This window comes from Sparus aurata, chromosome 9, assembly GCF_900880675.1.
Source record: "Sparus aurata chromosome 9, fSpaAur1.1, whole genome shotgun sequence".
NCBI lineage: Eukaryota > Metazoa > Chordata > Actinopteri > Spariformes > Sparidae > Sparus > Sparus aurata.
This window is the reverse complement of record NC_044195.1, coordinates 23,322,371-23,610,728: the sequence shown is the minus strand read 5'-3', so window position 1 is coordinate 23,610,728 and position 288,358 is coordinate 23,322,371. Positions and strand designations below refer to the sequence as shown.

Below are 288,358 nucleotides of genomic sequence, written 5' to 3'. Positions count from 1 at the left end.
AGCAGAAATGACATACTGTGTGTTTAACAAGGAGACATCGGGGATTTGGTGTTTCAATGTGGCATAAAATTGAGTTGAAGGGATTAATTTTAAGTGTTGCGCTCGTGAGGACTTACATCATCAAATTCTCAGAGGTAAACCCTGTAATACTGCTCTGCCCTAATGTATGTTAAAAAGTCTTCTTCTTTTGCATCTCAAATAGATAACTGAAGCTTTTCATGTGTCAGATTTTACCTCAGAATGACCTGAAGTGAAACCAAAGTGAGGAGCGAAAGACGACTCCCGGTGAAGGGAAAGTGATGCTCGTGTGTGGGAGTGTTTGACAAAGAGAGACATTGAGAGTGTGTGTTACACAGAGCCAGTCTCACTGGACCAGTTGTTGTAAGTGATGATTGTTATGCTGGTGGTTTGAAAAGCTGCCAGTGAGAACAAGCGAGGAATAGGCCACACAAACACACTTGTCCCTGTGTGTGCTGGAGATGTTGTTATGGATGTGCACCACCGAGGACTGAATGCTAACACCTGAACTTCTTCTTCTCTCCGCATCTCTCAGTTAAACGAAACAGCCAAGCAGCTGATGGAGATCGACAAGCCCACGCCGACTAACGCTCCGGGTCCGAGCTCTGAGCCGGCGCCGTTGGGCCCCTGTGCTCCGGGCCCATCCCCCTGCGCCTCCCCGTCCAACGGAAATGGCTCTGGTCATCGGAGAGGCGAAGGGAAGAAGAACGCCAAGAAGAGGCATTCATTCTCGGCGCTGTCTGTCAGCCAAAGGGCCGCCCAGCTCAACAACAGACACAGTATGGAGATCTCCCACCCAGTCCTCATCAGCTCCTCCGACCCCAGGGCGGCCGCACGCATCCAGGTACGCTCAATAACACCTACATACAATCTGCAGTTAGTATAATATATAGCAGAGGTGGTATTCAGAGCCTTTATGTGAGCAAATATAGATAACTTAATGGTTGGTAAATTGAAGTTTTGTATGTAAAATCTTAATCTGAAAAGCAAAATGTTGAAAATATTCAAACACTGTATTTATGTGTAATACCTTAGCACGACATGCATAGATAGTATTAAAACTGGGCTTGGTAAGATTGTAGAAACCAGCAAAAGTAAGACACATTTTAAAAGTATCAAAAAAAAAAAGAAATAGCCAGTAGCTCTCGTACGCCAGCAGGGAGATGTGTTAGCTGCAACACTTACTCCGTATTGGTGTTGGTGTATGATTTGTGCAAACATTAACTGCTGAAGGAGTGTGTAGCTGCCACTGCAGTTCCGTTCTTCTGCTCAGAGGCTGTTTGTTTTATGCTAACAACAGCTGCTAAAGCAGAGTTTTGCTGCTGCAGCTGCTCTTTTCTTTTTGGGTTTAGGGCCTGTGTGCTTTGTGCTACAAAGTTAGCAAGCTGCTAAACCACAGCCTCAGATGCTGTGTACTGTGCGCAGATCATCGTTGTCATTGCTAACCGTACCAACTACCTCACAACTAAATTGGGTTTACCTGATTCATCCACCTCTGATATGTTGACAGTGATGCACTTACATATTGATTATTTGTTGTAAAACTGGTCAGTCTTGCATGTTGGCATATTTTCTTCATTGATCTTGAACTTGCTAGAAACAAACAGTGAATATTTCTGATTCATTGTAATTTTTTTATTCCAGAAATGTAAATATATAAGCTGATGCAGATATACAGTGTCTGCAATCACAGCTGATTTCTTGATCGGGCTCCATATATGCAGTACACACACATGAACACTTCATTTTAGTCACTCTAATTGATTTGATTAACTGATTCCCCAATCACCCACTCTGACAGTTCAATAAAAAGAGACACATTGCTTTTAATTATAGTTATTGCCTCTGGATGCTTTCAGGTAATAATTTATTCTAAATAGAAACCCCTCACTTTCTGTCTTTGTGTCTTTAGGATGCGTCTCACCCGGGTCCCTCTCCATCCTCGGCAGGGGTACTGGTGCCCCCCAAAGTGGCATCTATAACCTCTGAGCTGCTGGCCCACGCCAAGGTGCAGCTGCCACTCAACATGTGAGTACACCTCAGGGTGCTGTCAGCTCACCCACCTGCGACCTGGCTCTTTTAAGTCCCTCCTTCCATCCTTTCGTTTCTGCTTTTCAGCAGAGTGGATGTGTGCCTGAGATCCAAGATTTTTCAAACCCACCTCCTGGCAGCGTTAAAAATATTTCCTCTTTTGTGCCCGGAGTTATTGGCCACGTTCCACCACCTCTGCAACCACATTTACTCCTCCACTGGTCAAGGATGAAATCCCCCTCAGAAAGGAAAAATACAGTCACACAGCTTTACCTCAGTTGTGCGATGCTTACATCAGGGTTTCATAACTAGGCTGTCAACAGCGCCCGCTTATGCATTTTATTGTACAGCAAACAACAAGGTGCTTAGTCGTTACTCAGGAATTCAGTGCTGGATGCACATTTAGTTCAGAATATGTGAAGCTTTCGTGTGTCAGCTTTTTTGAGATTGCAGGGAGATTTTGTTTGACATTGGATGGACAGTTGACAGGAGCAGAAGAAGAGAGCGGGATGACATGCAATTACATGATCAGCATCTTAAACCCTCTAGGCATTCCAGAATCTCTGGCAGGAGCCTTTTTCAGTTATTTTTGTATTTATCAGTCCAAAATTTGCCAAAACGTTCCACATGCAGACAGTGAATAGTGAATACACAAGACAACCGTAGCTAGTTTACACAGGCTGCAGCTGGAAGCTCTGCTCTTGACATAAATTACCTCCCAGGCTGATTATTTCTCAAATGGCTTAGGAGCCAAAAACTACCTGACACACACACACTCACAAACACAATTGAATTCTTGTGGAAATTTAACCTCACTAGTCACATCCAGATGGCCCCTGAGACACCAACACTGAGCAAGACTGTTCTATAATTTACCTGGTAATTAATCTGCCAGGTAAACTGCCAGAAAGATACGGGTATCGTCAAGGTGAGTGCGTGTTCGTGCTCTTGAACTTTCTGTCTTTGAGCGGACCAATTTAGACTTGTAGACCTTGAGAATGAGGACATTGTTGTATAGTTTTGGAAACTGAGAAACCAATGTATTTATTAGGGCTGAATGAGTTACTTTGACAGTGGGAATGGTCATTTTTTTTTGCAGTTCATTTTCACTGACATTTTTTTTTGTTAATGATTATATTTTTGCTGGGGTCCGTACAATATAAGTGTACAAAATACGATTTGTGGGCCATCTCTGTAGTACGACAACCTCATTACCTTTTCAAAGTAGGTCACACCTGTGTCCTTTGGTTGGTTGGTTTGTCAGCAGGATTACATAAAAAATTACGGAACAGATTTCCTCTAAACTTGGACGGAGGACGAGTAGTGACCCATTACCATTTAGTGTAGATCTGGATGAAGAGACAGATACAGGATTTTTTTTCTCACTTTCTTTAACTCGTAGCTAGGTGGCTGGTATCTATGAGCGAGTACAATTTGATGCCGATCCTAGATCTGCTGAACTCAAATTATGATGAAGCAGTTATGGTCGGTTTAAAACTTAGAGTGGTATGAGGCGAGTTTGATATTAGATTAGACTTGTTAGTTTCAAATTGCAAAATACAATATATTACGTATTAGTACCTTTATTTTAAACTAGTATATTCCGTTACAATAATACTGTCTGCGTAGATTAATACATTACTTATTACATTACCTTTTAGTTACTTTCAACAAAATTACCAAATATCCTATATAGAGAAATTAAGTAGCTGAGATCATTTTCAAATTAACGAATGGCCTTAGACACACTGATGAGCATGCAGACAAAGGATCAAAGTCAAAATTATGAGATGGAAGAAAATATCTTAATTGTATCATATGAAACACAATAGACCTATACTTTATGTAATACAGGCTATAATGACACAACAAGACAGAAATCTCTTTTTCAATGCCTTTTTATTATAGTCCACAGAACAAAGAATGCATGTGTGATTCAAGAATGTAAATTAAAGTGGGCTCGGTGGATTGGGCTTCATCATTAGGCCTACGAAATATGAGTCATCATACATACGGAGACTTAAAGAACTTATAGGCTCGGCTACGTATGTGTGTGAGTGTGTGTGCTGTTTATTGTTGGTGTCTTGCCTGCAGGATGTGAGTCAAATACAACAACATTGTCAGCTTTAATAATATCACCTTTCAAGTACCACTAGGTACACGCACACACGCGCGCGCACACACACACACACACACACACACACATACAAACACGCTGATGAGGTCGGACGTTTCCATCTTGACCTGGCAACTACTCCTGTTGCCATGGGGAGATGGGAGACAGTCCCCACATCTGTTACCATGACAACGAGGAGGCAGCGCACACAGGGCTTGTTTACTGTGTTGGTCATATCGTCTTCTGTCTGTGAGTCTGCCACTAAATACTACGAACGTCTCCAGACGACAGGACCAGAAACCCATTTATATGTTAACATAGACACAGTATCCATTTATTTAATACATAAACATGGTCACATTACATTGCAGTAAGATTCTGAGTACCACATTCACCAGGGCAGGGCCTTGGCTACCATTGAGGATACTGAGATCATGTCCTTTGTATTTTATCTGGGTCTTTGATATCTTGATACATGCCATTATATTTATACAACTATACATTTACCATTTATTAATGATGGCTATTATAAAGTGAAACTAATGAAAACCAAAGCAAAACTTTTTAACAACAAAAACTAAACTGGAACGAGCTAAATTAGTGTCTCATCTTTACTTTATCCCAAATGCATCTCAAAATTTTCCATTTCCATTTTCAGTACTTCACTTCACAATAAATGCATTCAGTTAAGTTGTCAAAGTAAAAAAGACTGATGCCTTTAAGGGCCCTGAGACAACAGGCTGATCAGCAGATGTCAGAGCCATCGCTGAACGTCTGTAGCCATAGAGGTTGCAGTGTGTCCTGCAGCGTTGGCACTGGTCGGATCTTGTCTGCAGCTTTTTGGCCAATGCATGTGAAATTGTTGGTGGAACCCATCCTGCCTTAGGCCTGTTGTATATTATCCATGATTTCACCCATTTAACGCAGTTACTTGCAACTTTCTATCAGACATAACCTTGATTAGAAGTGGCTGAAGCCCAAGTGGTTTAAAAAAACATTGCTTTATAGTAACAAAAGTTTGTATGTCTATAGTCTATAAAACAGACTACCACTCCAACGTGGTATAGAGAGTTATTGTCTCACACCAAAGAAACACTCGAGCGAGATGTCTTTACAGTGTGTTCAAGTGTAGCTTTTTTGATTGAGATACAGGCAATGTGAGGCGACCAGTCAGCCTTTTATCACCACTTGTTCTTTGATATCAGTTTGGTGTGTCCCAAAACAAGCTTGTCTTAACTTGGTAAAAAAACATCAAAATTAATTGATCTTGCATGATAAAGAAGAGGAAACCAATGAGTAATATCTGACGTTCATATTTACAGTTACCACCTCCTCATTCTCATCCTTTTGTTTAAATCGAGAAACAGGCTTGAAATGCACTGGGAACAATGGGAAGTATCTGGTGGGAGGACCAGCCTCCACAGTTCCTGTCTTTGTCCTGACAAAGATCCTTTTGTAGATCAAAATGTTGTTTGATGGATTAACAAAGGAGTTGGTGGAACATCAACAGCCTGAAGGCTCCTCACTGTACTGCACACTGTACATCTCAGTTAAACAACTAAACATAAGATGTATGAAATATGCACTTTTTATTATTTATTTTGTTAAAACAACGATGAAAAATCTTGAAATCCGATACGATTTTCTTCAACTTCGTACTCACAACTGAACAAAGGAAACTGTCATGAATATTCTGGAGTCATTTTGTTGATACCAGAGGAGTCTTTTGGGTTCTGATTCAAGTTAAAGAGCCCTGAAATTTGGAATTCTCTCCTCCCTTCTTAACACACTGACAGAGATTACTTCTTGGGTTTCAAAGGACTGATTTGCTAATGTTCATTCATTTGTTTTATTCATTCATTTATTTGCATTATGCATTTTGTAATAGCTTTGCTTACTTTGCATAAAACACATTAGGGGTAATCCACATGGGAGAAAATTGGTATTTAGTGTAGAGCTTCTTGATATTTCCTGCAGACTTTATTGTTTCACTCACTTTCACATCTTGTCTGTTCACCAGATATCTGGCTCTATACGCCTACAAGCCCCAGAAGGCTGACGAGCTTGAGCTTAGGAAAGGGGAGATGTATCGGGTGACAGAGAAGTGCCAAGACGGGTGGTTCAAAGGCACCTCGCTGAGAACCGCTGCCTCCGGTGTCTTCCCAGGGAACTACGTCACCCCCGTGTCCAGGTCAGTGAGCTCAGGCTCGGGCATGGGGACGCTGGAGGGAAATGTGCTGATACAAATTCCAAACTGAACTATCTGAACACACTCTCAACTGATTCTCATCATTTGCAATTAGTTTATGAAAGACGGCAACATTTTTCTGATGGTAAACATGTCAAATTTACAAAAACAGTAACCAATCAAGGCAACGTTTAACACCCATGAAGAAAGTCCCCAAACTCCCTTAAAAGATCTATCAATTTTATGAGTTGAGGAGTAAGGAGAAACTTTATAGAGATTATCAAACGCTTTCTACAACAAATTCTTAAAATTAGAGCTTACTTGTTAATTCGGCAAGTGTTACACATGAAGATATTTCTTCCTTTGTCATCAAAATATGGTATACGTTTGTTACATTGATGTAGCTCGTGATGTACGTTCGCGATGCATGCCAGGTGTGAACTGACCTAAACCGGATAACTCAGGATGGATATTGATACCAAATGTGAACAGCCTCATTGTTCTTCTGGAACATAATAAAGTACCTCATCCAGGTGAGAGGGCTGCTGGCTCAACAGAGGTGGTCAGGGAGTTTTTCCTCAAAATTCAATTCAGTTCAAAGGGGTTTTAATAGAATGGAAAACAGACATTTAGTTTGCTAAACCAAGTGTGAAATAAAAACAGAAAAGGTTATAAACATAGGAAAGTTCCTTCTCTTTTTGCGTTGAAGCCAACACAATCTCAAACATGTTCAGTTTTAAACAGCTGTTATTTCAAACATGTGTTCCATCCATCACTCAGTTCAGTTCGATCGTTCACGTGAACCCAGCAGTGCGATACAATCAGAGGCCCCTAATTTTGTCCTCACATAAAAGGCGGTGGAAACGCTTACACAGCCGTTGTAATTTGCATTGTAATTTTTTTTCATGGTAATTTCCCGGCTTCGACCGAACAGGCATACAAATCAGGCTGAGCGGTGCAATTTTTGCTCCTTCTTATGGGCTGTGATTGCGCACGTGTTTCCTCGTACTCACTGTGCCTCCTGTCTCAAAGACACGCCCAAAAAGCAATTTGATTGGCTCGAGTTGGTGGAGGCGCAATCTGAAGGTACGGTTTTCCGCATGCTGGTGATTATAATTTAGTGCTTTAGCTTGTACTGCACATATGCTTCAACTCTGTCCAGTAAGCAGAAGCATAGTCTGAGAGGTGCTTACCAGTAAGGAGCTGTAGACTACTAAGACCCACGTCCCTTTTCAATTTTAAGGTGTACCAACGTGAAAAGCAGTTTAAATCAGTCTAATCCTTTACAAAAGTTTGGATCTAGTTTTGCAAAACAAGCTCGACAACTCTTTAAAACCAGTTTTCACTGATTTGGCTGACAAAACCACAGATTTTAAGACATGTTGTGAAACTTAAGATATCGAAAATCTTGTGGAAGTGGAAACATCACAGGTGAAAACATTGTTGTCTCATGCTCTGTTCAGTATGTTTTAGGCTGTTTTGCCTCTTAAACATGTGGCAATAAATCACCCAAAACATACATCTACATATATTAATGCATATTCCTGTCCTGAATATTTGCTAATTATTGCGTATTTAACTAGAATAGCACTGAGTAGAGCACATACCTCCGCCACAGCCCAACAGTCCCCTTTATCTGCATGAAACTGTACTACTCACTCATAGATACCAGCCGCCTCAATATGCCTGATTTTTTATTTTTTTTGCATCATCCATGCATTATATCCTGTGAGATAAACGAAATGACAAAATAACCGTATTCTGCAGTTTTAAAGAAAGTGAGGATATAATATAATAAATGGATGCGCACCAAAAGTTAATGGGGTATATCCTGTGCAGAGACTCATCCTCCATCCAAGCTTCATAGAAAATCCGTCCTGTAGTTTGTGTGTTATCCTGCCAAACAAACCAACAAACGAACACAGGTGGGAAAGGTAATTAAAAGGCCTCATCTGGATATTTAAACACCAAATATCAAAATAAGTGTTTTATTTTAATTTCTGAAAACTGGGATTTTATAATACATATCTCATTCTCAGAGCCGTAAATCTTCACTTCAGTATCACTTACATCCACCAAACTTTCCAATTGTATTCCTGACTACAGACTGAAGATCTTCACCAAGGGTGTTGTTCATATATTATTCATAGCCTGATTTACATAACATTTACTCATAAAAGACATCCAGAAAATAGTTTTTTTTGTCAGTTGCCAGTATTTTCTGATTTATGGAGTGATAAAATGAATACATTTCCAATGTTACTTCAGCGAAAACATTTGACTCAAACGTGTCAACAAAACAAAACAAAAATTGTGAACCTGACTTCACGGTCAGCTTTCTGGAAATTTATGCAAATCGGTTCCTATTTGATTAGATAACACCTCATTTGCATATGTAAACTTTATATTTCAGAAAAAAATCAATCGTCTCATTCCAAGTAATGAACTTGGGGAGTTTCACGGTGATATCCGTTAGTTAAAGATTCATCCCTGTTCGCCAAGTTAAACACGACGTTGAATACAGAGCAGCAGTCAGTTGATGCCGGCTCTGTTGGGCGACCACATACCACAGCACAGATCATTATCATCATCATCATCATCATCATCATCATCATCATCATCATCATCCTCCTCATCATCCCAAACACTGTAACTCATAGCTGTTAAAACCGAATAAAACAGAAAAATGAGTGCACCAAAATCGTATTGGGGATTTAATTACCCTCTTTATTCCCGTACGCGTGAAAACATTTTGCAGTGGCTGTTCATCTAATCTGTATTCTGCTCCATGATGCAGAAAGAGAAAAAGACAGAGCGGGAAGGGAAATCAAAGCAAGAATAATAGAAAGAGAAACAAAGTAGAGGGTGAACGATAATGAGACGATGAAGAGGAAGATGCTGGATAGACAGAGAGAGGAGGGTGAGAGAAAAGGGTGAAAGAAGGTAGAAAGAGGTGGAGAAAGATGGGACGAAATTGAAATGGAAGGGTAGTTGAGAAAGCAGTAGGGTGGGGAGGAGGTAGATGGGGACGGAGAAAGCGAAAGAAAAAGAAAATGATACAAAGAGATGAAACGGCTGCAAACACAGCAGGTGTCCCTCTCCAGTGGATATGAATGGCTGCTTCACACTCGGCAGTTATGCAATCTGAGGGAGAAGCAGAGAGAGAGAAAGAGAAAGAGAGAGAGAGAAGGACGGGATGGGCGAGTAATCAAATGAGAGGCAATTTGTTATTTTTACGCAAGCATACCCTCTCCTTCCTCCTCCATCCCTCTACCCTCCCTCCCTCCTCCTTACCTCTCCCCCCTCCTTTGTCTGCAGTGCAGCTCAGAAATTTCTCAATATGATAATGAGAGGCTGCCAAAGATGCGCGCACACACACACACACATACACACACACTCTCTCACATACAAATTGTAGAGTTCGACCAGGCGGCCAAATAGGCATGTCAATCTTTCTCAAATGCAGTTTGAATATTTACACGTTACTATTATTATCAAAGTTTGGCAATTTCCTCAGATTCCATGTAAGAATTCATGAATGCTGTTGAATTAATGTTATCTAATATTCTATAGAGCCAATCACAATGTTTGTTACCATGGAGGTTATGTTTTAACCTGTGTCCATTGGTTGGTTGGTTGGTTGGTTTGTCAGCAGGATTACGCAAAAACTTCTGAACAGATTTCCACGAAAGGATACGCCTGTAACCAGAATGGACCCCATTAACTTTTGGTGCAGATCTGGATAAAAAAGAGGCATCCAGGAATTAACAGTAATTTTGAAAAACACCCTATCTCTCAAAGATTCCTTGATCCGTCCCTTTATCCAGATCGGCACCAGAAGTTATTTGGGTCTATTCTTGGCCGAGACCTATCTTCCATCTAAGTTTCGTGGATATCTGTTCGGTAGTTTCTGTGTAATCCTGCTGACAAACCAACCGACCAAAAGACAATATTGAAAACTGAACCTCCTTGGCCAAGCGTCCGACAGGTCTGACCACCGGGTTTTACTCTATATAGTTTAAATTTTACAGCTCTGGCTGGAAATAACAACAGAAACAGACAAGGTTTTTGATTTCACATTTCTCCACAATGCAAATCACTGCCAGCTGTCTGAGCGGGAGTGACTGTGTCTTTTGCACTTGATTTCTCTCCATAATCCAGATTTTTAACACGTCATAAAGGAATGAATGCTGCTTCAGAGGCCTAAACAACGCAGTTTTGCTTATGTATGATTTTCTTCTGTCATAAAAATTGTATAAAGTCTTAAAGTTACTGATAGTAGCATTACATACCTGTTTGGACATTTACAAGACATGTTTTAAAACCCAACAAACACAAAAAGCAGCTAAAACTAGAGTGTATGTGCGCGCTGCCTATAGAGAACATTAAATCATAGAATCTGTGAGTGACTTCACTGTGTCCACTGGTTCACATACACACACGCAGACACAAAAAGAAAGCCATAACTCTGCATGTGTGCGACAGGAAGTCGATGGGCAGCCATAAGAGTGTGAATACCGTCGAGTCAATAATGTTCAGCTCACTGTTCTGCCATTCAGCACTCTGCAGCCTGCAGCTCCATATATGTTACAGTGGGACACAGTGTCGTGCTGATCCACCAGCCGGATAAAAGCACTGAGATCACTCACTTTGACAGAGGATAATAATACTGTTAGCAGCTCCTGCTCTGCTATTACGGACTAAATACCAGCATTTAACATCTTGTAGTACACATTCTACAGCAGCTCTGTGAGGCTGGACTCAGACACTGCGTTGCTTTGAACAAATGCTAACATCACAGCATGCTAACATAATGACAGTGTTAATGTAATAAGCAAGTATCTTGGTTACCATGTTCAAAAGCATCACTTAGCTTGTTAGCATGCTAGGATTTGCACCGAACACAAAGCGTAGCCGAAGTTGATGAAAACCTCACAAACATTTTGAATTTGAATCGGACCCAACAATGGGGCTAGAGAATTAATCCATGAGGAGTTAATGAGCGTCTTTACTGAATTTCATGACAATCTGTGCTGTAGGTGTTGAGTTATTCCACTCACTTTAAGGGAAGGGTAACATTGCCATAATATAATTTTCTTTGGGAGATAAGACTAGATATCATCTTTGGATATTGTTGTATTGTTGGACAGTGTTGTCTTTTCCTGGTTTCAAAGGCTGCATTACAATAAAGTGATAATATTTAAAAAAAAAAAAAAGAAAAATGCTGAATGTGAGATCAGCCGACCCATATATTTATATCTTTTTAGCTCTACTCACCACCTCATGTTGGTGTGAAAACAGTGTTCTTCAGTCCTTGGGGCCTCCTGTCCTGCACATTTGAGTTGTTTCCCTGCGACCTTCCGATAACAAGACGTTGGCTCTACCCCTGAGCCACAGATCAGCTTGTCATCAAGCTCTGCTGAAGCCTTATAACGACACATTCATTTAAATCAGGTGTGTTGGGGCAGAGGATCTGGCCCTCAGGACCAGAACTGAAGAACACTGTTTTAGAGGAAAAGCAGATGGACCAACAGAATCATTAGGATCCATCATTTGGGCACCATGTGTTGGTATATCTGTTCCAAATGTCATGGCAATCCTTCAGAAAGGTTGCTGACATATTTGAGTCAAACCCCTGTTTCTAGATCAAAATGCTTTTTTTCGTAACATGTCTCTCCCCTTTCTCCTCCGCAGGGCTCCATTTGGAGTTGGTGCTTCTCGGGGCTCGTGTTTGTCCAGTCCGGTTGGTGGAGGAGGAAGTGGGTGCAGTCAGGCGGGGAGTAAAATCTCTGACCCTTCGTCCCCAAGCTCCCCGGGGCCCTCCTCGTCCCGACCCTCCACCCCGCTGGTAAACTCAACCAACTCTGCCAACACCGTCAGTCCCGCATCTTCGCCGCAAACTGCCGCCGCCCAGCTGAAGAACTGCCTGCGCTCCAGTCAGCACACGGTTAACCAGGCGCGCACCTCAATGCAGCTGGGTGAGCAGGAACACACGGCAGAAATACACACAATGTGTTTGAATTATTAAGCGTTTTTTTAAAAATTCAGAAGTTTTGTTGCCTTTTATTGATCCACCCAGATCACATGATCCCTGATTATCATAAATTAACATAATGGCAGAGCCCCACCAAGTAAAATATTTATAATTGTCTTGACCGAGAAAGAAAAAAATGTGAAAGGAGAGGTGAATCATGTTGCATCTCTCCAGACGAATGTTAAAAGAAAGCATTTAATCATGAAGATGTCTCTCTCTCTGGTATTCTCCCAGCTTCATGCTCCGCAGTATCACGCCCTGTATTAAGACTGTTCACCAGCCTGCAGGCCTGAAGGAGTCCAAATCATTTGGGACCTTGCAGCATTTTAGCCCTCTTGGTCTCTGATTACAGAATAATAGAATATTGATCAGTCATTAATTCAAGTAGTGAGAATTCGCAGGCATATGCTCGCAGCAGCCTCCTTAACCTCCATTTTCGTCAGTGCTGTTAAAATCAGAGCTTTGAAAAGTTGGATGATTGCCTGAGATGAATGAGAGGGATGAGTTTCGGTCATCATCATTAGAATGCCTCATTTTCTCGCTCATTTTGGGCAATCACCCAACTTTCGAGGATTGCCAAAAATGAACAAGGATGGGATCCAGTTAGTTGCATTCACTTAGTGGTCAAATGTCTGTGGGGGCTCAGATCACTGAGATTGTTGAGCATCTCCTTCTAAAACCATGGGCATTAACATGCTACTGTAACAGCATCTTTCTCAACATTTTGTAACCTGGCTGCAGGAACTTGCTCCCATTCAGCCCCGAGAGCATTAATGAGGTCGGCCAGTGGGGTTGGCTCGCGGTACTTTCAGTTCCAATTTATTTTTAAAGGGCGTTGATGTCAGGTCTCTTTTTAGGCCGTGAACAAGGAAAACAATTTCTTTATGGACGATGCTTTGTGCATGAGGACGCTGTCATCAGTGGTGGACTGTAACACAGACATTCTAAAGTATATTTACTCAAGCAGCACACTATAGTACAATTTGGGCTACTTCATACTTTTACTCCAGGACATTTCAGAGAAAAATGTACTTTATACTACACAGCATTTGTTTAACCGTTGTCATTTTGTTGCATCTTTGATTTTACATACATATGATTAACTTTATGAATATGATGCATTGTTGTAGATTAAAGGCCCCACAGACCCTCACAGGTGTTTTTAAAGAGGCTCTGTGGAACTGAAACAGCTGAAAGTGAATATGATCAGCTGACAGCAGATATCTAAAAGTAGGAATAGGGACGCTGGGGAGAAACTAAACTTCAAACCACAACAAAGAAGAAGAAAGAGGCTCCAATGATAGTGGGAGTCTCTCAGGTTTCCTGCATAGACATGAGTTGAGTCTCACAGCACACGCTTGTTTGAGGGAGAGTTGGGGGTTGTCACGGAACGGCCGTGGTCGTGAGTCCATCCCAGGCGCAGCTCAGCTCGACTCTGCATGATAAAGCTGGTGATGGAAATGCAATTTGGCACGGCATCGACATCAGCGACATCGCTAATTGATGGAACTCGCTGTAACCATAGAAGTGTTTACAGCGCCTGCAAAAGTCAGGTCCAGGCCCCCAGGAAGAGCGCCAGGCTTTGAAGCCAATATTCAAAGTGGCCGTGTAATTAAATCGTCATGATGTGCACTGTTGCCCAAAAATACTTTTTCCCTTAAGCTAACAATATGAAAGAAGTGTCTGTAAAATGATGGATACATTTTTTGGAGCGTCACCACACCTGCAAAATCAAGAGTTAGAGTATCATTCCATTCCAATAGAGTTTGGAAGGTCTAGACAAGCTGCATGATTAAATCCCTTTATCCCTATTCTAGTTAGCCTAAACCAGGTTTTTGGATTGGCTAATGGACCTGCTCACAATTGGATTGTTTATGTTACGTTTAGCGCAGTGCGAGCATGATCTTCTTTTTCTGACAAGCTGCATTTCTTTTAGAGACGCGGAAAAAGGGGGTGAAAATGGGGCGGCTGTAGATTGAAGGTAGAGTCCAGTATTCGAAAAGTTGCTGGTTTGAATCCACGGCTCCCCCAGCTGCATGTCAAAGCATCCTTGAGCAAGATACTGAACCCAGAATTGATCCTGATGAGCAGCTGGCACTCCGGCTTTTCCGTGCACACCGACGCCAGCTCGCCTCTGCTGCGGCTCTGTTACTAGGCGGATCAGAGCCACAGCGAAACTGTCGCCCCCCTCTCCGCATACGTAACTGTCACACTGACAGCGAGGCAGATTCCCGCATTGGAAGGGCTAATGTATGACTATGTGTATGAATGGGTAAATGTGATAAGTGTTAGCAGACTGGAAAAGAGCTATAGAAATGCAGATCCATGTAACATTTACCAAAATCACTTCACGTCATTGTATGTTCTGGCTCTTGTGAGTTGGGAGTTATTGAATATGAATCATTCATTATGGAGACATCCTTCACATTTTTGATAATCATGTGCCGTTGTAGTCAGTTTTTTATAGGTTTAAAAGGCTTAAAAACTCCTTATATGATGATGATGATAAGTGTCCGTAGAGCGAATGAAAGCAATATTCACTTGTGGAACTGGAGTCGTTTCAAAAAAGTTGAATTCAATAGAGAGGAACAAGCAAAGGGCAAAGAATATGTCGGAGATAAAATGAAATGCTGCAACATATAGGAGGATCGTCAGATTGTCTGTACTGGCAAAACGCCTTCCTTGCCAGTGTTTAGGATGTTTTTTTAAACGGGATGTAATGTTGGAAGCAGGCATTGTGCGCCCGTCCACACTCTTACCTTCCCTCTCCACTATACGACCTCACTGAATCATCACTGAACATAACCACTCTTGCAGAACAGTTACAAGAACACACTGTACCGCGCAGTAAAAGAATTGCAATAATTCAGCACAATTGAAGTGTTACAACATGCAATCAAGCATAAAAAATATGCACAAACACAACATGCCATATACAGTGCTACTGTTGGTTCCTGCCATGTGAGCGCACACACACGCACGTGCGCATATTTCTCACCAATGCTCACACCTGTCTCGACATCACACTGGCCTTGTTCTCCGCTAAGAGCCCATTCGTCTCTCCGGCATCCCTTTCTCTCCTTCCCTTTGTATCGCCTCTTTCTCCCTCTGAGAAAATAATGGCGAAGGTTTCTTTTGAGAGTACGCACTGTGAGCACACTGCCAAGGATAACACACGCGCGCGCACGCACACACACATACGGCCGTGTGCTCTCCCACGTACGTATTCACACAAACACACATCTGAATGACATCACTGTGTTTTTTGTTTTATGGAGGCGTAATGACAGAGCTTCATGCCTCTCTCTGTCCACCTCTTCCCTTCTCTCTCGCTCTCTCTCACTCTCTCACGCACACACAAACAGACACACACATCTGGTCTCCATTACAAGATAAAGTATGTGCATAGTTCTGGCGTTTAGTGGTTTTATCACATGGCCAGCGTGCCTCTCTATGGATTTCTGCCTGAGTACTGCAGTGTGGAAGAGCAGGTGGCTCGCAACCCTGTGTGTGTGTGTGTGTGTGTGTCCGTGTCTGTGTGTGTGCACGCATGCTTATGTGGGTGTGTATTTCTGTGTACTTTTATCCTCACGGGCACCGAATGCACTCATACAAATTAAAGGCTGAGAAAAGAGCTCCAAACTCAGGACATCGCAGCCAGTTTTTGTTTCTAAAAAGGTTTTTTTTTCAGAATTAGGACCTCAAGTTAAGTTTAGATTATTCACAGCTTGTTCTATTTTTTTAAATATTTTTAGCAACACATTCTGGATCTCATCCTCTCAGATTGGCCTGTTCTTCTAGTGGATGTCCGTTTTAGTCGGCACAAAGACGTGCGAGTGAGGCGAATTAAACTCCACACATTGGATAAGTAATTTGTAAATAACTGCGTTAATCTACTGAGTCTCTTGTGTTTCTCTGCCTTTAGCAGCCTTAAGCTTAAGCCTTTATGACTTAAGCAGTAGAGCCTAACAAGTAATTAAATTTTTTATTACACAGTATATAGAAATAGACATACCAGTAATCTAAAGTTGGGAAAACAATCCAATAGAGTGGCTACATGCATTGAAAGTGTAAATTTTTTTATTATAGTGTTAAAGGAGACATATTATGCTCATTTTCAGGTTCATAATTTTATTTTGGGTTACTACTAGAATATGCTGTAATGAAAAAAACACATCAGAGCAGCTTTGCTAAATCCAATCTTACATGCACAAATAGCTGCTAGGCATGTATATGTGTGACATGGTAATATAGCGTGATGTCACAAGGTCACAGAATTAAAGGGAGGACTACTGACGAGGCGTTTAAGGGGCAGCGTTTTCTGTGGGAGAGAAAGCTTCTGTTGGTGCGGACTTAGACCGTTTTACCTCCAAGGTGTTTTACATGCACAAGAACAATATATGACACAATGAAGGAAAGGAAAAAAAAAAGAAAGCATTGCAAGTCTTCTTTAAGTGTCTGACAGTACTGAACGTAAAGTGTATTCATGCAGCAGCAGGGGGTACCGACAGACCTACAGACCAGACATCAGATCATTTTTGACACAGGTTCTTAACTCAGTAGAGTTGCAGTGATTAATTGATCAAATCTCTTATTTAATTCAAAGAAAATAGGAATATTTTGATAACTACTTAATCGTTCTATGTGTGTATGCGTGTGTGTGTGTGTGTATGTGTGTGTGTGTGTGTGTGTGTGTTTGTCTGTGATGATAATTTGAAAACCCCTTAAAAGCACCTTATAAATGTTAGGACTGAGCGACAAAGTCAAATGTCAAAATTCTTCTGACCAGATACCTCAATATTCTGACAGTACTGTAGGCATGACCATCAGTACCTTCCTTAACAAAATGATATTTGATTTAGTGGGTAAAGACAAGTATTAGAACAAGTCTCTTAAGTCCTGAAAATGGCATCATTTACTGTAATGCAGCTTTTAAAACCGGGAGAAGACAAAACATGTCACAATGACAATCAAAATCTAAGATGATAAAGTCTCATATCATGATAATGATATAGTGTCGATATATTGTCTGCTGATGACTGATGGCTACTTCATTAAAAGCCTCTTACAATCATCCTCACAACACGTTTGTGTCTCTCTCAGTCCACAGTCCTCCTGCTGGAAGTCCAGAGCGCCCCACAGTGGCCCTCTCCCCCCTGCGTCCTCAGAGTTCCTCCCCCTCACGCTGCCCCGGCCAGTCGGGTCGTCCTCTCTCCATGGTGTCTCCGGGACCCAGCTTAGGGCCCTCGCCCCTCTCTTCACCCGCCTCACGGCCCCACCTGCCCCTTTCCTCCCCCCTCTCCTGCCTCACGCCTCCTAACGTGTCAGCGGTGCTGCTCAACGGAGACTCGGCCAGCCCCCTGCAGCCGCCTTTGCCGGGCCCCTCCCACGTCAGCACTCAGGGCGCCCTCGCACCCAAAGCAGAGAAGGTGAGCCTCACCCTCATGAATAACCATTATCAGCCAACATTCAGCAGTCAAACTGTGAAAGGTCCTTTGTTGAAATAGAAAATAATGTTTCCAGAGCACATTTTCTCTAATGGAATGATAAGACGTCTTTCTATTTTAGCGCAACTTCCATCATTTTCTCCACGTGTATAATCAAGAGCTGAGTGCGCTAACTTGTACTTATTTTGCAAAGTGAATGATAGGAAACAACTTGCTCAAGTACATGAAGACGAGGTGAAAACTGTTTTCAGAAAAAAGTCCCAGCTCTTGCTCGTAAAATACGTCTTTGAATACTGTTTGGTGCAACCTGTTGTCATATCTGAAGAAAGAATTTGACCAACTAAGACATCATAATCCAAACTGTACAATCTGCTTATGGATTTCTTTGTTAATCAGTTAATTATTTAGTTTAAAGATATGAATAAAGAAAATGCCTGTTACTATTTTCTAAAGCCCAACATGTTGTCTTCAAATACCTTATTTGTCTCAACACCTCAAAAGGCAAAAAGTATTGATTTACTACCACATTAGACAAATTAAAACCCCTCACATGACACCTTTGAAGCTACAACCCTGATTACAGAGAAAAGTCAGGAAGCTGTGTAAAACATAAATGATAATTTATGATACTATCACCTGTTACCAATCAACCTGTTCCAGATAGGTGTTATTGAGGATTTAACAACTATCACAGTCTTTTGTTCGCTCTGTCCCAGCCTGTTGGAAATGTGTTGCTGGGATCAAATTCAGAACAATCATGTTGTACTTACGAAGAACATCTAACCTGATTGTTAAGAAATACACAATAAGGGACCCAATTGCAGACTTCAGGCAGGCAAATGGTGAAACAAAAACAGCTAGATGGCTGCATGTTGCATGATCATTTAGTTTATTTTATCGGCAGTCTGACAGATGCTGATAATTGGAAAAACGCTGCATTATCAGCCCCCATTATCAGCCAGGCCGATAATCGGTCCATCCCTCGAAAAAAAAAAAAAAAACACAGTGGGGCATCTGTTTTGCAGTGAATTCAATAAGGCAAAACAAATATTGAATGTGTGTTGTGAGTCCACACCTCCATTTAGAGGGAACACAATCCATCTTGTTTCGGACCTGACAGATAAGTCCTTTGACGTTTTAGTCATCCTGTAAATAAAACTCACCGTATATATACAATGTATATATGTATGTGTGTGTACATATATATGTATGTGTATGTGTGTGTGTATATGTATATGTAATTAAACACCACATCATGTGAACAAATCTGAGATGTGCTGGTGGGTGAGGTGCCAGCCGCCCTCTCCTCCGTCAGTGAGTGTCATTCACACAGGCAGCTGGCAAAAATGCTGAATGCCGTCCTATATGTTATGAGATCTGCGGCGTTAAAGCTGTGGATGTTAAACCAGGCCCGAGCTGACAGTGAAGGATGGCACCGAAAACTCGCATCTGTCTCGGCTCCATTTGTTTCACTGTTGGCTCCACTGTCTGGGACAGCTAATCTATGGCTAGCTGACAAACAGCTCATTGACTATGGAACAGCAGGCAGAGGCCTTGTTTACATCGTCACACTCGAGGATGGCTTGAACTCGGATTCAGGATTATGACTCATGTACTGAATATATCTCATAACAGGTGGAATGGAGGATGGTTGAAGTACTGTATCACATTAAAGAATGCTCCCATCTTATCATAAGTGGAGGGTATGTTTTTTTTGCTCATTCTTGTTTGTTTTGGGGGGATTTTCCTCAGCTGTCTATAAATCTTAAGTGATGATCTCCCTCTCTCAGCCTTAACGAGCTGCTACTGTACCAGAGACGATCTCTCTATGGATTTTGCTGCTGTTGTAGCATCCAGTTATGATTTAAATGCTTTTGCAGAAGCTTTTTTTACGCCTTGACAAGATTAAAATTCTGGAGGAAAACGAGAATACTTGTCGGTTTTTGGGCTAGGTAGCTCAATAGATCACATTTTAAGATACCAAATATTGGCAGGAAAGTACAGCTCATGTCAGTCTCAGTCCCGATATACTTTATCATCATATCATCCCTCTAAATATTGTTCATCCATACTCTCTTCCCAAACCCGTACCTTTGTTGCTTTGAGCTCTGCCAAAGCTGGAACATCAGGTTTGAAGGCGATGAGGCCGCACAGAGTCACTCTTTGTTCCAGAGGAAATGATGAAGCAGCTATGATAACAGTCTGGCAGACACAGTTAGGATAATCTCTGTTGGACACACTGTCACACTGTCTGGAGCTCAGCCAGCATTACAGACACATATCACGTTGGACATTGAGATGTGTTTGTTGACCATTTCCAAGAAGTCTGCACACGCAGGGCAGCTGCCAACCACAATGCTGTCAGAAGTGCTCACAGGATTTCAGCAGGTCTGGAAAAAGTCTGAAGATGTCTTCAGATCCAGACCCCCTCCAGTGGAAACTGTGTTTTTCTACTTGTTCCTGCAGTGGAATGTTTGGGCTCCGAGTTTGACAACAGAAGACTGTTTTCACATTCAGTGCTCAAAGTGTGAATTTTTTCTGTGCTCAGTGAGAATCTGAATTTAGGAGGCGGGGCTACAAGCATGGTTTGTGACATCGTAGATGTTCAGAAGCCAATCCTGGTCCAATATTCAGCAAACAAGTGTGACATGGAAAGTTTCTGCAAACCACTGATACCTTCACATTTGTATGTGTCATTTTGACATTTCTACAAAACGAATGGTATGTCGTTCACATTGAATGTTTGTGACCTGACCTGAATGGATGTGGGGTTACAGGTTAGAAGGCTGCCAAGCCAGCGACTGCCGTTCGAGGTGCATTTAAACATTTGTAAGAGTGAAACCAGTGAATTTTCCTAAGGAGGCTTCGGGACAATTTCCAGCTGTGTTTGTATTGACAAAACCAGGAATTTTTAGCCAAACTATAATCTTTCCCGACCTTAACCAAGTGGTTTTAGTGCCTAAGCCTAACCCGAGAAATGTTTTATTTATTAATTAATAAGGGCACTCATGAATGTTATTAGTAGCCATCATCTAATCCAATAAAGTAGTCGATTGGACAATTAACCGCAAAGAATGATGAATTCTCATCATAAAGGTCTCAAATAGAACCCGTATAGGAGAGTCCTCGATATCACAGTGATACCAGATGACAGGAGTAATAGTTACTCTGCTCTCTTGCAGGGGGAGCTGGAGTTTCTGCTCATCTGACTACCTTAAAAGTAGTTTATTTAACATGACATAATGCAGAAAATGATTGATAAATAGGTATATGTTCAACAACAATGGGCGGTATGTCCACCTTTGGTTGTTAGAACGCCACCACAAAGGCTCTGACTCTACTATGATGTGTTTTGATGTCTGTTATTACGGCCAGAATCTCAAATTTGTCTACAACAAAGCACAGTGTTGACTAAAGGTTTTGATATTATACCCCTCGACTTAATACATGTGGAGAGGATCCTGAGCTTATAGGTAATACAATCCTTACGTTCTGCTCTTACTCTGTGTTATTTTGTTTCCACCTGACTGCACATTTTACCTTCAATGATTCCCCCCCAAAAAGGCTTATTTTAACACCCCTCTGGCGTTTAAAGTATGTTGACACCCTGGTTTTCAGTCAAGACAAGACACTCTTTGTTTTAGACAGCTAACCTGACAGCTGTGAGCAGGAAAGAACATCAAGCAAAAAATAATCACGATCCATCTGATGAGCACATTTCAGTGTGTAGCCTTTGTCCCCATTTCACTCTCGGAGTTGTCATTTCTTTTTAAAGGTTTTCTCCGTCTCTTTTGCATAATTTTTAAAAGCATTTAAAGAGTGATGAGCGTGGGTGAGTAAATGATAGGGTAATTAGCTCAGTGGGTGGACGGAAACTGGCATCACTCCTATCAACCCGGAGCAATCTGAACACCCCTGTGCCGCAGCAGGTTAAAAGAAAGAGAAATAAACAACTAGGGGTTCGGATCAGCTTCGGCACCCTGCTGATGTGCCACGGAGCAAGGCACTCCTCCAAAAATTAGACTCAGCCCTGCAGGACAGATAAAACTGTGAGTGTGTGCTGCCATCTGATGGTTGGTTCTGGAACGACAGCAGCAGTTTTTGACACACACACACATACACACACACACATACACACACTCAAAGGAGGCAGATTAAGCTTTTAAGCCTGCAGATGAGAGAGGAGAGGGAGCGATTATTCACTGTATACTGCTGGTTTCAGGCCCACCGCCCTCACTCCCTCTCTCTTTCTACATCTCTCTATGCTTCTGCCTCTCCATCCTCTCCTTCTTTCCATCCTCCTGTCAACCCCCTTTCTTTATATCCCACCATTTTCTCCCCCTTCTGCTCATCTTTGTTTTCCTCTCCATCTTCTCCTCCAACGCCCCAAAAATTAAGATTCTGGCAAGCTGTATTTGCAAAACCAAATGTGTCCAAAGCAGTGGAGCATTTTATGTGTGTGCATCTCAGACAGTTAGCATCATCAGATGTATGTAAAGTTAAACATAAAGGCAGCACAATCCTGCATTATGTGGGAAATAATAAGCACTTGGTATTTAGGGAGATGCGTATCGGTAAAGCAGCGGCGTGCTGTTTGTTTCCTATAGCGGATCTGCTGAGTCAAGAGTGTTTATACAGCCTCTCCTGCTTTGTTAGCACTTTTCTTCTGTGCTGTCTCGACTCTATACTTACTCTGGTCATTAGAGCTATGAATTGTTATCGTGTCCCTTTTTAATTATTTGATTTTACACAGCTATTGTGGAACTGTTTTGCCTCTTGTGTTTTGTAACAAATGTAGCTTGTCAGTGTGGATGTCGGCACATACGAGTTCAGTTGTTGGAGGGTCAGAAAACTGAATTTGTTTCTGATGTTCAGTCTGTTGGGCAGAAGGTAAAAGTTCTCGTGTTTGACCCTCTGTTGTTTACAGTTTAGAGTGTTAAAGTGGAATTCTGGCCCAAGTTACACATTTTGGTGTGCAAATGATTCATGCTTTCCGAAGGTTTAGGAATCCATCCAGTAGATCACCTCAGCCGTGTTACTGAGGCAGCTGTGGCTCAGGGGTAGAGCCAGCATCTTGTTATCCGAAGTGCGCTGGTTGTATTCCCCTGGTCTGCATGTCAAAGTGCCCTTGGGCAAGATACTGAACCCCAAACTGCTCCTGATGTGCTGGTTGGCACCTTGCATGGCAGCCACTGCCATCAGTGTATGAATGTATGAATGAAATACTGTAAGTTGTAACATTAGTATTTTGGTTCAATCAGAAGCATGAATGATGTTTAAAAAAAATGGTTGAAAAAGTTGAAAAGGCAAAATATATGTCCTGGAAGCTACTTGTTGACAGCTCAAAAAAGCCCCATATATATGACACTTTATACGAAAGGGCGGAGGGAAAAAAGATGTCTTTGACATCTGGATATCACCCAGTTTTCAACTAGAAATCAATGTTGAAATTCTGGTTGATGCTCGCTGGAAAGGGTAACGTAGTCTAGATCCAGTCGTAACCAGTCAATCTTCTCAATTACAGAGAGTGAGGATCCCCATGATTGTGCTGCAAAGCTCACTTGTTTAAAAGTTCTGTTTTCCCTCATGGGCTGTGGTCTATCATCGAGTTGTTTCGGGCAGTGAGGAGCAAAGTATACAGAAGCTGATGGTCACAGAGTCAGTGTTTGTCTGCAGCAGCAGCTCTGCAGCCCTTTGTGCTCGATACTTTTTCATTTAAGTTAAAATGAGTTCCTTGTTTTCACACCCGTTTGTGTGCTGGCATGTGCTGACACACCAAGCGGTCTGCATGCACTGCGGCTGAAGACGCTTCCCATACTGCCACTGACAAATGTTGATCACATTTGTAATGTTTACTGTAGTTTAGATGTCACTGAGTTATCAATGTCAGCTTTTAATCAGCGTGTATTTTAACACGTCTCTTGGTGCTCTCTGTAATCCATATTTAAATATAAAACCACAAGGCCTTTGTATAGATAAACCATATCAGAACAGTGTGTATTCTGAGTTTCATATTATACTTCCATATTCACACCACAATGCTGCACCATGGCAACTGTCCATCACTGTGTCGCAAAGACAGTGTTTGATGGAAAATGAATTTAAAAAACAAACACAATGTCGCCTTATCCAGAAGCCCACATATAAAGGAAACAGATGGCTGAGGAGGAGACGGGATGATACGGATGCATCCACAAAAAAAAATGTAATCATGCTCAGGCATGTTCTGTATTGATCTATGGAGAAAAACACACAAATCACACATGGTATCACGCAGAGTTGATCTGCATGGACAGTATTGTGCAGCTCCTCCATAATCAAAGATGGGAAAAGAGAAAAACATGAATCTGCTTTTATTGTTTGTTCTTGAGACCAGCACAGTCGGTGCATGTGCCTTCAGCTCGTAGAATCGTATAGTTCGCCGCTTCGCAAGGCTACCTGTCGGTTTACAATATGTATCATAACCGAGCAGCATTCATCCTGTGAACACTTATTGTTGGAGTGATAATTACTCCCATCACTGCTGAGCCTTTAGTGAACAGGAAAAAAAGGAAGAAGACTCAAGCTCTCTTTATTTTGATGTGATTGCTGAACTACCTGTCCTCTTGATGCAGAATAACCGGCATGACACACTGTCATGTAGGATGAAATGAACAGGCCGAAACTGTCTTTCAGTTTTGAAAACCATTCAGCAGGACATCACAAATCTAACAACACTGTCACTTTGGTTTTTTTAAACTGTGAAACCCCCCCAAAATACTTCTGTAATCTGAACTCTGAATTTCTGTGTCAGTAAATGCTGGTTTAAAGGAATAGCTCACTATTTTGACTCAAGTGAAAGGATTGAAATCACTCTCATTGCGTCACTGTGCACTCCCATTATCCCAAATGTTTGCATCTATGTTCTGACCCAGAGATTTATTTCATTTTTACTTGTGGCAGCGGTGCGTTAAGGTTGATCTGCTGTCTCTGTGACTTCTGGAGGAAAGTCAGGGGTGAGGACGGAACTTGGCAAGCGAGACCAAACATAACATGAATAGAGCTTTCATATACATTTCCTCATCCTTGAGCATTTCTGCCTGAGTCATTGTGTCTCAAATTGGGGGCTGCGCCTTCCTAGACACGAAGGCCGAACAGAGCGTAGTTAAATGAGAGGGTCTGGTGGTTGGGGAATTTTTTTTTTTACCCCTGTGTCACAAAGCACCGCTCCTGTATTTGAAAGCAAATTCAACCACCACCAGCGTGCAATGAATCTTTGGATACGATGAGCTGCGAAAGATGCAACGGTTGGATCCTTCATGGCTATGGAAAGGAAGGCCACATTCCATGCATTTAAAGAAGTCTTTAAATGGGACAGCCTTTTTATGCTTGCTGTAAGTTTAAAAAAAACTGCCATACCATCTCAGAAACTCACAAATTGACAATGTACAAAGGAAGTAACTTACCATAATCGTTTCTTGGCAAAGAAACTTTGCAGGGTCTTGTTATCACATGCTGCTCAGAAGTACTAGGTGGATATATGAACTGTTGTTTGTCAATACATAGACATGTCTTTATTCTAAGGCAAGCTAGTTGTCTCCTGGCTCCAGCTACATACTTGAGCTTCACACTCAAAAACAAAGGGACTATGAGTGCATCACAAACATTTTTTAAACAGAGGGTGGTGTGTGGATAATTACAGAAATTGCAGGGGACATGTCTTTTTGTGTCCTTTCAACATAAATGTCACTGAAGCAGCAGCATATAAAAAGATAATGTCGCTGTCCTCCGGTAGGCCGGGTGAGACTTTGTCCCTGTGAATACTGAAAAGGAGAATGACTCACCTTGTTTACGCTCTGTCCACGATGAAACAAATGTGCTTTTGTTACCAGTTTTATTCCACCTGTCATATGGAGTCAACAGGAAAATATTTTTCTATTTGTTTCATAAATGTGTTTTTTGATGAATGGGTAGGCAGGGTGTTTGTGCTCTGTGCTGGCAAATATTCTGTAGACGTATTGTTTACACAGACGCTTTCATTACCGACATGTCACTTTTCAAGATAGGCCTTATGAAACATATATTCCTGTTAATCTCACCAGCATCTCTGTTTGTTTGTTGTCTTTTTCCTCTCTGGGTCTCCGTCCTCACCCCTTTCATCTCTCTTATCCCCTTCCCCTCGCTCTGTCCGTCCTCAGAAGGAGAGGAAAGCGGGAGGTTTATTAAAGCTGCTGTCGGGGGCGGCAGCCAAGAAAAAACCTCGCTCACCTCCCTCCTCCCCGCCCACCCACGACCCCTCGCTGGCCGGCCCCACCGATCTCGCCCACCACCCGCACCACCATCACCACCACGCCCGCTCAGGTTCCTGTCCGATGGCATCACAGGGGCGAGCCGGCTCCTGTCCGATCGAGAGCGATATGGGGGCCATAGGGCTGGAGCCTCTGCACAGGAAGTCTGGCTCCCTGGATACCAATTTCCCCAGGTCGCCCCCGGCAACACGTGCAGGCAGCGCTCTGATGGTCCTCCGGCCTGAGCCTAAACCTCTGTCCAGAGAGAGGTAGGCACACGAACACAAATTCATTTAGATGGGACGTCCCCACAGCCTTGTGTGTGTTGTAACTGTCTATGTGTCTGTGTGTGTGTGTGGCAGGTATCGTGTGGTGGTGCCCTACCCTCCCCAGAGCGAGGCAGAGATCGAGCTGCGGGAGGGGGACGTGGTGTTTGTCCATAAGAAGAGGGAGGACGGTTGGTACAAAGGCACCCTGCAGAGGACGGGACAGACCGGCCTGTTTCCCAGCAGCTTCGTCGAGAGCTTCTGAACTGGAAAAAAGTGGACAAAAGAACGCACACTGTTCCTGTTTCTGAGTCACAAAACACTCAAACACACACACAGATACACACACACAGGGATGGACTGACATTGGTTTAGATAAACAAAAAGAAACTTGCTTTAAGAAGCTGTTAAGCCTTATCAAAATGGTTACACTGCATATTAGGGGAGATGTATTAACCAATGACTACCAGCTTATTAGCGTGCATATCAGACTATGACTTATAAAGAGCCAATATGCTACTAATATGCATGCTAAAAAGCAACTAGTCAATGGTTGTTATTATAAAGTGTTACCCAAACTTTAAATAAGGGTTAGCAGCTTTATGTGTAGCCTGATGTAAGTCTCTGGATTTAAAGGGTAGCTTCACCTATTTTATACATTAAATTGTTTTTACAAGTCTTAGGGAGCACTACTGGAGTGTAGTATGAAGCCTTCTTGTGGTTTCAGAGGAAGCTGCATGTAATGTGATGAAATGCCTACTGTGATGACACTCAGTGGCTGAATTGCCCTGTGGGTAATGTAGGCGCCAGGTTTTGAAAAGGGAAGAGAATAGGTGGAATAACAGCATGATTGGGATTATAGGAGTACAATGCTTGACCAGTGGACAGCTTTTCAAAACCCTGCGCCTACATTACCCACAATGCAACCGAGCCACTGAGTGACATCGCTGGAGGCAATTTATCAAATAGAAATTCTTAATCAACATGAAAACCAGAATTATAGATTTAAGAATAATCCAATTGAAAACTAAACCTCAATAATAGTTCGATAGCCATCTTTAAAAACCTGTATCAGTTCAACTAATTCACACACACACACACACACACACACACACACACACACACAGGAAAGCTAGCCTAAGCTTCAGCCAGCCACAGAGGAAGCAGGGCAGCTCGTCCCTCCGCGGGGGACAGCGTTGAGGTCGGACGGGCTTCACCAGACTCCGTGATGTTGACTACTGAAACCACACAGACTCAGAGAGCACAGAAAGACAAACCCTGCCTCCCAGTTCTCCTCCTTGGCATCATCCACCAGCAAACACTAGCACAAAAAGCATTAGCTCTGCTTTCCACTGAGACCTCAGAACTTGAATTCGGGTGCTTTCTTTGTTTGAGAAGTGACGATTTACGGCCAGGTGACGGGGGGAAGTGTGTGAGCGTACACTCCAGGATCATTGTAAGCACATCTCCGTGTCTAGTTTGTGACAACAAGCTCATGTGTTTCTTATCAACAGGATATATGTTAAAAAAAAACGATGCATGTAGCATTATTATTGTTTTTTTATGTATGTTAAACTAGGTGTTTGTGTTGTCCAAAACTAGTCATGCTGTGACGATCTGTCACAGGAACTTTAATTTAAAAAACTGATGGTGCAAGATATGAATTAGGTGATTAATTTTTTCTATTTATAAATCTTACATAAATTTATACACCCTTTTTTATTTAAATGTATCCTTTTAGATCTCCCACAGCTGGGTTGAACTGCGTAAACTGGCTTGCTGAATGTAGGAAGAAACTCTTAAGAATTTATTTGTAATGACAAAGTTTTTTTATCTTCTGTGTGGGATTATAGAAACAAAGAACGCACTTGGTAATATTTGATACAACCTTCCAATATATCTGCATATACAGTATTTTAACACACTCAGTTATTATTTATTTGACAAAAGGGATTTCCGTTGCTACTCGTCACATCCTTCTTCAGTCACCAGCCTCTTTGGTTGGACAAAATAATAACAAAATCTTAATCCTTTTTTCCTAAACTAACCAACCAAAAATGTATTACTAACATAGTCGGAAATCTCCTATTGGAAGTACAATACCATCAGTTCCTCCTCCTCAGCCTTTTTCTTGAGAAACCCTTGAGAGTTTTTGTATGACTGCAGCAATATTGTCAAACCAAACGTGTGCAGATTCATCCCTCAAGGAAGAATGTACGATCGAGGGGAAGAAAGCCCACAATCAGAAGGCAGGGACACACGTTTCTCATCACGCAACTGCCAACCTTTGACAACACCTTTTGTCCTCTGATATCGTCGACCTTTATCGAGTATTTTTGTACGGCTTCAGTGAGTGTACAGTCCGCTCTGTGAATCTCTATGTCCTGAGTGTGGATCCAGGCTTGTCTAGTTTACATCCAGCCACAACCATCTACCTTTGTTCTCTGTTTCTGGAGATAGAAGCACAGCGAAACTTAGAGCTTGACTCACTAACTGTGTGTGTGTGTGTGTGTGTGTGTGTGTGTGTGTGTGTGTGTGTGTGTGTGTAAATGTGTTTACGTGTGAGAGGTCGGCAGGATTTTAAAGCAACGTTATGCAGGCGCCCCCAGAGTTTCTGAGCGCGACACCACAGTTGTGAATCCACTCCCAGATGCTAACTACAAACTAAGTCCCACAGCATCATGACAATGTTGAAATGTTGAAATGGGCTGACTTAGCTTAGGATCAAAAACTAGCAGGTTATTTTCAAACACAGCCAACATCAAATCAGTGCAACAACAAGAGATATATAATTTAGCAAGCTAGCTAATGTTACTTACTAGCCCAGCAGCAGCAAGTCCAGCTCGACGTCTCTCATGCAGCATTTATTAAGCAAAACAGTTGCCAAAACTTTAAATCTGGTTCTCCAAGCAGTCAGCTAGCTACATAGCTAACTGAGCTAACTGAGTGGTAGCTACAGCTAGCAGCAGTTAGCTGTTAGCTGGAGGACATCAGAGCTAAAACATTTCTATCTGTTAAAGGGCGTTAAAGGGTTACACATCTCTGTAGATAGCAGCTGTCATGGCATCCCTCCTCATCCCACCTCAAATCAGCTTCTGTTTATGCCATTAGCTTTTTTTAAAGTAGAATAGTTGGCCTACATAATGTTGCTTTAATACTGGTCATGTATGAGCGGAAGTTAAAGGGCATGAACAGTTTTCCTCAACTGCTTGGGTCAGAATGAAGCACAAACAAACTGGCCATGTGACTGGGTGAAGCTCACTCATTGGCTGAGCACACAAATGTCTGATAGGGTCATAACCAGGCGATAGTCTGCCATTGGCTAAGCCCACTCAAGTCTCTTTGGTATACCCCGCGAATGTCACATGGGTATAAACAACAAAAACTCAATTCCAGCCAGAGAATTGTATTGTTTTGTTGCGCTCTTTCAATGAAAAGCGCCTGAGAGTCAACAAAACGCCGCAGCGCCAGAACAGGTGGAAACTTCTGTCACTTCTCATTCCCATGTGATGTGACTGCAGAGGAAACAGTCGAGATGTGAGACTCTGCAACAGGCTCTCCACAGACAGAAGTGCAGAAAACAAGCACAAGACAAACAATTCAGACTCAAAGACACCGTTCCCCGGCGCACGTTTCCTCTCACCCCGTTATTCCCTAGTTAACGGTCATGTTAACTTCTTACGTGACAGATCTTTTCTTTTCGTTTAGTGAAAATGTAAAAAAAAAACAAAAAAAAAAACAATGTGTAGGCGTCAAATTAAAGCAAGCAAACAAGCAATTTTTAAATGTTTTCATGTTGGCCTTAAACTGGAAGTAGATGTGAGCTGTCATTGGCGAGACAAAAGCACAACAAACGTGTGCTCATGATGTGTTTTTAGATTGTGAGGAAAAGAATCCTGTGAAGAAAATTGAACACACACTCGTGACAGAGAGAAGCGTGTTCTGCGATCATCATGCTGGCAGTGCAGTCTGGGTAATCCCGTCCATCTGGGGTGACAGATGAAACCAAAAACACTAGATTAAGGGTTTTTTTTTTCTGCCAGCACATCACAGCTGGAAGTCGCACACTCAGACACACACATAAAAGACTACGGCTAGACTGACATATATCACTTTTCAGTCCTGAATACGATCCTTATTACATATTTAATTTTTCAATTGACCAGTTCTGTCTAATTATTCTGTCCTATTTCACACAACCAGACTATGATATTTCTGCATCCTTTAATAAAGTGTTCTAGTTCAGAAAAGTAAGGAAAAAAAGTGCTAAAAAACTAAATGTCAAAGTTTGGCAGAAGATATTAGTGGAAGCTTCAGTCCAAAAATGTCTGCATTGGCCTTCAAAATCTGTCAGTCAAACCCTAGTGCCTACAAATGAACCCCCCCCCCCCCCCCCCCCCCCCCCCCCCCCCCCCCACACACACACACACACACACACACACACACACACACACACACAAACACACACAAACATATTCTTATCAGGCAGAGCAGCCCGTCTTTAGTCTCTTTGTTACTTTCTTATCAAAATGATGAGCCTGCTGGTTGTTTCTCACGGCTTAATGACAAAAACCAGCAGATCCCAGAACCCCCCCCCAACAAAAAAAAAACCCTGAGCAAGGTTTCCTTTTTCTGTTCGTGCACCCGCTGCACTAGATGACTCTTCATTTCTACCGAGTCAGACTTAAGCACAAGTCCTCATTTGTGTCTTGTTGTTTTGTTTTTGTTTTTGTTTTGTTTGGTTTTTTTTGCATGAGGTTGATGCTGTGAGGAGGTGGAGAAGAGTTTACAACAGTCGAAACATCAGGAATGAAACCACTGCACAGTGGTCACTTTACATCAGATATCTTGAACAAATGTTTTCATGCTATGTTTTTGTTTTTTTTGTTTTTTTGTCCTCGTGATGTAAGCTTGTCTTTTCGGCTCAGCTTCCTGGTTGTAAATACAACTCGGGAGCTCATTTGACGGCTTGAATAACAAGAACCAGACATGAAGAGCGGCAGTGATTCCCACTGGACGCAAACATGACATAATACAAACTATTGCACATCCAATAGTTTCATTGGGATATGAATATCAGTGTCCACTCCCTTTTTTTTTGTTCTTCCAGGAAGCCTGAGCACTCACCCTGCCATCTTGAATTAGATGTCGGCCATATTCGTTCCTATGGATACTTGTGTGTGTGTGTGTGTGTGTGTATGTGTGTGTGTGCGTGTGTGTGCGAGGGGATGGGGGGGCCTCTGTATGTAGCTCTTTACATAAAAAAAAGGACCTTTATGAAAAAGGTTGGTGTGGCGTGAACGCCTCATCGGGACTGAGTCTGGGTTGAAGCGAGCGAAACAGAAAAAGAAAAAAAAAGAAAGTATATATATAATTCTATATTGTGCAGAATATTTATAGGCCTTTTGTGCCATTGAAGTCATGCTCTGCACTGGCCGTGCCCAGCGCTCTCTACCATGTGATCATTATACATCGTCTTGTACTGATGACCCGTGGCTAATTTGATTGTTTTTTCATGTCAAGTGCATTTTTCGCAATAAATGCCTTTGTTTTAAAACAGACTTTTCAGTGTCTATTATTTTTTGCATCTACACGGCCGCCTGTTGCTGTCGAGCCAGGAAAAGAAAGACAAACAGGTCAGGATCAAGCTGTACATGAGAAGTTTATCATTGTAACAACCTTTATACAAACTGATCACATTATGACAAGAATGATAACAACGACAAATACGGTAACTGAAACATAAAACGTACCTTTTTATAATGTTAACATTATAACGTGATGATATAACAATATAGTATTTTTTTGTGATGTGGAACATTTTCTAACAATTAATGATCAGGTTATAACATGAAAACATTAATTCAAGAAAGTCACATTTTGCTATAAGAGTTTTGTTCCAATAATGAGTTACGTTTGTTTTTCCTCAAAAATATCTTGCAATAACATGAAAATAAACTTGCTCATGTGAAATATTTTAAAAAGCTAAACTGGCACATTATGACATGCAGCATTACATGTTAGTGCAAGAAAAATATCACATTGTTGTGAGAGGTTTGTTACAATGTGTTATTAAATGTTGTAAAATGGAACACCTTACATTGCTGCAAGAACAAAAGGATATTGTTGTGACAAGTTTGTTGTTAAAACGTGTTGCGTTTTTATTTCGGAACAACAATAAAATGTCTTGTGTTAGCAGATATTTAACATGTTTCTTGTTATAATGTGTTAAATTTGTATTGTTTGTCACATGACGTGATAATATAACAGGATTATTTCTTGTTGTAATGTGAAAATATCTCGTAACATGAAACATTTTATAACAAGTCATCACGTTATAACTTTTCTTGTCGGTGCAAGAAAAATTCTATGTTGTTATAACAAATGTGAAGTTTGAACATGTGAAGTGAAGTTTGCAAAAATATCTCATAATAACATGAAATATAACTTCTTGTCACAACGATACATTTTTCACTTTATGATGTGGTACTGATCTATTTTCTTCCCGTCGTGGCAGCAGCGTGCCTCCGTACACCCGCCTGCAGCTTCATAATGGAGATAACTTAGAGAGTGATCAGAAACACTTGTGTACTGTGATGCTTAGCAAACACATTAGCCGTATAGCCCATTAGGGCCTCTCAGTTGCCCTTTGGAGGATTTGTTCTGAGAATCATATTATATCCTGCTCCAGTTCTAATTATCTGCACTCACAATGTGCTCATTACGAGCTTACGCAGCTTTATGAGCAACACTCCAGGTACAGTTGTCTGACAGAATATTACTGTCTTCATCACTACAGACATGCAAGTGAAGGAGGTTTGGAAATTAAGCTGATGCTGATGTCTTTCCATCATTCCCTCCATCTTCCCCTCATGTCCTCCCTCACCTCTTTCTCCCCCTCCGTCTCTCTCATGTTCTCGAAGCCAACACTGGCATGAACGAGGTGTGTAATTGGTAATTTCAGAGTGTCGCCGGCACTCCCCTTAAATGACAACCTCATCTCTCCGGCAGCCGGGCCTGTCTCCAATGATCACCTCCATTTGCATTTAGAGTGACTAGCAAAAGGTGACAAGGGTATGTGGGCGTCTGTGTGTGTGCGAGTGCAGGGGGTATGACAGCTACCTTGGACGTGAGTGCACACAGAAAAAAACTTGACACTGACACACAAACTGCTATATTTAAGGAGAGCTGGAGGCATGAAGCAGATTTTGATTTTCAGATTCCTGCAGTGCAGAGATAGTGTCCAGCTCTGGCAGGAAACACTGGGAGATATCGCTTCCCAGCCAGCTAAAGGTGTAAGTCCACATAAATGGCCACGCTCCTTCTCCCACAGCTTGTCCTGGTTTTTTTTTTTTTTTTTTCTCACAGGCGTCCTCTTCCCAGCGAGGCGCTGCAGGCCCCTGCGGGGAATCGATCAGCCTTCCTCTGCTTTACGCCAGATCTGTCTGTCTACCTGTCTGCATGCCAGCTCTAAGTCACATGAAGGGCAACAGAGCCGGAGGGTAAGACACTGCAGGGAACAGGGCCTCTACCAGGTGGTACATCTTTGCGTGTGTGTGTGTGTGCATTCAGATTTAGTCAAGTGATGTGTAGAGAAGATGTTAAGCTTCTGCTGTCTCCTAAATCTTCCTCTAAAGCAAAGAGGGCGCTTGTGATTATCCTCTATCCTCTTAGCTGCTGATGAAAGGGAGAGAAATGTGAGCGCCTCTATGGTAGCATTTCTTTTGTAATGAATCACAGCGGTGAGGAGGAATTATGTCAGGAGTCTTTACAAATTACAGTTTTTCTCCTTTGGTGCAATCATTTAAGTGATAAATGGAACATAAAATTAACAAAAAACATTTATGCAGTCTTGCTCCATGCGTTGCTTTTCACTCACTGTACACCAGGCCACATCACACCAACTGTAAAACCCCCATGGTCAGATACTTAAAATGAAAAGGCTTTGGTGTAGCTGTAGTGACACAACTACAGGATGTTTCTGGTCATGAGTTTTGAGTTTGATGAAGAAAGAGTGACCACAGATTTTAAACAGAGCAAACCCTGAAGTGAGGCGCTGAACTCTGGCGGAACCTCACATCGTCCAACATGAGGGCTGTAACAAATATGACAGAACTTTACAAACATTGCCCCGTCACAGGTTTTTTCCACCTTTCATTTGACGACCGTACATCACAGCGGCTTCTCCTCTTCTTTGCTTCCGTTTCTGCCACCAGTCACATTTGGGCCGAGGCTAGCTGGTTAGCATGCTAAACTCAGTAGAGCTCTCTGAAATAACGTCAACACTTTTGTTTCTTCCTTTTTTTGTTACTTAAATTGTGTCACTATCTCACAAAGTGCTCCTTTAATCCTAAGATATTTCAAGGGAAAATATTGTACTTTTTACTTGGGTCGTGGGTCGTCCAGTAATCGAAAGGTCCCCGGTTTGATTGCCTGCTGGAGCTGCTGCACACCTTGAGCAAGATACTGAATCCCAAACTGCTCCTGAGCAGGTTGGCAGCCTCGGCCATCAGTGTATGAATGTGTGTTTGAAGGGGTGAATGTGTTGCAAAGTGACCTTCAAGTGTTGCGCTATAGAAATGCAAGACCATTTACAGTTTACTTGTTTGAAAGTGGAATAGCAAATGCCAAATTGGTTTAGGAGTGCCGCTTCACAAATATCAAAAAACAGGTGCTCTTTGGATTCAAGGCAATTTCATGAAACCAGCAAACAGAGGTTAAACTTCTTCTTTGCTTTTATGATCACTAAATCATAACAAAAAAAAAAAAAAATCCAAGGCTTTGCAAAAATTAAAAAGCCTTTAATAAATGGGCTTAGCGTCTATGTGTCTTCATCAGGGCATATAAAAGCCAAAAAAGAGGGCGTGTGCTGCGCCTGTGATGAATAGTTTTACTTAGATTGCCAGGCAGCTGACACCAGCCTTAATATATCTGCGCTGAGCTGTTACTTGCTTTTAAATGCCCCGATAAAGACTTAGAGCTGAAACATGAAGGCGCTAAGCTCAATTATTAAAGGCTTTTTTAATTTTTGCAAAACAGTGTGCCTTGATTTTTTTGGGTTATGATTTATAGATCACAAAGCAAAAGTACAAGTCTAACCTCTGCTCTCTAGAAAGTGGAACCTACTACTTCTTCCACTACTGGCACCGCACCATCTAAACAATGGAGAAAACCTTTATTTATGTCATAATCTAAATGTTTGATATATTAGTGACCTCACCAATATTTGAAAGCAGTATCAGGACCAATTTTTATAAAATTATGATCACTGTTATGAACCTGCACAAAACAAATACACAAACTGGAACTTCTGTTATAAAATAAAGGAAAAAGTAGCTGTGATTCGTTGCTGTGATGCCGTGTTGTGAGATGAAAACAGACAAGCAGTGTATCATGACAAAAATACAAAGATTTATTTAGAAAGAAAGAAAAAAAAAAAAAGCTCCCAGATAACACTGTTTAGTCTTTAAATACAAGTGTAGTACCAAAGTGTCTTAGACAAGTGTTCCTCCATTAGGCATTGTGTGTTTCCCTGGATGTACAAGTTAAGTAGATAGTGTATTTCTACACAGGCTTCACACAGATAAGGCACCAACACATCGGAAGTACTAGTGTGAATATAAAGTGGCAGTGTCTGTGGGTAAATGGAAACCAGCAGCACAGTGTTTTACTGGTTTACTCTGCACTGTTAAAATGCTGAGGTGTTAAACCCCCGTCTCCACAGAGAAGTGAATAAAATGCTAAAAAATACAGTCACAGATGCATCCGCTCCACTTCCCTTCCTGTATTCCCTCAACAAACACTGACATTTCCTCCTCGAGTCAGCCTTTTTCAGACAGACTTCAACTGAAAAAAAGATAAGGGAGCAAGTAAAACACAATATATATATTTATATAAATATATGCAGTAATATGTACCAGATCAAAAACCAAGCCTCAATCTAGAGTTCCTAGAAAACTGTGTTGAGATGGATGATGAAAGTTCAGAAATGACTCTTTCCCTTTAAAACAACAGGAGGATCAGTGTGTCTCCTGCAGGTTTTTGTAATGCTGGTGTGCTCATAACTTATGACATAAAGGAGGTGTGAGAAAAGCAAAATCTCAGGCATAAAACGGCAAATGAATAAGGAATTAAAATGCCCTGTGATCATGCTTTCATAAATGAGCCCTTTTCAGACATGGATTCTATGGCATCGCTGGATTTAACTGCAAATCTGTTAAGTTAAGAGCATTCAAAGGATCTATTGAAACAGGACAGGATTATTACACACAGAGCTGCAGCGCTCACACTATATTTCTTGTCACTGCAGTGGCAGTGCTGCTGGAGAACAGCTGGGAGTTGAACAAATAATAAAAGTGATGGATTGTCGATTGTTCTTCTCTCCATTATCTATCTCCATTAATGACCCGCTCCCTTCTGGTTCTCACTAAGTCCATTCAACCCTGTAGATTTGCTGATAAATTTGTCATCAATTATGTATGGAGCATTAAATTCCACAGCCTATTTCATACAATCTGACAATGCCAGATTAGTTTAAAATAACAAGCTGTTAGGTGGTGACATGATGTATCTTGAGGTATCTTTTCCCACCACAAACAAGAAGAGGAATGAAAACAGAGTCATCTCCTCTAGAAATGTTGATCTTCTCATTTATAGTGGTTTGTATGGAAGCCCAGGTGGCACGTTCGAAAAAAATCAAGTGAAGCATTTTTTAAGTCGAATCGAAATTGTTTTCTCCCCGACTTCAGAACAGATGAAAAAAAAAAACTGTTCAGTTGTTTTCATTGTTTTTCTGAAAACATTTGAATTTAAAAAAAGGTCATTTAGAACTGTTATCATCTTATCATCTTAAAAGGTCCAATTTATAAGAAATAATATAATAATATAATTTTTGAGTCTCATTCCCAGCTTGTCATATTCTGACGGTCAGTGTTTGTCCAGGTGGAAATGCTTACAAATTGGACCTTTAAGAAATTTAAAAGATTATCCAGGCATGATCCTTTATTTCAACTTAAAACAGAGAGAAAACAATTTAGATCAGAAGGCTTCCATATTTCTGTGATTTATTGTTTTAGAAACTGGAAAAAGAATCAAGCACATTATGCTACTTCAGCTTTGTATAATTTTGTCAGATCTTTTGCAACTATTATGAAAGAAGAGATTTGGGCGTTTGTTTCCGACATTGAGACGGAAATGTATGTAAATCTCCTCATGAAGTCAAGCATGTCTGAAAGGGGCTTTACAATAAATTACAAGCCTGTGACAGATGTCTGACTGTCTCATTACCACAGTCATTGGACTGCATTACAACTCATTAAGCATAATTCACTATAGACATGGCAGGCAGATTAAATGCTCCTGAAGAAGTCCCTTTCAGTGTATTGTTATTTTAAATATCCAAGTGAGGAGGCTGTGGGAGGATCAACACACTGAGGTGTCCTTCAGTCTGGGCAGAAGTATTTAAAAAAAAAAGAAAAAAAAAAAAAAAGAGGGAGGTATATGGAAAAAAAGAGTTTTATATAAAAAAGGATAAATACAAAATATAACACACAGGTAAAAAAAAAAAAAAAACCCACAAAGAAGATTAAAAATACCGTTGAGGAAAGTGTACACAGGGTTCAAGGGTACAGTCATTAAACTTTGGCACAAAATCAAACTCACACTGGCACACACTGCTGGTTTGTGTGGGCCGTTTCCTGGTTAGTGTTAGAGACTGGCCCGAAAAGGGCTGGAAAAGGATGTGGGCAGAATGTCACTGGTTATACTGGTCATACTGGAGTGTACTTCAGATCCCTCTTCACATGAAGCCAGAACTGAAAGAGAGAACAAGAGGGAGTTAAAGTGAGCCAAGAATCCATTTCACGGCAAATTCAAATTAACACATCTCACTCTATGTTAATGAATTGACTGTCAACTAACTGTCTGGATGTAGTGGTTTGTCTTTAAGCAAATTAAACATCCAATTAAAGCCTGAGTGGCCCTTTTCCCCCCAATTTATGCATCAATCTTGAGTGAATTTGTTCTTCTGTCTTTGTGTTTATAATTACAAGATATCTACTCTACTCATATTCAATATTTCACCATGACTGAAACACTTTATCTGTGTGGGAGTGCAAAATCCTGCCAGTAGGGCTGCAACATTTAGTCTGAATTGTTCAAAAATTGTGAAAACTGCCTGTCACAATTTCCCAAAGACCAAAGTCACACCTTCAAATTGCTGTTTTTGTTCATCCAACAGTCCAAAACCCAAAGACTCTTAATTTACCATTATATATGACAAAGAAAAGCAGCAAATCAGAATCTGGAACCACAAACTTTTAACATTTTTGTTATTAAAAAAAATTACTAAAATGATGAATAATTTATCAATATAGTTGGCAATCAATTTTCTTTCAATAAAAAAAATTCTTCAATGCCCTCAGAGGTCAGCAGATTTTTTTCCCTATATTCAATTTACCAGCAGGTGGCAACGTGTCAAAAGTTTCATTTCATCCTCAATAGCTTCTGACGTGTAAATCTATAGATTCACAATACTTCCATGAAACATCAGCATCAGGTTTTAGAGAGGCCTCTTACTTCTTGCGGTCCTTGTCCTTCTTGCCATTGGCAGTGAGGCTCTGGGCCTGAAGCAGCTGGGCGGCAGCTCGTCTCTTGCTGAAGGAACTCTGGTCGTCGTCCAGGAGTCTCTTCTTCTCCTCCAGGGCTGCTTTCTCGTCTGCGTGGAGGCGCTTCAGCTGCTCGAAACGACCTTGCAGCTGAAACACAGGCAGAGAACAAAAAAGCTGAGTTACAGTGATGCCTCCATTCTTTCTTTCCATGTAGCAAATTAAAACCATTACGGGACACATTACTTTCCTCATAATGTGGTTTTGCTAACTAAATTAGATGTGAAATTGTAAAAAAGGGGGGAAAATTCTTTAACTTGAAAAATGAAAAAAAAACCTTGATGAGTGCACCAACAAATTACAACTACAGAGTTCATTTTGGTTGGTCAATGCTGAAAGTCTACGTTTACAAGACAGTTCTTAACCGTTTGATCATTGTTTTCGCTTCTAAATAACTACTAAATAATAAAATTGGACTTTCAACACCTGATTAACGAACCTGTTTTTGGTTGGTCATTAAATTTGTACTAATTTTAACATATTCAATTTATAAGAAAGTGGATAATACAGATGTAACATGATCGGTGAATACAGTGTTATCAAAACTGATGAAATAGATTTCAAGAGTTTTGCTTGATGAAAGAAAAATAAATGAAGAGAAAATTTGCTGTTAAGTTAATAACTCACATCCATAAGGGCAATGAACACCATTTTTAACACACAACATATGCTGAGTTTGTGTCTGCATGTCTACTCACATCTCTCTCAGCCTCCTTCAGCTCAGACTCCTTCTCCTTCACCCTCTGCACAAACATCTGCCTCATCTCGTCCTCTCTCTTCTGCAGCTCCACCAGGAACTCCTGACGCTTGGCTTCGTAGGTCTGCTGCAAGCTGAACACACACACAAACACGGTTGTCATGTCAGTCGTACATTATGTCCACACAGGTGTTTATCAATGAGCTACTCACCTGACGGGTTTGCACTCTGGGCCGGTGTCTTTGAATCCCATCTCCTCCAGTTTGCAGCGTCTGTACAGTTCATAGTGGCGAGTGTGCGTCTGCTCTCTCAGGTCCTCCATGTTGACACAGATCAGCATCTCCCTCAGCTTCACGAAGTCACAGTGATTCTCGTTCTCCACTGACACACAGCGATAAATATGAGATGAACAGTGGGGTTAGCCATCGAACTGATATTAAATATTGCACATTTCTTATTGATTTCCTACAATGATATTATACGAAGCTAGAAAACCATTTAGACGGTGACGGCCACAGTTATAATATTTCTTAATTTCAAAATTAAGTTAGAGTATATTGAGCATTTTCAGCCAAAGTTTCATTTCGACGTGTGCAAGTTCTTGTGAAGGGAAAAGATGTCAGGCATGAAAAGATAAATAGGTGTCCATTAAATCTATGTGCTCCTACCATTAACACAACGACTGTTGGCAATATAATCACAGGAAAGCAGGCAGACAATGATCCATCTTACCTTGTACTACACCCCAGGGATATTGACGAGCCTTCACCATCTTATTGCCAACAGAGACCTCCTCTGTGCTGCCAACTACAGCAAATGGCAAATGACCCTATGAAAACAGTAGTTGTTATTATAAAATAAAGCATGGCTGGATTAGACAAATGAAGCTTGGAAAAGTAAGTGCAAGTAAAAGTCAATTTATATACTTATTAAGTCATAGCTGTTTACAGTTTACCAGTTCCCTCAGTAGCTTCCCTCACACAATAGCACACAAAGTCTGCATGTCTGCAGTATTTTTAAAACCTTGCTGATGCTACAAAAAAATGAAAATAAAACAACTGTAAGCCTATGGGAATACAGTGTAAGTCTGTCAGACTGAGGACTGAAAAATCCACACAAACAAACCACAAACGTATTGCAAATACATCATTGCTTGACTCTAAATATTCAATTGTTGTCAAATCTATAAATAATATAATTCAAATGTCTTCTTTCTAGCATATCCCGACTCTGAGAAAGCACTCAGAGTGTGTGTTTCCTTACATTCATTGTAGTGTTGACTTTAGCTACAGTCTCATCATCCAGGGGGAACTGGTAGATCTGGACACCATTGCTGACCAGCTCACTCATGATTTTGATCTTGAACTTGTGCAGCTCGCTCTTACTGATGGTGTCAGCTTTGGCGATCACTGGGATGATGTTCACCTGCAGCGGAATGGGATACATGATAATGTACATGTACACAATAACAGACTCTTCTACCTCAGCAATCATTACAGAATATAAAATACTATCATCTACAGATGTAACGAGATAAATTAGACGTTTATTACAATTTGTAAAACAAACACATTTATTTTTTAGTCAGAACACGTTATAGTACAAGTGAGGTGCAAGAATAAAAAAGATCACCGAGTAAGAAATAGTAGAGACATTATGTCCCAATCCAAAAATCTGAGAATATACCAAGACTCCTTTGACGTTAGCCTACTATCACAGAAGTCACTTGGAAAAGATAATCATACTTCAAATTCTACAAGTATTTAGTAGGTTTACGTGACTGAGTCAGGTTTAAAATTGTCCCAGAGCAACAAGGAGCCAGGAGACCACCTGTTTTTCCTTAGAGTAAGAGTACTTTTAGTTTATTTACAACTTTGGTCTTATCGCTACTCATGCATTGGTCAGCCTGTTGCATGACCTGGCGTGAGTGTTCCCAAAAAGGGACCAGCTGCATTTGGAGGCGGATTGGAGCTGGAGGACAGAAGCTACAGGGGAAAATTCCCCAGATCTGCAAAGCCCTTCTAACCTTCCACCAGGTGACTAATGAGACATGTTGTCAAAATTTCCCAAATTCCTAAACTTAGCTTCCCTAAATGTTCTAGAAATGTTCCAGAACTCTATGAACTCTTTGCAACCCTTGTGCCAATTACATTTATAGTTAATTGTAATGTAGTTTTGTATTTGATAAAAGGTTTGGGGGAATAAAGGTTATAGTTTCTTCTCTGAACAGAGTTACTCCTGAGCAAACAGACATTGTGAGCTAAAACAAGCTAGTCTCACTGATCAACATACCACGAACCTCCATGCAAAGACACATTAAAAAGGCATCCAATAGTACATACAATCCCAACAGTATTTGTTTGGATTACCTTATCTAGAATACGTTTCAAAACTGCTTTTAGATAAGTGTTATATAAACCAGCTTCTCTGATGTTATTTCTGGCCCAGTAGCCGACTTCGCTGTCCAAGTCTTCCCACATTCCTCTCCTGCATGTCTGTCCGTCAACCCGTCGTACCAAAGAGAGGTCTGGAATGAGTTGTTGTCGCTAGACGAGCTTCTGGGCCAAACCACACACCCATACACACTGTACAGAACACACACAGATCCCAGCAGAGAAAACAAAACAATGCTAAGAGACCTGCTCCAACAGCTGTCTGAGTGACTGACTGTCTCTCCGTCAGCGCTGCACATTCAACAAATGGCTCTTTCTGTGTGTATCTGTACAGTGGCACAAAAGGACAACTCAAGTGTGTGTGCGTGAGGTGATTACAGCATTCCACTGCTTTTTATACTCCATTCACACGCAAATCCAGGGTTACTGACACTGCAGAGCAGCAAAATCACACTAACACACAAAAAACACAAAGTCACTACACACAGGGAGCATGGGAAAGTTTCTGACCACTTCAAGAGTGAAGGGAGGGGTCAAACCAGTCGGATAGCAAACATCTCCAACCGCAGTATAGTCTGTAATATGGTAATTTCAACTATCACATATACAGACGTTTGTCAAGGTCTCATGTCATGTTCAAATCTGATTCCTCAGTGCAAATTGCATTCCTATTGACAAAAAAAAGCTCTCTGGCATACCAACATCTCCTCTACACAATATGTTGGCCGGGATTCCATTGCAGCCCAAAAGAAAGCACAAGTCTATTTTAAAATATCTACAGAATACAGTCCAAGAACTGAGGACCGGTTTAGGTCAATGCACTAACATCTCTCCAAAGTCAAACGTGTTTGGAATTCAACTCTTGAAAATGTTTATGCATCTATAAACCTCATTCCTCTCTAGGACATTGGGTAAAGACAAGAAAAAAAAATCTAGTTATGTCATTTTAAAGCACGTTAACTGATGTGGCTCAGCTTTGTCCAATAAAACGTCTTTGCAACATCTCCTCAATGGTTGTTACAATCTTCACCACACTGAAAATAACTATCTTCAGGCTGCCTTTATGATAGAGTAAATGTTTAAAGACAGTGTCTTCCAATATTTCATTATCTATTCTTCTGTTTTTCAAGTTGGACACATTTGACTGCATGTTTGCTGTAATGATAGGCTGCCTTACAAACACAACTAGTGTGACTAAGGCTGTGGGTGATTAGTAGACTTGACACTTAAACATTGCCATCCTCCCTAGTCAGCACCAGAAATACAAATTAAACGTATTATTATCTTACGACTGTAGACATTTAAATTGCACATACACATAATTACTTGAATTTAGTTGTTTGGATCCCTAGTAGGGATCCAACCTATCCTCAACTAACAACCCTTGGTTTATTAATATTCCCTTTTTTTTATATAGCGGAGCCTGTGCCTGATTTTCCTGAATGCGTGACATTCCCACAAGAAATCTAAAAAAATCCTGTATATGCCAGTCTGGGAGAAGTGGTACCTTTAAATTGCCTATGGTATTTCAGAAATCTTATATCTACAGAAAACAGTTCACACTTCCACACTCAGTGAGCCTTCTCCTACCTTGCTGTCTAGTTTTTTCATGGTGACCAGGTCCAGGGATTTCAGTGAATGGCCTGAGGGGGAGATGAAGTAAAGGCAAGCGTGGACTCGCGAGTCATGGTAGTTGTGAAGAGAACGCTTGATTTTGAGCTCTTCCTGCAGATAACTCTCAAACTGCCTATCGATGTAGTCCACCACTGGCTGATAGCTACAAGACAGACAAAAAGATCAGATGTGCGGGTATTATAGATGGTAAACACAGATTAGTTCACAATGACCATACATTTTAAATAGGATAAATGTATTCTTAATCAAACTCTCTAAAATGGCTTTTCACTGTGAACAACACAACACAATCTCCTACCTCTCTTGTTTGTTCATTTGGTCTCCAAAGCCCACGGTGTTGACCACAGTAAGGCGTAGTCTGACGTTACTCTCCTGTAGATCATAGGTTTGAGCCCGCAGCTTCACCTGAGGCTCAAAGTGGGACGACTCAAAGTTCTCAAAGTTGGTATTGAACAGAGTGTCCATCAGGGTAGACTTGCCAATACCAGTTTCACCTAGAGTCAATCAGGGATGGGACACCATTTTAAGTTATTGAACTTCAATCCCTTTTAGTGTGAGCGTCATACAACTGTAACTCCACCCCAAAAAAATGCTTTTAAAACAATATTCCTAAAACTAATTTGCTAGGGGAAGGATGACTCAACACCGAGCTTCACAATCACCAAGAACACATAGATGGTTGATAGTTGTTGAGTAAGAAATATGACTAATTCATCCAACCACACATTTAAACTACAACATCTTTCTCAACAAGATGCTCCTTTGATCTCTTGTCTACATCAGCGCCAACTCATACTAATACTCAGTCATTGGGTGTATCAAGTACTGCCACTGTGATTACAATGCACTCTAGTGAGTAGGAGGTAGCAGTAGTAATATCACACAATAGCAGTGAATCAGGTTGATCGAGTAAAACAATGTGTGTGTGTGCAGGTAGCACCACCTGAGTGAAGAATTTATTTAAGTAGCAACATCCTGTGTGTATTTGTGCTTCAGCAAGGGTGTGTGTATTGTATGTGTATTGTGTATTTATGTGTGTGAGTGCATGACAAGGTACCGATGCAGAGTATATTGAAGCAGAAGCCCTGGCAGATGGACTTGTTGACAAGCTGATCCGGCAGGCTGTCAAAGCCCACATGGCCAGCCAGGGACAAGGGCCGAGCTCCTTTATCCTGAGGGAGAAATCACACATAGACACACACGGATCATTCTCAAGTTCCTGCAGTCATTCTCCCCTCGAATATGACAAAAGGCAAAAGTAACAATATCAAATTTTTTAAACTGGTCACTTGCACACTTTTTAAAGAGCACTACACTTAAAAGGGGCTCTTAATATAGAAGCCTAACATAACCTGAACATATTAACATATTAACATTGTTAATATGAGAAGAAGAAAAAAACATATGATAAAAGCGCTGGATCCATTTCAAAGTGCAAGCCAGAAAAGGTTTATTTCACAGTACAGTCAGTGGCTAATCCATCTTCCTGTGCTGTCTTCACGTCCTCCTCTGACCTGCCCCCGAAATCCGGTAGTCAGCTAAGCACAGGAGTAACCCTGACCCTGTGATGATGTAGTACACTTTGTTGACGTAATGAAATTCCTCAAAAACTTCCATACATTGATAACTGTAAACTTTGTTGTCTACGTGTGTCAACAAAGTTGTATCTTTGGCAAGATATGTTCTTAAGAATTGCGTACACGCCAAACTTCATTCAAAAAAGTAGCGATTTAGTTGCGCTTAACAAACTGCATAACTAGCGCAACCTACAAAACCTACCAGTAAAATGTGGCCCCAAGTTTGGTTCTTTTGCCGTGGTAACTGTGTCACATGAGTGTTCAACCAGGATTCACTTACAAATGTTTTCATAAACTTTTGACTGATGAATGGCTAACGTTAATTTAGCATGATGTTAGCTGGCGTCCTCCGCGATGTATTTTGGTGAAAGAAAGACGTGATACGTATACCCTTTTGAAAAGATTAAAACTGAGGTTGAAAAGCCGGTGTTCTGGATATATGTCGATGTTACGGGGTTTCTGCGTTTTAATGTAAGTCAAGTGTTATCAGTAACTTCACAAACAGGGAGTAGTTATCGGGCTAGCGGTAAGTTAGCTAACTTAACCCCCCGGACACTCCCTGCTCAACTGTCAAGTAAGAACACTATGCTTTGTCATCTACAAAGAAGGAAAATACTCACCGGCTGACGGGCAACATCCGAAGAAGCCATAGTTTAAGCCAGAAGTTAATTTCCAAAGTAGATTTTGAAATAATACAACAAAACTGACTAAAGAACGACTTCTTTTTTTTAAGAACCCTGATCCGGACCGCCTCACTACGTTTACCGTCGACAACTGGACAGACTAGATTACTCAAAACGAGACAAGAATTAGGGGAAGATGTGTAGTTGTTCTTTCAGACTAAAACAAAAAAAAGAAATAGGGCAGGTTGTCACCCTAAGTCAAACATCCACAATTGTGTTGAGATAAAATACAGTACAACTGTAAACATATGTAGCCAAGGAATGTTCATTTACTGTCATAATCGACTGACCTCCACCCCCCTCTTTGTATAATGGTACAGCCTAAATTAATTTTCCCAGTCGCTTAAATGATATGTTGCGGACTATCAGAAAAATTGGAAAGCTGATTCAGCGCTTCTACATCCAACAGTTTTCCTAGTGTGCTGCTGATGCTTGGTTTTACTTGCAGAATTCGAAATGAAATACATTTACTTTAGCAAAACATTTAATACATATTTACTTACTTTGGGTAGCCAGGTTCGTTACTGTTACCGACCAACAAGATTACAATGGCATGTCTAGTAAAAAAATACAATAAATCAACAGGTTGTGATTGGAAATCCCATTTCGCCCCTAATATATTCAACTTCTTCTCACACCATCACAGCGTTAAAATAAATCCGCTTCCTCCCTAAATCTGCCCACTTTTACCAGATGCTAGATTTGAATGTTAATTGGAAAGGCGTGTTTACGAGGAGCACTTGAATGCAGCATGATTTCTGCCTTGGTGAGCCGTTTGCTCAACTACGTGCGACCCCTATCTGCCGGAGCTCGACACTCCCCATGGAGGAGAGGAGGAACCTGGGAGAGAAGATGCTGTCATCCGTTGTCACCGACCTCCGTGAATGACATGAACGCAAACATGGAGTCATTTTGAAACGTTTTAGTGCGACAAATTTGAGCCCTCTCCGCGCTCTTGTTCGGGCCGTTGTTCGGGGATGATGATGGCGTCCCAGTGCACGGAGCGAGCCGTGCAGGAGTTCCTGATGGAGAGAGGAGGGAGGGTCCAACAGATGGAGCTGATCGATCATTTCCTATCAGTTCTGAGAGAAAATGACCAGTCGAAGGAAAGGGTGGACCGCGAGGCGCTGACTCGCATCGTGGACAGCGTGGCTTTCGTGAAGGTGGAGGACGGCGTGAAATTTGTGTGTTTGAAGGCTGAAGGCAGCGCGGGGTCGGTGATGCGTGCGGACACAGGCGGCCACGATCACGCTGAGTGCAACGGTAACATCCAGGAGGACGACAACAACTATGTGAACGGCAACCCTGACACCAGAGAGCAAACAGGTGAGGGACGCAACATGATCACTGTTATTGTGTGGTGACTTAATTGTTTATAGATATAAGTAAACGTATATATGTTTTAATCAAACATATTGCACAGTTATGCAATCAGTGGCATTACATCTGCCGCCCCACATGCTTTACATTGCACCTCCGAATAACACCAACATTAAAGGTGCAGTATGTAGTTTTAGGGAAGAAATTTTAATTCAGAAGTGAAAGAACCTTATTGGCTGATTTTTGTATGCCTAATTAAACAATTTATCTGTGTTTTTATGACTGAATCAGCTTAATCAGCCAGCTGACCTTAATAGAAAACACAATTTCATACTGTTTTACTTCATTTATATTTGGCAGACCCCGCCTTTCTAGTTTCAAAACGCCTTCTGGGGACCTCATTTTCCTCTGAAAAATTGTTTATTCAGTCGAACACATATTTCTGAGTTTGTATTGTTACCTCAGTGATATTTGTAAATATTCTCTGAAACTACATAGTGCTCCTTTAACAAATATCATCATCTGGCCAGTATTTATGAAGGCCAGTCCGTACTATGCTGCCGAAGACTAAAGTAATCAAAAGAGTATACAAAAGAGTATACAAAAATTCAGGATTATAATAAAAGCCAGGAGGATAACAAAGCTATCCCTTATGCATACCTGTGAGGATTATAATTATAAGGTTGCTATGAAGTCAGAGCTGAACGATAATAATAAGAAAAACATGTCTCCACAGGAGCATCCAGCACACCAGCAGCAGGCCTGGACAATGACAAACAATCAAACGGCAACAATCTGCCTGCAGACCCCTCCCAGGATAATAAGACCAATGCGACGTCTCCTACCTCTGGAGGAGGAGGAGGAGGAGGAGGAGAGGTGAAGCTGAGGGAGAGGAGGAGGCGTGAGTCGGCCCCGGTAATTGGGGTGCCAGATCTGGAGCAGGCTCACTCTGCGGGGTCCCACAGCCAGCAGGTGAGAGGTGCACGCAGGGTGTCCAAAGGGTCCCAGCGGGCCATGCTCATCAGCTGCCTGTCCGAGGACAGCGCCTTGGAAGGGCTGGACCCTGTCGGAGATATCAACACGCCCAAGGGGAGCCGCAGGAACTTCATCGAGCTGATGATGAGTAGTTCTCCTCAGGTAGGACACCGTGTTCACCTGGTATGAAAAACCTTCCAGGTGGACTGTTTTATGATTTATTTTCATGGCAGCATTATAAACAAACTGAGCATGAGAGAAAGTGTGTTTATAAAAATGGGCTTCAAATGTGACAGAAAGAAAAATGCTGCTGCCTTTGAATCGTGTCAAACTTTGGATCATGTGATACCTTTGGCTCCACCTAAACCGGAGCTGTCACAGCAGGTGCTTCATATTTGGGTGTGATGCAAAACCTGAATGCAGCACAGTCATCCGTAGATGAAATTAAGCAGGTTCCCCTGCCATCTGGATTATGTAACTGAGAAATCTGACACGGTGATGTAATGAAGCTTACCGTAACTCTTAGCCAGCTTGACCTCTTATTGTGATTACCCCTTTTGTTGATCACCATGGGATATATAGGATCATAGGAACGTTTCCTGTTGAAGACACTTCTATAATAACCTGTTTTTGTTCCTTAAGTATGCTGAACAGAGTGCTTAACACCTCTGTATCTGGCCTACTTTTGCTTAGGTGGTCTTCCCCAAAAGACAATAAATAATGCATGTGGTTAGAACATTTAAGTGTTGTGTAACTGTTATTTACAGTGCTGCTGAGCTCCTGTGAAGAGCCATTTTAGCAGGGAATTTGCAGAAACCTTGTCTAAAAGCTATCTTTATGTTTCCATAAATCGTTCATCACAAAATGAAACAATCATTGTATTAAATGCTTCTGTTCTCTGCAGGTTCGGAGGTCTCTGATCAACCGTGGCTCACGTCTCCGGGACTCAGTGAGGAGCGACGGAGACTCGACCTCGCTCCTCTCCTCAGCCACCGATGAGGACTGCGCCTCAGTGACCCTGGACCCGTTGGAACACGAGTGGATGCTGTGCGCCTCAGACGGCCTGTGGGAGAGCCTGCAGTCCCTGCTCCTCGTGGAGCCCGGCCTGGTGACCAAGAGAGACTTTGTGACCGGCTTCACCTGCCTCCACTGGGCGGCCAAGCAGGGCAAAGCCGAGCTGCTCTCCCAGCTGCTGGCCTTCGCCAAGGAGAACGCTGTACCTGTGAATGTAAATGTGAGATCAAGTGCTGGATACACGCCGCTACACCTGGCAGCCATGCATGGCCACACACAGGTGGGTTACATGACGGTAGGAGTTTGGTGTCATGTGTTACAGCGGCTCAGTGAGGCAGGGGATAATTGTATACGCTCTGTCTGCTCCTGCTGGATTCATTTAGTTCCTCTTTTTACGAGTGAATGAGATAACTTGCGTCATGATTTCATTTGATGTAATTTAAAGATGTACAGCACTGCTTTCAGAGAAATCTTAGCCAAGAAGCCACCAGTAAATTCTATATGAATTACAGGATACAATGTGCTTTGATTGACAGGTGGTCCGTGTGTTGCTGTCCGACTGGGAGGCGGACCCTGAGGCCCGAGACTACAGTGGGAGGCGAGCGATCCAGTACCTCTCCCCGCCGCTGGCTGCCGACTTGCAGGAGGAGGGAGTGGTCCTCTCACCTGGATCCGAGTCCGACAACGAGAACACCAGCACCGTCAGCACTGTGGTGCGTGGCTGGAGGTTTCCCAGAGTACTCCCGGGCAACCTGAACCCACTGCGACTCCTCAACCCACCCGCCGAGTCAGCAGAGGACGCAATGGCGGCCGGGAGGACCAAAGGGGGGATACAGAGGAAGTCGTCCCTGAGCCGACTGAACGCCCGGCTGCATCGAGGACGCCACCGAGCCCAGATCATCCACAGCGCCTCCTTCAGGGACCCGGGGGAGGTGGGAAGAGCGGAGGAGCTCCCCACTAGCCCTCTCCGAACCCGCCCACTGTCCAACCTGTTCGGTTGAAACGCCGATGTAGAGATATAAACCAGTTTGACACGCTTCAACTGACAAAACACAGTTTACTCACCTCTTTAAGCTGACAGGTCAGACATTTTCATGACCAAAATTAATAGTACACATCCTAATATATAGCGTCAAGCTGATTTTAAAGGTTTTATTATCATAGGTTTTTCAAAGGAATAAACCACAAATGTATGCTTTTCTAAAAATATAACTTATTTTTGTTTCTATTGCAATTTTTTAGGCTTATGTTGATCACTGCGGGCAGGCCACAGTTCATGTAGCTTTTTTCTTTACCACGACAATACATTTCAAGGCTCTGTTTTAGAGCAAATAGTCGTCATTACACCGGGTGTTTTCTTGTTTGATACACTAGAGCAATGTTTACACAAATACAAAAACATCATGAAGGATTGTATCAGATTTTCACTTTAGTTTGATCTCACAGTGGGGAAGGATTTCAAAATAACACTTTGGTTTTGCACTCACACATTTATCCCAACTCCTGTTTTTGTTTTGCAGAGTAAAGTAATATATTCATAGAACTAATTTTCTATATTTTAACCTCCTTTGATTGGACGGTGCTGACTTTTTTTTTTTTTTTTTTTTTTAGTAACGAATGAATCTTTTCTTATTTTTAAGTAGCAGTTTCTCGTATTCAGACTGTCGCAACCACAGAATTGCTGTGTGTCCAAACAGCCGTGTACAGTTGTCATGTTTGCACTCGTCACTTTGAAGATAGTTTGTGATTGTGGGAGGAAACTGCTCAAACTTAAATCATGCCAGCCGTTATTGATCCTATGCTAAGCTTGTAATTTGATACACGGAAATATTGTTACACATTTAGATGTAAAATGTTGGAAGTTGGATTATAAAAAGTGAGTTAAAAGTTCAGCACTTACACTGATTGGGGGATATTTCCAGGCTGTCGTGGCTTTAGTTCACAGTTGGACTGTTTCAGAGGGTTTCTGTACGTTTTTCTATATTCAGTAATGTACCTCAAATCCTCTTGAGTGTGGTTCACTCAGTGTTAAATTGCTTCTTCGTGGGGGAGTTTGAAGGAACAGTTCACCCCAAAAACAAAAAATTGTCCTCTTACCTGTAGCGTCGATTGTTTTGGTGTTAGCTGCCTGGTTCTGGTAGAGATGTCTGTCTTCTCCTGAATGTAATGAAGATAGATGGCGCTTGGCTTGTGAAACCATCAGCAACGGCCCTTTTCAGAAAGAGAAAAGAACTAACTCAGGATACTCCGCAGACCTTGCTGTGAGCAGTTTCATGTTGGAGCTGTTTTCTTTTAACTGAACCGTATAACCACACGGAGGGAAATGTGCATCTGCGGCTCAGCTGAGGGCGCATGAGTCCATTAGTAGCTGCACGCTTCCTTCCGAAAAACTCGGCAGCTGTAGTTCGGTAGAAAGAAAACAGTTCTCACACGAAACTGATCACAACAAGGGCTGTGGATAATCTTTAGTAACGGGGGTTGCTATTCCATTAAACCTGAGAGAAGGCAGACAACTCGCACTCGAGCGATCTAAATGGATAAACAGCGCTACAAAAGTAGGATTTTTTTTTTTTACGTTTTGGAATGAAATGTCCCTTTTAATTGATATGGACCTATAAAAGCAGATTACGGTGTTCTATTATTCATGCTAAGGTCTTTCCATAGATAAACAGTGTGGGACCGATGAGTCCTACAGCAAATATGCAATCAAACAAACAGATTTTTATCCTCCGCATCACTCTGGACCAGATTTTATACTTAACAAACTGCCTATATCGGCCTCTTGTATTGGACTCACCTTGCATGTACACAATCACTCGTTCATCGATCATGTCTGCGTCATCATGTAGTGGATGGACGGTGAAGAGTCTAAACCAGAACATGCTGTCTGTCTACCTGAGGAGCACATTGACTTTTTGACTGTTTTTTTTTTTCCCAAATATGTGAACCTTATTGGATCAATGACACACCCTAAAGTTCATGAATGTTCCCTTCCTACTTTGTAGCATTTGTACTCAAATCATAGGGCTTCATGTAATTGCAACGGTGGACTCTTTTGATGTAGAGATGTGTTGTACAAACCCACTTTGACGTCACTTTTTCAGATGCATGAATAGGGGAAATGTAAATGCCACGCACTGTTTTAATTTCATGTCTGTAAGTCGTCGTTTACTGTGAAGTTTTAATGTGAATACACTGTTTCTGAGCCACTGTCATCTCTCCCCCTTCATGTCTCATCCTTGATATGAAATAAAGCAATATATTTTTTTTTTTTTGCACAAGTCAGTGTACAAACAGACCACATGGTGATCAGAGCTGTCGTGATGAATAATGCAGTGAATAGCGGGGTCGAATTCAACCAGTCAGAGCTCCGAGTGAAGCCCGGACATTATGTCTGCCAGTCCTGCTGACACCGACTGATTGTCCTTGTCCGGTGGTGCTGAATAATTGATGATCTGATGACCCCCTCTGCCAGCTTTGGTCCAGCATTTACAGTATATCCACAGCTTCCTGTACACAAGCTGCCCGTGTAACACTGCATCCAATATATTCACAGCCGGTCCTCATTCTGCACCTGTTGTGTGTGTGTTTGTGTGTGTGTGTGTGTGTGTGTGTGTGTGTGTGTGTGTGTGTGTGTGTGTGTGTGCGTGCGTGTGTACTTTTATTGTTAGAAAGATCCTTGCAAGATCAGTGAGACTCTGAGTGATCTTGACCATCTTCTCGGTTGGAATTTGTGTTGGCATTTGAGGAAAACATCAAATTGAATCCAAGTTCACAAACTGTAGATAAGATTTTCCAAGGTTTTATCAGCATGTTACACATTAGAAGAAGTGACAGAGGAAAAGAAGTTGTCGGTTTATATGTTAGGAGTGTAGTTGAGCTGTTATCCCCAAGGATTTAAATTAATATTAAATGTTTGTGAAGGTTAAGCCATCATATGTGTGACAGGATATGGTACGTTTGCAGCCAATAGCCTCGGTGCCTGGCATTCCACAGATAACCGCAGCCCTGACATCCGTCTCATGGCACTGATGTTCCTCCAGCTCCCTGTTGCTGGGTCTTGTCCTCCACTTCATGTTTACCAGAACAAATCAGCCACATAAAAGCAGGATTACATGTGCACGCTCATTACAATCACAAATGTGCTGCTTGTGTAACTGTAAAAGCTCTCGAGTCGGCGACAGCTCTTTTGATGTTTTCCTCTGATCTCTGTTTTTGCGCTCATCTACGAGTCAAAACCAGATTTATAGAGGTCAGTGAAGTGATGTGCCTTTTACTGGGCTGGTAGACTCCGGAGTCTATTGCCTTAGGCGGCCTATCTGGTAGACGACTGCTGATCGAGATGGAGTAGAGAGCCTGTCTGACTGCAGCTACTGACCTACATACAAACTGAGGGGAGTAATGCCTATTATGTAAATTCCTCTGCCATCTTTTCAGGGAAACTGTGCCAACTTTTTTGCCTGGGGCCTCCGCAGTTGGACTAATCCAAGTCCAATCTATCCCCATCGCTCGCCCTCTCCCTGAACTGTTACCACAGCGATGATGACTTTCAAACAAAGAGTGACTTTTAACTAACTGTGCCATGGACAGCTTAGAACGAATGTGCACTGTCAAGCGGATGTAGGTTGCTCCGTGACATACAGTGCCAATAAAATAATGTTATGTTGCTTTATAACGCTGAATCAAAGTATATATATTGTGAATTATTGTTATACTAATTGACAGATAAGACCTTTTTAGGTCAAAGTGAAATAATATTTCAACAAAATTATCTGAATTATTGCGAAATATTAAATACAAAATACTTGTTTGACCATTTTGTCAGAAGGGGTTAGTTCCATGAATTTTATACCCAAACAAACTAGATAAACAAACTCTCTTTGTTTTCATGACTGAATAAACTGAATAAACAAACTGACCTTAAAGGACAACACAATTTCATACTGTTTTACTTTGTTTACATGTGGCGGACCCTGCCACCTTCCTAGCTTCAAACAGTGTTCCTTGTTTTCCACTGAGAACAGCTTGTTTATTCTGTTATGGGGGGAAAAAAAAAGATATTTCTGAGTTTGTCTCATTTACTCATTAATCCTGTAAATATTGAAAGTCTTCTCCAAAACAACATAGAGCCCCATTAACCAATAAAAATATGTCATCATTTATTAATTGATAGTTTATATTTAGCAAAGTGATTAGTAATTAGTAGCTATTAAATAAGTACCTTTTGGAATTAACCTTATTTGCCTCCAAATTGTAGTGAAGTAATTAAGTAAAGTACTTAGTTACGTTCTTGCATTGTCTTAAACCAAATATATGACATGATGATGATATGTGCAGGCGACAGTTCCCCACATGTTCCACGTGGTGTCACTGTTCTGAATGACGTCGCCATATTGCTGCTGCACGTTGGTTGTTTTTAAGGTCAGAGTTCACTCAATGCGGAAGTGACATGTAGTTTGGCTTTTCTCTCTCTCATTTTTCTCCACAGTATTTGTCTCCTCACAAATCAACACGATACGTGTGTTGTTGTTTTCTTTCTCAGGAAGCTAACTGATGTTAGGTGAGTAGCGGTTAGATTTACTGTAATAATGTAGTATAACGTTAGGTAATATCGCCGATCTTGTTTGAAAGCTACAGCGATCGAGTTACAGGACACTTCAGGCTAACCTACGCTAACCGACAGCTAACTTCAATTAACACTGATGTTAGCCGTTGTTATATAAAAAAACAGTTTGCGCTTATTAGTTAATAGTTTGGACAATATAGTCTATGGTATAAACGCTAGTTGTCCGTTTTAGAAAGTCCTCGAGTTAGCCTCTTTTGAATGTCTATCGCTAGCTAAACTTTACAGCTAGCCTTAAGCTAGTAACGTTACAGTTAGCTTTTACGTCTTTGCTTACAAACAAAGTTTCGTAACGTTTGCTCTCAAAGTGTTAACACAAACAGATAATAAAATGCATTTCCGGAGCTTTAAATCAGTCTTGGTTTATGGAGCCAACATAAATAATTGAGCGCTAAAGCTAACGCAACAGCTAAGCTAGTCATGCTAACGTTAGCTATCTAGTTGTTTGATGCTATTAAAAGCAAATCTGACCTCAGAAGAAGTTGACGTTTGTATAAATGATGATAACAGGCGAACCAAGCTTTTAGGTAGCTGAGTTTGAAATTGAAAGATAGCTTTATGAGGAATGAGGTGTTGTGAAATTATGAAAAGGGCCCAGCTGGGGTAGGTATGGTTAGCAATGTTTTCTATTTACAAGACCAGACCAGTGTGTTTGCCAATCATCAATGCAACAGCATTAAACTGTAAAACGGTATATGATTAGTCTGGAGTAAAAGCATCAGAACTAGTCCTAATTCAAGATTATTTCAACTACAGTTAAAAAGTGCTAACAGGCTGTACTGTCTCTCCAACTTTCCTCCAGCTTCCCATCATGGCTTCAGCAACAATGACCACCATTGTCCATGACACTACAGAGGCAGTGTGCCTGTCCTCTGAGTACAACCTGTACCTCAAGCCCATTGCCAAAATGACCATCAGTGTGGCTCTGCCCCAGCTCAAGCTTCCAGGCAAGAGCATCTCCAACTGGGAGGTGATGGAGAGGGTAAAGGCCATGGTCGCTCCAGAGCAGTTTTCAGCCCTGCGAATTTCCAAGAGCACCATGGACTTCATCCGCTTTGAGGGGGAGGTGGAAAACAAGACGGTAGTCAAGAGCCTGCTGAGCCGTCTGGATGGGAAGAGCATCAAACTTAGTGGGTTTACCGACGTACTTAAGGTAAGGCGCACATTATAATGGATCACAACTATTAGGAACACCTCTCAGTATAATGTAGTGCAGTTAAGCATCACCACAAACGGCAGCCTCCAAAATCATTGCAAAGTTTAAGTTGCCATTGTTCTATCTTGTAATATATGGTAAATTGTCACCTGAATCTATATCAACCTTTTTCCTCCCTTTGTCTCAAAGGTTCGTGCCGTAGAGAACAAGGTGGACTTCCCTACACGTCACGACTGGGACTCCTTCTTCCGCGATGCTAAGGACATGAATGAGACTGTGCCGGGAGAGAGGCCTGACACCATCCACCTCGAGGGACTTCCCTGCCGCTGGTTTAGCCAGAAGGACAGCCAGTTCCCAGACCGGCCCTCCGAAGAGGTCCTTATTGCGGTCTTCCAGACATTTGGCAAGGTAGTACATGATTGTGCTTTTCTATATTTGTGAGGAAGCTGGCCCTAACAGGGGATTCACAATATTTTATTTAGTAGTTTAAAATTAGGTCATATCCCACTAGACTGTAAGATGCAGCTGATGTGAGTGACATAATGAGGGAGATGGAAGGTTACTGTTCTGTAGAGCTGTAGTTCCTGTCTACAAAGCTGGTGCATTCTACATGTATGGGCTTTTTTATGAAGCAGAAAATATTAAAGTTAATTTCACTCAAATAATTGAATCCTAAAATATCAAAATGCATTACAAGAAATCACCAAAAGTTACGTATTATATTGCCACATCATTGATATGAAGATAAAGAGCCAAAAATAATGTTATTGTCAATGTGCAACCTTTTTTTGTTTGTAGGTGCGAAATGTTGACATCCCTATGCTGGACCCGTACCGGGAGGAAATGCTGGACAAGAACTTCAACACATTCAGTTTTGGGGGTCATCTAAACTTTGAGGCTTATGTCCAGTACCAGGAGTACTGTGGCTTCACCAAGGCAATGGACACTCTGCGCAGCATGAAGCTGATGCTGAAAGGAGACGATGGCAAGGCAGTGGCCTGCAACATCAAGGTACTGATGACACCCAAATCACTTCACCGTCGATGTAAATAGTTGTGATGAGAACAGGGGAAGTGATAATTATCTCTTTACCCAATTATCGACTGAACTTTTGAAATATTTCCTTCCTGAACTTAGGCACCTCAATGTGAGTTTTCTCAAAAGCTTCCTTTTTCTGAGGCTCACAACCTGGTGTTCGTAATTCAGTTGGACTAGGTTGTTTGAGTTCCCATAATTTGGCAATCTTAGATAGAGAAACTAGTCAGTACAAACTTGAGGCAGGCTTTTTAGAAAAGGTTGGTTAACTCGTAATTAATTTGTAAAACAGACTTCTTCTCCTAGTAAGGTAAATAGTGACCACAGCTTTGTTTCTTTCTTCTTCACTTTACACATGTTAAATCCATTGTCCTAGCCTGGCAGGCCGTGAAAGTCAGCGTAAAGAGTGGAGCCATATTTTTGTAAAAGCCTAATTAACTTCAGTGAGAACCCTGTGTTGACAGTGGGCGGCTCACACATGGGGCTCCAGCTAAAAATATCGGAGGTTCAGCATGGCATAACTTTTGCATCAACACAATTATTGTAGGGTAGTGCTTGAGGGACAGTTTAATTCACTGTTGTGAAGACGCAGCTAAAATTATTTTCCCAGACTCTCAACCGCTGTAAAATCCTTCCCCACAGCAGCATACATATGTTATATTTCATTTTATCACCTGTACCTGCAGCCCAATAACAACCCATTGAGGCAGACCTTTGCGGGTAACACAGTGTTATTCTTCATCTGTCTGGCCACTGAGGTCATATAACAGATCTGCATGTGTTTGTTTTGTGTGTTAGGCCACCAGCGAATTGCGACTTCTAAAGCGATGTTGTGGATAGGCAGATTTGAGCAATTACATTGTGTTGTTCAGAGTCATGCAGCAGCTTTAAGACCTTTTAGTGGAATGAGAATTCAAGCTGTGTCATCGTTATTTCCAAGGTAGTGAGGGAAGAAAAGAGCCTGGACTCTTAATCCACGGAATAAAGCTTCACTGTGAAATGTAAATTAAAGTAGAAGAAGATAAAGGAGGTCTGTTTAAGAAATGAGGAACACAAGAAGATGTTGTAAGTTTTGGTAGGTTCTGTTGGTAGGTATATGAAAAGAGAACATCTCATAATCTGACCAGCTCTTGCCTGAGCATGAACGTTTTACTCTTGCTTGCATATGACATGAAGTATTTTGAAAATTGATATTAATCTCATATGCCTGATTGTTCAGTTTGAATCAAGGCACAGTGGTAATCAACAGGCAACTCATTATATTATTTAACTAATTACTGTTGTCTACAATTTCACTATCAAGCTGCTGTAATAAATATATTCTACCATCTGTTCTTCACTGGACGGAATGCTCTGCTATGCCAAAATATTCTAAACCTTTTGGTCGAAACGTCAGACTTGAATTATTTCATATTCCACACTGACATGACATGGTCTGGGTTTTGCTGGACATGCTGCAGTTACCATACCACAACACAATGCTAAGAGATACAACAGATTTGTTAAAAGTGCAGTAAACATCATAAATGCTCCTCCATTGGACCATTTTCAAAAGAGATGTGTGCAAAAAAACTAAGGTGTTTTATTTAGTAGTATGTATACCATGAGAGCACTTTTTGTAAGCCTCATCTCTTTGCGCTTGTGTGTTCCTCAGGTGGCTTTCGACACCAGCAAACACCTGAGCGAGTTGGCTCTGAAGAGGAGGAGCATGGAGAGGCTGAAGTTACAGGAGCTGGAGAGGCAGAGAGAGGAGCAGAAACGACGTGAGAAGGAAGAGGAGGAGCGACGTAAGGAGGAGGAGAGGTACGATCAATTACAAAAGAGGAATAGAGAGCTGGTTTATGATGGACTCATGTAGCTCTAGGAATCAGGGCATTGACCCACCAGGGCATGGTGATGTACTACTGGATTAATATTTTATGGGAAAGAACAACAAGTAACAATTCATGTGTGGTTAATTTAATTTTACACATCAAAGCCTTGTTTGACAAGAGCTGATAGCAAAAAGTCACCCTGTAATAACAGATATTGTAAGATAATGTAAGATAATTTACTTTTTCCCCCCCAGGAAACTAAAGGAGCAGGAAGAGGAGGAGAAGGAGAGGAGGAAGGAAGAGAGGACCCGGAAGCGAGAACAAAAGTTGCGTGAGAGAGAAGAGAGGAGGAACCTGAAGAGAGTGAGGCGACAGCAGGAAGAGGAGCAGAAGAAGCTGCAGATGAAAATCGCCATGGAGGAGAGGAGGCTGCTGCTGGCTCAGCGCAACCTGGAATCGATTCGGCTCATCGCTGAGCTTCTGGCCAGAGCCAAGGTACGACACGTACACAAAGATATCAGCACACCTACAAACACACACACAGATACACATCCTTCCACTATCTATAATGCAACAACACTGAGGTAACGATCTGCACATTGGATACTTTATTACTCTAGAAAACTCTGCTAAACTTTATCTGGTAATTTTAAAGCCAAGTGTAAACAATAGGTTCTAATGTTTGAAACTTCACAAGCCTGATGAACACTGAAGAATAAAGTAAGCAAATTAAAGAGGACTGTTAATATTGGGGTTCATCTTTAAAGGACACATTTGTCCATTATGTATGAAAACAACACTCAAACACAAGAAACGAGCGTGGAAGTAGTCTGGCACATAGCCAGCCTTTAAACCACAACTTGAGTTTTTAAAGAAACAAGATAAAACAGAGGAGTTGGTGAGTTTAATGTGTGCAGACAGGTGGGATTGGTAGCTTTGGACAGAACCATGCAAGTGTTTCCTGCTGTTTCACAAGAGGGTAACCTTTTTGATGTGGTTTCATCAGTCTTCACTTTGATGAATAAAAGAATAAAGTTGACGAGGCTTAGTTGTCATTACATTGTGAGTTTGCTAGAAATACAAACCTGATAACAGTTCATTTAAGTAGAGCATGTGCACACGGGAATGATGACGCTAAAACATTACATTTGGTTAGCTTTTTACAGTATGCCATACATCAGGTAGATTCTCCTATCATCACGTCGTCAGACAAGAGTGCACCAAATTAAATGTGTGGAACTGATGATCAGAAATTTGATTGTTCATAGCATAATAAGGAAGTCAAATAATAATTTTGAATAATTTACTATGTGTGCAAGTTGCTGGAATATCTTTTAAAATTGCTGAATATAGATTTGAAAAGCAGTGTTTCCCACAGAATGGCAGTGTATGTGTTGTGGGGAGGGGAGGGGCTGCTCGTCGTAGGTATTTGACTCAAAAATCTACTTTATTCAGAATCTCAAAAGAGTTTGCCTACATAACATAGTGTTGCATTTACTGTCCACCTTAATGCGGGCACAGTGACCTGCCTAGCCTTTATTTCTCTCTCTACCAGCAAAGCTATCTGCTTTCTTCGTCAGCAGTAAGTTTTATAAAGTCATCCATGGATATGGAGTTGTTGTTCTGTTCTTATAACAGCAGGTGAGCTGCATGTGGAGGAAGCGTGTTGTTAATCATGAAGTCAGTCACAACCAACGTGCACTAAACAACATCGCACCAACCAGGTGCACTTACAAGGTGCGTTTACAAGAGGGGAGGCAATACCAGAGAGCGTCTCTCACACTCTCTCTTGACAGTAGACAGGAGAGTGAAGGCATATTGACAACTTGGATAAAAAAATAAATGCTAAGATGGATCAGCAGATATACTTTGGCGACCCTTTAATACACCTGGGTTGTTTCTTTACTGACATTGTGTCCATCTCCTCCTCCAGGCCATTAAGCAGCAGCAGCAAGAAAAGGAGAAGGCAGAACGGGAGGAGCGGGAAAAGCAGGAGCAGTCTCGGCAGAAGGAGGAACTGGCTCGACTTCAGCAGCTGGAGGCCTGCCGACGCAAGCAGGAGGAGGAGCTCCGGAGGGTGGAGGTGGAGAAAGAGCGTGCACTGGAGCTCCAGCGCAGAGAGAAGGAGCTAAGGGAGAGGCTGCTTTGTAACCTGTTGAAGAAGGGCAGCAGTAAGGCTTCAAGACCTCAATGCAAGGAGGAGCAGACTGGTCCTGGTGAGGAGGCCTCTGATCCCTGTGGCAATGATGTGATGTTGGGGGTCCTGGGCCGGGTGAATGGAGTCAAAGCCGTTGAGAGCAAAGAGAAGCAGGTGTCCAAATCTAGCGTTCACTCCCAAAGTTTGGGTAGAAACAGAGCAGGAGAGGAGAGGAAGGGAGGGGAGGACAGGAAGAGGGATCGGGTGGGAAGGAGGGAAGAGGGGGCGAAGAGCAGGCACAGCAGGGAGCGAGCGAGGGACCGGGAACGCTCCCACAGAGAGAAGAGCCCCTATGGCCATGGGAGGAGGAGGCGCTCCCACAGCCACAGCAGGAGGAGAAGGAGCTCTAGCCACCGCAGGAGGAGCGCCAGTCGTCACAGGCGTAGCTCCAGTCACCACAGCAGAAGGAGGCGCAGCCACTGCAGCAGGAGTATGAGCTCCAGCAGGGACAGGAGCCGTAGCAGCAGCGGGAGGAGCTACAGCAGGGGGAGGAGCCACAGGCACAGTCACCGCAGGTACAGCAGAGGCAGCTCCAGGAGCAGCAACAGGAGCAGAGACAGGAGGAGTCACAGTCATTACAGCCGGAGGTGCAGGAGGCACAGCAACAGTAGAGACAGGAGTCACTCCAGACGACGCTGACCTTATCAGTCTGATCGGTTTATTGGTGATTTATTCCCCCTTCTGGATTCACGCATACAGTTTATTGAGTTACATCACAGTAAGAGATATTTAAAAATGTTAATTAGAATTACATTAAAATCATTGAACGAACTCAGAAGAATCAACTTAAACCACATTTAAAGTTTGTTATGTATGTGTACGGCATGTAAATGATGCAGCTGATTCTATGGAGTTGATTTAAACGTTCTTTGGGTTTTTTCTTTCACATTTTATATTGTCGGATTGAAGCTCCTGACAGCCGTTTATTTGTAGCATAAAACTCAAAATTTAACATTTCTAGAACATTGCTCTTTTTTTGTGTGTGTGTGTGAAAGACACTGAATCAACATTCGGCCCACATTTAAGGAGCACCATGTGATTTTGGGGAAGAAATTTTAATCAGAAGAGAAAGATTTTACCGTTATTCTTTTTTATGCCTGAACAAACTTAATAAACAAACTGACCTTTTAAAGGACAATGCAACTTCATACTCTTTTACTTTGTTTATATGTGGCGGACCCTGCTACCTTTCTTACTTCAAGCAGTGTTCTGGGGACCTTATTTTCCTCTGTTTTCTTTTATTACCCATTAATGTAGTAAATAATACATTTCGGAGGTTGAATTTCTTCTCCAGAACTGCGTTGTGCCCCTTTTAAAACTCTTGTCTGAAAATTGAAAAAATTATTTCATCATGGTGTAACTTGGGCCGATTAATCCAAAGCCCACTGGATTTTAGATCGACACACCAGTCTGATCCTACTGAGAACTCAAAAAACCTGTTGATGACTTTATTTTCCCACAGGCCAGTTGTCTTGTGTGCATGAATGACAGTGAGATGTAAGAACAGAGAACAAATAGTGTTTATTATTTTGATGTGACACCAGCCTGTTCATCCACACCTAGAAAATAAAAACATCCAGTAGCAGTTACAGTTACAGCCGCCACAGTTGTGAAAGACTTAAGTTTAAGACCGGACAAAAATAAATGGCTGCTTTTTTTTTTTTTTTTTTTGCCCAAATGTGAAATTTCCACTGACTACAAGAAACATACCTCTGTATTTAGGCTGACCTGCAGACAGCCTGAAATATGTCTTGGATTACTTCGTCAGTATTGGCTGAGTTGCTGACAAGCAGCTCAGAAACACACAGCTGAGTTCTGCAAACAGATTCATCGACGAGCTCAGCCGAGCAGCGATGATTAGTTTTAGTTTCTATCTCTTAAGACTTTGTGGTTTGTGCAGTGTGAGTTTTGTGAAGACTCGATGTTGGACCTGACTCAACAAGCAGCGTACTCTGTCTTTCATTGCTCCATGTGTGAGTCTCGACTACAAGTGATGGTTTTAAGACTGCTTGAGTTTAATCATTGTTCTGGGGTTCAAGTCATACCGGCGCAACACCAAGTAAAAATAGAATGTTTGGATCAAACAACATGGTGCCACATTCGTTTCTTTTGTCTTACTAGTAACTGTTTTGACTGTTCTCTAAACTGTACGTCAGCTTTGGGGAAGTCTTTCAAGTAGTTCTGTTGACTCTGCTGTATCAATCTTGTTATGGCAAAGCCCTTTTGTTTTGTGCACTGTATGCTCATGATCTACTGGAACATGTCTTGCACTCACATGGTTGAAATAAAGATTAAAAACAAATTTGGCTGCATTGTTTGAAGATGAAGGCGGTCATCACTGTTCCAGAATCCTAGACCTTGATAGAATACCAGTATGAAAGTACGATACTTGATACTAGGGCTGCACAATGGGGTTAAATAACTCATACTGATATTTGATTTATTATTATTGGGAATAAACATTTAGTGTCATTCATTGAAAAACCTATTAAAATCATGATGATGTGATGCTTGTTTGTGTTTGCACAAAATAAACATGTTTTCTGACATCAGGAGGACAAGATGTGTAGGAGAGGGCTCCTCCACAGGACTACAGCACTTCCTCATGACTTATGCTGTAAATAAATTGTCCTGCTCATATTGCCATTTTAATAATATTTCAATTAACTGTGCAGCCCTACCTGACTTCTTTTAAAATATAAAAACTATATTATTGGATTAATCCAACACCAAGTCAAGGGTTCCACTAATCTTTGATTTAGATTTAGATTTTGGCTAAAAAAGTGAGTAAATAAGGACTTTTTGAATTGTTTAAGGCTCCCAGAGACTGCATGGTGCTATATAAATTGTATCAGATGTTTTAAAACAAGTCCCTGTCTAATTGAGTTGTTACGAACACTGTTTTGTTGTGAAGAAACGTTTTGTGGGCCACCTTACTTTCCACTGAATTGTCATTTTTGGGTGAACTTTTCCTTTAACTCTTTCCTGCGCTCCACCGTAATCAATAATAATTAAAATGTTAATTAAAAAAAAAAACGTCCTTAGCAAATTCCTGAATGATGCAAAGCTCACGGAGCTGTTATCTGAGCAACTGATGGCCATTTTCTTTTAAATCTCTTTATGACTCCTCAAAACCTCATGTGAAAGATCAAGGTGACAACATCCCTGACTCCAGCTGCCATATCTGTATCCGGTCCTTGCACGGCTGCCTTAATGAACTGCGCGGATGAATAATTAATCGTCAAACTGATTAGTGTCTGCGTAACCTCATCAAGGCGCGTGACGTGACAGTCTTTGTCATTAGGTCTGATGCTGCCATTAGTCTCTCAGCGTAAGTGCAATCAGGCCATATGGAGGAAAGGAGAGGGGCACATCCATCATGAGACACTTTCCCCTCAAAGGTTTTCCAGGAAAGTCAGACCCACTTTTTTTGGGGGCCATGAAAACTGTGGGAAACACGTCTGGTATGAGAATGCGCTGAGTGAAAGTCTCCACCCGAGTGTGTCCAAGTGCGAGTGATAATGAACAAAGCAGCAGTGTGTTTCCACAGAGTTGTTTCTTTGTCCAAAGCAGACTTGAGCCCCCGCTCTAATCTGGGTTATCTGGCTTGTAATCAGCTTAGACCACTCGCAACTCTCACTGCTGCAGCGGGGTGGGCACTTTGTCTGGGTCTAGTTCTGTCTTCTCCTCCGTTCTTCCATTCACCCGTCGAGGCCTCTCTGAAGAAGGGAAGTTCACTTTACTGTCCAAACAAAGAGGCCATGGCTGAACATCAAGAGGTGTGTTCACCTGAGGGGACACCTGCTGCAGACACGTACCCCAAAAAGATACTCGAGTACATGGAAGGATTCCTCATCTCGAAGGTAATAATACACTCTAGACTTCAGGGGACACATAAAGAGACACACCTTTAGAGTTTTCTCTCTGCAGCCTGAGGGTTAATGTAGTTAATCACATTCTTTGGTGGCTGATATTGTGATAGCATCAAACATATTCAAGCCACAAGGACACAGTGTCAGAGAAGCTGAGAAGATTAGCTGACTAACAACTTATTTAATCAATTGTCAACTTTTTAAATCAACTGTAAAGTAACTCTTAGATCAAAAATGCAACGCACTAGATATGTTGCTTTATATCTTTGGGTTTCAGACTGTTGGACACATTGAATGCATTTTGGAGATGCCTTCTTGGGCTCTGGTATGAGGTGATGGGCATCTTTTAGATTCAATGATTATCTTCCACAGCAGAACTTTCTAATTTTCTTTCCAGCGCTCCAAGTACTAACTGAGCTCAGCACAAATCTGTCGAAAGTATGTGGCTACAGTGAAAGGATTCCTTAACACCGAAATAAATGTTGAACTTCTGAGTTTGAGGTTTTTATTTTTCATTTTGCATTTTGCATTTTTTATAAAAAACATTGACTTTGCTGACTAAATCAGTGAATCAAATGAAAAGTTCTGATTTAATCATGTTACAGCGCGTTTGACTGTTTCCACTGCAAATTTGGTGTTAAAATTTCACAAATCAATTCATCGAGAATAAAAATCAATCGTCAATTGCAGCCTGAGAAAATCTCTAAACAGTGATCTACACCCATATGTACTGGCATCAGTTGTGAAAAATGAATCCGGTGTTGGTTCTATTTCTGGCCTCGTCACCAACCACAGGCTAGTTTACAGCACCTTTCATTAACTCGTACAAACAGTGCACATGAATGTCTACAACACTATAACAGAGTGGGGGAGTGGATGATGATGCTTTAATTGAAAGACCAGCGGTGGAATGTAACTAAGTACTTTTATTCTGTACTGCATTTTAGTTCAAATTTTAGATATGTACACTGTACTCCTTTGTACTTCCACTCCACTATATTCTAGAGGCAAATATTGTACGTGCTCCCCCACTACGTTTGTCTGACAGCTTTAGTAATGTTTCAGATCACACCTTTCCTGTCAGGTAAAACAACACATCACCAAATGTGGTGGTATTGAATGTGAATATGTCTGATGGATTTTCGGTTCCTTTGGGTTGATAAAATTCTCTTGACTTCTTAAACTAAATAATCTCTTTTAAAACCCTCATGGATTACCTGGAAACACATTAACACAAAGCGGAAAACTGGATTCTGTTTCCAATGAAAACTAGATGTTGATTTTTAGAGATATGAACAAAACTGCTACTATTAAACTATCCAACAGCAGATAAAGTAGTTAAAATGAGCTCATTCTTAAACATTTACAGCAGTAAAATGACACAGATCTATTCATGCAGCAGTCATATTAATCAAAAAAACATCATATAATAGTTAAACACTGATACTGACATTTCCTCTGCAGAATGAGTACTTTTACTAATTTTGCAGTTTGAATAAATATAAAGTCTTTTTACTGCATCATAACAATGCAGTCCTGATTAGTGTGTATATAGATAAATGCCAATTAATTCAGTTGATCAGATAGTTCTATAAGTACACAGAACATTTTATTTCATGTTGTTTCTACTCTGTTTCCTCTCTCTGTGTCTCAGGTGGTGTTCTCCTCCTGTGAGCTGGGGGTGTTCGATATGTTGCTGGGTGCAGAGCGCCCCCTGTCTGCAGAGGAGATCAGTCAGGCGGTGGGAGCCAGCCTGGACGGCACACAGAGGCTGCTGGCTGCCTGCAGCGGCCTGCAGCTCCTCAACACACACCAGGACGACGGACGAGGTAGACGCTCTGATTTCCCGCTTTACATTATGATTACACGCACATCTCCCCTTGTCTCTGTTCTGTGCGCCTGTCTCTCTCTCTCACACATGCATAAAAGGTGAAACTTTGTCTGAACACCTGCAGTGAGTCACTGTCAGTCATCTCCTTCCTCCTCCACCTCCCCCTCCACCTGTGCTCAGTGCTTTACAGTAACACAGAGCAGGCCAGCATTTACCTGACCCGCTCCAGTCCTGTGTCCCTCTACCAGTCTATCCAGTACAGCTCCAGAACCATCTACCTCTGCTGGCACCACCTGACCGACGCTGTCAGGTCAGTACACTGATGGACACAATTTCACAGTAGAAAGAGTTCATGTCACATTCATGTCCATAGAGCAGTGATCATGGAAAAGTGCTACAAATGACAGCAAATTGTGGATGATCTGTTTGTTTGATGCCATCGTCATAACTTCTCCCCTGTTTCCTTAAGAAAAAGATTAGTTGATTATCTAATCTGACCACCATAAGTAAATGGTACATTTATAATTAACCACCTGTAGTAAATAGTTATTTCACTGTTAACAAACAATTAAATGCTTTATAAACCATTTGTTAAGCTATTGTAAAGGTTTAAAACATCCGTTGAACTTATTTTTATCAGTAGCAGTAAACAGTTCCTTCTATAAAGAATTGAATTGTTTGTTAACAGTGAATGAACTGTAAAATATATTTCAATTAACTATAAATCGACCATTTATTTAATGTATTTACTGATGGGTAAGTGTTTTCATTTTTATTGTACAGGGTAAATTTAGGGGTTTAGACAAAAATAAATAATTGTGGAGTTAAGTTCTGCGTTGAGTGTTGTTGTTGAGGATGAGTTTGGGAGTCTCGCAGCCTGAGGAATGAAGCTGTTCTGTAGTCTAGGGAAAAAAATCATAATAATAAAAAGATAATATAAGGTATAAGATAATAAATAAGATAATAAATAGATCAATACAAATTCAGGATTTCCCAAGTGTTTTTATATCACCTTTTTTATAAAACTCAAAATTGACTCTACTGATGCAATTTGATGCAAACTTTTCTGTTTTGTGCATCTTTAATGTGACTTGAAAGGAATCTTAGATCATTTATTATAAGAACATCCATTAATGACCACAATAAAATGTAAAAAAAAAAGAAAAGAAAAGAAAAAAAAAAAAAAAAATATATATATATATATATATATATATGTATATATATATATATATATATATATATATATATATATATATATATATATATAGACAGGCAGGCTTTGAGAGGCTGTGAGAACTGCGGCTTTGATTTTTAGCCTGAGGATGTGGATTCCCGTCCTCTCCTCTGTTTGAACAGCGTCACAAGATGGATTTTTAGTCTCATTGTAATGTCTGAGAGAGGGACCGGCAGCTGTCAGACGGCGTGACTGGATTCACTGTGGCTGACAAGCGGAGTCCATCACACTGAGAACACGTTGAGGAAAAAGATGATACAGAAAAAGATAAAGGCATCTTGATCGAAACAACTATTTCTTTTGCGTGGTTGTGAGCCCTAGAAACATCAGAATTTTACCTAAACTACACAGAACACGGTTGTGTGATTCATGTCAACACACTTGATCTTATTGATTTCATCTACTTCAACTGGGAGACGGAGCTCAAGCAGATTATGAAGCAGTGAGACGATCAATACCGAGAGCCTCCCTTCATCGAATGAGTCACACACCCCTTACGTCATACATGTGTCATTCTGTGTTTTTCGTCATTCTAGAGAGGGAAGAAACCAGTATGAAAAGGCTTTCGGAGTCAACTCCAAAGACCTGTTTCAAGCTCTCTACAGGTAAGAAGCACACACACACAAACACACTCCCGCTCATTTACATTCCAGCCCTGTCTCTCCATCTTAAGCCTGTCCGTCACTCTCTTCTTACATCCTCCTAAAAAAAAAAAAAAAAGACCTGTGGGATTTATTAGGCGGCAGCAGTGGATGTGTGAGGCAGAGAGGGAGAGAGAGGGAGAGAGAGGATGTGGGCAGTGATGTGAGGAAGCTCGTGGCGCAGAGAGACAGAATATATCTGCCATTGTCCTTGAGGTCTTGTGTGTTTATAGTATCTGGTGCCCGCAGTTTTAATGCTTCACTGATCCGCTGGTCAGCAGTTTTCAGAGGTCACACGCTGAAAGTTTCACACTTTGTTCACTAATAGATTTTGATCCGCCGGCCTGAGGCGCTGTGCTTTAAAACAGTGTCAGTCCCGGAGGGATCAGAGGCCATCAAAACTGAAACACTGTGGAATAACTCGCTAAAGCACTCTCAACCCTTGTCCTCATCAGAGCACGGTTTAAAAAGCTGTTTTACTTTGATGGAAGGGGGTTGGTGGCACCAAACAGATGTTAAAATGCACATTTCCGACAGTATTTGAAACCCGAACAATAAAATGAAATGTACCAACACGTGTGCAGATGTACGACTCGCTGTTTTTCACTGTTCACTGACTTTACTTCAACTGAAAAAGAACAAAACTGTGAAAGTAGATGTATTTCTTTGCATTGTGAACTACCAGTGATGGAACGAAACTAAGTGCATTTGTTCAAGTACTGCACCTTTAGTACAGTTTTGCAGTGCTTTTACTTCCCTTGAGTATTACCATTTTCTAATTACATGGCTTGATTGACAGGACAGATGCCAGAATAACACGATGAGAGAGGGGGAGCGACTTGTTGCTACTAGTCATAATGCATCATTTTAAAAAGTTAGCTATACTACTATTTTAAGGAAATTAAAACCAAAAAAATGTGTCCAAATAATTGCCAATCAATTCCATAGTTGATTAATTAAACAATTAACCGCTGCATTTGCAATTTTTTGTTCTGATATCCTGTTAAAACGAAGCGGATCATCTCACAGGAGCTGCCTCATTGAGAAAAGATGAATGCAGAATGAGAATATTCACACAAAATTCAACGCACCCTTGTGCAGATGAATTTGCAATTCAGCTTTAATTGACTGAAAATGGAAAATACCCGGTGAGAAAAAATTTCAACACCTGCACACAATTGACTTAATGTGGAGGAGCAGTTGTTTGTCCCCGCTGATTTCCCCTGTGAATACTGTGGGTAAATTAGCAAGAGGAAACAACCACTGAAGTCATTCAGCGGCTTCTCAGAGCGCTGGAGAAGGAGCAGGATGCTTCAAAGCCTGGCTGGATGAGTCAGACTCCTGTTTACTCATCGCCATTTAACCAGCCATGTACCGCACCTGAATAATTTACAGCCAAGTCCTCCTACCCGAAGGAGCAGAAAAGATTTGGAGGAAAGAAATGCATGAGAGCGAGGATTTAGAGAGGTTCTGATATTTCAAAAAAATATACGAGAAGTTTGAATACAATGTATGAGGTCTTTTTTTATCCAAACAGGACGGATGTGTCTGATGATTTATGTCATTTTAAGCGAGGGGTTTAACACTGAAATAGCTGTAAGATTTTACTTGATGTGGTCCTGCAAAAGATTTAGGCCAGTGACTGAAAAATGGAACATAGTTAACAATATTAAATGAAGCATTTTACAGGATATTTGCTCTTTGTTTGGGATATAATAAGTATGGACAGAACTCGTGCTGTAAAATGCACGCTGTGAAACAATCCGCATAATATATTAATTCGGCAATTATTATATTAATTTGCACGAATTTCTGGAAAACAGTACAAGATGTGCACTGACAAAAGCCGTTCAAACTGTTGAAAAGCTAAAACGTCCTTGGCGTCGTACGGCTGTGTTGCAGACGCGCAACCGGCCACCGTATGTAATTGACGGGAAAAGCAACTGTGCCTTGTGTAGAAAACTTTGAAACTATGGCGGGACAAATTAGACCATTGTGGGCCGTCAGAGTCTAGGTAGTTAACAGGAAACACTGATCGGCAGCACGTTCAAAAATTAAACAGTTGGACATGAATACTTTTGATATTTTGTCAATGTTGTCCCTTTTCCAGAACGAGCGCACTACATACCTACTCAGGACGCGGTGGTCACGTACAATAAAATGCATAATTGATGTAATGATCTTCACAAAGCATGTTCCCGTTTCCTCTACCAGAGAGGACACGGGAACATGCTTTGTCAGTCTTTTCTTCTATTCTTGCTGATCAGACAGAGAGGATAAAGCAACAAGACAGCAGTAAAACGCACAACAGTGATCAGACAGCCATGACCCATGACTCTGACAGTGGAGCTGCAGGCATGTTGAGGCGGACGAGTCATGTCTGTGCAGAGAGAGGACGGATCATAAACCACTACGACGTTACGATGATGTATTGAGCTGAGCTGGCTGAGCATCCCCCCCCCCCCCGCCCCAATATGGAGACAGGATGAGATCGTGTGCATCAGTCGGGGGACAAGAAGCACTGCAGATGTTATCATTAGGGGGCGTTCAATAACTTATGTCCAAAACGTTCTCAAATTAGAGCTGACAGTGCTGCTGTTTGGCCTCACAGTCATTTCATCTTTTCACATCCGATGTAATCAGAGTCTGAGGCCGCGACAATGACTCACTTTCAAAGTCCGACTGGAGGTCAGCGTGACATCTGAAAAGTTAGTTGGCCGAGCACAAGTTTGGATCAACAGAATTCTAGTGTTACAGCACAGAGGATGCTCAGTGTGTGTGTGTGTGTGTGTGTGTGTGTGTGTGTGTGTGTGTGTAGCCCCATGGCAGGGCAGAGTGCTGGGTGATGAGGTGGAGATTCCTCAGAGCAGCAGCCGTCACCACAGGCTCTTCTGTTCTGCTGCACCCTGTCTATCGCTCTCTCTCTCACACACACACACACTCACACACTCTCACATACTGTGTCGCCGCAGGGAGCCACTTTGTACACAAGGAGCTGCGCTGTGTGTGTGTGTGTGTGTGTGTGTTTGTGTGTGTTTGTTTGTCTGTTTATTGTGGACATAAAGCAAGTTGCCTCTTTGGTGACGGCTCACAGAGAATGACAAAGAAGTTTTTTCTTTTGCCAATACAGACTTTAATAAAAAAGACCAAAAAAAAAGGCAGTGATGACTCCTCTCTGTCTCTGTGTGTGCAGGTCTGACGAGGAGATGGTGAAGTTTATGCAGTTAATGAACTCCATTTGGAACATCTGCGGTAAAGACGCAGTCACGGCCTTCGATCTGTCGCCGTTCAAGGTCATCTGTGACCTTGGAGGTAAGTGTGTGCCGGTGTGTGTGCGCGCGATTGTGTGTTTATCGAGTTACCAGATCTCATTTCCATAAGGTCGTGGGTTCAGTCATTAACATTTAAAATTGTCGGAGTCATGCGTTAAGGGGAGACAGCTGGCTCAGCCGCACACACATACAGTATTCATACAGTAGAGTGTGTGCTCGTGTGTGTGTGCGCGCACAAAAGATACACAGCACACACAATCAACTGCAACCTTTTATCACACCCCCCGCCCCACCCCACCCTTCAGGCCCGCTGAGTTAATGACTCTTAGTAAATCAGTCAGCTTTCCCAACACACACAACTCAAAGTCACCTCCACCTGGAGTTTCACTGTGTTGACATTATCCTGTGTTTGTAAAAAAAATCTAAGTGTATGCTGTTAAAATTATGTTTTTTGCTTCACAGCTGAACAAAGACGACAATGTACAAACACAGGGAACTGAAACTTGTGGTTTCTTTGAATACATATTAAATATCAGCCACAATTCGTGGGTTACCCGCCAGTTGCCAGAGTAAATGTTGGTCGTGTATAGTTCTTCACAATACGGATTTATTCATGTTGCAACTTTACGTTTCTGAAAGTTCTGTTTTCAATTTCACCTTGTGACCATGCTGTGGTCATGGCCTGGTCAGGTTAAGGCACAAAACCACTTGTATAGGGTCTGGAAAACATCACGTTTTGGCTTAAATTACCTGTTTTTGTCATCACAGACACTTCTGGGAATGTCCCGACTTCTCCTCATAAATGTCCATATTTTGTCCGTACAAATACAGCCCTTGGCAGCCCTCTTGCCTGGAACTCCACCATCATCCTCTGTGTTTATAACCACCAGATCATCGTCTGGCTTAAAATACCTGTTTTCCCTCAACAAACATGGCTGCATATTGCCCAGAAGTCTCTATGAAAATATCCAGGATTGTCGCAGGGCTAAATGTTGAAACACGGTCTTGAACTGTGGTCACTGGCTTGACAGCCTTCTTGCCTGTAACACCACTACTGTAACCTCCACCTCCTGACATGAAAGTCAGGTCGCAAACATGTAATGTGAACGTGGTATGACATGTTTTGTTTGTTTTATACAATGCAAACACTCAAAGTCTTAGTGAGTATAATTTCTCGTCAAAAATATCTCAGTCAACTTAATATAAGACACAATTATATATAAAATAACATTTCAGAGACATGAACTTCAGACTTGTTTTTATATGTTCTTCATTTGTTCCATTGTCAGAAACATCTTGTATTCATTGTTTTCTTTATTTATTTTTGAAGCTGCATTTTTTGCAGTGTAAAATGCTTAACGGGGCAGCAAACATGCATTTAGCTCGTCTACACTGAAAGCTAAATCAGTGTTTACAGAGAGTTGGAGGCATCAGAGAGGTTTAACCTGCTCAGCGTGAAGCAACCAGCCATCTCTGTTGCAACAGTCTATTTATTTACCCTTCTTCTCGCCCAGGAACGGCTGTAATATGTGATTTTGTAGTTTGACAACCGAGAAAACGGTTAAAATCAACAGTTTTCCTGATGTGGCAGCATTTCAAAACCTGAAAACAACATTTTGTCATAAATCTGCATTAATGTGGACATGGCCCATGGATTTTTCTCAAGCATACAAGATTTCTGCCAGTAAATAAGAGCAGTTCCGGTTAGCTGCAAACTAATTTAGCTTCTTTCCATTGTGACACTCCGAATGTGAAATGTCTAAATGTGAAGCAAGAGGTTGCAGCCTTGTCAGTCTTCGCATAAATAAATGTAATTTCCTTTTGGCAAATCAGATTTATTTATAAACTACTTTTGTGCCGCAGTTTTCTTACAAAATGGTTTACACACAGAGCAAAGTGCAACAAGGATAAAAAAGTGAGGTGAAAAGAAAGGCTGAACGAACGCACCATGAACTGCACTGTGTGAGGCGAGGACTTGAGGGAAAAGAACAGAGCGGGATCAAAAGCAGAGGAAGAAATGAGCAAAATAAAAAAGTGACATGATATGAATAATAATAGAGGAAAAAAAAAAGCTTTTGTTGTGCTGATGTTGCCAAGTTCTGTTTCAGTCAGTCTCCTCGCGTCCTTTTAACTGCACTGAGGAGCCGCTCGTTGTCTCCACTCATGAGCCTCTTGATCGATCAGAGAGAGCAGATGATGGATAGTAATGTAGCAGTAATGTCCACATGTGAGATTACACTCAGAGATGAATGATCCAATGTGCAATCAATGTTTTGTAGAACCCCCGCTGTGTTCAATCAGGATGGAGGTTGAGATAAAGCCCCTGAGCGGCGCTCTAATCTCGACTGAATGTCTTTTAATTTGATGTGGAAATGCGTAAAAGTGCTTCGACATTTAACACATTAATTTAGACAAGTTTTTCTCTATTATAATTATAATTCATTAAAACATTAAACATTAAGCTCAGTAAGCCTAAGAAACAGCACACTGTACAAACACTACTTCACACACTTGGCTGCCTCCTTTGTGTGACACCTCAGTCGACCACACAGGGGAGCTGTGAAGCCACTAAAAGCACACACTCAAACACACACACACACACACACACACACCCCCACGAACAGCCGCAGACACACATCGAGGACGGTCCTCCTGTCGGCCCCCTCTCCTCTGTGACTTCCTCAGCGTGAGGTTGTGTGTTCATGTTTATGCATTAAGGTGCTTCACCAGAAAACTGTGTGCGTGTGGACAGCAGGAGTGACTGCACTGTCTCTCACACAGCATCTGTTGTGTCTGCACACACCTGCTGCTCAGGTGCTCTGTCTGCCGCTCTGTCCAAGGTCCAGATCAGGGATCAGCCAGCCCGCATTCAGAGTCTTCATCGTGTCTCTGACGATAAAAGGTGGCTAATTCTATACTGACGATCTGCGTGAGGCCGCTCACCTAGATTTATTTTAATGTGACATTTAACACACAGTTCAGTTCTATGTTTTGTTTAAAATGCATAATGAACTTAAAAGGTTACAGCAACTCTACAGAAATGATATTCATGGTTCTGAAGCACAATGTTTGTCTTGTTATTTTTATGTAAATAGCCATCTGCTTCATGCTGCTACACGCAAGAAACTCAGTCATGAAACAATATTCGCGTCATTTACTTCAGATAAAGCCCTGATACTACAAGTGGAGAATGTATTCAAACTTGAATCATGGAGGAAGTAAACAAACGTTGGCAGAATGTGCTGTATGTAATGTTAAAGATGCTCCGTGTTACGATTTGTATCAGTTCACGTGTTTTAATTGCCCATATGTGAGTGGATTGTAACGTGATGTGGAAAATGTGACCTTCATCTTCTTCCTGAAGGACTCCGCTAACAGAGAGCCACAGTAGTTAACGCGTGACCGCTAACGTGAATTAATGCTCATCTTCCAGCACAACACTGAAGTTTCACAGAGCCCATTTTATGTAGTGATAGTACAGGATATAAGCAGATATAAATTATAGAAAGTGTAGATAGTAAAGTATATTTGCAACAGTCCCGTCGCTCACCAAAGACCAACCTACGGTAAAAATGTGCATTCCGTCTCTCAAACTCCATTCCCCGCTTGTAACGCCGTCCTTCTCTGAAAAGTCTCAAGTCTGCATGGAGATAACCCTGATTATATCTTCTGATCACTGACAAAAGCTCCTCCAGGCCCACAGAAGTACATTATACAGCTATTTTCCCAGGCTGGAGAATTCTCACTCATTGTAAGTAAACTGATCTTGATGTCAGCGGAGTTCTCCCACAGTAGTTCCCTGCCACAGCTGAATTAGCTGGATACAGATGCAGTCAGCAGTATGTAGTTGCTGACACATTACAAATAGAAAGCGTGTACACAACCAGTTTTTCTAATAGATTTATTCAACCCTGAACATATTTGTATGAGAACAAAACTAATCACTTTTATAGAGCACACAGAAACATCAGCACATACATCAGTGGAGCAAGTAGCACTGTCAACTTCACTTTCAACTTTCTTCCCTTTCTCGTCCTGCTCTGCACTTATCTTCCCTATAGTTCCTGTTTGGAGCCATGTTTGTAGTGTTTTAAAATTTTTGTATTTACCTCTGCTGTCTCTCTAGTTGCAAGAAGGCCGTTGACATGCGCCCAGGGTGCCTGTGATAGTTGATATGACAAGCTTTGTAAGAATGTCAATACGATTCACATGGCATTAACTAATTTGAACCTATTAGTGGTTTGCAGAGACTTTAACCACCAACATTTCATTCTGGCGACTGGGCTGCCGTCACACCTCACTTCCTCATCGAACTCGTCCTTGCTCATTATTTGACCTGCTCAAATGCTTGGTTCAATCACCATATTTGGCAAGCTATTACAGCACACATTAGAACCACACAACCTACTCTGCTCGTGAACGAAACTGCTTTTAACAGTATTGTTTGCTCATTTATTCTGTTTAACGTCTCCTCTTGACAGCGCTTAAAAATGAGGCCGTGAGTTTTTTTTGTTGTTTGTTTGTTTGTTTGTTTGTTTGTTTGTTTTTTTGTCTGTCCATTGTCTATGATAAGTTTGTTAGGTCGATTGTGTGTTTGGTCTGTCTCTGTTTTTTTTGTTTTTTTTGTGGTTGTTGGGATTGTCTCTCTATGGTCATTTGTTAAATAAATAGAGAATAAGATGATTTTATATGATAACTGAAAAGATACAAATAAAGTGTTTAAAAAATAAAAATAAAAATGAGGCCGTGCCCCGATTGATTCAAGATTTAAATAAAGGTTGAATGAAAGTAAAAAGTCTGAAAACTCAACAAAGACGAGGAAAAACAGAACAGTATCAACACAGCGTATCAATCACGATCTCCCGTCAAAGTATTTCATTAACAAACTGAGGCAGACGGGTTAGCTCGGTGTCTCGTAGCTGCGTGTAGTGTTTGGATTCGCTCCTCCTAGCTGCTCTTTGATTTCTCTCCTCTGCTGACCCCTGTTTGATGTAAGCGCCCGTGTGTGTGTGTGTGTGTGTGCGTGTGTGAAAAAACATAAAGCAAGAATACAGACTGATACAGTAGCAGCAGGCCCTATTAGGGGGAAGGCACTACTGGGCTTGACAGTTTGCCCTGCACACACACACACACACACACACACACACACACACACACACTCCTATGTCTGGCAGCCTTTGTATGTTTGTCAAAGTGCGATCTTTTGATCCCGTATTCCACCCCACTGCCTCTCCATCACTCATTCAAACATTCTTCATCTATCTCTTCCTCTCTATCTGTCTCGCACACTTCGCTCTGTGTTTTATATTCTGATTGCTTGATGAAGCGTGAACGCTGATAATAATGCTGCCAAAGCATCAAGTTGAAATATTCATATTTCCACATTAAACCCCCACCCCCGTTTCTGCCCTTGTGTGTTTGTGTGTGCTCGTATGCTAATTTGATTTCGTTATTTTCCAGTCAGATAATCAGGTCCGACCTGCACCCAGCATTGAGCTGCGGTTCTGTCTATGAAGACAGCGTTCAGTGCAAGTCATGCGCCCTTTAATGCATGCAGGGGCTGAACTTGGCCACAACCCCCTAATGATTAACATTCAACAGCGAGTAAACAGATTTTATAAACATCTTTTATCTTGTGACCCAAGAGTTGAACAATGACAAGAATCCTTTCTAGCAGCTGATCTGGAAGCTCTGCCAGTGACAGACACTGAACAATTCAGCCCAACCAAACTGTGAAATGTACCTTTAAGACATACTGGGTTGCTTTGTTATGAGTGGAGCACTGTTTTTGTTCATGGATGATAGAATAGTAACCGTGCAACCAGGATATGAAGTCCACGTCTTAGTGATAAATGATGAGCGTTGTGGAAACCCAACACGTTGAACCAAAAAAATAAAAAATGTCACTCTCACAGTGAAGCTAGAGGAAGAGTCCCTGAGGCGCGTGGATGTCTGTACCAAATCTCATGACAATCCCTCTGATAGTTGTCAAGATATTTCAGCCTGGATCAAAGTCGTTGAGCAACTGACCAATCAACAGACCGGCGTTGTCCTCCCTGGAGCCTTGCAGCTTGTTACGTAAATGAAAAAATGATTTACATGCAAAGGTTCATGCATGTGAAATCGGTTTGAGCCAGATAACAATCACATTGCGTGTGTTTTTGTTTGCCCTAGCTTAGATTAGATTCCTCCGTCGGATTCCTCGACAGTGAGCTCTGTCCAGTTTGTTCTCTCGCTCAGCCACTCTAAATTCAGTTCACTTCAGTCTGCTTTATTGGCATGAATGCTAGATGAACCATATTCCCAAAGCCGCCATATACAACTGAATACAAATCATGCATATAAATAATGGGTATATACCTGAAAGCATCTGTTCCACTTGTCTGACTCTGTGTGTAGAGTGTGAGCATGGTGCAACTCCCTTGTTAATGAAGGTTGTGTGCGTTCATTGCGCCGTAACTAAAGGTGCCTCTTTCTGTTTCTCTCTCCAGGCTGCAGTGGAGCATTAGCCAAGCAGTGCACGTCAGCCTACCCAGAATGCACCGTTACGATCTTTGACCTCCCCAAGGTGGTGCGTACGTCGAGGGAACACTTCTTCTCGGAGGGCGACCAGAGGATAGGCTTCAACGAAGGTAATGTCATTAGAGCCAGGTGACATCACTCGACATATTTTAATCATATACAGACAGTTCAAGTGCACACACACACACACACACACCATTTACACCTTGTATTAATAAGCATTCTCCTGCTCTGAAATCTGCCTGCATTGTGATCAGATCTCAATATGCAAATCACACCAGCAGAGATGGTGGGCTTGTCAACAATTGGGGCACGTTGCCATCGCTGTATCAGCGCTACTTAATTTTTCCTTGCCAAAGAAAGGGTCTTCTGCAAGATTTTTCTGGGCATACTTAACTCCAAATACCGACGCTTTCGGATTGCGGCTGACCTCCGAGTTAAAATCCTTAAGCTTCAGCATTACTATCTTACCACCAGGAGCTTTAAAGTAAAAGTTTGTGTCTTTTGATGTGGGGTTGTATGAGGTACTCATCCCTAGTCAGTGCATTACCTGCAGTAGATGACCGTGTGTGGAGAAGCAGCGCCTAGCACCGTCAGGAAAGCAGAGCATTGTGCTGCAAAATGGCACTGGCAGCAAGAAGTATTTTAGCCACCTAAAAGAAGACACTAACTAACTAGACACTAACTATATAACTGTCTGTATTCCTGCACATGAGCACAGCTGTGCCTGCAGCGCACTGTATGATGTGGCTGTCTGACGGTAATGTCTTGCTTTCGGTGTCGTTCCGCAGTACAGCGCTCTGCTTCCCTGTCTTCTTCCCGTCCGTAGTTTCCAGGGGCCTCGTTTATAAAACTGTGCGTAGGATTGACATCAAAAGGTTGCGTACGCACGAAACACAGAAAGTGCACAAGCACAAAAATATCCTGATTTATAAAACAGTGCGCACGCACGTCCTACGCCGATTTCCCTTTATAAATCACAATCCACTCTAAATGTGGCGCACCTGTGTGCGGGTCATACCACGCCCATAGTCGCCTATAAATATATAGAGAAACGCCCCCCAATTAATATTCATTCATGACTGAAAGCATGCCGAAAGCAGAGAGAAAGGCGAAGAAGCGCAATATCACCCAGTGTGAGGTGGAAGTTCTTGTCGGGGAGGTGGAGAAGAAGAAGGCTGTATTATTTGGTGGACACGGTGTTGGGTCGGGTCACCAATGCCAAAAAGGCTCTAGAGTGGCAGCATGTGGCAGACAATGTAAATGCTGTTGCCTCAGAAGCTCGGAGTGTGGCCGAAGTGAAAAAAAAAAAGTGATCAGTCATAAAAGTAGAAGCAAAAAAGCGCCTGGCGTCACACGGGCAGAGCGCCTGTGCCACGGGCAGGGGAACAGGCCAACCTGAGCTCACCCCGCTGGATGAAAAACTGACGGGGATCATCAGGGAATCCCTCCTGAGTGACGTGGTGATGGAAGTGGAGGGAGACACCGGTGCCAGCCCAATTCATTCTCACTCGGTGCTCTTATAGCAACATGAGTGCAGTTAGTGGCACCGATTACATTTGGGAAACCAGACATTGCTGCAGATTGCGCATTTTTATTTGCCTGTTCACCCACCGTATAAGGAAACTTTATGTACTGCTGCGACAAACCAATTATACCTCCTAACACGTCTGGCATAACACGGCTAAAGGTTGGCTGGGATATCCCTGACCTGTCAGCCAATTCCCTCTGGAATGTGCCGGTCGAAACCAGAGCGTTGTGAGCACTTGAAGCGGGACTGGCACGGCGTGGTTTCTGCGGGTGCTCCTCTCTAACAGGCCATCAGCCACTCATCACTGTTGGCCAGTTGATCTTGCTGGTCTCTGAAGTTCCGTTCCCTCCGTATCCTTCCGTTTGCCACATCCTCCAACAGTGCCAAAGCAGCCATTGTGCGCCATAATGCATTGTGAATACATGCCTTTATATACCCATCTATTAGGTAATATCTTCTACACATGTGAGAATAATCTAATTGACTAACATTACAAGATAATTATAGTCTTTATTTGTATGGCAACAAAGCACAGTTACAAAGTGTTTTATGCGTTATGCATTGAAAACGGAGATGAAACGAAATGGTTTATATAATATAGGATATTAATATATTAAACTGCATTCATATCAGTGTAAACGTAATTTGTTCTACTGTTGTCTTACTATTGTTCTAAACCATATGTTTCCCGTGTGCACTCCAGGGAGTATGTTTGTTTATTCATTGTAGAAACATTTTTTTTTGAATACATTTTCACACAGTTTCTCCCGTTTCTTTCTTCTGCCATCAGTGGCTCAGTTTCTCCTTACCCCAGTTATGTGCGTACGCATGGGTCAGAGTTTGCGTGGAGGACCGCACATTTTCCCGTCAAGTTCTCGTTTTATAAATCCCACGGTGTGCGTAGAGAGTGGCGTACGCCTTCTTTAGTGCGTACGCAACGTTTAGAAAAAAGGCCCCAGCTTTTGGTTCATGATTCCTCTCAATATTCCTGGTGTTTACTTTGCTTTTTTGGTCAGCCATTTGTTTAGCTTTTGTGTTTGGCCTTTGTATTTCATGGACTTTTGTAAACAGTTTCACTTAATAATACAGATTTTGGGCTAAATAAATAAATTGATTTCATTTGATTTGATTTAATACAGCTCAGCTTTTGTGCGGTTACCTGCCTGCCTGTGCACATCTGTTGCTGAAACAAAAAAGTAGTGCCTACTTTATTTTTAGCAAGGATTTTTTTCCTCAGGAAGAATTGGCTTGGAGTGCTTAAAGGGGAATAGATAAACTCTGAGGTATTCAGAGCTGGACAAACACATTGTTGGTTTTTGTCTTTTAATGAGACTGGTTGACAGTATGAAAGATATAAGAAATCGCCTTTAATGAATGCATCCAAGCTGTAAAGATTGCATTACACCAGGCTCTGATCCCATCTTAATAGGATGGTGCAGATTAGGTCTGGCTGATCTGATCTCAGTCTGATAATAATGCCTTCTGTGTGCAATTATACCTGTATTAACCTTTTCTTATCCAGATAAATATTCCATTTTATCACAAGGTGCAAATGGGATCATCATGGTGTATGAAGAGAAACACAAAGACAATGCATTACACATTATTTAGAATGGAATAAATGTTCATAAATGTGTCCGTTATTGTGTAGTCACCTGAAACAAATACTGTTATGTTTGTGTAATCTTAGAATGAGCATTTTTATATTTACAGAGAGAGCGGGTCCAACATCTTCTTGAAGATTTTTTTCCAAATCTGATCTAAACGTAAAAGCAGAATTAAGACACAGTTGATGCGGTCACTTTTTTGTCTCCTTCTGCTGCTGGGCTGAAAACATTTTGGACAAAACTGTCAATTTATATCTCACGCTATTTGCTGCCGGCTGTCAAACACGTAGGGAAAAAGTCCTCAGCCGTCTGTGATCTTGAAAACCTGAAGTAAAAAATCCATTCCTGCTGTTCTCATTGCCGTGATGGTGACAAACACAACAGGAACCGAAAAGAAAATGAAAAGCAGTGATATATAGTTTTTGTTTTTCTTCAATGTTATGCAGACCTCTGGGTGGTCATGCAGTTATAATGGACAGCGTAGACGTGGAATTGAGTCGAGGACAGGCACACAAACACTCATTTTTATCACAATTTATAAACAGCAGCAAGTGAAGTTGACCCTGAGCCATGTTGGACAGCAGGCTGAAAATACACTGTTGGGTCAAATCCTTCTGACACAATATGATTACAACAGACATCAGCCCCTTTTAATTAATTATGTTTGAGTATGTAAAACACTTAAAGAATCAGTGTCTCATTACTGGAAGGCTTGTCAACATAATTAATAATTACGTGAAATAATTAAATCAAATATAGCTGCGTCTTAGGAATTCACTGCATCTGAATTGTGTGTGTGTGTGTGTGTGTGTGTGTGTGTGTGTGTGTTTAGGGGACTTCTTCAAAGACCCCCTGCCGCAGGCTGACCTCTACATCCTCGCCAGAATCCTCCACGACTGGACAGATGAACGCTGCGTAGAGCTACTTAGTAGAGTCTACAAAGCCTGCAAGCCAGGTCTGTGTTTGTGTGTGTATGTGTGTGTGTGTGTGTGTGTGTGTGTGAGTGAGTGCGTGTGTGTCTTTGACTGTGACTGAGATGAGTACTTTTTTTTTTCCTCCCCTGCTTGAAATGAGATGGCAGATTGTATCCCACAATGCAGCTGATCCCAGAAAAGTCTGTCCTTCTGACTTTGATCAAAGACAAACTCGCACACACACAAAAGCAGCAGACTCTATGAGGAGGCACAAAAACCCTCTCATGTGTTTTTGCCTAAGTATGTGTGTGTGTGTGTGTGTGTGTGTGTGTGTGTGTGTGTGTGTGTGTGTCTTAAAACAAGGAAATAATGTAAGTAGGAGAGCCTTTTCGTTTCTGGGCCGATAATACAACCTGTACAAAGGAGTGTCTTATTAAAGCCTCACAGGAAACATTTAGAGCAGGCATGTTGACCCGCTGTAGCACAGAAAGCACTGTTGCACCCAGTTATGGCAATGCAATGCAACAACTAACAATGGTATTAGTTAGACCTGTGTTTGTCTGCTATGATATAAGGTATATAAGAAGCTTGAATTCTTGTCGATCAATTGCATTCCTTTTTTAATCAAACTAAATTAATCATGAATATGGTTGTTTACTAGTTGGTAACAAGTTGACAACAGAAGATAAACTGCCAGTTGCACAGCGTGCACACTACCTCAGATCATCCGCCAACATGGTCTTAGTGTCCACTCATATGCCGATGACACACAGCTCTATCTCAGCACCAAAACCATCCACCCAGCTCCCTTCATTCCCTTGTCCACTGCCTGCACGTCATAAAACCTGGCTGTTATTCAGACTTCTCAAACTCACGATGTACACTAAGCATGTGACTGAGAGATCCACTGAAGATACAAACAAATGTGGCAGACAAAAACAACACATGTGTGGACAAATAATGAGGCTGTAACGTTCTTCAAATTACTCTTGAAACAAATATAAATGTCATATTCGAGGTATGGCACCTGCTGCTCATCTCGATGGATCAGCTCCTTTTAGTTACAACGACAACGACCGCTGATAGAAACAAGACGATGAAAGAAATATGCATTCACTCGCATTTTTTTCTGCTTGTTTTCTCAAAATTGTGTTAAATTTTGTGATACATTGAAATGGAAACCTAGCTTCTAATGGACAACGTGATTTACCCTCCCACAAAACAAGCAGATTGAACAACATTTTGTGTATATACTGGCTTGTTCTGTTGGGCTAGTGATCGTTTTAGTGTAATCACATTGTTTTGATGTATACTGGGTTTATGCAAAACTGAAGAGAGAGAGAGAGAGAGAAACAAAACAAAGAAAGGAATAAAACAAACAAACACAGTGTTTCCTCTAGGATTTTTTTCAGCAGCGGGGGCAGGCTCTCCGGGGAGCCGTGGCGGCGTAAACAAATGACACTTGACTGCAGATTTTACTTTTATGCCCAGCATAATCCCCCTTTTTATTGAATAGCTGGCATGGAAAATGGCTTTTTAAGGGCTGAATGTAAAAATAAAAAATAATAACAAAAATACAACAATAACATGAAAAATAAAACAATAAATAATAATTTCTTGATGGGGCTGTAGAATCAGTGGCAAAGTTTGCACCCAGGCTCAGAACAATGAATTTTTCTGGGTTTCTTATAGAAGAGCTCTAAGGCTCTGTTGTACGGAAATTCTCAGAGAGGTGGCCCACTGATGCTCAGCAGCATAGATGCTGTAAGGTGATCCCCCTGCAGTCTGTTTCTCAAGTCAGTCTTCACCTACAAATAGAAACAATAATGAGATTGTTTCTCTCAATGTCCTACACCCTAATCATTTTAAAACTGTTTCTAGTTTGTGTCTGATGATATATTATAAATGTCTTACCCTTTTCATTGTTGAAAAATCCCTCTCACAGTTTAAATGAAAATGCAGTCAGCAGTTACATCATGGCGTGTATATATTCGCTTAATGCTATCAATTAGTTTACTCACGTTAGCGACACTGAGTTGAGTTGGCACCGGGCCCAATTAATTAAGCTACCGATATGTTACGTAACCTTAGCTGGCCATCAATATTTTGCAAATGTCTATTGAACTTATAAAATCTATTATAAGTTTTCTTAAGCTAATAAGTCTACCTTTTCTCCGGTGAGTCATTGCCCTATTTTCAAGATGACACTCCTCTGACTCTCCGACCTGCCTGGGAGCTTGACGTGATGTCACTTTCAAGGCTGCGCTCTCGCGAGTAATTAACGTCGATGGCACCAGTAAGTTCTTGGGGGAGGGCGGGGGGATCTACTCCAAAGAGTAGATACTGAGCAAGATAGTTATCTAGTTTACCTCAGCACTCGCGACACCCGACCCAGTGCAGGACTCTGCTGTGAAGGTGGAGATATGATGCGGCGGTGGTGTATTTGCGACAATTAAAAAAAAAGAAAAAGAAAAAAAGAAAAGAAATTTGAAGGAGCGGCGGCTAGGATGTAGGAGGGCCGCCACTCCTAAATGAATGTAGAGGAAACACTGAAACAGAGCTGAACCGTTGGTTCATCCTGCAGGAAGTGCTGTGCTGCTGGTGGAGGCGTTGCTCTTCGAGGACGGCTCTGGCCCGCTGACAGTGCAGCTCTACTCCCTGAACATGCTGGTGCAGACGGAGGGCAGAGAGAGGACGGCCGCTCAGTACGCTGCCTTGCTCGCTGCTGCCGGCTTCTCCGACATCCAGCACCGCCTCACTGGGAAGATCTACGACGCTGTGCTGGGACACAAAGAGACATGAGACCCACTGAAAACTGCCTGAGAAAAAAATTCTATTTATGTATTTTTGGTTTCACCTCAAGTTTCTTCATATCAAAAAAAGTTTCTCTCGCTGTATGACAAAACATCAGTGTTATGTAATTGCTTCTCATTGAACCTGTATGACATATTCAACCCAAGGCCCATTGTGCGGCTGCTTGATTCTGCATACTGAATATTCTTTATTATTGTCCATCATTTCCTGTAAATTAGCACATTTTGGTATCTTTGAAAACGTACAAATTAAAGTTCTTTGGTATGAACAGTGATTGAGACTTTCTTCGTCACTTAGATACTTTGGCTGCTGTTTTGTGTTGAACAGGAGTTAGCTTGTAGTACATGTACAGTTGCCAGCACTTGGGTTTTTAAACAGTCCAGCTATTCAAACAAAAGAGCGAAAAGGGTCTGAAAGCTGTTTGGAGCTGCAAAGCACTGTGTTGATTTTACTGGCTCCATCGACACAAGCAACCCTTTCACATCCACCAGGAGTGCTTTCATAAATTATTTTGGATACCAAGCATGCTACTGTCTGTGAGCCTGTGAGGGACCAGAGTGATCTCCCCACGAAAAGGGGATCAGGGCAAGCCAGACTCAGATGGTGGAGGTGGAAAACAGAGCCAGCAAAGCGTCAGGTGCCAAAAGAACAGGATTTTTATTTTACAACAAAAACCCAATAAAAATACACACAAACTCTGAGGACAAAGTCAGGCAAACAAAAATGGCAGGAACATAGCCTCACACCAGGCTACTTCCACTCAGAGCCCCAGAGAGCTGAATGAAGATCCTTTAAATAACGCAGCCTGCTAAGCCCAATTGGGGCAAACCATTAATGAGGGGGAACACCAAAATCATAGTGGTCCACCCATGACATTATATACATAAATATATCCCAGAACAAACAATACAAAATCCCCTTGTGACACAGACAATATTTAACCTGACAAACCAACCTCTCTGCATAAGAATCACACAAACCAATATATAATAACAAAACAAACACCCCTGGGCGACATGGGCTATGCCCCCCTTGCCCCTCGCTCGATAAAGACCGCCCCTGCAGCGGCGCGCGCTTCCGCCGAGGAGCAGTGGATCCAGCCCGGGAGTGGAGGTGAATATGCTGAATGTACGTGAATGTCTGCAGGACCAGAGTCTTTACCAGTGAACAGATGAAGAGCGGGACGAGTAGTGGGTACCTCACTACACGCCAGGATGATAGAGAGGAGTGAAAAACTGTCACAGGTGAGTTGTGGGTGTGGTGAATGCGAGCCATGGCGCACTGCGTTCCCGACGCCGGTCCCGGCTCACGCCACATACGATAACCCCGCACGGCCCAATACACACATTTCATAACCGTACACATCAATATAACATTCTCATAGAGCCCTTAGCATCATGTGCGGGAGTGTGTGCGGGTGTAGGAGTGTGCGTGTGTGTGTACAAAGGTCCGAGAAAAGTCTCTCTTCGCTCCCTCGTGGGCCACGCTACACATCGGCGTTTCCCCCGAGGAGACGGTGAGAAGGGGGGGGGTGCTCACCTTCTCACATTTCCCTCCCCCTCTGGAGTCTCGCCAACAGGGTGGCGAGACAAAAAGTCTGCCACAGTGTTCTCCTTGCCCGCCCGGTATTGCACCGTAAAGCGGTACGGCTGCAACGCCAAGAACCAGCGGGTAACCCGAGCATTGGAGTCCTTCATGCGGCCCAACCACTGCAAGGCGCGGTGGTCAGTCTCCAAGGAAAAGTCTCTACCAAGCAGGTAATATTTTAAGGTGTCCAGTGCCCACTTCACGGCCAGGCACTCCAGCTCGACTGCAGCGTACCTGGTCTCCCGGGGAAACAGTTTGCGGCTAATGTAAGCCACAGGCTTCTTATTGTCCCCCTCACCTTGAAGTAGCACTGCCCCAAGACCAACACCAGAGGCATAGGTCTGGACAGTAAAGGGCTGTCCAAAATCAGGGCTCTGGAGCACTGGGTCCTTGCAGAGCGCCCCCCTCAAGTCCACGAACGCCTGCTCCTGCTCCCTCCCCCACTGGACCTGGGAGGAGCCCGATTTCCGGGTCAAGTCTGACAAAGGTGCCGCTCGACGGGCAAAGTCCGGCACAAACCGGCGGTACCAACCCACCAGTCCCAGGAACGACCGGACATCCTTCTTGGTCCGGGGCCGTTGACAGTCCAGCACCGCCTGAACTTTGTCTTTCTGTGGCCGGATCACCCCCCGGCCCAGCACATGGCCAAGGTACTGCACCTCCTCCTTTGCCAGGGCGCACTTCCGCGGGTGGATGGTCAGTCCCGCCTGCTGGATGCGCTGCAACACTTCACCTAGATGACAAAGATGGTCCTCCCAGGTGGCACTGTACACCACCACGTCATCAAGGTACGCTGCCGCAAAAGAGTCTGTACCAGCCAACACAATGTCCATAAGTCTCTGAAAACTGGCTGGTGCCCCCTGAAGACCAAAGGGCATCACAACAAACTGAAACAGCCCCTGCGGTGTACGAAAGGCTGTGTAAGGCCTGGCCTCCTTGGTCAGAGGCACCTGCCAGTAACCCTTACACAAGTCCAACGTAGTGATATATGATGCTTTGCCAAGGCGCTCAATCAAGTCCTCCAGCCTTGGCATGGGGTAAGCATCAAAATGCGACTGGGCGTTCACCCGACGAAAGTCAATACAGAAGCGCATGGTGCCATCTTTCTTGGGCACCAGCACCACTGGGTTGCTCCATTCACTGGAGGACCTCTCAATCACCCCCAAAGACAACATTTCCTCCACCTCAGTCTTGAGGGAGGACAGGAGACGCTCTGGCACCCGGTACATCCGCTGCCTCACCGGGGTTGTGTCTTTAAGAGGGATGGAGTGCTCCACCACTGTGGTGAAGCCCGGCCTCTCCTGGAAAAGGCCAGCAGGGATGATTGCCTCCAGCTCCCTCTTCTGGCTTGAAGTCAGATGAGACATGTCCAGGGCGGCTGACTGCTGGCCTGTGGGGAAGAACTGCTCAGGACTCTCCTCCTCCTCCACCACTGCCTGCACCCTGAGCTGCAACTCTGGCTTCCTCTCATGCCACTCTTTTAGAAGATTGACATGGAAGGTTTGCCTGGGTTTTCTCCTCCCAGGAAGGTCGATCTCATAAGTGGCTGGACCCATCTTCCGCACCACCTCGTAGGGCCCCTGCCACCTGGCCAGCAGCTTGTTCTCTGAGGTGGGCAGAAGAAGTAGAACCTTCTGACCTGGTTGAAGGCTCCTCTGCCTGGCTGCCTTGTCATACCAGGACTTCTGTTGCGTCTGGGCCCGCCCCAGGTTCGTCTGCGCCAGCTCAGCCATCTCCTCCATCTTGTCCCTCATCTTCAGGACGTGGGCCAGAACGCTGCAAGTCTCGGGTGACCTGGGTCCCTCCCAGGCCTCTCTCAGGACGTCCAAGGGACCTCGAACCTGTCGACCATAAAGCAGCTCAAAAGGTGAAAAGCCCGTGGAGGCCTGGGGGACCTCACGGTAAGCAAAGAGCAAGTAGGGCAGCCAGCGATCCCAGTCTTTCCCATTGGCAGCCACAAACTTCCTCAACATGCTTTTCAGAGTCTGGTTGTACCGCTCTACAAGGCCATCGGTCTGAGGGTGGTATGGAGTGGTTCTGATGCCCTTAATGCCTAGCAAACCGTAAACCTGCCTGAGGGTCTTGGAGAGAAAAGCAGTACCCTGGTCAGTGATGACTTCCTCTGGGATGCCCACCCTGGAGAATAGCTGCAACAAAGCCTGTGCTATGGGACGAGCAGAGATTTTGCGCAGTGGGAAGGCCTCCGGGTAACGAGTGGCATAATCACAAATTACCAGGATGTACTTGTAGCCTGTTTGAGTTCTCTCCAGGGGGCCTACAATGTCCATCGCTATGCGGGTAAAAGGTACCTCGATGATAGGAAGTGGCTGAAGGGGATAAGGGCTAGTCTTCCTGTTGCTCGTCAACTGGCATTCAGGGCAGGATTTACAATAGTTCAGCACATCACCATAGAGCCCTGGCCAATAAAACCTGGCCGCGATTCTCTCATGGCTCTTGGTGTTGCTTAGATGACCTGCCCAAGGAATCTTGTGACCCATCGCTAGCACCTGTTCCCTGAGTTCTTTGGGTACCACCAGCTGCTCAGTCCTGCCCTCTCCTGGCTGATGATACAACAGTCCATCTTTAACCACATAACTTTCCCCAGACAGAGCAGGATGGACTTCTGTTTGGACATCATCAATATAGGAGACCCTGTCAAAAGCTTTCTGCAAAGTGGGATCATCCCTCTGCAGCTGCTCAAAATGGTCTGGAACCTCCCCCCACTCATCATCTGGCTGGGTAAGTGGTAGCTCCTCATTTCTTTCTACCGTCCCGACTAGCTTATCCTGTCTGCGCTGTCTGCGGGACTTCTTACCCCTCATCCTGATGGGAGCAGAGCTGTCCTCGCTAAACAAAGGCAATTCTGCCAGTTCATTGGGCTCAGGCTCACCAGTAGACACTTCGGGCCCCTGTGCTAGGCTCTGGGACCTAGTCACCACCATACTGACTAGCTGGCTTGTTCCCACCAGCTCAGGCAACACAAGGATATCTTGGCCGATGACCACAGAATGGCTCAGTCCCTCAACCACACCCACAGTCATCTGGTAAGTCTGACCTCTGACCTCTAGGTAGACTTCAGCTACGGGGTACTCATGTTCGTCGCCATTCACACACAAAACCCTTAGTTTCCCACCCGGCACAAAGTCTCTCTTCTCCACGAGGTGGGGCTGTACTAGTGTCTGTGTGCTTCCAGTGTCCAGCAGGGCAATAGCACTCTTCCCATTAACATGGACTGATGCAGTTTGTAGCCTCCCCACAAAGCCTGTATCCCCCTCTTCTGGTCGTGGGACACAGCAATGGCTAGAGTGCTTGTGCTTCCTATTGGGACACTCTGGCTTAATGTGGCCCTCCTGATGACAGTAATAGCAAACCACTGACCAGCTGGATTTCTGTTCTGGATCTCTGGGCCTAACTGGTGGAAATGAACTCCGGGCAGGCAGTCTACTGGGCTCGCTAGTCTTTGGACCACTCCCATACCCAAACCCCTCAGACCTACTTCGTGCTGCTGGTCTGGGTTGCGCCTCCATCCGGAAGGCCTTGTGTCCACGCCGAGCCGCCATGAAGTTCTCCACCAGCTCTGCAGCCCGCTGACCATCCTGGGGATCGTGCTCCTTCACCCAGACTCTGATATCAGGGGTCAGAGTACGAAGATACTGCTCCAGGACAAGTGTCTCCGTGACCTCGTCGATCGTCTTCGTTGCTGGCCGAATCCACTTGTTGAAGAGATCCTTGAGGCGGGTGTACAGCTCACGGGGCGTCTCTCCAGGCCTGATGTCTGGCTCCCGGAACCTCCTCCGATACACCTCCTCATTTATCTCATACTTATTCAGGATGGCCTCCTTCACACGGTCATAGTCCATTGCCTGGTTCATGTCCATAGCCACATAGGCACTACGTGCTCTGCCAGACAGGTAGGGCACCAGTAACACCGCCCACTCCTGTCTTTGCCAGCGGTACGCCATGGCCAACCTCTCAAATGTGGTTAGGTATTGTTCAATGTCATCCCCCTCCGCAAACCTGGGGATTGCAGCTCTGGACCAGGTCACTGGTGCTGCTGGAGCAGGTGCCAGTCCCACTGCTGCTGGTGCCATGGCTGCCGGTGCGTCTGCGGCAGGATCTGGAGCCGCTGCTTCTACCGGGGCTGCTGGAGCACCCCCCAGTGGGAAATGGAGACCCCCTGGTTGAGGCCCGGGCGGTGGTAGAGGTGGACGCCTGCGGTCAGCATCTACATCATCCCGGAGCCGATTCAGCTGGATCTGGACACCATTCCAGCGCTGCTCCTGCTTCAGTGCCTCCCTCTCCTGGGTTTGGAGGGTCTTGACCAGGAGCTGATGCAAGGTGGCTAGGTCGCACCCCTCCGGCTGGTCTCCGCCCGATGCCTGGGCCCCGGCCTCGCCATCCGATTGCACCTCCTCTTCCTCCTCCTCTTCATCTCGGGTCAGCCTGGGGCATTCCATCCTCCCCCAGGCCCGGCCGTACCCACGGCCTCGCATCCCAGCGCGTCCTCGCCTTCCACCTCTTCTCTCCAGCTTCTCAGATGGTGCCACAGATCCCACCACTGCCACCAAATGTGAGGGACCAGAGTGATCTCCCCACGAAAAGGGGATCAGGGCAAGCCAGACTCAGATGGTGGAGGTGGAAAACAGAGCCAGCAAAGCGTCAGGTGCCAAAAGAACAGGATTTTTATTTTACAACAAAAACCCAATAAAAATACACACAAACTCTGAGGACAAAGTCAGGCAAACAAAAATGGCAGGAACATAGCCTCACACCAGGCTACTTCCACTCAGAGCCCCAGAGAGCTGAATGAAGATCCTTTAAATAACGCAGCCTGCTAAGCCCAATTGGGGCAAACCATTAATGAGGGGGAACACCAAAATCATAGTGGTCCACCCATGACATTATATACATAAATATATCCCAGAACAAACAATACAAAATCCCCTTGTGACACAGACAATATTTAACCTGACAAACCAACCTCTCTGCATAAGAATCACACAAACCAATATATAATAACAAAACAAACACCCCTGGGCGACATGGGCTATGCCCCCCTTGCCCCTCGCTCGATAAAGACCGCCCCTGCAGCGGCGCGCGCTTCCGCCGAGGAGCAGTGGATCCAGCCCGGGAGTGGAGGTGAATATGCTGAATGTACGTGAATGTCTGCAGGACCAGAGTCTTTACCAGTGAACAGATGAAGAGCGGGACGAGTAGTGGGTACCTCACTACACGCCAGGATGATAGAGAGGAGTGAAAAACTGTCACAGGTGAGTTGTGGGTGTGGTGAATGCGAGCCACGGCGCACTGCGTTCCCGACGCCGGTCCCGGCTCACGCCACATACGATAACCCCGCACGGCCCAATACACACATTTCATAACCGTACACATCAATATAACATTCTCATAGAGCCCTTAGCATCATATGCGGGAGTGTGTGCGGGTGTAGGAGTGTGCGTGTGTGTGTACAAAGGTCCGAGAAAAGTCTCTCTTCGCTCCCTCGTGGGCCACGCTACACATCGGCGTTTCCCCCGAGGAGACGGTGAGAAGGGGGGGGGGGTGCTCACCTTCTCACAGAGCCAAGACCTGCATGTACAAATTTCAAGCACGTACTTTGCAAAGTTCCCAAACCGTTATTTGGCCTCTGTAAAACTGCAATGAAAACATAACTTTTATGGACAGAAAATGCAAAGTAGTAATACCACCTGTATTGCTTGGAAGAGACTAAGAGAGAATTATTTTTGCCACAGCATATAATAAATGGTAAAACAAAGTGAGAAGAGTTATTAAAGCAGCTGTGCTCCATGTATCCATAGTAAATCACAGTCACTTTTTTACACTATCTATTGTTCCTGGGTCCATTTTAGAGAATTTATTCTTCTTTTTTTTCAGGGAAAAGGCAGTAATTGTGGCCTCTAGTCCCGAAAGAAATGTGTGAAAAATGTATGATGTACCACATCCTTACGCTAAGGTCACAACACTTCCTGACACAGAAATATACAGATGGCTCACTTGTAGGAATGTATGACTCTTACGCTTGTATTTGTTGATGTATTATAGTGTTTGTGGGAAATTCACACTCTCAGTACCATTCATAAATAAACTTCTGATGACAGGGCTCTTGTTCAAAACAAAACATTTGCAAAACGATGCGTGTGGAGGTCCAGGGGAATACAGTAGCTGCTGATCAGCTGCTCAGAGCCGGCCAGAGAGTTGGGTACAGAGCCAGACCTTCTGGAGGAATACGCGCCTGGAGTCACATCAGATTCTGCTCTCAACCAGAGCTGTTTGCTGACTGGGGGTGATAGGGCTGGATATCAGACTTCAATACTTTCGTGGTACGTTGAAATATGTCTGCTTATTTGATACCAAATTTCAAAACCTAAGGAGGTGATCTCATTAGTGTCAGGGAGCCAATAAGCAAGCAGCGTGCCAAGCTGTCTCAAGGCATGCAGGAAAAACTTGCTAACGTTTGCTTACAGCTAGTGTACAGTAGTGGGTAAAACACCACATGGGTAACGTGAATAAACACAAATGATCCCAGGGTCAAACTTGCTTTACTGCTGGTGAACACACCATTAAAGAACCATCATTGCTGAAAAATAATCTCTCTGATGTGACCTAGGCACAAATGTTTAGAGATGAGGTTCTGCTTTAAAGTTTTATCTGCGTTAACTTTAGACACGTTCATTGGTTTCCGGTTTTTGGAAGTAGTTGATGTGCAACCAAATGACACACATCGTTACCCCGAATAACGTTTCACTGGGTTTAAACATTGTTGAAAGTATTTCGGATAACGTAACACAGGTCTTGTCGTGAATGCAAAATTCCCACATAATATGTCTTTAAAGTAAAAGTTAAGTCAATTATTATTCGTCCCGTTCAGGCAATTTATTCATGAGCAAGCACAAAAAGGGCAGCTTTACGCCCTTGAGAATTGTCCTGAGTCATGTAAACTTCCCCGGAGGACTCTGTAAGTGTCCCCTCTAACCCCACAGGACCTGTTAATGATACTAATGTACACACTGTCATCATCACCTGGCAACATCACCGTCACCAATGTACATTACATCACCGGGAACAGAACATGACTCATCTCCAAATTAAATCGGTGGCAAAGCTGCTCCTTAATCTAACTCCCTATATCAACAGACTAATCAGTAAAATACTACAAATGTGAATATTTCCGTACGTAAGCCTGCTCTAAATTCACACAATCGAGTAAGAACCTAAGCCCGGTCCGCTCTGATTCGGCTGTAAATGATTAGCCGTACACCGAAAAGGTCAGCCGCTATTAGAAGCTGTGCGGTCGGTGTGAGCTTCCAGTCTCGTTGCTAAGAAGATGAACCGCCTTGCATATCTGTTCCGATCACGCAATCCCGCCTGAACCCCGCTCGCCTCTTACTGCTCTTAACAGCCCGGTAAAGCTGTCTTTGTGCCGCGCTCTTTGTAATGATGGACGCGACTCAATAAATCTTCCTCACAGTGACTCAGCACAGGAAATATCCAAAATGCAGATATCAGCCCGTTATTAAAACTCATTGTGTCGCGGCGCCCCACCCCCGATGACGCAGTTTCTCTGGAAGACATTATTGTGCCGATCAGCTCACTGAGAGAGCATTTGTGGATATAATTCATGTTCAGTTTCATTAATACAAGCTGTCATCTATTTTGGCATAAAAATGAGGCCTGCCAGAAGATAATTGCGCAAAATATCAGCTGTCTCACTCTTCAGCTGAGGAAGATCATTATCAGCCTTCAGACACCAATATTGTCTGAAGCTCTCTCTGCTCTGCATTCAGAGGACCGTACCACCACTGTTCCCTTCTCCCCCGTCTCCTTTCTGTAACACCCACTCCTTCTCGCTGCCCTCTCCATCCTCCCGTTCTTTTTTTCCCCCTGCAGTAATTGTGAATTAATCAGACTTCAAAGTGCAACAAATTAGAATTGATGTCAAATCCTTGTGGACGGCTTTACAGAGAGTCGGCCTAATGAAGGGAAATGAAGTGCTGAGGCTGGAGACAGCTTGACCTGTGCGGAGAGGGCGACAGCGCCCAGTGTTGCCGCGGTGCAGTATTACCAACGTCATGGTGGTTAACTACAGAAAAATATTTTCTCTTGATAAAGTGCAAAAGTAAAATGATAAAATAGCTCGTTAGAAGTCCCTTTAAGTATATTTTTGTATTAATCCAAATCTGCAATCTTCTCTTTAACCTGATTTAACTTTCTCCCTAATTATTAGTCCTCCCCCTCGTGTTAAAACCAGATTAGATAAGAACAAGGTCTTTCTACGACTGTAATGAACAAGGTAAAAGAAAGTTAACTTTCTCCGGATGAAAGTATCCAACTGCTTTGTGTTTTTTTAAGTGAAAGGACCCACTTCAGATCGCCGCTGTTTGATTTTTCGGATTGCTCTCAGGGAGAAAAATTGATTGATGAAAGGAAGGCAGCTCAGGACATCAAAGTAATTAAACTGTGTGAATAATTACGGCAGGGAGTTTCACTTAGAGACATCCAGTGAGGCTTTTCAGACACAATTTGGTTGCAGTCTGCATTTAAACAGACTTCACAGATCCCCCCCCCCCCAACCGCACGCCTCTACAAAATAGCTGTAATTCTGTGAGAGTATCTCTTCAAGTACTTTTCCCTCGCTTTTCGTCAATGATTTAGACTCAGGTCAATGTTTTCCACTTCAGCAGAGAAAGGTGCATACATTTCTCCTCCCTACTTTTCAGTTCCATTTACTGCTCCATCGCATGAGGCTATTATTGCCCCGGCCTCGGGTTCAACCTGAGTGGGTTTTATGGATGGTTCTCCAAAGTTTAGAGCTATATAAATAGGGAACTGTGATGGAGAAGAGGATAGATAGGTGAGCTGAGGACATCCAGCCTCTTCTACTCTCATCCTTACGCTGGACACGTGACTCGACTCTGACCGGAGAAAACATCTCGAAAGTAAAGCACAGATTAGCGGCGCCTGGTGTGTTATGATGCGTGTCGTGTAACGGTAGCTCCCCCGGTTTGATTCCGGCTGGCAACCCTGCTTCCCGTCCACCAAATGAAGGCGAACATGCAAAATATTTCTTACGCAATTCAGCAAAAACAGCCTCACACGTGTGCGTTTGCGATATGATTCCTGCACATTTATTTTAACGTATGGAAGCACGTTCGCCTGCAGGGAATAGATGAAAAGTTAAAATGATGAAAAAAAAGAATAAACTCTCCTGAGAATCTCTTAATTACAGCCCACAGTAAGAATCGTGACTTGCGGCCATGTGTGTATGTCGGTGTTCCTTTCCTGCTGTGGGTGTTGTAACATGTCTGTATTAATTGGCAGAAATTGTCTGTGTTCACCTGTGTGTCTTTATTCTCCCTCGTTCTGTGTGTGTGTGTGTGTGTGTGTGTGTGTGTGTGTGTGTGCGTGTGTGTGTGTGTGTGTGCGTGCTTGTGTGTATGTGTTTGTGTGTACTACGCTCTTTGGGGACACTCTAAATCTGCTCCACAAGTCACGCACCCTCCCACCCTCAAGCTCCAGGATGCCACTTTAAGATAACAACTTCAGGGTATTTCAGGGAACACACTCAGTTTATGCCCAGAGAGAGAGTGTGAGTTTGTGTTTGTGTGTGTCTGTGTGTGTCTACGTGTGGTGCTTATTAGGGCTCCTGGCTCTTTTTGTGATGTAGTTATGTTTTCATTCCAAAGTTTTCACAGGAAACTGAGAGCTATGACCTGTTTTCCTCTGTGGGAACAGCAGTCAGAGTCGAGCTTCACACCTCCTGGAAAATCTCAGCGTGATCAGAAGAGTCGCTGAGTCACACAACAGGGATGAGCCGTCTACCAGTTTTAGATTTGACTGGGTGTTTTTTTTAAATGTACTAACTTAGCAGTTCCTCCTCTCTGAAACCAATTAACTTGTAAAACAATTAGTGCATGCCATACTCTAAAACAGGCCTTTAATCTATTAATTAATCTGATAACTCTTTGTATAATGTGGCCTGGATTTTTTGCATAAAACATAAAAAAAAACTATCATTATTAACAGGATTTTTAGAAAGAACAGTGTTACCGTTATGTCTAAAAACTGAGTCAAAGAGATATTGAGTGGGGTAAGCATGCTAATCAGCTAGCCCCGGCCCATCCTGTCTCATTATACGACAGCAAGAAGCAACCGTCCCATAATATAACCCCCGTAGTTTCAGGTGGTAGATTAGTGCCAGTGATAGGTAAGCTACACTTAAGCTATCAAAGTTAAAGTGTAATAAATGAACAAAATAAACTCATAAACTTATGCTCTTTCCATTAGCTGACTCTACCTGCACTGGAAACGAGGATAACAGATACCCGCGGCAAAATAGCTCCACTTCCCAGCTATAAAATCGACCGGCAGAGACTTCCGCCGACTGTGCCGGCTAACTTGAATGGAGATAAAATGATTCATTCTCACGGCTCTTCTAGATTTTCCACAAATTTATTGGACTCTAGGCTCAAATTATGTTGTGAAACAAGCCTCAGTATTGCCCCTCGGGGTACAAAGCTGCGTTTTGAGACAGAACACACCAAGGCTAGTTGGTTAGTATGCTAACCTCAAACTCTCTTCATTATATTTGTTCATTTGTTGATTGTTTTTAACTGAAAGTCTCACACATTGCTCTTCTGTTTGATAACCACATCATATTTAACCCTCAGATTTGTTCATGGTAGTTTACGGTACTTGTTTTAAGAGACATTAATTATAATAGCCCAGTGAAAAGCTGATTAACTTGATCACCTCTGGCTAAATTCCCAATTAATGGCCGTACAATTTGTGTGTGTGAACGAATGCATAACCCAGAACACCGTCAACATCTCCTTGCCTAAAGGTAACATTTTTAAATGAACCTTTTCATAGTACGAACATGCAAATAAGTAAGTGCAGTTTTTTTGAATGATGGAGAAATATAAAACAGTTTATCAGCGTTTCAGAGCTTCTTCCGTTGTTGCCAAAGTAACCTGAAGCGGCAGCATCCACAGTTTACTTCACCTGACATGACCTACTTATTTAGTATTTCAGTCACGCGGTCTTGAACAGGCAACAGGATCCAGATTTGCGCTCAGACATGTTTTTAATACGAGAGCTGTATGTGGCTGGGAAGAATACATGAACACAAGTTTGGAGAGGAACCTGAGAGAGAGAGCAGAGACGATGTCAGTCGGATGCTGTCGGTGAGGAAACCTCAGCTAAACCGCTGTTTGTTCTGCTGCGGCACAGCTGCATGTTGGGAAGCAGGCGGCGGCTGTGATGGCAGTGTTACCTCAACAGAGAGACGAGGAGGAAAAGATGGGATGAGTAGAGCCATGGTTACGGGATCAATCAAATACACACACCCATGCACACACGCATACACCCATCACATCTCACAACTCAATAAAAGTGTCTCTTGGCTGTAAGCCGTGCTTTGTCACTTCCAAACACTTCCATAATTCATGGGCCTGTGACAGCAGTATTGAATTGAAGACAAAGATGTCTGCCCTGTAGGCTACACACAGACACACAGACACACATCTACACACCACACATGCATGCAGACGCAGTCAGAGGTGGTCGTTGAGTTTCATAAGCTACAAATAGGGAGAAACAGAAAATGTATGTTAGTGGAGACCTTTGGAGAGGTGATGGTGCTCTGTGTGTGTGTGTGTGTGTGTGTGTGTGTGTGTGTGTGTGTGTATGTATGTGTGTGTGTTCCACTTCTCCACTTGATAATGACTAATCCCTCAAATTTTGCCCTTCCTCCCCTCTGTCACTTACTGTTGCTTCTGTTTTTTGTATCTTTGTCCTGCCCCTTAGCATGACTAAATACGGTCTGTCTCACACATGCGCACACTCACACACACACACACACACACACACACACACACACACACACACACACACACACACTTTGGCAGACATATTTCAGACAAAGGTTGTCACTTCTGCTCCTGGCAACATGTCACCCACCCACATGCCCCCTCCCAAAAAAAATAAGAACCGTGGACAGAAATACAACCAATGTCGCTGTTTTGACGTCATTTGCTCCTTCTAGCCAAGCTGAGGAACACACACACACACACACAGAGCGAGCCAAATGTTTCTCTTTATTAAAGTGATTTTTCACAGTGTTAAAGCCAGAATAAAAGAGGAAGTCTCGACACATGTCATCATCGCATTTGTACCACTGTTGCTGAAGGTGGCATCTAAATCCGCAGGAACAGGAAAACAAAACATTACGCTGCCCTCGCGACACATAAATAAAAAAAACGGCTGACATTTTGTTTTAATAACTAGTCATCCACACACAAGGTGACAGTTGAAATGTCGTGTGTGGTAATCTACATGTTTATTTTTAGATTTAGACCATTAATTAACAGTAGTGGGTGTAAATGTCAGCCGTGCAGTATGTGGCTGCCTGAAAAAGGTTGCGCGGACTCTTTGAAGTGGATTCCAGGTGATTTCCATTAAAAACGGGTTGTGCGCAGGTTTCATTTTCCCAGCTATTATCTGCCCACGCACCGGCAGTTTGGTAAACAAATGAACTATTGTGTTCCTGTGCTTTTCTGTAATAGATCTTGTTCAGCACAAACAAGTTTTTATCTAACACATTTGAACTTTTCATCACAAAAGGCCTGGTGAACGTCAGAGGATTATGCGCCTTTCATTGAAGACACTTTATTCGCTCTCTTGCCTGGAGATAGACGAGGAGATCAATACCAATCTCAGTATCCATGGGTCTGTCCAAAGGCAAAACAATCCTCCTTCCAGCAACTCTAAAACTCACTAATTCACCAATTAAGACGTTAGATTGTCCAGACGTATCAATCAGCTTTCCAATAACTCGACTTTAGACATTCTAATTGCATGCAGTGTTTACGCCAAAGTTCAATTGCCATTAAGTTCTGTGGAAAACAAAGAAAGTACAAGAAGGGTGGGGTTGATGGCAGACAGACAAACACAGGATTTTGAGCCAGGAGACCGGAGTTCCCATAACGTAGCCACTTGTCCATAAGTTACAGGTCATATTGGTTCCAGTTTCTACCAAGGTTGGTTAGCCAGTAGTATAGCGGCATTGGTATCATGTGATATCCGTGCTTTGTCAGTCTTGGTAGTTGCCAGTTTTTGGAAAAAAATGTAAGAAAGGTGGAGTACAGCTGTGCCCAGCATACTGTACCGCCCTTAAGTTAGCTAGCCAGCCATTGACAATGTTGATGCTGGCCAGCAAACTCACCGTAATACAGATCTGCTCTCTGGCGTACCACCATCATGCAACATTGGACTTTGATGTATTCAATGCAAGCCATTTCCAAGTGTAAAATGTAATTTATGTAATATTTTTTGTAGTAGATGGATGAGACTGGGTTGCATTAGATCCAAAACATGGTAGACTTTGTTTTACTTTGGTTATCTTTTCTCTGAAGTTCCCTGCAGTAGCTTTGAAGATTGCGTTTTTAACAACTCTGACAACAAATGAAGAAGTTAGTGTGTGACATGTTCATTTGATCGGTAACAGAGTGCTGTAGTAATCCTAGAGTCCTAAAACACCAAAATCATTCTGCATTTTTGCACTTATGGTTCCCTCGTCCCAAGTCAACAGGTTATATGAATTGGTCTTTGGTTAAATGCCTGAAATAAGATCTGTGGTTACTACAGGCTTAAGATATTTACACGTTTTGTTTGTTGACATGAAATACATCATTAAATGTCTCACAATTTAATTATAAAGCTTACATGTCTTACAAAGGGCGGTTGCTAACAAGCTGCTAAATGAGACTGCAGAAGTTGTCACTGACCTTAAATGTCATCACACTGCACACGGAGACTCATCTACTCACTAGTCCGTCTTTACAGGCCAACTATAGTTACAGTATTCTAACTCTAATTTATTATTATCCATCCATCCATCCATCCATTTTCATCCGCTTATCCGGGGCCGGGTCGCGGGGGCAGCTGCCTGAGCAGGGACACCCAGACCTCCCTCTCCCCGGATACTGCCTCCAGCTCTTCCGGGAGGACCCCAAGGCGTTCCCAGGCCAGCTGGGCGACATAGTCACACCAGCGTGTCCTGGGTCTTCCTCGGGGTCTCCTCCCGGAGGGACATGCCAGGAACACCTCCCGAGGGAGGCGTCCCGGGGGCATCCGAAACAGATGCCCGAGCCACCTCAGCTGGCTCCTCTCGATGTGGAGGAGCAGCGGCTCTACTCTGAGCTCCTCCCGGGTGACAGAGCTCTTCACCCTATCTCTAAGGGAGCGCCCTGCCACCCTGCGGAGGAAACTCATTTCGGCCGCTTGTATCCGGGATCTTATTCTTTCGGTCATGACCCAAAGTTCATGGCCATAGGTTATCATTATTATTATTATTATTGTTTATCAAACATGTAGTAAGAAGCTGATGACGTATAAGTCATGCAACCACATTGTAGTCTGTTTATAGCCCAACATTAGATTTTTACTTCTAGCGATTCAATTTATGCTTTGAAAATAACTAAAGTGGTGTTCAACTGTGAGGATTATTTTGCTGAACAAAACGTGTGTTCACAGAGCTCATTTTCTGCACTAATCCAAAATCCATTTAAAAAATCCCATAGGCTTGTCGAGGGAACCACAGCGATGCTAACTTCAATAGTAGATGCAAAAATATGTCCCTATATACACCTACACCACTCTATATGAGAAATCATCTTTATCTGTATTTTAGCCTGAATTGATATTGCCAGTTGAGTTTACACTTTTACTCATTTGCATTATTATTTTCCTGAAGGGAATAGTTTCATTATTTTTCCACAGTCGCTCAAACATATTATCATCATTATTTGGTAGATAAGCATGACATTTACACAGTGTAAATAGCGTGTGCACCTTGCTGTGTATTCGTCTGTGATTAGTCATGTTAGGTCTGTACCAGCCTGAATAATTCTTCTCCTCGCAGCTATTATCAGCCCAGTTCCAGCAGCCATACTGCAGAAGAGTTCAGCTCATTTCATCATTTGTTCTGGTTTGCCAGGATTAGTCCACCGTGTATAACTGATCATTTTCAGCATTTCGCACTGTTGAACAGAGTCATTTCCACTTGATAATGATGTCCTCACAAGCTGATACATTTCCCCTTTGGTCGTTACCTGTAAAGGGTACCCAGGTGATTAAAAAAAAACGCTGTTTTGGAGACTGTAAATAGATAATCTCAGCTCTACAATCCAACAGGGGGGGGAAAGAGCCAGATATGAATCTCTCTGATGCCGCGCAGTGTGTAAACTACATCACATGCGTAGGTCAAATACTGAGCCGTAATGGTTATGGTTAAATGGATTCAGTTGCCATAGGTGATTACTCACAGGAGCATCTGGCCTTTTTGAAAGAGCACAGTTTGTCTCAGCCAACCACAGCCGGGCAGATTAACATATTTCCCATGATTGTTTTCATTAGAGTGTAAATGCCAGGGTCGCCCCAGTCCCCGTCCCTTAGGGGATCAGAACAGGCGAAGCACACGGCCTGTTCGACGGGAGAAGGTAAGTCCCATCCATAAGACATAGGTGTGGCCTAATCCCATATGCAAAAATACGTGCACCTGCTCTCGTACATGTTATCTCGCTACAGTGTGCCACTAATCTGTGCAGCACTTTCAAGTTAGTGCATCCACAAGGGGAAATGATTCCCATTCGTTTAATTCCACGGATTATTAGCCGCCTCCACTCATGTTGATTCGGCGCGTCAGTTCGAGCAGCGGGGATTGGGGTTAGGCTCGGCTCTGCTGCAGCATTCTTTCAACTCTGTCTGCTTTTCACACGCTTTTCCACAGAGGCAGGGAACGGCTCAGGTATTTGCAAAATACCGGGCCAGTTTAAAAACCCAGTAACAACCGTGCATTTACCGGATGTGGGGCGTAAAAGAGCGATAGCAGCAAGCTGTATGACAATGACGCAGCAGGGGGACTGACATTTTTTGGCAGAATCCAAACAACCTTGTGAGCTTTTTGCAACTGCTCATCTGAGATTGAAAAACCCTTTCTTGCGTGGAATCCCACAAGCGCCTGTCAACATGCTATGATACCGAAAATGTATTCATAGAGTCGTCTCCAAGCTTAAATGCAACTCTGAATTTATTTCCTACGACAGCATGTTGGGCTCCTTTGATATGACGACTATATTTTACATTTCTTCTCCGATTTTACCCCAAACAGTAACATCATATTTTAGGTGACAGAAGGTGACAAGGTTTCTCAGATGAAAACCAGGAACAGTTCCAGTTTTGCAGTCAATATATCTTTTAAAATATCCAATATAATCCACAGAATTACAAAAGGGGGTCAATTCCGGTCCAATGTCTATTGTACACAGTAATAAAGTAATGCTATTAGGTCTGTTCTGGCTTCAGTTCATTCGTCTAAGTTCGCATTCACAAAACTATATTTTATTTATAATAACCTGTAGCTAATCGCATAAGGTCATTTTAGGATGGATGTGAAAGAACTCCTTATGGAATACTGCTTTTATTGCTGGCATGCAAAACATTGTTGGTGTTACTCTGCAGATATTACATACATTTGGCAAAGATAGAGACACTGTTACTGTACTGATCTGGTTTTTGGATTGGTTTCGGGCTGGTTTTGTCTCCCAGGCCTGGCAACCCTGCCACGAGTGAATGATTCATGTAGAAGGTATAGAAATAAAGGAACAACACTGTTATTGTATTGTAGGATGGAGCTAGTTAAACCACGTTACAGCACAATAAGATTAGACCGTGGTTTTATTCTTATCCCTGTTCGAGTGAAAACAGTGCAGCCTACTTGGACAGACAACAGACGTTAGATTTATGCTATATTTGTTGTCTTTGAAAATGGTCTCCCCCTTCACAGGAAATAATAACAGGATTAAGGATTACGACCAACTAATTGGTTACACGCTATCTTGGGTAAAATGTTTAGTTGGGAGGTGTAACTCTCCCAAAATCCAACGGAAAGGAGTGCAAAGTCTCTAAAGTTAGTCAAAACTCTGGCAAGTCGAAGCACTCGTCTAACTTTCTTTAATTTATACCTATACTGGTCACCCAAAATAATACAGTTGGCTAATCATATGCTTTATGGTTGTATTATCAATCAGCCTACTACTGTAATTATTAATCTAGTTAGCCAGGCATGCTAACGCTTGCAGTTTTCAAACTTTATCTTTTGAAAAGCTGAAAGAAAAGACAGCACGATGCAAAGTCCTCGTATAGTGAGCAGTGTTGGGCAAACTACTTCTACAATGTCATGTATTAGATATTACTAGTTATTTATCATTTCAGAGAAATGCATTTCTTTACAATATTACTTACTTACCTATATCACTTTTACCAAAATAACTGCTGGGCATTATCAGTGGAAGAGGTTATTATTGTTAAGCTATAGCCTCGTAAAACTGTAAAACCATCCGTCAGTCATTTTCCTCATGTTTGACATTCAGCTGCGTTGAGACAAAGCAACTCAAAAAGAAAAAAAGCGACAGTGTGCTCTGTCTGACCACCAGAGCCGATTGACCTTCAAAACTTGGAGCACTTGCAGTAGTCCAGGGGTGAAATTTAAACAGAAAGATGTGAGGACACTTTCACGTTGTAGGCAGCGACATAGAGAATACAAAAAATACCCAACAACACCGTGATGGAAGAAGAGAAAATACGTCTCCTTTCGAAAGAAGTTGGAAGGCAGCAAGTGATGGACTTCACAGGGAAATATTGACAGCTTTGATTACTTTTATTAGAAAAGCCATTTTGATTCTTTGGATCAGTGGATGCTTTCAGACTGAAGGAATATAAATGATTTCAGAATGGACACAAATTAGGGCTTTTTGACGGATTTAAAAGGAGGCGACACATTTGTCTGTCTCTTTTGCTTACTCGCATCATTCCTCAGTTCGTCTGGTTTCTGTTAAATGAATTCAATGGTTGAATTGTGGAGAATCTAACCAATCTGACGTCCATGTTGACAAACGTTAAAGCATATTGTTATGCGCCTCTACGAACAAGCTTTAACCGGCTGGCAGCGACCAGGTGGATCTTTGGGGCAGTCACTCGTTACTGGACTTAGTAACTATAGTAATATTGCCACACATCTTATTAGCAACACTGATAGTAAATAACTCTTTTAATAGAGCTCCCTGCATCTTTCTGAACCATAATCTGTGCTCAGTAGAAGGTTTGCAAATGGCCAGCTTGGGGTTACAAGGACACGCTAACTGCAAAATGCAAATAATGACGCTGTCGTTTAAACCAATTTGAAGCAGTGACCATCATGATGGACCGCTAATTAAAACAAATGGCAGCAGCACGCATTGGTGCACCCATAAAGGCAAGGTTTTACGTGGGCGGCATGCATGCAAACAGCAGCGCAGTGTGTCCTCATCGGGATGCAGACAAAGGTCGCAGGGAAATTCTGTATCCTCCCCCCCTGTTTCTGTGCTTGCACGTTCGCGCTCTTATCATCCATCCATCCGTCCTCCTGCAGTTATCCGGAGAAAGCAGTTGCATATAGCTGCATCATCCCCTCCCCTCTCCCCCCCACAACCACCATCTCTAACACTAAAATGACCTTCACAAGCTCAACATGCCGGAAGATGGGAAAAGACAGAGGCGGAGTGGTATGTGGACAGAAGAAAAAAGACGAAAGAGAAGAAAAGGGAGGGTGGAGATGTGGCAAATGCCAAAGAAGATGGAGGTGTGTTGAGATTGGAGATGTGCGGGAGGATGGTGAGAGAGAAGAGGGAGAAAAATTACATGAGTGCGAGAGTGAGAACACAAAAACAGGAGATGTGAGATGTGGGGGGAGAGACGGAGTCACAGCGGGCATGAATAATGGGAAGAAGATGAGTGAGATAGTGTGTGGAATGATGGCACACACTAAAATAAATCCGCACATGTGCCGGAGGCGCTCGGCAGCCCTGTTGATCCCGTTTCAATCAGCATCACCCTTATTTTCTTTCGCTCTCGTACAGCATTTTTTAAGGTAAAACACCTGCCCGCGCGCTGGTGGATATCAACCAGTGATTCAGAAGATGCATTATTTTCTCCAAACAAAGATAATTGAGTCTTTCCTGGAGGAGCGCCGTCTCATGTGGCTAGAATGACAGGTGGAAGATTAACTGTGTCCATTTGTGTTTGACCTTCTCTTTAACCTTGTTTAGCCCTGTTCCACTGCGCTGGAGATGAACACACACATGATCATGAGAGAGAGAGAGAGAGGGGGGAGGCAAAGTGAGGTTCTCACAGCGCTGCAGGCTTTTTAGCGCCTAAACTCCGACTGGGAGAGGGGAGAGAGCTTTCTCTCGTTCCCTCTCTGACTCATCGCAAAGTCATGAAATACTAAAGCTGGTAAAGAGAGATTATTTAAAAACTATCTTATACATTCAGCGGGAAGCCGTGAATGTCAGCTACAGCAAAAGACCGAGCGATACGGAGAATCTCTGCCTCTGTCTTACTGTCTCTATCTCAGTCTTTCGCCCTCTATCTCGCTCTTCCACTCTGTATAATCTTCACCTCATTAGCATTTCAAAAAATCATATCTTTATGAGTCATGCGTCGCAGGCGCTCTGGTGAGTTTGTCATTACTTGGTTATGAAACCGGGGCAACTCAGCCTCCCAATGCAAGACTCGGTTCAGGGTTGTCTGAAGACATTTCGCGTCTCGCAATTTCGCAAAAACACACTCTGTCACAGCCGTGCGACAGGATGAATATAGCAGAGCGTACAAAAGGACATCAAAGACGACAGAAAGTGTACTGATCTCTGCTGAGAAATTGGGTCATTGCAGGAGGAGACGTTAACGTTAGGATTCAGCACAAAATAAGAAAAAATTACAGATAGCAGAACAGATGGAGGGATAAAAGTGACAATGTCGACATGTCAGGAGCCAACAGGTCAAAGCAGCAGTGGCTGATGCAAAAAGAAACAAATGCTAAACAAAATTAATATGAAAAAACACTAATTAAACTTTATTTGACCTTTCTCACCATGCGACTGCACTGATAATGCATCCCGCCAGTATCTCTGACTGGTACTGTTCTGCAAAGCAACAACCATCTGTAGAAGTTGTCTTTAAAACAAATACGTGTTTAATTGTTTTCAGCTTTGTTGGCCAAGTGTCAGAGCGTTTGTGACATTCTAAATGTTTCAAGGACCCAAAACATGATCCACTTAAAGGGATAGTCCAGGTCTTTCGATGTGGGGTTGTACATATGAGGTACTTAAACCTAGTCAGTGTATCACCTGTCAGTAGATGACCGTCAGCTCACCCCCGGTGTGGAGAAGCAGCGCGTAGCACCGACGGGGAAGCAGGGCGTTGTACCGCTAAACGAGAGTGACAGCAGGATGTATTTAAGCCACGTAAAAGAAGGCACACACATTATACATGTATTATCTCATGCTTATGTCTTTGTATTGGTATACATAGGACTTTTTTAAAATTCTGTTTAGCAACGCTTTATTCTTTGGTTTGATTAACAAATTAGTTTGGATCATAACCAAATTTAAAAAACACCAGAGTCACAAAATGACACAAACTAACCGATCAAGGCAGCGGTAGAACTGCGCAGTAGAATTACTGTTTTTGTTCAAGGCGTCTGGTGGATTTGAAGAAAGCACATATGGATATATTGGCTTCAGTTCCCTGTTATAGAGGGATGTCTGATAGTATGGTAAAACTGTTCTATTCTAAATATAGCGCACACTTAAACGGATAATGATTTTTCGAGGTGGGCCCTTTGCTGTTGGTAATCCACTGACTGCAGATAAGTACATCATACAACCCGTCTTCAAAAAATCCAAACTAACCCTTTAATGATCGGATTAAGTGCCAACATTGAAGAGATTAAATTCCCAGTGGAGGATGTAGCCACACAAAAAACACACACAGTTCAACACAAACCCGCAATTAATCTCGATCACAGAAAAAAATAAAAAAGTTTAACGCAGTGAACATGTCTTACGTGCAACTGCGCTCCACAATGACACACAAGAAGGTGACTTTTTTTTCTTCTTACATCCGTCTTCATTCCAGAGTGTGGCTCATCATCGCAGCAGCCTCGAGAAAACAAAGAGAAAGGATCTGCCGTCGCTGTTAACCGTGAGACGCAGAGAGAAAAAACAATGAGACAGATAGCGGACTGCATCAGCAGAGCGAAAGAGGGCGCCTCGCCTATTTCTTTTTTTTTTTTTTGTTGCCATAATGCAGTGAGGAGTTGCCTTTGCGAGAAGGACATTCACTTGTTGAAGATGATGTTTGTCAAAACTCAGGAATGATAATAATTTACATCAGTAATGTGAGACACATCGTGAAACATGAAAATCAGTATTTTTCGTGCTGCTGCTTTGTATTTCTGTCAATTTTGTCGTTGTTTGCTTGTATGTTCCTCCTCATCAGTCACAGTTAGAGGATGTGATGTGACAGTGATGCATTTTCAATGCAATTATAGGTGGGGTCCGATTTCGAAGGAAAACAGAATGTGACATTAGATTGACATTTTGTTGTGCAAAGGTTTCTCTCAGTGTTGCGGTGATTACCAGAGCTCCTTTACGGCTGCTCTTCTCTGAGCCCAGGTGTCAGCTCATGAAAATCACGGCGACGATTAAGTGTTCGATAATTACCACCTGCTTTTGATACCATGCCTGTTGCAAGATGAGGGGATTGAAATGTCAGTAGCGAAGAAATCAATGCAACAAAATATTCCATCCGAAAACAGAGTTACAGTTCACACAAAACGGGAGCCACACTCAGAGGCAGGCATGTACAAAAGAGCACAAAGCGAGCTTTAATGTTGGCAACTAAAGTTTAAAAATCCAAAAAGCAAGCGACAACAGGCAGGCAGAGGAAAGTCAAATGAAAACTCGAAAGAGAAATGGAAAAAACTGAGGACAAACGAGAAGCCACGGGACACAAATCAGGAAAACACGAGGACCGGAGAACGAGCACGGGAGACACAGGACGAAACAGAAACAGACGGACAGAGGAGGCGTAAAGGAAAAACTCCAATTGAAATACACAACGGCTGATTGACACACGCGCACACACATGAAGAGCGGGAAAACAGACAATGACAGAAGGAAACTGAAATCTGACAGATGAGGATATAACCTACACAATAAAACAAGAAACCAAAGGCCAAGCAATGACAAAGAGTTGAACAAAAATGAATACAAGGCCACTGTGGGAAATATTCATTTCATCTGAAAGTATGCGAGTGAATATTGGACTCTGTTTTAAAGCATGTAAATGTGCTGTCTAACATGATAGGTATGGCAAAAGTTAAAATAAAAGGTCTAATGCGGGATAAAAGCCAGAGGCAGCCTTCTCCCTCATGTGCACAGAATGTCCCAGGATGTCGGCGCTCCAGTCCAACTCTTTCTTCCTGTGCTCATCAGCTTGTACAGAACATCAACATCACAGCGGCCAAATGAACGATGATACATGTGAAGTTTGATTAGGGAGTGCAAACTGGAGCAGAACATCTCAGAAGCTGTAGCTGAGATCGTGGTGTGAAAAAAATGCAAATCGCCATATTTCCATCTGCGCCTGACAGAATAGTCCATGAGGATTACTCAAACGTTACGAGATGGTTAAGAAGAGAAATGCCGACTTTAGGGGTGCAGATTACAGGCCAGACATGATCATAACCTGAAAACAAAAACAGAAAAAAAACAGATGGGGCGCGAGTACACTGTGCTTTTGTTTAACAAGTTCTGTTTTTTGTTTAGCACTTCATTTCACACAAGTGAGATTCGAGGTCCTGGAGGAGAGCTCTAACCTGAACATTTACAAGACGATTATCCTCATTCCCAAACAACATTATAGGTCGTTTGTATGCATCGTAATTACATGAAGCAATTTAAGTACGTCGCGTAAAATTAAATGAGTCAACATTGACGTTTAGCTTCAAATAGGACACAGGCAGCAGCAGCCTTGATGAGGTGTGGCTCTGTGTTTGAATCATCCATCAAACCTGACCTCCACCCTACAGTGTGACAGCAGCACGAGGTAGTCGGATCACAGATGTTAGAAAGCGATTAAGGTTCCTTATATGAACGGCAGTTATTCCGGTTTTACATATTAAAGGTGCACTATGTAGTTCGGGGGAAGTCATTTTAATCAGAAGAGAAAGATCTTCATTGACTGATTTTTTTTTATGCATAAACAAGCTAAATCAACAAACTTTTTATTTACATGACTGAATAAACTGAATAAACAAACTGACCTTAAAGGACAACACAGGTTCATGCTGTTTAACTTTGTTGATATGTGCAGACCCTGCCACTGTTCTAGCTTCAAAAAGTGTTCTGGGGACCTTATTTTCTTCTGAGAACAGCTTGTTTATTCAGTTATGGGGAAAAAGATATATCTTTGCGTTTGTATACCTCATTAATATTGTAAATATTAAAATTCTGAATTTGAATGTCTTTAAATGAATTCACTTTAATTTCTCTAAACTACATAGTGGCCCTTTAAACGTCGTTTAGGACAATAGAATGAATATATAATGGAGCGATAAAGAATAACTGTAATATACTGACTGGCATAATCAATCCAGAGCTGTATTTAATCAATACGGACCAGTTACATTAATGAAATCAATATATGTATTCCTGTTTATTTTTAATTGTATTTGAGATTATTTCATTAATCACATAGCAACAAAATGCCAATGAGCCTGGTGTTACAGGTCACTTAAAATTACATTATAAGAGAGTATGGTGCAGACAAAAACAGAACTAAGGTAAAATAAATATTGTAGAAGCATGACACCAAAGGGTTAAACGATCATATTATCAATAATTCATGCAGGTTACCTGTCTAAATCTTCCTGATGAATCCTGATGAGGAACAGCGCTGCAGCTCAGAGCCGACTGCACCGCGGCTGATTGAAGCATCTGCAGTTTCTTTGACATCAACCTTGAAAACATAATCAGAATGTGAGAAATATTCTTGATAAAATATGTTTAAATGACAGTTTTCAACATCACTTTCTGTGTCTGTACACAGAGGAGTGTGAATCAGTTCCAAGCACTAACCTCTCGTTATAAGCGCGATTGTATCACACTTTTCATTTTCATCACTGCACAAGTGGTGTGTTTATGTCAGGTTAATAATACTGCAGCTAATCCCGTAGTCCTCGGTGGAAATGTGCATCTTTGCACAACATAAACGGTCTGGTTATGTCCTCCTCCACAACACTTCAATGATGTTTTCTTGGTACAAAATTACAAGGTAATGTAATGGAGCGGCAAATCACCCTCCTCCTCATGTACACTTATAGCTGCAGTCACCACGTTTGCCTTGAGGCTTCTTCACAAATGATGAAAAGGAAGCAGATGCCTTTGAACTTGCATTTCAAACCTGCACAATCTTGCACGAAAAGTGCAAATTCCAAACCCCAAATTGGCTCTGAAATGTTTCCAGAGATAATGTTCTTTTATACATGTAGCCCTGTAATTTACCTTGGCGTTTTTTTTAATAATGTTTTGAAGCTTTGAGTTCAATTTAAAATACATATAACCATGTGAACAAAGCTTCAATGCAAGATGGATTTGCAGTATAGTCTTACCCTGAAATCAGCAGGGTTGAAATGTTAAACATGTATATTTCTTTTTCTCTTTTTCGAGACAGGACTTATTCCTTTAAGAAATCACTTGCGATATAAAATAAAAGAGGCAATGTAAAATAAATAGTTAGTCTGACTTGGTGATTTATGTTTATGAACAGGAAAACACTTCAGTATGTTGATATCGGTCACTATGATTGCACAAAGCCTGCTGGTAGCTCTGTTGAGTAAATGATGAATCGGACTTGTTTCTGGTTCTCCATTTTTTCTGGTGCTTTCATCATAATTCTCCTCACCTTCATGTAAAACCCGCAGCTTAATATTTAAAGGCTCTCTAGGAGACGAGGAGCGCTGCACAGAAATCTATTTTTCTTACTGGTTATATAAATATTTTCCTTTAGTTTTTTTTCCAGAGTGGCTCTGAAGGGAGGAGGTTGGAATTTTTCGGTTGGATACTTTTAGCTTGCTTTTGCTGGTTTCTACAGTCTCACCACCAGCCCTAGCTTTAACAAGTAATGAAAATAATTTTACTGACAATAAAATAAATTTTTTCTTCTATCATGTGTTTCGTTTGATCTTTTTATCCCCGTAAGATGCTCGCTCTGGAGCGTTGAGGACTGTTGTTGCATCTTATAATAATGAAAACTATCTTCTTCATGTGTGTGAATTAACACACAAGCATAAGCCAACGACGAATGTTGAGGTAAAAACACAAGATGAATGAAAGAATGCTTCGATCGCTGCAGCTGTGGGCTGATTTGTTTTTTCGAAGCACATTTCAAATAGTGAATAGAATGAAAACAAATGCCTCGGCTTACTAAAACTGACAGTCAACACATGAATTGTGAATGTAAAGTGGCTTGTTACGCTGCCAGCAAAAGAGAAGTTTAATGAACTCTTAATGAAAATACTGGATTATTTTTGCCCGCGGTGCAACAGTTGCAGCAGATATTACCCCTAATCGTGTTGTTCTTATTCGATTATTGGACTCACTCAGTGGAATACTATTGGAGAACATCACTCAGGCGTTATATCTTTCTCCTACTAAAAATACACTTCTGGCCACGCTGTGTTCTCCTTTCAGAGTTCCCACTGGTTTTGAAGTTTGTGGATTTGAACAAAAGGGCCTTGAAAGTATCCGACCTCATTGAAATACAACATCCAGTCTCATCAATAAACCTCAGGCCTCCCTTTATCCGAGGATCAACACTTCACATCCCTAGGATGAAACCTGAAATGCAAATCAGCTTGTAAAACAGTACAATCACTAGAATGAGTACTGGCAATGTATGTTTCTGCAAACCACGGATATGTTCATACTTTACATTAATTCATGTTACAGCTTTATTTTTATTTGCATTGTCTGTCTTGAGAAAATGCGGTTTTGATCGCCACAAACATGGATGGAGACGTATGGAGCTCCCATCAAAAAATTGATTTCACTGTGTTCAAAATCGTCAGCCGTGCTCACAATTACTTGTCACGAAGATTTGATGTTGCAGTTATAAAATATGTCATATTAAAATATTTTTTCCTCTAATGAAGACAGTTTGGAGTCGTAGAAAGTGAGCGAAAGGTACAACAGTGCCAACCTACCATCAGTATCCTCTGCGACTACATCTGTCAACACCTACAGAGTGTCTGTCACTGTCGGAAAATCTGTTCACCTTGGAAACAGGAGTTGATGTCTTATCTGTCATTTATCTATTACGTGAAGCAAGTATAAAGTATAAAGAAAGTGAAACAGAAGGAGCGAGAATAAGAATACATGATTAAATCTCCTGCCAACACAACGAGGGAGGCTGGTGTTAATTTTGTCACAATAGCTGTGACGTAAAATATTTGTTGGCAACCTTTATTTGCTATAAAATGAACAGTGAAAAAGCTCAAATTGGTATGTATCTGTGGAGCCAGACATTGAGGCTCCTGATTATTAAAACAGTATATTACATTGTGCGTGCAACAACTTTGTTTCATAATGTTTTTGAAAAATTCAGTTTTTTGGACCATAACCTGCTTTTATACATGTCTGATATCATTGATATAATAAAATAGATCAACATCTACAATCCTACTAAAAGTTAGAAAAGAGGCAGTAACACAGCTGTGACAAACTACCAAAGGAAACCAATTCAACACCATCAAGAACTGTGGATGTGGAGGTCACCTAAATGTTACTTTTAGTCAACCATCTTTCACGTTGCTGTCGATGGTGCAGTATTAATGTCAGTGGTCAGCCGGACGGTGAACCAGAGAGTAAATCCAGGGTCTGAACGATGTGCTGCTCTACAGTAAAGAGCTCACATATCTATTTTCACAGAGGATAGTCAGTCTGCTGTATTACCGCAGGGCAGAGTGACATGACGCTGATGAATGACACCTTTTTCTTTTTCATTAAATTCAGGAAAGACTGAATGACACCTGCAACCATCTTGACTTTGCACAATACAGACTGCACCAGCTGGAGCCTCACAATTGCAGACACTTTCCCTGATAAAAGGTGTTTATGTTGCAGTTAATGCTGAACTGTCATGGTCCTGTCATCTTAGTTTCATTCTATGTGTGCGTTCTTGGTTTTCCTTCTTCCAGTGTTATGTTTCCCCCTGTTTTTTTTCCCCTGCCTGGTTTTTCCCTCCATACCTGTCTTGTACCTGTTTAATGAGCCCAGCCCTGTTACCTGAGTTCTACCCCCTGGTCTGCTCTCCCTCCACACCTGCACTGCATCTCCCTTATTATCTCCCCTTCCTCCCTCTCGGTGTTCCTCCAGCCGAACAGCTTCTCCCCTGTTTACAGAGTTTCTTGGCCTCCCTCCACCAGCGACTCATTCTCTCGTTAATTTGGTTTGTATTTAAGTCCAGTGATTTGTCGAGTCATCTGCTTAGTTTCTGTGCTCTGGCTGTTGAGAATCACAACGGTGACATGACGGGACGGTCGGCCGGCCGGTCTGTTTCCCTGATGTTGCTTTGTGTTTGCCTGTTCCTTGTTTTTGCCTAGACCGAGATTAAAACTTCATCCATTACCCTCCGTACCTGTTGTCTTGTGCATTTGGATCTACCTTCTCTGCTTCAACGTGGCACCATCAAGAATGAAATGACTTAGAGTAAAACTCTCGCCAAAAAGCAACCAAGGTTTTTTTTGACGGAAGAGGCACTTTTAAGATTTACTGTAGTTTCGCTTTTGGGCAAGCTAATTTTCAATAGAGTGCAGGGGTTAGGGCAGACAAAAAATATTGATTCCCGAGTGCTACCTAACAGGAAGGAGAGTAATGGTGGACCACTCCTCAAGCCTTCCTGTTAGGTCACACTCGGGGATCAACACTTTTTGTCTGCCATGACGGCGGCGCACCGGAGATGCTAATGCTAACGTGAGTTGTCCAAAAACCTTCTTTTTAGTAAACTCTGTGCACACAAACAATGTTCTCAGTGCTCGTGTTCATGTGTAGAGACCCTGTTGATACTACGAACAAAGTTTCATGTTGTGTCGAGCCTTCTTAGTGTTTTAAAAATAGCGTTTTTGATGCTAGCATAAAAGTGCCCCCACACTCCATTGAAAATTAGCTTGCAAAAAAAAAATGTAATGGGTTAAGCTTCACGAATGTTAAGATTTGTTGCTTTTCCTTTTAATAACTTACATGTATTTTTCACGATAATACTGAATGTTGGACTACGGCAAACATTGTTAAGGTGTGACAACATTTTCCAGTATTATCTGAATCATTGGAAATCAATTAATGAAGAAAAAATCTGCATATTAATCCACTCGTAATAATCGAGTGTTACAGATAATACTTAACATTTTTAGTATTTTTTATGTTTATGCAGGACTTTGACTTGTCAAAGAGAATTATTTACAGTTTAGTATTAGTGCTTGTACTTAATGAAAGTGTCTGAATACTTCCTCCACCACTGAGGTCAAACATTGTACTAATTCAGTCCAGGTAAGTTTTCTCAGTGTGATGCTCACTCCAATTCCTTCTCTGAGTCTGTCATCCTGTTGCTTGAATACAGGACAGGATATCCGCACTACAAGCCGGTCCTAAAATGGACCTGAACTTCACTGTCATCCCTGAGTCTTTCTAACACGTTTGATGAAACACATTATAGGATGCCGTGAGGATGACAGTGAGCGACACACACAAACCCATCCTGCAAAGCGAGGATGAAACAGGAAGGAGATGGAGCAGTGACCTTGGAAACAGGACTGTCATCACATCTCTCTGTCTCTCTTGTGTCCAATTCCTGTCACTGGCACCGACATCGGCTCCTCCTATAATCCTGAATTTATGTCCGACGTGTTTAAAGGAATGTGTTTTTGATGGGCAGAGTCGAGTAGGTCGCATTGAATTTCCCCCCATAGAGATTTAATTCAACCGGCGAAGGTGAGAAAACTCAATTCTGTAGATGGAGAAACTCTCCCTGCTGCTTCCTGCTGCCGTCTGCCTCTTCTCCCCACAAACTCACACGTGTGGACAGGAACACACACACACACATCCACACTAGGAGTGATGTGTGTGAAATATGAAAAGCTTATTCCAGGGAAACCCATCTGATATCTGTTTCAGTCATTACCATAATAATTGGCACTCCACTGCACAGAGTAAGAGGCTGGCGGACTGGGATAGAATAATAACTAGAGGAGAGGAAGGAGGGGGCCACACTGCAAAAAATGTCAGTCGTAACAAGGCTCATATTCAGCCTGAAATTTTTATCCGACCGTAAAAACACACTTGGTCAAAGATAATTGTTTGTCACAAACAAAAATAATACTAAGGTGGTTTTCTTGCGCAGTTTGACTCCTGACTAAGCGGAGCTCTAGCTCCACGGCTAACTAAGCCAACAAGCTAATGGCGGCTTGTTGCACCTTGATGCTCATTCCTTGCTGTCAAACTAGTCTTACATATAAATCTAAATAAGAATCTCAAATATTTTTGAAAGTTGCCAAACCATTTAACAGCTCTAAGGCTAACCAGGCCAACTACCAAATGGCAGCCAGCAGCCGTCCTGTCATCAAACTGACCATATAACATTTCATTGTGCCACTAGAGTTGAGGTTTAGAATATAAGACAGCTCCACGGCTAACCGAGCCAACTAGATAGGCAGCAGTTTAGTGGTTAGCTTACTTTAGCATCAAGTGAAACTCCCCAAATCACCTCTATGCTTTTCCCTTGCTGTCAAACTGGTCTTATATATACATTTCAAAAAATATGTAAATTATTTTTGATGTTACCAAAGCATTTAACAGCTCAACGGCTAACCGTGCCAACTGGCTAACAGCAGCTAGCAGCAAATGTGGTTAGCTTACTTTAGCAACAAGTAAAACTCCCTTTATCACCTATTCTCTGTCCAGCTAACTAAGCCAACTAGCTAAAGGCAAATGCAGTTAGCTTGCTTAAGCGACATTTAAAACTCCCTAATTCACATTGGTACTTGTTGTCGAAGTGGCCTTATAGTGTTTAATGACATTTTATTGTCAAGACCAAGATGTAGTTGAGGTCATGAAAAATTATTATGTTACAATAATTGTGGTCTCATGACAACCTGTGTATGTGTAATGTAGTCAAATATTAATTCTTGGTTAATTTCAACAGTACAAACATTCGTAAAGACTGGTGCCATGTCAGGCTTGTGCAAAATGTTACCGCAAATTTCTTTGAACAAACATGAGCGTACTCTTTAGCATATTTCTCCCTGTTTTATTTTAATAAAGCTAAGAATTCACAGCTCAGTGGTGATCTGTTAAAATCTGTATGTTCTTGCAGTGTGACACGGAGACGACCGTCTGCTGCGCTCAGCCCATGATGCTCAGTTTCACGCTGTAGGTGCTTCTGCCTCCCTGGCTGACGGCCGTATGAAACTCAGCTACTTTGAGATTTCTCAGCTGCCATGTCCTATAAAGCATTTTATTGCCTTACGTGAGGTTCTTTATGTTGCATTGTCAACACACACACACGCACGCGCGCACACACACACACACACACACACACACACACACACACACACACACACACAGGCTTTGCTCTGTCTCTTTGTTTTTCGATTTCACAATTGGTCTTGTTCCAAGCGTGTAGCTCCCAGTGGTGATGAATGGCTTCATATGGGTATAAATGCAGCACCGTACAGATTAAACTGCTGTCAAGACAACAAAGATTCGTGCACTGTTCACGATTTTTACCGTTGTATGTATAAATCCACAGGTAAATGGGATGATGGTTGAGGCACCTCTGGTGATGTCAACAATTTCACTCCCATCAACAAACTCAAGTTATATTTAGATCCAATCTTACTGTGTTTTAACACAATGTGAATATCCTTGAGGTCTAACATACATTTCTGGTGAATTTCCAAAGCTGACTTTTGAAAATGTGGCTTTGTTTATATCCCTGTTTATTTGCTAGAAGTCTTACTCTTCCCTGTCGTTGATGGTGTATTACAGATTACAGTATGTTGGGATGTAAACAACCCCCGTAGACCGGTGGAATAGTGTGGCACCATTGGTAGGACACCTGTGCATGTGTGTCCTCGGGCAAAAATGGAGATCTACTCAGAAAAATGGCATTTTGTAAGATAAGGCCAGAATGTTTTAGTATAAAACATTTATTTAAAATTTTTGAATCAACTAACATTATCAGAGTGTTAAGAAACTGTAGCGTATGAGACATTATTTCAAAGATGCAGATGCAGAATTGACACTTGGTGTAACACTGCAGTAGTGGCCTTTCTTCGATAAATTGGTGGAAACTGTGAGAAAACAGGAATGTAGATTATTTGTATTAATTTATATATTTTTTTGCTTGTTGACATCTCGGCGTACCTTTTTTAATTTCTTTTTTGGTGGATAGTTGCCCATCAAAAGTCTTACTTTCTTCCTTCAGACCTAACAGCTGTCTGTTAAGCCACATAATTGTTTTACCTGCCCTCGCAGAATCCGTTTCTGACCTCTTTGTTAAAGGGAACAAAGGTGCGCACTTGGCTGAGCCGGAGGGAGTTGTGTTTGCATTAATCACAAAGACGCCAGCGAGTCTCTTGCTCTGTTACAACCCACCTTTACAGCCGCTCCGACAGAGAGTGACTCATGTGGATTTATCAGTAAGACACCAGGCGGCTGAATGACAGCTGCAGCATCTGCCTTTGATTCAGCACCTGGAAGGAGACTGCTAATGCAGGATGAGTTGCAAACTGTTTCATCATATCGGTAGAAATCCCGCAGATTTCTTGTACAGGGGGAAAACTTTGAAGGTGAGCTGCTTTGAAACAAAGGCAGAAGGAAGACTTGAAGTAACCCAAGATGATCAAGCTTTTGGGAATGACTGCTTTAAGCTTATTTACATCTCCACCCTGATTCATACGGTCTCAGAACATCTTTTAGTTGTGTCCAGCTGTACGGTGTAGCAGCTGCACATTCAACACCACAATGCTTTAAGGCTCAGTGGCGCTGCTGCAGCCCCCCGCCAAGAAATGAAAGAGGAGAAAGACAAAAAGATGGGCTGTCTGCCGGCTTCGCTCATTCTCGCCAGTTTCCTCCAAGGTCAGGGATGAAGCGGTGCATGACTCATAGAATCATTTAATAAATCATTCAATGGGTGAAGAGATTAAAAAGGCAATACCTGAAGGCACGTTTGCTAATGCTGCAGGAGCAAAGCAAACCTCTCCCAATCTCCTGCACATACAATTGTACACACGCAATTTGCTTCTGCAAACAAATTTTTGAGGAAATGTAATTATTGTCCCAGCAGGAGATTAGATTCACAGCCAATATAACATAGAAATATATATGTACAGACAATATCTATATGTTCACTTGGCTCCCGGCAAAGTCATCGATGCATTTTATTCAGGCCAGCTACAGCACGAGGGACACAACTCCTACTGAAGTGAGCTGTTCTCCATGTATCTCTGACCAGATGGTAGTAATGTGAAGTGCCGATTGAGGGGGTGATCACTGTCATTTGCCTTTGTGAGTGCTAGACGTGTGATGCCATGTCTGAGAGGTTGTGCGTGGGAAGGCAGATACATTTGGAAGCAGTGTGTGTGATCCTCATATTTTGTTGGAGATGGTAAACATGGTAGAGAGGCAGGAGGATCAGTACGGCAATACGGGCTGAATAACGCCTTTCTGGGTTTTGCTGGGATCCTTTATGTATAAAAGTGAGTTTCAGGTCTATAATAAGTCCAAAATAAAAAATACCCGAGACCCGGCCCAGTCCATCCAAAATATCTGCACACAGCCGGAAGATGTCCCAACTTCTTGCACAATGTTTTTTCTTCACTGCCAACAGGGCTGGAGATGTTCTGGCTTCTTGTCAAAAGTGTCTGTTTATTCTTGCAACAAACTTTGCTGGAAGTTATCCAAAGGTCTTCTTATAAAATATCCAGCGGTTTTGTGCAAAACTCTCAAAATGGCTTGGTGGACTTCTCGCCTGTAATTCTACCAGCATCCCCTTTCGTCTCGTGATATGATAGTCAGATCGTGAACATATAATGTGGTCGCAATATGACACGTTGTAGAAATGTCCATGATACTTATAAATGTGAACATATCAGCGGTAGTAGAAGAGTTTAACTGCCAATATTTTGTCCTGGCTGTGGCTGAATTACCAGTTCTTCTGTTTTGTTTTTGTTAGGTTTGTGTTGTTCGATAGTTGTAGTTGAAGGTGAAGTGAGAAATAGAGTTTTGATAGGTAGCAACAGAGTTCTTGTGATGGAGTAGTTCAAGTATGGCAGAATCATGAGATTATTTGATGTATGTGGTAATGTGAAGGGCAGGTTTAGACGTTTGTGTAGAGGGGGCCGAGGATATCACCCTGAGGGGCGCCGATGTTGGAGAGGACAGTTGATGATGTCACTCTGCCTGTTGCCCTAGTTGCTGAGGTAACTGGGAACCTCTGTCAATGATGAAAAAGTGTCCTGATCATCTGGTGGCACTGAAAGACAGAGCTGAAGTCAATGAAATGGGCTGAGGCGATGTTGCCTGGTGGTTCCAGACGTTAGAGGAGGGAGTGGAGGAGACGCGCCACAGCGTCGTCTGGCCCTCGTCTGGCCCTGTGGGCGAACTGTTGGGGGTCCAGCTGTGGTCTGACAGCTGGCAGGATGTGTTTAGGATCAATCATTGTCTGATTAACATACAAGGTCACAATATAAATACAACCTATGAACTGTTATACTGATTTAAGGTTGTATGGTGTTGTATTTCAAGAGGGAAAGTTGTATAAAGACAAACTCAAGACATTATCAGTGGTTGATGTTTTGTTTTGTTGATATTGAACATATCCACATTGGCAGACATGGTAATTAGCAATGTTTTTTCAATATGTTAATATTTACTTCTTAATGTATTGGATGTTACAGATTTGTATAATTAGCATAGATTCCAGGGAACAGAGTTTCTGATGATCTGGATAACAACTTTATTTCCTGAAGATCTCTTGATCTCTTGAAGTGAACAGATTTTTAAAGATTAAAAACAGCAATGATGATTCACAAAATCTTAATTATTAATCTTAATTACCATGAAATATGTAATTACCCTCACTAACTAGATTTAGTGGAATGGAGTCTTCCTGAAAAACGTGTGCCGTTTGGACCACATGTAGAAACAGCATTATGGAGCTGTGTTGGTTCTGGCCTATAAGACTTTTGACCGATGACATCATCACATGTCATTAACATTTCCCACAATGCTCTCCACTATACTGTGGGCCCCTTACATCCTGTAAATGAAGACCTTACATAAAAAGGCAGTATGTTTTTAAACCAAACATTTTATATAACACATTTCTAATTCATTACATTTTAAAATCACCTTTTAATTCAAATATTTGTGAAATTCTCACTTAAACAAAACACAATAAATATCTGAATGAAGCTGTCTCTGAGACACGTACGCAGATAAAGTGAGTAAAACAAATGAAATCCTTTGACAGTGAATGTTTTGGCGAATACGCTCAGTTTAAACTTTTCTTTTATCCGGGCAACATCGCATTTCTTCCAAACATGTTGACTCACATTTTTTAGGGTTGGCAGAAGAGGCATTAGAAGAAATGCGCCTGGCTGTCGGTCAAGTGCGGTGAAGGATGTGGGCCAGAAGGGCTGATCTCCAGGGGCTGGACGACGGCCAGCACACCTTCAATTTATTCATTCAGATGGATCTGACAGCTGCATCATGTTTTGTGTCATCAGGTCCACATTACATGATAATAACTTGATTATAATAATCTTCCTGCGCTCCTTCACCACCCACCCAGGAGTCGGAAGAAACGGATCCGAGAGGCGTTGATAACTGCGAGATGACAGATTGAATTGTGTTATACTTCACTGCCGTGTGAAGGTGCTTTTCATCCTCACATCTCCGTCTCCGTCTCTTTTCTCCTCCTCAGGTCATCATGGGCTGAGTTTCGCCTGCTAATTTCGTGAAAAGGTTTATTCTGATTCGTCATTAGAGGCTCACAGTCGCACAAGTCACGCCGTCCCTTCTTCCGAAATGCCTCGATTTAGCGTGACCTTCCCAAAGCTCTGTCTAGCCAATATGTCTCATTACTGCACCGTAGGGGGGCTGAGACACACACACACACACAATAACACACACTAAGACACACTAACACAAACACAAAGAAATCTCCGCTCACACAGATCACAGATAATTAAATAAAACACAAAAATACTGACAGGCACATGCAAGCCGAGCAAATATGAGAAAATAACACACATCCTCTGCAGTTTTGCCACGTCCTTATTCACACACACACACACACACGCGTGCACACACACACGCTGCAGAGCATCAGTGACTGACAGAAAAACTCTAGAGAGAAAAAGAAATAGGTCTGAGAAGTGAGACTGCATAAAGGCTTGACAGATTTATGCACACGCACACGCACAGGCACGCACACACACACACACACACACACAGGCTAGGAAATATGCTGAAAACCAAAAAGTAAAATAAACAGACAATAGAGGCATAAAAAGAGCAATATTTGGAATACATTTTACTATTTGAGGCGAGGAGGGCGTTTGTGTGTCTGTGGTCATGAACCCTCTTAACTTGACTCCACTTAAGTCATGAGGTGACATCACTCCAGAGGCTCACGTTCACAGGGACACCAGCTGATTATGATCAGGGCCCCAGATCGGTTCCTGTCCATGTTATCGTTTTTGCCGTTTAATCTTAACATTTTAGCTGCCGTGCGTAGATTTTCTTGACACAATCAATGGTAATGAGGTCTTAGAGAAAGCGCTGCACATTGATCACATCCTCCAAGACCGATAGAGACCAGCCTGATGACAGGAAATACAGGACCGAGGTGATTTACAGCAGCTATGATCAGGACTCTGACAACAACGACAAGGTGGGTTCAGGCGCGGGGGACATGAAGAGGAGCGAGAGAAAGGTCGAGCATCAGAGAGACTGTGGGGAGAAAACAGCATGTAGAGCCTGAATATTTTTACATCTTACAACCAAACCAGAGCTGGTCATTATTTTAACAGTGGAGGGATACACAAAATGGTTTGGGGGAGTTTTATTTTGATTCTGTGTCTTTTTACCATGAGTTAATGAGGTAGTTGTCTTTGTTCTGTAAAGGAGGAGCTGGAACTCAGAAGGTGTATGGTTGGATTTTTCTGTCTTTATAAGGATAATATATGTAAAACTATTTCCTCCCTTGAAAAGATCAGATCAGAAGTCAACAATTAAAATAAATGATGTATTAGTTCAGACTGGTACCATCAGAGGGTAGAACCACCTCCCACAGTCTGTCGACAGGTTGGGGCTTCGCCAGTATGGAAACTACTGCCCCCAGGCCTGGTCAATGATGCGTGAAATTGCTGTATGACATATGTTTCACCATAAGTGAACATTTGAAGATAAAAAGCCCCGCCATGCAAATTTGCAAATGATTTCAGATGTTTTTGAATTCCAACAAACTCCTATGGCTCCACTTAGGGCATAAAAATCTGTTGCCACCAACTGGAGAATGTCTTTGTGAAAAATGGGCGACTGAAGGTACCAGTGGGGTGTAAATTCACTAAAAGACGCCTGATGGAGGAAAAACATCTCTTTTAGTTTCTCCCTCTCTCTCTCTTTCTCTCTCTCTTTTTTGTCAAAAACAAAAAATAACAGAATAACGCATTTTTGCTTCCTACTTGCACAGACATGATGAGAGTGGTATTCCTGGCTGGTTGTGGTTCGTGTTACCCCCAAAACCACTTGGTTTAAAGTGGAATTTGTGAGATATGGCCAGAATTTTTGTGTAAAACATTCGAAAAGGTGAACCAACATTACCAGCAGAGTATGACAAAAAAAGAAAAAAAAAACACTGTTGACCTTATGGCAAAGAGGTTTATGTATTGTGTTGCAGTGGCAGGGTTCTCCCCAGACGGTGGAACAGCGGCGCTGCGCCGCTCTACCGCTCGGTCAGCGCCGCTATACTCCGCGCGTGACAGTGTCGAGCGTCCGTCCGTCCGTCCGTCCCCCGGTTGACGGCTAGGAGCTCCCTGCTGACGGCGATGAGCGTCCGTCCGTCCCCCGGCTGACGGAGTTGATGACCGGCTGTCCGTACGTCCGTGTCTCCCCCCCCGGACTGACGTTGACGAGCGGTTGACGAGCGGTCCCCCCCCCCCCCCCCCGGACTGACATTGACGAGCGGTCGCGCACCCCCCCCCCCGGACAGACGGTGCGCCGCTATACTAAGAATTTCTGGGGAGAACCCTGAGTGGGCTACTTATACTAAAGTTTGCATGCTAACTAATTAGACTTGGTTGGTCCTGTCTTGTAATGTGAAACCACCAAACGTCTTTTAACAATCTTCTAACTTGTTTTTCTTTACAAATTGACAAACTTAGCACGTAGCACATACAACAGGAAACGAGAAGGTTGACAGAGTTGACAACTTGCTCAACTGTTACCCCCAGATTCCATCGGGACAGTCTTGGGCCCGTTACAGTCGCTGACCGTTGCCATTCTAGACAATGCTTGTGTTTCCACCGGCTGCACTGCAGCACACTCCAGCAGCATCCCGCAGCTGCGTCAGCAGATTTAGCCTGACAGGAAGTCACACAGTAGAACGGCACAGCGCATCCAATCAGTTTTCAGAATAAAACACCTGGTGCCGACGCAGGATTTACTGAGAACACACACACAATGGGACAAATAAATAAATGATTTGACTACGCATCCCATTCACCCGCAGTAAAAGAAATTATGGAATAGACGCAATCTGAGTGAGTCAACAACATCAAGGCTGGCATGACGCTCCGCTGCTGAAATGCTTCCGGTGGGATATGAAGTCGTGTGAAGGACGGAACAAAACAGCTTTGGACACGCCAGGTAACAGAGACATGCCCGGTGGAATCACGGGGTCACTGGAGCACAGTGTGAAAAAGGGTCGATTGATCAAGCTCATCAAGCCATAGAGCCATCAGATCAGTTTTTCAAGGGAGGAATAATACAAGAGAAGCATCTCACTTTACTCATTTACTGTGCAGTCCTATTGAATACAGTCATCGTGCAACATGTGCGTCACGAGATCTGATGAGGACAAGCCAGCTGTTGATACTCTTCTCAGATATTTGACTTGAAATGCTACAAAATCTGTAAAAAGAAATTCTAGTCTCAGCTTCCCCTCTCGTGTCACAAGTCCAGACACTTTTGTTGATGCGGCCTGGGTGTCTGTTGGTGACACAGGGCGGCCACAAAAGCACAGTGACAGCTAATCGAATGTTATCCTTATCGTAGACACCCAGGGCTGAAGATGAAAAATAGCAGAGTGTTTCTTTAAAAGCACATACGCTTTGATGTGAGCATATTGGAAAGTGAAGCCCCGAGGGTTACTGAGCGCGCGCGTGTGTGTGTGTGTTCCTGTCAGAGGTAGAGCTCGTGTTCACATGATGACAAATTGTCTCTCTTGCAGACCGCGTGTTCAGGCAGTGTCACTCATTTGTCTCCCGTACACTGCTCACACACACACACACACACACACACACAGACATGCGCTCTGTCAGGTCTCTGGACAGCCTTGACTGTTTGTATGTGTGTGTGTGTGTGTGTGTGTGTGTGTGTATTAATGGCTTTATTGACCTGAGGCCCAAGGACACCACAGCACTCCACCGCCCTAAACCAAATGGTTGCTTAATGGACGCCTCTCCTCCTCCTCCACTTTCAGCCACACTTTTCCTCTCTCTCCACAACTCCCACCACCCACGATCTCCTCCCATCTCGTGGACACCCTCTCCTCCTGATCCTCCCGCCTTTTCTTAATCTCCTCAATCTCTCTATAATCTCCTGCTCTCCTCAAAGTCCTACATAAGCGAACAGAGAAGAGGCGAGGGATGAAAGTCGAAGAAGCGTAAGGTGTTTTTAGATCCCCAAAGCACACAGTCACACACGCAAACACACATACACACACTCACTCAAACACACATTTTATGCAATCCAAGTGAAATTGAGTGTCTGGTGAAAGCCGCCCTTCATTCACCTGTCAGATAAAACAAGGGGTAGCTTGGATGTGCAGTGTGTGTGTGTGTGTGTGTGTGTCTTATGTTTAAATACATGTTTCCTTTCTTTCTTTTACTGAATCCCATATGCTGTTTGTTTTATATCTTATGACAGGCTTGTGCAGTACAGCTGTGTTACCCACATTGGCATGAACGTGGGCACAGATGCATTAAAAGCCTCCCCAGTATTATCTGGCAGCTCAGGGTCCTCCCATGGGCCTCGCTGGCCCCGTTTGACACTTCGTCCATAGATGTAGAAAATCTCAAAGAAATGTTAAAAATCCACACGAGGATCTTTATCTAGTAAGACAAGATTAAAGGAATCAGAACGCAGGAGGAACGCTTGTTGAATGTAAAACAGCATCTGAACCCTCCCGACACACAAACACCTCACCAGCGTTGGGGCTGGGGGATCTGCATCTGGAGACTTTTGCAACTTTCTGGAACGGAATATCTGACAATCAAGGCCGCTTTTTACACAGGCGTTGGCCATGGGGGAAATGAGCAGCAGACAATTTGAAGACGGAAGGAGACAATCTCGCCTGAAAAGTGATTCAGAGTGTTTCACTGGGTAGTTCACAACAAATTGTTGTGCGAAGAATGAAAAAAGTGAGCTCGAAAAGTACATTGAAAGCTTTTGTTGAACCATTTGCAGCACATGTAAGGTTTTGGGCTCTTTCTGAAGGTTACAGTCAGATTTTTTTTTTTTTTTACCAAAGAAGTCATTTTCTGTAGGTTTGATCTACAGGATCTATAGGATGCAGATGACCTGTAACTGCCCCTTTTAGCTGTAAACACTATGGCGTGATCCAAGTTCAAATTTTATCAAAATATTACTGTCACACTGAGAGAAGAGAAAGTTGACCCAAATGCATGAGATGGCACTGTCAAGTTTATTTCGGATAAGCGAATGGTATGGGGAAACACAATCGCGGGAATGGGAAACAACAAAAGCAAGATCACAGTAACTCACTCAAAAGACTGGATTTAAATGCAATCTAAACTGAAATAAACTAGATCGCAGAAGTACGAGACACATGGAAGGGGCTGATAGGCTATTGAAAGAGATGCAGCTCAGTTCTGGAGGGAAAACAGAACACCGGAAAAAGGGCAAAAGAAACCGCAAATATCTTGAAAAAACACAAAACACACATATAATGAACAAAAAGACAGGACCATGACAATGTGCATAACTTCTATGTATAGCCCATTGACAAACCCATTTGAAATCTCATTGGCTACATGATGCGTCAGTCATCCGCTGCTCAAAAGAGAGAGAATGGAGGAGAGAGTGGCCCTCCTTTTTTTTACAATCATTCATTGGCTGTTGTAGGCTACAGTGCGGGCATAGAAGCTCCGACCTGGTCAAATGACATTTCAGTCAAACGCTAAAACAGAAAACTTCCTCTCCGGAGTCAGATAGATTTGTCTGTTCTGGGCCACTGTAGAAACATGGCGGTGCAACGCGGAGGACTCCTGGTGGTGCTCACATGTTAACGTTTGGTACGTATAATGTTTACTGTGGCACCTGAGGGAAAAGTGTGTGTCTGCAACATCAGGGCAGTCCAATTGTAGATCGTTGTAAAACTACTAAACATTTCAGCTTAAAAAGATTGTTAAAAAACAGAAACGTTTCTTGTCTATATAAATTAATGTTTGAGGCGTGTGAGGCCATTTGTACGTGTAAATACTTTTTACAGGTAAGGTGTGACTGCGTGTATTAATGAGATCTCCTCATAATTTCATCGGTCACTCTCTGAAGTCCTCTCACCACCGTCATCGTCTAGATACTGAGCCACTGGGGGAAAATAGTCATCTGCTGTCTTCACAGGTTGTTAATTAATTTCCGGATGGGGTCTAATCACTTCGGTCTCCGTTGTGAATTCCTCTCTCTTTTTGCAATCTCAGCTGCACAATAAAAACTTGAAGAGGTGACACTTTGCGGGTGTGGAGCAAACCTCGAGGCGTGACATTTCTGCAGTGTTAGTCTCGAAGGCGACAACACAGAGTTTTATTTTCTCTGCTTCGTTCGCTGTACTGTCTCAATAATCAATGAAATCCTAATCATGTGTTTTTGTGACATGTTGAAATCTGGAGCCTGCGGGGATTTTCAAGACAACAGTCCAAAAAGAAACGACTGTGCTGTGCTGCGAAGTGTTTTTCGTTCTGACAAATTAAAAAAAAAAAAAAAAAAACGTACAAAAATTGTTCTGTCAAAATCCATCAGAGCCAAAGAAAAGAATTGTTTTAATGGATTTCATTCAGCTGACTTCAAATTGAGCAAAAGCAAAAACTTGAGTGAACATTGATTCAGTTTGCAAAGAATTGTCAAACCCCCGGCAGAGCAGCACGTCATGATCTGCTCTCGTTAATTAACGGTGAAAGGACTCAAATAAACGTGGCTGAACTGACTGCACGGCAGCCCGGACAGATGACGGTTATGGAAAACAAAGACTTGGCTGTGTCGTCAACAGCAAAAGACTGTAAACTTGAAAAACAGTGTTCAGATCGGTGAGCTATACTTAGTTGTCCGTCATCTTTATTTTAGCCTGTTTTCTCCTGGACGTGCGGCTCTTCTTGAAATGTATTCAGATTAACAGAATAGAGGAGGAAAATCAACTGACACAACCACAACAAGAAGACCTACAGCTACCACTGAGGACACCAGCATTGTCGATAGGTGTCACATGTCCGTTTTAAAGACCTTGCCAAAAAGGGTTTGAACAAGGTGACAATAAACTGAGACCAGGTCATGACCAAGACAATTAATATCAAGATTTGAGACTGAGACGAGACCAGGACACTGTCGAGGCCTATCTGAGGCTGACCGGTGCCCTGTTCTCAGCCTGTGCTTAACAGGTGTTTCTTAATAGACGTGTTAAAATCAATAAAAAGTAACAGTAACCAGCAAGTAGACATAGACTGAATTAATCTGTTTTACCACATCGGTAGATAGCCAAAACTAAGCAATTTTGCTGTGGTCTGACTGCGATAAATGGATCAAAATGACACCGAAATAACAACATCTCAATGCCGCCTTAGGGCTTAGCTGGGCTGAGACATATTTCCATAACTTACAAGGTAGTCTGACTTCCTCGCTCACTTTCATTCACAGCAGCTCTCTTTTTGTCCTGTCTTGTTACATTTCTTCGGTTCTGGGTGTCCGTAAACGGCCTCGATTAGCTGTTATTATCCTCCTTTGCTGTTTATGAATGTCCGGACATCAGCGACCTTAACGTCATGACCTCAGTGAGGATGTCAACGTCGATAGGCTTTTGCGACACTGTGCCACGCGAAATCCTCGCTTCAGTAGCTGTTGCATTGCAGAATTTACGTGGGCATACAACTGTTTGTTTTCTTTTCGTCATACAAATGAATTTCCATGTGGTTGAGGTAGTCATATTTTATTACCAGAGGTTTGGCTTACATCCATACTTTCCAACCCTCACAGAGACTTTTTCATTGCCCTCTCTCGGTTGCCTCCCAGGGTCACAATTCTCCTGTATTTCTCTGATTTATGACAGATTAATGATTTAGCTCACCTTTTCCCCCCTTTTCGTTATCGTAACCTGTTTCTGGCGCTGCACTGTGGCGCATCGTCCTCCTCAGTGTGCGAGAGAAAAGAGAAATGGAAATGGAGAAAGAGGAGACAATCATCATCATCAGGAAGCTTGTTGGGTGGTGGTGTTCAAAAGTCAATTAATATTCTTGAGTATAAAAAAAATGTAATTTAAATTAAAAGCAACAAAGATGTAAAATCAATCAACAATAATTTAAAACAGAAATTTACATCCAATCATAGAAATGGTGTTGATGAGACAGAGACCTTAAATATGAATGATATTAATATTAATATTCTAGGTTTCAGTGTTGTTTTTTGTTTTTCTTTTCACAGTTGATGGCGCCACTGCAGGAAATCGACCCAGAGCCCCTAACTTCCTGTCCTGTAGACACATCCTGCACCTAACAGCGGTTTAACTGATCGACCATCCCTCATCAGACTGTGGGAGTGACGTCAAAGCCTATTTTCCCAGAATGTCACACCGTTGCTTCAACCAAACGCCTGTCACATAAACATTATTCACAATGTTAGTGCCCATTAACCCTCCAATAACAATTCACAGACTGCACTTACAGGCTGTTAGGAAACTCTTTACAAATTCAGTCACATAGTTGTCATCATTAAGGGCCACAACCTGTTACCCATCCTTCCTTCCCTGCTTCAGCACTGTGGCAGCTGACGGCTGGAGATTACACCAGGTGCACCTTGACTGTATTCAGTTCATGTCTCCGGCTGAGCATCGATTCGACTGTAATAGTTTATCGACCGCGATGACGCGGTATTGGCTCCGGCCGTACAAGCTTACAGGAAGCTCATATTGCCGTTGAAAAGATGGATTGCCAGGTGTGAAAATCACCCCGCGTTGTGAATTTTTTTCAAGGACGCAGCGCAGGGCGAGTGAGGCAAAGTGTTTTCTTCCCAGAAAAGACAGAAAAGGGAAGGAGGGGAGCAAAAAAAAAAAGGCAGCCACCTGAGAGAGGAGGGGAGATTGTCATTCAGCAGGCGTCTGATGACTGTCAGGCAGTTCTCCTCCACTGCAGATGTGACGCAAACATACACTCCTCTTTCTCTTCCCCCCACTGTGTCATCCTCCTCCTCCTCCTCCTCGTTCCTCTTGCACTTTTCCTCCCCTTCCTCTTCTTATTACTTCCTTGTCTTGTCTCTCAGTTCATTTTTCTGTCCCTTCCTCCACTTTCGTCCTCTCTCTCTTTTTTTCTTCCGAGCTCTCTGTCCTCCCACCTCTCCATCCCCCCCCCTTCTTCTTCTTTCTCCTTCTCTCAGTGCTCTCAGCGGAGATGAGTGGGTGGAGTGAAGCATTGTGCCCTGGAGATTGTTGTGCCATCAGCTTTTTCAGACGGGCCAGACCTCGCTGTGTCCGTGTGTGTCGTTGTGTGTGTGTGTGTGTGTGTGTGTGTGTCTGTCTGTGTGTGTGTGTGTGTGTGTGTGTGTGTAGTTGCGGAGCCCCTTAACACAACAAGAAAAATGGACGTTCCCTTTTTACTCCGGCTTAAATAAATGATCTGAGTTATTGGTTCATCGTTGTTGTCCAACAAATATATAAATCTCACTTAGAAAATGACAGCTAATTTTCTGTTTCTCCGGCTCGCCCCTGCATTTCTTGATTTTCTGTTATTCCTTTATTTCCCCCCCCCCCCCCCCCCTCTCTCTCTCTCTCTCTCTCTCTATGTCTCTCTCACTTTTCTGCTCTTATTCCTCTCCATGTTGGGTCAGAGAGGAATACATCCCCCTTCCCTCTCTCACAATATTTCCACATATCCTCTCACTTACCCTGCCTTCGTCTCCTCCTCCTCCTCCTCCTCCTCCTCCTCCTCCTCCTGCTACTCCTCGTCCTCTTTGGCCATTTTTAGACAGTAAATCCCATCCCTCTCCTACAGTACATCTCTGCGAGAGTCTCAGTGTGTATATAAGTGTGTGTGCGTGTGTGTTTTCTAAGTGATAGTAAGGCACACACTCACACACACGCACGCACACACACACACACACACACACTCACATAAGGAAAAGCTGAGCAATATGCCAGCACTCACCTTCTCAACCCCTCATACTGTAAATTCTTAAACACGCGGACTTTGACCGTGATATGATACTAACGCACCACTGTAAACAGATAATCCCCTCTGCATTCGTGGAAAACAGGGAAAGAGGGAAGGCAGGGAAACCAATTCTGCGCCAGAATAATTGGCTTGACACGGCATTTGGCTAACAAAATGATGCATCATTAGACAAATTATGGCAGTAAACGTTGAATTCGGTTAAATAAAACAATGTATTGCGCTGTGATTCAGTTCATCGGGTTTGTTTACTGTGGCTGAGACAGGAGCCGAGCCTGTTGTCTTTTTCTTTTTCTTCCACTCTCTGCAAGGTGAGCCGCATTGTTTGTGTTGGAGGTTACTGAAGGCCAACAACAGTATTTATCCTGCTCAAGCTACAGTACAAATAATGGATTTTTTTTTTTTAAATGTCAATGTGTTGAGTCTCCTTTTTGAAAATATGCGTAAACGGAGACCATAACATGACAACCAAAGACACTGAAGGATTCAAAGATGGAAAATGAAGGTGATTTTTTTTCTGCTTCTGTTCTTAAAATGTTGGGGGTGGATGGGACGAGGTGGTGGCTCAGGTGTAGAGCCAGCGTCTTGTTATCAGAAGGTCGCTGGTTTGATTCCCCCGATCTGCATGTCGAAGTGTCTTTGGGCAAGATACTGAACCCCGAACTGCTCCTGATGTGCTGGTTGGCACCTTTCATGGCAGCCACCACCATCAGTGTATGAATGTATGAATTGATTACTGTAAGTCACTCTGGACAAAAGCGTCTGCTTCATGCCCTGAAATGTAAATGTAGGCCTTACTGATCCCTACCTCTTTGTGGGAAACATGCGTGTGATGTAGTCTAGCAAGTTTGTTGTAAAAGGGTGGAAGTGAGCGTTTGGGAAAAGTACCAGCACGTACCTACAGCCACAGAAAAGTGCATACTGTTCAGGTTACTTTAGCCAGTGATGAGGTGATGTCTGGATGAACTCAGATAGCAGCAAAGTAGTTGGGTATCTGAACCTATGTGTGTTTTAGTTGCTGCTACAGGAGAGACATAAAAAGTGTGTGTTCCAATGTATTTAATGCAAAAAGTGGTGCTGCTCTGTGCTTTGCACTGAAAACGTAAGAAATTTTTAACTTCTGAAAACCAGAGGAAATAAGAAGGAATGCATGCCACACACGCACGCTGCTTTTGGCATGCTGCCCATCATTAAGTCTCGGTTTTGGCACTCTAAGGGAAAAAGTTTGGGCGCTCCTGGATTAGAAGCTGGATAACAATAAGGTGAAGGAGAAGCTTTTTAATTAAAGCTATTTCATCTCACCTCACCGGAAATCTATACCACAGCAGCTTGGAGCTTGCTCTTTGTACTTTGTGACAGGTTTTGCACATTCTGCTTGTTGGTAAAGTACATCTAGCACTCAGTTGATGTGTAATTGGCCTTACCGTTATCAGAAACAAGTTTTAGATACAGCACTTACAGAATTACCACGACCTGGAAGACTGAGATCCTTCACTAACAAGTTTAGGAGCGTTGAGCTTGAAAGCTACAGGATGTTTTTGAACACAAATGCAACAAATATAAGTCTACTTCAATCTTTGATAATGAACATAATGACCTTCATCTCCCCAGTCTATTCTTAGACAGCAACCACATGCATTGAATAAAGCTACAACATGAATGAAGGGAAGAGAGAGCCACGTCACCTCTGAGTAATTACCTTCTCAATATACTGCATGGAAAGCATTATTCAATCTTAAAGGGCTATTAACAGCATACAGCATGGCACATCAACATTCATTAAAGAGAAATATAGTTTCATCAAACCTAAAATACTTCAATATATAGCAAATGTATACTGAATATAAAATCATATGACTCAAAAAAAAAACACCACTTATGAAAACAAACAGTGTTAAGTATGATATATAGAGCTGAGATCTCCATCTGTATTTCTATTGGCTTCACTCCAGCCGCTGCCAGTAAACCCGAGTCCAAACCAAACCAATCTGGCGGCACAATTAGAGAGCACAGAACGGCCCATAATTAGAAAGAGATTAACTGAGATGCAGAGCAAACAAACCAGACGGAAAACCTGTGAGAGATGTGAGCTCTGTGTGTCGCTGTTAGGTGAGAGGAGCGAGCAGTTTTTCTATTGGAGCAGAAACCTGTTCCAGATTCTGAAGCAGGGTTCGACCTCTGTGTTTTATCTGTCCGGCCGAAAGTTGTTTATCATCTGTGTTGTTTCACAGAAAAGCAGTGGAATATAGAACAACAGGGGCTGTGTTAGATTGGATTTGAATTACTTGAATGCAACAATAAAAGCAAATGTTTACATCGGGGGAAGCTTCTTGGTGAAGTTCGGCCGCTCTCTGAATGCTTCATGCAGTAAAATCTAAAGTACGACTGTGTCTGCAGCCGTCTTTCACTTCTCACACCTTATTGGTCAGGTAATGTGGGCGTGTCTGTGTGTGTGTGTGTGTGTGTGTGTGTGTGTGTGTGTGTGTCCTTTCGTCCACCCATCTATCCCTCCATCAGGGGCCTTGACAAGGTCCATGTATCACTTAGCCCTGGGCTGTCAGGCCTTTCCCATAAGCCACCGCTGCCTAGAAGATTAATGGCCGTCTTAATCTCACACTTAGAGCCTGCTAATAGGTGGCGCTGCAGACAGACAGACCTCTCTCACACTCCACGGGAAAAGAGATCCTCATTTGTTTTTGAGGGTTTTGTCGTTTGCTCGACTGCCTTCGTTAATCACGGAGAAGTGTCGGACAGGTTCCAGTCCCTTTTGTAGTATGTAGGGCAGCCTACACAGCACCGTGTCATTCTCCGTTTTAAGGGCAGTCATTAGTGCACTTTATCACATTTTCTCCAGTGGGAGGGCAACGTGTGAGTTTCTGTCGCTCTCTCCACCGGAGAGTGAGGACAGGCTCACTTAAAGCTGCCATGAGAAGCTTCATTTGTTTTTGACTCTGGCGGCCCCAGTGGACAAAATCGGTACGACCACCAGTGTCTGGTGTCTGCATTTGCTTACAGCAGATACATGCCAGCTGTTAGTGGAATAAATTAGATTAAAAAAACCTCACTCAATGTCAAGTAATGAAATCTTCTACCTCTACTTTCCGTACTGAACAGAAACATACAACCGTAACCATTCTGAATTCACATTTCTCTCACTGTATTGCCTTGTCAACTCGTCGTAAAACACACTTCATTCAAAGGCGACTTAAACTAAATACATCTAACAAACACAAACTCTTGGGTGTGCTGCAGAATGCGTTGTTCCAAAGCAAAAAAAAATTAAAAAGGTCAACATCTGCATGTGCACCGTGCACTGAATCATGTTTTCTCCACTGCCAGGTCACCCTAGAGGGTAATGTATCATGTTTTCTTACACATTGCACCACCATAGAGGTCACTTATATTTTATCAATTATTTTTATTATTATTTGGCAACGATGTCTTAGGTTTCCTTCTTGTTTGTTCATGACTGTAACACAGGGTTCAGTTTCTCTATTAATCAGATATGACCAGAATATACAGATGTATTTTCTGTGTCGTACTCTATGTTCATAACTCTTGTTTTTCCACCCCGGTCCTCTCAGTTTCCTGAAGGTCAAAGAAAAGGTCATTCTGTTTTTTTTCCCCTCCAGTCGCTGATAAAAACTCAGTGCACCTATTAGACATCTGTCTGAAACATCTGTTTCGGACACTGACCTCAGATCAGGGGGAGGAAAAGCTAATTAACCATGTCTGATAGATTTTGAGCAAAAGTTGTGAACAGGTTGGCCACTGTGAGTTTGTGATTAGAGGCTCACCAATTTAAATCCTTGAAATGACATGAAGAAAAATGAGTGATAACGCTCAAACACTCATCTTTCTCTCAACAGCCTCTGGCAAGGTGTCCTGTGGTAGTAGGAGGTGACACAGACACGATCCACGCCAGTCTGTGATGGTTCCAGTCAGGATGCTCTCTGTTACTCTGATGTAAGAAGGCAAGAATTTGGCTCTGAAATTTGGCCTACTTAGATTCTTTTCTGTGCTTTTACTTTTTACTGGGGTGGAGATGTGTGATGCCCATGACAGGTTCTCTTACAAGGACCCTAAAAATTTTCACCTGCTCGATCTCAGCTCCACTGATGCAGACACGGGTGTGTCTTTGCCTCCTGTTTTTTTCTATAATCAACAATGAGCTCCTTGGTTTTGCTGACGTAAAGCAGTAGATTCTTCCCTGTGCACGACCCTGCAAGACTGATATGAACGCTAATTATGGTTTGAAACGCGGTCTACTGTATGGTGGCGGTGTCGATCCGCATACGTCACGATAACGTTCTCCTGATGTCTGGGAGAGCAGTCATGGGTGTACAGTGTGAACAGGAGTGGGCTGAGCACACAGCCCTGGGGGGCTCCTGTACCGAGCACTTACGGAGAAAAAGGTGTGACTGCACAATCTGACAATCCGAACTCTCTGGGGTCAGTTTGTGAGGGAGCCCAACATCAGTTTGTGTGATACTCAAGACAAGAGTGTTAAGGTAGGTTAAGTTAAGGTTAAACTTAAGCTATTTTAAGTTACTAATGAAGAAAAGTCAACACCACAATCAGCTAATAAATACCCACTAAAAACTTGATAATTATGAAGATAACTTGATAGAAAAATTTAGATGCATCATAATGAGATCACAAGATATTCAAGTCATTATCACAGATTTACAAATGTTGATTTCTTGAGATAAAAGAAAGATAATTTCTAAAGACAAAACGCCTCCACAATTTTTTGTCTTCTCTTGAATTTATCTCTTTATCTCCTGATAATAAGACGAATGTATCTGTTATAACCAGAAAACCACCTCTGTTGTCTCAAGATAGTATAATAATTAACTTGTGATCTCAAGAAGAGATAACGTCATTAAAGATTTAACATACAGCTGTATAGTAACTGTAACATATGATCCTTGAGGCTGTGGAGCTCTGCACTGAGCTGACTGTTGGACTGCAGGTGAAACAGGTGAGGGACCGGGCACAACCAGGTCCCTCCTGACTGTTGCCATGAATAATAATGGCCTCTCAGTCATTTGCAGGTAATTACATAAATGAATGCTTATTAGCCACTTCCTCGTTTATGAGTGTGGATGCGATGAGTTCATTAAATCTCCCATAAGGAATTTATGGAGGGAGCGCTTCCACTTAGTGCTTGAATAAGGACCTATTAAGTGTGTTTAGAATGCTTTGAGGATTAAACTCACTGTTACAAACCATAATCTGTCCCGAGTATATGAGCATCAATTACCAAGACGTAAATGAGGATGATCATTTTGTCATTTCAGGTTGCTCTCTCCGTCTTTTCCTCTGTGTTTTCTGCCTGAGCGAGCCCAGGCGACAGTCAATTTGGAGCAGACACACAGTATTGTATGTGAGAGCACCTCATTCTCCTCATTGTGTCAGATATTCATTCTCGCAAGTCGACGTGTACATGATGTAACGCCGCTCGCCTGCCATTCAAATGCACCTTGATGAGTTGACTTACATTTTCCCCAGCGTTCTGATTCAGGCCCGGCGGTGCTGCAGCCTAATTAAGTGTCTCAATAGCACTTTTCTTCAGGACATGTTGACAAGAGCTCTTCTCTGCTTCTTCTGACAAAAACTTCATGTCACATATGCAGAAAAAGAGAAGTCTGATTCATTTGTTGCACTTATGGTACCAAGACATTTGAATATATTAAGTGCAGAGTTTTTGCTTTGTGAGATTTGTGGATTTTCTGAAATATGATTCTCACATAGGTGATCAGCTGGGTTGAGATGTGTTCACTTAAAGACCAAAGAACACCATTTTCTTACTCATCGATTACCTCAGTGACACCTTGTGTACTGTGGATGATGGCACGTTCATCATTGAAGACACCACTCTTGTCAGGAGAGGATTATTTTTTCTTAAAGGATAAAGTCACTACGCTGTTGCTCCTGACATTTTGATCCAAAATCAAAGTCAGTAACGCCAGCTGCTCAACGTTTTTAATACCTGTCACAGAGCATTATGGTATGGAAGCCCAGTTCTGCCAGTTAAAGAAAGAAGGATGAAAACTAAGCTTGACAGAAAAAATATTTCCATGGTAATTCATAATGATGACATGAAACATTATACTCATGAGATAGAAAAACATCAAAATAGAGGAATAAGAGGTCAGATTTATGAGGTAAAACTCATTATGATATAAAAAGTTGTAAATAAGATACAAACTCGGAATTATGAAGTCATGATATAAACATATGAGATGTAAAAGTTGAAATACGTAAAAATCATGATACAAAGTCAAAATAATGAGATAAAAGTAATAATTTGATATAAAAAGTCATGATTATGAGCTATAAAATCCAAATTATGATTATTTCCCCTTGAACTGGCGGAAATAGACTTCCATATCAATGTGCTAATTCCTAATTCTTACTGGTTAACATGTGAAATGTATGTAAACTAATGGCTTTCGTGGATGAAGTACTTATACTACAGTCCTGCACTGACAATTTATTAAAGTATAATCAGGAAAATGTAGCTCCATATATGTTTCAATATGTTTTACAATAAAAATACTGCAAGTAATACAGTAGTATTAGTAATGTTATAGAAGAACCTCACATTTGTACTTAAATACAATACTTGAGCAATGTACTTCATTACATTCCCACCACTATGTAGTTTCTAAATCTCGTATGTATGACAGGAAAGAGTTAATCCTAGTGACCTGATAGTAAGTGTGTGTGTGTGTGTGTCACTGATGGATCTGAGAATATCTCCAAAGTTCAGACTGCGCTGGAGGCTCACTGTCTCATGCTGCGTGTCATCAGTCTGACAGTTTCTCACTCACACACAGAGCAGAAGAGGGAGAGCCGGAGTGGCACAATGATATGTTTATTGAGAAGCTTTGGATAATAGAAAAGGTGGTGGCTGCTGCTGGAATGTCACAACCATTGACAAAAAACATGGACATGAACTCCCTTATCTAGACACACATGCACGCAGACACGCACACCCACGAACACACACGCACGCACGCACACATGCACACACACACACACACACACATGTACACGTCCGATCACTCCAAAAAGAGAGAAAAAACTTACAGCAATGCACAGGACGAGACAGTAATCACAGTTTTTTTTTCTACGAGCTCATATTCTACATGGAAAATTTCACAGTTACACATATATGAGGGAGATTTTTCTTCATAGGCACGGCAAAAGCAATAAGATGTGTATCTCAACAACAACAAAATAAACATTAAAAATAAAAATAAAAACATTTTTGCACATTTTCGTAAAATCCTCCAGGGGCCCAGATGGACTGAGTGTTTACGCCGGATCTGAGGTGGGGACATCCTCGATTTGCAGCCCTGCAGGGGACTCGAGGGAAAGGTCGCACTCACACTACAGGAGAGAATGTTATAGGGGGGATGGATACGGATGTGTTTTCTCTACCAGAGCGAGCACTCGGTTCATCTGCTGACCCCCTGTATACATCTTTATATTATCTCTCTTTCCTATACATATACACACTTAGGATTTGCAGAACTTGGGACCGGAACATTTAATATAAATGTAATCCCAGGTCAGACAGAAGAATGGCTATTAGAGCATTGTCAGTCTACATACAGCGCCACTTGTCAATGTCCAGTGGGTGACAACGCTTTGAAATAATCATACACGAGTAAATCACATACAGACAATATCACAGACGGTTACTTGAGCGTTTTTTTTGTTTTTTTTTTTGTTTTTTTTTCCTTTTTAGCTCTTTTTCTATATTTTGCAATTCGAGTTCAGAGAGTTCACTGCGTTGTCCCGTCTGTGCGGAGCGCTTCGGGGAGGAGCGCGCTAAATTTAGCAGCCCTCCTCTGCACACCGACACAACGAGAACACCGGGACAGACCCTCACACCCTCTGCTCGTCTCGTCTTTGGGAAAACCTTGTGCTCGCATAGGAATGACAGTTGGTGATGTTCTCCCTCTATCTCTCTCCCTCTCGCTCAGGTTTTTAAACATCGACTGTAGCAGCTGGACTGTAAGAAAAAAAAAAGTTGTAAGCTGGTGTTTTTTATTTGTGTGAAGGAAAGCAAGCGCGATTGTTTATTCGGGACTGGGTGGGTTTTGTTTGTTGCTCTGTTATTTAGTCAGTACCTTTGTGATAGTCTCGGGGAACCACGCAGTCAAACAAAGAAGCACTGAGGCGATAAATAGTTTGTTTCTGAGCAGTTTGACGACAAAAACATTTGATCCCAAAAAACTGATGAGTATTGCTGGCATTTTAGAGTCGATTCCCACGCAACTGCAGCACCAGAAAAACACACACCACACCTCTGAGGGCATTCAGCTTTAAATTAAGGATGAATGAAAGTAATGGTAAGTTCAAAGTTGACCTGATTGGCTGGCTGGACAGACCACTCACAAAGATAGAAATGTTAGCATCGTACATTTCTTCAAACCACGGAAGCGTTACATATCAGATCAACGTTTATACAATATGTGTTATATCTCATTTATATGACATGTATATGACCACACTGGAGAAGGGCACGGGGATGGCGTGATGGCTTGGTGGCTGCCAAGCGAGAGACCGCTGTTTGATACGTGGTTTCTACATGAAATTTTTGTAGAACCACTTCATATTTCTAGCAAGAGACCACTGTTTGAGACATGCCAAAGCATGAAACCACAGGATATTTTTTATGAGAGACTATTGTTCAAGAGTGATCCAACATTTGGAAGCGTGAAACCACTGGATAGTTCTAGTGAAAGGCATGTCGACATTCTGAAACAGGACACCATAGAATGTTTTTAGCAGTCTAAATGGTATCACAACCAGGAAGATTTGACATGTCATCAGGAGAGTTTGAGGCTTTAAACCTTGTACTTTTAACTAGATGTCTCTTTCTTTGTGGCCACAGAACTAGGTAGGCCAAAACAGGACGTTTTCCTAACCCTAACTAAGTGGTTATTGTGCCTAAACCTAACCAGACCACAAGCACAGCGTTGTCATAGAGTAAAATCAAAAACTGAAAAAAAAGAAGAGTAGTTATACATGGTTTGCAGAAAAGTACATCGCTAACATTTATCCTGGTGATTGGGTTGAACTGGAAACAGATACTCCCATTCAAATGAGGTGGACTGAATTAAGTAATTCAATAATAAAACAAAGAGCCAATCAGATAAACTTTGAGGAGTTGTGTTCAAGTCATATTGTCAGGTTTAGTCTTGTAAATTGTTCACATCAACATCCAAGTAATCAAGTCATTATTACTAAGAAACCTTTCTCTATTTATTTTCAGTATGTTAAGTGTCTGACATGGAGATTTTTGGAGAACAAAAATGGACGCTAAACATCAGCTAAAGTCTGTCATTCAAGGTAAAGGATACCTCAAACAGATATATTGTAATTTAATAGTATTTATCCAACCATCCATCCCATATGACATGAACACAGCATTACTCTAAAGACCCTGCAGAGATACATTTCTTCATAATGAGGTCATTAGACTCAGACGATTTCAAAGGCTCCTCCACAAAAAACGTTGATGAAACACTGCTATTTATTTTTTACCCAAAACTGGACGACACAAGTCAACAATCCATTATGTGCTGATCAACTGTTCAACGGAGCGTTCAGGCAAAATCCTTTTCTACTCATAAATTCACACAATCATGTCATATTTACCACAGACAAGTGCAGGGCTGGGTATTGTTCTCTCGTTTCCCATCATGTGAGGAGAAGCATTCGGTTGAGTAAAATGCCACCACCATCCCTTGCTGAACCGCAGACTCTACCTACTTGGTATCAGGTTATTTCCATCAATAGCTTAAAAGGTATTGAGCACCGATACCCAGCCCTATACTCATGTTAAGGTGATCTATCACTTGTAAACATATCACATGGACTAAACCAACAAAAGGTTGTAAATAATGGAAGCCAGGCCTGAACTCCACTATTTGCAGCATGGGCATGTTAATCACAGGGCATTACAAATCAATGGAAGTAATACGGATGTTTGTTTTTTCTCCATTAACCTGGTCCACTATTTGCCTAGTGTTGCAATGACATTTGTTGCCGTTTTGATGATAACATCCTACAATAAACATGGACATTTTCAACTTTATGGGTTGACAAGGAGCGCCTGAACACACCACTAGTTTTTTTTATTCCTGGGTCTAAACCGTTGTCGCATGAAGGGGAGAGGAGCAGTTTCAGCCTGGACCTCTGAGGGCCACATCCTTCAGAGGATCCAGCCCCTGAGCTGGGACACATCTTCCTGCTTGAAAAACTGCAGATTTTCCAGAAACCACTCAAAACAATGCACACTTTCAGTGTTCATTAAATATTTTCATACAAGTAGACATTCTGAATACCTGATATATGGGTAACTTGAAGCCGGTATCTTTTCGTCATTTCTATATTTTCTTTCTTTCCCTTTTTCGGAGTGTCTGGCTCTCTGCTACTGGCTGAATTAGCTACCACAGTGATACTATTGCTTCACATACGGCAGGTAATAACGAATGCTGGATGCTTAGTGGCAGTATTCAAAGCAACGATAGACACTTATAGCCATGGGATGGCATGTGGGGAAGGATTTTTAGCCCAAACTTTTTAATTTCAGATAAAACGTTTCATCTTCACAGCTAAAATGGTTTATCACAGTGGAGATGGTATTATGGCGGCTTTTGTGTGTATGCGTGTGTGTGAGAGAGTATTTTCCTGCATGAGTAACAGACGTGTTTGTTTGCTGTGTGCTTGTTCAGATAAGCCTGTGCCTGGATGTACTGCCTCCACTGTTTCTGAGTGTGTATGTGTGTGTCAGCTCAGCAGATGGAGTTTGATTCTCACCACTGGGAAATCTCAATCCCACAATGCACTGGGAGCTGTGCCAAATGAGGAAGCGGCAGCAGCGGCAATGAGGAACCAATCACAGCTTTAACACTGGAAATAAAAAAGGTGCATTCCCTCTCTCCCTCATCTTCCTGCCGCTGTTCCTCCAGGACCAGCCATTGTTGTGCTATCAATCAACATGAATTGGGTCTATAGCATGAGTTAATTCCTAACTCATAAAACACACACAGGTATCACAGACACAGTAAAACCGATTAACACACATCACAAAGGAAATCTGGGACAGTGGAGTGGCTGTCTTTTTTTGTTTCCGAGCAGACAAAAGCGAACAGAAACAACTGGAAATCCCTCAGAAAATGACAGCAAAGAAAATTCCCCCAGAACAAAAACCGAGAGCCTCGTCACTCTCAGGCTCTATAGGGGGAACTGTTCCACATTTAGGCCAAATTTTACATCGGATCCCTTCCCTCTCCAAATCTCCCGATCAGTCCAGTCAGGGAGCGTCTTTTGTTGGATTGCTGAGCCGTGGAGAGAGAGAGGACAGAGGAGTTGGTATTGTTTTCCAAGCATCTTCATGAAAACAGCAGGGAAAAAACACAGCTTATCATACACGTACCAGCAGTCAACACGAATGTACTGACAAAAATTAAGTGCTTAAAAAGAGCGGGATGGGAAAGACGATGTGATTTGACATCACATTCCCCTGCCACGGCGAGGCGGGTCCAGGTTTGAAAAATCAGATCATTGTCATGGTGCTTGAATGTGTGTCTGCGTGCGTGTGTGTGTGTGTGCTAAGGTTTGACCGACATGTGAATTCGAAGTCAGTATACATGCCAAACTTCAGCCTTTGAATGGAAGTCCAAAAAGCATTTTACTGTTACATTTTTATTTTTAAGATGGAAAAGCCTCCAAAGAAGCATCATCCAAAGCCATACTAATGATATTAAGGCAGAGTGAGGCGGTTGTCATTGAAAACGACACCGTGGAACGACATCTGAGTTCAGCTACGATCGGGGAATAAACTTTATCAGATCAGAGATGAATGACAACTGATAATCTGTTTATAACTGAAGCCCGACATCAGAAATGTCAACAAAATCACATATCGCTATGACCTTAGCGCGTGTGTGTACGTGTGTAACATGTTTGCAAACAAAGACAAAAGAACATCGTCCATTCCCTGTAGCCCTTCTTTGGCGGGTCTGGAACAAAAAAAAAAAAAAAGGAGGCCTTCACTCTCCAAATAACCAATCACAGTCCAGCGGTGGGATATGCGATTGTCAACGTAAAATCGCTACGAACGCCTCGATGTGAGGTTCGCAGGGAGAAGAGAACACTGAGAAAAGGGGATAAGGAGAAGGTGGCTGGTTGGCCCAAGTGTTAAGTCCAGTTAGACGTCCTTTAGTCCCATGCTAGTGCAGGCCTAACAACCGGAGGCTGGTCTCCCAGAGGCTCAGCTGCAGCTGGGGGTCAAAGGTCGGCGGTGTTGTCATCTCCCGACGCCCATTGGCCCAGTAGCCGCCTCCGCACTCCCCCTCCAGGTCCGGTGACAGAGCGGCGTGCAGCACAGAGGCAGCGCCCTCTGCGGGAGTCTGAGGAAAAAACACACACATCATTAAATATATATAAATTTATGCACATCTAAATAAAACAAAAAAAAAAACTGCACACCGAAGGAACGGGGTGATGGCTGGATGACAAGTTCAACAACAAGTTATCACTGCAACGAAACAAATAAAGTGCCTGAGTGTGTGTTGTGTGTGTGTGGATGCCAGAGGAGGGCTGATGTCACTGTATGTTAGTGTCAGCGAACAGAGAGCTCAGGGTCTGTGTGTGTGTGTGTGTGTCTGCATGCATAAGTGTGCGTGTTAGTGTTGATGCATTTTAACAATGATCTCAGTGTCAGCTGTGAGACCAGGAGCAGGTTTCAGAGCACAGAGGGGATCACATCCTGCGAGCATCAACAGTGTGCTTGCATAGTTTGTGTGTGAACAAGTGTGTGTGTGCGTGTGTGTTTGTGTGTGTGTGTTGTAGCACTGCACAATACTTCCAAACATGAATTTTAATTGTTTCTCTGAATGAATTATTACTTTGCTTGCGGGGCTATACTTTTCAGTACGAGCGACAATACAGGGAAACACAACTCGTGCTTCATTATTAATGCTGCTGTCTAGTTTAAAGGTTCATTCACACACTTCCTAGAATCACTTTTTGTGGGAATAAAATAAAAAACAAAATAACAGCTTGTCCCCGTGACAACAGGTTCATCGTGTTTTCTTATGACTTTCGAGTTGAAAAAACAATGTCGGCCCTTAGCCCTTGTTATTATCTCGTTGGCTCTTGATTAAAATCTATGTCTGCTCACAGTGAAAGGCCAACACGTCCTTTTTATTCTATGTTTTTGCCCAGTGGCATTATTATGTGTCTTATGTGTCTCCTTTCCTTTTCCTCTCAAGCTGAGATGCATGAACCCTTATTAACCCAAGAGAGAAAGATGTCACATAATCAGTGTTTTGAATGAGTTCCAACGCTATTAAAATTACATAAAGGAATTTAAATGGGGTACCACTTAAAGCAAAGCGAGATATAAAAAAATCTTGCATTTATAGTCCTTGGCGTGTTAATGTTGCAGTGCTTCAAGAAGGTCAACTGAGACGAGACTGAAGCAAAGAAATTAAAGCTCAAGAACAAGTGTTTTCCGTCCAAGGTAGTGGAGCCTCAAGGGTTGGAAGTGTCTCGCTATCAAAAAAGCATTCTTTTAAATGAATAGACTAAGTTGCTGACAAAAAATGGATGTACATCACGTCTTCTGGGTTTCTTGAAAATAATTTTAAAAAAACACACAAAAATGGGCAAACAGCTTCCTCAGTCAACCTGATGTAACACTTCATCACAGTTTTTCTCGAGACTTTATTATCATACCCAGCCACAACAAAACTTTGTTTGGCTTCTCTCTGTTACTTAAATAAGAATTATGTAAGAATATAGAAGCAAGACAATTAGATAAGAGTTAATAAATAAAACTAAAAAATAAAATACAAACAATCAATAAGTAAAGGCAGCATCAGACCCAGAGAGAGCGCATACACCACCATGAAAACATGCGCCCTGACAGACGCTGACTGACAAATTAAAAACCTCGGAAAACCCTTTTTTCCATAGTTCTTAACTCATGTTTGACGATAGATTATCTGCTTTCATCAAATACTTTAAGAAAGATCATAATTAGCTCTGACAATATGTGAACATCTGATCGTACCCCCATCTCTGTAATATTCCCCCATTTCTATTAACATTTTAATATTAAATTGTTGGGGGGGATGAAGGTCAGACACGTAGGGATTGTTTAATTAATATTTCAAACAAACAGGGGGCAGCATATCAACAGAGTTATTTTTACTAATATTTTTATCTCATATTCTAACACATTGTATTTTTGATGTTCTTTGACGTAAATTTGAATCCAGTTTAATCTATTCAGATGGTATGGGGGGGCTTTTTAAAGTCACATATAGAGGTTGATGCGCTACAACAAAGACTGGAGATGTGCAAAAAATATATACTCTGATGGCTGAACTAAAGAAAAATTAGAGCAATTCAGAGCTCAAGAAATTAGTTCTATTCACTCGGGCAGACTTGAGGGCTATATTGCATGAAGAAACATAATTTGCACTTTACAGACTTTGAAGAAAGTATTTTGAGAGTGCTGATAAAGCGGGGAAAATGTTGGCACAAGGAGTAAGTTCTCAATTCCTGAATGTAAATACAGCTCAAGGGAAGTACTTAGTGAAACAGAACATTTAGAGTGAAGTGTCTCAGAGTCAGAGATCAAGGCTGCAATCAAGATTTTGGCTTCTGGTAAGGAAAGGCTACTGCCTCTCCTGCCTCAATACTGTACCAGTTACAGTATTCAGTTTTATGATTGCTTAAATAAATGTACTGATCCCCTCTCTCACTGTACTGTATAATAATCAATCATTCTATGGGCCACAGTATGGGTTCTGCTGTGATGTCCACTTTGCCAAAAGCAGACAAAAGACCATTTGCGGATGATTCATCCTCATCCACAACAGTAAGTCTGTTGAATAATGCTTATAAAAAGTATCTGCACTATGTCTAGAAGGACTGGTTACATCTTTAGTTCATACAGATTTCTGTACGCTGTATGAGGTTCAGCTCTGGCTGCCACACTGCTAGTTACATGTGAGGGCTTTTTCATATAATGTCAAGAGCAGCGTGAACTCTGCATCCAGCAGCGGCAATAGACACATATAAAAATATCAAGCAGACTAAATATTTGGTCAGGTCGCCGACGTCTGGGAGCTACAGTCAAAGACAGCAGCAGTTCCCTGAACACATTCTATTTCTATGGAGCGGACACCACAATAGCATCAGAATCCACACAAGCAGTTCAGTATTTGTACCCATGTCGTCCCTGCTGAACCACAAAATGAGCTGACAGTAATACATTTTCAGTGCTTAAATCCTTGCTTCCTTCACATCCCAATCCTTTCTTACTGTTCGCTGTAAATCAGCGCACAAGCAACTCAAGACTTCTTGGACCGGCTCACCTGTTGCTTTTGTTGTATTTGGACTGACTGCTTTTCTTACAGAGGATATTGCACTTTTAGTTTTTTAACCACAAGGATCGCTTAATCTGAATATTGATTGCGTCTTGCTGCCAAGAGGTGCTGATGGTTTCATCGACTTTTTAAGAGCATCACCAGTCTCAGTGCCATGTCTCTCCTCAGTTGCCTCGTCTAAAACCATCAGTGTCTACTCAGATAGAGAATGCTGTGAAAACACCACACCACAAAAAACATTAACATTGACTTGTTTAGTTACGTTAAAAGGTTTACCCTGCACAATTGTAATTTAGTTTACATTTTTTGATATACATGGGGCATCTGGTTTTCATATCGTTTGTTTCTTTTTTTCCGTTTTTAACCTTTAATTTTTATACTAAACATTTAGAGGTCTTTTTTAGAAAAACCTCACCACATTTAATTTCACTACAAATAATATTGCATATTAATGGGACATCACTTTGTCTATTTTTTAATCAAAATATTCTGATTGATCAAATTTGATTTGATTAGTTTTATCATTAGGTGTGCTTTTGAAATGACAGTGAAAATCTGTATGAAAGCCTATATGTTGAGCTATTATATCTGTGAGGAGCACAGACTTACAAATACACTACATATTTGTAAACACCTGAGTATTTAAACAGAAGATTCATTGTATAGCTATTTTATTTTTTACATTTATACAACTCAATAAATCACTGTGCCTACAGATGAAAAACATCAATATATTCTGCAGTATATTGCAGATTTGCACAATGCACATGAATATTACACATATGGCCTTGTACAACACAATACCAGGCACTTCTCTGTATGCATTATATTGAGAATACGGTTCTTACTTATGTTTTATCTCAGTTCTTCCTTCTTATTGACCGTCCAGCTTTGCTTTTGCATAAACCTAAATGTTATGGCTATGATAAAAAAAAAAAAAAAGGTGTTGCAACCGGCAAGAATCACACTTTCTGTGCGTGTGAGTGTTAATGATTGCATGCATGAGTTTGTGTGATTAATGTGTTTGTGTATGTGGGGCAGAACCCTCCCCAAGGTTGCGCTCGGAGGCAAATGCCTGTGACAATTGCAGTTTTGGGGGCTGAAACACGCACACACGTCTCCTTCTATTAAATCCCAGGGACATTAACAGCAGCCTGTGGCCAGCGCTTTAAGCTGCGCAAGAAATAATTTAAAATATAACACACAGCAAAACAGCCTGTCGTGATTTTCAGCAGCACTTCCATTTTCAGCAATGTGGATAGATTGTGTGTGAGCACATGCTCGAGTCTGTGTTTTATCTTGTATAATGAAATCCTGAACAATGTCTGCATTCGAGGTTGTTTTTTTCCAGGTCACTGTGACTTCCCAGAAGAAAATGTAACAGTAGAGCAGTCTCTTTCCAGGAGAGCAGACCATGTAGACGGCAACGCTACTGATTTAAATGGCTAACATAATTGCTAGTGCGACTGTTTTGCTGCAGATATCCAAGATTTTAACTTGACATAATGAGGGTGGACGTAGTTTGGCTCAGTTGTTAAGTTCTAAAATAAAAATCTAAGCTCCTTGATATGTGATGGAGGGCACTTCTTTTGGTTTGTGAACCTTAAGAGAAAACTTTTAAATACCTAATTTTACGCACTAGACATTTATATTCTAGTTATTTAGCTAAGAGAAACTTCACAAGGACAACACCAGAATAAACTGCAGTTTAGGGGATTGAGGGGAAAAAAATGATTCAACCAAAATGACAGCCTTGGTGTTCTTAAAATATTCTAGTAGCGTAAAGTAACAGAGCAGAGGGTTAGAGACAAAGTGCTGTGGACTGAGATAGAAATCAACGGAAATACATTTACGTAATCCACATCAGCCAAATTTGATTTATATTGTACATCCTCTGGAATTTCCCTGAAAAGTGGACCATGAGAACAGTCACACTAGTGGAAAATGAAATACTCTTTTGAGAAGTCTTTATTGTTTAGTCACTCGTTCAAAAATGGTGGAACATGTTCAATGTGTAGTGTAGTTTAATATTTTCCATCAAATCTTCTTTGCTGGATAACATACTTGGCCTCTGTGTGAATACATCACATTAAAATCTGGAGAGTGTTTTACCCTGAAAAGCAGACGAGCGATGACGCTCTGTGCCAGGCTGAGGGGCGTCCAGAGGTGGCGATAGAGTGCAGTATCCACCATGCCAGGATCCACGGCACATGAGCTCAGAGGGGAACCTCCACGCTGCAGCTCCTGGTGGAGGTGGGAACTAAACAACAGCTGGGCCAGCTTACTGTGACAATAAGCAGTGTGGGCAGAATAACACTGGCTGTAGAGAGAGAGAGAGAATGACAGAGTGTCATACTTTTACATCAAACATGGCTCCATTTAAATTTAACAAGGACAGTTCAGTTTTATTCTATTCATTCTGATCAACTGTTGCCTCAGTCGCTAACATTTTTTCCACGTAAGAAAAACTTGTTCTGCTGAACAAGGACAAATTCTTCTTACAGTGAAAACTTCAACAAGACCTCTCTGAACCCTCTGGCTGAATGGGCACATTTGGTAAACAAGGACACACAGCGTCATTGATGTGACGCTTCTGAATCGAGGCACTGACATCATCGTTCGACTGCACAGCCACAGTGCCAGAAATGTATAAAGCTGTAAAGTCTGAGGACATCCAGTTCATGACACTGTGTTCATGTAAGAGGGTTTACAGCTCGTGTTTTCATCATGCAAAGTATATTTTACATTTACATACTTTTAACTGCTGATGTGCAGACGTCTTATTATTATCATAATGACCGCCTGCCCAGTTAAAGTTCTCCTGCCACTCTTGTTTGGAACATTGTCAGTTTTTTAGCTTTAGTATTGTTCATTTCTTGAGCTCAACGCTTTTCTGAGGTCTTGTGGCCATTGCTGCAGTACTTGTTGCACCATTGCTTGTTTGCTTTCTGGCCCACGAATGTCTTCTTCACCTTCAACATTTCAGATTGTACTAAGTGCTGTTGAGCCAAAGCGCAGGGCTGTTGCTGGAGCATGTGGCTTTTGAATGTCGTGCTGTGCTTAGGGCTCGTGTCAATACGTATTCAGTATTTCATCAGGCAAAAATGTTGCGCTGGTGTGGCACATGACTTAACGCTCAGTGAATTTCTCAATGTCATAAAAGCAGAGGCAAAAAAGTTGTCTTGGCATCTCAAAGGTGACAGGATTTTGTTATAATAGGCTGTTAATAAATGTATTATGTCAGCTTCTGGACGTGTTTTACCATTAAAGTAAAGTGTGGCCACAGCTTTCCCTTGTGTTAAGTCTGGCTGAGGTAATGTAACAACACAATGAAGATATTCAGGCAGCTAATGCTTCTGGACAGGAGCGCTGCAAGCTGGAATGAGAACGAGCCAACTGGAGCCAACAGTTGCCACCTAACGCCAACGGAGCATCAGACACTTGCACTGGTGACGACAGCACAGAGGACGAACAGGTGAGTGTGACAATCTGGAGCTGGAAATGCTCTTAAATAAAACTAACACAGTTAAGGGGTTATTACTGTTTAATACAACTATGGTATTACTTTCTATTTTTGTCCATTTGGGGTTTGATTGCATTCTGTTCACGCATCTCATCACTTAACTTGTTGAGCACGATGTGATTATTAGTAACATGACAAAAAGCCAGATCACAGCTGGTCATTTTGTACTGTTGGCTGTGACTGCTTATATGTTTGACTGTGTGTGTGTGTGTGTGTGTGTGTGTGTGTGTGTGTGTGTGTGTGTGTGAGCCTACCAGCTATTTAGGTCATTTAGTCTGATTTCGCCAACGCGGTGTGCAGACGAGGAGACGTTGACAACACGGGAGAAGTAGCCACATTTCCCAGAATCCTTCAGCGTGTCCAGGAGCAGCCAGGTCAACAGGAAGTGGCCTAGATAGTTCACGCCAAAGTGCTGCTCAAATCCATCGTCAGTACGGCCCTCAGGAACCAGCATGACACCCGCTTAAGAAACACACACATACAGGTACAGAAGCATTTAAAGCACCCGAACATACATTTCAGTGAAGTTTGAAACTATTCACAACATGGTGCTTATTAACTTTTAGATCACAAATGTCTAACTTCTTAGGTGGACTTGATGAGACAGAACTACATGTTCTCATTAAGGGGATCATCATTAAGCGGACTGATAATACCTGTTGCCTGACTGACAGTGAGAGGTGTGTGAAAAAATGGTGAAAGAAGCTGAAATAGACAGATAGAAGTAATGGTTAAGTGGTTCAAACATCGAGCTTCTGACAAAGATTTTCATCGGATAAAATTGGTGCCAGTCTTGATTTTCGAAATAGTATCACGTTATTTCAGGCCTTGGGAGAATCACATTATTATTTCCAGGGTTTGGTAAAACATGTGTAGCATGTCTTTTCCACTCAAGGTCAGTACAAGCCCGTGCTGCTATGTGCTACATTACATACAAACAGCAGATCTTAGGTGAATGGCTCCTCGTGAATACTAAATAGTTTTTTTTGTTGAAATGCTCATCCTCGAGTCCCGAAAGACTTCAGTGTCCCAGACAAAAGACAGAAATGTAGGTCAATTACATGTTTTTTGAGCTTACAAATAATTCAGAGAGACCACTGATGCCAGGCTCCACCAACCCAAAGAATTTACTTTTGACAGCCTTGAAACCCAACTTCAGATGAAATAGTAGAAAGAGAGTGGATTGTTGAATCTCATTTTGAGCCAACTACCAAAATGAGAACAACAGAATCAGCAGTCTCGCTCAAGAATCACTAACAGCACCTTAAATAAAAATAAAGGGGAAATATTTCCACTGAACATGATTATGGGTGATTTAAATATGACAGACTTTTGCTGAAATTATACTTAAAATATATATTTTTCAGTGAGCCGAATTTAACTCTCATCCTTTTAAATTCACTCAGGTGACAGCATCTAAATTACACCTCTCTGCAAAGGATTTCTACTTTTCAGACTGAATATTTGATGGACACATTTACAGAAAACGGCAAGACTAAGGCAGCTCTATCACTCACCATTATTGACCAGGATGTTTAGCGGCAGGTCCCGCTCCTTGAAGCTCTGGACGAATTGACGGACAGACTGCAAAGAAGCTAGGTCCAGTTTCATGAACTCCACTGGAATGGACACACACATACACACAGAGAGGCACACACATCAGAGCCATTCTAAACGGATTATTTCTGCAAGCGGTAAGACATCAAAGAGTGTATTAATCATCTCTTACAGCAGGCTCGGTGGGCTCTTACAGTACAATACTGGCAGCACAACGCTTCTGTTGCTCCGGCACATTATATCGAACCTAATACTTCTTCTTGAGCACCATCAAAGCTTCACACACTGTTATATCGGGTCTAATGTATGATAAGACACAGGCAGGAAAGCAATGCCCAGTAGGTGGTATCATCAGAGCGTGAAAGTGACTCTGTGTGTTTAAGTGTAGGTGTGTGTATGCATAGAAATCACTTTGGGATGCTGGGTATACTTAACACAGACACACATTTCTTGTGTGGACATCTACTTAGAAAAACACAAACACGGTACTCAGGCACTGGGTTTATGGTGTGTCAAATAAAGTATATATGTGTCTACCAATACACTTATATCCATCCTACTCTCTGTCTATAAAATACTAAATGAATTTACACTATAATCTAGGTGTAAAAAAAAAAAGCGTGTGTTCATGTGTTTGTGTGATCCTCCTCGTATCCACTGGCGCAACTTTAACCTGCCGAGCTTCTTAACCAATCTGAGCGTTTCGTTAAAATATAGCTCACAAATGATGCGACTGGTGAGATAGCAGATTCAGACTTACCTTAACATTGCAAGTTTGATGGCAGAGTTTGGCTAATTCAATTTATTAGATATATTCTGGCAAGCTCTGAAGTTTTGTGTATAGACGTTCTGTTTTTGTCCTCTCCTGTCTCATTTCTGTCTGCTCCTTTTATTTACTGTTGTAATAAATTTAAGGAAATGTTCATCTCTCTTTTCCCAGCAGGCTCGGTGATGGTGGAATGACCTTCCCCAATTCCACTGGACTGTCATTCCCGATCTCAAACAGTAATTTGAAATCCTATCTCTTTTCCAAATGCTTTAAATTGTACCTCTGTCTTACATCCTCCTCTGCATTCACTTCAGAGCTTCTCTCTCTGGGAGAAAACATATTCTAAGAATGTATAACTGTACGTCCTCTTTGTTTTTATGTACGTAACATCTAAAAACCAAGTGGTACTGGTTTACACTGAACCACAACAAGCAGCAGTCGTACAAATCCCCACTGAACAACATGAAAGTAGCCAATAAACAAATATCAACAATTTAAAACATATTTACTGAGCGATGTTCCCCTGTACCATATTACAGCTTGTTTGTTTGTTTGGAACTGCGACATGTTGAGGTGTTTCTTTTATATCTTTTCTCAGGATTTTAGCAGAAACCAAAGCACTATAATACACAGCAGTGTCAATGTTTTCCTTTCTAACATACTCTAGATGTGCAGCTGACAGGAGTAATATTCTGTATCACAGTATCAGAGGGAGCAGTGCTTCTGGGATCAACAGTGCGAATCTAAAAGAGGGACCAGGAGGTCACCAACACTGACAAGCTGCTTCATTCACTTGTTTGGATCCTGTTTTTTAAATGTGATGAGTGAAAGATTTGTCTGGAGTCATGTAATTTTTCCAAAAGTACCTGACAGTTTTTTTTTATCTACATTGTATTACAGAGAGCAACCAGTTAAATTCCTGTTTTGTAAAAAACCTTGTCTGGACTGTGAATGACTGTTTTAGCATTTGACATATCCGTTACTGGATAAATAGCTGCTCCCTAAGTGCCAAAACATGAGAGCGCTGCCGTCACACACAAAGACAAAGGAAAAAGTATGCTGTTCCTCCCTATAGCTCTAATCAGCCTGTGAAAGGTCAAACATAATAAACAAAGACAGGATGAGGACGGAGAGAGGAGCAGGCAGGAGGATAGGTGATGGAGCTGATGGAGAAAAAACTGCTGTGACAGATGAGAGTGCAACCGTCCCCGATGAAGGTCTGATAACAGCCTTATCTCTGAGCCATACCACTCACCTCCTGCTGTGTGTGTGTGTGTGTGTGTGTAGGCGAGAGAGGGAGAGAGAGAGAGAGCGATAAAGGTAAGGGAAAACACTGACTGTGTGCAAGTCTATCAGTGTGTGCATTCCCAATGTATATACCAGTAAGCAAACGTGTGTTAGCCTGACAGCAGGTATTTGTGTGTGTGTGTGTGTGTGTGTGTGTGTGTGTGTGTGTGTGTGTGTGTGTGCATCCTGCCCGTCAGTCCTCTCCTGTCCTCTTGAGCTGCCTCTCTTGGGGCCCAGGTCTTTCAGATAGGCCAGTCATATCAAGAAAGTCCACTGGGAGTGAAATGCCATCGATCGGGCACAGTCTGGCTGCTGCCAGCCCTCAATTAAGACCCCAGGATCTTCTATACTTCTATAAAGCTCGGCTTCTTTGACCCAACAGCCAATGATACACCAACTGTGTTTTTGTTGCAGAGGGATTATCTGAAAGTGACGACAGGAACTGCCTCTGGAGACGCACACATGCTGTTTAAAAGCCACTGGATCCATTCATAGTCCCGTTTATACAATTTATCTTTATGATTATTTCATCTCTGTGTTAATTAAATTAAACTGCAAAAGAGAATTAATTGTGAAATAATGTAGTCGCAAAGCATGAGTCAAAGGGGTTTCTTAAATGGAAATGTTCCAGTATATAGTACAAAGCCAGCTCATGAAACCATATTAACAGAACAAGTATTCAGTCAACATTTTATGTCCATATTGTTGAGTTTGAAAAAACTGTCTAATCTGTCGTTTTGATGTAAATTGCTATTCAAAATTTGACATTAATTCAATGAAAATGTTTAAATTGTCACTTGGTAATTATAAATTGTCAGATACCACAATTTTAAATGGTCTTAAACCTTTTTTAGTACTTGTGTAATCAGTACAGTAATGCCAAGCTCTACAATTATTCCGTTTTCACTTTAAATGAGCCCTACTGTATTGTGCATTATTGTTTTCTTTCTTTCCTCCAGTGTTTTCTGCATGTAAAAGATCTTTAAAGTTAAAAAGGTCAAAGTCAGTCTTAAAGAGACAGGAACTGAAACAGAACCTGTCATACAGGAAGAATACAGATAACTGGACAGTGTGAGAGAACAGTGTGTTTTTTGAGCATCCAAGCATGTAAACCTGTTCTAGCAGTAACCCAAAATTAAATGATGAACCCGAAAATGAGCATAACATGTTTTCCTTTAAAGATCCAGTGCATCAAGCGGTGATTTTGCAAACTGTAACCTTCCATTTTGTAGGAGAAGCTACAGTGGCTTCTAAAAAATGCAAAAAAAAAAACATTAAAGTCCCTTTCCAGAGAAAACTTTTGGTTTGACCAGTCTGGGCTACTGTAGATACATGGCTGACTCAGTGAGAAGAGGATCAGCTCCCTCTGCAAAAATAAAAGGGTTAGGGTAAGGTAACCAAGACACAAAGGCGATTCTTAGTCTTAGGTGATCATACACTAATGAAAACATAATTATAGATATGGGTCCTGGTATTTTGCGTGCTGGCTCACTGTCACACTGAGATGGCTAACTGGGACACTTAAGTAGAACAAAGCTATCGCTAACGTTATTGGTAACACCTGTGAATTTCATACTGTGACAGGTCAAAATGTCTGCTGTGATAAAAGCACCATTACTGGTGAAAGATGAAGGGGCCATTTCTGTAATGTTTCCACATTCTGCTTCACTGTTGCCTACAAAACAGCAGATTTTTGCCGCAGCGTGCTTTCTGGTATTACCTCCAAACAAAGTCACTTGAATGCACCATGTCACATTTATAACCTGCAAAGTCTTGAAGGGGGCAAAAGTCAACAGATTTTTTCATGGAAGAGTAGCAATTTCTAACAGGAGCTTGCGGACCGTCACCTTAGTCTCCCTCCTTTCCATTTCCTGTCTGAAAATCTCAACCAGATGCTCGTTTTGTATGGAGAAGCAGACGTAGTGTGTAGTGTTATGCAATTGTGTCTGTAATTGTTAAGGCTACATGTGATCATAAATGGCTCCAGCCACAACAATCAGAGTAACTGAAAAAGAAAAAAATGCTTGCTCACACTCAATATCCAAACTGTTTATTCTGGGCTTCTCGAGCAGCAGTCATCAACTACATTTAGCTCAGAGCCAGGTTTTTCGACAGACACTGTGGGGGGATGGACTAAAAAAAAAAAAGAATAATGCATCTAGGCCTAATTAGCCTTCCATATTTACATTTACATACAAAATTAATCATCTAATCTAATCTATATTGATAAAAATGCTTTCAGACCGCCAAGGAGGAAGTCAGTGCTCAATACAAAATCTATAGTTCAACTACCAATGAATGAGTCCTTATCTCAACAAAAAACTCCTATTCAGCATCCCAGGAGGCAAACAAAAACACAGTTGGCCACCGGATATAAACCCAAGTGACGTCTCTTGTATCTAACAGAGTTTAACAGTGAGGAAAATCCCATTCACATTCTGAATAGAGGATGTTGTTTGGTTGGCATGGTGCCAGCTGTATGACTCATTATATATATTTCTGAAATGCCAGTGAAGTGAATGAATGGGAAATTTACCTCCTGAACCAGGGCCGTTTTAAAAGTGGGCACTAAAAGAGCATATGGTCTAAAGAAAAGCTGTTAGCTCCAGGAAATGAATAGCCTAGGATCCACGCCATTTGATGGCGGGTTCATTGAGCGGGACAAGGGATGACGGAGTTGGAAAATAATCCGATCCTGTACTACAGTGAACTATCAATTCCAAACTTTTTGGTTCATGCTAGGGGTCGGCAAGCTGATTGATGATCTCAGGACAGACTGAGCCTCTGCTACCTCCAGCTGGATGTGGCCCACAGGCTGCCAGTTTACGGTCACTGTTCTAGAGTTTGTTCCAAATAAAAAATCCCTGCTAACTACAGACAAGGGAATGGAGAGGTAAAAATAATTTGTGCATTTATAAGGGATGCCAGTTTTGGTTGATCCTGCTGTCGAAAGCCTGACAACCATTAATTGGTAACTAAGCAGTTAACTGAGAGAAAAAATACAAGAGGCACTTTTCTTTAAACCGATGCTACATTGGCTCAATGAGCTCTGGCGCATCAAGTCAGCTTCTCTGCCAGGTTGTCTTACATGTACCGGAGAGGCTCTGAGTGATGAGCATGTCTTGCTTAGCTGAACCTATTTCAACACTTGGTTTGGAGAAAGGAGCACACTGGACTGCATTTCCCAGTCAGTACTGATGAACTTACAGGTAGATGTGAAGTCAACTTTCGTTTGTGAGAGCTGTGCAGCAGTTGCTTGTCAGAGCTAAAGTTGATTCACACTGATTGGCAGCGTTTCTCCTCAGACTAGCACATCGCACTTCCTTCTCTGCACGAGCAGCAATGTCATCTTTGACTGCGAGCCATCCTCAGAGATGGCAGCACAGTGCTTGATCTTGATGTGGTACAGTATAGCACAAGTACTATTACTACACTGAGGAGTAGCAACACACATTTTAATTCACATTTGACTCTGAAGGAAACGTTTCCACAGAGCTTTCTTAGCACTCTGTACCTTTACTTAGGTACCTCTGTACCTTAGCTTACTTAACACTACTGGCAAAGATATTAGTTACAAAAAAAGTTATCAAAAATATCCTTTGTAGTAAACATATAAAAATTGGTAACCACTGACGCCTCTCACACTAATCAAAACCTGATAAATGCAATGGAAAGTCACCAAACAGTTTTCAAAGTTGAATCTATTTAACCTAGATATTGTGACTGTGAACTAAACTATCTTGTTCCACTTAATTCAGGATTAAACCTGTTTTATCAAACTTAGTTTTTTTGTAAATAGGTACAAATGTACCCTGGAGTTGTTTTTTCAGCCAGGCTTCAACATGAGACAGCACACAACTTCCATGAAAATCTTGCTTTTCCTCTGCTGCACTACATCCTGAACATCAGGTAATTAATATGTAAGCCGGCTAATGCCCACGTCTCACACGACTCACAACTCATAAAACAGAAGCTCTGGCCTTCACCTTCTTCCGCTCTATTTCATGTTTCTTTCATGAAAAATTAATAACCGTAAAAAGCAATATATTAAAATAATGACGAGGGAGGACTACCCGTTTCTCTTACCATAAATCCCCTCTCTCCACCCGGCTTTAACATGCATCTTGTGTCCTGATTGCGCCTACAGTAGATATGATTAAGCTGGATTACACCTAAATCTGATATTAAAATGCATCGCTACTAAACGCATCAAATTTCCCCTCTGCTTGCCAAAAAGCCCCCCAAAAAATAGACATTAAACACCTTGATTTTGGGGAAATGTTTTACTCTCAGAGATGACATTTAGACTGGAAATACGAGGTAAACAATGACTTACTATCAGATGTGTTCGAATGATGTTTTCAAAAATTCTGCGCCAAATAAAACACAGTAAAAGATAATTGTCAAGTCACCATTTCGCCTGAATTTTAGGCCACATGTTCTCACCTTCCCTCTCTCCTTCTCTACAATACTGTCAAAAGGAAGACTGAAAATACAAAAGGATGAATGGACTTTCCTCTCTGAAGCCACCTCTTATGAAGCGACATGTAAAATATATAGTTTCACTTTGAGTGGACTGATAAACAACATGGTGATATCCAGGAATATTAGGTCTGGGCATCGTGCCAGCATTAGCACTTCCACAGACATTTTCATTCACCTGATGTGCTCCAGTCAACTCAAGCTTGTAGTGTCAAAGGGTTGATCCTCTCACAAGTCAAGACAGCTCTAACTAAATCTACAGTAAATTTGGGTATATTGAAAGGCTCAATGCACACACTCAATCACAAATTGCTTACAATACCACTTTTCACAAAATGTACACAACTCAATTCTTATATTAACATAAAAATGTGTGTTTGTTTGTTGAAGTACAAAAACAATCCAACAAGGTCAGTCTTCAACTTAGCAGTAACTGGGTCAACTACTTTTTGTTAATTGTTGTGAAAGAACCAAGATAGTAAGAACAGTGTTTGTAAGGAGGGAGCAGCTGGGTTACCTAAGCAAGAACATTTTAGGTGTGTTGAGCACACACACACACACACACACACACACACACACACACACACACACACACACACACACACACACACACACACACACACACACACACACACACACACACACACAGGTTGCCTTGCTTCACATTCACACTGTTAATCTAGGCCTATGGTTTGAGGCACAAAGTGTTACTTTCAAGTGCACCGTGACTAAAGTTAGTGGACAGACAGCGCTGCCTGTGGCACAAATACAGAAATACCCTCTATCTGCATGTGTGTGTATGTGTGTGTGTGTGTGTGTGTGTGTAAGATGCTCTAAGCCTCATTGACTAAAGCCCACTTGCAGTCTAAAACCATTAGCATATTTCCACAGGATTGTACTCAACATTTTCTAGGGACCTTTAATGCACCAGACAATACACTACAACGTGATACCAAATGGGACCAAACACACCTTACACATTGACCTATACATACATTTGACTAGAACTAAACAACACACAATGACTCAAAACATAACCTCAGACAATAACACGTACACATGCTGTATAGCTGTGACGGAGCAGCTCCACACACACAGCATATTTCTCCGTGGTGTCGCTGGCTGCAAGCAGCACACACACACACGCGCCTGACACACGGTTAAAGACATCCCATAATTATTGATTCCCTTAACTGTTTAGTAGCGTGATCAATGAAGCACACTTGTTCGTCCTACTATTTCTTGGATACATACATACTCACACAATCAGTACACACTCACAAATGGATGAAACACTTCACACTCTTGTCCTCGGCCATGCAGGCAAAACAGGGGCAAAACCATTTCTGCCCTTAAAAAGAGTGGGACCCGTATCTCTTGGGTCATGTGACCATGAATAAAAATGTATTATTATTTTCATGATGATTGTGTGGCCAAATCACTTGTTTTTTTGTATGGGGAAATGTTCAGATGACAGGGTGAAATGAATGTGTAAAACACACTCATGTTTAACAGCCTGTAGATGTTTCCTCTGCCTTGATTAATTCTGTGAAAATGGGATACACCCAGGGGAGGGGCTTTTGTTTTAAATGAGGGCCAGTTTGGCTTGGTACGGCAGTCTTGCTTTGGTTACAAAGAAGGTAACATCTGCGACAGAGATTAACTGTATTGCTCAGCTTTTGTTTGTTTTTTTGAAGTGATTGAATTACTGAAGAATTCAACGTTCACCTTATTTAGATATTAGATGTTGTACAGTTTGTTATTTTCACTTTTGTAAATATTTGCACTGCTGTTTTGTGGAGATTAGGTAATTAAAAGGCATTTTCCATATATAATTTTTCGACTACGCCATCCTTTTTCGCTTTGAGGAGAACCCTGCTACAATGGCTATGAAGTGACTGGTTTACTGAACAAGGCTGATCAGGTGCACATGTGTGTACATCTGGAATTAAATGATTCTAAATCAAGTCTATTGTACATTAAATACATAACAATGTGTTGCTTCAGCTAATATTGTATGTTAGATTCTAGCTATAATGAAACAATTGAAATGAACAGTTCAACATTTTAATCCCAATTTTTGTTGAGAGTAAGATAAAAAGAGCGATACTACTCCGATATCTGTCTGTGAATATGAAATATTTGCTGCATGAATTAGGTCTTCTAGCTAACTGCATAGAGATCTACTTACAGGGCGACTTGTTAGCTGACAAAACCAGCTGTCTGTTCATCTGCACAGGTAGGATACGAACCCTGGACACAGCCTTTGTACATGAGGGAGCATGCTCTACCAACTAAGCTACTGGGGCCACAGCACCCTCATATACTCCATACAATACATTATGATATTATCTCCTGAAATTCAATTCTCTCTCATTGGTGACACCTTGAAAACCCCGAAACTGTTCACATATCCCCAGTTTGAGAACCGCCTCTGCAGCCCACATGTATATTATGAGCCGTCTCTCGTTTCTCACAACAGACAAATGTGCTAACACTGGGAAAGATGCCAAAGGGCGTTTGGAGAGAGATGTTTAAAGCTCCTGCCTCACATACTAATGAGAATCCATTACTGTCTCATTCAAACACACACACACATCAACACATTCTCATTCAGTGCACAAGCATCTGGCTACAGACACCCCCCTTGTCCCCTATGCCTCAGTGCCTGCCAATTACAAAAGAAGTAATCAATTCCACCACGGCCCCGTCCAGGGAAATCGACTTCAATGACACCAGCTACATGGCCGCTGTCTCTGTACCTGACAGCCACTTACACACAGGCAGGGACCCAGCCAGCCGGCTCTCTGCTGCTCTCCACTGCAAGGCATAACACAGCTCGCTTCCCAATAGGCAGCGCTTCACTCAGTATCGTAGATACACTGATGTCAACTCCGCCAATCAAAACTCAGAGTATTAATGTTTGTCGTTAGAGGTTTGCTTTTATCAAATTAACCTTTCAGTAGAAATATTAAGCTTAAAAGGAGATATTTTTTCAATTTTGGGGCAGATTTTGATACATTATTAGGTAGCAAAATAATTCTGATATTGGCACATCAGCCTATACAAATGCACATTGTTTGCAATGATCCCATTCAAATTTGGTTATTGAACACTTATATTTTCCGATTAACAATAAACATTATTGTGCAAAATGACCAGTGTTCACTGAAAAGGTTAACGTCTCCTGAAAGTGTAGTATAAAATAACCAAAGTTAGTAAATATTGACTAATTGTAACTGATAATAACTGTTATAATGATAGAAGTAAGAAATGAAGGGTACAAAGTGTGAAAGAGTTGCTGAAACATACTACTTGGCACCAGCTGACAGAAAAGTGCATCTAATGATTAAAGCTGCTATAGTCTGATGATGTGAAGTGTGAAAATGTACCAAAAATCTAAGAATTAAACCATATAACCAAATATGTAACACTTTCATCATATTTAAAAAAAAAATGCAGTCTCAAGAGTGATCAGACACAATGGGATATATCAAGGAGGGGACTGAGTTTTCAAAAAGCCTGAAGGCCAGAGTTTCTAAGAGTCCTACCTTTCTAAGAGTTTCCGGTCATAGCGGCACAGAGAAAGCCTCGATGTAAAAGAAACAAAGCGAGGCGAAGGGCAACTGGTCGACATGCAGTTCTTCACGTACGCAAATCTTTGCGCAGGTGCAGAAGGTAGAATGGGGATTTTCCATAGAGAAATACGTGAATTTTCCATAGAGAAATAGCAGAGTCAGCAGAAATAAAGAAGAATAAGGATTGGTTGAGGCCATGACGTCCCAAAGGACACTCACAGTTTTCTGTGTTTAAAAGAGGATGTTCAGAGCTTTAAACCTCAGGTCAGTTTGTTTTTTTCGCAGATTTGGTCTGTGTCTGATCCCGTTCTCTTTTGCCTGCAAATAAAGTCCAACTGCACTCAGCCTTGAAGACTCCTGGTGACTTTTTTTGATCTTTGATATCTTTTGGACCAACTGAGAAAAGTGAAGTCAATTTACGACAAAAGCTGATATTTACAAATTATCCGAGAACCTTTTTGTGTCTCATGCTATGTATAAACTGTTTTCATATCAGCATATATAGGCGGATACGATACATCTATCACGGACCAAAATATAATTCAGTTTTTACCTTTTTTAATCACCTAGTAATAATGAATTAGCATTAAAAATGGGTGCTGAAAATGTTTGAAGGTCAGATTTGACATTTTTTCACTTTCTGATGCAGCAAACCTGCAAATTTGTAGATAGATTTAAAAAAAAAATACAAGAGAAGAAATTGTGTATGTAGAAGAGGTCAAACTCTCAGAAATCAAACTATGGCAAAAATCAATGAGTGATGTGCACAGAATCTGTATTATTCTGCAAGCTATAAACTGAAATTAAGTTTGGCAAAGTTCAAAGAACCAATACATACCCCCTGGTATTTGTTTTGACTTGTAGCATAGCATTTTTTCCTTAGTGACAGTGATTCCTGCATTGCGGTTCAACAGTGAGCATTCACGTTTTGTACTAACTACTGATGTCAGTCAACTAATGTGAGGAAATATCTATTATACATGCATCACTTTATTTTCAGGCAGGGATCAGAGAAGCCTTGTCAAGTCTGTGCGACTACTACCTGATCTAACAATAAATACATTAAATATTTTTCAACTTTTAAAAAAGATTTCAAACACTACCCCATCTGGCTATCATGCAATTCAAACAGTTTCTAAACAAATTACTTTTCTGATTTTTAACAGCTATGGTACATCCATTACCTGTTGCTGTGATTTCATGTCAGTCTTTTTCCTTTGCCATTGCTCAAATGACCCCCTGAAACATTACAAAGCTTGCTAGAATATCTCCTATCAGGATATACACAGCAGTGAGTGTGCGGGAATTTGCCAATGGCTTAAAGTAGCACTCAAAAAAATTCTCTATTGAGAATGAGGGCTGGCTGGCTGGCTTCCATACAAATGTGCTACCACGATGAATCCTACAACATCCAGAACGTATAGCTTAAATTGCTGAGGGTAGATGGCTACAGGGCTACAAGTTACAAGTGAAGTTATAAGTGGCTTCAAGCTCTCAGGCAATCTGTGGCCTTTCATAAAGCTGCAGCTCTGTGTATGTGTGATGCTCTGAGGATGTTATCTGCATACTCCACATACAGTTGCTTCCTGATGTAGCTACACACTAATAACTTGTTTATTTCCAGTTAGTTTGTTTCCAGCGTGCGGAATAGCTTGTTTTGTCTTTTGTTTTAACGCTGTGCACAATACTGAGCCTGTTTTTCATATAACAATGATGCCCGAAATGGAAAAACTCTGCTTCTTTTTCTGTGTGTATTTAAAATAATCGCGACTGGCTCTCGCCTGCTTGCCAATTGCATTGCATCAAGAAGAAATCTGCGTGAGGTTGGGCTTTTCTCAACCTTTCCCTGTCGTGCTGCTGGGTGCCCTTTTACAATCTATGTAGCTCGGTGGGAGGCGCATGGATGCAATGGCAGGCCGCTTTTAGAATGAATAGAAACCTATCGCTCTCCCAGCTTTTGAGTCTGTGTGTATGAACGGCTTGTCATGGAAAAACTGTCAAATTCGTGGTCACTGTATGCTCATCCCCCTGAGGTAAACATCTTCTGACAAGCTCTGGAAGCTGGTGAAGAATCAAGGCCGTTTGTATCAGAAAAAAATAACTTATGAGGCTCGTAAGTCACAAAACTATGTTGGAATTTATGGTGCTCTGAAGGTCAGCCAAATCAATTTCTCAACATGGGAGTTACACAGAACACTGTAAGCTTTAGTCAATGGAGTAATAAATCTCTGCGCTGATATCATTTGTCTCCTCCCATCTCCATCACCTCCTCTGCACCTCCATTTTCCCTCCACCTCATCTTTCTTGTTCCCTCTTTTATTGTCCTGCATTTGCCCATTTGTCATGCTCTCCCCCACCATTCTGCCTCCTTTCATGCCTGCCCCTTCTCCCCCCTCCTCTCTCACAGGTTGCTCGACTTATCTCCCCTGGTCTTCTCCTCGTAGCCTTTTCCCTTGTATCCTCCTCTTCACGCCTGACATTGCAAACCCAGCATGGAAGCACTGTGTGTGTCTGTACGAGTGTATACCTGCAAGTGTGCAATTATGTGTGTGCGCCTGGAAAAAGACTGTAAAAACAAGCCTGAGGAACACACTGCAGCAGCTCTGCCCTTTATCTTCACACACTGGCATATGAAAACAACTACACACACGTGTACCTGTGTGTATGTGGTTGTGTTCGTGCGTGTGTTCTCACACATGTATGCAATGTTACCTTTGGCCTCTTTGTCCTCTTCACAGATCCGTCTGACGGCTTCCAGACCCTCCTGCTCATCCCTCCCACCTGAAGGACGACACACACACAGATAAATACAATGTGGCCCTCAGAGTCTTTTAATACAATAACACTCATTCAGCTTCGTGGGTTCTTTCATCTTGTAGAAAACATTACAAAGAGGATCTTCAAATAAAAGGAGTGCTTGATGCAACCATTTAGCCCTTGAGGAAGATCTGCAACCCCTCTTTTCAAAGACTGCACAGTACTTTAAAAATACAATTAATTATACCATCAAATATGCATAAGATATCAAATAAAAAAGGAAGCCTGACGGCTAAACGACACTTTGAGTCAAGCAAGGAACAGGTCATCCAAAAATGTGCGCCCGACCTTGTGCATCTACTGCAGATTTCAGCTTGTAAAAGCTTGTAAATTACTTATTTTCAAATCAATCTTGGGTATCAGTGCTTCAGGAGATATGGATTACAGCAGACAAGCTGTTTGGAGCCATGGTTGTTTTCAGTTGTTTAGCAGAATACAGAAAGGCTGTTTTGCTTTGAAGCTCCAGAAATGATTTGTGGACAAAACTTCACCTGACTTTGCACTCGCATAATGACAAGCGGATAATGACTGAATTTTCAAATCTTTTCTACCCATTTTTGTCGCTACACCAAAGTCAATGACACTTTATTATTAATTTAGTAGCAGTTAACTACGAACTTATTAACAGCTGACATTGCTTTTTGCAGCTACTGGAGCTGAGGGACAATGGCTCATTCAGGTTCATTTAGTCTGTTATTAATCCTCCAAGACCTATTTTTTGGGGCATGTGACTCACCTGTATTTATTTAATTTTTCCGACCCTATTCTTGCAGTCAATATCAAGTGCCATTTGTCATTTGATTCAGGAGAAGCTTACATTTCAATCTAGCTCATTTAAAGTCACACTTTCACATTTACTTAATCTGAAAATGGATGAATTTACCAGGGCCAATCAAAAATGTAATGTTTTTTGACTGTGAACTCAGATAGAACCCCTGAAAGTTAAGTTTTTCAAAAATATTCACTTGGATGTTTTAGACTTCCATGTGAATCTTTGTCTTCATCTGACCTTTCCTAAGCAAGCTACATATTGCCCTCAGCGTGTTTCAGGGTGTAATCATATATTTCATACACTGATGATTACAAAGATTACAGAGGTTATCAAATCATACAGAGGGCCTTGAAGCAAAAATTACTTTTTTAATGTTATCCATCATACGCACAATAAAGAAGCTTGGCTACAACCATTTAACATTAGCCCAAAGGAAGAAATTGCTCGGATTTCACTAACAAATCAGAACCTAATGGCGCAGTTGCTTTCAGAACAAAGTCTCTAAATGCCCAAACAAGATGTGAGATATCAATGCTAAGGGGGAAAAAAAACTAAAAACTCTAAAAGACTATTTAAGGCATATGAATAGGATTAGTGGTTAAAAGGTTACAAGAAGGATTTGCACTCTGTTAGTAAAGAAAAAAAAGTGCACAAACTTTACAACTGGTATACCATATTAATAAAATCCTGACAATATCTTATGTGTTTTGTTAAATTGACAGGTTAAACAATGGGTCAGTTTTCTAGACACAACAAAACCATTTGTTACTTTAACATTAGATACAGTGCATTAGGCTTTTTAAAATGCTTTTAACACGCTCAGATAAGCCACTGAAAGATACAAACATTGCGTCTATAACTCTAGGACAGACTTTGTTTACAGAGCTTGTCTGCATACAAATGAAGCCTGCTCCTATGAAGGAGAGAAGAAAAATATTTGGCAACAGAATGTGTGAAAGACAAATCGAGGAGAAAGAGAAGGAGAGCTGGTGTCTAATTTACTGAACCTCATTTTCAAAAGCACCATTCAGAGGGCGCAGATAAACACGGACAGACTCGCTCTGACTACAAATCAGTTCGGACCATTAGTTGAATAGTCAAGTGACTTGTCAATCCATAAAAAATTGAATGACAAAACATTAAAACATTACCTTGTTTCTAGTTGTCGAATGTGCTACACGCTGTACACACACAAACACTCTTTTTATCCAAAGTCATGCAGCCTACAGTACATGCACACTCTCATTTTGTCTATGCACACACACACAAACAGACACACTAATCTTGGATTATCACGCAGGCCTTTTTCAAGGGCACAGCATCATTTACCCTGATGCACTTCGGGTCAGGTTGGGCAGAAGGATCTGGCTCTTCTGGGTGATGTGGCAAGGGGGTCACAAAAACACACACACACACACACAAACAGGACAAGCAGACAGTGATCGCACACACCATATTTTTTTTTACACAATAGAAGAGGCGCCTCTGCTTACAGACCAACAGCCACTCAGAAGACTGCACATCAAAATTTCTCCATAAAAATAGCCACTGATTAAAAATATGCCCCGAGGTATTAATTTGCCTACTAAATATTTTGGGCTGTAAAATGTAACCTAATTAATTCACTTAAATAATCTTGCTGCAGCTGAACAAATTGATAAACTGAGCCTGACACAGAGCAAGAAAGTCCTACTCCAAAAGTTAAACCTCACATTTGTAGTAAGTTCAATATTAATCTCATATATGTGTGTAAGTATTATTCATACAATTTGTCCTGTGTTTTTACTTGCAAATGCAACAGATTTTAAGCAGAGTTATTTGTTTTAGCTATTTCTTGACAGCAGTTTATCAACCTCTCGAGAGGTTTTGGTTGTCATCTTGATACAGGCATGATGGTCCCAAATCTGGCAACTTCACTGTGGCAACAGGACTTTGAGATATGGTTCAAGCACTCACTGCTCTTGACTGTTGCTGACAAAGAAAAAGCTCCAGCATGTAACTCTCACCAATAAAACTGCAAAACAACATTCAGATTTAAAGACTAAGTCTTGATGCTCAGCTAGCTTAAGTGTAACCCAGGTTACTAGGCCCGTCATCAGTTCATGGGTTTATTAATGAAATAAATTCATATCTTCCTGTGATGAAATAAATAAATTAATTAATATCCTCATGTAATGAAATGGATAGATAAATAAATAAGCTCATATCTTCATGTGACAGATAAATAGGGGTTTTGATTTGAAATAATCTTACTTATAATAAATAAATAGGATTCATGATTTGAAATCTTAAATATGTCAATAAATAGATAAGAATCATTAATTGAATTAATGTACACAAGTATTTTTTTTTCATATATATGTTAAAAAGGGTATTTCATTTCATTTCAAGTGTGGTGAATGTGCCTTTTCAAAATGTACAAGATTCAGGTGACATGAGGAGTTCACGTGATGTAATGTGACCAATCAGACGCAGTCAGGGTGTACGTGCCGTCGTGTGTTTTTTTCCTCTCTCTCTCTCTGCCGGACCGACTCCGAGGTGGCTACATGCTAACCTCCGCTGCAGACATTTTTCTTTTTGAGCAAGAGAGCCAGATATTCCAGGGATTTTGTTGCCGTTATTGTCAGTGCCGAGAGCGAAACCTGTTTTTGCCGTGGATTGATTAAGTGGACCGTGCGTTTTGCGACGGAGACGAGGGAGAATGTGAGTTGTGTTTATTAGCAGCTGTGGCGCTAGCTTAGACCGTTAGCCACATGAACTTCGCTAGACTCAAATTGTGAACGTGCACATTGCTGAACTCCTGTGTCCCTGTTTCTTCTAAAGTGTGACTTGGACTGATGAGAGCTGTGTGATCTACATTGTACCGGATTGTGTGTGTATATGATGCTTGAGCCTCTGGTGAGTAAACCTTGCTGATATTGGGTTGATAAATGGAGTTTAAATGTATATGCTGGCATTGATGTGAAGCAGCGAGGCGTTGATTTCATGTATGTTTTGTTTAAAGTTGTTGGTATTAGGGTGTTTATTTACATTGCCCTCACTCCGTGTGTTTTCTGTGAGAGTGAGTGGCAGGAGAAGTAGAAAAGGAGATGAACAGAAGAGTAGTCGTTCAGCCATTTTGTTTCATGTTAATACCGATAAAAGTGTTCAGTCCATTTAGTGGACAGTGAGAATAGTTACGGCGATCATTAAGCAGTAATATGTTAATGTACATGAATGTATATATGTGTGTTTATATGCATATATTTATATGTAAAGGTTTTTTTCGAGAATGTTATAATAACCCTCTTTTGGCCTATATAGGCCGGGTCTTTTTCTTTGTATGGATCCCTGGTTCCAAGATCTCCATGAAGACTCCTCCTGCTGGAATCTTCCTGTTCTGTAAAGGTCCTGTAAAGGTAGCAGGGAGGCTCAGTAGTAGTGGAGAGCCATTCAAAACCAAACTGTGCTTTCTTTGTTTTGTGATATGAGGATTTGACTGTTGTTGACATCTCATGTGTTTATTGAGACTGTAATATTCTTTTTTTGTTCTACTCAATACAATACAATACAGTACATGTGAGACTCTACCTGGTTGTTGTGAGAGTTTTACTCTTCCACTCAAAGCAAATTGCCAGTACCCCCTTTCTCCTATGTCGTGTCTAGACTTCTGTTTTACTGGTCCAGAAATTGAAAGTAACGCATTGAAAAAATTATCTGTAGCTCAAAGTCTTTACTTTTGAAAGTCAAAGCTGAGGCAGGTTACATAAGCATGTCCCAACTTCTGTGTATTCTGATGTTCTCATTTCACTTTTGTAGGGGCCAACATGTTCGCCAAAATGCTTAACTTTTCCTTTAACATATGGACTTAAAGGATTGCTAAGGGGGCCAAAAACAAATCAAGAGTCATTGTAGTTGCCAGTGTGGCACCTTTTAAAGAGATCCAAAAGGGAAATAAAGTTAAAGCCCCAGTATTTCAAAAGCAAACTGTAGCATTTTGAAGCACTGATTTATAATTGTCAGGTCAGTTGTGATGTTTTGGAGAATTCTTAATCATGTTAATCCTATTGATTTTTCTTGTAAAGCATCACATCATCAACATATTGGCACGTAATAAACTAGAATTTTTTTTAGCTTTGTTTTGACCAGAGAAAGATTCATGAAAAAAATTTGATTTAAGGTAAGACGGATTGCTCCGATTCCTGCACGTATATTCCTGATGTCACAAGCAGAGTACTTGTTTGTCCGGATCTAGGAATGATGCTTTGATAATCAATAAGTGTATCAGTGGGCTGTGCAGATAATCATTGTACAACTTGAGACTGATGGCTCGTCAGCTCAGATTTGGTAGAACACAGTGATGGTATTCAATGTTAGATGAAGTATTTTCTCGGAATTTAGCACAAGCAGATGGCAAATGATAATGAGCTACCATTACTGTGCTATTTGTCCATTCTTGGTGTTGGACAATGTAAGAAGGCAGCAGTTTCTCAACACTCACAGGACCTGGTTTATTGGTGTAAAAGGATGTGTACATGTCACAAGGTAAATCTGATAAATCTGTACTTCATAGGATAGGAGAGACTGACTGTTATCTGATACGCCTCATGTTACAGATTTTGCCTTCAGAGACTTTTTCTTCCTCTATAGCAAATGCAATAATGTAGCTTTTCAGAGGATAATATATGATTTCCTGTGTGAGTCCAATTTATCAACCCCACATATCATATAATGTGTTACATAAATGCAGTGCCAACCTCCTACATTTCATGGCTTTATGAAGTGTAGGAGGTTGGCACTGACGACAGGAAATCTGCACATACTGATTTCTTTAAGATATCTGAATTACAAACTGTTCTTGTCTGGAAAACGAGAATGTTTTGTCCAATAAGCAGAACAAAAACACAAAGTCTTACTTTGATATTTAGCTGATTGACTCTTTTTATACCATGACAAAGATGCATCCCAGTTATCAGTTTCCTTGTTACATTAGTTACGGCATTGAAGTCCAAAAAGACAATTGTTATCAAGTTTTGCGAACAGAAAAAAAAAAGTTATCATACTCAATTACTCATAAGAATGGCCTACATAAAGCACATTTTCTACTCTTGTAGAGTTTGAAATTGCATGCGTATTCTTCAATTGGTGAAATATAGAGATGTTCCTTTGCACAACATGCATGCTGCAATTCATTTTTTTCCCAGTCATTATATTCACACTAGTCTCAACCAGCCAGACCAATCTCCACAGCGTCATCACTCTCCAACCTCTGATATATACCTCCTTGTTTTCCCTGTTACTCTGCCAGATTTTCTTTGTTTCTCCTCATATGTTCATTGGATTTAGGATTTTTGCTTTAGGATTTTTGAAATCCTCCTCCTTGAACCGGCACCTTATCGTGGTGGAGGGGTTTGAGCACCCGAATGATCCTAGGAGCTATGTTGTCCGGGGCTTAATGCCCCTGGTAGGGTCTCCCAAGGCAAACAGGTCCTAGGTGACGGGTCAGACTAAGATCGGTTCACTCGCCCCTGATGAATATAACAAGACCAAGGACGTGCACGTCGCCCGGATCGGCGTCACCGGGGCCCCACCCTGGAGCCAGGCCTGGGGTTGGGGCTCGCAGGCGAGCGCCTGGTGGCCGGGTCTCTGCCCACGGGACCCGGCCGGGCGCAGCCCGAACGAGCAACGTGGGCCCGCCCTCCCGTGGGCTCACCACTCGCAGGAGGGTTCAGAAGGGGCCGGTGCAGAGGGATATGGGTGGCGGTCGTGGGCGGGGGCCCTGGCGGCCCAATCCCCGGATGGTGACTCTAGCCATGGGGACATGGAATGTCACCTCACTGGGGGGGAAAGAGCCTGAGCTGGTGCGGGAGGTTGAGCGGTACCGGCTAGAAATAGTCGGGCTCGCCTCCACGCACAGCCTGGGCTCTGGAACCCAACTCCTTGAGAGAGGCTGGACTCTCTTCTACTCTGGAGTTGCCCGCGGCGAGAGGCGGCGAGCTGGTGTGGGCTTGCTTATAGCCCCCCAGCTCAGCCGCCATGTGTTGGAGTTCTCCCCGGTGAACGAGAGGGTCGTTTCCCTGCGCCTTCGGGTCGGGGATAGGACTCTCACCGTTGTCTCGGCTTATGGGCCGAACAGCGGTGCAGAGTACCCGGCCTTCTTGGAGTCCCTGGGAGGGGTACTGGAGAGTGCTCCAACCGGGGACTCCGTCGTTCTCCTGGGGGACTTCAACGCCCACGTGGGCGATGACAGTGTTACCTGGAGGGGTGTGATTGGGAGGAACGGCCTCCCCGATCTGAACCCGAGTGGTGTTTTGTTACTGGACTTCTGTGCTAGTCACAGTTTGTCCATAACAAACACCATGTTCAAGCATAAGGGTGTCCATATGTGCACATGGCACCAGGACACCCTAGGCCGGAGATCAATGATCGACTTTGTGGTCGTGTCATCTGACCTCCGGCCGTATGTCTTGGACACTCGGGTGAAGAGAGGGGCTGAGCTGTCAACTGATCACCACCTGGTGGTGAGTTGGATCCGCTGGCGGGGGAGGAAGCTGGACAGACCTGGCAGACCCAAACGTATCGTGAGGGTCTGCTGGGAACGTCTGGCAGAACCCTCTGCCAGGGAGATCTTTAACTCCCACCTCCGGGAGAGCTTTGACCAGATCCCGAGGGAGGCTGGGGACATTGAGTCCGAATGGACCATGTTCTCCACCTCCATTGTTGACGCGGCTGTCCGGAGCTGTGGCCGTAAGGTCTCCGGTGCCTGTCGCGGCGGCAATCCCCGAACCCGGTGGTGGACCCCGGAAGTAAGGGTTGCTGTCAAGCTGAAGAAGGAGTCCTACCGGGCCTGGCTGGCCCGGGGGACTCCTGAGGCAGCTGACGGGTACCGGCAGGCCAAGCGTGCGGCAGCACGGGCAGTCTCGGAAGCAAAAACTCGGGTCTGGGAAGAGTTCGGGGAGGCCATGGAGGAGGACTACCGGTCGGCCTCGAAGAAATTCTGGCAAACCATCCGGCGCCTCAGGAGGGGGAAGCAGTCCTCCACCAACACTGTTTACAGTGGAGGTGGGGAGCTGTTGACCTCGACTGGGGACATCGTCGGGCGGTGGAAGGAATACTTCGAGGATCTCCTCAATCCCGCTGACACGCCTTCCATAGAGGAAGCAGAGGCTGGGGACTCAGAGGTTGACCCATCCATCACCCAAGCCGAAGTCACTGAGGTAGTCCGTAAGCTCCTCAGTGGCAAAGCACCGGGGGTGGATGAGATCCGCCCTGAGTACCTCAAGTCTCTGGATGTTGTGGGGCTGTCTTGGCTGACACGTCTCTGCAGCATCGCGTGGCAGTCGGGGACAGTGCCTCTGGACTGGCAGACCGGGGTGGTGGTCCCCCTATTTAAAAAGGGGGACCGGAGGGTGTGTTCCAACTATCGGGGGATCACACTCCTCAGCCTCCCCGGGAAAGTCTATTCCAGGGTACTGGAGAGGAGAATTCGGCCGATAGTCGAACCTCGGATCCAGGAGGAACAATGCGGTTTTCGTCCTGGCCGTGGAACACTGGACCAGCTCTATACCCTCCGCAGGGTGCTCGAGGGTTCATGGGAGTTTGCCCAACCAGTCCACATGTGTTTTGTGGACTTGGAGAAGGCATTCGACCGTGTCCCTCGTGGCATACTGTGGGGGGTGCTCCGGGAGTACGGGGTCGGGGGCCCTCTGTTAAGGGCCGTACGGTCCCTGTACTGCCGGAGCAGGAGCTTGGTTCGCATTGCCGGCAGTAAGTCAGACCTGTTCCCAGTACATGTTGGACTCCGGCAGGGCTGCCCTTTGTCACCGGTTCTGTTCATTACTTTTATGGACAGAATTTCTAGGCGCAGCCACGGGCCGGAGGGGATCTGGTTCGGGAGCCAATGGATCTCATCTCTGCTTTTCGCGGATGATGTGGTCTTGTTGGCTCCTTCGAGCCGGGACCTCCAGCATGTCCTGGGGCGGTTTGCAGCCGAGTGCGAAGCGGCTGGGATGAGAATCAGCACCTCCAAATCCGAGGCCATGGTTCTCGACCGGAAAAAGGTGGCCTGCTCCCTCCAGGTGGGAGGAGAGTTCCTGCCTCAAGTGGAGGAGTTTAAGTATCTTGGGGTCTTGTTCACGAGTGAGGGAAGGATGGAGCGCGAGATTGACAGACGGATCGGTGCAGCGGCCGCAGTAATGCGGTCTTTGTATCGGTCCGTCGTGGTGAAGAGAGAGCTGAGCCGAAAGGCGAAGCTCTCGATTTACCAGTCAATCTACGTTCCGACCCTCACCTATGGCCATGAACTTTGGGTCATGACCGAAAGAATAAGATCCCGGATACAAGCGGCCGAAATGAGTTTCCTCCGCAGGGTGGCAGGGCGCTCCCTTAGAGATAGGGTGAAGAGCTCTGTCACCCGGGAGGAGCTCAGAGTAGAGCCGCTGCTCCTCCACATCGAGAGGAGCCAGCTGAGGTGGCTCGGGCATCTGTTTCGGATGCCCCCGGGACGCCTCCCTCGGGAGGTGTTCCTGGCATGTCCCTCCGGGAGGAGACCCCGAGGAAGACCCAGGACACGCTGGTGTGACTATGTCGCCCAGCTGGCCTGGGAACGCCTTGGGGTCCTCCCGGAAGAGCTGGAGGCAGTATCCGGGGAGAGGGAAGTCTGGGTGTCCCTGCTCAGGCAGCTGCCACGGCGACCCGGCCCCGGATAAGCGGATGAAAATGGATGGATGGATGGATGGATTTTGAAATCCCTGTCTGGATTTGTATGGTGTGATTAGACTGACTCTCTATCTAAGCCTACCTGCTTCTTCAATGAAGGCTTTGCCTTTTAGGAATTTTACCCTGTGTTACTGGAGTCTGCGTTTCAACTTCAAAGACAACATTTTTCAACGTAAGTTATTCTAAGTTTAATTATATGATCTTCAAAAAGACTCAGACTCTTTTTCAAAAGGCATCATCTTGATTCCAAATCTGTTCGAAAACATTTCAAGCGCAATTGCTTGCTCAGTAATATCTAGCTCTGGTATTTGATGGTGCAGAGGCTCAAACCATCCTTCAACCAAACTCTCTTCACACAAGCACTACGCTACCACTCCACCTGAAATATGCATCCACTCCATTACCAAAGAGGGATCCACTTTACCATAAATATTCTCCCTTCATGAATTACCTCAACAGGTCAGGAGAATCTGAAATGCAGATACACTCAGAGTCCCTGTGGGATCAGCTCTAATACGTCTGTGATTACAACAGACACTTAACCAACTTCTTCATGTATTGATTTTGTGTGCTTTATCATACGTAGGGGCTTAAGTCTTATTTATTTTCTGCTCAAGGATTCTCTCCAAGGATACTGTGACACTGACTCTGTGGTATACACGTTGAATGAATAAATTGTTTTCTTCAAAGTTTTGAAGCTCGTGCACTGAATGGAAAATGCAGTCTTACCATGGAAACCAAAAGAACATACTGATGTTCTTTCCATGGCATCTTGGAGGTTTGTTCAGATCCTGCCATCAAAAAGTGCTTTTATGAAAAACAAAGAAAATACTAATATTTTCACACTATGACCGGTTGTTAAAATGTCCTTCTCTGTATTCTTTATTCTCACCTCAAACTATCAGTGATTTAACAATTATTTTTCTGCCATGAATCTGAAGGAGACTAAGTAATGGACTGACTCCCTCTTTTCACACACACAAATATACAGCAACTAATCTAGTTCAGTTCAGACTGTTGTGTTGTGGGGTGCAAGCTTTTATGGCACACGATGAAATCTTCTTGAAGGATGGCTGACTAATCTGTCTACAAACATCTACAAAATGGGGGGGAAGGTGAAAAACACTCATCATAAATTTCTAAAGCCCAGAGACATATTCATCTAGCTTCTTTCGTCCAAAACCTAAAGATTCTTCATTTACTGTCTTAAATGACAAAGCACAGCAGAAAATCCCTTCACTTCAGTAGATGGAACCAGATTTTTTTCAATATGTTACTGACATTTTTGTCAACTTGCTTCTGAATGACTAATACATTTACTAATTGCTGCGGCTTTAGACAACAGTCACACTCAGTGCTTTGAGTCACTGACTAATGTAATTGACAACTGTTGCTGGTTCCCCTGTTCCTAGTGTTTCCAATGTTTTTCCCTCCATTGTGTTTCCAGTGCTCCCCTGTCTATCTAGGTATGTGTCCATAAGATCCACCATTTCCAAGCTTTCCATTCATTGTTCATGCAAGCAGACATGCAATGCATTCTTGTAGTGGAGCCATGCATTGCCCACTTCTCATTTGCATTTAATTTAATTCTGGCTACTTTATGCAAATCGGGGGCTTCTGGCATCGCCTCTGAAAACTCCAGTTTCCATAACTGCATGGCTTATTATAAAAAATGGCTTCAGAAACACATTTCACTGACCTATTTTGGTAATGAAACAGAAAATGTCACACAGAGCCGCCATGTTGGTCCAGTTGAAAAACCCGGAGCAGCGGCTCACGAGTAGTGTCCGTCCAATCAGGTGCAGCCAGTACGTTTTTGCATTGTTGCAGGAGGGTACAGCCTTTTTTGGTCAAGCTGGCTATGTGTCAAAAAACATCACTGTGGACACCATCTCTCTCTTTGTCATGTTTGTCTCTGTCTGTGTGTTTTTAGGTGTGGGAGTGGTTCTCCCATCTGGCTCGACTCAGTATACACACCTGCCTCTCATCAACTCATGAACCTGCAGTACATCTACCCCATGTTTCAATCTACTCACCGCCAGATTGTTGTCCTACCACTGTGGTATTGCTTCTTGTGTTTTTGCTGTGATTTTCCTGCTCTAACTTCCATTCTCTTAGCGCCTCAGGATCATCCTCATGTGCTTGTCTGTCTGCCAGCCATTTCCTGGTTTTCCTTTCACTACCGCTCACACCAGTCTCACTCCATTTCCCTCTCTCTTGCCATTCGCTTTTATCAAACCCTGTTTTTTCAATAAAATACCCATCACTGCTCAACATCTTCCATGTCCTGCACTTGGGTCCAAACCCCTTTTTCATAACAAAATGTGCAATTCCCCTGCTGTACCTCTCTTTTGTAGTTGCAATAAGCTGTATCGCAGGTTCTGCATGAATTTAATAATCTTTTAGAAATCGTTTATTCTTCTTCTGTGTTGATAAATCATGGCTAAAATGACTGCTTTTACTGTCTTTGATTACAGAGGAGAAAAGTAATAGTAAAAGCTACTGCTAAATAATCATATAATTTTGACCAATTAGGAGTATCAATTATTGCAAATACAGATCACGAGGTTACACCTGGGCATCTTAACCAACAACCTCAATCAGTTTACTGTTTAATTTGCAAGGGTTATGTACAATTAAAACTTATTCAACTTAATTGGCATTTGCACTCCCTGGGCAGAGAGATCAACCTCTCTATATTGTAAATTAGGTAATCAGGTGGTAGTCAGGAGGCTATTATTACAGACTGTAAAATGTAAACTAACTGTTTAGCTGTTGCAAGTGATTATTCTGATAACCTGATGATTAGGCTAAGTTGAGACCAAACCCTGTGACTGCAGACTATTAAAAAGAATAATAATAAAACTTGATCCTGTTACTTTTAATGGGAGCAGCACAAATTACATCAGGCCCCACTGGAGTGTACAATTGAGAAGATGCTAACGGCAGTTAGCTCAGCTGCCAGTTATGGTGTGTTGCTCGGAGAAATCTTAGATGAAAAGGAAAATGCACACCCTCAGAACTAGAATCCCCAGAAAAACCCTTCAGACAAAAGAACAAAGCATAACAATACGAACGATTAAACAGAATGTCATCTTTGCAGTCTTGTGTCTGTTCCACAGAGAAAACTACAGATCAGGATAGAAACAGCCTCAGAGACTGTCGGGCACATTATGATTTAGCCTGTCACTGTTCCAACACATCAGTTGTTGTTTTACCAAGCTTTGCTTAACAACTGAGTGTTTTCATGGGATTCTTACTCTAATAATATTTTCATTTGCATTTAGGCAAGAACACGCTCTTGGGTTGCCCTGGTGTTCAAACCTAATCTGAGACATAAATGTTGGCAATGTTCATTTCTGCAAACCACAAATATTTTGAAACTGTTGTTTCTTTATGTTGTGACCTCAGGTGGTTACCCTAACCTTCTTGTTGTTTAGGTCAAGATGATTGTTCGCTAAATTGGTTAGACAAACATGACTTTTCTTCACCCTCCTCAGAAAAAAAAATAAATAAGCAACTGCACATATGTGGAGTGTATCTGCAGATAACCAATGCAGTAATGCATACAGAGTCATCTTTGTCTGCTTTGTATATCAGGAGCTTACAGTTTAAACGTATAAGTTGGTAACAGCGTCAAGTATTTTCTGCATCTCAAGTTCCAGGGACATTTGTATTATTCGGGCAAGTATTTGAGCAACTAGGTCCATGACACAGCTGGTTGTCTACCCAAATGTGTGGTTAAAAAGCAAGTATATATCTGGCCTAAGGCTTCTACTAAGATACACGGAAATGATTCTGTGAACCTCTAGTACACACAGAAAGGCTGTTATGGTTAACCTTAGGATGCAGAGGGCAATTTTGACATTGTGTCCTAAGAGCCTGGTTGAGCCAACTCCCATTAAGAGGTCTGAAAACAGAAAATTAAATAAACTTAAATGTTATTGGAGTTGCATGTAGATAAGTATATGAGAGACAGCTATGCAAACGTCTCTGCAGCCAGAAAAGCCTGTTTCATCCACAAGTGACTTGGAGATAATGCCTCTCTCTCGGAAGGGAATTTATTTTCTTCATTCCCAACACCCCAGCAAAACAAATGCCGACGGATAAAAGTCAAAGATAAAAGCTGAACAGAGATTCCGACTAACTTTTGCACACACGCAATAAATCAGCAGTGAAAACTATTGCTGCAGAGAAAACACCCAGCCTCGGCTCACTGGCAACAACATGGCAACGTCACACCCAGAATACAAAACTCTCCAAGAGCAAGAGGCTCTTCCTGCAACAGTCTGGAAGGTGCAGAGAAAATTACAGCAATATATGGACTTATCAGCAACAGCCAGACGATATGAAAACGAATCAGTACCTCTGAGGGAAAAACATGTTCCTTGGTCAAAAAAGGGCCTATTTCCAGATTTCATCAAAGTACAAATAATGGTTCACCTCAGAGTCAGAGAGCCCCCAAAAAATGCTGAAGTGTGTGAGGGAGCCGAAGCCTTAATCACAGACGGAGGCTTGAACTGCTTAACGTGAAGGAGAAAGACAGGGGAGACATCAGAGGTGGAGTGATCAACATATTTAAGCAAGAGGCTCCAGGGATACAGGAAGAGAGAGTGATAGATGTGGTACATATCCTCGGTAGGTACGCACTCGACTGGAGGTCAAAAAAAAGGAAAAAAGACAGATATATACATAGATGTAAACATAGTTGCACTGCATCTATCTGCGAAAATATCACTAAATAATTAATGGAACAATACCAGGCCTTGTTTTATGCAAAGCAGCCTCTCGTAATCCTAAATTTGCATTTAACACTTGGTTTGATAACGGCATTTTAATCCCAGCACGGCTCAGAAAGTCTTTACATCATCTCACAGTGGAGCATCACGCATATTTCCTAATGATGAAAACAAACTGTTCTGATGTTATTCCAAACCTTAAGACGGATCAACTGGATGTCAAGAATGCGCCGTTGACCGTCTGATGCTAAGTAAGGATCTCTGACAGCGACAGGCTTTTTAAGTAGGCACACACACTTCAATATGACTGGCACTGCTGAGCCCTGGTTTTGTTCACTGTACCATACACATTGCTTTATTAGAAGAAGATCTGTGGTCTGGTATCTCAGATGGATCATGGATCACATTCTATTCAGCTATACAAAAAAAAAAGATGTACTGGGTTTTTCCACTCCATGCAGATAGTTTCTATCTTAATTAAGAGTTTAAGACTTCCACCTATTATATTTTTTACAGACCTCAGTGGCAATAGGATTCAAAGATGGTGAAAACCCTCCACAGTGTATCCTGTGTATTCAAGACCAGTGTGTGGAAGATGTTTGAAAGGTCATACATTTATCTCCTAAGGTTGTAACACACACACACACACACACACACACACACACACACACACACACACACACACACACACACACACACACACACACACACACACACACACACACACACAGACCCCACTGAGCAAAAACATATCCAAAAGACATCAATTCAACGTCTTTGATGCCGTTGAAAGATGTCTAGTGGAAAGACACAATGAAAGTGTTCTAATGTCTTTCTTATACATCTTTACAAAGTTTTTTGTATGGCAAATTTTACTCCACGCAGCAAAAGCTTCAGGGTAGATAGAACCTGGGTAGCCTGTATGAAGACTGCAGAAAAGCTTTTTACCAGCTTTACTAAATAACGTGTTCGGCCACACAACCTTGAAATATAGACCTACCCCACATGATGAGGTTGGATGACCAAAACGTGATATTTAAAAGAAAAGCTAATGAATAGCTCACCTGGTAAAGTAGAGTAAGTAAGTAAGTAAGTAAGTAAAGTGTTAAATAGACAGTCCTTCAGTGTGACAAATACACACTGCTTAAAGAACGTGGTCATACGTGGCGAATATGGTCTGAGTAATCAGATCTCAAATATGACGGCAAACATCTTTCTGGGATTGACACCTGTACTCAGAGCTGTCCACTCAGAATGGATGTTAACACCAGGTCTGAACAGGGCCATAAAATCATAACATCAGCGCTGTCCTCTATGCAGTCTGACAGTCTCTTCAGTTCTCCCTGAATAACAGCTGCACAACTGAGCGAAACTAATCTCAGCCTGTTTAGCAGTGATTGAGGCATTCCCACCATCATCTGTGACGGTACAAGGCTCATTTCTGCCATCAGTTTCACATCTACAAGTAAGGGTTTTGACACGTCGCTTTGTTATGTTTGCTGCATTGGACAGCCAGGTCATTTTATTTTTATGTGATACAAATTCAAATACAGTTATCCTTAGTATAGATCTTCCCTACATCCATGTACCTACTGACATACTTTCTGATACTGAGTTACAGTCTACACTCACTGTTCATGGAAGTTAACATAGGATGAAACTTCAAAATTCACTTTAATAAACTTGCTTTTATCAATTTCAATCAATTCTGTCTCTCACAGTGTCAGAGGTGATGTGGTGTTTTTTCATACTGTACCTATGATAACATGTGCCCCAAGTCTGGCCATGTGGCGGACTACCTCATAGCCGATTCCCCTGCCTCCTCCTGTCACTATGGCAACCTTGCCATCTTGTCTGGGCATCACTGGCAGAGGCAGAAGAGGACACACAGATATCAGGGAGAATGTCATTTGATAAGGCGGCTGCTGCAAGACGGGCCGCTATTTCAAGACATAAGAAGTCCTTGCGGTGAGACCTGTGGATGATCTGTGAGACCTTATCTAGGTTTCTAAATTCCTCTGGTACTGGCTGACAATTTTGCTTTGCTTTTCTAAAGAATGTTGTACCGGACAGTTTCTGAGTCGTTTTATACCGTCCAAAAAATGGATTCAAGGAATAAGCAGAATGGTTTGCCCTGTGGGCTGACAGCATGTCTTACAAAAAAGGTATGTGCAGTATATATTGATACAAAAGAAAGTAAATCACTCTGCCTTGCAATCCTGCAATCCTTGCCGCACTTCACTGGTTACCTCTTAGTCTTAAAATTGATTTTAAGATATTACTGTTTTTTTTGTAAAGCCTTGAGTGTTTTGGCTCCTGCCTATGTGTGATTTACTAACTCCCTACAAGCCCAATTTCTGCTTGAGATCCTCTGGCAGGGCCCTACGACTGGCTCCAAAATCTCGACGTGTGACCAAAGGTGACCAGGCTTTTGCTGTGCAGGCGCCCCTAAAACTCAGTATTCTCCTATAAGTCTCTTCTCAAAACTCACTTTTGCAAGGCTTTTTCTTCACTGATGGTATTTATTGGTATTTATTCATTCTTTATCTCTATAATATCTTAAGGTACGGGTGTGGGTTTTGTTTTTAAAGAGGCAATGCAAATTGGCAGAAGAAAATTCTACTCACATTTTCAACATTGATGAGGTAATAATACAATATCAGTAACATTTCTTTATTTTTCCATAACTGAATATAAGTTGTTTTCATGCCTTTTTGCAAATACCAGTCTGCAAGTTATGATCACAATTAATACCCATTAAACACAAATAGTCATTTGCAAATGCATGTCTGACTGTTGACTCAGTGTAGACTGCATCCTCTTCTACTACAAGACAATTACACTACTCATAATTAGTTAGGAATATTGACATACGGGTGCATAAATGCATGTGTATGGATTTGCAATTAAAGTCAAATGAAACGTTTCACATTACTTTTTGGGGGGGACCAAAAAATATTCATGGCCAAAAAATACAAAAGTCAGATATGTCACAGAATAAACAATCCAGTAAAACACTAAAATACCCCAGTATCCTTAACTAATTTTGAGTAGGTATGTTATTCAAATGTATGCATCGATGTAACTCCTTGAACAATATCTGTTAAGTGAGCAACTAAGGAATATTGTTGTTACCAGTGTTCTGTATTGTATTGGTTGAGTCGGCTGCACTGTCAATGCAGCGCCTGGACTGACCTGAAGCCCAGATGCGACCTGTTCTCCTGTGATTAGCCATACTGGACCAAACCGCTTTATAAAAACTGTCAATTTAAACCCACATCGCTGGACGACGCATGTAAAAACTTTGAGGGACATCGTTTGAAAAGAGCAGGAAGCGATAGGCTCTTCTGTTGAATTCGGCAATCATAATACACAAGACAGCACTCTATTTCCCTCATGTTTCGACTTTTACACTTCTAATCCGGTCAGGTTAGCTAGCGTCAACATAGCTTTAGTTAGCCGTTTACGTTAGGCACCTAGGCGACAGCTCACTGCGAGGTAGAAGTTACTGCTTCGAGCTAAATGTACTAATTAACAGTAAACCTAACACTTTTTTTTTTTTTTTTTTACATAGCTGCTAATTAACGTGCAACGTCCATGACAGTTATTAAGACCACACGGCTGCCAGGTTAAGGAGTGAGACACTTGGCTGAACTTGAAGTCAAACTGACCTTGCAACCTGAACGGCTTGCTGAACAGCTGCACCAACACAAGCCTCAACCCGAGCAGGTAGAGTCTGATAATTGGGAGAAGCTGAGACCGAGCAGCAGACAACATCTCTGCTGCTTGGTCCTGTCATGAGTCCTGTACCGGAGCGAGCGGTGCGGAGGAGGAGGAGGAGGAGCTGCTCCGGGGGAAAGGCCAGTTCCGACTATGGGACACGTCCCAATATGAAGGCGTCCATCCTCTCATTCTTCCTTGTCACATCTTTCAGTGAATATATTCTACAGAAAGACAGCAGAGAGTATGGAAGCTTATTACCGCCTGAAAACTAAGCTTGACGGGAAAAATATTAAGAATCAGAATCAGAATACGAAATTGTTTTTGTTCCTGATGCTCCGCTCCGTGCAAAGTAGAAATAGAAATACAGCATGAATGGAAACAAGAGATAAAGATAAGGATATAAATACAAAATAAAGTAGACAATAAAATAGAATAAAATAATAAATTAAACAATAAAATAAGATAATAAAGTATACAATTTCAAGTGTATGGTATGTCATAATTATAAAATTTAAGAAAAAGTAATAATTTATATGATAGAATGTTGAAATCATGAATCAATTAATATATCAATTAAATACAAAAATTATAATTATGAGACAAAAGCCAAAGTTATAAGAGAAAATTGTTAAATATGTGATAAAGAGTCGAAATTACGATATGAAAATACAAATTATGGAATAAAAAGTCATATAATGAGATTTTAAAAAGCCAAAATTATTCCAAAAGATCAAAGTTATGTGATTGGAGTGAGTGAGACTAGAAATGATGTGATCTAAAATCAGTCAAAATCATGAGATACAGTAAAAGATGTATCAGATTTAAAGTGAAATTATGAGATAAGAGTCAAAATAAAGATTAAAAGGTCAAAATTATAACAAATAATAATTAAAAAAAAATCAAGATAAAAGTAATAATGTATCCATCATATTATTATTTTATTCTCTTAATTGCGAGTGATCTGATTAATATGATTGTCCATGTGAGTATTTGTTTTAATGTAATTTTTGTTTAAATTAGGTTTCATCAATGTTTTTTCTTTAGCTGTCAGAAATTTGCTTCCATAGAAGAGAGTTATTGAAGACCTACTAACACTAAATCCTATTTTGAAAATGGGCTCTTCTTTAAATTGCCTTCTTCACTAATTGTCCTGACAGCCAACTGTCTAGTTGACCTTGAAAAGAAAGCGTGTCTCTTCCAGGCTGCAGCTATCCATCACTTATCTGTGGAGGTGGAATTAGTGTATGATGGAGGGGCGAGTCGTCGCTGCTGCTTGGCTGCTTGATGTGCCGTATGATCCCTCTCAGTAGATCCAGCATATTGCTCCCCTCAGCTCACTGACTATCTTATTAACTGCTGCCAGATAGGTCACACACCACAGAGGCAGCAGAGGCATGACACACCAGTTTGATCCATAATTTCCCAGGATATATGGGCTTTAAGAACATGTCTCTGGAGCGGTGCAGCTCCTGTCTGCAGCTCTCCGCCTGCACTTTCTGCTGGATGTAAGGTTTCCCTCTCCTGGGATCACCTGAGTCCATGAAACCAGTCTCCTCTTACTAGAGGCGAGTCATGCTGCTGTGATAATTAGTCAAATAGGACCTCAGCTGTGAAAATCGTGACTATTTTTTTCCTCCCACCATCTGAGCACTGATTCCTCTGATTTAATCAGCACAAAGTTTTCCCTAAACAAATATGCAGAAATAAATGTGGGATTTCCAATAACATCTGCTACACCAGGGCAGCCCGAAGTGGGGCAGGCAGGAGGGCCAGAGAAACATTCAGGATAACGTTAAGTTTTTCTCTTCTGAGGTTCATTTCCTTTTCTGAGTTTTGTCCCTTCCACCTCAGCCTCCTGACACTTTTGGGACAGTGATCCTCGGTTGTTTCAGTCCTGGAGTGATTACTTTTTCCAGATGCTTGTTAGAATTTGTTACGATATACATAAATGGAAGTTGAGGATTACAAGAGCAGTTACGTCATCTAGAAAGAGCCCCGACTTCAATGATGAGAGCATAAATATATGCTTAAATCATATCGGCAGGTTTTTTGATGAAATACATTCACCGACCTGTTTTTGAATGAGACATACCCTCGTACAAGGGCTCAGCTGAAAGTCATTACAAGCTGAGAGTAGTGACGTGAATGCTTGTAATTGATGAGTTATTAAAAGAGCAAAGTTGTCATTCAGCTTTTTTATCTTTGACAAATGTTTATTTCAGTCTCCTGGAAATAGAAGGAAAGGACACCTGCTGCGCTGAGTCACCTTCCCTGAGCAAAATGTTTGAATGATAATGGCCATCACCAAATCGATCCTGTGTGGGAGTGGAAATGGATTAAGGGCAATTAATGAATCTACATCTGGTTGCTGTTATATATAGCCATTTATAAACAAAAAGTAAAGTGTAGTATTAACCCTACTCAACAAAGATATCTCATGAAAATCCCGCCACGGCGTTCGATTGACAGCTGATTGACAGATACCACTGGACCGAACGCTCGGCCTAAAAGAAAGGGACAAAATCAGAATCATTCTTTACCAAAAGAAAAAGACTTTTAGGCCAAATATAGGGCCTATGTTCACAAATCTGAAGAGACAGCCTGCTACTGTGATGGATTGTGTTTGGCCGGCAGTGCAGAGCCATCGGAATTATCACTGGCACTCAAAGTAGGCCAGGCAGAGTCTCCAAGTCCTCTATTTCAACTAAATTACAATCATCTATGTTAAAGACAGGTCTGGGCCATTCACAGTCACTTCCCTTTTTCCTCTTTGGCAGGGAAATCATTAGTATTAGTTTGTGTCTTGCCCGCTATCCAATGGTTAAGGTCAGGCGGCACTGACAAGAAGTTGGCCCCAGTTATTAAAGTCTGCTTAGAAGGCAGTTAAATGAGCAGCAACATAAAGAGACTGTGTCATCATCAGCGCTCCTCTGATGGAGGCTGAGCTGCGGATGCTGTGTATTTAAATGTGCACGTGTTGCCACTAATGCGAGCTGAGGGGAGCTGAGTGTGTGCGTGCGTGCACGTGTGAGTGTTTGTTCCGCTGCAGCCTGAGAGGTTGGAAGGTCATCGAGGCGCGCTGGCCTGCTATTGTTTAAAGGAAATCGCATCTCATGCATGACTACGGGATGATTATTTGGGCTGATGGGACATCAGGGAGACAGTCCTTTACAACACACAAATGAAGACATATGTGCACGCACACACGCACACACACACGTATGAGATATGCTGGGAACAGGAAATGACAGGAGGGTGCGTGATGCAAATAACATGTGAACAGCATCAAAATAGCTCCAAACAACAGTCACCTAGTCTTATATGACAACCACTGGCTGGCTGCAAAGCCCGACTTGTCTTATTAAGTAAATCCAGGCTGACAACAGCTCAACGGGACGCCTGCGTGTGTGTGAATGTGTGTGTGCTGCCAGTTCAAATGTAATCTTCATTTCATGTTTCACATAGATTTATTCCTGGTGAGAAGAGAGGGTGGATGATATTGGATATTTCGATAGCAATGACAGTTTTCAAATATTTTGACACGCCGTTCCCTCAGCACTTTACCCCACATTTGTTTTTGTTGCCACAGAGGGGAGATGGCAGGTTAAAATGTCATATTGGGAAGAAACAAGATTTTCCGGGTGTGTCACGGGCAATTTGGGCTCAAAAGTGCAACAGCTCGTTTGAATTGATGTTGTCTTTTTCTCTCAGTTTCTCGGAGATGCCTCTTATTCTCAGAAGCCGCCCCCAATCTGAGAGGCAGACGATCAAAGATGGACTCGGAGACTCAGACAGAGCTGCGGGCTATGCAGTGTTCGACCTCTAACAAGACAGCACATGTGTATGTATATGTAGGAAACCCATGGGAAATGTTTGAAAAAAGGTCTGTGTGCACCGAGTGAGATTGCGTGTTATCTGGAGGGTGTCGGCAGTATGTGAATGTGCTTGTAAGTGTGAGGCAGGCAAAGAGATGCTTGGAGAAAGTGTTTCTATTGCTGTATGTGACTGTGGACGTACAGAACGCGTTACCAGGATGTTTGAAAAAAGGAAGGGAATTAACGTTTCAATCCAACATTTTGGTATGTGTACAGATTAAACAATGGAGATTGATGGACTTTTTTGCACAGCATGTATTTTAACTTTTCACGTAACACGGGTAGCTCATCGGGAAGACGTTGGCGAGACGTCGACCAATTGCCAACGAATCGCCGATGTCTCCCCAAGCGCTCCCCATGCTACTTCTTTCCCATTTAACTTCTATTCGTACATGTGCTCTCTGGGAAGGTAGCCATGCTCCTGAATCGTATATTTTACTCTTAATGGTTTACAACCTGAACATCATGCTGTATTGCAGAAGACTTGAAACTGGCGATTGAGACCATAAACTGATCAGGAAATTGTTTACTGAGGTAATAAATCAAGCAAGACGTAGGGCCATTTTCTCATAAACTTACATAAAATCTGACTTCTTCTTTAAACCAGTGGACTCATTATGAATACTGCAGGTTTAAAGCACTTTAATAGCACTTATAGCTTCACTCTTCAGACCTGGAAGATCTGTTCATATTTTAAACAGTCACCTGGTAAAATTAATAAGATTAATGATGGCTGCATTTGATTAAGGTTCCTGGGCTCTGGTCACTCACTGATATGGCTTATTAGGACACTTACTGGTGAGGAGTCATAATTAAATGTAGTCAGTGTTGTTATTTACAACTGTACTTTTCCTGCTCTGAGGAGTCAAAACTTCAGGGATGAATGGTTCTACAGTAAGACGAAGGACCACTATGGTACCTGGAAATTGTGCTTAAAATTACACATATGGTGTTTGTCAATTTAAAGGTATTAATTATAGTTTGTGAAGAAACTGTTTAAGTTAAGACTGAAAATACATTAGGGAAAGACTACATACTCAACAGGTGTGTAGTGATGATGCCCTGTCGAACGATCACCAAAACCTTGTAGAGTCTGTCCTGCAAATGAGCCAGCTCACAGAGCAAACTAACTCTCCTTTCACATAGCTGCGGCTGTCAGCGTGGCCAGACATGAGATCGTCACATTTTAAATTCTTTTTCTGTGCCAAAGTGACGCCCATGTTGGTGTTGGTGACGTATAATGAGCAAAACAATGTAGTTCACCGAGCAATTACAATAAACGTTGTATCTTTACGACCAACTGAGACTCGCTTGACTTGCAAAATTATCTTTTAAATTGACAAACAACTTGTGGAATTCGTGGCAGCATCAAAACTGGATCAAAAATTATTTTTCTCGCCATTTACTACCACGCATATTTCTCCCGAAATTAGGTCCCATGAGGGAAACCAGAAGGAGAAGGGATGAGGCTGACCCTTTATGCAAAGCTAAGCTAATAACCTGCTGACCTCAGCTCCAAATTTACCGTACAGAAACAAGAGTGGTACTGATCTCATCTAACACAACTGATGGGATGATGAGCACCTCCTCTTCTTCTTTCCAGGAAGTCAGAGTTTCTTTGTAAAGGCCAAAATCACTATAGTGTCTCAAAGGGCTTCATCAGCCCACAACAGCAGGGGCGTCCAAAACAGACCCAGCTCTCTGTGACTCTCTATGGAGACAGAGAAATACTACTGAAAAAAAACAATCACTAACACTTAGATTGTAAGTCAGCGAGAAAAATAGAAGAACCCCCGCAGGAGAGGCAATTCAGAGAGAGATCCCCCCCTCCACCGATGGCAGGATGTGGACTAGGAGCCGTGGGTGGGAAGAGGCAGTGGACTGTACGTGGACAGATTTGGTAATTGTTGTGCCGCCTCAGCTGCAGCCGCCACAGGCTCTCCATGGGGAAAGAAGCCAAAGGCCAGCTTGTAAACATGAAAGTGAAACCTGAGATTTTCTGCATGTGTTTGCAGTGGGCGACAGCACACGCCATATAACATCCTGGATCCCCTTCTTTTTGACTTACAGGCATTTGCAAGCAAGAGTGGCACAAATTCCCTTATTGTGACAACTTACACTTTCATTATCGGTTGCAGGTAAAAGCAACTCAGAAAGCAACCATTAAAGAGTCATTCTGTACTGTTCTATACATGCAATTGCTTGTTGGTCAGTTAGAAATAGGTCTGTATGTGTTAAGCATGATTTGTTTTTTTCTCTCTTTACTTTCCTCTTTCTTTCTTCTCCTTTGGAGCCATACTCTAAACCTAAAAGGAAGTCGGCCATTTTGAATTTACTGTGCTTCCTGTGGTTTTTGCCGTTTGCTGGTGCTGAACCTTAATGAGCTCCTCCTATAAAATTAACCAGATTGACTTCAAAATTGGACGGACCAATCTTAATACCTTTGAGCCAAAAGTTGTTAAAAAAACATGAGCATGTGTTCATGGTTGACATTTACACGCCACTAATCAGTTAGAACCACAGCGCCACCTAGAGGAACAAGGGAAATGACACATTCAATACATTGATGTACTACATTGATTGAGGTTGTCAGTTTTTATCAACAGTACTGTGGCCAGGTGGTGAATTTGGATCTGCCGCCATTAAGTAGCTAAGAGGTTACGACTCTAACATACATTGTCCAATCTGCACCAAACTTCGCAGGTTTCTTAAGAATCTTGGTCTGAAGAAGTGATCAAGGTTCTAATAAATACATTTGAACTTTTTCTTTTGCCATGGTAATAGCTGCACTTCTTCAGATCCAGTGAGGATTTCTTTTGCCACTGTTTTGTACTGCACATGACCATTTGAACAAACCATTCCTTGAATTGTAATTGGTCTTTGCTTACAGGCAAATAAAAAAAAGGCAAATATTTTTTTTTTTAAAGCTGAATCATATTTGAGGTAAGACACTACAAGTGCAGAATGATGCTTCATTTTATAGGCGATATCGCCTATAAAATGAAGCATCATTCTGCACATTCTGCACTAGTGTCTTACCTCAAATATGATTCATATATATATATATATATATATATATATATATATATATATATATATATATACACACATATATAACACCTAGATCTTCTTTTCAGAAGGCTTTTTATTATGAGATTTTCAGAATATATAGAGTAGAATATACAGCACAGAATTGGGTCATATTGCTGTTTAATCCTGATTATATCAGCACTATGGAGACTGCAGCTCCTTTCCAACACTTACTGAGGTATTTAGACCCCATGAGACCCATAAACACTCATCATTTCACATATTTTTTAAGTGGAAGCAGAACACATCACACTGTTGTTGTTACGCTGTTCAGTTATTTGTTGGTTTGTCAGCGGCAGTACACAAAACATTCTGAAAGGATTTCTATGAAACTTGCGTGGAGGACGGGTCACGGCCCAGAATAGACCCCTTTAACATTTGGAGTGGGTCCCGATAAAGGGACGGATCCAGGATTTCTTTTCACTGCACAGATCTTGATGTTAAAAATCAGGGTATTTAGGTCATTCTAGTAACAACCTCAAGCTTGTAGTCTTGAGTTAAAAGGATGCACAGTACCTGTTCATCTGTGAGAGAGTCTTTCACTGTGTGTAATAAAAAGCTGCTTGAAACATTGTTTTTCCACATGCTCGCAGGTATTTTCACTCATTCGTGTGCAGACATTTTAGTATAATTCGTGCAATGCCTGTGCGCTATTAATTCGTCATGTCGTGGGGGCAAGAGTCTATCTCGTGTGTGTTTGTTTGCGTGCGTGTGTGTGCATGCTAATGCTCATCAAATACATCGCTTCTCCTCGCTGACTTCTGGGAGTGGATGCCTTTCCATTAGTAGATGTAGAATGAGGAGCAGTGGGAGGGATATTTGCTTGCACCAATTAAGTCTGTCATTAACTACGTGCAACACACACACACACACAAACTCTCAAACACACGCACACATATTATGCACATTTTAATTTAACACCCTGTGAGTCAGTGTGTTTCTGTCTGAAACTTGTTGTCACTGAGACAGGACTGTGAGCAGACTCATTCATCTCTTGCTCGCTCACTTTCTGTCTGCTTTCCTCTCTTTCTGTCTCTCACTCCAGGCGTATGTGCACACACACACATACACACACACACACACACACACACACACACACACACACACACTCTTAGGTTGTAAGTGTGTGTGTGTGTGTGTTTGTGTGTGTGTGTGTGTGTGTGTGTGTGTTTTGCCTCCTTGGCTTCCAGCCCTTCACCTACCTCTCAGTTTAACCCCACAACACCGATGCCTCAGCGCAGTCATGCAGTCACACAGTCACACAGACTCGTGCGTTTGGTTCTGGCTGTGTGATTCTGTGAAATAAAATTTAATCTAATACCAACCATCTGAATGGGAAGCAGCTTTTAATAATATCCTCTGCTGAAGGAGGTTATGTATTCACTTGCGTCTGTTTGTTGGTTCGTTGGTTCGTCAGCAGGATGCAATGACAACCATAAAGCCCCTTAAACCTCTAATAAAGGCACCATACTGTGAACTACTGTCGCCTCAAAATCAATACTTCATGTGCTGATGATCCCCCTATTAATTGAAGTTTTAATTGTTCTGGTTTTTCATTTCTAATGTGAACACTGGAAATAAAGACATAGGTTTGGATTTGGTACATTTCTTTGCTGGTGTCAGATTATTTATGATATAGACAGAGCCGAGAGTCCCCACTGTTATCAATTAATCTGTCGATGAATTTCACAATTAATCAAGTCGTTTAGTCACTATGTCGTAAAAATTTTTTTGAAAAATTGAAAAATGATCCTCAGGAAATTTCCAACACCCAAAGTGACGTTTTCAGACTTTTTCCTTTGTCCAACCAACAATCCAAAACTCAAAGTCTCTTTATTTACTGTCATAAAAGACAAAGAACCAGCAAAAATGTTGGATATCTTTCGACATATTTGCAATTAATGCAATGGTTCTTGATGAGGCTCGATTGGATTAAATGGGACTGTTGGGCCTTGGCAGAGGTATGCGCTCTACTGAGTGCCATTCTAGATCATAAGTTTTGAGTCTCCACCAATTTTAACTTCATCCAAGTCTGGGTCACTAAAACACGACACTTTTGGCTAAATTTAGACATTCAAACGCGACCACTTTCAACCTAAATTATTTAAAAATACTCCTCAAGCACTTAGTAGGTTAAGTGTTTCCTTATTTCACTCTACTGAAGCTGTGAAAAAACCCCAAAACAGTATTAAGACGTGGGACAATAAAGGTCTGGGGTTAATGAGATGGGGACATATTAGAAATGAAAGATGATTAAAGACGACTCATTACAGTTAATAAAGGTTTTCCCCCGGGGGAAACTGTGCAGATAATAAATATATAATCAAACACCCTGCATCACATCTGTTCCAGGAGCAGAACTGAAGACAACAGCTGTACTGTATCACTCTGGATTCAGGTCCTGCCTCACTCATGTTTACCGGTATTGACTGAACTGTCCACCTGGCCGGAGGGATGGCAGATGTGATTCATGTCTAACGCGGTGTTTCCCTCCCAGTCTGCGCTCAAATGCTAATAATGTGCGCTGTTTGGGCTGGAGGGAGTCCATTATACGCTGACGGTATCACATCTTTGTCCATTGGGGGACGCACGCCGGGGAACATGGGAGATGGAAAAAGGAAGTGGAAGAGCGAGAAGGAAGAGAGAAGGCTTGCACGCACCTTCTGGGGGAAAGAAAACAGTGTGTGTGCGTGTGTGTGTGTGTTGTTGAAGCTCGGACACAGCAGACACGTGTCACCTCAGCTCCAGTGCCGTCAAGCTAAACTGACATAAACAGCCCCGGGCGGCCCTATCAGAGATGGACTTTACATAACGGCTGAGTCACTCACAATCTATTTTTATGGCTTTGAGGTGTGTGCGTGTGTGTGTGTGTGTGTGCGTGTGTGTGTGTGTGTGTGTGTGTGTGTGAGCGTTCCAGTGCTTCTATCTGTCCGAGAGCCAATTTGAGTTTTTAGACCTTCAGAATGAGGACATATTTGTGACGTCAGGTGGTCCTGACCAGGCTTCAGCTCCTGCTCGAAGGCTCCGACTTGGGTTTTTTATTTTTTTTTTTTTAGGTTACGGTTTGAATAAGGATTAGGTTTAGAGAGGAGAAAGGATGTAGAGCTTTTTTTAAGAATTTTTTGCGGGGTTTGGGGATTGTTTGCTTGTCGTGAGAGTGCAGGAAGGAGCTGACGGGAGAGGAGAGGTGAGAGACAAGAGGGATGAGGTGCAACAGGAGGCCGTGGGCATGAGGTGCTGATGGGAGTGAGTGAATGAATGAACGAAACACAACAAGTGTGTGTCCCAGAGAGAGAAATACACTGGCTGCTCAACCTCAGAAAGAAATCAGACGTATTGAAGTGGAGAAAGGAGTGGAGAAAGGAGGGAACACCGTCAGGGCAGATACAGAGTGTCCTCTGTCTTTTAACAGATGGGTGACAATTTCAAGGGAGATCCCACAGAGACCTCGTCCTTCCTGTTGATCCATTTCATTCTCATCAAACCTCACAATGGCCCCCTGTGTCCTGTATGAAAGCATATTAATTTGTCTTGTTTCTCCTCCCATTCATTCAGTATTTCTCCGTAATTTGTCACCCATCTGTACTTTCCACTTGTTTGGGAGAGAAGATTTCAGTAGTCCAAGGACCTCTGAGTTGATAATAATATCAGTACATTTCTTTTCTTTTCTTTTTTGACCCCTATTTGCCTCTTTTATAGTTGTATCAGACAGAACGGATGCGGAGTGACAGGAAACAGGATGAGAGCGAGGTTGGACTCCAACCCCGGGCACCGCAACATAAAACGCTTTTTGATTTGTGATCCCTCAAATTTTGTTGTTTCACAGATGTTAACTGAGCTGTGGCCCGAGGTGACATCGGGTTGGTTGGGTGGGTAGTGTGTCAGCGGGAACCTTCCAAGGCCCCCAAAATTGAGTGATTGCTGAAGTCGAACTGAATCAGTTTTCATCATCAGAGACTCTGCTCGTTGCTTCACTGTGAATCGTTTCATTTTTTTAGTCACATGTCACAAAAAATGTAAAAAATGCTCATCATGATTTCACAGAGCTTGAAGTGACAGCTGCAAATCGCTTCTGTTCTCCAACCAACGGTCCAAAACATCGAAGTCTCGTCAAAAATGACAAAAAGAAGCAGCAAATTCTCATATTCAAGAAGGTGGAACCAGCAAATGTGTGACAAGTTTGCTAAAAAAAAAAAAAAAAAAAAAAATGACTGAAAGATTAATTAATTATAAAAAATAATTTTCTTTCAAACACTTGATGGCTGTGGCTCTATTTGTTAATCACAGAAGATTTTACTCCACGTCTGAATATGCAGTATAGAATACACACAGTGATACAGCAACCATCCCGAATTGTACGTCTCCCTGTTCTGTAGTACACGTGAAGGGTAAAATGCTGGAAAACGCTTTGTGTCACAATGTTAGTAGGGACCTCATAAAATTCCTAGACATGAACCTGGATCAGTTCCAAACGCTACTCAGTCATTCTCTGGCCCATCGCCTGACTGTCTGCAAGATTTCATCAAACTCAAATAAACAGGCCGGACCAAAAACACAACCTCGAGATGATAATGTGACTTTACAGCACTTACAGATAATATGTCAAGTTAATTAAAAACAATTTACTTCAATGACGACACAGCCGAGCGGTCAGGATTCAGGTCTTGAAGGATGAACGCCGTCAGTGGAGGGTCTTTAAAACAAGAAATGATAATATAAGAAACATAACTTCAGTTAAATTCAATTCTATATTGCACTTTATTCAAATTTAGCATTTCACAAGCCATTCCAGACTTAATTTATTTTCCTGATTGTTCCTCAGCTCAGAAGTTCCATTCACGATTTTATCAAAACAAAGAGCTGATCTCAAATCAGTTGTTAGTCAAGCCAAGCGCACGATATGTTACATTGTTTGATACAAATCACGCAGAGAAGAGGGTTTTAAATCATCTTCAACAACGTCAGATATTAATGCATTCTGACAGCAACGTAAAAATATTTCCACGTTGCCCAACTCCTCCCCGTCACTGTCAACTGTAACATGTTACATTCAGTACAGAGATCATCGTCTGGCTAAACAAGCCGCCTTCGAGTCCTCGTTCCGTTAAGTACCCACTCCTACTGAAGTGTCCTTGAGGGAGACTCTTTAAATTTCTGTGGTATTATTCTGCCGTCCACAGTGACCTCTGACCTCAATTCAAATAAGGAGCTAATGTATTTACAGAAACTACATTGTTAATGTATCAGCAGCAGTTGTTCTAAATGTTGCTGTTTAGGTTCAATTTATAATTTTTTTTTTTGTAAATCTATTGCAAGGAGACATTTTCCACCATTCATGTTCATGATATTAAATTGATTTAATCCTGTGTGTGCTCTTGTAACATTCGTGGCTCAATAAATATGCTGAATAGTGTTCAACACTTGAAGTGCAAACATATTGAAAATATAAAATATAAAAAAAAGTTATCAACAGTGGTGGAGATGACAAACAATCGCTTTATTAAATCTTTGCCATCAGATGTTGATGCAGCTTCTGCTCTGTGACCTTAAACGCAACATCTCAGCAGCCCAAATAGAACACGTTGACCTTTACAGTTGCATTCATAGCTTGATGACGGCAAACTTCTCTGATTATTCCCACTTTCAAAAAGGCAGATTTATATAAATCTGCACGATTCATCAGCATGGAGGTCTGGCTACCACTTTTGCATGAATGACTGACGGCAACACTCACACTCACACACACACTCACACACACACACGTAATACAGTTCATAAAGATTCTCAGCCGAATAGGTTAACGAATCCCCTCTCCACCGCCTCACGCTTCAATAATTTACTTTAAATACTAAATATTTTAAGACTTTCAATCTCAATTGAACTTGGATCTATCACGGTGTATTAACATTCAGCAGTGAGAAGCCTTTCTGTCGGAGCCTGTCTGCCTCTCACAGCAGCATCACAACTGGTAGAGCCCCGTTGTGTACGTGCGCAGGGCTGCAACTAACGAGGAGGTTGTGTTTTCACCCACGTCCGTTTATTTGTTGGTTGGTTGGTTTGTGATCAGGATTACACAAAAATTACTTGACGGATTTTCACAAAACTTGGACGGAGGATGAGTCTCAGCCCAGAAAAAGACCCCGTTAACTTTTGGCGGGGATCCAGGGATTTAGGAGATTCATTTTCTGAGGGAATAAAGCTTGGATGTTGATGGAAAAAGTATATAAAGTACAAAAGAGGACTGTTGGGTGATTAATTATTGATTAAGCTGACGCTTTTTTTTTTCACAATTAATAAAAAAATCAACTGATTTGCAATTTGGACTCAGGGATACAAAGGAGTAAATACCTCCAACAGGGCAGGACAATATACATGTGTTATTGGGGCTGCAACTTACAATTGTCTTCATTAGCAATTTATCTCCTGATTTATCTTTTAATCGTATCAAAACATTTCCCGGACACCCAAACTGACATCTTCAAACAGTCCAAACCCTCCCAAAACTCTTAATTTAGTGTCATTAAAGACAAAGAAAAGAGCAGCGGATCCTCAAGCTGGAACCGGCGAATGTTTGACTGTCGACGATTAATTGCCTTTCGAACGACTGATCGTGGCTGTAGTGGGATAAATAACATATATCATACACACGACTTGCGATGGAGAAGATGACACGAAAACCAGCGGAAATACTTGGAAACATTCAGGTAAAATGTATGTTATTTTGACGCTCCTTAAAGGGGCTCTATGTAGCAATTTGTCGCAGTTTAAATGCATCGGTCGCTTCTTTTATTGGCCATATGTGAGCGGATTGTTAACATGACGTGAAAAGTGAGACCTTCCCGTCTCTCTCGGCTGCCTTGTTCAACGCTGCTGGGCTGTGGATTTCTCTGTGAAGGGCTCGGGTCAGATTTTCCTCGACAGTCCAGAGGATGTGACTTTATGCCCGTTCTTGACTGCCTCGTCTCAGCCCCCTAACAGAGAGCAACAGCGGCTAACCCTCTGTAATATAAACTACTGACCGGTGTGTGTGTATCCTGTGTGAATAGAACCGTTCTTCATTGAACTTTTGATCACAAAACACGCTCACTCACTGCAATATTACAGTTTAAACACGGATTTAACACAAGAAAACAATTTAAACTAACTTGAGGGGCATTTCAGACATGCTCATGTATGCAAAGGTGCACACACACACACACATACACACACACCTGTCTCCCGTGCTGAGTCCCACTGAGCCTTCCCTGCTCCACTTTTTTTTTCTTTTTTTTTTTTTTCATCTGTCATTCTGGAGCATGTCAGTGTTTAACCCCCTCCCACGCCTGCACACACACACACGCACACACACGCGCGCACACACACACACACACACACACACACACACACACACACACACACACAAATGACACTGCCTTTCTTCCTTAACAAACTGCACAAACATACACAGTCGCTCCGAAAACACTTTGCTTTTTTTCCCTTTTTTACAACTTAACACACACTTGCGCGCTCACACACACACACACACACACACACACACACACAGACAATCCAGGGCAGCGCTTTAAACGCACAGACACCCAACAGTTGAAGCAGTTGTCATACACCTTTTTCTTCTTCACTCCCTCCCTCCTTGTGTCCTTACTGGAGCTGATGGAGTGTGAGCTGTCATGTACGACCTACTATATGTCTGCGTGTGTCGCTGACAGGAATGATTTTGTAGTCCGGTCAAAGAGGGCATCTGCCATCCCCACCAGACCTTCTGCTTTTCTCTGCAGGAGAGCACACACAACAGTTTAGGAGGCTGCGGGGTGTCTTCCTCATGGCTGCATCCGGCATTTAGTCTGCTTAGAGAGAAGTGATGTGGCTTTCCATAAAAACCAAACTTCAGCCAGGGATCTGTTATATTTTATAAGGGTTGAGTCATGCTTTTCTTCCCTGTGAGATGCGTCTGTCTCATGAACAGAAACCTAAAACTATTTTCTGCATATATAAAGAAACACAAACTGGGTTTTCCTGCTTAATTGTCCTAAAAACTCCCCAAAAGGCAGCATGTCCTTGGTGTGCCCTTCACGTTATCCACTTTAAAACACGCATAGTTTGTTCATTTTTCTTTAGTTCTGAGGTTTGCCGGAGAGGAAAAGAAAACAAAAAAATGTTTGTGGATCCGGATGAAAAAAAATGGCAATCGAACCTCACATGTTTAGCAGCTTTATGGGCCATGTGACAGCATGTAGGCATCGGGGGGCCAACGTGCCTGCAATATTGAGAAGTCCTTCATTAAGCGTGTGTGAAATAGAGGGGAAGAGAGAGAGAGAGAGAGAGAGAGAAAGAGAGAGGATATAAGAGCATCCTTCCTGATCTGAGATTGGACATAGCATGTTGGACAAGCTCGCCCGGTGTCACGGGGAACATAAATGCGCTATGCGTAAAAGCATTAGCCGGGTATTCATGATAAGGAGTCCAAAAACATGGCACAAGGCAGATTAGGAATAAGACGCACAGGAGCCGAATAGAGATAATCCTGTTATCTCGTTGGATGTAAAATGCCAATGTTGGAGGGAAGCATCCTCAGAGACCGAGATGAACTGAGCATGAACTAATGCTGCAGATGTACGGAGAGGCAGGAGGAAGAGGAGGCAGAGGAGGAGGAGGGCAAGACAATATTGGCAACCTGATGTAAACACTCTTGTTCTTGACCTTAAGGGACACACACGCCGTTTACCGCAATGTCACAGGCGGTCTTCACACTCCGTTTGAGTCCGCGCACACACACACACGACGCGCGCCCGCACCGTCTCCCGTTTGACACCAGTTCGATATCCTCCTCGTAACATTGTCTCACCTTTGAGGAGCCACCGTCAGTGTCAGCAGTGACAGATTCTCGCTGTCAAGTTGCTCCTAGAGGGATTTTTTTTTTTTTTTTTTTTTTTTTTTTTGCGCTCTGCTCATTAAGAGGTTTTGGGATACCGGGTGCCGGCGGAGACGCACTTCCCCTGCCGTCACCTTTTCTAACCAGAGCGCATTTAACATTACGCAAGACAGCGTGCAAACACAGGCACATGCACAGATAACCTAGAAACACACACACAACAAGAGAGACAAAAAAAAAAGAAAAAGAAAGAGCGCAGACTTACAGGATGACCCTGGGCTCCTCTGCGCGCCCCATTGTGAAATCCCCGTTATTCCCGTTCTAACGGAGTCCTCAAATGCCGTGGTCGCAGTCCACGTCCCTGCAAATGTACCACAGGATCACATAGAGGATGAGGAGTATGGCGAAGATGAAGAGCGCTACTAGGATGGCCTTGGTCACCGGAGAGATGAGCGACTGCATGTCAGGAGCAGAGCCGGGCAGGGCGGCGTGGAAGCTCCGCGTCCGTCCGTCCTCAGTCTGCTGTCTCTCTCCTCGCTCTCCACCTCTCCTCTCCGCCGCTCCGGTAGCAACTGTTGAGGACTGAGCCCGGGGCTTTGTCGTGCGCGGACACACACATACGAGGAGCCCGGCGCGCACGCACACGCGAATTTATCAGCGGCGATCCAAGGCGCGCAACGCGTGGGGGGCTTCCCTCGCTGAGAAGCGGCGGCGGCGGCGTCGGCTGCTGTCTGTCCCCAGATCCACTCTCCGCGCCTGTCTGTCGCACATCAGAGGAGAGAGAGACAGAGGGGGGGAGACAGGAGTGATAACAGTCGAGGGTTGTTCGCTCAAAGGAAGGTCGCAGATGAATTTCAGCAGGTGGAGGTTTGGGTTAGAGCCAAAGGAGACGTTTCTAGACACACAGATGGGAGAAAGTTGCGCGCCGAGCTGCTGCACTTGTAGGCAAACAGGTTGATTAGTATTCCTCTCAGCGGCGTGTGTGTGTGTGTGTGTGTGTGTGTGTGATGGCTCAGCGTGACAGGCTATCATCTTATCACGACCCCCAGCATCCTTTATTGTGGCAAAGCTGTCAGTCGAAGGATTAGCAGATGAATACAGACGGTTATTGCATTAAACACGCTTCCACTCGATCCGCCTTTTATTGCCATTTCACCTCGTTTCTCGTGAGGTTGGTCTACATGCTCGTGCACTAACGCAAATTAACTAATCCCATCATGAAGGGAAAGGTGGTGTTAAAATGTCACGGACAATTTATGGTGCAGCCAGAGATGCAAGAGCATTTAATGTGGCATGTGCGTCAGTGGAATGTCAAACCCACTGTGGCACTTTTCTAACTTACAAGGTCAACGGCAGCCTTTAATATTAGGGAAAGACAAGCCCCACATGTAAAAAACACGACTGCATGAAACCGATTTCCACGTACTCTCTCACCCACTAACAGGGTCATGATTAATTTCCGCATGGATGCAATGAGATTACCACAAATCAGAGTGCAACCTATTGATAGACAGCATTAGCTGACACACACACACACACATATATATTTTTTGAGCGATTAATTAAAACAGCCTTAAAAGACCAGGAATGAGTGATGAAAATTAGTATGACATTATAATAATTAAAGATCATTTATAGAAGTAGGTCGCCAAACTGAAGCATGACTGAATACTATCGGTGATCAGGAGCGCACTGCCGCTCACTGACCGCTGTCCGCCACTAGATGGCGACAAATAGAAACGTCCATGCCTTCATGAAATGTGATGGTGTATTTGATTATTCCGCACACCATCATTACACTGTAGTCTTGCATAACAATCATGACAGCAATACGGGTTTGAGACGCGTAGCAGGTAAGAAGACACTATGCAGCTTTTTATGTTGGTGTATCACTTCTTGCGCGTCGCTCAGACGTATGTTATTATTTGTCCTGGCGGAGAGCTAGCTAGTTAGCGAACGTTAGCTTTACTAGCAAGCAATAACATTGTGGCCTATTGGGGCAGAGTGGCTGAGGAAGCTGGAGGAGCTAGCACCGAAGCGTAGTAACCCCGCTGACAAGTTTTGGGGAAATGTGCAAGCGAAAGTAGCGTTTTGTGCCATGAACGTCGTTCGACGTGAGCTTGGATTTATTGATGAATACCGCTTGTGAGAAGATACGTCTAATGCCATGTGGATGCTGTGTCAACTGAACATTACAGCGATAGAGACAGAGCAATGTTTGCAGTAACTTGCTAGCAGCTAGCTAACTAGCTTCAAACAGGCCGTTGACGTCTGTCAAGTACGTGACAGGATATTGGAACTTCCGGTCGCCGCCTTCAAAGTAAAGCCTCCAGCGATGCACTTTTCAGCGATTTGATTGTAATGTTAACTCCATGGTTAGTGCATGATATGATAAAATGCCGAATTAGCATTGCAAAAGTGGCTGGGGCGTGTTGTTATTGCGCTTATTTGAAAATTGTGCCTTTGCACTTTTCTTATATATAAAAGCTATCCGAAGTAAGGGTAATGAGGCAGGACAATGCACAGGATTGCTTAATATAGTTTTTAGCATAGTTTAAGTGGCAGTATTCATGTGTTAGTATGAACAACTTCATTAAATGTTTGGGGAATCTTGTTCTAGTCCTGCAACCGATATGTTCACCATTTGATGTGTTGAGCGAGCCTTAATTCTGAAGGCACATCCTTCTCCGTTCTTGCGTTTCCGCAGCAGTTGTTAATGTGATCTGACAAGCGCGGCTAGCTAGCTGGCTGGCTGGCTAGCAAGAGACTTAACCCACTTAACCTAAGTGACACAGTGAGTGTGTTTACATATGGGAGTAAGTGGTCTTTGGTGTGCTTTTAAACCGTGACAGCTACTTACCCGCTGTACTGCCTCCCGGGTCAGTGAATATTCGTTAGCTACAGCGTTAAACCTGTTACCAAACGGCCCACAAGTGCTACGTTAGCTAGCTTTACCGTTTTAAGCTCGCTAGTTAGTTGACTAATTAGGTCTTGTCGAAGTGCAACGACAAGCGGGGACAACGCCAGTGTAATGTCGCTGTTTAAAAACAAACAAACAGAATATCTGTTTTTCTAACTGTAGAAATATCCTGTTGTCAGTGTAGACTGGCATTTAGCCGTCTTTTATTAAAAAATATTAATAAAGTAACCTGCCTGGCTCATGAGTCAAAAAACGTTATAATGGCTAACTAGCCAACATCAATAGCAATAAAGACTTAAAGCGTTTTCCGACGGTGGCTTATAAGAACGGCGCATTCTGCCAATTAATGCTCAACGTTATGAGCTGCTTGAGAGCTTACTATCACTTTACACTGCTACAGTACATTTTGTAAGATAATATCACAGAGACAACAGCTGACCCAGTTACTAAAGTTGACACTTAGAGGAGACATAGTTGAGTGTAGATGAGTGGGATCGTATGACAGTTTATTGTAAGGTTCGAGGTGATCTTATGCATCGAGTGAATTAGTAGGTGAAACTTACTGGGCCCAGAATACACATCATTATTATCACAACTCAGCCCCTTGAGTATCATAAAGACCGTTTACTTAGGATTTGGTAAACTTATGCTGACCAGACTAGAACTAATGTTGCTAACTTGTGCAATACCTTCTTTGAGGTGTTGGGACCTTTTTCGCATTAAAATATTAGCTAACAGTCATAATTTATCATGCTTATGGGAAACATGCAAGTGTAAGCATGCCATCACAGTTGCGTCTTAGTCATTCTGACTCCAGCAACGTTGTCAGATCACAGCAAGAATCACGATGGAAGTACGTTTAGACATTTGTTATCCCCTGTGTGTTTGTTGATGTGTACACAAGTAACAAAAGTACACCGTTTTTTTTCTCATGTGGAAGTACAGATACTTGTAAAAGAAAACAAGTCTGGTAAAAGTAGAAGTTCTGATTCAACTTCTTTACTCAAGCAAAAGTAAGACAGTAAAGGCTCTGAAATGTACTCAGTGTGTAAAAGGACAGTCATTCCTGTGCAAAGTTAACTGAACCCTCATGTCACATTAATATCATTGAAAGATTATCAAACATAAAAGTAGAATCATTAGGATTTGTCTGAGCTGTTTGTAAAGGCATACCGACACTTTAGGTTGGTAAATTGTCCTGAGCACAGCAAAAAGTCAGCCCAGGCAGAGGGCTGTAGGGTCTCTGAAGATGCTTGATGCTAATACACCTTTACTTAACTAAAGTAACAAACCTGTTATTAAAATGTAAGGAGTAGAAAGGTCAGATATTTGTGTTAAAATGTATGGCGTAAAAGTAGAAAAATGTCAGAAAAATAAATACTCCAGTAAAATACAAAAACCTGAAAAATCTAAAGTGTCGTAACAAAGTATTTGTGCTTTGTTACTTCCCATCTCTGGATGTGTGTGATTTCACATCTGCCTTTTCTAATGTCACATTGATCAAAACATGACTTGACATTCAGCGTTACAATATTATCCAGTCATCTCTCCATTTCTTTTTTTATTTCAGAGTCAAGAACTACTCTATGTAAGATGAACACTGAGGACAAGCTGGAGGGCATGCTGCTGAAGTGCAGCAGCGGAGGAATAGATGGAGGAGGGAGAGTCGGGCTGGTCAGCGGAGGAGGACTGGTGGTGATGACCCTGGGGGAGCGATCGCTGGCGAACCACCCTCTGCTGGCCGAGGACGATGACGATGAAGACGAAGATGAGGACTTGACGGGGAGCTCGCTGGTTACACATGACCTGGTCCCTCCGGAGCAGCTGATGATGCAGGAGGAGATGACAAAGAATGGTGGAGAAGAGGAGGGAGGAGGCGAGGTGGGAGTGCATTTCCCCCTAAAACTCACCAATAAGTTTCCCTGCTTGCTTCATATGCCAGTGAGTTTATGCTGGTTAAGAAGCAGTCCGTGTTTTGATGTGATTATATGTATGGATACTGTCTGGCGGTCTCCACATCATCAGTTTCTTTTCATGTCATCCCGTGAAATATCTGGTATGGGACATCAGTTCCTTCAACACTGAAACACGTGGGACACCCACTCTTGCCCCAGTTAACTGCTGGTGACACTCATACTTTATGAAATAATTCCAAAGAAGTTTTAAGTAATTACTTTTTATGAGGAAGCACTTTGAAATAGATGACTGTGCATTACAACAGAATGACACAGCACGTGTGAATTAAAAAAAAAAAAAATTCTTTTGACAGAAACAGTCATTTGACTTTGTAGAACACAGAAGTACCTTGTCTGCTGCTGCTACCTCGATCAGTTATAATTGTGTAACTTCTGTGTTTTGCAATAATGTAATGCGTTATAATGTAATAATGACATTCACTTTAAAATATAAATAACATTATCATCAGAATGTGAAGAAATATTAGTTTTGACGTTATGTCAAAGGTGCCTGTGAACTGTGTTGAAGACACATCTACTGGAGTTGGAGAGCTAACCCTCCTGCCCAATCACTCTGAGGCTCCCCCATGACTCTGATTTCTCAGTCAGGGCTAACCGAGCTAACTAGCTAACAGCAGCCACAGTTGACAGCGGTTATCGGGTACTCTGATGATATGCTGCACCTTACTTATGTATTCAACAGATGGCCAGTTTTTCCATACTGCACCTTTTTAAAGGGTTAATTTGGATTCACTTTAGTGAGACAATAACATAAACAAACCAACCAATCAGGGGAACAGGGGAAGAGCGACAGTAAACAGGGAAAAGAGAGAGAGGCAATGACATGCAGCTGAGGACCACAGGCAGGAACCAAACTAGTCAAATCGCTGGGTTGTCCCAATAAAGCACACACTTAAGCTAATCTATTTTTTGTAGATGGCTCACAGCAGTGTGTTGTTTAGCTTCCATGCCATTACTCCTTTCTGCTTATCTAAGCTGGGGCCATGTCGAAAATCATCTTTGTTTATATTTTTACGTAGGTTGGGGCTGGCTTGTAAGCATTTTACTGCCTGTACAAACCCAAACTATCCCTTTAAATTAATTGAGAGATGAAACCTGTACACGCTCTCAGATCAGCTGGAGGATGTAATTTCTCAGCATGTACTCAGCTCTCTAGGAACTGAAGATTTCGTTCTTGAGTGTTGAGCACCCTCCCAAGATGAATGTCAGAATGCTTGAACCACATCAACTGTCTTGGTAAATTGTGGCAAAGCAGCAGCTGCTCCACGGTGAGGTACCCTCCCAAGATGAATGTCAGAATGCTTGAACCACATCAACTGTCTTGGTAAATTGTGGCAAAGCAGCAGCTGCTCCACGGTGAGGTACCCTCACACATTCATAGATTGTCCTCTGCTGGCCCATAGCACCTTTCTGACCTGGTTAAGCTGCTCAATGAGTGGGTGGGTTTAAAAGTACGTCATGTGCCCTGTTAAATGTCTTGCGTGTCTCTGGCCCTGCTTTTACAGTTGAGCATCAAACAGGAACTGAAGCTGACTGAGCCACCTGTCCAGATAAAGAAGGACAAAAAAGGAGCGAAGGACCTGATGGTGTGTCCCAAGAAGAAAAAGAGGAAGCAGCGTTCACCAGCAAAGGTGCAAGTCAATTTTGTCACAGAAATTATACTTTTAAATCGCCTTGAGTTAAAATGTTCCATTATGACAGCTGTTAGAGTGAATCAAACAAGGCTATATGTCGTCTCTGCTGTTGTAGATTCTCAGCATCAGTGATGAGGTATCATTGGGCATACAAAACCCCAAGTGTCACGTCTGCACTCACTGTAATGCTGCATTCAGAACCAACTACCATCTACAGAGGCATGTCTTCATTCATACAGGTATGAATTGTCTTAAATGCCTTTTATAAATGTCTTACTTTCAAATTGGAGACAATGTTGTCACTAAATTTATATACTGAGGTTCATACCTATGGTTAAAATTCCAGGTGAGAAGCCATTTCAGTGCAGCCAGTGTGATATGCGCTTCATTCAGAAATATCTGCTCCAGAGACACGAGAAAATCCACACTGGTGAGTGAGAATGAATGTCATCAGCATGCTCTTAAGTTTTTACTTGTCATTTCAGTCTCAAGTGAGTCATCTTGTCTTTTTCTCTTTTTTCCTTTTCTTGTCTCTTTGTTTAGGTGAAAAACCTTTCCGCTGTGATGAGTGTGGGATGAGGTTCATCCAGAAGTACCACATGGAGAGACACAAGAGGACTCACAGCGGAGAGAAGCCGTACCAGTGTGACTACTGTCACCAGGTAAGCTCTGTTTTAGTTAACTTGTATTGTGCATAGTGCAACTGAAATCCACAATATAACTGACAGTGGTGGAAAATCAGGTATTTAACCAGCAAAAAAGGGATACAACATTTGCATAATTTTGGATTATATTTTCACTTTCAGAACATGTGACTGAAGAGACTAATTTTTTGATTCATTAATGACCATTGGAGCCAACAGGTTTTAGGAGCTGTTTTTAATGCCTTAGGTTTTACAATTACTTTTCATTTACTGTCATAAATGAGAGCAAAAATGTTTGTTGACTCTTCGATTAATCAGCTAATCATTGCAGCGCTACAGCTAAATGAGCATGTCAAGTTTTATAAGAAGGCTCCCAAAAAATATTTTGAGTACCATTTACAGTGTTTGAAGAATGTAAAGTGGAAAGAACTTTACTGAAAAGAAATTCATTTTCTCCACAGTATTTCTCCAGAACAGACCGGGTTTTAAAGCACAGACGAATGTGTCATGAAAACAGAGAGAGAAAGACCAACAAGGCAGCTGGTAAAGTCGGACCTTTGCGTGACACGGATTCTTCAGGCCCCCCCTTTCTCTCCAAAGAGTGTTCACTGCCCAAGAAAAAGCGCCAAAAGTGTGCAGACAAAAGTTCATGCGCTTCCACCACTGCACAGCCAGATGGGCATACTGTCGCTGTGGTCGAAACAGAGGAGAAGGAGGATCAGAGACAGAATAAAATTGAAGGTCTACCTCTCTATGCTGTGTCCTCCAAAGTCAAACATGAGTACGTGATTGCAGACTACTCTGTGGAACTTCCTGAAGAAACGGCTAGCCAGCACCAAGAGGGAGACGTGTCATCAGAAGACACAACTCCTCCCAAACTTGTCCTGAAGAAAATCCCCAAGAGGAGTCCTAAACAGTCCACGGAGCAAACCCCTCCCTGCCTGTCTTCTTTGGCTTCCTTTGAGGAGAATACCAAGGTCACACAGTACACCTTTGAAATTGTGGACAAGCAAGGCCTTTTGGACGTAGAAAGCAACACCGAACTGGAGTCAGTAGAAACTCTTCAAGGAGGACCAGCAAAGCCAGCAGCTAGCAGCACAAACTACGACGACGCCATGCAGTTCCTCAAGAAGAAACGCTACCTTCAGGCTGCGATGGCCAACAACACTCGGGACTACAGCCTGAACACAAGCAGCATCTCCTCTCAGCCATCTGTTACACAAACTGTGGTGTCAACCGTCATCGACGAGACTGTGCCCGCCACCATTCTGGAGCCACAGCCCATCAGCGCAGAGATTAAAGCAACACATGACAAGAACGTCCTGCCTGATGAGGTTCTTCAGACGCTGTTGGACCATTATTCCAACAAGGCCAATGGGCAGTCGGACATTTCTTTCAGTGTGGCGGATACAGAGGTTACATCAAGCATATCCATTAATTCTTCAGATGTTTCAGATGGCAGTCCCGTGGAGAGCCTTGGAGCCTCTTCAGCCCAGGCTCAGCCAGCTACAGAGAAAGTCAGCCTCTTACAAGAGTACTCCAAGTTTCTCCAGCAAGCACTGGAGAGGACCAGCCAGAACGACAGCTACCTGACCAGCCAGAGCCTCAGCTTGGTCTCAGAAAACCCCACCTTAGCTGGACAACCTCTGTTCTCCACCGAGAAACAGTTTCCTTCCCCCAGCAGGTTCAAATCAGGGATGAGCTCTCCGCTACGGTCCACTTTAGAGAAACCTCACTTTGGATTACTGGTCGGGGACTCCCAGCACTCATTTTCATTTTCAGGTGACGAGACCACCCCTCCCTCAGCAGTGTCCCCTGCTGAGGAGGACTTTCTGGAGCAGGTATCACCCTCCAAAAAGACAGACTCTTCACAAGGCATACTGCAGACTTTTCAAATAAGCTCCTTCGATCAGAACTTCAAATCTCACTTCCAGGCATCGAGATCTGGATCCTCTTCACAGTTTACTGTTGCCAATGGACAATTAAGTCTTCGAGGACACAGCACAGACTTCTCAGAGTTCCCCATAGTCAGAGTCACTGAGACCAGGGCTCAACTGAACTCCTCCCCTGACGTTTCATCCAGTGAAACCTTTGGCTGACGGGAGGGGTGGATGAATTCATTTCTGTTTATAATTTCAGCAGCACTTTATCTCATGTGTCCTGTTTTGCCAAAACAAGTCCCATTGCAACTTTGTGCTCTTTCTTAAAGCATTTTATTTAAAACTAATATTTAGTTTTTTTGTTTTTCAAGTGCAACCTGATCGAATGGAAATACTGCAAATTGATGGAACAATAATTAGCACTTCCCCTTTAAAAAAAAAAAAGAATTGTTATCGTGGATACACATTTCTTGTGCCAGAATGTACATTGAGAGATTAAGCAACCAAAGTGTAATGAAAAGAGAGAAATAATCTCTCATCCCATTGCCGTAGAGTTTATCTTTCAGGTCCTCTTGTTGATTTGTTTCCCACCTCGCCAAATACTGGCGCTTTGGGATGGTTGCCATCGCGCCCTACAATCCCAAAGTGTCGGTATTTGACAAGTTTTGAATGAGACTCAAAAATCAACTTTTCTCACAAATAGGAGCTTTTAAATGTCTTGTCAATCAGTTTGCCTTGCACAAAAAAGTCACTCTTGCTGCTTTATGCAACATTTCCGCTCAATTAAACTAGGTCCCTATTAATATATATATGCCATTTTGCTCTTACTGCATCTACCTCCCCTCGCTGTTTATCTGGTTAAATTTCAGAACGTTTTTGCCCAAACTGTGTGACCCCTGTTAAATTGTCTACTGAGGTGAAACCATGATTAGATCTAGAGATGCACCGATTTACCTGCCAGGGACCAGATTTCCACGTGATCTGCCACGACCAGCAACTGGCCGATCAGTGTCAGATATATCCAATTCTGTCACAATCACAGACATGCCGCCAGCCTGTACAGAAAGAAAGAAACTAAATATCTTGTGTTATTTACCGAATAAAAATGGCTTTAAAATGCCTTTCTTATCTCCTGTTTCACTGCAGGAGTAGGGTCCACACAGACATGGAGCGAAGCAGAGACAGGGACGTTACTGGAGTTTTGTGTTCCGCCTGTTTTCTTTTGGGATTGTAAAACGTTCAAGTTGAAGGTTAAGAATTGCGCATTTACTTTGAGCATAAGTAAACAGGAACAGTGAACTTTTTTTCCACTCACATCAAATACAGCAAGACTCCGTTTTACCTTTCACAAAAAGAGTCCAGGATATACCAGTAGACACTGTGTAAATGCTTAGTCCAGGGAGCTACAATTTCAGTAACAGGCCATTTAAATGTTTTTATTTATTTTTCAGTCAGTGCTCATTATGAGCATGAAATTGAATTTTCCATTAAAAGAAAATCAGCAGGTCAGAAGAAATCAGAACGCGTAATCAGCTAAGAAAATTGTAATCGGTGCATCTCTAATGAAATCGTAACTGATTCTTCACTTTACATTGAAGTCACTTTACTATCACCTGAAACAGGCGTTTCCACATGATATGTGTAATGAATGCTACGGGAAAAATTTAACTGATTGTATTTGTCTGAGAAGGAATCTAGTTTATCTTCCATTGGGCCTAATTTGATTGGTGTGAAGAAATTATAGCTCTCAGTCATGAATCGTTACACATTAATGTATTCCTTTTAAACTTTTCGTCACCGATTTTTCTAACCGTGTGTTACCTAACCGTTAAGACTTCACAGTTTTAACACTCGCCCCCCCCCCAAAAAAAAAGAAAGAGAAAAGATTTGGGTATCAAATAGCTGCACACATAATATGGTTGCAGGATAAATCTTCTTTTCATTCAGAAGTTTAAGGAAGTTGTAGTGAAATTACTTAAGATTGTGCGTGACTTTTGCACAATTTGCACATTTTTCACTACAGGGAATGTAGTATGAAGTTTCACAGTGGAGGAAATGGAACACCTTTACTTAATAGGCGACTTTTGTTAAAAGGAGATTTCTGAGACTGACCTGTCAGTATAAACCCTTGTTGGGTTGCGCTTTCGTCACTTGTTATGTAGCTCTCGCAGCTGCACTTTTATAGTCCTTTGTTGTTCTTGTTGGAAGCTGCACAGGTTTTGGAGAAACAACAATGTGATTAGACCCCCTTGTATTTAGGCTTCATCAAGAAAGAGAGTACATGTGGAAATGAGGTGCTTGGTTTTTCCAGTTTTATTAATTTAGCATCCGTGCCTTTCTTTCTTTCTTTTTTTTCCAGCCTCACTCATTCCTGTTTCTGTGTTTCTTTAAGGCTACTAATTCCACTTGCACAATAACAACCACATAAGCTATCAACCTATACAGTCTGTAACGCGTGAAGATCTGGGAGCTTTATTTTTATTTCGCACATCATATTTAGAGTTGAAGAAAGAAATAGGTGCACGTTTCGTTTTCAAACTGTTATCTGTGGCTGGAAGGATGTGATGTCTTCGTGTGTATATGAGCAGACCATGTTTGAGACATTTGTAGTTTTTGATGATTATCACCAGTTCGCTAGAATGCAGTCGCAAGCCACATCTGAGGTCTCTTCTGTGCTTCATCATACTGTTGATTGTTTTCAGTGTGTTCATTATGTGTGATGTCTTAGGTGCTATTGCGTAAAACTTTTTTTTTTTTGCCATTTAATGAGGTTTGGAAAATTGATGCTAAGCTCCCTCTTGTTACGACACAACTGACAATCAGGGACAGGCGACACCCACGTTAATCATCAAACACTTTATTTTTCCTCGTCGATCATTCCCACTAGAGTTTATCGAAGATATTCTGCTGTAAATACATTGTATATTTTTATGTTCTGAGAAGTACTGTTAGATTTTTCTGTGTCAATAGAGTGACTTGTGCAAGAGACACTTTTTGTCAGTGGAGGGCACATTATTTAGTTTTCCAGCATTTATTACATTCAACAATGAATTCATTTCACTCGCTGACAGGACGCAGCTGTCTGAGGTGTGTGTATATAAATATATCTCACCACTGTTATCAGAAGAAAATCAACACTTTTTCAATTGTATTGATGATTGGTTCAAGTGATTTGTTTTGTAGGTGAATGCATTTTGATTGTGCATTATGATGGGATTTACTGTATTCAAGTGTTGGTAATGAAGAGCCCCCAAGACCAGGAAATGTACATTTGGATTTGAAGTAATACTCCACCAGAAATCAGTGGCAAGTGGCAAATATTTAAAGGATAAGTTCACCCAAAAATTTCATCTACTCACCTTCGCGCTGATGGAAAATCGGGCATCACAGCAAAACACCAATGCAGCATTCTCCTAAACAACTGAAGTAGATCAAGACTCGTTTTAAACTGTTAAAAAAAACAACCCACAAAATGGATCCACAAAGCTCTTCAGGTGTAATCCAAGCCTCCAGAAGCCCTGAGATTGCAAATTGATTTGAAATAGATGTTATTTACACCCTTGACAAACCTGTAGATCCACTTCAGATGGGTGTGCACCAACGCTTCAGCCACAGTCAAGGTTTTCGGTCCCGATCCTTGGATTACGCTGGGCAAAATGCATGGAGCCGTTTCATGTTTCTCTGCTTTTTTAAAAGAATACAAGTTCCCATCTACTTCAGTCGTTCAGGAAAAAGCTTCAATTCATGTCAGTTAAACTAGATTTTGGGTGGAGTATAACTTGTTGGAAATATTCCACTAGCTGCCCATTTCAGTGTAAGCGATTATTGAAAGCACAGTGCAGACGAGTAATTCTACTCTGGAAAGTTGAATCCCACGAGTTAAATGAACAGCACTATGGTATTTTTCCTTTAAATTATCTATCGTCAGTAACCTGGCCATAAGTGTCCTTGTATAAGCTAGAGAAAAAAAAACTATTTGTTTTGTGTGAAAAGATCTGAATTATTAATTTTTTGATAAAAACTATTTTTGAAACATGTCATTTATGGCACTGATATGTACAGTATATCATATGCAGTCACTATTGCTACCCTCATTTATCTCTGTACAAGTCGTTTGTGTCAAGATCTTTCAAATGCAGACGGGAATCTCCCTCTCGAGTCCGAACTTTTGACTTTTTTCATACTTTTAAAGAACTTGACGAGGAGGCCCTACTTCTGCTTCACTGTAAGTTTGATCTCGAGTTAGACAGTGAGGTTCATTTGCATGGTCTCTAACTTGTTGGGTCGAGTGTTTTATGAATAATGTGCAGCTTTAATTGTAGCTGATTAATTTCAGTCAAGTAACCCATATGATTAGATTTTTTGCAATATATTATGATTTGTAAACAATCTGATTAAATTGTTGTTTTGATTGTTGTGTGTCATGTCCTTATAAATAAAATGATTCACAGTATTTTCCATTGAATTGTTTTTTATACACAGAGGCCATTTTCACTAAAAAAAATGTATTGAATGTGTTAACTTTTTAGGTTGATTATTTAAGTAATCTGAAACGTGTTCATCACAATTTCCCAGAACATGAATTTAAGTCTTTTAATGTGTTTGTTTTGTTTGTTTGTTTTTTGTCCAACCAAGCAGCAGTCCAAAGAGATTTTTTTTACATAAACTATACCCTTGGGAAATCGTTATTATGAGATAGAAAGTCATTATAAATCAATTTAAAATCAAGTTAATTAGATAAAATTCAAAATTATGACTTAAATCATAATTGATCTAATAATTTGGACTTTTTGTAAAAGATTTAAGACCAAATTATGACTTTTCATCTCGTCATTTAAACCTTTTTTCTCATGAATTCATATTTTTTTTAATCATAATTCTGAATTGCCTTTTTAGTTTATATCTCATGACTATTACTTATTTCTCATAATTTCAGATTTATTTTATCCCATAATTGATTTTTGACCGGCAGAAATGGGCTCCCACAGCAGTCAGCGAATGGTTGGTTTTATCAACTGAAAAATTATGTCAATTAATTTAATGACGATCTGATAAATTTATAAATTCAGCTTGTGCACTTAGAGAGAATACACTTTCTTTTTCAGCCACTCTGTGTAGTCATGGGTAAAACATGACTGCAGACAGTCAGAAATAGTCAGAGGCATTCCCAAAATATAATCTCTTTTCTCAAAAGTCCGAATGGTTTCAGGAAAAAAATTCCACAAATAAAAAAGATAAGGATGTAGAGTGATGCCAGCATTCCCCAGCTTTAATCATTAGTCAACCTTGCCTACAGCAGGACTTGCCAAAACCAACACATGATCCTTGTGCAAAGCAGCAACACACCCTTGAAGGTAACCAGTGAGCACAAATCCACCTTAAATTACCTGTTGACGTTTCCACTGAACACCTTGTTAGCAGCAGGCGGAGCTGAGAGTCCTGTTCACACTGACTGGATGCATCACAGAGAGGCTCCATGGAACAATGAGCTCCTCTGTCATTTTGATACCTGGTTATTCCTCAGCATGGATTGATATGGGACTCTGCGAAAGGTAGGTTTCGCTGACGACACGCCAAACACCATTCAAATATCTGTCATTTTAAGTATTTGCCTTGTAAGATTAGAAATGACACTTTTGTTTGAATCAAACTTCTTTTGTTAAACATTTAAAATCACGCATTGTTTTGTTCAGCTAACTAAATATATTGATGTCAACAAAACGGTATGAAATAACGCGGCCGTATTGGTTATTATCTAATTTAAGAGTGAATTTGAGTAATTTATGTGAGTTTATTGAAGTTTATTTTACTTTTGTCAATACAAATCATAAAATTGACAAGTTTGTTAATTAGGTTTGGCGTCGACGCTCACTATTGACAGCCTTACTCTGATAGGTATGTTACTAACGACACGCCAAACACCATTAAAAAATCTATCATTTTAATTATTTGTCTTTTTTTTTTAATCTAAAAACAGCTTTTTAAAAGTTACCCCACCAAGAAATTCAACTTATTTAGTTAAACATATAAAATTGCACACTTTTTTTTTTTTGCTACCTCTCCGGCCACAAACGTTTCTGTGGCAAATCAGTTTGGAAAGTAACAAATCATTTCAATACAATTGTATGTAATAAAGTGGCCGCATTGCTTATTTCCTGATTTAAGAGTGAATCCAAGTAATGTAGACACGTTTACTGAGGTATATTTTACGTTTTCCACCAGAAATCATTAAATTGACGAGTTTAGGTTTGGCGTCGACGCGCTCTTTACAGCCTTGAGTCTGTGAGAGGTAGGCCTAGCTGACGCCACGCCAAACACCATTGAAAAAAAATTTAATTTTAAGTATTTGCCTCGTGAATTGAGAAACAGGACCGTTGTAAAATGGCCGTATTGTGAACTACCGAATTTAAGAGTGAATCCGAGTCATTCGGCGAAATTCTTATGAGTTTATTCTACTTTTGCCACTAGAGGTATTAAAATTGTCAAGTTTGTAAATTGGATCTGGCGTCGACGGTGCGCCGAGAACCTCAGTAGCGAGATTTTTGAGGTGCTGGTGCGGTTTTTTGTCAGTGAGGAGGACACTAGGTTGACACTAGGACAACATACGATAGCCTAAATGTTGATAAAAGTTAGACAGAGTTTACAATTTTTTTTAAAGGACTTCGTTTAAAATGTTAATTTACGTTTAAAGTGCTGTTAAATCTGTTAACGGCCTTTGTCGCTAACAACGCCAGCTGTTGTATGACTGTACACCTCGGCATGTCTAGACTGACTTATTGTTTAAACTGTGTGTTAGTTAAATGTTAATCCGGCTCGTGACAGATTATCAGATGTACACACACCCTGCTGTATCCGGGTGTCCTCACGCTCCACCTGTTGCTGTTTACCTTCCTCCACAGAACAAACTAATGTGGTCACTTATTGATGCAATCAAAACCGTGCTGATTTTTTTTTTTTTCTCTCATGTTGTCTATGATTAACTTGTAGAAAAAGTGAACTGATCACACCTGCAGGTTGCCATGGACACCCTGCCAATAGGTTGGACTGTGCACACCTGTGACCAGGAGGGAGACGTTGCAGGACTGCTGAAGGACAGAGTCCCTGACACCAGCACAAACACACACGTCCACGATCTGTTTCATGAAGATGCACAGGTAGGGAGTTTGCTTTGAATTCTATTTTCATCTAATCCATTATCACCATATTTACAGTAATGTCTCTGATGTCTCAACATGAACATGATAATGGCTTCTGACATCTTTGATCAGGGCTTCCAGCAGTCCAGCCAGCCGTGGTGGAGGATCAAACTGTTTGTGTGGGAGCCGGTGCTCTTCGGCACCTGGGATGGAGTGTTCACCACCTGCATGATCAACATCTTTGGTGTTGTGCTGTTCCTGCGAACCGGCTACCTGGTGGTGAGTGTACAAACACTGTTTTCCTCTCTTTACCTCAGTTCTATAAACTGTGGTTTTATTTACAGTGTGTACTTTGGACATTTGCGCAGCAATATTCAGTCAGTATAACTGCACTCTTACTGTATTTGTATGTGTATTAGAAGGAATATTGATAAATCTGCTTAGTGAAGACACAAAATAACAGACATTTGCCTCAAGTGAATTCTTCCAAGTCTCAAGTTAATCCCAAGTCACTTTTTCCACGTTCAGGAACTTCAGTGTTACCTGCAATAACCAGGCTGCCTTAATCTTTTATCTAATCTGTTCAAAAAGTATGAAAAATAACTGAATTTGTTGATGTATAGAAAGCTTTCCTTTTATCTCTCATTCATAAAATAGTCCCTCCCCATTTTAAAGAGAGAAACACTGAGAGCCAGACAAAGAAAAAACTAAACTAGAAAATACAATATAGACACACACACGTCATTCGAGTCTTCATATCTGAAATAAATCATAGAGTATTATTTATGATATTAAATGTTTAATTCTTTTTTGCATAGGGCTTCACTAATGATTATTTTTATTGTCAATTAATCTGATGTTAATTTCAGTTCAAAAAGCAAAGACCCTCACCCACTTACTCACCAAGTCAGCACTCTCTCAGTCTGTGGGACTCTTATCTCAGGTCGTCACTGTGGTGCAGACCACGAACAGTAGCTGAGCCGACATGGTCTACATAACAAAGAGAACAGTTCAGACTTGCGAAGTTATGAAGTGGAAGTGAGGAGGCAGCGCGCACCATTTGCAGACTGGGGCTTCCTAACCATCAATGTATGGTTGTTTATAGGACTGGAAAAGAGAACTAGAAAAGATTGCATGTTTATTCTCCCTTTTCTACACTTTACGATATGTGGCCTCATGTTTAGCTATTAATGTGTTCGCCTCACACGTTTCAGTTTCTGAGTTTTTTTTATTTTTAGCACGAGTAATCCTGTCAGATGATCCCAAACAAGTTAATGTGCATGTGTCTTCACAGGACACCGCTACAAAGGCCCTGTGATCTTAATTACTGCATCTGTTTGGGTTTAACTTGACAGCTAAAACATAGTTTGTCATGTGGAAGACGGGGTTTCCTCTCCACAGTGAGACATGTTCTATTACTCATTGTGGAAAAGTGATAATGTCTGTTTTACCTTTTTTTCAACAGAAGTGTATGAGGTAAAACTCAAAGTGTTTCTTCAAGATGTGGATTACGTTGTTGATACAGACACTGAGACAAACAAAGGAAAGAAAACTGGAGAAAAAGTGAGCAGATGTGTGTCCTACAGATGTCATTTTGTCCCCAACATTGTCCAGGGGAACACGGGCGTGCTGCTCGGGATGCTGCTGGTCTCCTTGGTCGTGCTGGTCGCCTTGGTGACGGTGATGTCGGGGATCGGAGTGTGTGAGCACTGCGGCGTTGGGGGTGGAGGAATCTACTCCATGATCTCCACCGTCCTGGGGGGCAGGGTCGGGGGCACCGTGGGCCTCCTTTATGTGTTCGGACAGGTGAGGAGAAAGTCTGGACCTTTTACATTTTCCTGTGTTGTCTCCGCTCTCATGCTGTCTCTCACCTCGCAGTGTGTAGCCGGAGCCATGTACATCACAGGTTTCTCTGAGTCGGTGGCGGAGGTGCTGGGAATGCAGAGCCAGTGGGCGGTGCGCAGCATGTCGGCGGCGGTGCTGCTGGCGCTGCTCGGGATCAACCTGGCGGGTGTCAAGTGGATCGTCCGACTCCAGCTGATACTGCTGGCCGTGCTGGCCATCTCCACGCTGGACTTTGTCATCGGCACCTTCACGCACCTCGACCCAGGTAGGGCTGGTTGTCATGAATGTAAACATAAAAGGATAAGCAAATGTGCCTGATTAAAAATAGTTGAAAATGTTGCAGGCGGAGAGGTGGAGGAGAAAAAATAAATGGGTGGAATCATGGATACTACAGGGACAGCCTCAAGGGTTTTTCCCTTTCTTTCTCCATTTCTCTTTTTGTGTATTGTTTGGCTTACCTGAACAGCCAAGCGGAGCGATTCGTCTCACAGACGAGCCACTGCCGATTCTGCATTCTGGCCATAAAGCCTCCTACATGGACTGTCCAGTGCCAGTGGTGCAGGACACAACACGCCACGCCTAAAGACTAGAGCCACCATTGTCAGGGCCTTTAGGACGGAGGAAAATTTTGACGAGATGGGTAGCAGTATTATTAAAAACTTGTTTTTGTATGCAATTTGTATACAAGAAATGCAGCTCAAAACGTTTTACAGCAAAGAAGTGACAAACATCAACTGGTTCACATAAGAAAAGACGGACAGGATTTTGATTTGTCGAAAACAAATGAACAAGTTACTGTAATTGCGGAGACCAGCCCTCATTAACGTCAGCTGTTCCTCCTCCTCTGCTTTTCCTGTTCTGACAAGCCAACATGTCTTCTGCAGAAAAGGGAATGTGACTCGACGGCTCACAGGAAAATAAAGAAACAAGGGCTCTGATGCTCGCAAGGCTGAGATGAAGCCTAGTGAGTCTAGTATTCTCCACAGTTTTTCTGCTGGTTGTTAAAAATTGCAGTGAAGTAACGTCTCTGGGAGTGGGGTGTGAAATGAAGTTTAATTTCCAAAGATGACAGAAAAGTTTGAAGTGGATAGAAAGATGAGTGTCTGTTCAGGCCAGTAGGTGTAGCTGTAGTATCACATATTATTTTCAGTCTCTGCAGTTCAACTCTTCATGAGGCTGCTGGCAGTTTAACAACCTTTCTGATACATGTTTGACTTATTGTTGTCACGTCATGTTTTCTCTGCGCTCGGCGAGTGTTCGGTTTTGTCAGAAACTTCTGTATAGTGCTGTTCTCTTCTCGTCTGAGACTGGCCTTGTGTTTACTGTTTTTGACTGAGTTTTTTTCTTTCTTTTTTTTTTTTCTTTTGTGGTGAGGAAATGTTGCCTTTTTGAGAAGGTTGTATTCTTTTGCAGCCCTTCAGGAAGTCCTTCCCCACATTTCCTGTTCTCACTGATTATCAACGTCCTGTCCAGTGGGAAGAGAAAAAGTCCAGAAATCAAGCCAGTCTTCATGTGAACAGACATTATACTCACTGGACCTTTTTTATAAAGACATTTAAAAACACACACCTATACAGACAGTCAGAAAGTAAATTGTCCTATTTATTTATTTTTTTTTAAAAGCTTTATAGCTTCATTTTTTTTTTTTTTTAAGATCCAGAGAAACTGAATCTACCTGTCCAGACAGGAGCAGTTTTTCCAAGATTAAGCTCCTACAGAAGGCCTGTTCTGAGTCAAAAGCCGTAATGGATTCTCCAGGTTTTTCCAATTAAGAGCCGCTTTGTGTGTTGTGGTGACCTCATGGTTGGCAGGGGACCAGCAGGTCCACTCGCTCGTTTGAAACAGCCCAGATTAGTGTGCGCTCACTGAAGGCTGAGGCACATCCTGAAGGAAAAGGAGCTACTGCCAAAATCAAGTGTTCACGGTTAGATAACATGTCCCCTCTTTGTACACTTGGTGAAGCTGACGCCGCCGTGGGTTTCTGCCATGGCCCCGGTGTGACTGTTCAGGCCCGTGATGGACTGTGATGATATATTGGCTTGTTGTCAGAGCGCTGGGCAGATTTCGGCCTTTAATTAAAAAAAAAAGGATCTGAAATTGTCAAATTTAAAGCTGTCTTAATGGTCAATTAAACTTTTAGTCAATTATAATAATAAATCCATAAAAGGTTTGATGTATTTTTATATAATGGATAATAAAGAAGACTTGCACATCTCGATGCCCAGTGGAATGGGTGCTAGATTGCAAAATACGTGGCAGAATTGAAAATGAGAGAGATGCACAGCAAAAACCTCCATTTGAATGACTGTATTTTTTCCTCCTGTGTGATATTTCGAGAGCAAGACTTGCGACTCTTCCTCAGACATGCTTCTCGGAGGAATTTCTTTTAAACTGGAGCTTTCTGGTGTGCATATCTTTCTTTTTCATGTGTTTTTCAAGCAAAAATGTGAACAACTTTTTGTGTCTCTGGCTTCTGAAACTTGAGGATTTGCTGCTTTTCTCCGGTTTATATAATTGTTGGCAGAATATCTTTAAAGCTGCACAATGTTGTTTTGGGAAAAGCAGTTTTAATCAGAAGAGAAAATTCTTTATTATTTGATTTTCATGACTGAATAAACAAACTGTTTTCAGAGGACAACACAATTTCATATTGTGTTACTTTGTTTATATTTGCAGTACCGCCCGTGTGGCTTCAAACAGTGCTCTGGGGATGTTATTCTCCTTTGAGGACAGATTCTTTATTCAGTTATGGTTTGTTTGTTTTGCATTTCTTTTCCGAAACTACAATGTGCACCTTTTTAAGTGTCGGGGTTGGTCAGATGAAGAGTAAGAGGAAGCTGTGCGAATATTTTTCCTTTTTGGTCACATTTTGTATTGTACTTTAAAGAGCACAAACAGCTAGAAATGTAAACCTTTTTAGATTTTTGCATCTGCCTTTATTGTCCCATGTTATTCATAACCCTAGTAAACCCAAACCACACAACATTTCAAAGGGTTGCACCTTTTCCTATAACTTGAATATTCTCCAGCTGCATTCTTTCTGTGCATCCCCACCACGTAAATGCGCAGTGGCGTACGTTTCTCCCATTCACCAGCCATGGCGGCCTCTGCAGTGAACTGCTCTACTGCAGAGAGTTTGTTTTTAATACGTGTTCTCGAGACAAAGACAGATATCCATCTTCAGGACAGAGAGCTGGAATGGATGACGTAACATCACTTCTGCGCATGTCACACAGCTGTTCCAATTGAATAATTAAACAATTGACCTGTAATCTTCAGTCGTGATGATTTTAATCGGAATGACGGGATATTGTGCATGTAAATATGGCTGCAATTGAACAACGACCATTGGCGATGAAAATCGCATTACGTTTAGCCGCGTTCACCAACTTCCTTCCTTGCTCTTTGACGAAATCACCTGACGTTTCCCTCTAAGTTCTAGCGACAGGTGACAAAATGAAAAGCGCCAATATCTTGAGTTAAATTACAGATTTCTCTGTGTTTAACATTTTCGATAAGTAACTCAACAAAAGCTGCAACAAAGGCGAGTCATTTCTAGACATTTGAATGCTGATCTTAAGTTAAATTACAGATTTCTCTGTGTTTAACATTTTCAATAACTTGACTTGCCTGTAGACTGGCCTGAGTTTCTTATTCTCAAAGACATTTTCCCGGCCACAATAATACTGTGCTTTGACTACAGTGGAATTCAAAAACTGCATACGACACAGCCCAGGATAGTGCTTTATCATGATGGGAGGACAGTTAATCTCCCAATTGTGCTGTTGAAGTATAGAAAATTATAAAGTTTGCGCTGTAACACTGCCGACGTATTGTCTCTGCAGACAAACAACTCAGACCTTCTGACTGTGGTGCACAGATGAAATACAGTCTGACACGCCTCACCCAGTCCCAGTCTCTTTACTTTTTATTCCCCACAGAACAGGAAGTCATAATGTGCTCCTTGGGTCTAAGGGTTTAGGGTGTTAACCAGACTCACCCACATTTTTGGAAAATGACAAAGAGAGGAGGCCGGAAGTGAGATCTGAGGCCTGCTGCTCCTCTAGAGACTGCTGCATCATCTCTCCCTGTGATCCACATTATAATATATAGCCTTCCATCATCCCAGTGGGACCTGCCCCACCTCTGCTCTCCATGCACAGCGCTTTTTATACTGGTTATGGTGGGGAGGGTAAGAGGTCAGCCAGACGGAGGGAGAGGCCTCAGACGCTAATGTAATCTGAGTACACATTCCACTCTGCATCAGAGGAATGCTGAGCCCCATTCTGCTTATACACACTTGCTGTTCAGACAATATACACAGTGAAATATGATTGTTTTCACCACAGCTTTGTCTGGAAATCTGTTTGCTCTGTGGGCCCAGAAAGCAGAGTGGTGGTGGTGATGATGATGATGATGATGATGGTGCATCCCTTTTAAATCTAATGCCTCCAAAATATAGAAGAAATGGCTGCATTTTGAAGGAAACCTCCATCGTGTCACAGGTTGATTTGTTTACAACCATGCCGGCAGCTCATCTCACATTGTGCGTACTAAATAACCACAAACTAAGTGAAATACAGAAAATGTTTTTGCAAAATATAACGAGGCTGCCAGCTATAGTCTGCAGTTTTCGCCCGGTATGATGGAGGTGAGCGAGTTCCGCCAGAAAAATCTCCAACGACTAATCTGTGTTTATAGAAATTGTTGTACCTCCATAAATACGTGAACGCCCTCAGCTGAGTGGAGTCAGGCATGGATGGATGTCGGCATGTGATGTTGTAACATGGGTGGGGGGCCCTCGGTGCAGACATGGACACTGACTGCCCTGGATCTGTTGGATTCCGATTGTTTGGACAGAGGGCGAGCTCACCGGGTCACAGATTGAACAAGAGTTTGGGTTCCTCATTCCCCGTTTGATGTCAGCTTTCACAGCCTTGTTAAATTCCTACCCTGGAGAACATGTGCACTTGGATAACTAGTGTATTAAGACCTTATGGTTTGGGTTTTTTTTTTTTTTTTTTTTCCTCGAACAAGAGCAAAAAAGAGCATTCTCACCCTCTCTCTCTCGTCTCTCACTCTGTCTCCCTCTCTCTCTCTCTCTCTCATTGCTCACTCTCTGTCTCCCTCTCTCGCTCACTCTCATTCTTCTCTACTCAAACTTGGAAGCTGCTGAGCTTCTGAAAAGGGTGGCGACTTCCTTTTGGATAAACATGTCATTAATCTGAGAGAACACATTCTTTCCCATCGCAAGATAACCAAGGGGGAAATGTCCGGTGTTGTAACATAGGCGGGGCGCTTCAGATTGTTATATGGCCCCCACCAATGCAGAACAGTCTCTCCCCCTGCACAGTCAACAAAGAGACGAAGACTGAGCTGACCTGTCCCATCTTTAAACTGCATATTGCTGTTGCCTACTATCAATTTTTTTTAAATAAAATAGTCTTGCATTGCAGACATGAGTTTAGGTGATGCTGTTTGGCAAATTTTAGAAGGAAAAGTAGTGAGAAATTCTTAAATTAAATTCTCCTTGTTTTTGTGTTTTTGAGTTGGAGGAATATGAAAATGTAGGAGTGTTCTTTTGGTCACCAGCATCCTTAGCTTTTATTACAATTTTTTTGTAAGAAAGTAAGAACCTTATCTGATAAAATGCAAAACATGTTATATTTTATTTTAAACATCTGGTGTCTGCTACTCTTGGTCTCTCCTTGGAAAATACCCTAGTGCAGATGTGACGTGTTTACATTACCAGTTGGTCTCAACTTCTCCATAAAGCGCAGTGCAAAAAACTCACCAATAATCATCTCATACCAGCGATGGTCACTTAAAGCTAAGAAGCAATGATAATGATCACTTTACACCAGTTGCGGTAAAACTATTAAATCAGCTGCAGAAAGCAATACAGTAGAGCTGCAAATTCTCAATCGAGCCATTAATTGTTTGGTCTATAAAATGTCAAACTGTCAAAATGTTCCGATCAGTGTTCACCAAAGTCCAAGATGATGTCATGGAATGTCTTGTTTTGTCCACAACCAAAGATATCCAGTTTGATATCATAGAGGAGGGGAAAAAAACAGAAAACAGAAAATATTCACATCTAAGAAGCTCGAATCAGAAAATGTTCCCCTTGTTTTTCCAAAGAAATTATTCAAACTGATAAATTGATCGTCAAAATAGCTAATTTAAGGATTAGCAGCTATTCAATTAATTGGTCAACTGTTGCAGCTCTTCACTATAGCCATCGGGGAAATGGTAATTGGAATGGTCAAGTCAATCTTATATCAGCAGTATTGTGGATGTGACAGGAAACAATTTATCAAATTTATCTCCAAGTTCAGGTCAGTGACACTGACTTCATTGGCAAAATGGATCAGGTCTTCTGTGACGTCACCTGACTCAGACTCATAAAATAATTTAATTTGCAATTTTTCATGAATACTTTTATGAATACTGCACCACACATGACACAAAATATTTGAATTAAATATATCAAAACCCCAATTGAGGAGTCACTTGGCTCGGTCTAAAGTGTACAAGAACTTGAAAATGTAGAGAGTTGTTGGCAAACACCCATCTGCAGATGGAGATCATGATATAACCACAAACTCCAGAACAGCTGCTAAATGAAGGTTTTCTATTAGGGGTGTCGCTATATCATGATATTCCTGATAACCATGATATTAGAAAAATGAAATATTGATACTCTGTCTCTTGTTTATGAGTTTTTCTGGTTTTCTTTTACAGGCGTATTCTGAGGGTAATTTATTTGCTAGATAAGAGAAAAAACATAAAGTAAAAAAGATTTAGATTAGAAGAAATAAGATTTGATGCTAGCATGTTATTTGAATTTCTCTAAATAATCGCAATTATGTCATTGACGTGAATTTGCTTTGCCACAGTTAATTGTCACTGTTTACTCTTGTGATCCTGGATCAGACACGATGTTGACACGATCTGTATGTTGTCGTCTCCTGTTTCAGAGCACGGATTCATTGGTTATTCACCCGGGCTGCTCAGCAGTAACATAATGCCAGATTACAGCGCAGGAGAAAACTTCTTCACAGTGTTTGGGGTCTTCTTCCCTGCTGCTACAGGTGAGACGGCTCTCGTCTTCTATTTTGTGTCTGATGTTGTGTGTTGTATGTATTAAAATCATTTATACGCCCTTTTAGATGGACTGTCAAGACTCCAGCCTCCCTGTTATCTCGTGCAGCTACATATGCCGTGTAAAAATACATTTTGCGTTGTGCAGTGTGTTATGTACATTTTTGTGGTCTCTGTTTTTGTGGTGTGTGTGTGTGTGTGTGTGTGTCTGTGCATGTGCATGTGTGTGCGTGTGCATGTGTGTAGGGGTTATGGCAGGCTTCAACATGAGCTCAGACCTTCAGCGGCCTGAACACAACATCCCAGTGGGAACGCTGGCAGCTGTCTTCACCTCGTATGACGACACCTCGACACACACACACACACACACACACACACACACACACACACACCAATATTGTCAGATGAGAAACACCGCGTGGAGACAAGTACACAAAACTACAGCTCCAGTAAAAGTGAGGTCTGAAGTGGCCACATGTGAGAAATTAAAATACGATCATACAAATTTCTGCATCTATTTAACTACGTGATGTGACAAGCGCAGTTTTCAGGAGTCTGTCCCTCGACGTCTGAATCATCTAGATGGGTACTTTCCAAATGTTTTCATTTGACTCCTGCGGTGCCCTCAGATCTCTTCAAAGGGACAACCTCTCCCACCCTCATGGTGCTGTGTGACTACGGAGCTTCCATGACACAATTCTCCTATTAATAGTGAGAAAGCGGCCGTTGTTGATACGTCCGTGTGTTGGTGTACTGTTGGTGACCCACAGGTGGTTCCTGTATCTGGTCTTTGTCTTCCTCCTCGGGGCCATCTGCACCAGAGAAGCTCTGCGTTATGACTTCTTGATAGCAGAAAAGGTAAACTCCTGTCTCTTTGTTTCCACCCCGCTCACTTCAGAGAGGCCCTCTAAACAGAAGGGGAGAGGTGAGGGGATTTCCCACCATGGCTCACTTTGTTGATGTGGTGTGGTTAGGGCTGGTGTTGGTTCTGACGGCATGTACAACCCATTCAAGTAGAAATGCAGATCATTTACACTCTAATCAGGTTCAAGTCTATCTAAATTACTTGGTTCTTCCCAGTACCCACACTTTGGGTCTCGAGCACCACAAGGTAGAGGTCAAGTGTGTCCCACGTCGGAGGGAAACAGTCCACTTAAAGGGCAATTCCAGTATTTTTAAGCCTGAGCCTAGTCTAAATGACTCATGGATGCAACAAGTTTGGGAATCTTTTTGGTAAAGAGTTAATTGTTTTACCAGAAACGGACGTTATTTTGGTGTATTCAAAGCCACCAAACTCATGACCCATCGACAAAACCAGCAATTTTACCTCGCAAATCTTTATAACACACGCTTCATTCAGACTCGACAGAAAAACAAAACAAAATGCACCAAAACTGTCCCAGTTAGGCTTTCTACTGTCAAAAAATCTAAATATATGCCTTTTTTAAAAAAAAAATTGAGTCCATTTAGTCAAGGAACCAAACTGGATAAATCAGGGATTGTTTGAGAATAAATGGACAGATCTCTCAGTAGTTGGTGCTTCTAAGGACAGCAGCAAGAACCCCGACCTCAAAACAAGGTTACCTAGGCTAGTTGTCTCTGGATCACCAGGAGGCTGAAATGTGTACAAGCGTTGTAGTAAAATTGCAAAACTACAACTCACTCTCATATTAAAAATAGATTATGTTTAAGCTAATCACTGACTCAAAATCCTTGACTTCTCCATCAGTTCTCATTGTTTTCATAAGGGGCTGGCTGCAGCGGAACTCAACTGGGTGTAGCTGTTGTGAGCTCTGAACCCCACCCCATCCTCTTCCACCCTCTGTTTGTTTTCCTTCTTCCTCCAGGTCTCCTTGGTGGGTTTCCTCTTTCTGCTGGGCCTCTACATCTCCTCTCTGGCTTCCTGCATGGGTGGCTTGTACGGAGCACCCAGGATCCTGCAGTGCATCGCCCAGGAGAGGGTCATCCCCGCTCTGGCCTTCCTGGGAAGAGGGGTGGGTGGATAACTGGATGGATGGGGCCATGAAATGACAAGTATAAGCTGGAATCACCATGACGTAAACACAGATTACTTAATGAGGGTGTGTGTTTGTGCACCAGTGAGTCCACTAACATGGAGGATGATTATTTTCTCCTAACTCAATGAAAGAAATGCTGTCTTAGACGATTTATGATTGAACCTGGTGAACACCTCATTTTATTTGAAGCTTTTTGACCTATTGACACCGCTTATCATTATTAGATAAACTCATAGATGCCTTCTTCTCTGCATTCATCATCTGGCCAGTGAGATTTGCCAACTTGGCTCATTTCATGAAGTCAATGGTTAGAGCAGCATGCTGTAAAACCTCTAAAACAAACCACTCCAAAAGAATGATGCAGTGCAATTTCCGAGAATCTTCCCAACCCAAACTTGTAATCACAACTCTGTTCCCATCATTGGAGTGATTAAAGATATGTGCAGATGTTGAACTCACCTCAGCCGATACTAGTGTTGAGAAAGTCATCGAGAAAAGGTTAATGCTAAGCTAAGACATGACGACCTACTCATTGACGACACAAACATCCATGAAATTAGCTAAAATAGAATAACCACTAATCACTAATACCCCTTTCCCACCAACATGGTACCTCATTCTGAACCGTTTGGGTGCAGAATCTCTTTAATTTTTGGTCGCAATGCCCCAAAGAGTTGTTTCCAGCTGGAACTAAAAAAATCAGGTTTTCCTTGACGTTAACTACAAACCAAAAGTGGGTGTGTGTTATTCTACAGTTGTTGTGCGAAGCCCTTGTGATGGCGCATACTTGACTACAAATGTTCACATCAAAACCGGGAAACTGTGTGTTAGTTTGCTAGTTAGAAAGTAAATCGGGCAAAGATCTTAAACAGAACCGGTTCAAGAACCAGAGCTAATGAGGTGTAAAAGCTGTGTAACTTCACTCTGGACTGACATTAAAAGGACATCTGTGAATTTATTTATTGACTGACTTTGAAACTCGCAAATTCTCCCGAAACTGGAACCAACTCCAAATTGTACTAACATGAGTCGTGCAGAGTTTATAATAGTAATATTGTATCTGATGACCTGCAGTAATGGGCAATTTGTAACCTAATAAGCGTGTGTTGCCTGGATGTATAAGGGGGTGTGGTGGGTGGACTGAACAGGAAACAGTCTGACAGGACTGCCTAACTATAGACTGCAGTCTCCACTCCATAGAAGTGACTGGACTGACAGCATTGCAGCAAAGACCTACAGCTCACTGCTGCCACACACACACACACACACACACACACAGTCATGTCGACATCCTGACCCCGACCACCTCCACTTTCCTCAGACTTCCCTGGATGGCAGCAGTGTGTCTGACCTCTCTCAGCGGGCTGGAATGAGGCCCTAGACATCTTGGTCCAAATCAAAGCTTGAGAACAAACGCAGGAAGGGGCCGACGGGCAGGGCCCTGCTCCCTGTACTGTGTGCTCTGGAGGCCCGCCAGGCACACAGCAGTGCTTCTTAAACTGTGTTATAGGACCTGGGAAGTGAAAGCAAGCTGGCTGACAAACCACATGTTAAAACAATTTAACCGTTTTCAGAGAGGGATTATTGTGGGGGACGATGGTTTTGTCCTCCTGGAACAGATGGTGTTTCATCTACATGTAGCGATCTTAAGTTTCAGATTTACTTCAGGAAGGATTTGAAGTTAAACTTCCTATAAGTCATATTACCCCATCACTTTACCACATTTGCCACAATAAATAAAAAAGGTTGCGGGTAGCAAAGAGGTGTGTAGTTGATCCGTTGATTAAATGTAACAACTTTTAAACTAGTGTCCATATATTGGTGCTGAAGAGTCCCTTCCTTTGTATTAGATGAGCCTTTTAACCGACTGACTGACTTTTATTGGCCATACATGAGCAGTTTGAAACGTGATGTGAAAAATGAAACCTTCCCGTCTCTCTCTGTTCCCTATACAAGCAATTTTTTTTAAGTTGTTTAATGCTGCTGAACTGTGGATTTATTTGCAGAGGACTTGTCTCAGTGCCTCTCTCAGCTCCTCCTGAAATGGAGTCTGCCGACAAACTACATAAAACGGCCAGCTTCCAGCACAACACAGAGGCTCCACAGAGCCCTTAAATCCTTTTAATAGAAAATGTCAAGTGTAGACTTTCACGTGTCACTTTCTGTATTGTGACACTCTCTCCCTCTGTAACAGAAAGGACCAAACAGGACTCCGGTAGCAGCCATCTGTCTGACCAGCCTGCTGACCATGGCCTTCATTTTCATCGGTCAGGTCAATGTGCTGGCGCCAATCGTCAGCATCAACTTCATGCTCACCTACAGCTTCATCGACTACTCCTACTTCAGTGTGGCCATGACCTTCCAGCTGCAGACTAAAGAAAAGAAAGAATCCCTCATCCCGGCCAAAAGAAGCCAGCGTCAGTCGATGAGGCAGAGCTCTAGGCCTCTGATTGAGGCCCCCCTCCCTAACTATGGAAGTGGAGGCGAGAGCCTGCAGAGCAAAGGCACTCTGCTGGAGTTCACCAAGGACATGGACCAGATCTTTCCCCCAACGTCAAATCCTGATCCAGGATCTGAAAAGACCTCCTCCGTGCAAGAGCTGAGCTGTAAGGGCAGAAAGGCTAGTGTGACCACCAAACAGAAGCTGATGGACAGCTTTGGTTTGGACCTTAACAGCAACATGTTCTCAGAAGAGAAAGAAGAGGATGTGGCTTCAGCTCCAAAACATGAGGGAGCTGAGGTCCAGAGTGGAGACGGGGAAGAAACACAAGCCAAATATCATTCAAAAACACAGCATGATGAGCAGGATTCATCAGCTGAGCCTCATAGTTACAGCACAGGTGATCAGCTTTAGGCATCAAACACTAGACATGACAAGACCAGACAGGGGTAGAGATCCTAGAGGTTAGTTGGACCTTTTTTTTTTTAGTAATGTGATCCTTTTTATTAAATCTTTCAGGAGCTGAAAGTAAAGCAGAGCATCCGAACTTTGAAATCAAACCCATTCAGCATTCACTCTACGTGAAGTTCTGCAACCACTGGATTGCTCTAATTGGGGTAGGCTTCACATTTTTTCCTATAAATGATTTGTTTTTGCTCTAATTCTAAGCTTATTTAACAAATAATGTGAACACATGATTTGTTGTTCTTTCAGGCACTCACCTCCTTATTGATCATGTTTGTTATCCAGTGGGTTTATGCCTTAGCAAACATAGTCGTTGCCTTGCTGCTCTTCCTCTACATCGGAAGAACAAGTCCTGGACTACCTAAAGGTGATTTCCATCTGCTCATTTCCTGTTTAGAGACACTGAGCTTCATGGTGAGGTCCTGTAGTAACCTTAATTCACACATCTGCACAAGACTTTTCCTCCTTTCAGCAGACGCTAGATGGATTAGGTAAATATGTGCATTGAAACATCGTAATTATAATCATCTAATGATTCAAAAAATGCTCTGCTCAGATACTTTAGATACTTTAAGCCTTCATACAGGTGACTGTCACTTTTGGCAAGGTAATATTTTTTAACACAATATCTTTTTGAAGTTCCCTTCTGTAGTTGCACAGCCTTTTAATGAGCTGTATATTGTTGATCACCATTTAGTTCACCACTTGGTTTCAAAGTAAGTTAGCTCTGATTTTCTGTTCAACTCTTTACCAAATACTCTTCATAGACATTCCTTTTTATAAATGATATACTGATCATTTTATATATTTCACTACACATTCTCTATTTTTGATACTTACTGATTTGGTCTAGTGTTTGCTGAAAGGAGTAAAAGGTTATCTCTCACAAGGTCATTCCATGAACCCGTGCAACCTTTTTATAACTGTATGAGTAGTCGGCAACTTACACCTGTTAAACCTGAAGCACATTTGAAATTAAATAATAATGTGTAACTCCCCACTTGCAGTTTACATTTTTAGATTTGGTCACTCCACGCTCAATGTTTGGGTGACCTGATAGTGTACTCAGGCGCGCTGCAGGGAGTTTCACTTGCGGTCTTTTTGCTGGGCAGTCTGGCAGCTGTTGTGGCTTAGGATTTCTAGAATAGCTGGATGGGACACGGAGCATCTGTGCATTAAACTCGCCACATTACAGCGTGCTTCAGCCGCCTGACTCAGGACATTTCTGAACACATTCTGAGCACAAGTGTTTCACACTTGTCCCACAGGTGGTTGATGTGATGCTGTGTGTTTTTCTCACTCTGTTATTACACTTCTTGTGCACTAACCTCAGCTATTCACACAATAGAAAAAGTCTCCATAATAACATTAAACTTATTATTATTGATTTTTTTTTTTTAGCTGTTTTCTGCTGCTATTATTGAAATTAACTCACTAGAGATCATTTCTTCAAATAACAGTTTGATTTATTGCAGGTATTGCAGCTCGATTCAGCTTCTTCACGTGGCTCAAATCAACACTAAATAGCATTTGCAGGTATTTGTTATTGCTGTTCTAACACAAAATGACCAATCAGGAATCAGTTTATGAGAGAAAATAAGAGATTTAAATGTCATTGATCAGAGAAATGTCTCAAATCTTATCTGTAAATATTAGTTTTTTGTCATTTGTGTGTTTCACCTGAAAGCCTTTTTGTTTCGCTGACCTTTCAGGAGAAAAGGATCTCTTCAGGATGAGATCGTGGTCACGCCCTCTCTGTCCGGTGTCGGGCTGAAAACCAAGCAGCTGACAGAGGAAAACGCAGACTTCGCCTCTCGTCACCGCCATCATCAGTCCTCTTTCATCAGGGCCGACGAGATGGTGCAACCGCCGCTCGACTGACTGACTTAAACACGGCCTCCGTTTCATGTCACAGCTGTCAGCCAGAAACCACATTTTCTGCCTCAAACTCTGCCTCTCGTTGCCCTATACGGCACATTCTGCACACGCATATTATTTGACAGAGATGTTCAGTGTGTTTTTGTGTGAAAGAACAAGATGGATATGTGTGGACCTGAGTTTTTCTTCCATAAACTGAATTAAAAGAAAATAGGTGATTTTTTTTTCCCAGTACACTTTATGCCTTTAACTTCGACTGAAGTATCGCAGTATCTGTGAGACACTTTGCTGTTAAGTGTGCACTGCTGGGTCAGTTCCAGGAAGTGCAGCCACCGTGGTGCTCATGTGGCTTGAATATCCTGTGTGCATGTGGCACAAATGTTTAATTAAATTATATTAATTCACTTTCACATGTATACATTTCTTTGCTTATTGAAAAAATGTTTCCAACATTTAGTTTTCCTTTGTCAGTCACGCGTCAGAGTGGCTGAGGTGTTCATGCAGACCTTCAATGATAACAAAATTGTCATATTTGTTACTCAAATCTGGTTTAAAACATAGTGAAAGGGTTAGGGTTAGTGAAAATAAGACTCAGAAGAAAATGCGTTCATCACTTCTTTACAAATGTTTTACAGGATAATATAAAACCAAGATCAGCAGGTAAAATAAGCATTTAATAAAACAAAGTTGTTCAGAGAAAAACAACAAAAGTGAACATTGTCTTACAAATATAATGCAAGTTTTCTCCAAGAAAGATTGACATTGTTGGTGTTATGTTGTTTTAAATAAAATATTTACTTTTATTGATGGCACACCCATCTAACCATTCTGTAAATATGATAACAATCGGTGTGAAGCTGTACGCGGCAGTTGTCAGACATCAGTAACAAAATTATAAGATGTCGTGTTAAAATAACAGGATCTTTAAAGTGAGTTCAATCAAAACCAAAATATACTTTTTAATGAATCAAACATTGAAGTTTTGTACATGAACATGATTCACCGATAAAAGTCATAGCCAGCATCCATTGTTGAGAAAATCGTATTTTATTGATATATTAACGTACGAGGATAATTGTCAGAGTGAGAAGGAGGGGTGGTTTGAATATCAGTCTGTATGACACGAGGTCGTGTTCTTTGGGTGAATTGCATCTCAAGAGTGACTTTTGTAGCAGCTCAGCAATGAGGCTGTGAAAACCACTTCCTCTTACCTTTGTGTTGTCGGAGCTGCAACAGGCATGTGATGATCAGCAACGATCCTGGTACCTTGTTTCCTCATCAACTGGTCTCGAAATGAAGAAGAAAGCTGTCTGGGCATCAGCTAGTTCTCTGTCGCGGAGCTGTTGGTCTGTTATTCATTAAAGAGACAAACCACTGAAGACTGGACAGTGTTTAATTTAGGATTATACATATTGATGTGTTAATGTGTGCATCACTTCAATGTCGATGTTGGTAAAGGTTGAGCTAATTTTACTTAAGCCTACTTTATATACTTCATCTGCCTGGTAGCTTGCGTATTTCCTGAATTACTGGAAGGAATCAATTATATCACATTATAATGTATTTTTTGTTAACATTTTGTATTATTAATATTGATCTGTAAATTAAGTTATCAAATAAGCAACTAGTTCAGTGAAACGTACGCCTACAATATTTGCATGTATAGTAATATGGAACAACTGAAGTACAAGTAATACACTCCATATACATACTACCTAATATCACTGTCGATTGTGTATGTTTTTATAAACCAACATACTTAAACCGGGATGTTATGCTACATTCCTGTAGTTTGCTAGTGTAACCTATCTTTTTGTTGTGGCAGCCCTCATTTCTCTCATGTCCTCAGAAAGTTTCTCTATAGCTTTGTACGCACCTCCTCCCTCCGAAATGGAGTGCACCATGGCAGTTGCACTCCCCCCAGGGGAAGCGTGGTGTGCTTGGAATTTGACATAGTCCAGTTTCAGAGTCTCTCTGGCCATTTCACATCGGGCAGCGATGATCAGGGCCTCCTCCAAGTCAGTAGCCCCCTGCTCGTGACATTTAGCTCGCAGAGTTGGGTCGAGCCCCGCCAGGAACCTCCGAAATTTCTCCTCTTTTTGGGCTATGTCACCATAACCTGGGAAGGCTTCTTGCACTAGCTGGCTTATGTCCGCCGCATAAACGTCCAAGCTCTCCCCTGGAGCGCGGGGGCGAGCCGAGAGGTTAGCTCTGAAACAATCTAGAAAATGTCTCTGTCCAAAAGCCTCAAGCAGCTTCTCTTTAACTGCAGTATAGTCAGCCTGAACGGCCGCTGGCAGGCTGTCCCACAGGAGAAAAGCAGCCTTGGTCAGCCGTGTTGGCAAAATTCTCACCAGTTCAAAGTCATAGTCATCGCTGGTGCCTCCCACGAGTGCTCTCACAGCCACTTCGTATTGTCTGGCCCAGCAGGGGAAACTTTGCTTGTCTTCTCCGGTGAAGGGCGGCGGGAGTTCGATCCTCACTCCGCTGGCTAATGGCCTCTCACCGCGTCGCTCTCTGTCACGCAGTGGGTCCTGGTCAAACTTCCACATATTTGCAGCTTCAGTCGTTTTGTTTCTTCGACCCGAGCTAATGACTAACCGCGAAGTGCAGGTCTGACGACACGGCATACACGTTATGCTAATTACACTTGAACAGCTAAGCTAACGATGCTAGCGGTAGCTAGCCACTTAGCTAAACTTCGGCGAACTGTTTCGGCGGTCGTTAACGCTTGCTATCCACGTAGGGAAAATCCCACCGCTGCCACCAATGTAACCGAGGATTTAGGGCGCCTATACTGAGTGAATAATAAAATAATAAAAGGACACGAATGGCCGTCTTCAGCGGCAACAGTGCCGTCCTTTATTTTTCCTCAATTGTCAATTTCCGCGCTCGGCAACAACAACCACACTTCCGGTCACCCCCCTTCACAATAAAACTACACCTCCTGTGTGATGAATACATGGCAAATCTAATGAGGGCTGCCACAACAAAAAGATAGGTTACACTAGCTAGCATACATTCCCTGCAATAGCTAGCAAATAAATGAAAACTTCATTCCATGTGTTTATGATTGTTTAAATATTTATATATGGGCTACTCGTAATTCTGTAAATTAAATTAGTTTTATATATTTCTAAGGCACAAACACCTTTATTTTTGACAGTGGATAGACAGGAAATGGGAGAGAGCCAGGCCAGGATTCAAACTAGGGTCCGCTGCGTATGTGGCATGCACTCTTAACCACTCGACTATCTGCACACCCTATATGTCTTATTTTTTCCAACTTTTCCATGTTTTTGACTCGATGGCTACATCCTTGTAATGAAGAGTTAGCTAGCATCTCATTATCACGGTACTACTGAGCAAGACAGAAGTATGACTGTACTTTAAAGAATAAATTCACCCAAGATTTCAGAATTAAGTCATTCTCTACTCACCTCAAAAGTCAGATGAAGTTTTGTAATCCACCAAACATTTCTGGAGCTTCATAGCAAAGCAGAGTTGTAGCATTCTGCCAAAAAACTGAAGTACATTGGGACGTGTTTTAAAATGGAAAAAAAGCTCCATACAGCTCGTCTGTAGTAGTCCAAGTCTACAGAACCCAAATTTATTTATTTATTTATTCATTTATTTACTTTTTTAGAGCCGGAATCTTCACCGTAGCTGCCTCGCTAAATGTGTTAGCGCAGCCTGTCTGCAGAAGGTGCACAACTTCAACACTGTGCTAGCTTTTTAATTATGAGCTTATGCGGTAATGTAATCTATACTGTCCAAATGTTATTGGACCAGATGGCTCAAATTCTGACAGTGAAACGAGTCATTTTGCGTTGGCTGTGATGCTCAAAAACATTTTCCCGCCTTTTCACAACCTGCTACGAAAGATTTGGCTTCACACCCCCAACCCACTTCCTGGGGGCTTGGCCGCAGCTAACTGAACTAACTGAGCTAACACTAGCTACAGTTAGCAGCAGTTAGTAGTCAGTCACTCTGGTGATGTGCTGCCCCCCATTAGTTTGCAGTATGAATCTGACAGGTGGCAGAAACTTACACTCTGCACCTTTAAACAATCCTTAATTTTAGCCTGCAGGGTTGCCAGGTCGTTTAGAGCAGGAGAATCAGTGAAGTGAAGAGCTGTTTGTTTGATTTGTCGTATAAACTTTAAGGCTTCCGATAACACCTGAAGGCAGCAGAGACAGCCACCGGGTTGAATAACAGGACAATGTGAGCACCACCATAGTGTGTGTGTGTGTGTGTGTGTGTGTGTGTGTGCAGGAGGAGGAGGAGGAGGAGCCCGGGCTCCTCCGCCGTGATAACAGGCTGCTGCCTCGGCTCTGTTATCTTCCGTTCCCCGCCGTCCGAGCAGCGGACCTCCTCCGGACTGCACCAGGATTTCATCTAATTCTTATGAAACTTCAGTAAACGCCGGAGCGCTCCTCCCATGGTGTCCCCGGGAGACTCCCCGGCCTCTACTCGACTTTACGGAAACTATCGGCGACCGTTTTGGGGTCTTGAAAATCATGGAAACGTGGTTCTTGAATCACGTCCTCGGTTTGTCTCTGTCGGTGCTCCTGCTGGGTCTACCGGGGCCCCTCGGGGCAGGGACCCCCAGTCACAACAGCACGGATTCGGTGACGGCGGGACTTCACTCTTCCACCGCCACAGATGAACTCGGCGACATGGACAGCAATGCAACTTCAACTTCATCCTCCAGCGAGAGTTTATCACCATCACAGAGGAACATCCTGCTCAAACACACTGCTGAGACACACACTGCTGCCGCTGGACGCTCCGGTAAGATCTCTGTCACTGAGGCCTGCGGGGAAGTGAAACTTCACCCCGAATGTTGCTTAAGTTTGTAATGAAAAAGGCTCCTGCTTTTAATTTAAACCCCATTAAAGTGAGTTACAGCTGGAGGATACAATAGAAATCCAGCAGCAAAGCTTATTTCATCTCCTTCATTTCGGTAATTTCTGTATCATCTTTTAATTAACACTTTCTGTATCCACAAATTAAAAAGAATGACTTAAGCTGCTCCTTCATAATTCAGCCAAATGATATGCAGCATAGGCAGAGTCATGTAACAAGTGCATCGTTCTGTTGGGGCTGTCACTAACAATTATTGCAATTATAGATTAATCCGTTTATTATTTCCTCAATTAATTTATTTATCGTCTGCCCTAATAATTGTGAAAGGTAAGCCCCAAGGCCCCAGTTAGAAGGTGCAATAGGTAAGAGTTTTTGCCGGAGCCTGTCTCCCAGCTCCAAGTCTGAACTGCTGCCTGCACAGCTAACTGAGCTAACCGGCTAACCCATAGAAGCTGCAGTCAGCAGTTACTCCGGTGGTGTGCTGCCCCCTACTTGTTTGCAGTATAGATTGACAGGTGGCCAATTCTTACGTAATGCGTCTTTAAAAACTCAGTTTAGTATCAAGACTGAGAAAATAAGGAAATACTTTAACTTGACTTTTGACATATTTGCTTGGAGAAGAACAAATATACAAGTCAATCTATGATCGATTAATCAGTTTGAGTCATTTTCCAACATTCTCTGAACAATCTTCTGAAATGTGAATATTTTCACGTTCCTTGACAACATTTATTTATTTCATGAGCAATACGATTGAAAAAACAATGATTCCAATAATCAGAAAACTAATGAATATCAGATCTAATAGTCGATAATCCATCGAACCCTAGTATAAAGTATATACAGACAGGTAAATATGCGTATAAGTTACTTTTCTTTGAACTTTTGATACTTAAGTTCATTTATTGCCAGAAAATAACTTTTGATTCTTAAATACAGGTCATACCAAACACTTTTACTCAAGCACTGTTCATGCGGTTGACTTTCACTTTCACCAACGTAATATTTGAACATGAAATCTTTACTTTTACTCAAGTATGATTTTTGGCTACTTTTGACATCACTAAGTAAGGTGAATTTCTGATGTGGACAAAAGACATTTGAGGAGGTCATCTTGGGCTTTGGGAAACATTGATCAACATTTTTACCATTTTCTGACATTTTATAGAGAAAACAACTAATTGGTAAATAGAGAAAACACTCTGTTGCTCGCTATTATTTAACTTTGATGTGTGGAATAGAAATTTGCCCCACCTCTTCATACTGATAGTGTACGACTCCCGTCTTGATCTAGATATCAAATCTGATAAGCGTCCTCGCTCTTTTGACACTTTGACTGGCTTCCTGTTAGAATTTGAGTGGAGTAGTTGCAACAAAAGCTCGTGACATTTGTTCCCCAGCTAATACAGGTGTTGTTAAGGTGAATCATACCTTGTGTCCATCAATTAAACCTGTACTTTTCAAAGACAGCAGTGTTACTCAGAGCATCTTATCACATGTGCAGCATGTGGGACAGTCAAGTTCACTAGAGTCCTTTGATGAGCTCAATCCGTGTATGAAAACAAAGCTTTTATGAATGAATAGCAATAAATGAGATATGAGCACATGGAGAGAAGCAGGCGTATCACAGAGGGATTGGGATCCTTTGAGTTAAAAAAAGACGTACATTTGGTCCACGTGGTGGAAAGAAACCACATCTGAACTGCGTACAGCTTCTCACTTCTGCTGTGCATAAGGCCCAGCGTTAATCACACCCTAAACCCTGAAAAGAAGAAAGCCTTTGTCATTTGAGGTAAAAGCCACAGTCACAACTTCACATGTGACACTGCGGTATAAACTGAATGCAGTCAAAGAGGTAACAGAAGAAGAATCAAGGGCTTCAACTGATCAGAGAGCCAACAGGGATCTGCTAATGATTTGATCCCTCAGAGGGTTTTCGTTACAGCGCTGCACTGTGCTGGAAGCAAAATCCCTCTGAACTCAAACTCCAGCCAGAGGGAGGAAAGAGAGGTTGAAGTTCTGAGGGTGCAAACAAAGACATTGTGGAAAGCTCTTCTACCATTTAGCATTACACTTTGATAAAGGCTGAACGGAGAGCATTAGACGTTTATTAAAGTTTTGCTTCCTCTTTTTTAAGCTGAGAATAGTTCCATGCAACTGCTGTCAGATACTCCTGTTATTACCGGCATTATATTACCATTATTTCTACAGTTCTTATTGAGGCTGGGACAATACGCTTATCTTTCGTTTTTTATTTAAGCAGCATCATCCCTGTACTGCACATAAAAGTGGGAGACACACACTGAAGTGTACTTTGTGAAGTAAGACCAATATATTTAGTTGTTCATGATGCCTTCAGAACATTGTAAATAAGATTAAATGTTTGGCAAAATTAAATATAGCCCCTGAAAACTACACACAACACTAGTGTGAGCCTTTAAATCAGCATCCGTCTCGATGAAATTGAACTTGAAAACTGCCCTTTTAAAACCACAGTCCAGAAAATAAAACATTTTAGTCTAATAGGGTTGATAAAAAAATACAGTGTATGTAATCATTAAGATATATAAAATATATGTGCAGATCTCTCCTCATGTAATGTTTCATATACTACACTCGGGTTGGATTTTACAGCAACAATATAACATTGCCGTGATATGAGGCTGTTTATAGTCTTGGATTTTGGATATCATTATATTGTTATCCAAGTGATCGTATCCACATTATGGATTATTAATCAAACATGTCATTGTTTTAATATTTTGTGAAAGCACCAGTAACCCCCCTAACATATTGTCACAACATAGGTATCGAGGAATGTGGTGAAAAGTATGATGATGTTTGATTTTGTTGCCCCCTCCTTGCATTTATGAATGACTTCAAAACATTGAGGTGTATATATACATATTACGTATCATCCCAGCCTAAAAACTGAGATTTATGCGTAAACTCAGTCGTGCTGCTTGATTTAAGACCAGGAGCTGTCCGGGTATAGTTCCACAGAAACAACGTGAGGGCTAGAAACTTAGTTATGACGACATGGAAATGATTCACTTTCCTCTCTTCTCACCTTTCCTGTGGCGGACCTAGCTCTTCAGCCCACAGTCATCTGGTGACGAACCCACAAACTGAGCTGCGACCTAAAACGCAGCTCAACATTTGGTCACCGGATAAAGTAAAACATTCCAGGTAACAGATGAGCTGTCAGTATGTGATCTGTTGGCAGGCAAACACCAACCATTCAGTTCACAACACTGCTACGTCATACCAGTCGTCCACGCTCATTGTTGTGCTAAACCCTGCTGCACTTGCCCAAGTTGATATGCAGACCGCAGAGTTTGTGAAGTGCAGCAGATGTGAAAACACGACAGCCGCGTTAACACACGAGAGCCGAGAGATAAAACTGCAGAGAATCTGGGAGTGTCCGCCACTTGTTGCCAACACCACGTTCCAGTCTGAGTTCTGTTGCCCGGACTGCGCCGAGAGAGAGAAAATGAAATAATGAGAGAGACACATGCAGAGGAAGTGAGAGAAAGGGAGAGAGAGAGTGGCCCAGTTCTCCCCACAGACTCCCTGTGGACCGGCTGTTCTGCCGCTGAACTCTCCCCTCCTTTGGTTTTGGTTGGTGGCTGCTGGTCGCTACGTGTGGGCTGTCAGGATGCTTTTTTTCTTTTTCAAAGACCGACACTCGTCCTCGGTGGACTGCTGTTGTTCCAGTGCCGGGCTTCTGGAGACCAGCCAGATAAGAAGCTGTCAGAAAAGTGATAGGCAGAGAAAAATCCTTTTGGTCAGAGAAAGACCTCACACAGACTTGGTGCCCAGCTGACGGTTCAATATATTCTGTTCAGCCCTTTTGATGCCCATTTGAAGCTGCACTCATTAATGCTTATATGTATATTATATTGGGTCATGTGACTTTGCGTCCCTTGTTGTGTCGATTTTACAGTGAATTATTGCACTTACCCTCAGCTCTACGGTGCATTATAGCATCTTTCGGCTCCTTGTTTTGGTTTTACTGCAACTTTGCTCAACTTCGAAGCAGCTCTCGCGGCGCCCTTTCAAGCCGCAGTACCCAGGTGTATTTACCATGTGACAGCAGAAAATGTGTCCGCTGGAACAGATTTGGCAGTAGGCTGGCTTCACTGAACACGTAACACATGTGGTTTGTTGGTGGGGCGGCTGCTGCAACCCTCAGTTCCACTGTGATCGATGTCAGCAGGCTACACCGGGCGTGAGGGCAGTGCAAAAGTAGTGTGTCCCCCAGAAATCCTCTCTTACTTTTATACAGAAATGTGTCATACAATATTTTGTTAGACAAAAATGCCTTTACACAGGAAATTACTTTGTCTGCATTGAGCTAACAGTTGGTGGTTGCTTAGTAACTTTATCTGGCTTCCTGTAGATGTTAACTTACCCATGTTACACATAAAATGTTAAAGATTCACAGCTCTGTGCTTGCTGAGGACACAAACTGAAGCTCATCGTCTCGGCTATACTCCACTGGACATCAGCTCCACAAACGGCCTGCATACCTTATATGTTCAGTTTAGCCAGAGAATGTGTCTGCAGATCAGGGTTGGATTTATACATGGCCTCGCAAATCCAGCTGCCTTGCAAGGTATTGTGATTCCGGCAGCAGCCCTATGAGGTGAGAGCAATGGTTTCTTGTCGGTAATGTTGGCCTACCTCTGAGCTGGTTTGCTGCGGAAGAAGAGAATGAAAGGAAAACATGGAGGAGGAGAGTGAAACTGAAGGATCCTTTGCTTGAAATCATTGTTTTGCTTTTCTTGTCTTTCGTTTTTAAATCAAGTGATGTCTAATGTGAGGCAGGACAGTTATCTGGAGCCATTTCTGCATTGAATTTGCAGAACAGCTGCTGAATCATAACATGTGCCTTGATTGAAGATTTTGGACATATCACCCACCTAAAACAGAGCTACTGTCAACCCGACCCTCAAACGACGGTGAAACAAAGTTAGCGGCTAGCTAGTCAACATAACAAAGCCAAAAGAGAGACTATGTATCGGACTTTTAGATTAGTCGGGTGGTCAGAATGAATGCTTGTGTGACCCATTGTTCGTCATTATGTACAATATAGCCTGATATGTAATGGAAACCAATGTTGATACAATATCAACCAATAAACACACAGCTTATGCGATGAAACCTCGATTGTGGTTATGAAACACTTTTGACAAGGGATGCACGATTTTTTACAGCTGATACAATAACTGATAATTACCTGACTCAATAATAGAAACCAACATTTTCGTATTTAATGAAATAAATTGCCAACCTGTAGTATATGCACACCTGTGGCTAAGATGTAGTGAGCAAACAGGGTTTATTTGGTATTCCATAGCTGTGAAGACTTTTTTTTTATTAGCCTGACATCATGCAACCCTACTTCTTACAAACGGTTATTTTACAGTTTATCAATAAACATCAGTCCGCTAAAACAACACTTGAAGTAACCAAAGCATCTTTTTCTGTAAAACAATCCCGAAAGAAAATTTTTTGCAAAAAAGATCAACTTTAAATGTGATGTATCCATTTTATAAACTTGCTCCACTGCAAAGTTTCATAAAAAAAATCAGCTTATGTAGCTTTAAAGTAGATAGTTGATATAAAAATTCAGCTTTATTGACACTTTGCCTGGCTGTCTTATGTAATTCCAACATCCCTAAGTTGATCTCTCTGTCCCTACTGACAAAGGCTAAAACTGCAGAGAAATAGCAGCAAAGCAACAATCCCTATTCTGCCGCTACATGCTTTTCTGACACTTCAGTTGTGGTAATGTTTGGGTGTTTTTTTATGACTTTACAACAGTTTTGTTGCCAGGCTAAAAAAAAACCCCTCTCCACAGACACTGAACATGAACACACACCCAGATCCATTATGACGGTCGTGCTGGCGGTGCCTTGTGCTCGCTCAGCTTTAGGAAGGAAATGGCCCAGTCCCAAAGGAGACAGTCACCACCATTTTTAGGACCTCATTCCTTTGTTAGAGTAGACGAACCGGGCTGCCAATTGTTCCCCACCCAAAATCATTGCCTCTGCAGCAAGGACCAGCACTTCTGTCAAGTATCTCTCTCCTTAATGTAGTGCACAGAGGCATGACGCGGCCTGGTGAGCCCCCTCTGGTGGCCACAGCTGGAAGTCAGCTACAGTGTGTCTGTAATTTTAAGTTAGCTGACATGGGGAATGTTTTACAGAAGGTGTATTTTATTTCTCTACAAAGTAGAACATTTAAAATGTAGTTTATTTCTGTTTGTAACACTCCAAAGGAACTCAGGAGAGTTCTCACTTCTACTGCCCCAAAGATGCAAAAACTCCATGAAGGTCTTAAAGGTGCACTATGTGGTTTTGGGTAAGAAGAGAAAAATCCTCATTGACTGATATTTTCATTTCATTCTGTTTTACTATGTTTATATGTGGCGGACACTGCCACCTTTTTAGCTCCAAACAGTGTTCTTTATTCAATTATGGTAAGAATAAGTATTCCTGAATTTTAATTTCTTCTCCAAAACCACATAGTTCCCCTTTAACTGAGTTAAAATGTTTGTGATATGTGACTCATTTAAGTGTTCTACTATTCTACTATTACCACTATAATTAAAATAAAGTTTATTTTCTGAAATGATCAAGTGGAAGTGGAGTCCAGAGTCAACACACTGCAAAGGGCTAAAACTAACAATTGTTTTGATAATCCATCTGTCTTTTAGGGTTGATTACAATGTTTTCATTTTTTATTAGTATGCCAGTTTTTTTTTTTACTTTTCAATTTTCTTTTCAAAGAATTATTGTTTAGTCTGTAAAGTCTCGGAAAACTGTTAAGTTCCCATTGCCTGACTTGATATGTCCAACAAAGTGTTGAAAATCTAAATTATTACAGAAAAAAAAAAGCAGCAGCTATGGCCACATTTGAGAAGTCTTGGCATTCTTCTTGGTATTTTTGCTTGATAACAACTTTTTGTTTGATAACAACTTAAGGATTTTCTGTCAAACAGCTGATTGATTAATCACCAAATTGTTCCATCTGTAACACCAGGAGACAGCCTTGTGTTGCAATCCTCGCTGTTGTTTGGTATCACAAAAAAAGCTATAATATAGTGAAATAAAAAAGAAAGAGGATGTTGTTAGTGTCAAAGTTGTTGAATATGATCTTTGTCTCTTTCCGCAGACACTGAGCAGACACAAACATTCACAGAAACAAGCAGCAGGTCACTAGAAGCTGTAAGTCTGTCTACTGAGCCACTCATCTCCACCCTTGTTGTAGCCACCACTGAGGCTACCACCACCACCAGCAGCAGCAGCAGCACCCACAGCATCACCAGCAGCACTAGTGGTGGCGGCAGCAGCAGCAGCACCCACAGCAGCACCAGCAGCACCAGTGGCAGCACCAGCGGCAGCACCAGCAGCGGCACCAGCAGCAGCGGCACCAGCAGCAGCACCAGCGGCGGCACCACCAGCGGCAGCACCAGCAGCGGCGGCACCAGCGGCGGCGGCACCAGCAGCAGCACCAGTGGCGGCAGCAACAGCAGTAGCAGCAGTAGCAGCACCAGTGCAGGCAGCAGCACCAGTGGCAGCACCAGCGGCAGCACCAGCAGCGGCACCAGCAGCGGCGGCACCAGCAGCAGCACCAGCGGCGGCACCACCAGCAGCGGCGGCACCAGCGGCGGCGGCACCAGCAGCAGCACCAGTGGCGGCAGCAGCAGCAGTAGCAGCAGTAGCAGCACCAGTGCAGGCAGCAGCACCAGTGCAGGCAGCAGCAGTAGCAGCAGCAGCAGTAGCAGGGACTGGAAGGACTTTGTTAAGACAGACCAGGTGTCAGACGCCTCCCCCGCTGTGTCAAGGGAGGCTACTTCCAGGATGTTGACCGAAAAGGCCAAAACGCCCCAGGTCAGCACCACCTTACGACAAGGAGACGCTTCATCCTCGATGTCCCACACAGCCGTCCACACCGACAGCACCTACACTTCCACCACCATCACCCGAGCTGGGGAGAGGACCCTGCTGTCTGTCACCTCCTCTTCCAGCAACAGCACCTCCTCTGCCTTTACAGAGGACTCCAGTTCCCACCCCTCTACCTTGGGTTTTTCTGCCGGGGCTACAGAGACTGAGGACTACACCCGCAGTGCCCCGTCCACCAGGACAGACAGGGGGGACACAACAGACCATCACATGACCCACTCCTTCTCAGAGACTGGGAGCCCAGAGGCGTCCAGAGGAACCCAAAGTTTAAACGGACAACCTAACGCCACCCAGCATCACCACACCTCCACTTCAGAAGAGACTCCCGACTCGACACCACCTTTCGGAGTGACAGAGCCCAGCACCGACCAATTTGAAGCATCGGTTTCCTCCACACCTCCGGTCACCTCTCCCGCAGAAGGTCCTGCAAACGTTTCAGGGACGGAGCAGGAGTCGGGCTCTAGTGTTGGAACCTCCACTGAGTCCTTCACTGGAGTCCACAGCTCCAGCACTCAGAACCAGCAGGGCACTGAGGGGGATTCATCCCAGACGAGTGAACAAAGCTCGGGTTTCGGTCTGACCACAGGACCCCCAACCGTCAGCAGCAGCACACCTAAACTGGATGACTCTCTAACAGACACTCCAGCGTGGGTTCATGACGTCCCCCTCACCACCACACCTGTCGCTGCCACAGAAAGGTATTTTTTTATTAAAGTTTGGGCTTAACTTACGATTAAATAAGTAACAGGATAATTGTTCAAGGAGAGATATTTGTTTGTTGCACAATATGCTATTATTATTTATAAGTATTGTTTAATAGAAAACTCATATTCTGTTTATACACTACACTACAGTTGTTATTTCAGTCCCGAGGCGCATGAGTGTATATAAGGAGGAAAATGTTTATTAATGTCCTTTTTTTTTTCAACAGACCCCATATAACAGAGGAAAACACTTTCAAAGCCACTGCCTCCACCACCCCCAACACGACTACCACATCACCCTCACCTGCAACCTCATCCCCCAGGTTCAGCAGCACCATCAGCGGCTCAGCTTCCGAGTCACCTACCGATGCCACCATCTCATACACTATGCACTCCACTACAGCCCCCACCCTGGCCCCGCATACCAATGCGACGCACCCAACTCACCGTGAATCATCGAGCCAAACCCAGGGGCCCTCAACCGGGATGGATAACCCCACAACAGTCACCACCCTGCAAAGAGAAACAAGTTCCGTCACTCTGAGAGTCACCACAGCTCAGAGCCGGCACATCAACACCACCTACACCCAAAGCCCCACGACTAAGAGTACAGAGGCTCCGCACACCATCGGGAAACAGGCTGACAGAGGGACTACAGAGCTGGTGGTGAGCACAACACCCACTGACGTCAGATCCACCAAGGCACCACCACCACTGCCACCACCAAGTGAGTGGTTTACACTCTTCCTCCGTTTTTAACCGACCATCCTTGACATGCAGTTTTTACAGCTATGTTTACAGCTGTTAAAATGGCTGTTCTCCTCTCTGACCTACAGGAAACCCCTGTGTGTCAAACCCTTGCATGAACGGAGGGATGTGTGTGAGCGAGGAAGAGCATCAGTACACCTGCCACTGTCAGCAGGCATGGACAGGACCGAACTGCAGCCATGGTGAGCTTCTCTTCTCTTCCTGACTATTTGATGGGTTCAAAATGAGTGTTCACGTTCATAGGTTCAGTCTTCTATAATCTAGTATTATAACACCTGTGCAGATGTGGATGAGTGTGAGAAGGACCCCTGTCCGGTCGGATCCACGTGTGTGAACACGCGAGGCTCCTTCAGCTGCGAATGTCCGCTCGGCTTCGACCTGGAGGACGGGCGCACCTGCACCCGAGGTGAAACCCTCTTAATACAAAACAATCATTTAATAATAGATTATGATAATTTACTACTTATTCAAAAGCTTTTTTCATGATTAATTTCTTTGTTCCCCTCTGTAGCAAAGACGTTTCTGGGAACATTCAGTGTGAACAGACTGCCACATGACCCTGTCGTCTTCAAGAGCACCACCATGCACGAGATCCAGAGAGAGATCATTAAGCTGGTGAGAGGCAGTCCGCATCACCGAACCATCAGATTTCTGAGAAAATCTCCATTGGGTTCATGTCTGTTATATCTGACACGCACTCTCTTCCTGTCTCAACCTCAGCTCAACGCTTCGTTGTCCGTCCTCCAAGGTTACAGCCGCTCCATGCTGAGTACTAAGTAAGTTCTTGCCATTGCTGAACCATCTTCTGTGTTTTGTTGTTATACTTTCAAAATCTCAAAAAGGAAAAAGTGGTTCTCTCTCTAAAAAATCGACCATGTCAGATTGTAAAATGTAGACGAGATCTGAATTATTAGACCTCAGGATTGTTAAATCTATCGTAGACCTCTGTTATGACCTCCGCTGATGTCTCTCCACAGAGGAGAGGACGGGGTTCGTATCTCAGCCGTCAACATGTTTTCCATTTCCACGGACGTGACGAGTGCTGAGGTCTACAACAGCATCCAGATGTCTCTCAGCAACTGCAGCTCCTCACTGGCCCACTGCCGGCTGGTGCTGCACCACCAGCTCACCTATCACGGTAATTATAATCATAATGAACTTCAGCTCGTTTGAACCATATTCAATCCTGTTTTTACTACTTTTACTGTGGCTGAGGACAGGGCTACCCAAAGCAGCTGTGAACATGTTTGCAGCCACCAGAGGGCACAGTTTAGCCACAAATAGCTTCTTCCTCGGGACTTTAGTACACGGTGCAGCGTCACATCACTGAAACTTCTACAGGGGATCCTACAGATGAGCTCACATATACAGCAGCGGTTTTATGAAGTCATGATGGATTCTTGTGTCGTCATAATCCTGATTTATTGTGTGCACATTTTGTTTTCAGTTGAAAGTCTGTGCGTGGCCCAGAAGACTCCGTGTGACACGGAGCGCTCCACCTGCACCGACAGCAGCGGCACCGCCCAGTGCCAGTGTCTTCAAGGATACTACAAACATAACCCAGACGACCTGTCCTGCTTAGGTATGCGGGTCTGTCCTGTTAGACACAATGGGTGCTTTCTCATCTGAACAGCTAAATATAATATAAATTATATTGTAGCACACAATAATGTACATAAAATGTAATAACAACGAAGTTGTAATAAAATGTGCCTTTAACCTGATCGAAAAAGTGATTATATAATTATAAAACTGATGAAGTTATAATTTTGATGGGTAATAATAATGTAAGAAATTATGCCTATGTCTTCATGATTGTTTAGCATGCATGTATACAAAATGTATAATACTGTTAGTGTCTAGTTAGCCTACTTAAAACATTAAGATTTGACATTATCAGGAAGATAATGAAGATAATGAAGATAAATATGATTTAGCCCTGTCAAAAAATCCCCCAAAGAAATCAGTGGTTAACCTACTCTCTGAAATGTGTCTTTTTAATCATTCGAGTCATATGACGTAGATATGTTGGGTTTTAGTTTGTTTCCCCTTCTTCATTTTTTAAGGTTCCTGGACAAAAACAAGAGGAAAAAGTATATTACTCCAAATTTAATGTGAATATTGGTGAAATCAAGGCTATTGACTATCAGTAAAACAACACTGAATTGTGAACTCCAAGACGTACGAACATACCAAAACGTTTAACTGAACATTTTCTGATCATCATTTCTTGTTTCAGAATGTGGGGATGGCTACAAACTGGAAAACGGCACCTGCGTTCAGTAAGTTCAACCATCGTTCCGTCACACTGTGAATCCAGTTACACTGAAAGATGTAAGGCCACGTTCTCAACACAGAATCTGCTTCTACCCTTTTAGGTGCATGTTTGGATTCGGAGGATTCCAGTGTGGAAATTGTAAGTGGCTCGAAAAAAACCCTGAACACACAAAATGTAACGAAGATGTTTTTTCTAAATCCAAGTCGAGAAATCTGCTTTTGTGATCTCTGCATACGTTTTGTAAAGTTTAGCATTTGACACGCTGTTATTTGATGTTGCAGTTTACAAGCTGATTGCAGTCGTGGTGTCACCTGCAGGGGGCGCGCTGCTCCTCATCCTCATCATCGCTCTCATCGTCACCTGCTGCAAGTAAGACGGTGCAGTAATCTGCTGCGCACCGCTGTATTTTCAAGTTGATGATTTAAAAACAAGTGTAATTATCTGTTGGTTGAATATTTAAAGAGTAACTAAAAGGATTAGTTCAGCCAAATTACCAAAAGTTAATCTTTTACAAACTGTTTGACCTCAAAGGAAAGACAAGAATGACATCAACAAGATCATCTTCAAGAGTGGAGACCTGCAGATGTCCCCGTACGCAGACTTCCCTAAAAGTAACCGCATATCCATGGAGTGGGGCCGGGAGACCATAGAGATGCAAGAGAACGGCAGCACCAAGAACCTGCTGCAGATGACCGATATTTACTACTCTGTAAGGACACCAACAATAGAATTTTCATTTGAAGCCTTCGTTTCAATTTAAGACTTTTTTGTTGTATGTTTTTTGATACCAGAAGAATCTGCATATTAACTATGTCCTGTGCATTTTTCTGTCCCTCCCCTCAGCCTGCGTTACGTAACTCAGACCTGGAGAGAAACGGACTGTATCCATTCACAGGCCTGCCGGGTTCTCGCCACTCATGCATCTACCCCGCCCAGTGGAACCCCTCCTTCATCAGCGACGACTCACGAAGAAGAGACTACTTCTAACCGCCCCACTTTGAACTCAAAACACACACAAACACAGAAACTTAGCATACACTGACGACTGTGACATGTCACGGTGATGCTAATGTGTGAGCCACACTGTTTCTGAGAGCCCATCTGCACTCGGGGATGCACACCATGTAAATGTGTGTGTGTGTGTGTGTGTGTGTGTGCATGTGTGCATGTTACCAAAGTGCACATTTTTTGCAAGTAAAATGTCTCCTGAGAGACGTCTCCTGTTCTTGTATAGCCATTTAGGTGTTTTTGCATGTTCTGGGTCATTTACTTCAGCTCACACATCACACTGCTGCTGTCGCGTTAAAGACTTGCTTAATGTGTTTTTCCAGCCTTTCCAGGGAGCCACTGATTTTCATTTACTTCGCCACGCGATGAAAAACAATTTGCAGACACTTGCTCGCGGTAGTCGACCCATGTTGGTAAACATCACATCTGCCGGCTATGTATGTTGTTGCTGCCTGGTAATGTAGTGCAGATTTCCTTGAAGAATCTGGACTGCAGTAATGCATTCAAGATATGATGCCCCTTTGTTAATTCACAGAATGTGACATTTAAGAATGTAGGAAAAACACATTTAAAATAAATAAAACAAACAAACAGCAGTAATGTAAATCTTATTTAGTGTGTAGCTAATAGACTAGAACATGCAAAAACACTGAAATGGTCCTTTTAAGGGGAGATGCAACAGGTGATTAGGGTGGGAAAAAAGAGAAAAAATCTGATATTTGCTATATTATCCAATTACATATGCACTGAAATTTGGCTTAAAATGTATTTTTTTGATGTTTTCTTTCTGCAAGAAGACATTTAATGGAAGCAAAGTAGCCCAAAATCTTTAAAAAAAACAACTGTTTTTTACCTGTAGTGTCTCCCTTTAAGTGCTTAAGTATGGATGAAATGCCACTGCTGTGATAAGAAAATAATCAGTTTATTTCTTAGATAGTAGTCTGAGAATAAAGTATTGATGAAAAGGACAAGAACAAACCACTGAATGATGCACAAAGTTCGGTTTTATGCCAAAAGAAGCTGCGGAACGACTCTGAATTCTGATGCCAACCTTTATTTATTCCCCCGTATGTCGGAGTCCTCGACGTGTAGCACAGTGGACATCTCATACACACACACTGACAGGCGTGAGAGGGATAAACCTGTGGCTTTAAGTGTGTGTGTTTTTTTTATGTGCGTGTGACTTAGTGAGTGTGTGTCTGAAGTATTAGAGGTGCGTGAATGTGTGTGAGGAATAATTATCTGTATACCAGAAGGATCATAACTGTCGATGAGTGTTTGAATGTATAGATGTATCATTATTAGTTTGCTGTTCTTTTTCTGACATGGAGTATTATTTTTATGTGAATGTTTTCTGTTTTTGTGTTCATGTGATCTGTTGATTCTGGCGTTTTAGTCAGACGTGCTTATTTAAATAAAAAAATACAAAATTGCTCAGCGTTTTTTCTCTGACACGATCTCTACTGCTTGGCACTGAAATTTTCAATCATTTTTAAATTCAAAGAAATCGAGCTTTCAATCACATCTCAAGGTTTTCATCAGTGAGTGGAGTTTGCTTGGTTGTCATGGAGTTAAGATAAGTATGTGATAATACAACATATTTAGATGGTGACACCGACTAAGTTATAATTCACGTAGTTCCGTATGTTATAAGGTTGCACAGGGATGAAGACTATGCCGTTGAACGCTGCAAAAAAGCTAAAAAGTGGATAATGTGTCAAGGTTTTATTTTGTTTTTGACTTCATGTTTTATATTATGTTATACTATTAAATCATGAATCAAAATTTACAGCTGAGTAAGAGTCATTACAACGTACACTGTTACACTAGTTGTGTTTTTTCTTTCTGAAATGATGACACCTTGAGTCCCCTCTACACAACTTTCTGGTGTTTTCTTAATGTTAAACAGTGGCAATCAGTCCTGAATTCAACAGATGCAAAGGTGCACCCTCGTTTTATAAAACAAACATATTCTACATGGATGTTCCCTCTGTGGACAAAGTGTTTTACATGTTCTCTGGTTCATTTAAGCTGCTCGCCTGTAGGTCGTTGTAAAGCCATTGGCTATACAAGCAACAAGTGGCTCAAACCAATGCATGCTTAAAGATAAAGCTCCAGGCTCCAGTTGACCGTGTAAAGCTTGCACTAACTTATTTTGTTAGTTGCGGTCTACAAGACACTCTCATCTCTGCGGAGCCGGAGTTGTGAAGCAATTCGCTTTGCCCAGTATGAAGATTGGAAACAGGTAGCGTAGCTCTCAGTTAAGTTAAAAAAATCCACCTACCAGCCCCTCTTAAAGGTTCAATGTGTGCGATTTGTCCTGCTGTCTAAAACTGATGTCACACTCTTGGCAGCATAACGGCCAAGAGTGTGTGACATCAGAGAAAAATGGCAGCTGTGTGAATATGGTCACTGTGTCTTTTTTCTACATTTTCAAATGATACCATCTGAAAACAGACATGTGGATGTATAGTTTTGATGTAAATGTATTGTTGGGTTTAATGTTAACGTAACTTTGTTTACTGTATGGAGTCTGAGTGCAAACATTGTTGGTTTTTATGAATTTTATTTGAATATAGAGTAGGTGTTGCCAAGGAAACTAATGGGGCTCCCAAAAACTGACAAACAGTCACCAACCACTGTGTACTTTCTCTATACATTGCCTGCTCAGGTGGATCTCAGAAACAAAACTGGTATTCCGTTCTTTGTGGTCGCCGTCGTTTACATAATGACTGTATGCATCTGACTGCTCTGGGGCATTTACATCGGTTTCTTATCAGTTCTCCGACAGTGTAAGGACGAGCACAATCCACGGAGCGCTGCTTGTGACATTTTGACATCGTTAAACCTCCAATGGAGCCTCAGGTCGTTTATCTGGCTCAGCTGTTTTTCCTCTTAGTCAACGGCCCTCTCATCTTCTTCAATCTCGCTGCAAACATCTTCTACGCGTGTTGCTTGATCTTTCCGAAAGACGGACGAAAGCTCAAACAGCCTCTAAAGATCCTCCTGGAAATTCTCACCTGGTGCTCTATTATTTATTGTGTGTCTTTGGCTTCAACGTGTGGTGTCATAAAGGGACAGGATGGCCAACATGAACGGTCTTCTGTGGCGTCGATGATTCTGCTGTTCTATGTGCATCAGAGCATGACGCCTTCTGTTTGGCTGAACTTCTACTACTACATCCAGATTGTTCCATCACAGCGAGCTCTTCTGATCTGGATAAAGAGGAGCATCAGGTCGGTCATCTACACGGCGCTGCTTTCTGACGTGGTGTTTTTTTTGTTCTGTGGTGCCACAAATGCGCTGAATGAAATCTACAGAGGGCTCACTGTTATTAACAGCACATGGACTAAAGGTTACTCTGATGAACTCTACTTCATTAGCGAAGTAAATTTCTATGTTGTCAAACTGCATACCCTGGGCTGTCTGTTCATGATGACGTTCTCTAGCTTTTCCACAGCCCACTACCTGCACAGACACGTGAGAAGTGTGTCAAAGGGTGGCTCCATCTCCTCTCAGAGGATTCGAAGGCAGGTTAGAGTCACCATCAGTGGGATCTTTCAAGGACTGCTCTACTTCCTCTACGGCACTTACTATTTCTTTGATTCACTCTTCGGCCAGTTCTCCAACCATGTTATCATCAGTGGTCAGATCTCTTTCACGGTCACCTCGCTGTACATATCAGGCACCACGGTCAACTTGGGCATCGGTCAGACTACGTTCAGGCAAAGAGCAGCCGATGTCTGGAAGGCACTCAAAGCAGTGTGTGGTGCAAATGGGGTGAAAACACGCACCAGACAGTCGACATCAGGTGAAATATCTGATATTGTAACTGTGACCAGAAGTCATTGTGAGTAATCACATAAACACAAAGTCATAATCTGAGAGATCAAAAAAGTCAAAATTGTAATTCATAATTCAGATTTTTTTTTTTTATCAAGTAATGCATACTATAAATCTCATAAATATGATTTATCCCATTATTATTATTTTTTTCACTATAAAACATTTCATTAAGACTTTGGTTCTCGTAAATGAGACTTTCATCTTATAATTTCAGCTTTCTATCTGACAATTGTTACTTTTTTTCTCATAATTTTGATTTTTTATGTCTTGATTATGAGCTACAATAGGATTGTTTTTATTTTTTAAATCGAGGCAATCTGAAAAAAAAAAGCATTTTCTTTTCTTTAACTGATGGAAATGGGCTTCCATTTTTAGATCGCATACTTATCTTAACTCTGTATCATTACCAATACTGCTTTCTCTATTTTGGTTTGATTTTAGCTCACATATTTTACTATATGTATCTCATTTTATTGTCATTCTGTCAGGTACTGATGTTATGTACTCCTCTTACACTTTATATTTACTGCTCTGTGCTTTTTTATTTTTATCTTCCTGTCATTTTTGAACAACCTCTGGCACAAGAATTTCCTTGCTGATTCATAAAGTTATTCTATTGAGATGTTCTAATTTTCATGTGATGTAAATATGCCTACCTAAATTACTACATTGCACAGGGTTGGAATACCTCACAGGTTTTGTCTGTCACCACTGAATTCAACCCTCACCAGAGTCTCTGGTTCTCCCTCTCCTCTCCCCCCCTCTTCTCTCTGTAATGTTGTTTGTGTAGTAAAGCACATTTCCCCTCCAGCTCCAGTAAGCGGTCAACATTACTGAACATAAACACCTGAAAACATAGGTCAGCTCCACAGATCGCTGCTGCAGTCAGGTTGACAAAAACAGCAGTGAAGAACTTCCACTTTTCAACCACAGAAGTGAAAATGATTGTATCTGAGCTCTCCTCCTGTCAGCTAATGTCTCCGTATCAGAGCAGAGTCCGATTTGACTCCAGGTGTTTATTCCTCCTGAAGGCCTGGCTCTGCACCTGACCCACTCCTCCAGAGGCAGCCGGCTCTGAGCAGCTGCGGCACCTTGTGGCAGAGGTCTTTTGTTCCGTTTAGGTAGAGATGCGTATAACACAGAGACATGTTAGTGTTAGGCCACATGTACTGTATGTGAATGGTTATGATGTCATAATTTTACCTTTGGATACAACTAATGGAGATCACATTAAACCAACAAACAAACAAACAGTTGTCGTCATAGTAACCACACTCTGTATTATGTTCACAGCAGGTAAATGACTGACGTCGCCGTGTTGTCCTGTTGTATTTTACATACTGTATGTTGCAGGTAATTTGTGGGCCTACCTCAGAAACATGCCGCATTGATAGTCCTTCCTTTGTGGGAACACTAGTTTACATAATTCAACTTTCGGACCATTTTGATTTTCCTGTTTCCTATCACTTCTCTTACAGTCAGGCTGAACACAACTGAGCACACACATCGAGGCACAACTTCCTTGTGACATTTTGACTTCTTTAAACCACCAATGGACCGTCAAATCGTTACTCTGGCTGAGCTGCCTTTCCTATTAATCAACGCCCCTCTCGTCATCTTCAATCTCACTGCAAACATCTTCTACGCGTGTTGCTTGATCTTACCGAAAGATGGACAAAAGCTCAAACAGCCACTAAAGATCCTCCTGCAATGCCTTGTTGGGTGCTCAGTTATTTATTTTGTCTCATTTGCCACAACGTTTGGTGCATTAATGGTACAGGAAAGAGTAGCGTTTTTGGTCTCATGGATGATTCTTCTGCTCTATGTGTATCTGAGCGTGTCGTCTTCTGTTTGGCTGAACTTCTACTACTACATCCAGATTGTTCCTTCACAGCGAGATCTTCTGATCTGGGTAAAGAGGAACATCAGGTCGGTCATCTACATGGTGCTGCTTTCTGACGTGGTGTTTTTTTTGTTCTTTGACGCCACAAATATGCTGAAAGAAATCTACAGAGGGCTCACTGTTATCAACGGCACATGGACTGAATATCACTCTGATAAACTTTTCTTCATTAGCAAAGTAAATTTCTTTGTTATCAAACTGCATACCCTGGGCTGTCTGTTTATAATGATGTTCTCTAGCTTTTCCACGGCCCACTACCTGCACAGACACGTGAGAAGTGTGTCAAAGGGTGGCTCCATCTCCTCTCAGAGGATTCGAAGGCAGGTTAGAGTCACCATCAGTGGGATCTTTCAAGGACTGCTCTACTTCCTCTACAGCACGTTCTATTTCTTTGATTCATTGACCTACAAGTTCTCCAGCCACATTATCATCAGCGGTCAGATCTCTTTCACGGTCACCTCACTGTACATATCAGGCACCACGATCAACTTGGGCATCGGTCAGACTACGTTCAGGCAAAGAGCAGCCAACATCTGGAAGGCACTCAAAGCAGTGTGTGGTGCAAATGGTGTGAAAACACGCACCAGACAGTCGACATCAGGTGAAATATCTGATATTTTAACTCTGACCAGAAGTCATTGTGAGTAATGTGTGTATGATGTGGTATCGCTTGAAATAATCATTATACAGAGGTTTATCTCATGAAATGTTATGCTTTATGCTAAATGTCCCTCTTTTAGTTGCATGGAAGCACATTTCTGTCAGTTGAAGTAAAAAATAAGACAAAAACTAAGGAGGATGATAGAATCCATTCCCATGGTAAGTCATAATTATGAGCTAAAAAGTGTTAATTATCACATAAGTCATAAATATTAGATTAAAAAAAAAGACAATTATGAGATCTAAAATAACAGAACAAGATAACGAGATAAAGAAACTTATGAAAATTAGATAAAATGGTCAAAATGATCAGATAAAATAGGACATATTAGATACAAGTTATAATTATGTGATAAAAAGTTTAAGTCATGACTTTTGTAATATATATATATATATATATATATATATATATATATATATATATATATATATATATATATATATATATATATATATATATTCACTTATTTGACTAAGTTAAGAATAATCCTCTGGGATCAGACAAGTTATATCTGATCTGATCATACTTTGTCTTATCTTGTCTTAGAAAAAAAAAACATGGCTGTATATACCTATATATACCTGTTTCTGTGGGAATTCACAGTGATGTCCTCTATTTGCATGTTCTGATTTGCGTGTGATGCAAATACTTCAGTTGCTACATTGCACAGAGTTGGAATACCTCACAGGTTTTGTCCGTGAGAGCACTAGAGGGGAAGAGGACACTGAGATGGAAGCAACAAACCATATGAAGATGGATGGGAAGGGGTTCCCGGATCCACTCCCAAAGATGTGTGGCTGAAGGTGCTTCTCAAAATAAGGACAGAAAAGCTCAGCAGGGGTGGAGGACTGGAGCACGCTGATTGATCTGCAGCCTTTAATAGTGCAAAGTGACCATTTTAACAGTACTGAGACTTCATCTGAATCAAAACTAAGAATGGACTTTAAAACCATTGGCCTGATCAATGTGCCTTTTGCTTTGCTTAGCATTATGGCTTGTGCATTTTTCATCTTTTGCATGGTCCGTCCACTTCACGGACAGAGGATCAAGCAGCCTCTGAAGCTTCTCCTGTGGACCTTGATTTGCTGTACAATGACTTTCATGATGTCAGCTCTAGTGGTCTTTTACTCTATGATCACTCTCGACTTCAGAGCCTTGATAGGCTCAAATGTTGTCTTTATCTGCAATTTGTCCCCTAGTATGACCTCCTCCGTTTGGCTGAACTTCCTCTACTACACCCAGATTGTACCTACACAGAGAGCCCTCTCTGTCTGGATCAAGAAGAATATCAAACCCATCATCTACTGCGTTTGGTTTGTTGAGAAAATTATCAGTTTGTTTGGTATGTGCCTTTGGCTTTTTGATTATCTGGATTCGCTTCATTTTGGTGTTGATACCTTCGCTGACAATTCCACAGTGAACGAGACGCTGTCTGTTCAAAAGCCTTCCACTGAATCACGAATAGGCATGTTTGCCATTGCATTTTTCACATTCAAGGCCCACTTTATTGTTTGCCTATGTGTTATGGTGATGTCTAGCTGTTCTACTGTAGCCTACCTGTGCAAACACATGTGTCGTATGGCTGCAAATGGGCAGCCCTTGACCTGTCCACGGGTCAGAAGTCAGGTGAGGGTCGCCATCACTGGCCTCCTGCAGGGAGTCCTGTACATGTTCTGTTCTGTGTGGACAGTGTGCAACTATTTTACTGAGTACATCTTTACTGAAAATAATTCAGGCTTTACAATAATCCATTTCACTGTGATCAACTTGTACATGATGTGCAGTATGTTCAACATGGGAGTTGGTCAGGGTGTGTTCAGGCAGCGAGCATCTGACATCTGGTTCAGAGTGGTTCAGTGGTGCAAAGCGTCTAAAGTACAACAGTCAGAGCAAGAGGGTTGATCAATGAGCCTGCTGTAATAAATCTATAAACCGTAGATGCAAGCTGTCCCCGAGGTGTATGATACTAATGCAGCAGCTCAGAGACAATAACTGCTTTTTATGTTTCAAAGGTAAAACTCTAACGTGCGTCTGCTTTTGTATCAACACAATTTATGACCATCAATTCTGGGGTATGTTCAAACCAGGAAGACTGAGATAGAAATTGTGTAGATTTTCCCAAAAATTATGATGTTGTTGCATTCTGTACTTTTTTAGTGTCATATGTCCTCACGTCAACTTGTAAAAAAGTGTGTTGTATGTATTTGTCTCATGTTATTTAAAGGATAAATTCACGCCCCCCAAAAAAACACCAACAAAAAATAAGTTAATCCAGGGCAATCTGGGAAGCACAGAGATCCAAAAATCGATTTGAAAAGAAGTTACATGTGCCATAACACTTTTAGATTAGCAGCAACAGTGAAGATTTTGGCTTTGTAAAGGATGTAAATAACGTCTATTTAAATCACCCTGGGGACTCAAGCAGTTAAGAAACCTCGATTACGCTGGATGAGCTGTACGGAGCCATTTTTTAAAAATGTTTTTTGTTTTTGGTTGTTTTACATTTCAAAACAAGACCGCATCTTAGTCAGTCGTTTAGGAGAATGCTGGAACGCTGTGGGGGGTGGGGGCTAAAGTGGATATTTTTATTCCTTGGGTGAACTTTTCCTTTAATCCTTTTTTGCATTTGCTCATTTAAAAAGTGTGATGTAGGTCCTATTTACACCAACCAAGTTATGTTTTACTGTATACATTTGGGTTTCAGCTCTGTAAATGCTTGAGTTCTGCTTTTCTAATGCATCATTCAGAGTTCAGTGAATGGAAAACTGTTGATTTTAACTTATATGTTCTAATGAAAAAATGTATTTGTTCAATTAGGATTTGGGTGATTTCTTCTTCTTCTTGTAAATCTTGTGGCTAAACTTGTTGTTTGCTTTCCACCATTATCATGTATGTGAACATTAATAACTTGTTTGCTGCACACTTCTCCACCTCGTTTTTTGTAGTTGAACTGATTTCTGTGTCGCTCCTGCATACTTGAAAAAATACTATGACAAAAGCTCCACCTTTCGTTGAAGTCTACATATGTTTTTATCTTACTTTCTCGTCTGCATCGTATCTGACTGCAGCTGTGCCCCAAAACACCTGGAGTCAGATTTAGGTCAGGATTCCTTGTAACTTTTTGCTCTCACTTAATGAAGAGACATAAACACACACACACACCACACACACACACACACACATATATATATATACACATACATATAAAGATTAATGATGAGGAGGTGGGATTAGATAAATTCACACTTATTCCCAGACCCTTTTGAACATGAAATTAGTATTACATTACATTACATTGCAATTTTTATTTCATTTTTATTTATTTATGTTTTTTACTGTGAGTACTCACAAATCTGAGCTTCTGCGAGGGTCTTGAAGGCGTCACGAGGGTGGTCCAGCCCTCCTGGTTCAGACGCGTTCAGTGCGCTCGGCAGTTGATGAGTGAGGCAGAAGCAGGAGAGATGCCAGTTAGAAGGAGAGTAGGTAAAAGTATATGTCACCGTCGGATAGCAGCCTGAATAGACACATCTTTTAAAGATTGATTGGCAAAGGGGGGAAAAAAAGATTTATAAACATAACCAGCGGTAAATCTTCCTGGAATAAACGATGTTCAGTCAGCGGTTCACCTCCTGGTCAGGTGAGTAACGTTTCACCACGAAGACTTGACGGAGTGTTAACGGACGTTATTTAGCATTTTACATTTACTCGGTTCAAATTACTGATTGTTCCGTCGTTGTTAATGAGACTAATGTGTGGTTTTCCACCTTGTTTCCTGGCTCCTTCTTTTGTTGTTTTGGTATCTTATCGTTTCACATCACTTCCAGTATCAAGACAGTTAGTTAGCGTTAGTTAGTTAGTTAGTTAGACAGCTAGCTAGTTAGTCCGTTAGTTTGGTGATTTCAACGTTAGAACTAGCTAGTAGAGGCAAAGCGGAGGCGACCCGGGTTAATCCAAAATAAGATGGTCAGCAGGAGTGAAATCGGGGATTTATGTTCATGTCAAAATAAAGTGGACAAGGTGTAAGATTAGAGATTAGTTAGCAATTACTCACTCATTTCGTTAACCATTAATGCGTCAACGGAAGACAGCTGACGTTCATGCAACGTTACAGTGTCTTGGCTGCTGTCTCAGTGCCTGTTTCTCCTGACATTAACTCACTGTGGTTTGTCTCCGGTGTTTCTAATCTGTTAGATCTACACTACATGCAAAACACTGCAATATCCCAATATTCTTAACTGATATTGAATAGTGTGTGGTCTCAGTATTTACTTTTCCTAGATTCGTATGGTAACACTTTATAATAACCATCACTGATAAATGGTTAATACATAATTAATTAAACTTTTTAAATAGTTTGGCTTTAAACAACAGTTAAATATGTATAAACCATTTATTAAGTATCTATTTCTTGTAAAGTTGGAGCTGGTCTTTGTCAACGACTTGTAGATACTGTGTTGTTCATCTGCAATATAAAGTTATAAATATAAAGTTGCAGCTGATGTTTATAAACTTTGACAGTCTCTTATAAGATGGCTTGTTAAGAATTTCATATGAACTTGACCTGACTGATATATTGGTTGGCTGAAGTTATCACATATTATCACAGATATATTGCTATTGATCATAATGCAGTCAATGATACTTGGGATTATTTATTATTATTATTAAGTTCCAAGGGAAGTTTACTGTGCACGGATGTCATTTGAAACAATAAATATATTTAAATTATATTTTTTAATGATTATTTTGCATTAGCAGGGGAACTTACTCACTAGGCAGTTCTGCAACAATTCATTATTTTCATTATTAATGAATCCGTCTGTCATTTTCTCAATCAGTCAATTAGTTGTGTTGTCCTTAAAAACGTTAAAAAAATGTTTAAAAGATTTGGAAAAGATTTCACATTGGAAAAGCTGAAATCAGAGAATTTCTATGTGTCACTCAACAAATATTCAGTTATCTAAATGTTGGCGATTCATTTCAAAGAGGCTTTTTTGCCCATGTGTTTTTTGCTGTCAGGTGATTTTCCTTTGGCGACCTAGAGCATCAGTAGTTTTGAAAGTGGCATGGCCCCAGCTTTGACCAGAACCCTTAAAGATGGCCACGGGATCCACCTGTCATCACCTCCTGCGTCTGTCAGAATGGACACTGATTTTGAGTCTCAGTTGAGATCGACAGATGATGCTGACCTCCAGAAAATGTGGCTGAACCTTTCCTTGTGCTCCCCTCTGGACTCCTGTCTCCCTGTGAGCCCCCTGGATATCCCTGCCAACCCCGTGTTTTCCCCGTGTCCCCAGGCATCTGCCAGCCAGCGTGAAATGGTGCTCCTCCCCAGCTCAGCTTCCCTCCCTGACCTCCTTTCTTTCGGGGAAGGCCTGAGAGATTCTCATCAGGTGGCCTCTGTCTTCCCAGGTGTACCAGACATGTTTTTAGTCGCTGTCCCTGAACACAATAGCCAAGTGGCTCGTCTGCTGCATGGATGCAGTGCTGCTCCTGAATGTGGGCCAGATGGTGGTGATGTGCACCACTCCCCTCTTACCCTCACCATTGCTCCTCCTTTATATTGCAACAGGGAGATAAATTACCAGGACTTCACTCCTGTCTACTCTTCTATATTGACACAGGAGAACGTGGCCAGAATTGGCTGTCCTCCTCTATCTTCAGTGCAGCCTTGTAGCAGCAGGGTGAACACCGACCAGCCAGTTTCCAGAGTTGTCTTGGAGGAGGCCGTGAAGGAGCAGCTCTCCAGGCAGACAGGGCTGCACAGCCGAGCTCAGAGGCTGCAGAGGAGACTGCAAGCCCTGCTAGGAGAGCACGCTTTGCTACACTGCCAACAGCAGCTGGAGGGGCTGAAAAGGCACTGCCAACATGAATTTCTCTCTCTTGACAGCCCAGACCCCATACATCCTGATATACTACCTCCACAAGTGGGCTGTAAACCCCATTTTCCTCAGCTGGACTTGTCCACAGCTTCATCTTCTTTTATGGAGCTCAGAGAGTTCAGCCTATCCAGCCAGGCGGTGCTGAGAGGCCTGCAGGAGGCTTTGGACTCTGAGGCCACAGCCAGCAGCAGCTCAGATGAGGAGCAAGAGGAGCAGAAGATTCATGGCAAAATCAAGACTTCCCCTGTGTGAGTATCCACAATGATAAATTGACCTGATTGATAAAATGTATATTTGCTGTCATCACGATATGAACATACATGATAAAGATAAAGATAAAGATAAAGACTGCCTGAAATGCAATGAATGATTAAAATCACACTCAGCATGCAAACAATTGACCCATCAGATCTATCAGACGGTTTAACATTTCCCGACGTGAGAGTGCCGGGCTTTAAAGCCAATTTGATGTAAGTCTAGAAGAGCGGCACCATTACGTTGTTTATTCCCATTCAAGTTAGCCGTAGGGCTCCCAATGCTCACAAAGTGGAGGTTATGCAGAATATTACAGTCAAGTCAAGCTTTTTATTGGCTTCATTAGCCACTGAACAGATTTCCCAAACTAGATCCATGGTGTCACTCACAATATTCAACTATCTCATCGCGCATTACAGATCTTCCTCATATTGTGCTAGCCTAATGTCTGCAAACTAACTCTAACTAAGTCTATAATTCTAAAACTATGTTGGCTGCTTCTAGAGAAAAAAAGGTTTACAGTTTAACACTCAAAGCAAATGCTGTTTTTAACACATTAGAGGAATTATTGGTATATTCTGTAGTTCAAATATAATGTGAAGCTGTTTATAACCTGATTTGATAATGACTTTAACCAACAACCTTTTTTACCATCGTTTGTAGTGGATTTCAAAAACACATTTTCCACACTTATAACATGGAAGAGTTATGAGAGTACGAGACCTCTTCCTTCTGTTTTGAGTTGTAGGCTGCCTTGAAATTGAGGTCTGTTTCTCATTTCTAACTCTGTGAATTTTAAAGAGCCACAGTGTGTATGCGGCGCTCACAGCTGGTGATTACAGCTAAATAAACAAGCTCCAAAGAAGAAACTTCAGAAATCCCCTCAACCACGTGTTTTCCACGTACTAAGACGAGGTGAATCGTATCGCTTCACACGGTGTCACACAGTTACCAGCCAGTGTTGAAGAAAACAAAATAATTTCACTGCACTCTTGCTGCCAAATGATTTGTTGTGCTTTGCTGGGATTTGGTTGCCAGAAGCCAGCTGTGGTGCTGGCCTTGTTTTAATTCAGATAAGCGAGGAGAACACAGAGGTGGACTGTCACTCCGGGCAACCTTTCAGTTCAGGACAATAAAGACTACAAACACACTGAGGGAAATATTCTAAAAGAGCTACAAATACGGTGTCAATTGGAGGGAATTTAATTATGTTTATGTGAAATAACGACCAAGGGTGACACAAGAGATCCAAGACTTATTTCAGGATGACGGTATGTGTTTTGGAAAGTCAGCTTTCCACAGCTCCTCCTCTGTGCGAGACACATATTTTACTTGGCCTTTGGCGAAGTTTACAGCGTGGTCATAATGAGTGCAAGTCCTGTCCTCCCAGCTGTGGAGAGTGTGATGACATTTTTTTTCTTTCGCCATGCACACACACATGCACAGACACAAACACACACATGCACACGTTCTCTTTCCATGCTGCAGTCATAACACATTCAGCAGACTCACCAGCTCCCTTTACCCACGGGCTAGGAAATAAACACAAGGCATGCCAGAGAGCCTGTAACGTGCCAGCCATTCTGTGCCATCGTGCTCCTCCTCCTCTTTCTGGAGAAAATACTTTTTAAGTGTGTGCCACTGTGTGTAGTTGAGGTGGGCGGTGCTGCTGTACTGTACTTGTGTCCTTGCTTGTATCGCCCCTGGGGAGGAAAGAAGATGGAATGATTGTGTGTTATGACATCCTGTAAACAGTTTTGTGGTGCTCACGGGGCCACAGGAAAGAATCAACTTACAGAAAACTGCACAAACCACACAAAAGTAAGAATTTTATACATATTTTGCCAATTTAGGTAATAACTTTGCATTGCCGTGGTTAGAATTGTCCACAAATAGATAATGTTAATGGGAAACATCGCAGGACTAAATACAGGGAAGACGAGCAATTGAACTAAGTTGAGCTATGTGAAACCCCTGACAAACAACCACAACAGCAATTTTATTTTCTGTGGAGAATCTGATCTTTTTTTGTTTCTCTCTCTGGCAGTAGAGAGTGACAGAGATAAGAGACAAGAGGAAACATTGAAAAGAGATCAAGAAAAAGAGAAAGAAAGCCTGACTTGAACTGGAGTCCTTGATATCTGTCTCAGGACGCTTGCTCACTTTTGCACCCTAAAAGAAGCATTTAGCTTTAGAAGATGTAAGAGATATGTAACCTGTCAAGCTTGGACAGACCAGGGGTTGACAGTTAGGCTACACTGTGCAGGATTTAAGCTCTCGGTCAGATGGGTATACTGTCTTTTTGCTCCGGATTGTTAAATGTTACCAAAATACAATAAAATGGATCGTCATTTGGAAACTGAAGTAATTTCGAGGGAGATTTGCTCTGTTTAGAGGGTCAGTTTATTTATTTTTAGTGCCATCCTCGGTTATAACACTTCCTAGTCAACAATGTGGTGACATCAGTGTTGGGACAGGAGGAGTAACATCCTGGTTCTGGCTTTAGTCCACTGGAACCTTTCTTGTTGGACGTGAGTTATGTCTGGTTTTAGGGCAGTGCTGTGTATTTCTTCAGTTACATTTTGTTCTTCAGAAATTCTGTTTACGTCAATGGTCCCTGAATCGGCGCAATAAACAGGAGCCTTTAACAAAACTGGGGCATCTTTATTTGCACTTAGAACAGGAATGAAAGAGTGTTTTGTAAGTGTGTGTGTGTGTTTTTAATTTGGCCAGCTTCAGTCATCTTGGAAGTGTCAGCTTGCCTTTTGTTCGAGTCAGTTGAACAATGCTCTGTGCTCGGTCAGTAAACCTCCCCTGGGGAGTGTTTATAGTCAGTTCCTCCTTGAGGAGGATATGTCCTTGCTGGAGGAGGGTCGTTACCCTTGCTTTAGAAAATGTGGAAATAGCTGGCCTTTAACATCTTGTAACATAGTGACATAGTTTGACTTTTAATTTGTCTCCACATTGATCATTTTCTGCGCTGGCAGCTGTCCTTCACACCTCCAGCTGTTGCTCATTTTCAGTTTCCAGTGTGTCTGTAATTTTAAAAGCAAAGAGAGTGTGGGAGGATTCGTGAAAGGCTGTGCATTGGAAAGTTTCAGTGGAGGACACACCCAAAAGCCTTTAATGCTTCAGCACAAGCCAAGAAACACTACTCCAATGGGAGGATTCATACCCTCAGAACAACATGCTGTGGCTGGCCTTTTATTCACCATCGATTTGGCCTTTAAAAACTTAGACTTTCTCTCTTGTGCTGCTAGATGTCATGACATTTTTTAAAAATATGTACTCGCACTAATATGCGAACTTGCAGTGAAACAGGTGGTAGAAAGCAACCTCTCCTCCCTTGTCCTCTCCTCATGACTCGCCTACTGCTTGGCAAATATTCCAGGAATTTTCTCATTATACAGTTGGAGAGAGCTGCAGCATGGCCAGGTCTGGTTATTGTCTCTGGAGGAAAGACAGTGCCGATTCCTTAACAAACACAAGTTGAGTGAAACAGCAGCTGATAGCCAATGAAATGATGGATCAATAAATAAACAACCTCATAATGCCAAAGAGTACTGTTGTGAAATACTCTGTGTGTGGCTGCTTGCAGACTGGACTAACCTTTCTCTGTCCTGCATCAGAGTGTGTGAGGTGGGGGAGTCCCCTCCTGTCCCAGCCAAGGTCCAAGAGCACTGCCATGGCAACTATTGCCCTGCTGAAGCCAGCCAAGCAAGCATACACACACACACACTTACAGAAGATAAATGCTAACTGAACAGGCTAGTGCCATGGAAACATACTATAGATACACACCACACAAATCCACTGTATTCTGTGGCCTGGATAAACCTTTGTGCCCTCCCTCGATGCTGTTAGGATGCTAAAGAATTTACACAAGGCAACATGGCTGTGTAAAATGGGTCATATGACGAGAGTGCTGCAGTATAAATGTGTGAAATGATGAATGGTTCGGTCTGTTTGTGCTCTCTTTGTCCTTTTATATGTTTGTTTTTTACTCTGGTGACACATTTTCCGGTCAATTATCTTGTATGCTGACCTCTTTGTGCACTCCCAGTGGTCAGTTACTGGATTTCATGACTGCGTTGAATATCATGCAGTATTCTTGTATATATATCTTGTGAGGTCCTAGCAGGGTTTTGAAGCTTTTTACTTTTACTGCACTATTAGGTCTAACTGTTCTTCTCTCTCATTTATTACCCTGCTCCTCCTGCCAGCAGCAGCAGCAGCAGCTGTGAGAGGCGGTGGCTAGAAGAGAGAGCGGAGCTGGGCAGCAGATGGAGCTGGTTGAATCTGCGTCTGGCTGAGCTGGAGGGGAGGATACAACAACTGGTGGAGCTCCACAAGCACATCCGCTCCACCAAAGTAAGACAAAAGTCCTCTGTAACCGCCTCAGTAGAGGGAAGCTGACATAATGTACCAACTGGCAGCCAGAGAAGGTCAGGACATGATACTTGATACAAGTCAGTTTTCTGTGAAGAGAATGTAGAGAGCCTGCCAACTTTTGCAACTGAGTAGAACTTTAGCTAAAGTGTCTTATAGAAAGGTTTGCCACTGTACTGGTCACATTTTAAAGCTGCATTAAAGTGACAGTTCACCTCAAAATCACAGACACTTTTTCACATTTTTAACGACTTTGCACATCAAGGCTTTTTTTTTTTTTTTATGAAATCGCCACAAACAAAAAGAAAGACAGACACACTGTCTCAGAAACGTTCATCATGGCGAACAGTTTCAATACTCTGCTTTTTGGTCACTCTTTCCTGATGGGATGTATGTGTGTTTGCCAGCCATTGTTCAGCATCAACTGGCTCATGGAAATTGGTGGTCTTCTGTTTTTTATGCAGCACCACTGAAATCATGAAATACACCTTGAAGCAAACGGTTTTAATTCTGCTGCTCCTTTCTCAGCAGGTGCAATTCTCCTTGCACTTTTGTTTTGTTTTCAGAATTGAATAGACTTGGTATTTTCTTTTCTTCTGCTTTGTTCAAGAAGTAAGAGGACCACAAAATCATATTTACTGCATGGAAACTCTATTTTGTCTCACACTGTGAATCTTTGCAACAAATATATGCATTGATTTCAGTGTGCAAGTTTTTTTTATGTGCTTTTGCAACACAAGCTGAGTACCTTCTAGTTTAATTATATTAGACAGAGTTTAGTTTAATTATATTAGACAGAGGGCAGACATCTCTACTGACAGTTTCATGGCAACTGACACAGAAACAATGTAGATGGATAAATAGCACTACAAGTAAGGTAAAAAATATGTACTGTATGTTTGATTTGGGGGGGAACTGTCCCTGTCCCTGTGAGCAACTAATCAACTATATATCAAGGATAAAAAGTTGCATGAATATGAACATGTTATATATATATCAATAGCTAACACTCAAGATATTGTGTCTTTTCTTTTTACCTTTGAGTCATAATACTTGTGAATAAAACATCTTTGAAATGCCCAAATTCGTTGTAATGAACCCCCCAAAAATAGAAATATAAATAGTCCATATATTTTAATTCAGATGGACAACCCCCCACAGAGAAGTTGAGTGTTAAAAATGTCATGTGTGTGTGTTTGTCTCTAAGGGTGGTGTGGTGCTTGCAGAGTCCCAGCCACTGACAGACAGACAGATTCAGCAGACCCTGCTGAGAGAGATGGCGGGGTTGTCCTGCACAGCTTCGGATGCTGACACCGAACCCTGCAGTCCTGCGCGCCTCCTGCGCAACATAGAGAGACAGGTAGAAGGGAGCAACTAAAACAAATACACACACACACACACACACACACACACACACACACACACAAACACACACAAAAAGACACAAACAGTACCAGGTGTATGAAGAGTCTCAAATCGAGGTGAAAAGTCATCTACAACTCAAGAGACGATGTCAGGATAATTTCCTTTAAATCACTGAGCCTGTGAGGCTGCTGTCTGCAAATGCACATGAGGTTGTGTATCTGTAATGTTATAGCCCAGCCCCAGGTTGCGAGGATTAAACTAATTAATTATGGTATGCATGCTGTTCCTGTGCGTTATTATGCTAAATTCCCGCTGCTTTATGAAGCCTGTGAGTATTTAATCAACTCAAAGGGAAAGACCTTATTCCTGCTTCCAGCTGTAGAGGATGAGACAGCGCTGAGAGTCGTCTGTTCAACTAGCACAGCACAGACTGTCTTCAAGTCTGTGTCAGCATTAAAAGCTATAGTGAGAGGTGTGTTTGAATCTGTGGTAGTTTAATGTGTACTGTACATCTTTTGCAGAAACACTGTCTCAGCAGTAGGGCTCCAAATCAGGATTATTTTAATTAGCGATTAAGCTGCTGATTATGTTCATGATGAATCAATTAATTGTACTGAATTAATTTTCTCTCTGCCCCTCAGCTATTGCTATCACTGAAGGCAAAAAAAAGGAATAATGAGGACAAAATTCACTATCTACTCTTTTTTCCCTTTGATATGTAGTCAGACACTGAATGTAGTTATATGCTCTTTAAAATCAATGCTGTGTATGCACTGGCAGAAGAGAAAATTTAAACCACATCAAGGTCTGCAGTGAGGCAGCGGACTGAATCTTAAATAATCAGTAATCATTAAAAGTCAGTCATCCTAAGAGCGAAAGTAGGGAAATAAGGCTAAAAAAGTCAATGGTACCATGAATAGCAGAGAGGTATGATAGAAATGATCTAATCTCATTCCTCACTCACTGTTACTAAATACATGGATTGTATTTTACACTTGAGTTTAATTAGTCCCTTATAAGATGTGTTACGTGGATGATGTCTTCATTGCAGAGTGCTCAGCTCAGCCAGATTGTCAACAGCCTGATGACTCCTCTCAGCTTTTCACCGCTCTCAAAGCCACAACACACCTGGAAGGGCAAGAGGGCCTTCACAAGGTAGAGAACACACACACACAATTCTGACATTGTAACTTTCTTGTCATACCTACAATAACATATTCTGTAATTTTCCTCTGTTGTGGTGAAATCATATAGACATAAATAGATTTAACAGATGAAAGATGAGACAAGTTTTAAACACTTTAGCTGTGTTGAATCTAACATGAAATACAAAAGAGAGAAACTCGTACTGATAGAGGTGTGTCCAAGTTGTCTAAGGTATCCAGTTTAAAAGCATTCTGCTTGTTTTTGTAATGTAACCTGTTGAAACAGCCCGGTCGGCCCGCCATCTGGCCCCACTTGAAACATCCCTTCATCTCTTTCCTTCCTGGTGCCGTTTTAACTCCCTCTGGCTGGCTGTAAAGATAAAAGTGATAAAAATAAAAACATTCTGTGTGTTTATGCATGTAACAAGAAGGATATAAGTAGATAAGACCAGCAACAGTTTGAAAACCTCGCTTTTTTTAGCACATGTGGGCTCACCATGAGTCATATCCCTGACATTTTCATGACCTCATCTGATTTCATCCCCGCAGTGGACAGACAGGACATGATGCCTTTGTGCCTGGGAGCTCTAAGAGGAGGAGACTGGGGAGCAGGAGGCTTTTCAAAGCTGATGCGTCATGCGTGTGCGCCCGGACCAGACCCCTGGTCACCTACCACAAGCCCAAACTGTTCACTCTCAGCACCTACAGCCCCCGCAGTGCACAGGTAGGCCACATGCAGTCTCCTCCATTTGCCAGGCTGTCCATCGTGCACAATCTTTATGACATTCACATATGACACAGTCCTGCACACTTCTTAGGACATCTTAGGACATTATGCCCTTTCATTTGCAATATGTCCAGTTGGTATTATTACTTATTTTCACCTCAATTTGATCTAAATCCTGCTCTATGCTTCTGAAATAATTCAGTTTCCACACCGGGATTCATTAATGACTATTCATTAGTGCTGTCCATGTCCCCACACAATGTAGGCTGGTGTAGGTAATGAATGGATGCTAAAATAAAGCAATTGCATTTTGCAGTTTTTCCCCCTTTCAATTCTGAGGACATTACAGTAAAAAGACAGTAATTTATTTCTATATTATTTCAGTACAAAGCAACACTTGGGATGCATTTTTGGTTTTATAATAATGTATGAAAAGCAGATGAAAGTGTGTAAACATGTAGAAGTCATAAAACATATTCATTAAGTTATTATATTCAAATTATTCATGTCATTGAAGCAATTGCTCTTGTTTAGGCTTCAGTGGCAAAATGCTGTATCACTAAAATAGTTCATCAAATTAAACAGGAATTAATATTTAAAGCCGGACACCTGCTTTTGATCAAACAATCTCTTGGATTTGCTTCAGATGAACAAGTGCTTGTGGTTGTTTTAAAGCTCTAACCTTTATTTAGCCAGAGGACAGTACACAGTCTGTTAGTGTTCGTTCTGCCAATAAAATCTGTGTGTGTGTGTGTGTGTGTGTGTGTGTGAAGTGGTTGGCAATGTAGTTTTAGTAATAAGAATTATTAATTCCGAAAAGACACTATCATTCTCCAGTTATATACAGTAGCAGATATACAATAAGTTCAGCTGTACCTTGATTTTTTTGTGATATCTTCATTTAAATCAGTATTTTATGTTTTTAAAGGATCATTACAAAAGGTGTAAAAACGTGCCACAAAGTGCGTTAGCAGTGGGAAAAATCAGAGACCAAGCCCAGAAAAAAATGAAAAATATGCTGGAGCATTTGTTACACGAATTCAGGTGAGGATCCAGATAGAAAACACTCAGGAGACAGGATAAAGAATAAATGGTGAGCATCATTTAACAAAAGGGGAATAATCCAAAAACCAAGAAACCAAGAAGTATAACCAAAAGCAGGTTCAAATCAGGAAAAACACAAGGAATAAATCAAGTAAACACAAAACCAGAAACATACCACAGGGAGAAACTGTGAGACACAGGAACAGTCTTGAATGAATAACACAGGTGAATCACACAAGATGAACTGACAAAGACAGCAGGGAGAACACAGACTCAAATACAACCAAAACTAACGAGGGGATGAGGTGCAAGTGGAGTGAAGCGGAGAAACACAAGTGAATGGAAAAACACTAGAAACAGGGATAGGGCTGACGGGCTGGAAAAGCTGAAAAACACTGGGAGGAGGGAGAGGCTAATCGGGGAAAGCAGACTGATGAGGACCACAGGAAAACAGTAGAGAAAACACTTGAAAAGGGCCAAAGACAACACAAAACCAGAAAACACATATAAAACACACAATAAACCCAAAATGGCAGGACCATGACAGCATTTAACTGACACTTATTTCTGCTATTATTAGAGAACTAAACAAAGCCAAATGGAGAGTGTAATACTATAAAAAGAATATATAAATTCTGCTGGGTGTGTAAACAGTGAACTTATTGTTACCATGTCTGCCATGAAGGCTTTATACAATAATAATGTTATTATTAATGTCACTTCCTAAAATGTAGATCTAAAGTTGATCTTATCACTTAGTAGCTTATAATCAAACATATAAACCTGATATAAGTTTGACATCTCATGTTTGACTTACCGTACCTAGTGCTAAGCACTACTATTCTAGCAAAGAGCCAAGAGTAGCTATTATAATAAGAAGCAGCACTGAGCAGCCACCATTGTGATATTGGTAGATGACTTAGAAAGCCCTTTAACATCTTCATGAATTTAATGAGTGTGCCTAAGCAGAGAGCAGCTCTCTTCAAACTTTATGACTCATACTCTAATAAAAAAGAGAAAGCCAATTTAATATTGTAGTTATATACTCTTTATTGACCTGAAAAATAACTCTCTCTCTCTCTCTCTCTTGGTCTTTAGGACTCTGGGACGTCCATGTCTACTCTCTCCTCCTCTCTCTCGTCGTCCTCCTGTTCATGTTGGTCATCTTGTGATCCTGTAGTCCTGTGTTCTGCTCCTGACTGCAGCTCCAACTCCAGTATGGCCCTTTCCTCCAGGACCGCCGGCTCCACACCTCACCCTGCGCTGTCTTTTTCATTTGGTAGGAGAAACTTTGAGATAGTAACATAAAGGTAGAGTTCTTGGCTTCATATTTGACATTGTAGACCTTTTCAGAGGTGCAACACACTACGCGTAATTTGCCAGTTGATGTCTGTAGCATACTGACTGGACGTGCCACACAGTCGCATATCCTGTTGTGTTGTTTCGCATCAACATGTATCAAGGGGTTCCAAGCATGTCAGATACCCTGCTGGGTCTGTTGTGTTAAAGGGTAACTTAGGTATTTTTCAACTTGGACATTTTTTTCCCATGATTTTATGTGAATAATGGGGAAAACAATACTTGAAATTGCTCCAGTACTGAGTGAGACCACCACAGTAGGCAGATGCTGTAATGTAATCCCTGCAGGAAATTATGCACCATCAAAGTATGTCGACTTGAAGTGCTTGTTTTTGCTACTGACAGGCTCAGATTCTTATTCGAAGTGTCTGACAACATTATGGAAAGGATCCCTTCTTAGATAGCCTTTTTTTATTTGAAGGAATGGCGGCCGACCTGACCCACGATCCCAAAGTGTCAGTATTTGACGAGCTGGGAATGAAACTCAAAAAACAACTTTCCCATAAATTGAGCTTTTAAAGGGGCACCATGTAGTTTGGGAGAAGAAATTCAAACTAAAAATTGTAATATTTACAATATTACTACAATAATATTAAAAACTCAGATATATTTTTTTTTCACAAGTGAATAAACAAGCTGTTCTCAGAGGAAAATAGGGTCCCCTGAACACTGTTTGAAGCTAGAAAGGTGGCAGGGTCCGCCAAATATAAGCAAAGTAAAACGGCTTGAAATTGTGTTGTCCTTTAAGGTCAGTTTGTTTATTCAGTTTATTCATTCATGAAAAAAAAAAAAAAAATCTTTCCCCTCTGATTAAAATTTCTTATCCAAAACTGTGTGTAGTGCTAGGGGGTAAAGAGTCACTAATACAAATCGGTGTCCGTTTTTAACGTTTAAGATGCGACTACATCGATACGCGGCCCCTTGTATCGATATAAATTTACCATTAACTGGTCGATGGCTCGATTCTAAAGTTATGTGTCAGTTGACGGAAGCTTTGCTGCTAATTCTGCAGAGCGTCTCTCAACTCTTGTAAAAGTTTCAAGGTCAATGCGAGATTCTCGCGAGAGTAGCGTTAGCGTATCCGGGGGAAAAACCACAAGAACATGTCTGACAACTCCTATACTGTTTACAGTGCACCAGCTAATCTGAATTCTAAAGTTTGGAAGAGATTTGGATTTTATAAGAAGGAGGGACATATGGACAAAAGGCTGGCCATATGAAAGGTCTGTAGAATAGCTATTAAGTACAGCGGTAGCACGACAAATCTGAAAACTCACCTTTTCAGCCACAACTTAGTCACAACTTGGCGAGGTCCAAGGTAATCACGGCATCTATAGCCTGTGTTATTGACTCATGACCTTACAGTATTTCAAGACATGCTTTCAAGACATGGTAAGGTAAGCAATGCCACTTTTATTGAATTGCTTATTTTAATTTATAATGGAAAATGAATTTGTACATTTAATAAATGTTATGAACTGTATCAGATTGCATCGTATCGTATCGAATCGCAGCAAATCGTTCCGTATTTAAAATGTATCGTCCCTGAATCGTATCGTAGCCCATGTATTTAGATGAGTATCGAATCGTATTACGAGGGAGAGATGCACACCCCTTTGTAGTGCACTTTTAAAGTCTAAGATATTTTTGTTAAACCAGTAAAAGTCACCAGACTCCATTTGGAGAAACGTTTAATTTATCGTTGTAAAACACACTTAATTCAAACTCGGCGGAAAAACAAGATAAAACTCACCGAAACTGTGTTAGATGTGAAAATATTTTGAAGAGGCGCAAGGACGAACACCAGAGAAGTGGCGTTACCCTTCAAATACAACAATGAGGTAATAAAAAGGCACAAGTGAGAGCGATAGTAGAGAGAGTACATGTGGAGACACGAAGGAGGCAGATTGGAAACTGATGAAGAAGTCACTCACCCAACTCTCTGTCGATCTCCTGTCAGCTTGAATGATCTTGCTGTCCTTTTGTCAATAGCAGAAGAAGAAGACAGTCTGTCAAGTAGACGTCATCTAAAATAATAGTCTGGTACATGGAAACTAACTCTTATCACTGCTTATCATAGCTTAAATAGAGAAGGATTACATAAACTGTGAAAGCAAGCAGGAGGTGGAGAATATGGGCAAATGACATGGAGAATAATGACTAATGATGTCATGTCCATTGTAAGAATAGAGAGCTCAGGCACCACAACACAAATCATGTATTGTATTATTGATATTAAAGGTGGATTGTAGGCATCATCTCAATAATTTCAGTCCCTCGATCCTTCATTACCTTTTCCTCGCTGCTTATTTTCTCCCAAAGAAATCTGTTGGATTTCTTTTTGAAACCGGCAACTGAGGATTAGTTTGTGGAGTATCCTGTTGTTGTTTTTGCTGCTGCCAGTTTGGCGGCTTGCATAGAAAAACAACAGATGCGGGTGCTTCGAAATTGCAGATGTGTGATTGCATGCTTGCATTTGGAGATAGTGCTGATGAATATTGTAGATTTTCTTTGACCACAAACTTAAAATTGTGTTGTCATCTTCTTCCAGACACTCCTCTGTCACATCATGTAAAGACGGCCCTGGCCAGAGAAGAATGGTCCCTGAAGCCTTTGGTTATCAATGTCCATCCATCTAGTGCAGCATGCTACAACAGACGCAGCTCCACACCGCTGCATAACAGTAAGATCCTGCACTTCAGTATTGATTACATACCTTGTTATGTTCTCTGGTGCTCTCATCTCTTACAGTACATTGCTCTCTTTTGCTTTACATGTACTTCACCAAGTAACGTTTCATGTTGCCACAGCTTAGCTCATTTGCTGTGCTTTGTACTGCCTTACTGAGCAATATGCTTAATTGAACAGAGTGGATGTCATTGTGAACTGATGAGACAGATGACAGAAAGGCAGAGGTGCCGTTTGTAGAGCTGCACCTGCAATCTTGTTGTTATTTATTGAGTAGACAGAAGCCTTCACTAGCTTTTGAGCCACTTTCTGCTGTGGTCTGAGTCTGTTTTTAAATCAGTTCTAACACAAAGTCAAGATTACTCGCTGAAGCTTCACAGTGAAAACCTTTCAATAATACCTATTAATAGAAATAATGTTGTTACATTACTGGTGGCACTTTGTCCCAATTTGATATGTGATAGCACAGAATAATGTGAATTGATTTGTACTGAAGGTATATTTTTCCATTCAGTGTTATTTTCAACATGAAATTTGTATAACTTAAATTAACAGATAAATAAACAAAAACAGATTTAAATGTAAAGTGCGTAAATTCTGCTTGGGGTCCCTATGTCAAAACTAAACATAAGACATAAGTAGTTTGGGATCATGGGAGTTGTTGACCAAGGTAAGGATTTCATGTTTTATTCACATTATGTTTAGTCATGTTCTGCGACTTCCCATCTCACTGTCCAGCGCTACTGGAAGCGGCAGGCAACCAATGACATACATTGTTACTTAAAAAACACTACAGGATTTTTTTGTTTTAACATTGTTGTAATTTTTTAGGGAAAATTTAAATTCATGATTCAGTAATCCTTGCTAGACATTTTGATGCAGAAATGTTACACATTGTATCTTTATAAAGACTTCTATAGCTGACATTGGTCTAGATAATAATGTATGAGTTATTATAATAAACTGACAGTTCATCCTGTTTAGACATTCCTCCTGGTTGAATGCATTCGGTAAAAGGAATCAAAACCACTGCGAACTTGAAAATGAAATGGCTGCTTTAGAGTCGACTGCTGTGTCTGCTTGTTATCTCTCTGTCCACCATGATAAGTGATTGCTCAGATACCCGACTGGGTCTGTATGAAGCTTCCAGCTGAGTAGTAGATGGAGTTGAAATCATCTGGGATCTCACCGATGCCAATACATGTCGTGGCATATTAACCTGAATCCAGTGAGTGATCATACATCTGGAAGCTCCCGTCTCAGGGCTTTAAGTGGTTCTTACTCGCATGAATGTCCACAATGTAGATTGATGAGCCGAAACAATCAATGACTGGTTGATTATAGAAGTTTCCCTTTTTATCGAGGGGCTACACACTGTGTTTAACAAACCAGTGAGGGGATAAAAGAGACAAGAATTGACGTAGAGAGAGTGTACAGGAGGAGACACAAAGGAGGCAGATTGGATACTGATGAAGACGTCACTCACCCCCCCCTCTGTTGATCTCCTGTCAGCTTGAATGATCTTAATCTCCTTTTGTCAATAGCAGCATAGGAAGACAGTCCGTCAAGTAGACGTCACCTAAAATTATAGTGTGGTACACGGAAACTAACTCTTATCAAAGCTTATCATAGTTTAAATAGATTACATAAACAGTGAAAGACAACAGGAAATTAACAATATGGGTAAAAGACACGGAGAATGGTGACTCATGTTGTCATGAGATGTTTTTCCAGTGTGAGAATAAAGAGCAAAATCACTGCGATACTGAAAATAAAGCTGCTGGTGGGTTGTGAAGCAGGAGCAGGAAGCTGAGAGGCAGTCACCCGCCAAAATATCAGCACTATTGGTTCCGGATTGGCTGTTGTACACTTTAACCAAAGCGTAAAATCCTAAAGGAACTGAAGGGCAAATTGGGATTAAAAGAAAATTCCTGTGGTGTGTTAATTTAGCTTGTGTGTGTGTTTTATTATAGGTCATAAATACAAGCAGCGTGGAAGGCATCATAAAACTAGAGTTATGGTTCTGTCACCAATCGGGATGGCGGGCTCGGCAAAGGGTCGACACAGGAGAGCCAATCAGAGGAAAAGGAAGAGAAGACGCATCCACAGGCTGATAGAAGGTGTGTGTAAGAAATTGTTTGTTCCAAGTTCAATTTTTTTGTGAATCTGTGATAAAACGGCTATAGTGAAGGCTCTTGAGTCAGAGCAGCGGAACCATCTTTAACTTATATTTCATTTATGAAAAATAAACTGTTGACTGGATAAATTTGACCCTGGTGTAATGTATGGGAATGTGTGTGTTATATTCAGAGGAAGAAGATGTTCTGTACCAGCTCTGTGACACAGAGGACAGTTCAGATGAAGTGCTAGAGGAAAGCTACACACAGATTACAAGCAAGCGGGCCTCACAGGTAATGCGCGCACGCACACACACACACACACACACACACACGGTTTTGAACTTAAGAACAATGTACTTGTGTAATGCCCAAACTCATACCTAGTTATGTAAACAGCACCCACACCAGTAGTGCTTGAGCAAAAGTCTCGAGTAAATGTACTTAGTTATATTATATCAATCACCTAACCTAACCTGACCCTCATTCAAATCTCTACCATGAAAATTGTGTCTTAACCCCCCATCAGTCTTTTAATGATTCCAACATTACATCAGCCTCAAGGACTCTCAAGGTCTGAAAAAAAAACAACCCACAATTCCAGATATGCCGAGTTCAGCCCTAGAATACAGATTTTTTTTTTTTTTTTGGGGCGTGGTTATGGCGCTGAACTAAGCACACGTCTTTTTGTGAGCTCCTGGCAATATTTCAGTAAAATCCTGTAAATCCTCCTTTAACTACACGAATAGCGTCAACTTTCGTTTGTGACAACTTAAAACTGCATAACCTGCGATTAATATGCCGGCGAAGAAAGCACAAAACAAACCTAAAGCAAACTTCTCTCCGAGTGAGGAAGACGATGTCTCAGATGCTAACAGCCTAGCTAACTCCACAGGTGATGCTAGCCCCGTGCTTCACGTGGACATGGCTACCGGAGCAGTCCAAAACATGGATGTCATTCAGATACTCGACGGGATCAGAAATGATTTTTCCACAAAGATTGATGTGGTCCTGAAAGCGATTCAAGACGTTAAGAGGGATGTGCAGGACTTCTCGGCTCGCATGGATGAAGCAGAAGTGCGCATTAGCAGCGTTGAGGACACCGTCAACTCAGAGAAAGGCAAGACGGATTTGCTAGCTAAACAAGTGACTCTCCTCACGAATAAACTCGACGAGCTTGAGAACCGCTCTCGCCGTTCCAACCTGCGACTAGTTAACATGCCAGAGAAGGTGGAGGGTAACGATGCGGTGGCTTTCTTAGAGAAGTGGCTCCCCGAAGTGCTGGGACCAGCGACATTTACAAGACCACCTCTCATCGAAAGAGCACACAGGTTGCCTGGCCGGACGCAACCAAATCGACCTCCCATCCCGAGAGTCCTCATCGTAAAGTTTTTAAACTTCCAGGATAAAATCCGAGTAATGCGAGCGGCCAGGGCCAAAGGCAAAGTCATCTATGGCGGTCAGGAGATCATGTTCTTCCCGGATCTTTCAGCGGAGCTACACCGGCGAAGGAGGGGTTTCGACCGGGTGAAACAACACCTGAGATCGATGAACATTCGGTACGGAATAATGTACCCAGCTAAGCTACGAGTGTCCTGTGATGGACAAACACGTGAGTTTGAAACCCCAGCAGAAGCTGAAAAATTTGTTCAAGGTTTGCAGAACGCAAAGGATTTACAGATTAACTAAAGTGAACTGCTGAATCCCTATCCTCCTATAACATCTATAATTTGTTATGGTGAGCTCTATGGACCAGTAACACTCATGTGAAATAGTTATGCTTTTACTTTTTAGGAGCGACTTCTTTGTTTTGTTTATTTCATTCATCACTCTGTCAGTCTACTCAGATGTAACGGGATTTTCATTTATTCTCTATAAAGAGTCTGCCAATTCCCTTTCTTTTTAACTGGCCCTTTTTTCCTTTGGAAGAGAAGATATTGTCGGCTTTCCTTTATGATATTTAAGTTGCAGGAGGACTATGATGAACACTTCACACATAATTGTTTGTGTGGGTATATATTTTTTTGCCAGGGGACACAAGTGTCCTTTTAGTTTTGTTTGTTCTGATTAATGACTGCTTGGTTTGGTTTAGCTGCTCCCTTGTTTTCACTGGATCAGTGCGTGCATTTAACTGCACCCCAAAGTCAGGGGGAGGGTGGGGAAGGGCAAAGAGCTGTCCTGTTCAGGTTGACAGCCAAGGGGATTTGTTCATGGCAGATTTTAAGTTTCATGTTTGTTTTCCTGTACTTCCCACAACATGTTGCATTTTGCTGGTGCACTCCCAATACAACACATAGAGATGCTCAACAGGTTTACCAACAACCAAAAGATGATACTATGCTGCACAATTTGGTGCTTTATTAAGACTAGATGACTTCAAATAAGGATTTTAAATTCACTTCTTGGAATGTTAGGGGGATGGTTAAGTTGACTAAACTAAAACAGGTTATTACCAGGCTTAAGCAACTTAAGTCATCAATAGTGTTTATCCAGGAGACACATTTACTCACTGAGGACTTGGTGAAAGTAAGAAGGAGGTGGCCAGGCAAGGTGCTAGCGTCCTGTTTCCCCTCTCACTCGAGAGGAGTTATGGTGTTGATTCATAAATCGGTGCCTTTCCAAGTAAACAACACTATCTATGACAAAGCGGGTAGATTTTTGGTGGTCCAAGGAATTTTCTTGGGAGAAAATATTAATTTGGTTAATGTGTATGGCCCCAATGATGATAACCCATCATTTTTTGAGAACTTATTTCTGTTGTTGGCTACCCTAACGGGTAAGATAGTATTGGCAGGTGACTTAAATTGTACTTTAGACCCGAAGCTGGATCGCTCGTCAGGGATAGATACATCACATTCTCAAACAAGAAAGAAAATACAACAATATATGAGAGACCTGAATATTTGTGACCCTTGGAGAACCCAAAATCCCAGCAAAAGGGAATTCTCATGCTATTCAGCAACATTTAGAACCCACTCCCGAATAGATTATTTTTTGATTTCTTCATCTATGTTACCAAATATAAATAATTGTATGTACGATAGTATTGTTCTGTCAGATCATGCTCCAACCTCACTTTTATACAATGTTGAACAATTGAATAGACGCTCGGCTAAGTGGCGCTTACATCCTAAATGGCTACAAGACGCTGACTTTATAAAATTTGTAGGAGAACATATTGATCTCTATTTCTCAATAAATACGAACCAAACATCTGCAGCCATTAGGTGGGAAGCTTTTAAAGCATATATTAGGGGACAGATGATAAGCTTCACCAGCTCTAAATTTAACAAATTCAAACAGACAATGAATGATTTGGATTCTAAAATTAGAGAATTAGAGAGAGAGGTTATCTTGGATGATTCGACACAGAAAAAACAGGAATTACTGACCCTTAAAGCAAAATACGAGGAGCTATCCATGCTTAAGGCTGAAGACGGTCTAATAAGACTAAAACAAACTTTTTACGACCAGGGCGAAAAGCCTGGTAAATTGCTAGCTTGGCAGCTAAAGAAACTGGAATCTGATAGAGCCATCAATATAATCAGAAACGATCAAGGAGAATTAACTACAGATCCCACAGAAATTAATAATACCTTTGTCTCATATTATAAAACCCTTTATAACTCCGACTGCCTAGCAGACCCGGCGTACCAAAACAGTTTCCTAGATGGATTGATCTTTCCCTGTATTTCTGGATGTATGAAAAGTGAATTAGAAAAGGAGTTAAATTTGAATGACATTTCTAATGCCATTACAAGCATGAAAGGAGGAAAAGCTTCGGGTCCAGACGGGCTTCCAATAGATATTTATAAATTATTTAAAGCAAAATTAATAGCCCCATTATTAGATGTGTATCTGGAATCCTTTGAAGTAGGTAGCCTTCCTGTCACACTACGAAGTGCTCTGATCACTCTTATTCTTAAACCAGGCAAAACACCAAATGAACGTGGTTCCTACAGACCCATATCACTCTTAAATTCTGATGCAAAGATCATAGCTAAGGCTTTAGCTATGAGACTAGAGAAGGTTCTACCAGCCATTATACATGAAGATCAGAATGGGTTTGTGCAAAATCGCCAGGGGTTCCACAATGTGAGGAGAGTTCTTAATATAATCCATGAATGTGACGAGTCCCCTGATACTGCAATACTTTCACTCGACGCGGAAAAAGCGTTCGACCGAGTTGAATGGCCCTATCTGCTCGAGGTCCTTAAACGCTTCGGATTTGGTGATTATTTTTGTAGATGGGTCAGAATTTTGCTGGTGGGCTCTTCTGCAATGGTATCCACAAATAACCTCATCTCTCAGCCTTTTGATTTATTTCGAGGCACTAGGCAGGGTTCACCAATTTCACCTCTACTTTTTGTACTAGCCATGGAGCCCTTGGCAATGGCAATTAGATCACGTTCCTCAATTCATGGTATTAAGATTGGAGACTTCATACACAATACAGCAATGTATGCTGACGATACTATAGTGTTTTTATCACATCTTGCAGAATCAATACCGTCTTTCCTACAGTTGTCTAATCAATTTGGTAGTATCTCCGGGTTTAGGGTGAACAAAGAAAAGTCATCTATTATGTTTCTGAATGGAGGTGAGAGGAGGAAGCCAGTGGTATCCCACCCATTTGTAAATGCCACAGAAGGATTTATTTATTTGGGCGTCAGAATATCCCCAAATATAAGTAATCTTAGTTCAGCTAACTATGAACCCATGATGGAAGAGGTATCAGAAGAGATCACTAGATGGACATCACTGCCTCTTTCTACTCTGGGAAGAATAAACGTAGTAAAGATGACTATACTACCTAAATTTTTATATTTGTTTCAGTCGATCCCGTTGGCTCCTCCTCCTTTGTTTTTCCCTAAGACCAGAAAGCTTCTTTCCAATTTTATCTGGAATAACAGGAAGCCAAGACTCAGACTCTCACTTTTATATTTGCCTTATGAGAGGGGTGGGCTACAGTTGCCAAATCTAGAATGGTACTATTGGGCTGCCCAGTTGAGAACCGCAATGTTTTGGTTTTCTTCAGATGGTTTCTTTCCATGGCTAGAAATTGAAAAATTGTCTTCAAAAGGTTTGGCACTGAGTAGCTACTTAAACTCAGCATCCTTTAAAAAATTGATGAGAAATAATACTAATCCTTTTGTAAAAAACACTATTGTTGTTTGGTTTGCAGTACAAAGAAGGTTGGGTGACTCACTAGGGTTGTCCTGTTTTTCCCCAATTTGGGGTAACGATCATTTCGCCCCGGCAAAGAATGACATGGGTTTTAAAGCATGGATGAACAAGGGCATAGTGAAATTGCAGGATATATATGAGAATTACAATCTAATGTCATTCAGTGAGTTGAAAGCAAAGTTTGATTTGCCGCAGAAACACTTCTTTAAGTATCTACAACTTAGAAGCTTTATTCTGGCACACTTGAACAATTCAGTGCATCAACCCCCACTCTCCATCTTAGAAACACAGGTTACAAAAAATTGCTTTGGTAAAAGACTGATCTCCCAGTTCTATAACATGTTGGTTGAAAATCATAAAGAAAACTCTGATAATAAGAGGCAGGAGTGGATGCGTGACTTACAAGAAGATATTTCACTCACTGAATGGAGTACAATATGTTTAAAGACACACACTCAAACCATCAACACCCGATTAAAAATGATACAGTTTAATTGGATAATGAGAACATATATCTCACCTGTACTACTAAATAGATTTGATCCTAATATACCCGATCTTTGTTATAAATGTAACAAGTACCAGGGTACACTATACCACTGTTTATGGAACTGTGAAGAGATTCAAAATTTTGGATCTCAGTGTTAAAATATATCTCTCAGATCACAACTTTCCCTGTACCTTTATGTCCTAAGATATGTATTTTGGGCATTTATCCAAGTGACTGTTCATTATCCTGTAAGGAAAGAAAAATGGTTGACCTTTGTTTACTACAGGCAAAACGATGTATTGCTTTATGTTGGAAGTCTGTTGGTTGTCCCTCTTTTGACCATTGGTTAAATAACTTGACAATGAGTTTGGCTCTTGAGAAACTGACCTATGTTGTTAAGGGAAGGGCTTCTGAATTTTATAATGTTTGGGGGATATTTCTGGACCTGTTGAAGACTGGTAATTTCTAGGAGGGAGTGAAGAAATGAGAGAATGAGATATTGAAATATTTAATGTGTTGTTGGGAATATATTGTATCTTACTACTGTTTTAATTACTGCCATATGTTGAAGTTGATATTGTATTAAAAAATCAATAAATACATGTTTAAAAAAAAAAAAAAAGAATACAGATTTTTTAGCGAAAGTGAGGTGATATTTCAAATTAAATACACTCAACATAAATTGGAAAGGATCTGTTGACATGCGTATGAGTTATGTGTCAAAAGCCGGTCTGCCCTCAGATTAGAAAGCCTCGGTGATACAAAACGACTCTGAATGTGTGAACACTTCTGAGCAATTGGTGTTAGCTGTCATGTTGCTCCCAGTTTAACTTTCCCCACATTTCCTTTCAGGGGTTTGTGCGCAAACGGCAGGGAGTGAGCGAGTACAACATTAACAACATTGTCATCCCCATGACAGCAGCTAAAGTGGAAAAGCTGCAGTACAAAGACATCCTGACGCCCAGGTACAGAACGGGACTGACTCTGAGGGAGTTGTGTAAAGTCTCAAGGTCCTGTTTTTTGGTTTTTTTTTCATTCATCACTCTCCTTAAAAGTACTTTTTTCTGTCTCTGGTGCAACCAGAGTAAAGGGAAGGCGAGCTACAATGTTAGTGCAGCCAGTTTTGATTTTGTCGATCCATTGATAAAATAAGGATTTATGCTAGATTTATTAAACACAAAAGGAATTTAAAGAAAAATTAAAATGAAAGAAACTGTCCATACTGTCCACTGCTATTGTCTGTCATCTGAAGAAGTATCTGTTTTTGCAGTTGGCGGCTGGTTGACAACTTACCTCTGATAAACAGGGAAGCAGAGAAAGTGGAGGACAGTGAGGAGGGGCAGGTAGCGTCTCATCCTTTCAGACATGAGCTTCTTATTGTCATCTGTGAAGAAAATATCATCTTTATTTGTGCATGCCTGCTTGTTTTTCAGGTGGAGGATCTTACAGATGAAGTAATGGCCCAGAGACACCTCGCCCTAGAACAGAGTGAGAAAATGCGCTGGGGATCCTGGGGGAAGAGAAAATGCTGCAGGCGTCCTAACAGGTGGAGAGACACACAAACATACAAAAATACACACTCTCAGCCTCACTAAATTCAAGGTGAACTACACATGTCAGATTGGAAAGAATATATTCTTAAGCTTCAGAAATGTCAAGTCCTGTTTGTCATACTTCATGCGTTCATCAGAATGTGTTAACAAAGAGATGCTTTTGACAACTGTATTACATCCCAATCTCGGAGTGGAGAAAAGTGGAGTGTTGAGTTATGTCCCTGTGAAGTTTCATGGGGTGTGTTTGTTTTTTCTCTCCAGATCTGGCAGCAGGCTGTCAGGCAGTGGGGGCGGGATGTGCACATCAGGAGAGGAGAGCTCTGTAGAATTGTCGAGTTGTGCTCAGCTGGATACTGATGAACAGCAAAGCTCGGAGGAGTGGCTGGTAAGATCAAAAGCACCACAGCTGAAAAGCAGAATCTCCCGTACAGACTCTGAGTATCAGAGTGGGATGATCTGTGTGCCAGAGGAGGGAACGCTGGTTAGTGACACAAAGCATTTTTCCACTGGGTATAATCTCATAGAATATTATAACTGTCTCCAACATGTGTCATTGTGTCTGTGTGCACATAATTTAAAGGAGTATGAAGTGTTAACCAACGACAAACCTAATAACACATTAAAGGATTGCTGCTTTCAAATGCTGTTGTTTCATCAAGATCCATGCATTATTCTGTTTCATGTGCAGTATTACAGAAATCCATTCAGTTGTTTTTGTGTAATTCTTGCTGACACTTGTGAAAATATAACCTCCGCCAGAGACGTAAAATAGGTTCACTGAAAGACTTGGAAAAACAAAGAAACATGTTTTTTCTTTCCTTAGTCACCATATTGAGAAGTAGAAGTATACTGCCTATAAATGGTAATTTTTCACCTCAATTGCTGAAGGATATTTTCCCTAACATTCCAGCTAAAGATAAGGCTGTGGTATTTGTGCTTCAGAAAAGAGAAGAGGAGTATAGAGTGGCGAAATTGGGTTGCAGACTAATCAGCACTCTTTCCCAGTCATATTGTGTGAGTTATAAAGCGGAGATGGCTCCTTGAGAGCCTCCACCGATACTTGTCTCCACTTTGCTCCAGTTGCATGATTGCTCTGGACCACTTTGCTTTGATTGGAGAAGGAATGAGTTGCCACTAAACCAGACTGTCCTAATCAACCTTTTCCACACCACAAATATCCCCTACTTCAGTCAGCACTCCAGCAACCATACAAAACCTGATTAAAGCAAAACCTTTGATTTTTTTTCCCAGGCATTCAGAATTATGTGCGCCTATGATACAAAGTCTAAATGCAAAGAAGGTACTGATATGGGAAGAACAACAATCATGGTTTGGGGCTTATTTCACAATTGAATGTGCTGCACATTCTGTTTGAAGTTGATTTAATTTTAAACTTTAATTCACATTAAATGATGTATTCATTGATAAATATGTTACATTCTCATCCTTGTTTCCATAGAAAATGATTTCTACAATATAGAACTTATAGATTCACTCAGTAACATTACATCCCCTCTGTCCTCCGGCAGCCTCAAACACCCTGGGAGCCGCGAGTGTTTCCCCTGGACGAGCTCGAAGAAGCCCTGCTCTCTAATGACCAAGAAAAAGTCTTATCAGAGTGGTCAGAGTGCAGGCGTGCGTCCACCACGTCAAAAAACTCCAACTCCCATCTTTCCCCAGCTCGGTCCTGTGGTGCTACGCTGCCCTCTGGCGGACAAAGCAAGAGCAGAACACCCGATGGCAGCTGAGAGAGCAGTGCCTTACTTTTTTTCATGTAAGTTTGGAGATACAGTTAACTTCCTGTTTAATAGTCATTTCATATGTATGGGGACAAACGCTGCAGCAGATATTAACATTGTCTCGAGTAAACAATAGAAATTACTTTATAAACATTCGCAAAAGTATTGCGGTCCATCACTTTTTTAATATGACACAAGAATTTAACACAGGATGTGTTTTAAAAAAGTACCAAAATGTCATATCTGAGTAAAAGTAAAGATATTTTGTCAAATATAAATTAAAAGTGAAAGTCACTCATACCAAAAGTATTTGAGTAAAGTCTTGAAGTGTCAGATATTCAATGTACTTGAGTCAAATTATTGCCAGGAAGTTATGAACTATGGGTCGACTGATTATCAGATCCATGGGACGAAGTCTTTCTAACACTGAACACAAGATTGTCTGTGCATAACAAAGCTTTGTGTCGATTTTCTTCAAACTATGAATGTGTTGATTCAATTGCGAAATTTATAGTAAACAATTATTTTTTCCTTTTAAAAGTAATTCAACACGTCAGTTATGTTGTCATGTGTACCCTTAGATTAATAATTTATCTAGTCATTTGTTTAAATATCTGTGCAGTCTTTCATCTTTCTAATCAGTAATTCTGAACACAAAAGCTTTGTGTCCAAATCCATTGTTAATGGATTTCTGCTCTGCAGTTTTCGGGATAAAAAAAAAAAAAAATTGATTGATTGATGCGGTAGTCATTAACAAAGGCTTACTTCAGTCACTTCATTCTGAGTATGGTGATTTGGGTAATTTAGGTAATTTAGGAACTGAGCAGATCTCAATCAAATGTGGAGAGTCAAGATGGGAGTGTTTTTATGAAGTTACAACGCAAATGGTTGCATTTGTCAGTTAAATTAATTGATAATTGTGTTCTTTCTTCTCCAGATTTCCTCACATCTGGGACCACGGCGAGAAAATACACCCTAAGAAGTTTAATTGGAAAACTTCATACACTCCATAACTACAGTGATTTGAATTTTAACTCCTTAATACTTTGAAGCAAAAGTATTTATTTAGTGAGTATTGTAATATGTGTTGCAATAGTTTGAACTGGCTACTGTAGCTTCTTGTACACTTTCAGGTTTTATTACCAAACAGGTACTGTATGTAAAGAAATATGTACCAGCACAGCCCCACAGTAGTCTGAGGTTTGTATACTGTTTGTAGTTGTCACATGCTATTTATTTCCACGGTTGTCTTAAAAAAGTCTCTATAAAAGACTTAAGTGCATATATATATATATATATTTATGTAACTTGTCTTTCTATTAATATGTTTGTGTGATTTTGTATTTTGTGATTTCTTTGTCTTTCTTGTTTTATTTTGCTGTATATTTTTTATGAAGAAAGAACAATTGTTAGTAAAAATTAACATTAGTCAACACATTCAAGTGGTGGGTGTCGTACTTTGTGATGGCCGATTCATATGATAACATCTGTGGCTTACAATAAAGGAAATCTGATCACGTCAAATCTAAAATGAGAAACATCGAATTATAATAAGAACAATCAACACATCAGGTTTCCAGAGATTTAAGAATGAAAAGGAAATATCTGAACACAATTCTTGAAATAGCACAGGTCAGGACACAGATAATCTAAAACCATAACAGTTCATACTATTATGATTTTAAGTGCCTTTAGACAGGCAACAATGCCAAAAATAGTCACATTAAGTAAGGCACCTCATTCATCAGAAGCTCTATCGTTTTTATAACAGTCATGTGAAATACAGCCAGGTGTACTTCACTAAGATGTCATCTGTACAAGCTAATGCTGGAAGGACAATCTAATGTGAGGTCATTTCAGTCGTTTGGATGATTAACATTTATGGAGGTCGCCGGCTTTTTTAGAGCCACAGTCCCAGTGTAACAGCTTGTACTTTGATCCCAGATGCATAACCTCCTCTTAGAATATCCTTCACAGCCACCAGGAGGCCTGATGGGCAGATGGTAGTCAAGGTCATCCGTCTCATCCAACATGTATGTGTGTCAGTTGCTTCACACCAGAGAAGAGAGACCGGGTGTCTGGAATTAGAAACTCGATCACATGAAATTAAGTCACAGATGGTAATTATCTGATTCCAGGTTAGCAGAGGTGAATAGGATTTGGCTGTTAATTGAGAATGTACATTTCCATCACTTCAGATGTCTGCTGAGACAAAAAGCTTTTCCATTCCATTCTTCCTTAAACAAGATTCCCTCCCTGGTGAAATCCAATGTATGTCTTTTTGGAAAGCAGCATACTTACTGGCGGAGGGGGAAAAAAACCCAAAACATTTCACTTCCACTATCGCCAGTTGCTTGTTGGCTCAGATGCTGAGACCTCATCTTTCACTGAAAAGTGAAGCAATGCCTACAGTCTCACCGCTCCTGCAGGAGGGCCACCATAACTCTGCCAAGTCACATCTGACTGATCCTGATAGCTGGCAGGCAGAATGAGCCTCTGGTAGGCACATGGGGGCCATATTGCTCTTCAGAAGCCAGCATCAGTCAACATCAGAACAGCATCCCTCTAACAGCGTTTAATTTAGCTGGAATTAACAGAATGATTCAGGGCTAAATTGTTGGTACATCAGTATTCCTTCAAATTAACCCAATAAGTTATGCAATTATGGACACAGCTATGAAGCAAAATGACTTTTCTGTATTGTTTTTCTGCACTCTGCATGGTTGTAACAACAGCAGTTGCACTCCAGAGGGTGCTCTAACTGTTAGTCTAACTAGTCACAGGAAGACTGTTAAGGGGCAGGTTTACTGAAAATGACAGGCTGCAAGCATTGTCTTTTACAACTTTGAGAGGTGTTTTCAACTGCTGTGGTGGCAAAAAATATTCTAGTATACATAAACTTTAAATGGACAATTACAAGAGGTAAGTAAGATTAAAATATATATATATATATATTATTGCGCCTTCACCTGGATTCACTGCCAGTACCCCCATCATCTAAAATTAAGTTTTAGCTTATCCTCAGCAGTTTAAAGATGGTCTTTTTCTAAAAAACAAAAACGAACATTTTATGTAACATCTGTCTATACATTTGAATCCTAGAAATCGTTTTTTTAACTGAAAAACATTGTTTTTTTGTTTTTTTTAGAAAGGAAGAGAGCTATGGAGGGAAATACTAACGTTAGCTAGTCGAGCTAATAATTTTATGCTAACTTTTAGCCCAGGAGCTACTAACAAGAAATGTAGTTTATGGTTAAAAATTCAATGTCTATGAAGCATGGCTACTTTTAATAATCAAGAATGAGTTAAATTGGACCTGTCACCACATTTTTATCATTTCGTTTCACTCGCTTATCTTGTGGAAGGTTGGTAACCGTTATGAACGTAAGTTAGCTAACGTTAGCTAAACTGCTGAGTTTAGCAGTAAGCTAGTTAACATACATTTATGTTACAAATAATTTTAAATCAAGACAAATTATTCTGACATAGTCTAATATTACACATTTGTCATGAATGGCTTCATAGAGCAGTGTAGTTTGTAGTCCTGAAACCTGGAAATCAGTTAGCACTTTTTGCAAATCCAGTTCTCCCCTTAAA

At 41.9% G+C, this 288,358-nt stretch overlaps 12 protein-coding genes and 1 long non-coding RNA gene across 31 annotated transcripts in view; 9 read left to right on the top strand and 4 right to left on the bottom strand.

Moving 5' to 3' along the window:
- Positions 1-31,928, top strand: part of LOC115588257 (E3 ubiquitin-protein ligase SH3RF3) — a 113,859-nt gene extending 81,931 nt beyond the window's left edge. For 2 of the 4 annotated variants that reach the window (XM_030428726.1, XM_030428724.1), the window contains 7 exons: positions 554-862; positions 1,931-2,046; positions 6,186-6,356; positions 12,048-12,331; positions 17,491-17,816; positions 26,012-26,370; positions 26,464-31,928. In XM_030428726.1, coding sequence (XP_030284586.1) covers positions 554-862; positions 1,931-2,046; positions 6,186-6,356; positions 12,048-12,331; positions 17,491-17,816; positions 26,012-26,370; positions 26,464-26,632 — 1,734 coding nt within the window. In that variant the 3' untranslated portion in view covers positions 26,633-31,928. Of the gene's footprint in view, positions 1-553; positions 863-1,930; positions 2,047-6,185; positions 6,357-12,047; positions 12,332-17,490; positions 17,817-18,037; positions 18,953-26,011; positions 26,371-26,463 lie in introns of those variants that run through there. The other 2 variants (XM_030428725.1, XM_030428727.1) reach the window with 2 other exon arrangements.
- Positions 31,929-35,756: 3,828 nt separating this feature from the next.
- Positions 35,757-46,698, bottom strand: septin10 (septin 10). 2 transcript variants are annotated; one of them, XM_030428739.1, is made up of 10 exons: positions 46,521-46,698; positions 44,815-44,929; positions 44,056-44,251; positions 43,713-43,899; positions 40,993-41,154; positions 40,462-40,558; positions 39,942-40,110; positions 39,731-39,863; positions 38,944-39,122; positions 35,757-38,180 (listed from the first exon to the last, which is right to left on the bottom strand). In XM_030428739.1, the coding sequence occupies exons 3-10, from the start codon at positions 44,220-44,222 to the stop codon at positions 38,165-38,167; spliced, it is 1,110 nt and encodes a 369-aa protein (XP_030284599.1). In that variant the 5' UTR covers positions 44,223-44,251; positions 44,815-44,929; positions 46,521-46,698; the 3' UTR covers positions 35,757-38,164. The 2 variants fall into 2 exon arrangements, with proteins under 2 accessions (XP_030284599.1, XP_030284598.1); XM_030428738.1 differs by lacking the exon at positions 46,521-46,698 and adding an exon at positions 45,955-46,402.
- A 50-nt stretch (positions 46,699-46,748) lies between these two features.
- sowahca (sosondowah ankyrin repeat domain family Ca) lies at positions 46,749-52,601 on the top strand. The gene is made up of 4 exons (XM_030428734.1): positions 46,749-47,343; positions 48,074-48,474; positions 49,217-49,606; positions 49,863-52,601. Exons 1-4 carry the CDS (start codon positions 46,995-46,997, stop codon positions 50,325-50,327), a joined length of 1,605 nt encoding a protein of 534 aa, XP_030284594.1. The 5' UTR covers positions 46,749-46,994; the 3' UTR covers positions 50,328-52,601.
- Positions 52,602-54,749: 2,148 nt separating this feature from the next.
- On the top strand, positions 54,750-63,453 carry akap17a (A kinase (PRKA) anchor protein 17A). 2 transcript variants are annotated; one of them, XM_030428728.1, is made up of 8 exons: positions 54,750-54,886; positions 55,752-56,102; positions 56,295-56,513; positions 56,904-57,116; positions 58,795-58,943; positions 59,209-59,449; positions 60,593-60,691; positions 60,888-63,453. In XM_030428728.1, exons 2-8 carry the CDS (start codon positions 55,761-55,763, stop codon positions 61,788-61,790), a joined length of 2,166 nt encoding a protein of 721 aa, XP_030284588.1. In that variant the 5' UTR covers positions 54,750-54,886; positions 55,752-55,760; the 3' UTR covers positions 61,791-63,453. The 2 variants fall into 2 exon arrangements, with proteins under 2 accessions (XP_030284588.1, XP_030284589.1); XM_030428729.1 differs by lacking the exon at positions 60,593-60,691.
- A 1,363-nt stretch (positions 63,454-64,816) lies between these two features.
- asmt (acetylserotonin O-methyltransferase) lies at positions 64,817-85,657 on the top strand. Its single transcript, XM_030427468.1, has 8 exons — positions 64,817-65,014; positions 66,678-66,852; positions 67,035-67,164; positions 68,625-68,693; positions 71,923-72,041; positions 78,493-78,633; positions 82,494-82,616; positions 85,160-85,657. Exons 1-8 carry the CDS (start codon positions 64,913-64,915, stop codon positions 85,375-85,377), a joined length of 1,077 nt encoding a protein of 358 aa, XP_030283328.1. The 5' UTR covers positions 64,817-64,912; the 3' UTR covers positions 85,378-85,657.
- A 21,876-nt stretch (positions 85,658-107,533) lies between these two features.
- LOC115587570 (uncharacterized) lies at positions 107,534-111,126 on the bottom strand. Of its 2 annotated transcripts, none has more exons than XR_003985082.1 (3): positions 111,012-111,126; positions 110,790-110,892; positions 107,534-108,030 (listed from the first exon to the last, which is right to left on the bottom strand). It is a non-coding gene; the product is annotated as an uncharacterized LOC115587570 (long non-coding RNA). The 2 variants fall into 2 exon arrangements; XR_003985081.1 differs by lacking the exon at positions 107,534-108,030 and adding an exon at positions 108,735-109,620.
- Positions 111,127-138,529: 27,403 nt separating this feature from the next.
- On the bottom strand, positions 138,530-199,881 carry LOC115587582 (dehydrogenase/reductase SDR family member on chromosome X). 5 transcript variants are annotated; one of them, XM_030427490.1, is made up of 9 exons: positions 199,137-199,881; positions 194,629-194,695; positions 182,986-183,258; positions 181,071-181,178; positions 165,002-165,070; positions 152,134-152,235; positions 150,871-151,078; positions 149,206-149,413; positions 138,530-144,102 (listed from the first exon to the last, which is right to left on the bottom strand). In XM_030427490.1, exons 3-9 carry the CDS (start codon positions 183,089-183,091, stop codon positions 143,923-143,925), a joined length of 981 nt encoding a protein of 326 aa, XP_030283350.1. In that variant the 5' UTR covers positions 183,092-183,258; positions 194,629-194,695; positions 199,137-199,881; the 3' UTR covers positions 138,530-143,922. The 5 variants fall into 5 exon arrangements, with proteins under 5 accessions (XP_030283350.1, XP_030283354.1, XP_030283351.1 ...); XM_030427494.1 differs by lacking the exon at positions 181,071-181,178; XM_030427491.1 differs by lacking the exon at positions 194,629-194,695.
- Positions 199,882-200,594: 713 nt separating this feature from the next.
- znf148 (zinc finger protein 148) lies at positions 200,595-212,378 on the top strand. 6 transcript variants are annotated; one of them, XM_030427484.1, is made up of 7 exons: positions 200,595-200,724; positions 203,362-203,732; positions 205,273-205,398; positions 205,517-205,640; positions 205,748-205,831; positions 205,945-206,063; positions 206,507-212,378. In XM_030427484.1, the coding sequence occupies exons 1-7, from the start codon at positions 200,595-200,597 to the stop codon at positions 208,142-208,144; spliced, it is 2,592 nt and encodes an 863-aa protein (XP_030283344.1). In that variant the 3' UTR covers positions 208,145-212,378. The 6 variants fall into 6 exon arrangements, with proteins under 6 accessions (XP_030283344.1, XP_030283345.1, XP_030283349.1 ...); XM_030427485.1 differs by having other exon boundaries at positions 200,605-200,724; positions 203,362-203,672; XM_030427489.1 differs by lacking the exon at positions 200,595-200,724 and adding an exon at positions 200,754-201,191.
- Positions 212,379-213,300: 922 nt separating this feature from the next.
- On the top strand, positions 213,301-232,190 carry slc12a8 (solute carrier family 12 member 8). Of its 3 annotated transcripts, none has more exons than XM_030427279.1 (14): positions 213,301-213,477; positions 214,939-215,079; positions 215,194-215,340; positions 216,676-216,867; positions 216,940-217,171; positions 223,887-224,000; positions 224,257-224,344; positions 224,781-224,868; positions 225,858-226,004; positions 228,223-228,868; positions 228,988-229,085; positions 229,183-229,300; positions 230,409-230,469; positions 230,646-232,190. In XM_030427279.1, exons 2-14 carry the CDS (start codon positions 214,945-214,947, stop codon positions 230,812-230,814), a joined length of 2,235 nt encoding a protein of 744 aa, XP_030283139.1. In that variant the 5' UTR covers positions 213,301-213,477; positions 214,939-214,944; the 3' UTR covers positions 230,815-232,190. The 3 variants fall into 3 exon arrangements, with proteins under 3 accessions (XP_030283139.1, XP_030283137.1, XP_030283138.1); XM_030427277.1 differs by having other exon boundaries at positions 213,304-213,477; positions 214,913-215,079; XM_030427278.1 differs by lacking the exon at positions 213,301-213,477 and adding an exon at positions 214,190-214,214 and having other exon boundaries at positions 214,913-215,079.
- Positions 231,414-233,363, bottom strand: LOC115588168 (uncharacterized). The gene is made up of 2 exons (XM_030428554.1): positions 232,688-233,363; positions 231,414-232,159 (listed from the first exon to the last, which is right to left on the bottom strand). Exons 1-2 carry the CDS (start codon positions 233,361-233,363, stop codon positions 232,059-232,061), a joined length of 777 nt encoding a protein of 258 aa, XP_030284414.1. The 3' UTR covers positions 231,414-232,058.
- Positions 233,364-235,147: 1,784 nt separating this feature from the next.
- Positions 235,148-249,845, top strand: heg1 (heart development protein with EGF-like domains 1). Its single transcript, XM_030428553.1, has 15 exons — positions 235,148-235,605; positions 242,863-243,204; positions 243,250-244,351; positions 244,585-245,084; positions 245,194-245,307; positions 245,409-245,531; positions 245,637-245,740; positions 245,846-245,901; positions 246,103-246,263; positions 246,573-246,707; positions 247,365-247,407; positions 247,504-247,541; positions 247,685-247,772; positions 247,935-248,112; positions 248,247-249,845. Exons 1-15 carry the CDS (start codon positions 235,332-235,334, stop codon positions 248,388-248,390), a joined length of 3,402 nt encoding a protein of 1,133 aa, XP_030284413.1. The 5' UTR covers positions 235,148-235,331; the 3' UTR covers positions 248,391-249,845.
- Positions 249,846-254,285: 4,440 nt separating this feature from the next.
- Positions 254,286-256,723, top strand: tas2r201.1 (taste receptor, type 2, member 201, tandem duplicate 1). Its single transcript, XM_030428552.1, has 2 exons — positions 254,286-254,761; positions 255,642-256,723. Exons 1-2 carry the CDS (start codon positions 254,386-254,388, stop codon positions 256,721-256,723), a joined length of 1,458 nt encoding a protein of 485 aa, XP_030284412.1. The 5' UTR covers positions 254,286-254,385.
- Positions 256,724-258,226: 1,503 nt separating this feature from the next.
- kansl1l (KAT8 regulatory NSL complex subunit 1-like) lies at positions 258,227-285,999 on the top strand. 2 transcript variants are annotated; one of them, XM_030429363.1, is made up of 16 exons: positions 258,227-258,458; positions 259,841-260,951; positions 265,182-265,329; positions 266,555-266,707; positions 267,764-267,867; positions 268,407-268,581; positions 270,727-270,907; positions 273,539-273,670; positions 275,649-275,795; positions 275,986-276,086; positions 282,322-282,434; positions 282,740-282,812; positions 282,903-283,015; positions 283,284-283,407; positions 284,552-284,796; positions 285,699-285,999. In XM_030429363.1, the coding sequence occupies exons 2-15, from the start codon at positions 259,888-259,890 to the stop codon at positions 284,768-284,770; spliced, it is 2,847 nt and encodes a 948-aa protein (XP_030285223.1). In that variant the 5' UTR covers positions 258,227-258,458; positions 259,841-259,887; the 3' UTR covers positions 284,771-284,796; positions 285,699-285,999. The 2 variants fall into 2 exon arrangements, with proteins under 2 accessions (XP_030285223.1, XP_030285224.1); XM_030429364.1 differs by having other exon boundaries at positions 258,228-258,458; positions 265,185-265,329.
- The last annotated feature ends 2,359 nt before the right edge of the window (positions 286,000-288,358 follow it).

Bases quoted from the DNA above. Each gene is read 5' to 3' on its own strand.
- septin10 (XM_030428738.1), bottom strand. From the start codon at position 45,984: ATGGCTTCTTCGGATGTTGCCCGTCAGCCG. The intron at 40,559-40,992 runs GTAAGGAAACAC...CTGTTTTCATAG, and splicing joins AAGTCAACACTACAATGAAT to GGTCATTTGCCATTTGCTGT. The intron at 40,111-40,461 runs GTAAGATGGATC...GCTGTGTGTCAG, and splicing joins TCCCTGGGGTGTAGTACAAG to TGGAGAACGAGAATCACTGT.
- sowahca (XM_030428734.1), top strand. From the start codon at position 46,995: ATGATGATGGCGTCCCAGTGCACGGAGCGAGCCGTGCAGGAGTTCCTG. The intron at 47,344-48,073 runs GTGAGGGACGCA...ATGTCTCCACAG, and splicing joins TGACACCAGAGAGCAAACAG to GAGCATCCAGCACACCAGCA. The intron at 49,607-49,862 runs GTGGGTTACATG...TTTGATTGACAG, and splicing joins CCATGCATGGCCACACACAG to GTGGTCCGTGTGTTGCTGTC.
- akap17a (XM_030428728.1), top strand. From the start codon at position 55,761: ATGGCTTCAGCAACAATGACCACCATTGTCCATGACACTACAGAGGCA. The intron at 56,103-56,294 runs GTAAGGCGCACA...TTTGTCTCAAAG, and splicing joins GGTTTACCGACGTACTTAAG to GTTCGTGCCGTAGAGAACAA. The intron at 59,450-60,592 runs GTACGACACGTA...TTCTTATAACAG, and splicing joins AGCTTCTGGCCAGAGCCAAG to CAGGTGAGCTGCATGTGGAG.
- asmt (XM_030427468.1), top strand. From the start codon at position 64,913: ATGGCTGAACATCAAGAGGTGTGTTCACCTGAGGGGACACCTGCTGCA. The intron at 66,853-67,034 runs GTAGACGCTCTG...ACCTGTGCTCAG, and splicing joins ACACCAGGACGACGGACGAG to TGCTTTACAGTAACACAGAG. The intron at 72,042-78,492 runs GTAAGTGTGTGC...TTCTCTCTCCAG, and splicing joins GGTCATCTGTGACCTTGGAG to GCTGCAGTGGAGCATTAGCC.
- LOC115587582 (XM_030427490.1), bottom strand. From the start codon at position 183,091: ATGTTGTCTGCTGCTCGGTCTCAGCTTCTCCCAATTATCAGACTCTAC. The intron at 152,236-165,001 runs GTAACATTGCAT...TGTCCATTCCAG, and splicing joins AGAGGACAAAGAGGCCAAAG to TGGAGTTCATGAAACTGGAC. The intron at 149,414-150,870 runs GTAGGCTCACAC...CTCTCTCTACAG, and splicing joins CTAAATGACCTAAATAGCTG to CCAGTGTTATTCTGCCCACA.
- znf148 (XM_030427484.1), top strand. From the start codon at position 200,595: ATGGCGACAAATAGAAACGTCCATGCCTTCATGAAATGTGATGGTGTA. The intron at 203,733-205,272 runs GTGAGTTTATGC...CTGCTTTTACAG, and splicing joins CCTGCTTGCTTCATATGCCA to TTGAGCATCAAACAGGAACT. The intron at 205,641-205,747 runs GTATGAATTGTC...TTAAAATTCCAG, and splicing joins GCATGTCTTCATTCATACAG to GTGAGAAGCCATTTCAGTGC.
- slc12a8 (XM_030427279.1), top strand. From the start codon at position 214,945: ATGGACACCCTGCCAATAGGTTGGACTGTGCACACCTGTGACCAGGAG. The intron at 215,341-216,675 runs GTGAGTGTACAA...AACATTGTCCAG, and splicing joins TGCGAACCGGCTACCTGGTG to GGGAACACGGGCGTGCTGCT. The intron at 229,301-230,408 runs GTGATTTCCATC...GATTTATTGCAG, and splicing joins AAGTCCTGGACTACCTAAAG to GTATTGCAGCTCGATTCAGC.
- LOC115588168 (XM_030428554.1), bottom strand. From the start codon at position 233,363: ATGTGGAAGTTTGACCAGGACCCACTGCGTGACAGAGAGCGACGCGGT. The intron at 232,160-232,687 runs GTGCGTACAAAG...AATGAATAACAG, and splicing joins CTCCATTTCGGAGGGAGGAG to ACCAACAGCTCCGCGACAGA.
- heg1 (XM_030428553.1), top strand. From the start codon at position 235,332: ATGGAAACGTGGTTCTTGAATCACGTCCTCGGTTTGTCTCTGTCGGTG. The intron at 245,308-245,408 runs GTGAGCTTCTCT...ACACCTGTGCAG, and splicing joins AGGACCGAACTGCAGCCATG to ATGTGGATGAGTGTGAGAAG. The intron at 245,532-245,636 runs GTGAAACCCTCT...TCCCCTCTGTAG, and splicing joins CGGGCGCACCTGCACCCGAG to CAAAGACGTTTCTGGGAACA.
- tas2r201.1 (XM_030428552.1), top strand. From the start codon at position 254,386: ATGATGTTCTCTAGCTTTTCCACGGCCCACTACCTGCACAGACACGTG. The intron at 254,762-255,641 runs GTGAAATATCTG...TCTCAAAATAAG, and splicing joins CACCAGACAGTCGACATCAG to GACAGAAAAGCTCAGCAGGG.
- kansl1l (XM_030429363.1), top strand. From the start codon at position 259,888: ATGGCCCCAGCTTTGACCAGAACCCTTAAAGATGGCCACGGGATCCAC. The intron at 266,708-267,763 runs GTAGAAGGGAGC...TCTTCATTGCAG, and splicing joins TGCGCAACATAGAGAGACAG to AGTGCTCAGCTCAGCCAGAT. The intron at 270,908-273,538 runs GTAGGAGAAACT...ATCTTCTTCCAG, and splicing joins TGCGCTGTCTTTTTCATTTG to ACACTCCTCTGTCACATCAT.